The sequence below is a fragment of the Pipra filicauda genome, unplaced genomic scaffold (assembly GCF_003945595.2).
Source record: "Pipra filicauda isolate LSUMZ 115617 unplaced genomic scaffold, ASM394559v2 scaffold222_size1277272_pilon, whole genome shotgun sequence".
NCBI lineage: Eukaryota > Metazoa > Chordata > Aves > Passeriformes > Pipridae > Pipra > Pipra filicauda.
In genome coordinates this window covers 967,317-1,255,674 of record NW_024104335.1, presented here as the reverse complement: position 1 = coordinate 1,255,674, position 288,358 = coordinate 967,317, and the positions used below count along the sequence as shown (strand labels likewise).

Here is a 288,358-nt window from a genome sequence, read left to right as displayed (position 1 = left end):
ACTGACGCTTCTGACTTACCAGCTCCTGCACTGCCCAGGACAACAACATAAACTCATAAAAATGCACAGTGTTAAATCTTCTTGGCAGGATGATAGCTTAAAATGATTTTGTGCTTCAAATGACCCGTTTGCTGCTTTCACGTTCATGATCGAAGTCCTGGCACCCGAGAATGAAGTGTTAGGAGGTGGCTGGGCTATGCAAGAGGTACAGGTGTGTGTTACCAGAAGAAGGAGGATGCCATTTCAGGTTCCTGAGTTGTGAAAGAGGCATGGTTACAAGATATACAGAGGAGTTTATAGGCTCCTTGAAATATTTTGGCCCTTCATTTTCCATATATGTGTAGCCCGGCCTATATAATTTGGCTGGGGTGCAGAGTCCCACATAGCTGGTTGCTACAATGGATGCTTCTAACACATGATCTGTTAATCAACTAACTATTTTAGGATAAAAAAAAGATTTGCTACTTTTTTCCAAGAGCAAAGTGGATTGCCTTGTGTATACACACTGGATTTGCACTGCACTCACAGAAGTCAGGTATGTGGCGTTAAAAAATTATCCTTTATATTTACATAATATCTATTACAACAGTTTTTGATGTTTCAATTGGTACTAAATCATCTTTCATCTTTCATCATTCATGAGGAAGTGGAATGGAAAATCTACCTCGACCCTAGAGGCATGGATACATGAATTGCAAGGAAAAACAATCACAAAAGGGAAAATTGCAATCAGCAGTGGGCGTTTTCCCTAGAACAGCTGCTCTTACTCCTGATCTTGATGAAGGGACTTCTGATTTGTATTTACAAGAAGCGAGTAGTGAATACCATGGCCGGAACTAGAGGGACTCTGCCTCCAACCAGGCAGTGGAGAGGGACAACTGGGTTAGTGGACTGTGTGGATTCAATAACCTGGCATATCAGACTCATAAGGAGTATAATGCTTGAGCAGATGCTTGTGTACAGTGTACCCTAATGCCATCAAGTTATGCAGGGGCAGAACCTATCTGTATTTCTGGAGTGGTGGGGGATCCAAACAGCTAGCTGTATTGGAGGCCAAAATGGACCTGACTGGGAATGAGTGGCAAAAGCACCCCATTGTGACTGGCCCAGTTTGCTCTTGCATCCTTGTCACAGACTACCTAAGGAGAGGGTTATTTCCAGGACCCAAAAGGCCCACTGGGTGGGTGGGTATATTGCATTCCCTACCAGCCTCTGGGAAAATCAAATGACATAATGGGCTGTTAAAGACTACACTGAGAGCAATGGGTGCTGGGATTCAAACACGGGGATAGATATTTTGCAAATGCCACCTGGTTAGTCTACACTAACCTACACTAGTCTACACTAGTCTACATACTAAAGAAAGGGATAAAGACCCTGTACTGCACGTAAATAATATGCTGGGGAGGACAGGATGGGTTATTCCTGCTTCAGGCAAAGGCAAACCCATCCACAGGATTGCTTTTGCTCAGGGACCTGGATGCACATTTTGGGTAATGTGTGAGGGTGGGGAAGTCTGACATGTACCTCAAGGATTTGATTCTGGGTGAGAACAACCAATGATTTGATTTGTATGATGTTAATTCATATAATACTGTATGTCATCACTACTATGCTTGCTAACATGCAATATCAACAGCATTACAGTAACAATTTCCCTGATTAATGAAGAATGAAACTTGATGACACTGGGTAAAGTCCAGCAATGACAGAACCAGACAAACACAATGGTGATGGAACCAGAACTGGCTTTGGTGTGCAATAATCCAACACCACAGATCATCTCTCCTGCCCTTTGGACTGCTATTAGGGATGGATACTGTCTTGGTTTCAGTTGGGATAGAGTTAATTTTCTTCCTAGTAGTAGTTAGAGTGCTGTGTTTTGGATTTAGGACCAGAATGATGTTGACACACTAATGTTTTAGTTGTTGCTAAGCAGTGTTTACACTAAGTCAAGCACTTTTCAGCTTCCCACACCACTTCACCAGCCAGTAGGCTGGGAGGCACAAGAAGCTGAGAGAAGACATAGCCAGGACAGCTAACCCAACTGGCTAAAGGGATATTCCATACCACAGAATGTCATGTCCAGTATATAAACTGGGAGAAGCTGGATGGGAGGAGCCAATCACTGATTGGGAACTGGCTGGACAGCAGTTGGCAGGTGGTGAGCAATTGCATTGTGCATCACTTTTTCTGTATATTCTATTTTTATTATTACTATTTCCCCTTTCATTTCAACTGCCTCTATCTCAATTCAGGAATTTTACTTTTTTTACCCAATGCTCTCCCCCAGTCCACTGGGGGCAGAGGGTGAGTTGTGAGCATGTGACTGTTTGGTGTTTAGATACCTGCTGGAATAAACCACAACACTAGCCTATAGAATTTGTGGGAGGGAGGGTCCAGAGTCCCAGATACCTGGTTGCTACAAGGGATGCTTCTAACATGGGATCTGTTAATCTGGTTTTGAGTTCAGCTATGTTAAACAACTTACTATTTTAAGCTACAAAATATTTGCTGGTTTTTGTCAAGAGTAACATGGATTGCTTTATGTATACACACTGGATTTGCACTGTACTCGCAGAAGTCAGGTATGAAATTTAAAAAAATTATCCTTCATATTTACATAATATTTATTTCAACAGTTTTGTATGTTCAAATTGGTACAAAATCACATTAACAAGCTGTTCACTACAAGCTGTAAAGAACAGAAATATTAATTGCAATTGGAACTTACAGATGATATGGGGAAAGTCCATAAAGTTTAAAACTGAAACTGAAGCTTTGCTTCAACTGGAAGATCGATAAAGACCCAGGGGTGTTTGCATTGGCTATTATGACTTGAGGATTTCTGGAGACTGCTACACTTGTAAAGTTGGATCAGCACTTCAGTACATTACTTACATATATATATATAAACACACACACACATATATATTCAGTCTAAATAGTTACATCTCCAACCTGAACAAGCCTTTTGGCAGATCAGGAATGGGAGGGTTTTGTTTTTAGAATGAGACAATTAAAACATGGGCTGCCCTGAAGCTCCAACTGAATTAATTTCTCATGTTATGTAGTTTATCAGGATCTCATCCATGGAATAGTTTGCTAAATTAACAGCTCAAATATGGAATAGATTGCATTAAATGTTGCAGGTCAGGGGGAAATTAATTCCAAAGTATTAAACTCCCAAGCCCAAATCCTGCACTTAACAATACTGTGGATTTACGCCAGTGTAAATGAGAGAAGAATTTGGCCCCTGACCTTTTCCAAGCAGGTCATTATAGTTGAAATAGTAACTGATCTTAGAAAAACATTTTTGCTGCGAGGTATTTATTTCTGTATAAAGGTTTATGGAACATCATATTCTTTGCCCTTTAAGACTGATACTCACATATGTAAACACCACTGGGCCATAGCTTAATCCAGCCCCTCTAAATCTGGCTAAAACAATGGAAATATCTTCTGAAACCATTGTGGGTTATATCCAATATAGTTAAAAACATCTGACTGAAACCGCAAATATGCTGGTATTTGGTTGTGCTATAAAAACATTTTTATGTCAAATACAACTGGGACTAATACAGTAAACTACAAGTATAGTTAACCCTTGGAATGAACCACTTTTAGACACTTGAAGGTTAAGGTAGTCTGCATTGATTACATTTTCTTATGAAGAGCATAAAATGAATGTAGGGTATAAAAATTAATTACTAGTATTAATAGAGTAATTGGTATTTATATAGGACCTTCCATGCTATACTATAAACATACCAGCAATGCGATAAACTCCTGTAGCTACTAGCTATGGACCTGATCATGTCCTGAGTGCTTGAGGAAAAATTGAGCCCAAATGCTGCTTCTTTTAAGGGAATAAACTTGTGCTCCCTTTCCCCTCCACATCTACCTGTACTCAAGTGCCCACACACAAGGACCATTTCAATGCTCACCAAACCTGCTGTTGCCAGAGGCTTGATCAATGCTTAGAAGAGCACAAACAAGGAGAGAAAGGGAAAGCAGAGTTAGGCAGGGTTGCAAGGGGGGGGGGGGTTAGCTGGCAGAATGGTATTGAGAAAAAGGTTTTCCAAGTAAGAGGTGTCCCAGGACAAGATGGGACAATACTGAGTACAGAGCAGGGTCTCAGTTTGCTGCCCTGCTGTCTATGGCTCTGGGCAGCACCGTGCTGGGCACTGGCTCAGCAAAATCATTTCTTGTGACAGTTCAGTCCCCCATCATCTGCTCAATACACAAATAATGGAAATGTGTGTGGTCCATGTGTAAAAAGTATTTTTAAAATAATGTATATTTTTAAATAAAACTGGTATCTGGGAGTTAAACTTATAGAAATGCATAATGTAAAATAACAAGTTAAGACATTCTCAAGAACCCATGTATCACTAACTTAATGGACTCAAGCACAGCAAATCCTACAGTTCATGAAAACTTTTTTGGACAGAGTTTGCTGACAAGTCTTGCTATGGTGATTAAAGAAGATACTATTCCTAACTGCCCCACTGGTGAAGTTGCTGGACTTACAGCAAAGTAGGCAGAAGGGAGCACTGTGCCATTCCAGGGACATTTTCCTGTCAGTACATGCATCATGGCTCAAAGCCCTGATTTGTCTGCAGGGGAGATACTCAAACACTTGATAAAGCTGGGCTTCCACCCTTGCACTATGTCACTGCTTTGGAAATCTACATTTGTTCTGTATTATATTAACAAAATATTTATTTTGTATGAAATGTTTGTTTCATTCTTTGTGCCATTCCTAATTTTTCTCTATACAACATCTGGGGAGTAAATGGAAGCTTTCATCTACAGGGACTCATCATGTCTTCCCTGAGTGGTAACAGCTAATTCAGTGCAACCCTTGTATAGGGCAAGAATGTTTCTCTCTGTATTCATTGCTTTGTATCTACTTACACTGAATTTCATCTGCCAGTCATTCTAGTATCATGCATACAATTAATTTTAAATGCCATTAGCTACAATAATCTTGGATCACTAGCAAATACTGTCAGCTCACCGTTGTGCAGATCACTTACGAATACATCGAACAGCTCAAGCTCCAGGCCAGATCCCTGTGGAAATACACCACTACCTCCCTAGCCATTTATTCACAGTCATTGCTTCCCATCTTTCAAAATCTGTGGAGAATCCATGAGACCATTCTGAGATGATTTAAGAGTCCTTTAGCAGAGATCTTGTCAAACTTTTCTGGCAATCCATACACAGCATTTCAAATAGGTCACTCTTGTCCATGTGAGTGGTGGCTTCTGTACGCCCAATAATTACACTATTCCCTGACCAGGAATTCATTACAATATTGTTTCCTACTATAATATAAATGTCAGTTTTACACTTGTAAAATAAATAAACAGGGCTGCTATGGATTTCAGCAGTAGTCATTTTACAGTTATGTGTAGGAACAGTGCAAATAAGATAACCTTCTCCAGCTGCTGGATAATCCAAACCTGACTAAGTTTCCTTGACCTTCACTACTAAGTCATCAGCAACTTATTTCAATTAATTTACAAATATTAGTGCCATCTGTTTTTGTAGGAAGCAGACAGTGCTTTTTATTTATACATGCAGTGCAAACCTCTTTATCCTCACAGTCTAACTACTTGCATAATTTTAATAAGACCATATATATGTGGCTGAATACACTAAATACTGACAGCAGTTCATCAAAACAGGTACATAAGCAGGTTCCTCACTTAACTGCTTTCCCCATCCAGCCACACACTGAGCCTCACTGATCTTCTTATACATTTCTGCCTATGAAAAATGTGAGCAACACCCAAACCCGGACCTGATCCTATTCCATTCAAGTCAAGGGTAGTTTTTTCAGAAACACTATGGAATTATAAATGTAGTACTCTGAACACCGTCAGCTGCTCAGCTAAAGCTCTCAGCACCTTCCAGAGTTAAGCCAACATCTTAACAGTCATGCAATGAACCCGGATGCTAATAATTCAAACTGCCATATCTGAAAAGATTAAAAGGAAACTCTGTTAATTGCTACGAAGCTTAACCCAACATTCAGCCTTTTTCTTCCCTAGCAACATCGTAATCAGATGGTGAGCACTGAGCTCCTGTCTTAGATTGACGGTCAATATCCACTACAGCAGGATAACAAATAGCAGCCCCTAATGTTCTTCATAATTAAGCATCCTTTTAAAATGAGCTGCCAGTATTGTTAAACTCTTCAACTCTTTGATACCAGATTAGTTGATCCTTATTTTCCATGTGGATAAAGCTGAACAAGACTCAAATAACAAAGGTTCCGTTATCAGTTCACATATTGGTTTATCAATATCTTCAACTGCATTTTGTTAACCAACAATATGAACCTCTGGTTTAATACCCAATACTGAAGAACCAAGGTTATCCTCTACAAAATGAACAACAAAGTTTTAGTAGCTTATCACAGTGATGCATTTGATTGCTTCATACTTTGATTTGAGTATTTAAACTTACATTTATACATTTCAGTAGAGAAAACCTTTGTGAACTAGGTATGAAAGCATAACATGTTGTTTACTTTCAGATATCAATGAAATAGAGAAGCAGGCTTAATTGTGTAACTCCTCTGATCTTCATAATTGAGACCATCCCACTTGTACCATATCTCACATGTAACTGATGAAAGAAAATGTGTGGGAGCAAATGTGTGGGAGATGAATTTATTTGATTTTCAGAGCTACAACAGCAGCTGGTCAGCAGGTTCACTCCAGTCCTCCCTAGTCAAAGTAGCTCAGGACCAGTGAGGTTTAGATCTTTTATTAGAAGAGGTTTGGCAGGAAATGCAAATTATTATTCAAAAGCAGACAGCTGGAGGGCAGGAAAAGTGGGGAGCAGCCATGAACCACTAATATGTACTTGCTACTCTGATTAGTTTACCAACGAGAAAAGAGTGGAATATGTTGTGTCTTTCACTCTCTGCCTACATATATTTCGATAGAGTATTTATGTATACAGTACTATATCTATATACACCTTGTTTGCTTAAAGCAAGAGCCAAATTATACCAAAATAAAAATCCTGCCAAGTTCTGATGAGAAGTTCACCCCTTTCCTGTTTCTCATCCTTCCCTTGAATGGATACTGCCAGCACATTGGTGCTGAGCAACAGCTGAGAGGTGGACAAAGAAAGCACAAAACCTTAGTGTAACAGCAGTCAAACACTCGGATAGCGGAGTGACCTCCTCCCCCACCCCACTAAATATCCTTCTGGCTCCCAGAGAAGAAATTAGGAGGATGAGTTAGCACAGCTGAGCTTACACATATGGAGGACACCACCATGTATCTCTGTAAGAAAGGAAAGAGCACAGTACATAGCCCTTTCTGCATTCATCTGTTTGTCAAATGTCTTAGTTGTATGGGGGCGCCTTCAGTTTTTCCCCAGGTAGGGAGCAGGAAGCCCACAGCCTTCTGCTGCACCTGAAGAGAACTTAAAAGCACACTGCAATTTTCAAAGCTGAAGGTAATTTATCCTGTATTATCTGTAGGCTGCCTTCTTGGAGAACATGTACAGAAAATAAACTGCACAGTAGAGGAATACTTTTCATGCCTTCCATACTGGAGCACACAAAGACTCCAAAGATTTTATTAATTCAGTACATCCACACGCTTAAACCTTTAGGCAGTGGGGAGTAAGCTATTTATCTTTTGGTTTCTTGTAAGGAATTCACACTAGACTTGCTGTTAAATCATTTTCCCTGTACTACTAGTTCAGGAAATTAACTATAAATGAACTATGAAAACAAATCATTCTGCTGCAATTTTCCACTGATATTACTTTACAGTTTTAGTACATTTAGGAAAAGCAATATAGATTGGAAAAAAGAGTTACAACTTATTTATATACTGATCCTTAAATTATGCCCTTTCCTCTTTTAACAGGCCCTATTTATAAGGTATTTCTTGCTTATTCTGCAGTGCTATATTGAAGCTGGAATCATCCTTATGGCTACAGCATCATACATGGTTTCACAGTTAAAACTGAAGATAATTTCACTCCAAGGCTACTATTTACTGAAATCTGTGGGGGAGGAGATAAAAGTCAGTTTCTTGTATTCTTTACTATAAAGCAAAGAGCTTCTGATGTTTATATAAATGGCGATATTGAGATATTCTGTGTTTTTTCAGTAGTTACTGATTTTTTTTCATAATTTCCTCCCTGCACAAACACTACTGCATTTCTTTAGAATGATTAAACATCAAAGATTTATGCCTTCATTAAGGTCCATGCTTTTCATCCGTTTGAAGAAATAAGAGATGGTGTGCTTTAAATATGGAATATGCAGTTTGCTCTGAAAATGTTTTTTAAGCAACACACAGGGGTAATTGTGGAGAAGTTCTACAGTTCTGGGGGGATCTAATCCATACTGTTCAAAACTCCATCAATAAAGTCTTACACCATCAGACTGTCAAATTATTTAACAAAGAAAATCTGATAAGAGATATTTATTGAAATGTAATGTTAACTAAGGGTATGTATGCTGCAAGTTGGGTTTTTTTAAATACATATTTACAGAACAAAGAAATAAGAAATGACAATGCTGCGAGCTGAACACAAACAGCAAAACATAAATTCTGCTCCACTGTAATGTGGTTATTTTAAGAAATATAAATCATTTAGCTAACATATTTGTACATTCACATCAGGGCTGTGCTCTGAAGCACTAAGTGCTAGCTGAAGTGGGCAGCAAACAGCGCCTTTGAGTTGATGGCAAGGGTAAGCCTCCTGTGCCGCAAAAAGCAGGCAGTAAACATCTTGTTCTCCACACTTTAGATGAGCCACGTGGAAATGAAGTTTTCCACCACTACAGATTGCAGTCTAGTGGCTACAGTCGTGCCCATTCTAAAATGAATGCACTTTACCATTTGAGTAGTTAGGGTCAATTCTACAGTAAGGATTTGAAGTCTTTATAGGTTGAGTGGGAGTAAAATGTGCTCCTGGGTTTTTTTGTAGCAGTACAGTGGTAGCTGTTAGAAGTGGTGGAGAAACCAATTCTTTTCTCATGACAAAAATCTAAATCTACAAATTGAAATCTGCAATTCAAAAGAAGTTATCTGTGAGAAATCCTGAATCAGATATTTTTGTGTGAAATCCCAGCTTCACTGAACTCAGTGGATAAAACCTCACTTCCTTCACTAGAGGCACCATTTCACTTTTTGTTGGCATTTCTTTCAAATTAACATTTCCCTACTGAAAATGTTTAAACCAACTTTTTTTTTTTCTCCTATTTTTTTTTTTTTTTTAAATTTCCCCCCTCCTATCCCCAGTAGGATCCCCTTTTTTACCAGAAGCATTTTGGTCAGACCTACAAAGGAGCTGCAGACAGAAGCCATGAACAGATGTCCTCTTCAGGACCCTGCTGTGAGTTGGAAGGGGTTACTACTCTCAGCTGCTTAGCACCACTCCCTGCTCTCCTCATTAAGGATCACCCCCACTGGTGTGCTCATTGAACAGTTTGTATGAACACTTCCTACATGGCAGCTTCAGGCTCAGCCTGTTATCTTGGTACAGACCAACGATGAGCAAAACAAATGGAGCTGATTTTGCTTAAAAAAAATGAGGGAGCTTCTACACAAGTCATTGTGGGAGCAGATGGAGAGGGCAGCAGCCTTTGACAGGGTGGGTAGAGCAAGTAGCTAAGACTGTAACTTACTCTGGTGAGGTGGCTGGATTTGGAGAAGTCTGTCCATCACTCAGAAACCGGAAGTTCCTCCAGTATGTAATGCATGTAGAGTTACCTGGACATCAGGAGGAATCTGGCTCCAAGTCTTAAAGAGCATTTGTTCTCAAAGTGGTAGCACAGACACTGAAAGCTACTAAAGAATTACAGAAAACAGCTACCCAACCTATAGTTCAACAAGAATCAGAAGTAAACTAAATGACAGTGTAACTTCCCTCCAAAAGACACGTTCTTGTAGATTCATGAACATCAGCATCCTCTGATGACTTTACAGCTCGGGGGTGTATTTTGGCCCATGAAATCTGCTGCATGTAAACCCTGTGCTGGAACCCAACTGCCCTCACCAGACAAGCAAACAAGCAATCCTCCATGGCCACACAATTCTTTCAGGAATTAAGAAGCATTCATAGGGGTTCTCACATCTTCCTAACCACAACAAACAGTTAGTCAAGTTACCTTTGTTAAGCAAACCAATTTTCATTGCTTTCATTCAAACGGCCTTAAAATAGAATTCTTGCCTGCTTTATTTTGTCAGATGCAAAGAAAACTGAGAAACTGTATCCATTGTTCCTTAAAAGAGCTTATTAGTGAAACAAAGACCTTTTTTCTCCAGTGAGTGCTGTTTGTGCAGTTACTTCATGACATTTATTTGGATTCCGTCCCAGGGGAAAAAGGCCAAATTCAGTTTCAGCATTTGCCTACTACAGCATAAACAGTCATTAGTTAACAGATCTTTTTTGGCGGTCTCTATGTAGCCTCCAACATCAAAGCACGTGATATCCATGAAATAATCAAAGCAACATATGTACACTGAAGCACTGTACATACATTATTTTTCAGTAGCCTAGCAATCCTCAGAAATTTGAAGAGGTTCTCCTAGGCCTTGAGCCAAAGCCCTTGGAAGTTGATGCCTTTTTTTTTTTTCTTTTCCTTTGACTTCAATAGATGCTGAGTCTGGTTGTCAGATAATCACTGCCATGTTAATGGCAACCTACTTTCCATTTTTGTATTAATTTCCCGCTCAAGGAAGACACGGGGCCGAAAGCACTGGAGAATGAAATAATTTGCCCTGTTTCTACACAGGGTAGAGAATGCCTGGGTAACGGCAGCCAGATTCCCCCTTAGGGCTTCACTGATTCATCCTAACCACGGTATGGAAGAGTGAGTGGATACTTCCTTTGCCACAGCTTTTTTTTTTTTTTTTATGAAGGACAACATTAGCAGTAAAAAACCTACGAAAATGGTGGTTTTTGTGTTGTGTCCACTGGAATTGCGAACAAGGCCAATTTATTTTCTCCTCTAATGCCAAGCTGCTGGCAGTCATTTCTCCTCTAGGTGTAAGTTCTTAGGGAAATACTGGTTATCTAATATCTGACTTTGCCTCCCATTTTTCTACATGCTGCCACAGTACTGGCACTGTCTGTACTTTCAGGTCTTGTATAAGATCACAGCTCTTCTCCAAGTCCTTCAAAGCCAAGAAAAAAAAAATCCAAACAAAACTAACAAAGTAATGCCTTTGCTAATCCCTCCTAACATGAACAAGTGACATTATTTGAAATGAGTCACATAAGAGGAATAACCTTTCCCTGTCCCTCTGCTCTTGCTCTGCATCTGGTCTTGGGCACTGCTGAGGTCTGGCTTTTGAACAACACAGAACTAGATCTGTAAAGCAGTGTGGCCAGCAGGTCGAGGGAGGTGATCCTGCCCCTGTCCTCCTCCCTGGTGAAAATCCACCTGGAATGCTGCATCCAGCTCTGGGGTCCCCAGCACAGGAAGGACATCAGCCCGTTGGAGTGAGTCCAGAGGAAGGCCACCAAAATGATTAGAGGGATAGAGCACCTCTCCCATGAGGAAAGGCTGAGAGAATTGAGATTGCTTAACCTGGAGAAGAGAAGGCTTTGGGGTGACCTAATTGTGGCCTTTCAGTACCTGGAGGGAGCCTACAAGAAATATGGAGAGAGACTTTCTACAAGAGCATGTAGTGGCAGGACAAGCAGGAATGGCTTCAAACCAAGAGCAGGTTTAGATTAGATATTAGGAAGAAATTCTTTACTGTGAGGGTAGTGAGACACTGGAACAGGTTGCCCAGCGAAGTTATGAATGCCCCATCCCTGGAAGTGTTCAAGGCCAGGTTAGATGGAGCTCTGAGTAACCTGGTCTAGTGGAAGGTGTCCCTGCCCACAGCAGGGAGATTGGAACTAGATGATCTTTAAGGTCCCTTCCAATCCAGGCCATTCTATCATTCTATGAAAAGGTCACTGTCTGAAATGGTTGTGAATACTTGACCTGATTTGATTAAATGAAATCTATTTTAATGAAAGAAATTTCCAATGTTTACTGGCAAAGAGGCACAGCAGACAAGTTTTGCTGAAGTTGAAAGAGGTGGTGGAGTTGGCCTGGGAGGAACATATACACTCCTGGAGAGTGAAACCTAAAACTAAATCCCTGTAAGAACTGATGATAAGTAGTTTATTTTTAGCTGAGTAAAAACAGAGTTCTGAAAAAGAGCATGAGAGAGTAGGAGAGTAAGTGCATGGGTAAAGGACTGCAACAAGGTTTAAATTTTACAAGAAGCAACTAATGGAATATAAAGATAGTATTCAAAAATATATAAAATCCATGAAGGTCAAAGAGCAAAACATAATTACTTTTAAAATAAAATAAATTTGAGACATACTTGAAGGTTACAAACAAAATGAGTTTAGTGGAACTATCAAAGGCAAGATCCAAATCCCATTGAAGTTGGTGGAAAGACAATCACTGACTCTTACAGTGTTGGACTAGGACCAAAGAGAACAACAAAGAAATTTCCAATGACTGAAAACGTATCAAGAAAATCTCAGTGGTTTCTTCACATCTGTGTTTGATAACAAAGAACACTGGCAATGCTCATGAAGGATGCATTTGTGGGTACTAATGAGGACAAAGTAAAGGAATCTGTGAAGTAACCAAGTACAGGAACAAAATAAAGACAGATAATAAGTAGTAATGGATTATACCCACAGATGAAGCATAGCATTTTGTGTGTTTACCTGTGCACTGTAATATTTGTCCTGCCATGTTCAGGACAAATATATGCTCTGTAGTAGGTACTACAGAGCATCTCTGAGCACACTGGGCAACTAATAATTGTATGTCAGTTGCTAAAAATCAAATAGAAGGTTAATATTTTTAATTACCTTCTGTTTTTTAAAAGATTTTTATATACTTTGGCCAAATATTAGTAAATTAAATTGACATTTTCAGCTATTACTTTCAGAAACACTTATTTCACATGAAAACAAGCCATGACACGATTTGCGATGAGATAGAAAGTATTTGGACTCTTCCTTGTTTCCGGTTATTTTTATAAACAAAAAAAATCATACCAACAATGAGCAAGCTAAAACATTTCTGAATATGAAATACCATGTCTGATATGGACATAGACCACACTCCCTAGATTTAAATATGTCATTATCGGTGTGAGTTTAGTCACGTTGGAAAAAAATATGCTGTATCTTTGTGCATGAACATGCCCACTGGCAATCCACGGTTCTTTGTCTCAACACATCTCCAGGAATTGCACTGAATTGGAGAGTGTAATTTCCTAGGCTATCACCTTAATCATTCTTTCCTGCATGCTAGGGTATTCCTTTGTTACACAGGACATTACTTTGTTGTGCTTTGCTGTTGATCATCCTTTACCTGCTACGCCTGTTCCAGTTGCGGAAATTGGGAAGATAGGAAAGACACTAGTAAAGCATGCAGTGGAAGAAATGATGTGGCATTTGCAAAGCCAGATGCTAAGACTATTCAAGATAAAACCTAAGTATGTTCTTCTTTTGGGTGAAACAGAAAAGAACAGATCATAAACATGCAGTGCTACTCCATGAGCCCAAACTGGCAGCAATTATTCCACCAGCCAGTCCCTGTGAAAATGTTATAATCTCGTGACCCAGCTATGAACCGTTCCCTTAAAAAGCAATTCTCCTATGCATTGAGTTTCTGATTATCCAAGAGTCAGATACAAACAGAAGACTTGCAACACATATTTCAGGTGCTACTGAAATGGAAATACATATAAGGTATAGTCTTTCTACTTCTCCTGAGACACATATTTCAAGTAGTTTCATTTGCAATGCAAATTTATTATGGCCAAATATTGTGTTATAAAGTTAGGAAGAGGTAACTTACTCTTAAAGGTCTACAGACTATCCTGATTTTTGCTCTTCAAGAATCAGGAAGACTTTAGACCTTTGCGGTTGCATAGATAGGATTGCAAAAATGCCCTGCAGTACAAGCTCCTACGCTTCTGCCTGAGCTGTTTTAAATGTCCAAAAAGATGTAGCCTCTGGCTCTCCATCGTTTCCTCTGGGAGACAAGTTCTATTATGTCATAGCTTTTCTCCCTGTTCTGTAATACATAGCCCCTACTGATACTTAATGACACAAACCACAACAGATGGCTGGCAGAGCACTGTGGTAATAGCAACTCTTTTAGGCATTCAGAAGCTTGGAAAATCTTGGAAGAATCCTCCGGTATGGATTGTAACTAACATAAAAGGAAGCCACAGAGATAACATTAGAAATGTTATAACTTGAAATGTAGGACCTGTCACTGTTACCAAAAAACTAAGAAAGATTTTATTAATAAACTGAAAGAGATTCAAGGAAAAACCCTCCCTATACATAAACTTTTGGCCTACTTTCACAAAAAACCTCCCACAACCCACAATATTTTGTACACACTCCTCTTTCAAGGAAAGGCAAAATAGCAGGTGATGGTATTTCATGGTGTCACATGTCCCGTCTACAAATTCCTGAGGGAACCTCCCACTTTGGCATTCCAAAAGGGAACACCAGCTCAGTGTCCATTGCCGACTAGCTGACTGCAGATTTGGCAGGTTCCAGGTGCGGGTGTGGAGCTGGATACTTGAGTAAAGAGGTATATCACTCAATCTGACCTCGAGACAAAAGCTTCCAACACATTTGCTCTAAAAAGATGAAGTTCAATGTCTCTGAAATCCTTCTTTTGAACTCTGACACTAACCTCTGAAAGGTATTTAAGTGTTCCACTCACACTGACTTCAACAGCATTTGGGTACCTAAATACCTCTCAGTAGCTGTCTGACAAGAAAAAGAGCTACTTGCTTGAATAACTTAAAACCTGATCCCAAGTGTCATTTATGCCTCTTTGTCCTCCCAGTCATTCCAAAATCCAGGTGTTTCACTTTCTTTAGATCAGAGCTACCAAAAATCAAGTACAGCTTTTGAAAACCCTTCCCTTTTTGCTCCTCACGTTCCGCTGGCTGTGGAAAAGGACAGTGATGTATGACGTGCTTTGGCTGACGATGCTCCAGCCCGCGCTGCTGCAGCGCTGCACAGCTCTGCCAAACAACCCGCCACCGCCGCCCTGGCTCAACCTGTTCGATGAAATGCTACTGTATTTTCTTACATGGAAAACAAACAATGCCCTGAGCTGTGCCCTGATCCCCAGCAGTGATGCTGGGGAAACTCATAATGCCAAAGCTCAACCTACAGGAGCTTGAGGCTGAGTTTTTGTCATAACTTGCATAGTATAACGGGGTCTGGAGAGCTGCTGATGTCTGGGCAAGAGTGTATTAAATACCCTTTTATAGCTTAAGGGCCAGGGGACAATGACTTCTGTGAGATTTTAATGAATAGACATTAAGGCTCAGACTATAAATAAGTCAGTTGGAGGGCTGGTATATAGACACACTCGTGTAACATTCCTGTTCATTTTATTTCCTGCAATTATGGCCTCTGAGTGAACTGACAGCTCCCAGTTATGGGGCAGGACCTGGCTTGGCCAAGCACCCTCTTCAAGGTGGCAGCTCTCCTCCACGCAGGCTCACCATGCAGAAAAGAATGGGCTACACTCAAGCACATGGAAGTTTAAAAAAATAAACACTTCGATATTTCAGTACTTTCAAAACTTCACAGGGTTTGTAAAAGGGAATACGAAATGCTTGCCTATATTTAGGTCACTTATGTAGGGTTACATTTACTTTGTAAATCTATCACCTCTCTTTTTTTTCCCCCAATGCTCTCCATTCAAGCCAGGTGCCTTTCATTTTTCCTTTATAAGCTTAAAAGCACTGGTTTGGTGTCTGGCATAGCCTTCTGGCACTTCATCCTACTTTAAATATTTGGTAGGGGAAGCTGGAAGGATTTCCAGGTAAAAAGTGAGAAGGTTCCTTTCTACAAAAAACACCTTTAAAATTAAAAATTTTAGAAAAGTAGCAAAACTTGTTACATAAGAGTTAGATGCGAGGTCCACACCAGAGGCTGGAGGACCACTGGGTCTGAGCCTTGTCCTTGAAATCTTTTCTTTCCCAAGTTACCAGCTGGGCTGGAAGAACGTTCCAGAGATGAGTGGGTAAAGCTGGTGTTATACTTTGATAGAGTTTTCCTCTTTTTTAGCATTTGCTGAACCAGAAAATCTAGGTCATGTAGGAATATCCAAATCAAATAGCAAACTGCTTTGGCAAGGGAATGCAGAAATGACCATGCCAGGGAAAAAAAAAGTGCAACTTTAACATATCTGTCAGTTGTTATTATGACTTTTCTTATTCCTGGGGACACCAAAGTGTGGACAAAATAGGAAGGGAAAGATTTGAAAAAGTCATAGATCAGAGAATACATGGAACTTAAATATTAAGTACATTACAGTGCTTTTCCAAAATATGCCTGAATTTTTATGTGTTCAGCTTTGAGATCTATTTTACATAGTTGAATTAAACAGGAATTTTGCTAGTGATGTCCAATCAACTAGGACTTGATCATAGCTTTGTCACACATTATTAAAGTCCACATTTCTAAAGCATGGTTCTTTATGCATTTCAACATCCATGTAGCCTAGAGGAGTTTCCTTGTACTGTCACTGTATTTCTTTTTGCCACTCACTTCTAACACTTACCTGTTTATCTAAAATTTTTTGGAGAACACGTACTAACTATCTCTGAATTTTCCTAGAGCTCTGACTGATGAATCTTCAGAGAAGTCTAAAACCAACCAGGACTCCATGAAAGTCACACACCAGCTGGGAAGTTTCTTTGTGGCTTATTTGGCTATTGCCAAATGTAGGTGCAGTGCTACAAAATATTTAGTCTCTTTCATTTTTATGTTCTCAGTAAAACTAATACATGTCAGCACCCTTAATCTAAAAATAAAACTCATTCACACAAAAATACTCTTCACTATTATCATGACATAAACCGCCCTTGCCTTCAGAAACCCTGAACTGCTGATGGATGTAGTGGTATAGTTTTAAAGCTAGATTAAAAAGTGAACAGAAGCAAGTGCTTAGCTTTACATTAGCTTTAGCAAGCAAAGTGTCATGTCCTTGGTTGGAGACAAGCAAAACGAAGAAAAGGGAGGTCATCCTCCCAGAGAGTCTCCCCGCAAATCCATCACTGGAATACAAGTTCATGGACATCACCCAGACTGATGCTCTGCCCAGGTCAAGCAAGCCTCAGGGTGGTAAAGGGTACCTCACCTGCCTGCTAACACAACAAACATTTGCATCAGTCTGTGCCTCCTGTGAGTATTCTATGAAAACCTACGCCGACTATTCATGATCCCAAGCTAACGATGGGACTAACTCTCCTTGTTCCTGCTGATTTCTGTAGAACCTGAAGACCCTTCAGAAGACATGCTTGGCATGCTGCACAGCAGGGCTTTTCTTTAAGAAGATGAAACAACAATGCTAAAAGTACAGAGTAATGTTCATTTTTTCCCTTTTAAATAAGAAAGTGAACTGTGTCAAGCTAGGATATCAGTGAATAAAAGTAACTTTTTTCAGTAACATGCAAAAATCACTGAGGAAAATGAAAAATCTTCCAGAACTCCAAAAATCCAGAAGATTATTCTGGTCAGAGAAATTGTGAGCTGAGGGAGCCTCACTGGAGCAAACTCAGCATTGGCACCTGAAGCTAAATTTAACAGAAGCACAACCTCTCCATGGGGAAGGTAGGGCTAGCCTTAGTTTCTTGAATGGCATCTTTGATGCTACAGATTTTGTGCTATATTTAAGAACTCAAAATGGTGGCCAGTTGGCTCTTTGATGAGGTATTATTCATAAGCAAATGGGGAGGTTATTGTGAGGACATGCTGCATGTGGCTGAGGTTAAACACACCAAAACAACTGTTCTGGTTTCTAATTTGAGCAACACAGCAATTACCTCTCTCTGACCTACCTGGAAACCAAACAGAAGAGTTCATCCCCTTCTTTTATTGACCAGACAAGTTTAGTCACACATTTTACTTATCCTATCATCACCACATAATTGCTTACAAATCTTCAAAATTAGCCTGATGCTCTGACAGACTTAATACGGAAATGGTAACAAAAATAGGTTTTAGAGTTGCTGTCTTCATCCAAATTAAACAAAACATAACCTCACTTTAGGGTCTTCATATTCCTTCATATTCCCTTCATATTAATGCAAAATTGCTTTTCAAATCATATTTTTACTCAATTGACTGCTATATTGTTTGAGTGCAGGATAAGCAGGAACAATTCAGGAGGCAGGTGATCCTACACTCAGAACCTGATCTAGGAGTTCGTAACTATATGCTGCAGATAGGCAGGATGCCAAAGAAACTACAGGCTGTAAAATTCACTTATTCCAGAGCCCTGAAAAATCATATTTTCTAATGAAAGGTAAGACTGTGAAAACTAGGGGCTAGTATGGAGGGCAAAGAGCCCAGAAATCAAAGAACCAAAGCATACCCTTGGGTGAGAAGATCACAACAACCTCTACCTGTTCACTGGGTCTTGCTCATTCATTTAGTGGTATTTGGGTCAGTGAACCCCTACTACCTCTGGTCTTTGCTGCTGCTGTTATGATACTGTGAATGGTTTTGCGAATGACAGACATATGATGACAATGCATTCACAAAAACCTATACTTGTTTTTGGGAATGCATTGCCCACAGGCACGTGCATAGGTTTTGGCCCACTTTACAGCACTGCTAAATGCAGTGCTGCTAAATGCACAAAAGGTGTCAGTTTTAGGGCAGTTTCTAGCATACACATTACTTGTCTACTCCTGAAGTAAACAATGCTGATGTCAAGGTATGCAACTCAGATGTCCCAAGCCTGGAGCTTCAAAAGGACTCATAGATACTGAAGAGTCCATAGATCTCTTCTTGAGATACCCTTCCCTCAGAAAGTAAGCTGACATTGTTTCGAGCATTCCTACTCACTAGTCATTTCAAATTCTAACCCTTCTACAAGCAACATCACTCCAGAAAGAAAACAGCAGACTGACCTGATATACCACTGGCACTGGAACAAATGAGACCCCTTCAAGATGCAGTTATCAGCTTGCTGGGGCCCACCTGAGCAAACAGCTTGCTCTTCTGCAACCTGCCCAGGCTTGCCCAATGGGGATGTGTGCCAGAGGCTTTCTGCTGAGTGCTAGTGGAGGCTGAAATTTGTGGAGGCCAGTGCTTTATTATGAATTTAGAGGTGGGACTTTCTATGCAAAGAAGAGATCTCAACATAGCCTGTGAGGTGGTGCTCAGATCCCCATCCCTCCTACACACTTCTTCTTTCAGTGGCCTTAAGAAACTTGGCCCTTTAGACTTGTTTGGAAATACAAGACATAATGCACAGGAACGACATTTATTGCCTATTTCTGACCTGACACACCTTCTGCCATTGTATGACATTGTATGCCATTCCAGCCTAACTATACCTGTCCACTCCAGAGTTCACACACTGTACGTGTGTGGCTACTGTCCAAAGGTCTTCCCATAAAACGCACTCACTGCAGCATGTCACACTGGTAAAAACACTGAACTGTGTTACCATGTGACCAGCTGCTGATGTGCATACTTGATTTTCCTGTCATTAAGTGAATTTAAGCATTCTGGGCACAGCATTAATATTCTGGCAATTTTCTTATACTTTGGCTTTCCCAAGGACAAAAGCAGAAGAATACAGAAACTGTTTCAAGGGCAGAGTCACTTTATATTCAGTTCTACAGGTTCAGTTGGTATTAACACAACCAGTAAAACAGGAAACCTTTTCATACCAGTATTTCAATATATGCTTTTCTTTTTTGTAATGTTATTTTCATCCTGTGTCAGACAAAAACTTACCGCAATTCTGAAATGCTAAAAATGTTTCCAGAGGATGTGATTAAACAGAAAAAAAAACCCCAACAAACTGAAAGTAAAATATACAGCATTCCTCATGGTGGACTTGGCAGTGCTGGGTTAATAATTGGACTTGATGATCTTAAAGGTCTTTCCAACCTAAATGATCCTTTGATTCTATGAAGCAAAAGCCCTGTTTACCTAGACATGCAGAACTGAAGCTTTACAAACTAAAGGAATGTCTGCATCTTTTAAGGCCTGTCTTATAAACATCCTTGTCTAATACTGTCAAAACACAAAACAGACTCTAATTTTTAAATTAATTTGTCAGCGTTTGTGAGACGCTAAGCTAAAGAGAAAAATACAGAAGCTGTATGTGGCCACATACACAGATTTTATATATTCATGATGTTTTCTTTTGCTATGTTGACGACCTCAGTCCTTCACTCTTAGTAACCACAAGAGAAATGCACCTGTAGCAACTCAGAGCCTGAAAATTAAGCCTTTAAAAATCAACTTCAATTAGTGTGCATCCATGTCACCTGATGTACCTCAGAGGTGAAAAAAGTGGATATGAAAGTGTGTTTGTTTTCCTTTGCCATGCCTTGCAATAAGAAATTTCATTCAATATTTATCTAAGGATTTCAGTAGTAAGTAGAGAGTTTGTGGCAGTTCAGTGAATGTTTTCACAGCGTTGTTGTTACTGCAGTTGTAAAGTTTCACTTATGATTGAATGTTCAGGGCTGGTAAAACCCTGTGTCTCTTTACTGCTCACAGATGTGTCAGAAAAAAATTTACTAAATGCCTGTTTTTTATTACTGCTCTGCTGGTCCTTTTTCTGTGGACATTCCAAAATGCAAGTTAAATCCGATGGCGAATGTATCTTCCAGATATTCACATTAAAGGACGTAATTCATGTAACATAAAACATACTACCATAACAAAGCTATAAGATTTAAAAACAGATTTTTTGGAGGCAAGATCTAATTTCATCCCTCACAAATGTTCTCAATTCAATTATTGAAATAAATATATACGTGTATATATATATATGCTTTTAATATATTTACTTTATAAAAATATATGCAGATAAATGCAGCTATCTGCAAAAGGTACCCATAGGTTCTGCCAGTTGGATGCAGATGTAGCTCTCTGACTCTAAAGGAGTGTGTTACAAGTTTTACATAGACATTGAAGTCTACTTTGGCATTTTGTTCATTTATTTAATCTGAATCATTTACATAGTAACTCCTGATATTTCTTAGTATCACAGCTGAACCTCAGAATGTATCGTAGATCCAGCGTAAACAGTCCTTTGGTTGTAAAAAACTGCCAGGAATTCTCTGCAAGTCAAAGGTCAAACACACACTGACTGTTCAAGGTCCTATTTTTATAAACATTAATGACCAGTGAATACTGTGAATTTTTTGTCCTCTTTTAGGCTGGTAACACACCTTTTTAGATAGTAAGTTTTAGAAGGATGTCAGCAGCCTGCCATCCCCTCCTGAATGATATCAGACTCTATTCCACCAGTGACACAGGGCTATCACATTGGTTCACATGTGTTGGGTATTTTAATCCCATTACAACTTCTGTGGGCAACTGCACAGAACAGATACAAATGGACATTCTTTTCTGTAAACAGATTAGGCAGGAAAGAAAAAAAAATTTTGATAATTGCAGAACGAAAACTCACTGGCATCTTGCAAGACCAATTTTCTACCAGTATATGTGGAATAGGTGCAGATAAGACTGAAACTAAAAAATGCCAATACCTCTATTCAGACTAGAATGCATGTTACACGTACCACAGAGCAATGCTACAACCAACATCTTGATTTTATAACTTTACTCTTCCTTTGTGAACATGCAATCAGTTATTTAAGTTACCAAAATGGATTTTTCCTGTGATATATGACTAATAAACACTGACGCTCAAGCACCTGCAAAAGATACATTGCTGCTTTGTAGTCTCTGCCATGAACATTTCACCTTCTATCATCTGAAATGATCTCAAATTCTTCTCATCAAAGTAGATGTAACTGAGGCAAGGAGCCTACTTTAGTACATCAAACACATGTAACATTCACTCTATTTAATCTTCCTGCCTTTTCCCTCTGAAAAGGATGCTGTCATGCATGAATATACTGTTCCTTTATGCAGCTTCTGCCACGAAGCCAACTTTGTCTTCCACTCAAGCTTTTGCCTTTGTTGTGGTTCATTGTCTTTAAAAATTATCTTTTCAGCTGCATTGGAATTAGTCGCCATTCATCATGCCACTAATAATAGATTTAATGAAAACAAAGTCTAATTTTATAGATTCTGTAAGATGGAAACAAATCTCTTTTATGCCCATGCTGTTACTAATCAGATGACAATGCAGATACTAAACATCTACTGAGGTGCCAGAGGGAGAGAGAAGTACCATCTCCTTCCAGGTCTCAAGACGACGATCTATGTTGAGACTACAGTAAGAAAGTAATGCTAAATATACTGAGGTAAATGCCATTTGTGTAGTGACAGAATAAGACAGAGTTGTCTTATATTGAGTCTCCTTGATGGACTACCTGCTTTTGCTCAGAATGCACTGATGGTCCAGCAACAAAACTCCTTGTGAAATACATCAACTGTTACGAGGTGAGATCCACCATAGACAAAAAAAAATGCTGCAGCAGTTCAGTATTAACTAGTTTTGACACAAATTACATGTGGCATGCACCATCTGGCTTCCTTAAAAAAAAAAAAAGCAGACAAGGCAAGGAACAGGCAGGGAGACTCCACTGCCTTTAATGACTGAGTGGGATCAGAGAAAAGCAAGCTTGAGCAGCAGAGATTTGCTGCAGGTAATGGTATCATGGTATAAAAAATGGCAGCTGTCAGAGAGATCCTGAACTTATTTCAAAAGGTGCAGAAATAGAAGGACCTTTGCTAATTAAATATTCTATAAAGCAAAGAAAAACTACAGGACAAACAATAAATCACACAGCTCCTTAGAAGTCATTGCGCTTTGAAAAAAAACCACCAAAAAACCCCAGTGATTTTTATGTAAGGAAAATATTTCAAAGTGAGTATTCTGTGCAAAGCCATATGCAGAAAGTGTTTCTGTGTCATGTAAACTTCATAGAGTTCTTTGGTTCTTTGCTCTGTGCCTCTGGGACCCAGTCTGGCACCATTTGACCTCCAAGGAGCTTTAATGAAAAGCACATCAAGCCCAAGTGAGGGACTTTTTGATGTTAGCACTGCACATCACTAAAGAAATCAATACTTTTCAAGTGGTGTTGCACCTCCTCTGGTAAAAGCAGCTTGTACTCAAGACAGCGTAAGAGTTTGAAAATGAGTCCACTCTCAACAATTCTCATGGGAAAAGAGACTATCATTATGTTTATCTGGCAAGCAAAGTACACGTCAGTCCAAAATACAAAGTGCCACAGTGTTGTATGTGTTGTACGTGAATACAAATTCTTTTTTGAATGAGTAAAATAGACACTGTCAAAATACTATTTCTGGAATTGGCAAGACATTACACAATGTCCACCTGGAGCAGCAGAGCTGTCCCACAGCAAAAGCAGTTCAGATGGTCAACTTCCCCCATCATCCCAGATGGACCACGCCCTTTAGCTGAAATATATTTCCCTTAAAATATATTTGCCTTATATTTGAAATATATTTGCCTGAACGACCAGCCCTACAGCACACAAATCTCTAAGCACAAAACTTCCACAGGGTCATCATCCACTAGGGATCCTGATGGGATGGGAGAATGAAGATGTGTGTTCCTAATTGCAGTTAGATAATGCAGCAGCTCACCTGCACATGCCAGCACAAACTTAGCTGACCTCTGCAGACATTCGAAATGGCACTTAAACAGCAGGCAGAGTTGCCTGGTAATCAGAATTTTAGACTGATTCCTCAAATGAAATTTAAGTGCTTCAACCAAAATGTACTTTTACAAATAATATATATATATATTGCACAATAGGTTTTTACAATTTTTTGTTTTTCTGATAGGAAAAGTACCTTATTAAAACTTTCTTGCAAAAAAATTCTCAAATAGCTTTGGAAAAAAACCCGTAAAAATATTTTAAATCATGAAAAATGTAATGAGATTTCTCCCAAGCACAATTACATAGACATTTAAAATCAGTGATCAGTTCCCCTCAGAGCTGAATACAGGTCCCTGAAATTTACTGGCTTTATAGGTGCTACTGTCCTGAAGTGTAACAATGCCTAACTTGCTACTTGTGATCCTACTTCTGATCTCAGAAGCAAGGTCATGATCCTATAACCTTAAAGTTAATTGCCAGTTTTTCTACACACTTTGATGTGAACTGAAGTAGGGCTCAAAGTGACCATGGATATACTTAAGCTCCTTTAAATCAAAGTGACTGCGGGAAGGGGAAGACATCAGAAGCAGTGCCCTTGGAACCACCCTGTAAAAATGGAAATTCTCCCTTCCTGAAGCAACTCCCATCCTCTGCATATCTGGAGACTTTGTCAGTAGCTAGTAAATTATCTATACTTTTTCTCCCATCTCTCTTTCAACTCAGACAGCTGTAAAAGATTGGAGGTTGCACTATGAAAATGTACATGTAATAATATTCAATGAAAAATACTCAGTGTCATAGCTCCTCCTCAGATGTATTTAAGAAAACTATTTTTGATGGACAAGTAATTACTACAATTAGAAAAAATCCCAACATATTATCCACAGAACAGATGGGAGAAATGCCAGATTATGTACAAGCATACAGATGAGTACTTTCACTGAAAAACAATGGAAAGAAGAAGTGACAGCTATTGATATAATCACATTAAATGCAGATTTTCCCATTTCATATCTGGTATTATTATTGGTTTGAATTTTTAGACTTTCAAGGCTTTGTGGGTTGTATCTTTTCAAAGAATCTGCTGAAGGAAATTCATATCTTCATGTTTGTTTTTTTCCCCCATAGTTTCTGTAAACTTACACTGATTGCACATAACCAAACAACTTAATTCTACAACAGTTCCATGAATTTGATGTACCTGGTTTGGGACAATCCCAAGCACAAATACAGACTGGTCAGAGGATGGATCGAGACTAGCCCTGGAGAGAAAGACTTGGGGTGTTTGTGGATGAAAAGCTCAATATAACCCATCAGTGCACACTTGCAGCCCAGAAGGACAATTGTATCCTGGGCTGCATCAAAAGAATTGTGGCCAGTAGGTCCAGGGAGGGGATTCTGCTCTGGACAGACACCACCTGGAGTGCTGCATCCAGCTCTGGAGCCCCCAACAAAAGAAAGATGTGGACCTGTTGGAGTGGGTCCAGAGAAGGGCCACTAAGTTGATCAGAGGGCTGGAGCACCTCCTCTATGAAAACGGCTGAGTGTTGGGGTTGTTCAGCTTGGAGAAGAGAAGGCTTTGGGAAGACCTTACAGCACCTTCCAGTACCTAAAGGAGGCTACAATAAAGCTGGAGAGGGACTTTTTACAAGGGCACGTAGTGACAGAACAAGAGGGAATGGCTTTAAGCTGAAGAAGGGGCTCTGAGTAACCTGGTCTAGTTGAAGAAGGGGTGGAGCCAGGTGATTTTAAGGTTCATTCCAACCCCAACCATTCTATGATACAGTTGTTGTGACTGATGGGTGCACCACGACCCAGGTGTCTCTTTAAGCAAATGGCATTTAATTCAGAGACTAGTGGGCAGCAAGGGTGAACTGAGACAAGAATTCAGGAACAAAAATACCAAATTCCCCAAATGGGCATATTCTGGAGAATATGAAACCTTGGTTGGTTACATGTCAGTTCAGCTCACTGAATGGTCAGAGTATGGAAATTACTTATTTAGATTTTCAGCCTCTCTCTTTCAGTTTTATCTATGTCATCAGCTACACTGACAGTTGAAAAAGAAGATTATCAGCCATCACCTGAAAGCTGTTGAGCCACCTGTAAAGAACTTTCTGGTTTAAAATAAACAAAGCAAACAATAAGCAGAAGGAAGGAAATATCCCATCCCTCCTACATAGATAAGGATTTGAGGCCCCCATATGATAAAGACTGGGTCTGCAAGTAGACTTGGGCCTTGCCAAAGCCAGTGTCAGAACCACCAACCTTGGCATATGTAGCTTGTGATTTGAGTTTGGTATTTAGACAGGTGACTCAGGCTGAGGATGCTACACCCCATGTTTTGAGCTGTTTTAACCAGCCAAATGTAGCAGTGCTGAAAGGACTGCCTGTCACATCCCACCCCCCTGCAGCCATAGCCATCTAGCAGGCTGTTGGGAAACATCCAGCTACTTCCTTTCTAAGCAGACTTCACGGTTATTTTCACTATGAAGGATCTGGTCCTATGACCAAGATGTGACAAGACTTTTCATTGCATAAAATGAGAGAAAAATAACACACGGACCTACCTTGCAGACATCCCAAAAGCACTTCCAGCTTTAATGAAAGCTGTTTCCACTAATCTGTACTGCCAGGTGAGATTTATCAGCAACTTTCTAAATCCTATACAACAGTGCTGATTGGTGAAAAGGAATAACGGACTGGAAGGAAATCTCATGATTTCTCCTGCATAAATGAGTGGGACACAAGGGACTGCTGCATTTCAGCAGCCAACACTGTATGATGTAGCCTACTTGCACATAAAGTGAGCTTCTGAAGTTGTTTAGCCCCAATTTCATTGTGATCATTGGGAATCTGATGTTTTTGTCCAGGCAAATTGTCCAGTCCTTATCACTGGAGATAAGGAAGTTAAACATTTCTAGACATACATGGATCTTAGGGCATGTGGTTAGAGTCCTCTGCTTTCACAGACTAAGCAGGATTTAGACATACAAAGACAAAAGGCCACGGCAGTTGTGATTCTACTCTTCTTGTAAAACCTGAAAGCTTTTTAAAAACAGTACACTCACAGTTGTTTTTAAAGTTTGGAAAAAAAAAAACACAAAAGAAACCTAACTACAAATGAAGACCTCTGTTCAACAAGATACTTAAGCAGAATATAAATCAGAAGCAATAGTACTTCCAACTGAAGTGGACAGTAGTCATTTATACTTACACAGGGCACATACTTAAGAACCTTGATGAATTAAAGCCAAGCGTGCAACATTAAATTTGAGAATAGTCTTTTTCAAACAAGTTGTTTTTACAATGAGTAAATAACCTTGAAACGCACTGCAGCTTAAGCTAACACTTCCAGGGAGAGCAACCTGCTACAGCGAAGGTCAGCGGAGCCCAGAGGGTTAAAGCAGCGTAAAAAAAACAGTGTGTAATTGTTCACTTGCAGTTCAGGCAGACTTGCAAGCAAAAGCCAAGCAACCCTGCATTATCCTAATGTCCACTCTCTACCTCTGTTTTGTCATGCACGTGTAATTTTTTTTCATGTTTCAGAGAAGTATGTAAAGAACATCATCTCATCTCTCCCTTAGATTAAGAGTTAAATATAGCTATTGCTGTTCAGTTCCTGGTGCTTTTCAGAGTCAGCTCTAGAAACTTACTGCCTTTTTCTTGACCCTGCTTCTAGTTATATTGAGATTAATGAGACACTCAGTAAGGTAGAGTGAAAACAATCTTGAAAACAGCTGGATGATTCTTAAGTGTTAGTGTATTGCAACATCATAATTCCAGAGGGCTGTAATCAGTGGCACAAGATCTAGTTGGAGGCCTGTCACTAGTGGTGCCCCCCAAGGTTCAATACTGGGCCAAGCATTGTTTAACTTACTCATCAAAGACTTGGGTGAAGGGGTAGATGCCTCCTCAGCAAGTTCACTGATGACACAAAGCTGGGAGGAATGGCCGATACCCCAGAGGGCTGTGCAGCCCTTCAGAAGGACCTCAACAAGGTGGAGATTCCTAATTTTTGCGCTTTCCTGGAATTATATCCCTATTTACCCAGTGCAGCAAATTGCTTGTTCACCAGTAAATAATACTGCCTCACCAATGCTGGGTATTTTGGCAGAAGAAATTATTACAGGCTTTAGAAGACTGACAAGAAAACTCACTTTCCACACTCAAGATCAAATCCTTAAGAGGGCATTGCTTTCCCTCGTTCAGTTAGCATTTGACGTGCTTAATTGTAAAAGGCTATATAATCATCATCAAAATGTATATTAAAAATTGCAAAAATGGGTCAGATGTTCACTCAGGTAATAATAAGAGTTGTAACTTATACATTAGGAGTTGTATAGCCTATCCCACGTTTCCTGTGAGATGATAAGTCTTTAGTAATTCTGACAAAGTACAACCTTTTGGCCTGATTTCTTTAATGCTGAATATCTGCCTCAAATTGTTTTTGAAAACTCAGACAAATTAGTTGCCTTTTCTAAGAGCAATATCGAGGAAAAATGAATTTATGTAAAAAAAAAAAAAAAGGGAAAATACTTTTTAGGAAAACTCTGGCCCTGCATCTGAAGCAGAAAACTTAATTCTAATAATACAAGATTTTGGAGAAAGGATGTTATTTCTTGCTAATCATGTGAAACTCACAGTATTACTGTCTGGAAAATGACAAGTTCCACCTTCCCAGTACAGAGATGCCAGCAGCAAATATCCCTTAGCAGTCATTTAGCCCATGCTCCCAAGCAGCAAAACCCCAGGACTTTCACTTTGTCTGATATTCAGGTCTGGTGGTGGTTATGCCAAGACTGAGATCAACACAAGTGAGTGCAGGAGACTTTTCCAGCACTGCCAATTAATCCTGTCTGAGCCAAGATAACATAGGAAAAAACTCTCCCATTCAAATGCAAACAGGAGAAAAAAATCACATATAAGGATAGAGTGGGAAGCACCTGGAAAAAAGTTTTGGCTGAGGTGAGCTTGGGAACTGCGGGTAAATGAGATGATACACATGAGAAAAGACTGGAGAGAGGAAAGAAAATCAGCTTCCAGGATTCAAGGTTTCAGACAAAAAATCTGGGAAAAAAAATCACTGAAGAATACAGACATGAAATCTGCAGAAAATTTTACGTTAGTTTTGCTTTCCTTTTCTTTTTTTCCTTGTTTATTTTTCTGGTTTTCTCTACCCTATTTAAGGATATAGCCATACTATCTTGCAAATGTGTCAATTCTGTAATTGAGATAGTCCAGTTCTTAACACAACCTTTATTGCAGACATTTTCCCAGTCCTCTATGTTCCTACAGTTTACATCTGCTCCTGCTGTATTCCAAGTGAGGTACATCATGAATCTATTTAAGAACGTTACTGTATTCTCTTTACTGAAGCTGTGAAGCTGCATTTCATGCATTTATAACCAAGAGTACTTCCACAACATGAAAGAACTCAGCATTTTTCCAAATGCTAGTGTCAAGCAAGTTATTCAAAATAACCCCTTATCCAAACAGAAAGGTAGAATGTCTATTCAAGGACTTTCCTTATCCAACAAAACAATTTTATTAGTCACTCATAGACTATAAGAATTTCTTTAGGAAAAACAGAGAACCCCAAATCTAGGCATGTCTAGATATTAACTGCAATAGTCTTTGCAAAATTAAGAAAGAAATGTTTTTTCAATGGGTATTAAATTATTTTCTTAAAAATTATTTCCTTAAAAAATGTATTGAGATGTTGGATAACATCATAGTAGAGAGGGACATAATAGAAGAAAAGGTCATACCTGTGGTGCCTGTGGGACTTGCATCCAAAGAAATAATTTGGAGCTAAACGCGGTGTACTCTGGCTATAGTCTGGCTATTCCCACACATCTCTGTCAAAAGCAGGAATGCCTCACCAATGCTTTCCATCCCACTTGTGATCATGTGCATTTATCCCTCCTCTTGGTCATCATTTATCATTAACTTTGTTATTCTGCATCATGTACTTACAAGATGCAATAAAATACCAATATAGGAACCAAAAAAAATGGTTTATGTTGACTTCTTTGTATTTACGCATTTGCAAACTGGAATAAGGGGTAAGGGCCTGAACTATGTAATTGTTCCAGATCTCAACTGGACCTGAGCAGATAGCCCACAGGCTGCTTTGAGAAATTGTTACAGTATAGTATGTAGCTCAATATTGGCAAAATATCTATGACTCAGGGGCTAGGATTACACGATATTACTGCCTCAGAACAGACAAAACTGTAGCTGGTTCTAGACAAACCAAAGAGCGAGGGACCTACCAAAATTAGAAGAAAAAAAAAAAGCAACCTCAAAATCTTTGAGATAGAGGTCGAAGATACAAATCTCATGAGTTCCACATTTGTGTAGTTTTTGTCTGGATTTTTTCCCAATAAGAGAACAGGAATAAGAAACAGATGAAGCACAAACTATATACAAGTCAAGGCAGGGCAGAGGTGCTTTAATTCTAGGGGGACAGAGGGAAAGGTAGAAAGAGGGCATCAAGAATGATACTACAGGATATCAATATTTTAATGCAAATTCTGATATATGCAGATGAAAGACTTCTTTTCCCCTTCAATTTGGAAAAGTCTTATCTTTTAAACATAGCAAAAACTCTGTTCTGATGACAAATTATATTTTAGTTGTATTATAATTATTGCATATGTGAATTCAGAGCTGCTTCTCTGATAACATTTTATATGCTTGATTAAGACAAGTTGTACTTGCAGAACCCAAATTACTTATCTCCTTCCCTCCCAGGGAATTCCTCCTAGCAAGGCACTTGCAACACAGGATCAATATAATTAATTTCATTCCTTTCCCACAGCTGTTCTGACTAGAACAGTTTTGTAATTTGTATAGACACTAAATTTGCAATCAGAGACATAGGTAGACACATTATCACTGAACAAACATCACTTAATGCAAAAAAACCCCAGGATGAATACTAGAATTGGCCCAGAATTCTCTGCTACAACTATGTACATTAAGAGAGTGTGTGTGTGTATATCTAAGAAACTGCTGACACAGCACTGTGGAAAGCACTGCCAGAGAGCTTTCTGCTGTTGCCAACAATGTCATCATAAATCAGAAGGATTCTCAGGAGCAACTCTGTGGTTAACCTGCATGAGGATACTAAACAACAGCCCATTGTTGCCAGAAAAGGACTATTTGACACCTCTTGGCATCACCTCACACACTTAGTGAACCAGACTTTATACCTATTTCTTGCTTAGCTGAAGGAGAGAGCAAAAAAAATAATTAGCATTGCATAAAAATCAAAACAGGCACCAGTCAATATCAGGAAAATCCAATACTCTCTCCCCTATTCTGAGCACTTCTCCAGCCCATTTGTTTAAAGACAAATATTTGAACAGCTTTGTATCAGATGTACCTTTAGAAAACCAGAAATTGAGAGGAAAAAGAACACAAGAAATGCTTACCTCTGGAAAAGTTTCACTGCAAGACCTACCATCTAGGGATATCCCTGCAAAAATCCAGCTCACAATGGACCCACTTGTAATATGACCAAAACTAGGAGGTTGCCAGGACCTCACAAAGACACCTGGCAATTGCCATTCATCTCTGCACACTGCAGCAGCCGTGGGTTCACCACACTTTCTCTGCAGAAGCTGTCTTGAGGATAAAGACTTTCTCAGCTGCCTGGAAAGGGATGTCAGTGCTAAGGTTCAACATGTCTAAGATTACATGAAATTAGTTCAGGCCTTAGCCTCATGGTTTTACCAAAACGAAGGTCCCACAAATACTCCAAAAATACTGGGGCTTTCATAAGTTTTCTAAATAAACCATCATTGATGTGGTGATGTTTTCTGAGGAGAGATGTATGGTGCTCAGGTACAGTGAAACATCAAGTTTTCTAATGTTTTAAAGATACATACTGAAAATGGAAAAGTTTAGACAACTGTGCTGGTGGAGTTAACTTGATATTCAAGGATGAACTTACACACATAGAGACAATTTGCAAACTTCCCCAAACCATGTGGAAAGATGGTCAAAATCAGACTCCTAACATTTTCTTTTCTTTGTGATTGAATTTATTCTGTAAATTACTGCAAAAAAAATAGAATCAAATGGCATGCAACTGGAAAGGCTACAGTGCACCAACAGACAAATGAGCAAATCAAACATGCATTTCCTCACTAATTTGACGAAATCAGGAAAACCAGATTATAAAAACACAAGTCTTCACTACTGCATCTCTCACAATGCTGTCAAGTCTGCCATTACTTGAACACAATGTTTCTAAGAGCTTGTTTCTTTTCTTCCTCTCTTTTTTTTGTGCCTGAGACAAACTTTCTGTATCCTGGAGTAACGTATGAATATGATTTATTAATTGTAGAGTGACACCTTCAGTTTCAGGAAGATGGCAGCAAGGTGAATCCTCTATTTGCAGGAATAACTGTTTAAAATCCTTAATCCTCAGACTCAAGGGGCATTGGTGAATTTGCTCCCAGAATACAGTGCACCAAGATATTTTGCAAGAGATACCATTCCCCATGTGTATGCATGTGAACAGCCAAAGCACACAGGACTCACTGGGAAGGAAATGAAGATGTGAGTAGCTCTCACCTCCTCTGATTCCCCCAAGAGCCAAACAACTTCATAAGGTTTATGAGATTTGTCGGAATTTTTTTGCTGTTTAGTATTTTCTGAAGTTTTGTTTTGTTTTGTTCAAGGGTGGTTATTTTGGCCCCCTGATGGTTTTAAGAATTTTGCCTGCTCAACACTGTCTTGAGACAATGCACTGCTGGGATCTTAAAGACCCCAAACTGATTTAATTGTTGAAAGAGCCATTCACCCTGCAGCCTTCATGTACCTTGCCTGGTTACCTTCGGACCGAATACAGATCTCTCTTTATACAGGAAACTTGAGACTCCATGGCACCGTTCCAAAGGCTAAACAAAAAGAGGTTGTAAACTTTAACCAATCTGCCTCCCTAAAACTAGCTACAGAGACTAATTTTCTGAAATCAAATCCTGTTGTCTGAAAACAGAACACACTTTTGGAAGAGCTTTAGGTCTTTTGGTACCATGTACCAAAACCAAGCTATCCTCTTTTTCCTGCCTCTGGTAACCAAGGACAGCATCAGTAAGTCTTTGACAGAAGCAGGCAAGTCTGACCACTTAGGTAAAGCATCAGCACCAGCACTCATAGGGAACAGACAAATCTGAGTTAAAAACGAAGATGAGAAAAACTGGATGCAATGTACCGTGGTAGAGAAAAGCCTTTTTCTCAGAGTTGAGAAACAAAAAAATCAATGAGAAAATATGGAAACTTCTGATCACAGCAATCTTTCAATATTATGTTTAAGAGTAGTCGATTATCAATGCACAGAAAATAGCTAGGGATGGCCAAAAAAAGGCATGCACAAAAAGCTCTCATCTGTAATACTCCAATACTACCGTGATGGATTTCTGGGGGGGAAAAAAAAGCACCAATAAAAGCTCACTCACTCTCTTTTTAACTTTGTATTCAAGCTTTTCCTACATAGGAAAAGCAAAGCATATTAGCAGGAGATATCTTCTTCCTCAGCCTCATCCCTGGGATAGCATTTACCAGTTTCATACAATAAATAGAAAACAGAAACAGAAAAGCTCCCCTTAGTTACTTTCCAATCGAAGTTGGGTCTTCTGTTTGTACATTAAGGGAGCCCAATGCAGCTATCCATGTTCATCCATTTCATGCTATTATCATGAGGTTAATTACCCCAGTATCCCAAATTATAGACTGTTTGAGAACCTTGTTGAACTCTACTCTTCCTGTTTTCATAGAGATTAGCTTTTCAGATGCTCAGTGTCCTCACTGTGAAAAGCAGCTGTCTCTCCAACCACGTACGGGCAATACAGCATTAGATTCCTTTCCAGAGAAAAGGTAGGGGTTAACTTTTAAGTGATGCTGAGCACCCACAGTGTCTGCCATCACCTCTGAAAACCAGGCTATTGGGAGATAAAATTGGGAGTAACAGAACTAGATCCTCCTGTCATGACTTTACTTTCTTAAGCAGCACAAAAAATGGAAATCAACACAGAATAAACTGTGGTTGTCAGACAATTATTTTAGACTAAGTCATCTCATCACAGCACATCCATGGCTTTTCAGGTGTTTCATGGAAGGTTATCACTTATTTCTCACTGTCCTGAGTAACCCAGTCACTTAAGCATACTAGCAGAGAACCAAAATCATGGTAGAAAAAAATCACTAAAAAACCACTAACAAAACTAAAAAAATCACTAACAAATCACTAACACAGTCTTGCAAAAAAAAACTTCAAAACATTCCCCATAATCATAAAGTTTCTTTTTCCTTTTTTTCCCCTGGTAAATTCCTTTGTTCTTAAACATCTATAGCTGTTAGAAGGAATATTATCAATCTAAAAACAAAGAATGTGTTTGTTGTTGTGTTTTTCTTTTTAAAAAAAGGTCTTATATATTCAGTGGAGCTTTTTGATTCTATGCCCAGATACCGACATTACAAAACATAAGACAAAATTATAGGTACACAGTGTGCCAAGAAAATCAACTCAGCGTGGCTTGCCCAGGCTCTTTGAAAGAGCGTATGCATACTGTGTCACTATTATGATTTAAAATAGTTGGGCCTCCAAAGCCATAACACTACTGTACCACAGCACAAGGTGCCTGCAGATGCCTGTAGCAGCAAGCCAAGTGATTAGCTTTAGGACCGTGATGAAAGCACCACTTTGATTTCTGTTCAATGTGTATCTCGCAGCTTCATTTCAGCACAAAACAAACCTATGGTGAAATGAAAGAAAGCTTAGGAGGAGGGCGGAAATAAACCGAGTCTTTTACAATAAACCCCATTATTATTTAATACGGAGTGCAAATTTCTCAGTTTCAATGCAGAGGGGGATTTTCTACCGTAAAGGAGAAGAAAATGGGGTTTCGCACTGTAAAAAGACTTCTGCTTCTTTTGGGTATAAAATGGGGAGAAAAGCTCACAATGCTCTGAGCTCAAGGCTTGCTAGAGCTAAACAGGAGTCTGTATGTACATGCATATGCATTGCCCTGCCAGAGAGAGCCCTCTCAAATGCTTCCGACGGTACCTTCTACCTTCCGCATCGCTGAGAATCAGGACAACACCCAAGGAGATCTTGGATGTGCTCTGGCACTTCCCCAGACAATTTTTTTTTGAAACTGGAAAGGAATTTTTATTTGTTGGCACCACTCGTTGGTTTTGGCTTTTTTTTTTACAATGCCCTCCTGCTGCTCTTGGATCCATGTTAGAATCAAGGTTCAAGCTGCTGCAAGTTCATAGATGTCACAGGGTTCAATACGTGTACTTACTAGCACAGCAAGGAGACACACTCTGGCCCCAGTTCCCTCAGCCTTATGGGAGGCTGATGAAGGACAGCAGATCACCATTCCATCAGTTATTGCCTGATAATTGCCAGATGAGCTAATACAATTTCATCTTTAATTAAATTTCTAATTAAACTAGTCTCTGACCTTACCTTTCTACCACCATACCTAATTTGTGTTAACTTCCTCAGATTATTTAAAAAAGATATCTAGTTTTCTCTTAAACTGATGTGTACCATATTCTTCCAAGGCCTTCCTGGATGCTTTGCCTACTAAAATATTGGTACTGTTCCTCTGCTTTTCCACATATGTCCTAAAAAGAAAGCATTTCTGAGTGTGATCAGTATGTACTCTGCAGACATCACTCTACTCTGAAGAAATACTTACATGTCATTAAAGAAGTCATCTAAATTTCTTAAAATACTCACTTTTATTGTGAATTTATAACAGACTTGTAAGAGTTTTTTACCAGAAGGAATCTCAATTTAAAGTTAACATGCCTGCCTTCCCCAAGGTTAGCAATAACTTCCTCCAGGAGAAACTGTGGTCAAAACATCACACAAAATTTTTGAAATAGTACTGTATATGTAGCAATTTTATTCTTCTGGACTTACATTTAACCCAATTCACCTCTAATAATTCACCTTGGTAACTGGTTTCTTCCCTCCCTCTGCCCCCTACAATCCTACTACAAAAATGGATAAATCCGCATTTTTCTATGACAATTTCTGAAGTTCTTCAGTGTTTTTTTTGAGTTCTACTATCTATCTACTAGTTATTTATCTAGCACTGAAAATACATATGTTTTGTTATTGCTGCATTTACATAGGTTTTATTTTATGTTTAAAAGCCTAGGCATCTATAACACACAAATCTTCTGGTCTAGAATTCCGTTTTACTGTTTGTCATTGATAATATCCAAATCCCAGCATCACTTAAAATCAGAAAAGTTCCATCTAAACACATAACAAGGCTGGAGCTCTAAGAGCTTACAGCCTAGATGAGCACACTCAGTTTTACTCAGGAGTTGAAGCCGAGAAGATTGAAGGTGCCTATTCAAGGTTATGATACAGATCGAAGCTGGGGGAAATACAGGGCAGATGGAGAGAAAAATTCACTTGAGGTTAATTCTGCACTGCAAAGAGGCCATAGATCCCAAAGACTTCAACTCCCTGAGTGCACCTCTGTTCCTCTGAAGGCAGAAAAATTATTTTTTTCCCCCAAGTTTTTCTGCTGCACTTACGAGTTAGAATCATAGAATCATAGAATCGATTGGGTTGGAAAAGACCTCCGAGATCATCGAGTCCAACCCTTGGTCCAAATCCAGTCCATTTACTAGATCATGGCACTCAGTGCCACGTCCAATCTGCGTTTAAAAATCTCCAGGGATGGTGAATCCACCACCTCTCTGGGCAGCCCATTCCAATGCCTGATTACTCTCTCTGTAAAGAATTTTCTCCCGATATCCAACTTAAATTTCCCCTGGCGGAGCTTAAGCCCGTGCCCCCTTGTCCTATTGCTGAGTGCCTGCGAGAAGAGACCAACCCCCACCTGGCTAGAACTTCCCTTCAGGTAGTTATAGACGGTGATGAGGTCACCTCTGAGCCTCCTCTTCTCCAGGCTAAACAACCCCAGCTCCCTCAGCCTCTCCCCATAGGACTTATGCTCCAGTCCTTTCACCAGTCTTGTTGCTCTTCTCTGGACCCGCTCCAGTTTATCACTTCTTTGCTTTGCAGTTATTAATCAGCACAAGCCTCTCTAAAGCAAGGTGTGGGGAGGGTACAGATGGGGAAATTCACAGCACCAGAACATCAGAATTTAGGTCATTTGTTTTTACGGCTTTGTTTCACAGTATAATTCCCACTCCTCTAACATGTAGCCCTTTAAATAATAATATAAATGTGGTAGTATATAAATAATAATATAAATGTATATATAAATAATAATATAAATGTAGCAGTCTATCTAACGAATTTGTTTGTATCCTAATTTATTTATACCTTCGGATATGCTGTACAATAACACTGAAGGTCTAAAGGCTGTCATTTTCCTACTTTCCCCTCACAGCCCTTCCACCAGCAGTGGCAAGAAAGAATGCCAATCCTGTAGCCATTAAAATCAGTGAAGCACTACACTTGGTGAGTTTTTTATTACAGCAGCCGTCTCAGGACTGAACAGGAACAGAAATAGGAGAAAAAAGGAAACTATTTGCTTGGACTTGGCATAAAAATACATGCATCAAGTTGGGCCCTCTGGATTTACCACAACTACCCATGATTCTGGATTTATCCATGACTACTCATGACCAAAAAACCCATTCCAAACCAACAACATAAAAAGGTCTCTTTTTTTTTTCAGGTCTGGTATAATGCTCTTTAACTGTTTTTTTCACTGAAATTGTACAGCCAGTGCACAGAAAACAAAACGAAGGTGGCTTTGTTTGTAGGAACCAGTGTCCTTTTCATTCTCAAATGTAGCACCACTAACTGATCCTCCTCCTCCTCCCCTTTCTCTGTGCAAAGGAAGTTACTTTCCACTACCTTTTTTTCTAGTTGCCATGAGATTCCTAAATTCCTTTGCACAGAGATTCAGAAGTCTTGGATTCAAAATCAGCTTTGTCAACCTCCATCTTGGAGCAGCCTCTGAATGACCCATTCATTATGAGCATTGTGTCAAGTCCGAAGTGTGCTGCAAAGACAGCTGGACCAGTGTTAAATACAGAAACAGCTGGACCTTTGCAAAGCATCACGCAAAGCCAATACGTCATGAGTGGATGTAGTGCCACCCAAATGCTGCTAGTTGGATCTCTGGGCCCTAGGCTAATGTGCCTGCAGGGCATTGTGTTTCACAGAAGAATATGAAGTTTGTGCTGTAGCAGAAACCACAACTCCTTTGCATCAGTGAGAAAGTACCGTGTTACTTTCAAGTCACTTCTGCTACCAAATTTCTGCTGAGAGATTATGGCGACAGCTCTGTGTGACCAGTTGGTTGATCTCACAGCTTGGCCAAAACTCCTTTATGTAACAAGCAAACACAGAGGTAGAAGATTATGGCTCAGCCAGTCATTTTGTGAGAATAAGCAAAAATTACCCTTGCCCATTTTCTTTCTAAGGTGTTCTCCTGTAAAACACCTCTGGTTGAAACTCTCTAGAAACTTGGGAGTAGCAGAATAAAGGCTTCCTTCAGTACCTTGATCACAGTATGCAATCATAGACACTGGTGGCAACACTGGAAAGCTTCCAGACAACTTCAGCTATGATCAAGCAAGGACACCGTCTCCATTCAAGTTGACATTTTGAATATATTTTACTCTTGGGGTTTTTGTTTTGACTGCCTCATTTGGCAGGATTATTTTCCATGATAGTCAAGCCAAGTCAGATGTCTCTGTTGCTAACATTAAGTAGAGTGGTGGCACAACTAATGCTCACATATCCAACTACCCCAGGAGAGATAAGCTATGACAACCAGAGACAAAGAACTGTCAAAAGAATCTTCACAAAGCACAAGTGAACAGGAGGAAAATCATACCCAAATGGTGGCTGGATCACAAACTAGTAAAGCAGAAAAAGGACAACCCAGGCAGGGCAAAGAGCCAATGCATGCTGGGATTGGCAGACATGTACAAACACAGACAGAGATGTAGATGTAACTTCTATTGTCAACATATATTTTTATAGGGATAATTTTAGAATACTTGCAGGGCCGTACACTTTTTCAGTTTAACAGAATGTATTTGTTCACTCTTTTCCTATGGCGGGACAAAGGGCAGTATTTATTAGGTGAAATGTCTGACAAAGCCTTTAGTGCTGTTAATCACACCAGCTTACTTGATATATTAAGGCCATTACGACTTAACTAGATAAAGATGCACATGTTACTGAGTGAATCACCTTCTATCTGTCTAATGGAAACCAAGTGTTGATTTAAGTGGAGTCATCTGTTTAAAAAAGAGAGAGAAAGAAATTGAAATAAACCCAAGATTAACAGATGTCACAGAAGGGTCAATGGCGAGCAATGTTGGATCCAAGACTTTTAAAATAGAAACTTACATGAATATTTGAACTCACTTGAATATTTTTCTCTGCCTGACTGTGCAGATACAGCATTTAATATAATTTGTTTAGCTTTCAGTATTACATGCATAATTATCTACATGTAGGACAGTTTCTGTGTCATGTAAGCAAGTTCAGTCCTCTCCACCCCTAGACTCCTGGGCTACAAAATGATGCTAGTAGATTAATTTCTAGATGATTTAAATTGTACTGTCTAAAATAGTTCCAGTACATTTATATTGGCTGGGTTGGTGTGGTTTATGTGTTTATATATGCTGTTCTCAAGTACTGGATGGTTTTAGTATTAATGGGTTATGATTATGTTGAACCCTGCACTGGCCAATATAACTATTCAAAACTAGAGGGGCGTTTAAACAGAATAACAAAAAGGAATGCTGATTTGTGGTTAAGTCCCAGATAAGGCTTAAGTTAAATTCCTGTCTGTGCCACAGATGCCACTGCGATACCTCAGGCAAGTCGCTTCCTGCACCTTAGCTGTCAAAAAGGGAAAAACATTTTTCTTTCTCTCTTCTCTATTTTGTGTGTTTAACCTGTCAGAGCAGGAGCTTTCATGCTATGATGAAAATAACAAAGCTACCGCAAAAGTCCATCTAAAGGGAGGCAGCTAATCAGAGTATGACGCCCGTGACATACCAGGTCAATCACACAGTGCCAGTGCTGGATGGAGCTACCAAGTGTAGCATCAGTTTGGGACAGAAAGAGAACCTGTGACATGGGTTCACAGTCCTGTGCTAACTGCTGAAACAGTGGGATATTTTAAAGACACGTAAAAAGTTGTAATCATAATAGTTCCAGATTTTTATCAAAGTCAGGCAAATCTTAATTTCTGTGTTGAAAGGTGAATTGTAGTTTTGTGGCAACCCCAGTGGGTACGATGCAGGAACAGAGAAGGATGTGACAAAACTATACTTGCCATCTTGGTTTCCTGAGCTCTAGAAGTGGTAGGCATATTTTGAACCAGGTGTTCATATTTTACTTTCATTGACTGCCTATTTTTCTTCTTATCTTCCCTCTGTCTCCCACAGCTCTAAGTAGGAGTCAGACAGCAAAGGATCCTTCTCCTATTTCTCTTCCTGCAATTTAAGCGGTACTGGACCATTTCTGGTTTGCAATTTTTAGTTGAGGATGGGGAGGGATGGGGGGAACAAGAGGAGCAGATAGAATGTCAGAAGGTATGGACATTGTGTAAGAAAGGGAGTACACCTTCCTTTACTCTGAATCTTTTCCAAGAGCTGAATAAATTCTAACTCTGAAAAGACTGCAGCCTGAATAGAGACCTTTCAGCTCCATGCACTTCTCCTCTCTGATACTTGACTGCAAATGAAAATAAAGTATTTTAATTCCAACGAGATCACTCTAAAAGCACATCTTTGACAAGGAACATTTCCAACTTCGATGCATGTAACTTCAATAAAGGTTCATCCTAGTGTATCAAAACCAAAATTTGCCATTTATATTAGACTGTTTTTTGGTCACTTATCTGCAACACACCACCCCTCCTCAAAAAATTTCAGAGATGATCATATGGTCATGTCTATTTCTTTAACCTATAGGAAAGACAAATAAAAGTCGTCTGTGTAGCATGCTGTGCACATGTGTTGTTCACTTAAATGCTTTTTCTCTGATCAGCTCTACAGGCTATTTAGTCCATACAACTGTTCCACATTCTCTCTCGGCATATTCACCATGCATCTCTATTCCACATCAAATGTAAACAGTCTCTGCACAAGAATGATGGAGGCTACATTTCAAATCTTGCTTGGGTTTATCTTCGAATGCCAGACAAAACAGGCTTTATGTGGTTTGATAAAAGATCGAGTCATCTCCATTTGCAGACCTTACATCCACTTGCATACCTACTCAAATATAAACACCACCAGCAGATTCCCAAACCAGCAACTAATCTGAAGATTGTTTAAAAGATTATTAACTGGCAAGGCATTATTTCATTCCTCCACTCCCCCCCACCCCCTGAAAAAAATCCTAGATTTTATAGGGTATATTGTGTGTTACCTAAAATTCCTCTGGAATTTCTGCTCTTAATAAGGAAGTAGACAGCTGTGCAGATCACAAGCATGCCACCACTGCCATTGTATTGAAAATATATATCTATATGTGTAACACTTTCTATTCATAAAAGTTTACACTCTGTCCTCAGCATTAGGCTTCCCAACTACTGTCTGCATCCAGAAGCACCAGAAATTTGCAGTAAAATTCATCACAACTCACTTAAGCAGGAATTCTTCTCTTTAGGTGTATGCCTTTTTTTCTTTTCATAAAATCTGTAGAGCAGTATCACAGATGACTGCATGCAAAGGAGCAACCAGAGTTTAATCAGTCGTCACTTTTGAATACTACTATAGCCACTGTGTGCTAGCTTGATATACCTTCAGTCAGTTTTCTCGAGAATAAAGATAATATTTTGTCTTGCTTAACTTCATTTATCAGTGTTGAGCAAGTGTATACTCTCATTTCCTGCAAATAAGCTAATGAGCTGCAGTATTCTCACATCTGTGGCTATTTATGTTCAATGCTGAATTTTTTTTTTTTTTATATAATCACATTTACTCTGATCTGAGAGCTGACACTTTGGAAACAGACCACAAAACACCACAATAACTTGTAACACTGCTCTGTAAGCCATGTCTGTAACTATACCCAAGCTACTGCACCTACATACTATCCTACAGGTTATACATAGCACTTAACACAGTTCATATTAAACCATTTAAAAATTAATGCATAATTTGATTGTTTTACATTGTGCTGCGAAGGGATCTAAAGATCTTTAAACAGATAAAGTTAGTGCTAACAAATGGATGCAAGTGAAGGCCACTCCAAAGATCTTACAGCCTTCAAGGTATGGCTCTGCAAACACGTGAATGTCCCCTAGACAGGCAAGGGGCTGCTCACATGGCCTTTGTAAACAGATCAGAGTTAAGGCACTGTACAGTAATGTTCTGTGAGGTTGTGTGACCAAATCCAGTAGCAAGCAGCTGTGTATACAGCCTAGCAAAAAAGCGCTACATTGAACAAGACAGAAGTTTCTCTGCCCCGATTACCTTGTTTCTAGTGCAAGGCTTGTAGTATAGTCTTAAAAAAACCTGGAGTGTAAGAAAGTACATATACATAAAATCATGGTTTCCCTTTTTTTCTTACCAACTCAACGCTGACTACTGTTTAAAGTACTTGCTAAACTGGAGTTTACATACAGACATCCTGTTTAATAATCCTCAAGTGAGCCCTTCTCCATGACTTCGCCTAATCTCTCTCTCAGTTTGTTTCTATTCTGGCTACTGAAGCTTCTGGAAGCAGTGAATACAACAAGTAATTTTTTTTTTGTTTCCATTTTTTACCACATATGCCTGATAATTTTATTTTACTGTAGCTGACAAGATGGGAAGAATAAGATACTGGAAATGGAAATCTGTAGTTTTTTTGTGGTTTATCTACTGAAATACTTTCCGATAGGTGAGAGAAAAGCTAGGAAAACTGTAAGGCTGCCTAATGACCCAGATTGTTCAAGGATGTGCTTAGTTATAGTCCAATTTACAGAAAATGGGCATCCTCCATCACAAAGTTCAGCACTGAAATTGCTTCCGTATGCTTGTACTTCAGCATCTGGAAAAAGACTAAGGGTTAAATTAATAGGGATACTTAATCTTCCATATGCCTCAATATTCCTCCACATCCACAAGTTATTACTTCTGCATTATTGCAAGAACTACATACAAGATGAGTAACGGCTTGTTGGTGTTTCTTTTGATTTTTAATGATTTCACGTTTCTTTTAAAATTTCCAGCCAAACCCACAGCTTTTAGTTCTGCTTCTTGGTATCTGGAAAGCAAATCCTCACACACCTATTGCAGAAGCTGCCAATATTCAATACCTGAACTGCCTAGTGCATGTTCAGCCTGGAAAGTGCTGAATATTTCCATGACAGACACTTCCCGAAGCCACCTCTCCAACTGATGATTCATGTTTCTAACCTCGCTTTCCAGCACTGATCAGAAAGTCAGGTTGTTTGTCAGTCTTTTGCCATCACTATTTCAGCATTTCTATTCAATTCAAAATAAAGCCAAAATGTTTCTGTCTATTGCTTACTGATGTGCAAGAAGGGCATAATCAGTCAAGGCCTTCTTTGAAGTTTGCACTAATTGCTATGTTACCCTAGGAAGCACAGTAACTGTTACCAGGCTACAGAATGCCAGCAAAATAGAGGAAAAAACACACCACAGTACGATCCTATGTTAGATTATGCAGTTGTTTCACACAAAATTGGAAAACTGGCAACACATGAAGAATTCTTTGAGGTGAACAAGCTGTCAACATGAAACCATGTATTTTTGAAAATTGAAATGTTGGCTCTTCAAGTCTACCATAAGGTCAGGTCAAAGGAAAGACCTACCACCTTTAATGGTCTCTGCAGCACGTCCTAAACCTTTCTGCATTGGATGAGCTTGAGTTCATTATTAGAAATGGAATTATCACAATTTAACTTATGATACAATAAAATAGCAAGTTTATTACTATTACAGGGAAATCCCTCTGCAATATATAACTCAAGTTCATGTATTTTTGAGCAAATCAACAAGAGAAGTGTTAGACATGAAACCTTTTGCAATGGGGAGCTGTTAGCTGATTAGAAAGTGGAAAAGAGCGGGAATAAAATCAGAAACTAGACCCAGTCTTATCAATGGTCATTCTGTTCATCTGAACTGTCAACATCGTTCCAGTGAAACTAGTTTCTAACACATGTATAGATAGAAACAATACTCTGGTGAAACAATTCCAGAAAATTATTTAGCTAGAAGAAAATGTCATACCACATACATAAATGTTGTAACATGAAGTCACCACCATTTTTTGAAAGCCACCTCAAACAAAGCCTTTGCACTTATTTATCTTTAAAAGTTCCATACTCAGCACTCACAGAGAAAAACGTATCAAATATATATCATATCCTTAGAATTTTACTGCACGTGGCCTCTATATGTTTAACAATCAATCAAAGACACTGTAGATGGAAGACGGAAAACCAAATCAGGATAACCAGAACTCAAAAGGTTTTGGTTTCCAAGATCAGTTCAGATTTCCAGTAGGCAACTCAAGCAGCACAGCAGCATCTATTTTAGTGTAGAGGTTTTTATGTGACAGATTTGTTTTTAATTGATTTTAAAAGTGGTGCTATCTGCTTTTCAAGTAAACCTGAAAAAGTGCCATGATGCTCTCTGGGTTAGTAATAGTCAGAATACAAGGATTCAGCTTCTCAGTTGTAAGCATGCAAAACGTGCATATGCTTGGAATTAGTACCATCTTGCAGAATTGCTGGATTCACATTAAAAGGTGTCACATGTCTCACTACCCCATACCTTTTCTACATATAGAACTCTCCATTCAAATCTCTACAAGTTAAAGTTTAGCAACAGATAGCATATACTCCTAATGTTCCATGTAACTGAAAAAGACTATTGAAAGATTTTTGTTATCATCTTGGCAATACTGATATTAAGACTCTACTTACTGTCAGATAGAGGAATATTTCTGAGTATTTAGAAGGGATGCCCAGAAAATTGCTTTGGATTGCTATAACTATTCTTAAAAGGCACACTTTAAAGTGTTCAAATCATTGCAGAAGGTTAAGTCCTATTTTTAAAACAACAGAAAGAGTATAACGTCTATTGCTCAGAATGGTTTTTAACATTTTTTTATAAATCTGGGTTCTGTTATTCTACTCTGGGAGGTCTGTAGGCAGGACCTACTGACATCTGGGGCAATCTGGTGTGTAGGCACAACAGAGAGAGTCTAAGAACTGCCACTTTTAGCCTTCACTGCATATTCTAGATGATTTTGTGCAGTGCCCATATTTAAGACTGAATTTCTTTAGGGCAGCCAAGCAACAAGCCTGGCTGATTACCTGAAAAGTGTACGCTGCTATAGCTAAATTAATGGTTGGCAAAAGGCTAAAAAAGAACAGATTAATTTGAAAATTAAAAAGCTAGCATTACAGTCATTTATAGCCAGGCTAAAATTAGTGCAGTGAAAAGAAAATAGGAGATGTAGGACACAGAATTTCCCAAGCACACTGTGGGCTTGCTCCTGGCTGGAGCTGCTGGGCACACCCAGCATTAAGCCCCTGGCAGGCAGTGCTTGCGGCATGAGGATGAAGAGTGCTGTGTGAGGATGAAGAGCACTGTGCACACAGCTGGGCCCATCTGGAAAAACTGTTTTTGATTTTGAGCTTGGTAGTAAGCCAGCTGTGGCCAGGTTCCGTGAGGGTAGGCTGAATAGTCATTCACAGATGTTTCAGGATAAAAAGAGAGGGTTGGTCACCGCAAATAAATTGATCTGCTGCCGTAATCCTGCTCAACAACATTCTCTGAGGGGCTGGATCAATGTATCTACACGCACACACTTGGACCATGGGTACTTGGCAGGGTTTATGAGCTCAGCCTGGGCGCTGCACTACTGCCTTTACATGCCTGCTGGACCACAGCTGGCTGGCGTCCCGACAGATCAGGCTGTGGGCACAGCGGGGGCTGCAACTCAGCCACGGCAATACACCTCGAGGAGAACACAGCCTTTGCTACCCTCAGCTTTGCAAGCAACAGAGAACAGTGGCAAAGTCAAAATATGCCGTGATTACATGTTGGATCGTGATTTCTTCTCACGAAGGCCCATCAGGCTGTGCAGTTTCTAGTCACATTCACAAAACCACCTTTTCAGTGTCTTGCCAAAATTGCAAAACTTAATGGGAAGGAATCTGCAGGAAGGCTCCTGCAAGAGTGATTCATCCCTTTGGCTTTTGTATATTAGGAAACAATTTTTAGATTCATGATCACAGACTGCATATATCACAAGGTCAAAGTTTCTCTCAGTGCACAAGATGAACAGACTACAGAACTCTCTACCTCAAATGAACATGTTCCTAAAGTTAAAGAAAAAACCACAACTTTTTGCTGATTTCAATACCTGAAAGGTCAGATTCGTACCGTAAAGGATTATAATTCCTGTCAATACACTGCTGTTTAAGCATTTTATTTTAAAATGTCCCTTTCATGTGCCACTCCTCTGTACTGCCAGCTGTACATATGCCTCCTCAGACAAAAAGGAGATTTTTCAAATGTACAAGAGGTGGTTAGATGCTTACAGTAGCCTGGAGCACTTCAAATCTCTCCTTCTGAAATCCAAGACTGAAAACTAATTCACAAACCAAATGGGATGAAACTGTTTAAAATATTTAGTCACCTTGAAAAACAGCTGATATAGATATTCTTTCTATAGTGCTCAGCTCAGGAAGGATTTAATTGTATGTTGAAAGCATACCATGTACCATGTATTTTATGGGAAAGAGAAGGCCAATCTCTGAGAGTAAAAATACGAAAAAATTAGCTTTGGCCACCATCTACAGCTGGAGCAAAAATGTGATTTCAGCATTGCCAGTGTGTTTTTATATTAACCACTGTTTGCTGAGTCCAACCGAAATTCTCTATTTTTAGCCTTTCAGCTACTTTCAGATAAAATTCCTGCAGATAGGACTAGCTGTATAGGGCAGATAACATACAGCTCTGAAACCACAGACGACCTCATGCAACTGCAAAGAAAGAAGGGTCTGTTACTTAAAACAAGGCTAAAATTTAACCCGGCTATACTAAAATTATACAGGGAGTGTTTTACAGTCCCATTAAAAGACATAAAACAACACTCACTATAAATTCACGGTGTACTTATTTGTAGGGATGTAAAAAAGAGTAATTAATAACCCCCAAACAGCTTATCTCTGAGCCAGTACAACACCAAAGCTTTCCCAGGCTCACTGGAGATTTTACAAATAGCACTGAGAAGCTGCTTTAGCTGTCATTTGAGAATTATTTGTTCAAACTGAAAAGTCATCGCTCTCTGTCACAAGTCACAAGACATTTTCTAGTGTTCCACACTTTTAGTTGACATTATGGAGAGAAAATAAATAAATGTAGTGCAAACTTTCTGGAAAGGGCTTCCATGTGTAAGAACACATACTAACCACAGATCCGAGGGAGCACTGCACAGTGATTCTTCTTTGTGCTAAATGCACTGTACCTTCCTATATTCTACTTCACCCTTTCTATGTGTCCCCTTATATACCAAAAGGAACCCATTTCCTCTGAAATGCCATTATTTCCAGTAGAATGAAGTACAGTTCTAAGTACTCTCATTTAAGTTTATCTGAAGTATTTGAGGAGAAATGCATAAGGAGCGGGTATGTCACAAGTGAATCAATACAGATCAGGGTGCTCAGTTTGCATTCCCTGGAATGTGTTTTAGTTTACAGAATATTTGGTGGATATTTCTTCAGAACAAATTCTTCATGAGGTTATCACAGTTCCAGTTGTGAAAGAAACACTCTGAAATCTCCTTTCCTCAAGAAAAAGTTTCAATCCTTAATAATGAGCGAACAGTTCAGATACATGAGTGAAATGATGCTACACTAAAGAAATTCTTTCACTCCCTCACCTAATCACTGTAAGAGATCAGTAAAGGATTCAAACTATTTCTCTTAACTCTTCCTTTCTTTTCTTAATACCAATGTAGGCAAACCTATATTTTTTAAAAATGACATAGCCTGTACCTGTCATCTAATTTTTCAAGCACAGCCAGGATTGAAATAAAGGGTTACAAAGCACTTAACTGATAATTTGTGATTATAGAACAAGTCTGATTTTTCTGGATTCATGTCACTTGAAAGGAGAAATTTCATTTGTCATAAGGAATGAAAACCAGGATGGAACAAAGTTTGCTATTTCTCTCTCTAAGGAATTGTAGGTGGACTTATATAAACAACAGAGCAATGACCAAAGGGAAATCTTAGGGACCATAATATACTGAGGTATTAAAGGAACAGAGCCTTTTATCTACTGTGGAGGAAGGAAGTAAAGCATCGAGACATATGTAATATATGCAATTAAAAATAAAAAAACCCAAGAGAGTCCCAAAAAAGACTGAAATCAATTAAAGTCTGTTTTTGTCTTACTCTGTTAAAATGACAAGTAAGAACCAAAAATGCAATCTACCACAAAAATTATGCTCCATCACCTGGAAAAGCCAGGCTTTCAACTCTATTTTAAGCTGAATTTTCCTCCACATCCCATGAAATAAGCACTGTTCGATCACAAACCATGTCCTCATTCACTGACAGTTCAACTGAGGCTTACCTTGTCCTCCACTCTGTTCAGCCTGGCACCAATCGTGTTATTTCCTCGATCTTTGCTTTTCTCTGTGGAACAAGAAACATTTTCAACTTAATATATGGTGGTATAACAAAATAGCAGCTAGCCACAACAGGGTGTGTTTAACTAGGCCACCAACACTGTGTAACTGAATACCTTTGCCAGGGTGATAGATCTATTCCTTAAAAGCAGTTTTTATTTCTTTTTATAGCATTGGCCCACGCCACAGCATTTAATAGCCCTTAAGTTTAAGGCATGTTCAACCTTAGTTTTATGCTTTAACCAGGAAGAAAAAAAATGTTCCCAATTTAGTTAATATTTTAATTGCCACTTAAAAACAATCTGCCATTACACAAAGGACTCTACAGTCAACTCAAAATAACACATTTGGTGACATGTTTCCCCCCCACATTTTTCCCCCCACAAAGTATGTAGAAAATGACTTTTCAAATGACATAAACAAAGAGTTTTCATTAGCTAGACTTGTCACAAACAAATTTAGTCCTTTGTGCTAAATAAGAACAACCCTAATTTAAAGGTGTTGATGACTAAATATTATTGCCAATGCCTAATCCTCAGAGCACAACCAGTTGACACTGTTTAAAAATTTGGCAATAAAATGAAAAGTATTTTAACAAGCATTTTCCATTAACTATAACTTTATCAGATTAATTTTAGACATGTCCTTTGTATTAACTTACCTGAGACAGAGATAAAAAGAGATGGCTTCCCTATGGACTGGTCCAACCTATAAATCAAAAAGAATAATTCTTATTTTTTTATTAGCCGAACCAGCATCTTCACTTTCTCTAGCTGGAGCAGGGAGGCCTCTTCACAAACAAGCAAAGTGAAGTTCAAATAATTCTGGGTTTGTCCTGTAAGTGAAGCCATTGCTTTGTGCTAAGAATAGATTAAAACTAAAAAAAAAACAAACCAAAATGGGATTAGACTTAGATTGGTCTACAGCTTCTTTAACAACTGTAGTTTCACCATGCCCATCACTTTTCCATGTGATCAGCATTGTTTCCTCTTTTCCTTGTTCCTCTGCAGCTTTCTTGCTGCATCTATCTGTCATCTCTTAGTTTGCTCTTAAGTGCAATTCTACCAGAGTTGGTGAGAGTATTGCACTCTCTAGGTATAATACAGCCCCTAACATACAAGGATTTGACATATAGTCAAAGCTAGCAGGAACTGAGGTAATACATGTACGTCCTAATCGTCAGATTTTTAAGCCTTTTGTCTTCTCCTCCTGGTAGGAAAAGAAAATTTTTACTCAAATGTCACTTTATATTCACTAACTTTGCACAGTCCTACCAATATGGTAGGACACCATCAGCTTTTTGTCCGTGAGGCCCAATCACTGCCTAATTTACAAACATCCTTCTGCTGCTGTTTATGCATACCAACAGTGAATTCATGGACATACCTCCTCTGTAACTCCTTGATTCGCACCATCAGGTTGAGGTGACCCTGAGAATACTGCTCAATAACATCTCGGACATCATAGGGCTTTCTAGCTTGCTGTAAAATAAGAGACAAAAAACATGCCTTTAAGACACAAGGATGTAGGAATGGTGTGTGACAATGTAGATGTTTTTGAGGAGTAAACAGCAAGTTCTTTTAATTCCTTTTAACAAAGTTGTTATTATAACTGTATGAGTTACTTTGATTGTTGCCATGATCACACATATTTGGTGATTTTGACAATTCTCATTTCATCCACCTTTTTCTAACTGCAGACCTATACGCCTTTCAAGAGATTATCCACCAAACTGGAGCCCAAAAGAACTTGGAGACAAAAAAAGTTTATCTGGCACTTTGATCAGAAGTCTGTGCTCACTCTAGTTGCTTCGGAACAACTTTGGCCACTGAACAATAAAGAGGTCTTTCACTTGCACAAAGCCCCTGTTCTCCGTCAGCAGCTGGGGTTCTCAGTTCAGGTCTTACCACAGGAAGGTTAAAGCACAATCCTTGATGAAGGTGCAAGACTGATTTCCTCTTCCAGAAAGAGTGGCTGAGCTTTCAAGGCTACTGGGAAATACTGGTGCAAGGAATGACGAGGGAGAAAGCCCTCTGTCTGTAATTTGAATGGCATACATGGGAAAGACTTAATCTGACCTTAGCAGTAAAACAACTTTTTTTTAGAATTAAAGATAAGGGCAATACTATTAACCTATAAACACCAAGACTAACTGGAAAGCAAGTGAACAAACATTTCAAAGTGCAGGAACAAATTAAAAATATCTTAATCCTACATCTAGAAACTACAGTGCAATCAGTGCCAGAATTGTTTGGTTCCCAGCACAGGAAAGTCGAGGACCTGTTAGAACGAGTCCAGAGGAGGCCACAAAGATGACCAGAGGGCTGGAGAACCACTCCTATAAAGACGAGCTGAGAGAGTTGTGTTGTTCAACTTGGAGAAGAGAGGGTTCCAGGGAGACCTCATTGTGGCCTTTCAGTACTTGAAGAGGGCTTTTAATAAAGATGGGGACAGAGTTTTTACAAGGGCCTTTTTAGTAATAGGATAAGGGGGAATGGCTTCAAGGTGAAAGAGGGCAGGTCTAGATTAGATATTAGGACGAAATTCTTTACTTTGAGGGTGGTGAGACACTGAAACAGGCTGCCCAGAGAAACTGTGGTTGCCCTATTCCTGGAAACAATCAAGGTCAGGTTGGAAGGGGGCCTGAGTAACCTGATTGGTTGAAGATGTCCTTGCTCAAGCCAGGAGGTTTGCATTAGGTGACCTTTAAACATCCCTCCCAACTCAAACTATTCTATGATTCTATGATTTCTGACCCATTCATAATGCTGTCTACAGATATCCTGTAGCTAATTTCAAAGTTTAGTGAAAACTTTGGTAACACTGTTACAACTTCTTTCTTGCTGTTTTTAGAACAAGAAAAAGAGTTTACAGTGGTACCTTCTAAGATACCAGAATCTGTATCCCATTTGAGGTCTCAGAACTGTTCTGTCACCTGTACTTCAAAAGCAGATGTCTCTGCACTGCTTTATCTTACGTCACACACTGCAGGTTTTCCTCAATTCCATGCCACAAATACCTTCTTTTCTAAGCCAAAGGAAAGTGGGATACAATATAAAAAACAGGCTGTGGCAGTCCCCTGTGCAGTTCCCTGCACCTGCCTGAGAGGTAGCTCCCACATTTCAGGAATCATTACTTTAATAACATCACTTCATTAGAAAAATTATATTTCAGTCAGCCAGATTCCTGCAAACCTTGCATGAACATGATATACTCACTAAGGAAGGCTAAAGAGGAATGGGAATTGCTTCAATCTAACCAAGGAGCACAGAAGAATTCCCAAGAATCCCCACTGCTTACACACATATAAATCATAACTAACATCCACAAAAAAAGAAATATGGTTCAATGATGGCATAAGCCATCTTTCCCTGGACTAGTACTGTGAACATGATGATATTAAAAAAAAAAAAAGAAAAGAAAAGAAGTGTTCTAGATTATTTTTGTACTGTAAATAAGCAAGAGAGAAATCTGAAAGATGAGCTTGAAAACTCCAGGTTAAGAAAAGCTGTTAATTCAGTAAGAACAAAGATGAAGAGCTTTCTCTTGCCATCCTCATACTCTCACACAGGAGCCTGACAGTAGACAGACTAGGTATGTCTCTGCCTATTTATCCTTTACAGGGCTGTTTCTTCCTCTTTTAAACATGAATTGAAAACCTGGAGTAAACAGAATTTATGAATAAAGCTTAATTTCTGAGTACGATAGGGTATTTAATAGTCAGTACTGATTTTTCTGTAATTACTTCATATTGAAAGCTGATCTTTCATGAGAAAATAGTCCTGATGTTAATTTTTTAAAAGGAAAAAAACCTGCAGCAGGCAATGAATGAGTATTGAAGAAACAGAAGTAGAAGCCAGCCCTGCAGCTTTCCTTTAACTCTTCTTTACTTTTGTTCCTCTGCTAATTAACCAACACTCATGGCAAAACTTCTTAAATGAGTTAAAATTTCCCCCATCATATATGAAAGTTTGCAAAAGGCACAAAAGCCAATGTCAAATATTAAATGTGCACTACTGGCTGTTGCTGTTCCCTAGTAACTGGATGGGCAGGGAGGCATAACCTGGGAAAGGGAGAGGGGAACATGGGCAAGGGGAATTTGTGGGAAATGTAAGCAAATAACAGTAAAAAAAAATGGGTAGAACATCCTGTGAAGCACAGGACACTGAAGTATATTGTTTGGTACAGCCCAGTATGGAGATTAGAAAAGATTGCACACACAATTCATGATTCATACCACGACAAATGAATTACGTAAGATGATGAACTACAAGACTATAAATGTAAGATTTTCCAGGGAAATTGTAACAGATCAGGCAACAGTTATGTCATCAGTAGAGTTGCAACCTGTATTTTTAATTTATGCTATGTATAGAACATTTGCCATGGTGAAAGACGTAGCACAAGTTAAAATTGTATTTTAGAAGGAAATTAATTTACTCAACAGGAAGAATTTACATGTAAAGAAAGTAAAAAAAAAAAAAAAGATTTAAAAATGACAATGGGAAATCAGAACAAATTTTTGGTCTCTGGATCTGTGATGGGTACCACAGTTGTATCCATGTTCATAAGTTTTAAGACTTTTAGAAACTTTCCTAATTGGAAAACAAAGGCTATTCATTCATGAATCAAGCTAATGGAATAACTGAGTATGGTGATTTTCTTTCTGAAATTCAATTATAAGGTTAAACTGTGTCAAAGACATCTGAGTTATAAAAAATACAGAAAATTGATTTTTGGTAGGTGGGGTGAACAAATCCTAGAAAACAATTAATTTCTAAGTCTACTTTCCCTGTAATCTGTAGAATCCTTCCTTAACCATAAGCCATTCACCTTAACTGATGCATAGGACTTGTGTTGACTACTAGTAGAATGTGATCTTTTGTACTGAATTTGAAACAGTCTACAGACTTTATGAGAACATAAACACATCTATAAAAAAGGTATTAATTCTTTATAATAGTATGCTGGGTTCTTACACGGGTATCATCATAAGGACTATATTTAAACCCAACTTTGAAATACAGTCTAAATTATTCTCTTGCTTATTTAAGAGGAAATGAAACCCATTTGCTTCACAAAGACTTGCTTTTCATGTCCTTTCAAATTCTTTGTTTCCCTGTTTAGTTTTTCTTTATTTATTTTATTTATTTATTTTTTTTTAAACAGGAAGGCTTTGCTTTCTAGCTGGCTTTTGTCCTGGTGGTACCATCACCTCCTGTTATTAACTGATCTCTTAAAAAAATGTATCTAGTCAAATTTAGGCATACAGGTGTGTCCTGCAAACAGCTGGTATAGTTTAAGAACCATGCTGAGTTCATGCTGGGACCTGTTTTGCAAAATTTTCCTCTTCCTCTCCTTCTTCCTATGCTGCCCTTCTCAAAAGCTTCACAGGCATCTCTAAAAAGTAATCCTTTAAAGTGTTGGCCTTGCTTAATGTTCCAGCTAATTTTAAGCATGAATAGTCCAATGGACTTCAGATGAAATTCGGTTGTGGGTTTGTTGGTTTTTTTCCCAATAGTTATAGGAAGAAAATATCCGAATTTTTTTAACATATATTTCACATAAACACAAATCTTAGAAAACAAATATCTACCAGAAAACAGCTACACAGACCCCTTACATTCTGAAAGATACATTTTTAAAATGCATCTTCTGCTTTACCTTAATTTCAGATATTACATTGGTCTGGTTATTAGAAACAGTACAGTCATTACTTGGCACATGTTTAAACATTTTAATTTCTTATGATTATTTTATGTGCATACAACAGAACAAAGCAGATTTACAACGTACTTTTGATGAAAGAATAATGGCAGTGGTTATCTCTTTAACTACTGGAGAGATTTTCAAAAGCACCTTGTGGCTTGAATTTCAAGGTGACTTTGTGCATTACGTTACTTAGGTGCTTTGGAAAACTGTACCTTTGGTGCTCTCCAAATTTTTAAACTCGGTCATAACCTTGTATTCAGAAATTATGGAGAAGTATCAGATACCCCCTTACATTCCTATTGGGAGATTCTGTTTCTGACAGAAACAGCAGCGTATCACTTGCACACAGGAGTGATTTGAGATACATTCTACTTCAGCCAAACTGACATTTTTAGTTCTTTAGTAACAGCTAATATCGATCGTTCAGGAAGAAGAAAGACTGCTAAAGGAGGATGAGAGACAACCTTGTTGAGGGATTTTGTAGATGGCCAGGACCAGGTCTTTTGCAGATCCAAAAGTGAGAGTACAACTGAGAAGCCAGATTAGCAACTGAGATACTGAGCACAAACAAGTTTTAAGTATGAACTGAATGGTCCCATTCTATTCAGTCAAATGCTTTTTCAGCTTCTATCAAATCATCTGCCGCAGGGGAGTTTCGTTTATTTGCCAGGTGGATAATGTTGCACACAGTGTTCAGGCATTTTCAAAATCTGTTTCTGACAAATACCACTTGGGAGGCAGATATACAATATGTAGATTTCTTGTTTCTAAGCAGTTTAGTTAATACCATGGCAAATATTTTATGATCTAAATTTATGAGAGCACTGATCCAGTAATTACCACAGTGCAAAGGATCAAAATTAAGTGAATAAATTAAAGTTAAATGGAACTGGCCATATTTAGGCAATTTTTCACACAACAGCAGTAGACACATCATTGGAATGGGCTACATCCCTTGCCAAGTTACAAGTGCTGGCCAGCAAGTGCGAAAGAACTTCTAAACAAAATGACTATAAATATTATTTTCAAGTAGTCTGGACATTGTGCCTTACTTAACCTTAGTCTAATAATAAAAATAGGTGAAATGTGATAGCTGAAAGTTTCTGAAAGTGCTCTCTTCAAGAAAAGCCTGGCCACGGGTGATTTCAGCCTAAATGGTGATGGTATGAACACATTATACATAACAGAAAAAATTTTCTGAAAAGTTTAGGCAAGCTTAGCCATAAATTAGATCATGGATTTTAGTAAAAATGAAAGTATTCAAAGTAGAAAATTGCTAAGGAATTCAGACAGTGCTTCTAAATTTCAATAAGGAAGTCAGAATCATGGGTTTGAAATAGCAGCTAACACCGTCTTACAGATATATTGGACTGTTAGTCATCATCATCACCTTCTGGATCCTAAATTTTGTGCCCTTGAAATTTGAAGGAAAAAGGACACCCTCCCTTTTTGGAGGGTCTAGATTAAGGGTGGGAAAGCTTTTTGGTCTATTGTAAACAGTAGTGGAGAGGTCATATATGAAAACGGATGTGGGCCATTAAGACCCACTCTTCCTTTGCATTTTCAGTTGTGAAGCCTGCTCTCCAGAGATTACCATTATTCATTAATTTTAAGTAAAGTTATATATATATATATTCACCTGGTTTAAATCAAGCTGAAGGCTGTTAACATGTGTTTTTACTGGATTAACCAAAATTGATTTTTAGAAAGTTTGCAGTCATATTTTTTTATTCAGACCGGGTAACAAGGTTAATTGGCCACTGTTAAATGCTTATGGCAGCACAAGACCACAGCAAGTGAAGTGGTACACAGGAAGGGTATGTCACTGAGGGTCAGAGGAGTGAAGAGAACAAGTATCTCATAAACTGGGAAGGAGGTTTCTTACCTATGCGGAGGGAGAAGGGAAAAGAAAGAAGACACCTTCAAACACACTAACAAATTTCCACCCTGGTTTCTTATCAGGACTTCATTATCATTGAGTAAGGGACAGAAACAAGGCTGAGGTAGTATTTTAATCTCTAATCCTACTGACTCGGCATGACAGCAGCATACAGCTCAGAATTAATGGAGACATACGAGAATGTTTGCACTGCGAGAAAGAGACAGCGATAACAGAGGGTTAAGGGTCAAGTCCATTAGCAGAAAATAACATTTTAATTCAGACTGCATTTCAGGAGTTTAGCCTATTTCCAGTGCATCCACAGTTGACTAACCTGCTGCGAAACAACCACCCTATTGAAGGAGGGAGAGAATAGTGGGTGTAGCTCACCATTACTGAAATGAATTGTGTTAGTCTCTCTTAAGTTTCTAAAAGAAACAATGAATAAGGAGAATAAAAGGGTTTATTTAGAAAAGAAGCTTTTTATTCACAACTCACCTGAAACTTTTTCTTTGCCACAAAGTACTGCATCCTACGAATCACCTTAATTGCAGCACGGTGATGTTCCCGCAGCCTGTGGGAAAAATGAGGCAGGTGAGTGGGGTGAAAGAGCATCTCCATCCAGACAGTAAATATAACAGTCTGCAGTAAATGCTTCACTAACACGTGAATGTGTAATGGAAGTAGTTGCAATTACAGCCTGGGAGCACAACACACCATTATATTGACCTTCCTCACCTTTCAAGAGGGCTATAAAAATCCAGGGTTTTATCTGACCTATGCTGGGTTTGCATACATTTCACAGGTAAAAGACATGTCCACATAACCTCTACCCACATCTCCCAGTTTCATTTTCACAAAAAAAGCCCAAACTCTCAAGTTCCTGCATATTCAGCCATGAACAGTTTTTATACAGTCACTCCAGAAATCCAGCTTTCAGTTTTGAGGTTTGTTTATTTTTGTGGTGTTCTCCCCCAGTTCCTACACAATGTTTCTTCAATTACAAGAATTCTTTGTTTTTCAAAGAATTATTTAAAAAAAACACTTAGAAGATTTTTGAGTTGTTGACTCCCTAAGCAATCCAAATGATCTAGTGGTAGCTGGATGCAACATCTACATACACATGAATTCCCAAGCTGAACTGTAAGTTTATATAAAGACAAAATAATCTGAAAGATCTTTAAAAAATCAAATGCATTTGCATATGAACTGAAAGCAGAATGAAAAAATAATAATTTGCTCTTTGTACTTTGAAATAACTGATTTCCATAGTATCTGACATTATTTTTCAAACAGTGCATTAAGACCAACAGATATTCCAAATTTTTCAAAGCTTGCAAAAATGGTGCATTTTCCTTCTTAACATTAAAGTATCAAATCAAACATTTAACCTGTGGCCATTATTCACCTTGCTCATTTTATTACTCTTATCAAGATGTGCTTCAATGACATTACAGCACACTCCTTATTTCCTTTTTAAGTGCAAGTTAGCATTTCTAACTCTCATCTCAAACAGACTTCCAGTGATGGCTTTAGGGAGTAGAATCAAAAGCAGAGTTAGATATTCCAGACGTTTTATCTTTTTAAATTGTTGTTAGTAATACTGATAGACCAGCATATTGAGATGTCAATTTGCAGTGCTTTCTGTCTGTATTAAACCTGACAGCATTCATACTCACTAAGGGATAGACAAGTCATAATTAAGTTCTGTACAAGTTCATACAAGTTTGGGTCTTTGGTATGATATGGCATGGTATCACCCAAGCCTCTTCAGCTAAATATAACCTGGAATTTTAGCGAGTATTCAGTTGTTTCTTCATGACAAATCTCTCCCCGCAAACAAAAGTTCTGTATGTGCAAATGGTGGATGCCTGTCCTCTGGATAGGAGTAGCTGGGGTGTTCCCTTTCTGAAAACTCACACGTTTTAATAGGAAAACAGCTTTCTGCAAAGCCAAAAACAGAACTAAAAAACGCCATCATTTTCTACTTGTAGCTATTGTCTCTCTGGTACATTCTTTCTGTTATAGAAATTGTTCAGATTTAGCAATGGTAGAAAAAAGTGCTTTCTCCAGAAACAGGATAAAATACATTGCTTTTCAAGCTAATAACATACAACTTTTCGCCACATGTGAAAAGCTCGCTATACCTCTAAATGTATTCATATAAATTGACTGTACCTCAATAATTATGCACCAAATCTGCAGCTGGATCTGCATAGGGAGGCTCTTCTCTCTTAACACCTTACTGAGATGTCTTAGAGACACTGTCTTCAGGCTCCTGCTCCCACAGATCTGGCTGTAACATCATGGTTCGAGTTATAAAAATGGAAATCAGCTACTCCTGACTGGGATAGCTTAGTGTTTGGACAGTGGACAGTTAGCCTAATGCTAGTTCACAGTACCCCCATGCTGCATAATTCTGCTGCTAGAGACAAGGACAACTTCCCCAAAAGCCAAGGGAAATAAAGTGTTTGGGTTTTTACGTTCTGCCTCGCGGAGATGGGAGCCGAAAAGGCAAATGCTGTTTAACTTGCTAGTAAATATCAAAGGTGTGATATCACACAGCTATACATCCTACAAATAAAAGCACAAAAAAACATCTTTTGACAAATAGAAATATATTTGAATGGCAATAAAACTGCTTGTAGTATCTTGGTTTATGCCTCATTTCCTCTGGGGTGTTCTTCACAGTCCATCATTTCTGAATATAATATTTTCCTTTGTGACAGCCAGTCACTAGTAAAGCACACCAAATCCCTCATTCTCTATCTAGAGGACAAGTCTCATCTATAGGAAAGGCAGCCGGATAATAAAAATTATGTTTGCCATTCAGTAAAATAACAAAACTACACCACCAAAATGATTTTCCAATGTAGCTATTCCACATCAATCATTTTTCATGCTGACATGAACTTCCAAGTCAAAAAGGAAAGTTAATATTCTCATTCTAATCCTTCCCTTTTCCAGTTCCAGTAAGAAACCTTACAGTAAGCTTGTTTCTACTTATGCTGTAAAATCTAATTCTGCACAACGGGCTATCCCGATTCCCCAAGATTAAATGCTTCTGCAATGAGGGAAGGGAATGAAGGATTTAATTAGTAGCCAAGGTTATGATTCACGGTTGTTTGATCTCTTTGGCAAACTGGTAACAAATGCTTTAGTAAATTGAGAGCTTAACCATTAACTGGTGATATTTGTTTGTTCAGCCACTTGTGACATCTCTGAATTTCGGTTACCGAGGGACTGTCTGCAACCTCTGGGCACATCCAGCATGCCTAGATGCTCAATACACTACCACCCTCAGTTCCGTGAATGCTTTATTTTTGTTAGGAGTGTGGCAGGAAATGACCTCCCCTGAGCATGCTGCCAGAGCAGCAGGACACCTTCACGGTGCACCCGTCCCCAGGAGGAGAAGCCCTTTGGAGAAGCCCTACTGTGCACATGGCAGCATGGAAGTAGTTTTTAGGGAATACTGGGATACTTCAGAGAGCCTGCCTGCTTCAGTGTAGCTGTGTGAGCTAAGCTGTCTTGTAATTGCAATCCCTCATTTTTAGATGTTTAGTTTTGCCTAACTTAGGGAGAAAACTAGTTTGATAAGTGCATTAGCAACAGGGTCAGCAGAGGTGGCTTTTGCTCTTTTGGCAACAAAGATGTTTTCCTCTCCTGAGCATTCATCAGGCTTTGAGCATCATTGTCACCATACCCATTAATCTCATAACTGACATCTGAAGGGACTTGCCAAACACCACTTGAGTGTTTCTAATAACCAGCAGCATATTACCTTAAAAAGTAAAATATACAGTATGTCTGTAAAATCAAGCTAAAAATTACTGTTTCCAATACCAGACAACATCTCAGCCTGCACCTTTCCGAAGAAAAATTGCCAATACCTTTCACTGGCAACCAGTAATTTTTTCTCTCAATAGAACATCAAGATCACCTTGAAAACAGCACCCGGTACATGACATATTTCATGGACTTAAACTCACAGAATTAGATCCAGAAGCCACCAAGGAAGCTGTAACACTGTTACAACCCTTAGGAATGTTCCAGAAGGATGAACCAGGATTACCAACAACAGAAAACTATGCTAGTGGTAACAGGGCCAAGAGATTCATGCAAACCTGCATTATTTTCAGGTAATAAACTTGGTCTGCTTTATCTGTACACTGAAAAAACCTGTTGTGTATGACGGCACTATTCGAAGCATAAGAAATGAAGATAAAAAAAACCCTGACAACAAAATGAAATGGATTGATCACACACATTTCAAAAGAATGCCTGACAGAATAAAATTACTAGAGATCCTTAGTTTTTCCTGCCTCCTTTTGTTGTTAGGATACTTAACCTACAATCAGTCATTGAGAGGAAACCTGATCTCTTCATTAGTCCATCAGAAATCTGGACTGGAATTTCACTTAATTTGGAAAACAAGCATAATGAAGAAATTCATGCAATTTAACAGACATTCTCATTTAGTTGGAAAGTTGTTACACATTTATAAATGCCCCAAACTGTTGTAATTGAGATATTTGTACATTTGACTGTATATTATTAGTTTTTCACAACACAATCAGCCAAAACCTTAATAAGTTTCCCAAGGTGTGGCTCATTCCTCAGACCCCCCCTCACCAACAGCCACAGCGAATGTCACCATTTAGCCAGCACCCAGCTGCCTTCTTTCTGCAAGGGGACCTGCAGGGCCACCCCAGAAGAATGGTCTGGGACAAAGGCTAAGATTTTTTTTTTTTAAAACCGTTTTATGAAAAAGGAAGTAAGCAGGTGCATGGTTTGGTTTTTCTATGATTCAAGAAAAAAAATAATTTTCAATTAAGTTTTACAAGATTAATCCCCATTTCGAAATACAGAGTTCTTTCAAATGCATAATAAGAAAGGAAAAACAAATACTAATTAGAAATATTTATTGTCCTTACAAAGCATCTGAATCTTCTATCCAACCCTTAGTAATGCCATTAGAAGTTCCCCTTTTCATCTCAGGAAGGTGTTCTACATATTAGTTTAGTGTTAACAGAAATATTAAAGCAACAAGACAAAGGAAAGGTGGTGCTAATTTCCTTTTTATAACACTTGTCTTTCTGTTCATGTGCAGAACATTTTATTACCAGGACCGTAATGTCTGGCACAGACCTCCCAACGTACAGGGACACTGATATTATCGGAGTTAAAAGGTCAACTCTGTCTATTCAGAATGAGTTTAACAAAAACGAAAACTCAGTAGGAGAGAGCCACAAATTTATAATATCTTTTACAAAATGCCCATTTCTCAGTAAACCTAACACTGATTTGAAGTCAAACTCAGTTTTCAAACCTATTTAAATTCTCTGCAGTCATCTTAAATTTCTGACTTGGGACAGAGTAAAGTATTAGAAAGAAGGCTGAAGTCAGTTGGCCTGAAGTTTTTGGCACTAATCATTATTTAGATTTGAACTTTATCTTTAACACATCAGTTTTTAATCATATGTTGTGCATGTGAACTGAAGTATTTTTTTCCATTCAGGCACTGAAAAGCGTTCCTTGTCACAGAATCTGGTGGATGAGATTCAGAGTAACTACATTAAGCCATTTCATTAGTGCATTTAAGTCTAATGAAATCTTTCATCCTTAGTCCTCCAGGCACTTTAGGTATAGAATTTGCTGTGGCTGAAGGTTATCCTGTCATTCTCTGCGCATTACATTTGATGGGAATCTCTCCGTACTGAGCAACATTTTAGATGCTGTAAACTGGAAGGGATTAGTTTGCATTGCTCTGTATTCTGAAATAGGAAATGCTTGATCACAATACCCAGGAACAATATCAGAATCACTGATTTTTTTAAATGATGTCAGCTACACAGCTTCTCTTTTCTTTTGTTGCCAGTTTGGCAACTGTTGTTTGTCACAAATATGATACATTTATTAGAGGCTCTCAAAATAGAGCCTGGTCCATAAAGTATGATGACATTTGAAGACTGAAGTTTAATTAAACTGAAGTTTAATTAAATGGGCTTAGTGATTACACAGAATTATAGAATGGTCTGGTTTGGAATGGACCTCAAAGATCATCTAGTTCCAACCCCCTGCTGTGGGCAGGGACACCTTTCACTAGATCAGGTTGCTCAGAGCTCCATTCAACCTGGCCTTGAACACTGCCAGGGATGGGGCATCCACAGCTTGTCTGGAAACCTGTTCTAGTGCCTCACCACACTTTCAGTAAAAAATTTCTTCCTAATATCTAATCTAAAGCTGCCCTCTTTCAGCTTGAAGCCATTCCAGCTTGTACTGCTACTACATGCCCTTGTAAAGAGTCTCTCTACATCTCCCCTGTAGGCTCCCTTCAGGTACTGGAATTTACATAAATGCTCTCATACATTTTCAGTGTATGAATGTGTTTAATTTTAATGGACAAACATTCTTTACTGGACCATACCCTCTAGAGTTCCCATCCATTCATGAAAGCAAAGTTAGAAACTAGTGACAAGACAAATGAAATGTGATTGAATTCAGCTATCCCCCATAGTCCTCACTGCCAGGGTCTTCATACGTTTAAATGCAATAGAAATACAGAAATAATAGTTACACATAGAACAAGGAGAACCACAAACAGCAGGCAAGGCAGATTTTTTAAATTTCTTTGGTCTTAGCATTCAAAGTCACTCTAGTAATTATCGGCAAACAAGTAAACTGTTTATGAAAGATCTATGTCTATTGAACTCCAATTCATGCTTGTAAATTGGTCATGAATGCATAAGATTTCATTAAATGCATTTGTCCATTTAAGCACTGAATAATTCAACAATAGCAAATTATTTCTATGAAGACATTTGATTAATAATTTGTATAGAATAGTATGTTTCAAGGGTTTAATTTTAAGAGTAAAAGTTTCTTTGACTTAAATGCATGTCTCATAACATAATTTCTGTTCCCTACCTCAGGGAATGCAGGGACTGACTTCCATAGGAATACCAGTGATTCTAGATCAAAAAATTTCTCTGCAAGAATACTCTGCAAGAGTAATGTCAAAGTTACTCTTCTGGTCAACCCTTCAGTCTGTAAACAATTTGATTACTATTTACTAATTGTGAACATAGCCCCAGTGGAAGAAGCTTAAGCTGAATTAACTCTTGTAATCTTCCCCCGCTATATATTCTCCCAACTATATGTAGTTGGTCTTTTTTTTTCTAATTAAAAATATGTAATTTTAAAACCACAGTCATCTTTTAACGGATTTGTATTTTATTTTACAGCAGCTTTCATGTTTCCCTTCTCAAAAGTCATGGGTTTAACTCAGAAATCCTTTTATGCGCTATAGCAATCCTCTTTCTCTAGAGATAGTTCGGTCTAGTTTGGTTCAAGGATTTTTAAGAGACATGGAAAAAAGAACAAGCTTAAAAATAACATTGCCTTTGGAGGATTTTGATATTTTAATATCTTCAGGTAATAATAAATATAGCCCACTATTATAGGAAACGCTTTAGAGAGGAAAAAATTGTGTAGGCTTTTCACAATCATGCCATTGCTGCATGGTCTATAAGTGGGGGAAGCTGGAAAGACACAGGCTCCCTGTGGGATGGGAAGCTCAGCAGCCAGAACTCAGAGCATGACATGATCTCCCCAGCCCTCAGCTCTATCTCAGCAGAGATATAACAGCTGGGGAAAGGCACATGTGCTGGCTTCAGCATGGCACTGGGCTTCCCACTGCTTTGGGAGCCGTCAGACAGCAATAGCAGCAGGTGAGAGAGAAACCTGAGCAGCTGCCTTTGGAAGGCCAGAAAGAATCCCGAGCCCTGCATTAGTGGCCTTGGAGAGGTGTCTGAGGGGCGATGGGGAAGCAGGAGTAAGGGCTCATATGGAATGGGGAAAACAAGCCCAAGAGACATGACTTGTGCCAGGCACCAGTAGCAATTTGAGACTCAGAGAGACACCAAAAAACATGACTTTAATCCTTTAATATATGCTAATACCAAGGCAACCTGAAATGAGTATTTAAATACAGGCCTGTGAAGGGAAAGAACCATTGCTCTCCTTATTTTTAGTTGGCACCAATGAAAATAACAACCCACTTCTGTGGGTCAGCAGGAGATGGTGAAAATTTTTTTTGAAGTTGTTTTTCTGGTAGGGAACACAGGTTTCACGAGGTGTTGCAATTCACCCTAAGTACAAACTCTCTAATATCTATACTGCTGCACAATGACAGTATTGCTGTAACTCAAGGTAGATCATATTACAACTGAATTTTCAAGAACAGCTTTCTGCAAAGCATTTATGTGATTCCAAAAGACTGGACACAGGATAAGAAAGACAAACACACCATTAAAAGCAAAGATTTTAAGCATGCTGACCCTCTACTCCAGTCCCAGTGGTCCCGCTATATTCTTCAGCATATCCTGACAAACAAAACAAAAAATGGTTTCCAACTAAACCTAAGAGGATCCAGAATAGCTAAACAGCGTAGGATTTTGAAGTGCCACACTTAAATTTGTTCAGCTTTTTTGGAGGGGGGAATGGTCCAACACATACTATGCCTAGAACCAGGACAAATTGCTGTAGCTAGAATAAAGATCACATGTATGTTTTCAGAACTAATGGAATGCTGGGGCAAACAGATGTAGCATCAGAGATTTCCCTTGTGGTCTGCCCACAGTGATGCTAGCTAAGAACATAACCCTCACAATAACAGTTTGTACTGAAACTGGGCAAGAGCATGAGATTTCTTGCACATCCTAAGTCGCCTTTGCTGTATATTTTCACAATTTCCCTTTAACTTATGCCTGTTACCAGGGTATGAAAAGCTGAACAAAGGACACGGGAAAAAAATAGGAAAATAAAATTATCTTTGGAAGATACCAGAAATTTGTGTAGAAAAAGCAGGAAAAATATACAAACCAGTTCCCATTTTGTCAGAGTTGATTGTTTCCCAACTTTGGTGATGTGATTATCAAATACCAATTGATATTGATACCCAGATCAAATCACAGTGAACTTTTATTCAGCTCTTCACTCTCTGCATCTTATTGAGTCAGAAGGCTGTTGCTTTTTCACACGGTTTCAAGGCCAAGCTATTTGAAAGTAGCTAGACACAAATGAGATTACAGATAAGTAAATAATAATGTACAGCACTGTCTTACAGACACAGTCTGACACATTAAACTCCTTTTCTAAACAAGCTGAAGACAGAACACAACAGAGTTTTTTGTTCAGAGCACATGGGAAACCACAGATACTATTTTGCATCATCTGGTTAAGAGCAATCTTTTCAGATAAAAAAATATTTTTTGCAGAGCTTGTCACTTAAGGCTCTGAATTACACAAGGAAATTCAGGGCTACAATCAGTGGCACTAAGAAGAAGTAACCATATTTTCTATGGTTATTTGTCTCTCTATTTTTTACCTATTAAACTTACAATAACTTTTGAATATTTAACTGGCTGATGTTACACTACTTCATTATGCTCAAGAAGTTTTTTACACTACACAGTAGCTCATTGCTGTATTCATCATGGAGAGCTACAAGACCCCTGCAAACTCAAGGCTGAGTTTGACTTTTCTATTTGCCTTAAATTGCACTGCCCAGAATTCACATCAGATACAACCTGTACACAAAAGTACTAAATGCTGAGTATGAGATGTAAAACCATCAAAATTACGTAACTCATTAAGATTCCTCAATTATTTGTTTCTACTCTACATAAAATATGCTTATTTAATATATGTTGTATCTCACATCTTAATTAAGACTCATCATGTAATACTACTGCTGCCATCCATTTAAACTTTTGCTTTGAGACAAAAGAAATAAGCTTTCATTGGGTCAACTACTGACACAGTTCACAGGGGATCCATGGAAGGTCAAAACAATATTGCACTATTTAACCTCACACAATGACTTAGCCAGAACTTCCTTCAGTTTTTTCCTACATCTCAGTGATATGTGTATTATAAATATATAATTATGTGTATTATAAATATAAATGGTGAATAGGTATAAAAAATTGTCTCTTCCTTGTAAAGCAATCATAGGCAAGAAGTGAGAGTCGCTCATACATCCTCACAATATCAGCTATTCTACCAAGGCAAAGTAAGTAAGTCAAGAGAGTTTCTCAGCGGTTCAAGACAAATGAAAGTCATTGCACAGTTGTGACTGACAAAACAAAGCAGATCTCCTGTTGCAGAGACAAGAACTAGAGCAGGAAAAAAATATTTGAAAGGAAAAAGCCATTGATGTGAATGGCAATATTTCAATTATTTTGGAAATCCCAACATTTTCCATGTTGTTTTCTATTACAGAGGGGATTGGCAAATTCTCCTGCTGCTCAATAATGAGAAAGAAAAAGTGGAAATCGCTGCTGTGAAGCTCTTTCTAAACCCTATATTCTGAAATCGTACCATGTCAAAATCTCCCACCATTGCCACAGATATCAACTGAAAAACATGAGGCCAAATTCTGCCCTTATTTTCACTATGAGACAACAGAAGGGACTGGAAGCTGATGCACTGTTAGGTCACCTTGGCTTCTGGCCTGCCATCTCTGTAGGGGCTCTGGATGTAACTTATGCAGAGTGATATAAGTGTCTTCTCACAGCTGCACTTTTTAGTGGGTGTAGCCTCCAAAAATAAACTGAAAGAAAACTGTAAACATGAGGGTGTTGCTGTGGTTTGTGTAAGCTGCAATGAAAAGCACAGCAAACTGTGAACAGATAGCATTTGGACAAGGAGACTACAATTCTCAAGTCAAAGCCATCACTTCAGGAAAAAAACGCAGTTACAAATGTAGTTCAAGACTGCAGTTTTTGCAACTGGAAGCATTCTCCAAGATTTGTTATTTTACAATGGTGGAGAAACACATGGGATTTCAACTTGTGGAGAACAGCCTTTCCCTATAAATCACAGAGCGTAATCTGAAACCTAGAAACAGCACAGGGGCTCACATTTATGGATTTAAAACAGATGAAGAGCAAGCATGCTCTTAACCCTTTCCCCATAATTCCTTCCCAGTACAAAATGGAAATGAATATGCAAGTACTGAACAGAAATTAACTTGATAAAAATCAAGATTAATACAATTCTGTAAACACTGAATACTTCAGACTTCCCTAAGGACACAAGCACAGAATTGTGCTAAAGCAAAGCACTGTAAAACTGTTCAAGCATAATCCACTCTTCGGACTGTTCTTTCATCAACTTTTATTTAAGCAGTTTATCTTATTGAGATTAGGATCTCTCCTATAGAGCAAGACCTGGCAAACACAGACCTCTGGTTTTGAATATCAGGCTATATTTCATTGGAAAAGAAGTAACTAGCTGCTTGTCATCTCACCGTAACATTATAAACTCCTTAATCAGGCAATAGGAGAACTAATACTAACACATTAGCAATAATTTCTCTTCAGAAATATGTAAGAGCATTAAGATGATATAGTGTTTATTTATTGTCACTCAAGATCCCCAACCATTTTTCTATCAGTTTAGCCCCTCAGTGGATGAAAAAACCCAAACCCAGCAAAGCCTATTCCAAAATGAATCCTAAGACACAGCCTTTTTCTTGATTTTTTTTTTTTTTTAATTTAAATAAAAAAAACATAGTGTAAAAGAATGGATTGGAATATCAGCATTGCCAAGACGCACTAGTCTATACCTTGTCACTGTCAGAGTTCCAGTACTTCTAGAAATTCACTCATATACATAACACAATGGTATGATTAAAAACAGATATGGGCTCGGATTAAAATAAAGTATGATGGTATGCCATGTTAAATCTCTACGCCAACGTAATGTTTTAAAGCAAACTCTGAACCAACCAACACAGGACAGGAGAAGAGGAAAGATAATTTTAAGCTTACTGCAAGATCACTCATCTGCACACACAGTATTTGCCTGTGGTAATTCAAGCTCTGTCCCTTTATTGGCTGCAGTTCAGTGAAGGGGTACTTTTGTCCATGTCTCCTGTTGAAAAGCTAGGGTGTCTCTGTACTTCATTGAAAAGGTTACAATTCATAGAAAAAATGTCTCTAAAGTGGCAATGATGGGCACCCAAAGCTTTTTCAAGTGAAGAAATAGCTACCTGAGAACATTAGGAAAACGCATAATGAAAAAGAATTCAATCTTAGCCACTGGGCATGTTGTGGGAGCATTCAAAAAATGCAGACATGGCTAGAATTTTGTGCTACAATAATCAGAGGGACAACCTAAAAAAATCTGAGCTGTTTTGAAAAAAGTTTCTTAAAATGCTTTCACGTAATTGTAGGTGCAAAGAAAGATTTGGGGAAAACAGAGTGTAAGACAGAATTTATGCTATTAGCACAATTCACTCTTACGACCAGCATTTGATAGGTCAAATCATGTGTTAGAAAATCTCCATAACTACAACAATCACATCTTTTTTTTTTCTTTTGAAACTATTTCAAACCAAAGAGTGATTTTTAACAAATTCATACTTCATGAAAAATTTAAGATTAGACTTTTAACTGCATTATCTTCATCCTTTTATCACTACAGCTTTTTCAAGCCTCAGTATTTTTCAAGAACATCCTCCCTTGCTTCACTTTAGTAGTCCTGCAGATGCTTAGATTTAGATCTCACATTTGTGTCTTGTGAACCCACAACGATATTTGCGTACAAACACCTATGGATGTCCCACTGGGATTTTCAAAGATGTCTATCAGCCCATCTAACTAGGATGAGATACACAGTTCTGAAAAATCCCATGGGATAACCTAAATGACTGTGGCAACCTGACCCATTCCATACGTAAGCAGACGTTCAAATTCTGTAAGTAAGAAGGGAGAGGTTCTTTGCATCTTGAAAGCCACTAAAAATATGGACTGCACCACATTTACTGAATTATGTATTCCAAATGGATAGATAAACCCTTCTTTAAAGCACGTCCAGTGCAAAAGTTCCTGCATAAATGTACCGAGCTGCTTTGAAGTCCCCATCTCACCACAGCGGGTGCAGGACCACGAGAAGGACCACGAGACTTATTGAAGTCAAGGCAAGAACTTACACAATGCCTGAACTTACACACTTGCTTAGCATACCAAATGATCAGTAGAAACTTGAAAAATTAGTATATATAAGAAAACATTTAAGACAGTAAATGGAGATTACATATCGTGGAGGATTCTAGATATACACTTATTAACCAGGTTCCTATCTTTTGCGTGGAAAAATCTGACTTGAAACATCCAAGTTTTCCTGTTCAATCTAAAAGTTAAAGAATATGTTGTATTATTACTATTGCAAAAAGAAGGTAAATTTTATGAGTTGATATGCTGGAGACAAAAACTGGCTGGGACTAACTACTCTGGTATGTGAACTCTGTTTCTTTCTGCAGCTTCAAAGCACAAGCACAACTCAACAATGTAATATTTTCACCTAGAATTATTCTCTACTAAGTTAAATACAGAAAACAGTATGTGTTTTAATTACTTTCTCCTCTCAAATAAGAAACTGTTAACAAGCCAGTTGTACCTTTCAATTTAATTTCTGTTACACAGAAAAAAATATTTTTCTTAATATTCCTATTTCACTGTGTAAATATGTGATGTTTACAGAATGATTAACAGTTGAATACTTTGTTAGAAATATCAAATAACTTTGTAACTTTGCAGTTTTGCAACACACATTTCTGCAAAGCAACAATTCCTCAATAAGGGTTGAGGTTCAGCTCAGCAGACAGGTACCCCTTGATCCTGGCCAGTTTTAAGTGGGCTTTATTTATTCTAGAAATACTTTTTTTTTCAGTGGCACCAATACAGTCACAGAATTCAGTATTCAAAGAAGTAATACAACCACGCGTTTCCCTTGGCAGTATCAGCACAGAGAAAGTTAAATGGAAATGAAAACTAAACTACTAAAGTCCAGAGGAGTGACTACAGTCCCAGATGGACAGTCATTTGAGGGAACACACTAGTAGTGGAATTAAGGAGGACTCAGCATTGCTATCAATTCTACTACACCTATCTGAGAATTAGGAGATTCCCACCTCAAGATTAACATCATCCAGCATACACAATACACATGGCAAACATTACTTAAGAAAGCGGAGAGATATCTTGCTTGGCATTAAAAATATTATGATAATTTCCTTTTCTGTGTGTGTGAGATGGGATGCACACATACTTCTCACTCTCCAGTGTCTTTCCTGCAAAAGAGGTAGAATCAGCTGCAATTAGCCAAACCCTCAACTGGTTCAAACTTCTTTGATTTAATTAGACAGGCAATCCCGAAAGTCTTACTTAGAAGAACATTGCACCAGGCTCTCTTCTCTTTTCTCACCATACCCCTGTGAGCCAGCTCTCTCCCCTAGCCACTTTCCTTCATATTAGCTCTTGGCCCCTCTCTTCTCCTCTGACTTTCCTACACTTTCCAATTACCTTTTTTTTCCACCTCACCTTTATGTTTCCTGGATTTGTCCTGTGGTTCCTCCTCTCTGTTGTATTAGTCATAAGTTACTTATCTCCATTTTCACAGCCCTTCATAGCATACTGTCACTTTAGCCATAGAATCTAATGGTATATAATAGCAACACAGTGAAATTAGGCTTTTAATGTAGCTATTAGTTCTGCAATTGTGCTTTCTGCATTAAACTAATGATACAGATTCCTTGCAACCAAGCAAAAGCTTGTTTTTCCAAACTTCTGTGACACTACGGCTGTTTTGGAAGAAAAAGGACTTACCAGTCCTCATTGGCACTTCCTAGTAAGCACTTTGCATATATACTGGGAGTACACTGGTATTTATAGCCAGCTTTTTAATTATAATGCCAGCAATCACTTTACAGATGTTTTGCTTTGTGGAAGAACTGGACAGATTTACTTTTCCACAGGCAAGTATAAAAAGCATTGATTATAAAAAGCATGTTATTATCTTCTTATCATTGACAGGATATCTTCTTACCATTGATAATGGACTTGGCAGTGTGGGTTAATGGCTGGACTTGATGATCTCCAGGGTCTTTTCCAGTCTAAATAATTCTATGTTCATGTTTTAAATGAAATGACAGTCTGGTCTGAATGCAAGGAAAACCAAGCTGATAAATTGCTTAAAATCCAACCAAAATAAGACAAATTGCAAACAAATTTGGGTACTGAAGTAGATGCCTACAGGCAGAGAGACTCCAACCTGGAGTGCTGTCCTAGAAAGCTCTTAAAAATCAATGTTCTGAGCCAAGCACACCCAATGCCCTGTGGAGAGAAAATGCCTGATGACAGTGTGCATGACAGAGGGACTCTGCTGTGCATTTCTGGGATCAGGTACTCAGTGATGACTTTTTTCATGTCATGCCTCATATCTGTTGACAAGCAGCTCTGTGGGGCTGTGACTGCTGCTTTTCCTATGGGCATTTAATCCTTGTAGCAACACCAGTGAGACACCTACAAAAAGTTATGACCTATGAAAAGTTCCGTCTCTTAAGAACAGCACTGCTTAATGTACAAGGCAAATGTGCTTTTTGCAAGTAACTGAGAATTTCAGCCTCTAGCACTTCTTAGTAACATTGGATTTTTTAAAACATACTAAATAAATTCCTAAAGATGCAGACAGACATCTACGAAACACTTATTCAAATCCTACCAATTACCCACCTGTCTCAGAGTTGCCTTATACCTATAAGAGTCTGGTCTTTAACTGAACCAGAAACTATTTCACTTAATCTAAGACCAAACCGGAAACAAATGGATTGGTCTTTGGAAAACCCTTGGACTTTTCACATTTAAAAAGGCTTAAATATTTTTTTCTTCATGCTATTTTTTTTCTGTTTGCAAGCCAAGACATAAAGCCACAATAAGGAACAATTTTGCAGAATTCCCAGTCTGAATTGGAAGCAGGAAAAAACAAAATAGCAAAAAATCAGATCAAAATCTTTTCCCATAAGACTTTTGTGACCCAGTTTAAAAACCCATGAGATTTGGATGAGTCTGAGAGACTCCAGATGAGGCAATCTTTGCTCAATGCTCCAAATGTTTATCCACTTTCACTGAGAAGACTAGATGACATTGCTCTCCAGAACAGATTATCAAATTGATATTGTTTGTCCCATAACCAGATGGCCTCTGTCTAGGCTTAAATGCAAGTCTAAATACACCTAAGTATACCTTCCCCTTCATTTTATAAGTTTAAGTATTATCCTCTTTTGAATAGTATTTACATATGTTGTCTGTGTGTACATATACCAGACAAAACAGAGGAACAACATACAAATTAGCTATATTTGTATAATTAGGTGATTAAATGGAATTTGTGATTTTTATTTTATTTATTTATTTATTTATTTATTTTTTATGTAACTCCTTTTTTTCCCGGCAGTATGGAAGGTGCTGAAATGTTTTATCCTAGATCACAGCCTGTACTGACCCCTTTAGCTGCTTTCCAAGGACACATTAATAACAAGCTATTAGGGTAACTATTTAGTTGCAGTCAGGTCAGTGGGAATACTACCTTATCGAAAATATCAGAGTACTAGGTTGGAAGGAAAAAAGAAACAGAATACAAAATGGAGGAAACACTGTATCCCCTAAATGAGGTCAGGCCTTTCCAAGGTGCTTTTCCACTTTAAAATATGCAGATCTGCATCTAAATGAAAGGCCCAAAAGCCAAAATCCAAGTATCCTCTTCAAGTCAGTGGATTCAGGGAGTTGTAGTGAGATAGCTAAAATAACTGGAATAAAAAATCTGCCCTATTATGTGTTACTCATGTATGTTACTCAGTTACTAAGACAGCCTTAAATAAAAACATGTGGATTATATAATAACATATAAATGTTTAGTTTTTGTAACATACCCTCACGTAAGTAGATAATTGGCAATGAGGACTGAACATGAGAACTTTTGACCTGAAAGTACTTTTTTTTTTTTCCTGAATTCAACAAGAACATACTCTCTGTTTTCTTAAGACTATAAATAATTTACAATGGTCACTATTTTTTTATTTAAAAAATGTGCTTAGAGAAGATTGAATAAGTTCTTGGAAGCTGAAGAAAGGTAAAGTGGTATCTATGTTTAAACAGGAAAAATTACAACATAGATGCTGGTATTGACAGTGCTAAAATCAGCGTTCTGGAAGTAGCAAATATAAAATTACCTGTCAGTGAAAAAGAACCATGGGAATGTCAAAAGAATGACATTATTCTTTGTTTTTCTCACACATCCTAAAGTTAAGTATTCAACTACGCATTCACGCCAGTTTTTGAAGAGAACATAAAAGGCAGAGACATCATAATATAGGAGGATGTGCCCTACAATTCTTTCTCATCTTCTTCTATTTGCAGAGCGCTGTCCTTTCACAAGGGTTAGCACAGATCGGTGATGGGGTAAAATCTTGGCCTGCTGAAGTCAATAAAAGTTTTGCTATTGATGTCAGTGGGTCGGAATTCCTTCTATTATCTTTAGATACCTGGACAGTTGCCTGAGCATCTGCTGAGGTTGTGTATAAAAAGTCAAAGTGCAGTTTCTTCAAAATACTCTGATCTGTTGGTGAGGACAATTTCATCCCATTAAAAAGTACTTACAAATTAAGGGTTCATTAGAAGTTGCTATGCCTGACTTGTTTGGTAGATTTATTATGGAAATCTACTTTCTTGCTTCACAGAGCCATCTTTTTCTAAAACGTTATGAAAACATGGTGTATTAAACAACTTGTCCAAGGTTACTCAGGGAGCCTATGGAAAAGCCAAAAATTCAGAGTCCCATGAAATTATTTGAAGTACCAATCAAGAGAAAGACCATGAGGAAAAAAGAGGGAGGTATATACTGGCGAACTAACATTTTCCTACCCTATTATTTTCTATAAGCACAATGAATTAAAGTGCGAGGAAAACATTGCACATGCACAAATATAAACCAGGTTATTTTCCAACTTATGAACATATTTTTATATATATCAATATTCGGACATAACATATTTGGGTATCTCTGCTTATAAAGGCAAAAAGAACAAGCAAGGGTCTGAAGGGAAGAAAACCCTGGTTTATGGCTAGAGCCAAAGTGCAAAAGCCAAGCTCAACACTGTGTCTGCTCTCAAAACTGTCAGTACAACAGATTTTCCCAGTCCCCACCTCTGCTACCTTTTTCTGTGCCTATGAATGGCAACATTTGTGTGACCATTTATAGCACAGTGACAAAACAAGAATGCAAAATCTATATTAAAGTAGAAAAGAGAGTTCAGATAGATTTCTCTACAGCTGCTAATTATTAGCAACTCTATTCACATTTCACTTCCATCTCTCACTTTTTGTATTTAATGTAGTTTTCTTAACTAAGTTTTCCAATTATATAGATTTCCATTTAAATTTGCTGTTCTGTTCAAGAAACTAATGCATTTTCTAAAAATGACTGTTCCTATAAAAACAGGGTCATTGGCAGGAACACAGCCTCACTAGGCTCACTGATGTTAAAAATAAATGAATGGTATAGTCTAAGTTCATTAGTCCAAAGTACAATTCACTGATATATAGGTGGCATTAGACACCTATAGGGTTACATGCTCTTGCTATGTTGATGTTCAGGCAGACTTAACAGTACCTGCTGTCTCAAGGGTACATATCCTGAAAAAAGTTTCCATTCCTTTAATATTTCACTTTATCTCCAATCACTTCAAGCAACTTGTATTGAGTGAAGCTGATTTTACAGAAAATAATCAGAAATAAAGCAAGAAACATCCAGCCTTGCTACAAGACTGTTCAATGCTTCAGCAGGATACAAAGCCCCTCTATGTCCCTCAACCCCCCTAAAATATCCTTTCTTTCTCAGACTGTGCTTGAGTGAGCACAAGACATCACAACAGCAACAAAACATATAATAATGTTTAAACTCTGACATTAAGGTTAACCAAATATATCCAGGGACTCAAGAAAGATCTTGCCTAAGGGGGGGTGGGAATGCCATGAAGGCTGAGGAACATAAAATTAGAATGTTTTGTAAATGGCCCTACTGTCAGCATGTAAGAATCAGATATGTATGGGGATCCAAACTGTGATTTATTTCCTCTTAAATTAAAAAAAAAAAAAAAAATTGGAGGAAAATAAGTGTTTCCAGCATTTAAAGCATTAGAGCAAACCCCCATGTTTCCTTTCAACTACTTCTTTATAGGAAATTACAAATCAGTTGTCGTGAGAAGCTGGGGCTTGAAATGATAGAATGACCCAAAATAGACATGATGAGATTGGTCATACAAAGTCATGAGAGTTGACCCACATTAAAGATAGAAAAACAGGTCCCAAACTTCCTTTTAGCTATGCATTTAACACTGGCTAAAAATATTCTAAGCTCTTGCAGTAGCAATTCCATGCTATCAATCCATGAACACTTCCACTGAGTGAACTGGACAATATCTCGTGTGAGGTGAAGCACTCACGCAAGATTCTGTAGGGATGAGGCCAAAGGGTTTTTCCTTCTTATAAACCAGAAACAGATCACCAAAAGACTGTTATAGGGAAAACCACACAGATTAAACAGAGGACTAACACATTAATTTTGCAGAACTTGATGTTAACTGAAAGACTTCGGACTGGGCTGAGATACAAATATTCAGCCTGATAATATTTATAGAGTGAATTTAATACTTACAAAAAAGCGTTAAAATACTAAACACACAAAGTCCATGCAAGGAGACCCTCCATAAAGAGGCGGTGCAAGATGGCATATTTCTACTTGAGGTGCTTTTCAAATTTAGCATTTCTCTGATATACTTTCTACCCCAAGTACTGAGGCCTCATAATGTCCAAAGCACTTCCAAGACAAAATTTACAGCTTCTCAGGAAATGCTGGTGCGAGTGAAAACTTCACAGTGCAAGTGTTAATACAGAGAAGGGAAATAGCCCTGACCTTTTTAAATTCAGATCAAACCTTTGTTGCAAGCTCATTTCCAAAGTGTAACATGTCACTAGCAATTTTCTATTACAATGCCATGCTGCTAAATTTAAAGTGGTTTACCAGATTTAGAGAAACCTGAGGTACTAAAAAAATACAAATAAAATCCCACTATTCTTGCAATGAGTAATAATCCATTTTTTCAGCTTTGCCTTCAGCATATAACTGTCGCTGGTATGAAGATAGAATTCAAGCAAGAGAAAGCAAGACCTTATTTTGTTCTGTTTAATGTGCCAAGCAATTCTGTTTCTCGTGAATTTAGTAACACACTACAGCCTTCAGTGAACAGTAATCATTGGAAGTATTAGGAAACAGAAGCTAAGGATTAACCTTGCATTAAAACTACTGTTGACCTTATAAGAGTGATTATTTATTAGTCTGTGAAAATCAAGACATAACCTCACAGCTCATATAACTATTCAGGTGTATTATAAAAATAAATAAATACCATCCTTCTCTCACCACCAACAGCACTACACTTAAAATCACTTGCACTTGAAGTTTTAATACTGATATTTAACAGGTCAACATAAATACTGCATTCAGATTATTGTTAAAATTTAAAAGTTTATCAGTGAATTTAATAATTGCTGTATGATTAAAAAAATGTTCACAAAAAAAGAGAGACTCAAGCCTGCTTTGTTTATAAGATGTGTAAAGAATTTTGGTTAGAATATATAGAGTTAAAAAGCAACTACTTGGTCTACTCAGTTGTTTGTGCAGCACCAAATTTAAATCCAAGAGAGATTATGAGAAAATTTGCTGCAGGCTGTCAGACCTCATTAAGTTAATGGAACTGGTAAATTGGCACATTTCCAGCACATTGTAGAAAGAAAAGAGCTTTCAGCTCAAGAGTGAAGGAGATCTAGTTTCGGTTTGGCAGCTAAAGGAGATTATTAGCTATAAATAATGGCTGCACTGAGATGACTTATATGGGATTGCTTGACCAAAATGAAGTTGAAGAGACAAAAAACATTAACATTTTGAAACGAATGATACAGTCTCTTTGTTGGATGGAATCTAGAACAGCTTTGTAGACATTTTCCTTTCAAAGCCCTACTATTTACAAAATCATCTAAAAGTCTTCGTAACAAGCTTAGCTACCACTGAACTCATTAACGGAGAGAAAATTCTTTTCTTTGTTGAGTCTTTGAATCTCTTTAAAAGACGTTATGAACCAATGCTTCAGTGTGAGGTGGTGATGTGCTGTGATGTACAAACATAAAAGTATTATATTATATTATTTTGGTCTCTTTTCATAGCCAGGACAGCAGAAGGGTATCAGTAGCCATGCAGGGCAGGGAGCAGAAATAAGTAGACTCAGAAGATGCAAGTTTCCTGAGGAATCGGAAAAGACAAAATGCAGAAGAATGTGTGAGAGAGGAATTTCTCTTGGGACAATGAGATGTGCATTTTCCTTCACACTTACATTTCTTACATTTTTCTTACCTCAAATTTCTAAATGGTAAACTACTGTAAATGCTTAACTAAAGAAGATTAGATTATCCTCTGAATTTACACCAATAAGCCCAGATTCTGGGGCTTACTTAGATACTGAGATCTGCGAAGTTCAAGTCTGGATTTCAAATATCCCTATGGCCAGGAACTGGTTCTACCCATTTGCTTATCTGATTTGAAGTTGGCTGGGTATTTTTCCAATCTCCTGTGGTGAAGTTTTTGGAAACAGGTGTTGATTCACGGCGCTAAAAAAAAAAGTGCAAGCCCAACTTCTTCTGCATAAAATGAGAACAGGAATTCTACTGTTTACTTAACTCATTCTTTCTTTGTTCTCTTATTGTTTCTCGGGAACACATTTTAAAGGAAAATGAGGCCAGTTTCTATGTGTATTTTGGCCCCAGCTTCTTTGTCAAGCGGTTGGTGGAGGGGTACATAAGTGCCCGTGAGCTAGTTTGGTAAGAACACCTGTCACCTTGCAAACTGGATTAACATCACACAGATCCCTTGTCAGCATTGCACTGGAGTGACATTTACTCCTGAGGAACTCAGTCCAAATCGAATCCAACTACCTTCATTCACGATATGACTGATTTCCCCAGGCACCCAGTCACAGTGGATATAGAGGCACTTCAGTATCTGTACACGTCTGCTTTTACTTTAGATTTACTGGTGAGTGATTAGTGAATTCTGCCAAAAAAAGTAAACATCAGGTTCCCTCCCTATGAATGAAAGCTTTATTATGCTCTAAAATCTCTGCACAGAAAAGGCTGCCTCCAACAACCAGCTGAGCTAAAAGTGAAGAAAAAAAAGCCCAACCAAAAAACATTAATGCTGTAACACGCACTGCTCTCACCAGGGATCCGGGGGAGGAATATATCAGAATGTAGGAACACCGGTCATGTTCTGATGCTGCGGTGCCAATTTGAAGAGTTAGGCATCCTAAAATAAACTTAATTCACTGCATCCCTTACACAGTGGGTAGAAATTCAGCATCTAACACTATTACTCACACTCTCGTCTGCTCGAAAGAAAACCCCAACCTGAAATCACTTTTTATTTTTAATACTGTTCAAGAGTAGCTTACCTCCTGTAGACAATAAAATTCAGCATGTGAATGTTTCTGTAGGAATACTCACTAGGAAAATTTAGCACTAAGCTATTCAAACAAAATACCAGCATTCCTGCATGAAGTTCTCTCTATTCTTTAGGAAAGGATACATGAAGATCATAGCTAAATAGTTTATCCAAGTGTTCAGTTTGAATAGAAAACAAAATTGATTGTTTCTTTTCTAAGCTTGCTTTTCTAAGCACGGAGGCCAGAGAGAAGGCATATAGCAATAACAGCTACTATCATGAAGACAAAAATCACACATCCAAAAAAAGCTACTTTGAAATAGTTTTAACCTTTTTTTCCCCCACAAAGAAGTGAAGAAAGACTAACCACAGTTTCAATTTAATGTTAAAGGTCAATTTACTACTTAGTCAAATAAGTAATAAACCCCCAAGCAAACAAAAACAGGCAATTTCTCCTACTATCTCTTTAAATAATGCAGAAAAAGTTTATTTTTTTTCACTTGTAACTTTCAAGGTATGTAAGTAGACTTAATTCTCTCCCATTAAAGGATTATACACTTTATGTACTACAGATTTATAACAAAATATCTCACTAATATATCCAAGTAGTACAAACAGGACCCTGGTCAGCAAACACACCCCAAGAGACCTGAAGCGCTAAGTACCTTTTTCTCTAGACACCTAAATGTAAATGAAATAAAACATATATGACAAGGTTCTCCAAACCTAGCAGCATTTGAGATTTTGCAGTCTAGTCCACCTCATCTTTTAACTGAACCATTTTGAACACTTACAGATTAAACATTACATTTAGACAAATCTCCTAACCAGCTGAATGTTATAAACCTTGACAGGAGTGACAACCATTCATATTTCTCATATGGATACTATAAGCCAGAAAATGTAAACTAATGCCTGAAGGCAGGAGTCTCCTAATGAAGGTAAAGAGTAAAACAGGGCAAGAAAGGAAGGAGCAGAGAAAGGCATTCTTTACTGTGAGGGTGGTGAGATACTGGCACAGGTTGCCCAGAGAAGTTGTGGATGCCCCATCCCTGTAAATGTTCAAGCCCAGGTTGGATGGGGCTCTGAGCAACTTGGTCTAGGGGAAGATGTCCCAGTTCATTGCAGGGGGGGTTGGTCTAGCTGACTTTTAAATGTCCTTTCCAACCCAAACTATTCTGGGATTCAATGACAACTGAGAGAAGCTTGAGTCAAGGGAAAGCAATGATTCTATGATTCTAAGATATTTGATCCCATGAATTGACTCAATAGAGACTTGGTTATATCGTTCATTTCTTGGAGGAAACAAGTTTAAAACAGCCTGAAAAAAGTTTCCTAATTTGAGTGTAAGATATTCCAGAAAAAAATAATATTCAAAAGAAGTAATATTGCTGCTTTGACACGTGCTGGTTTTTTGTATAGCTGAAAGCGACAGTATACTGAATTTTGCTGACTTGATCAATCAAACTATAGTTTTACATACAGCAGTGTTAGACACTGCATTGTATCATGTGCCTTCCTACATGGAAATATTAACAAGGCATTCTTTGACCACTTGTCTATTGTAATTACATTGATTTCCATAGAGGTTTCACCCACTTCCAGCTGTTGACCATGAACTTCTGTGTTCTCAGTGTATGCCAAACTAAAGAGAAGCCAAAATTACTTGTTTGCTATTCATCATCCGTCTTTTGGGTCCATATTCAAGACTGTTACGCCTAAGATATTAAATTCCTTATGCCTGTTCATTATGACTATGACAAACACACAAACAAGATTTGTATGGTAAACTTAGTTTAAAAAAGTCTCCTTCAGTCACAAATTGCTAATCAATTCTGTTCTATCTGACCTTCAGTGTAAGTGATAGATTGCTGCAAACGTATCTGGCTGTATGTGGAAGGCAGGATATCTGTAATATTCTCTGTATCCTAGATCTGCATATGCAGGCCTCAGTTTTCAATTAGTGACAGATATATTTATTTTTTTAAGAAAAGAGGCTATAAGAAGATGTATTTGGTATTCTTTTCTATTCTCAGTTTAATTTCAAGTATCTCTAAGTACATACTCCAAACAATTCATTCCTGAAAGGAAGTTCCTCATTTCTAGTTTTTATAAAAACTCCTCTCCACGTCTCCAGACTTCTACAAGGCGTTACATGCATCACTTTGAAAATGTCTGTGTTTGGTTGTAATTTATTTGTTTAGATGTATTCTTTTCTGTAATCAGTTTCAATCTTTCACACACTATATATATATGTATATACTATTTATAAAATATTTTTTTCGCTCCATGCTATTTATGAGTAACTACCTCCTTCACAGAACTCATTCCTGCACAGAACTTAATTTTTGCCACTGAAATTAATTTTTTGAACTATTCAGGATTAAAGAGAGGTCAATAAACCAATTACTTTGGGCAACGGTGCAAAATCAGTACTAGTAAAGTCATTAATGCCCTTTTCATTGTTTCCACATCATGGAGTGTTAATAAATTGGGCTTTTGTCACTATCCAGTAATTTCTTTACAACAAATTTCTTCATTCCAATCCATCTTTTTTTATGGTTCCCTGTTAATACTTTAAAATACCAGACTAATTAGGTTTGCATTTCAACTGTTAAGTCACAAGCTCCATTTTCATCTCTGTTCAGACTCCCTATTTTCTGATATTCCTAATGAGGCAATACTTTTATTTAAAGGGTGTGATCCTTTAAAGAATTTCTAGTGGCTTATTAGTTATGTGAAGAGGATCTTTCAGGAGTTCCCACGTATATCGCTTAAGCACAGCACAGCGGCACACACATTAGAAATGAACGCTAGCACACCATTAAATCCAGGACCTCCTATTACCTGGAGTTCATCTTTTTACAGGATCAGCCTGTTTGCAACCGCAGCACTTTAATTGCTCCCTTCCCTCATATGATATTTTGATTCATTTCATGCGTTTGAAATGTGTTCGCTTGACCATAATATGAGCTAAACATCTTCTTTACCTCCAGGAAAGGTGAAGAGAAAAAAGCACAACTGAGCAATATCAACACCCATGAAGACTACTGGACAGAAAAGAGGGCTTTCTCTGTATTTCAGTTGAGCTCTGTATCTTCCAAGCTCTGTATCAAGCCATACACAACTCAGCAAGGAGGCTGGTGTCACACACAGCAATTCATAAAGTCACCCACATGAAAGAGGCTTCTTCTCTGTAAAACATAACTTAATCTCTTTCCTGTCAGGAACAAGAAAATGAGAAAAGATGGTAATTTCTCTTCTGCAACATTAACTGTGTGAATTTTTACTCTGAAAGGGACAGAAGTAAGTATTTTGAGCATCTGCCGTTGAAAAGGAAATTGCAACAGTAGGAGGAGCACTTTTGCTGAAAACACTGTGTAACCAAAACATCCTTTTAAGGACATTTTCTTCTGGGGAGAGAAAAAAAACCCCACATTCTAGGGTCTCTCATCTAGCTGCTACTACTGAGATTTACAGAGAAAAACCAAGGTCACACTGTGCTGCTTTTGGCTGTGATAGATTTAATTTTCTTCATAGTAGCCAATATGTGCTGGAACAGTGTTGGTAATACAGGGATTTTTGCATTATTGCTGAGCACTGCTTACACAGAGGCAAGGCCTTCTCTGCTTCTCAATCCACCCTACCAGTGAAGAGACTGGGGGTGCACAAGAAGCTGGGAGGGGACATAGCTGGGACAGCTGACCCCAACTGACCAATAGGATATTCCTTACCATATGGCAACAGGCTCAGCATATAAACGTGGGGGAAGAAGAGTAAAAGGGGGAACATATTAAGTGATGGGATTTGTCTTCCCCAGTAACAACTGCTGCCCTGGGGATGGATGAACACTTGCCTGTTGATGGGAAGGGGTGAATGAATTCCTTGGTTTGTTTTTCTTGTGTGCATGGCTTCTGATTTACCTATTAAACTGCTTTTATCTCAACTCACAAGTTTTCCCACCTTTTCCCTTCTGACTCTCTCCCTCATCTCGTTGCGGGGGGAGTGAGGGAGCGGCTGTGTAAGGTTTACTTGTCGGCTACAACCCGGAAGAATGAGAAACCTCATTTCAAGCAGGTCAGCCAACCCAACTGGAGAACAACGGGGTTTTCTCTAGTCCTTGAAGAAAACTCAAAGATCACTGCAGTCCAGGCCCTTTGTACAGTAAGATACTCTGTGCGGTAGACTCAGAAGCGGAATCAATGGGCAGCATCACTGTACCCCAAATGCTCCTCATACCTCGGAAATGTGTTTTGAATTAGTCCTCCATCCTCAGACACTGAGATCCTACACATTGACATAAAGGCTGTAGCGAGTTAATATACAGGCAGTGCTGAGATCTGAGCACATACTTCAAACATTTCTGAACACAACAAGAATTACGTCTGTATCTTAAATGTAACTTTGGCCCATGTGCATTTCTGGTCCTTCTCCCATTTCTGAGTTGCTTGCGGTGAAGAGCAGGAAGGGGCAAGAGCCAAGCATGCCAAACACAGTCTACATCACCACCTCTGCTTCACTCAGTGGTGAATGAAGTCATTAGCTTGAAAATCTGGACCTGGAAGAAGTTTGAAACCACTTACAGCCTCCAGAATTCCACCTGGGAGATAATTTGCCAAGGTGCTAAGTGGAGACAGAGCCAAAGTTCCTGGTTCAGCCAACCCAGCTGTATGGCAGCAGCCTCCTGCCAAGAACATGGAGGTACAGAATTGCAAAGTCAAATATAACACTGAGCAATTCTCACAATCATACACCCAATTTAAATCCCTGCACTGATGTTCATAAAAGGCCTTCAAGATGAAAAGTTCTATGCACAATAAGCCCTGAGTAAAATTATTAAAACCAACACTTCATGAAAAGAGATTAATTATGCTATTACTGTTTGCACATATGAATTTTCCATTAAAATAGAAATTTGGGCCCCAGTTCAACCAAGCATTTTAACATATGTATAACTTATAAGTATATGAGTAGTCCTATTTCAGTTAATGAGACCACACCTGCTTAAAAGTTAGGCATGTGCTTCACTACTTGGGTCCTTGTGATTAGAGACACAGGCATAAAGAGACAAGTATTACCTCTTTAGGTATCTTGATTGCAAATAGTGATGTGTTTCCTTACCTCAGAGGCATGTAACTACCTAGATACCAAAATTTCTACCCACAAATGTGACCTAAACACCTAAAAGTCTGCCACATGGAACATGTCAGCATGTCCTGATGTTGTCCCACAGGTAAGCACCTACAGATCTCTCCAAAGGTGCCTAGTGTAAAGGACATGACTCCTTGATGAAATCTTGCCCAGATCTTGGCTTTGAAATGGTACTGTTGACTCCTACCACTTGCTGACCACTTAAAGCAAACCCAAACTTCCCTCTTAGTTTTCCCAACTTTGTTCAGTACAAACAAAACTAAATGTTAAACTCCAGTTCTAAAACTGCCCATAAAGCTTTTAACCACCACACTGAGTTTAAAAGGCACAAAGGTACCTTTGAGGGATAGGGTTAAATACCATTAAAATTCAGGAGAAAAATGAAAACGATGGTGAAAAATTATTCTGAAGTTTTTCAAATAAAAGATGTCAGCATATCCAGTTCTTAGTGAATACTGCCCTTTAAGGAAAATGAAGGAAACACAAAATTCTCTAGACAATATCTTTTAGAAATTTCCATGTCAAATACTGTTCTTGCAGTTCCTTTTTGTATATACTTTTTACTGACTGGAAAGCACAGCTGCTACTACCTCCATTTGCCTTGCTTCTTTAGATTGAGGATGAAATATAACAGCAACCAGAAATTTATGGCCTACCTTATAGTTTGTGTTTCTGAAGATATTTATTAATTTTATGCTCTTCATTCTTTAAAGGGTTTCTTAGGCTCCTCTTGAACTGTTTTCTTTAAAAGTTAAGTTCCAGGTGGAAAACAAATCACAAAGCAAAAAGAGCTCAAGACTTCTCTTTCTTTTTAAACTCTGAACAATGCACAATAACTGCCCTTTCCTGGAGTCACAATCATTGCAGAGAGACCAGGAGGAGGCTCTTTTAATTGATTTTTATGCAATTTCCATCTTGAGAAAGAGATCCTACAATTGAATTTTCCTTTCTGGAATGGCCTAAGGATCATGTACTTGCTAATGGACTCATTAAAAGAGAATCAAAGGAAATTTCTCAGAAAAAGAAATCACTCTCTTTCTTATTTTAGTGATGCATATATCATTTTGTGATACTCAAAAATCTGCCAGAAGTTAGTCCATCTAGTGAAGTATATATTCTACTCCCAAAGATCAAACACTTTCTATGTTTTGAGATCAATATAGCAGCAATTTTTTCAATGTAAATAAACTGCAAATAAAACCTATACAAATATTGTCATTTGGAAGCCAGACCTCTGTTTACTGCTTGAGGAATAAGTGTTTTGCTTTAAAATCATCCATCACATGAGCCAACTGAGAGCACCCAAAAACCTTAAAAAAAAAAAGTAGGAGAAAGAAGGCAATTCTGGCAGACAGAGAACCTCATTTTAGGTAAAGAAACTTTGCACCCGGTGCTCTCTTTGTAAAAAAAAAAAAAAAAAAGTAATTTATTTGGAAATGAACCCCGCTTTGAAAGAAAAATCTGGATAAAGTGAATACTAGAAAGAAAGTAAATAACTTATCTTTTTGGAATAAAAACAATAGCGCTTTTTAATTACAGACATTTTATATAGAACTAATTCAAATGTTGTGTAATGTAAAAAAGACTGTAGTACAGAAACTAGTGGGAACCTAGTGCATTTAACAGCCATGTAAAATACCTTTATTACTTGACGTCATCTTGCATAAACGCCACTGGTAAGTTGTTCTTCCTAAATAATATCCACTTGCAATTTTACCCTGATTTGACATTCTCTTACACACACACCATATGCACACACACAGACACACGTGTAGATACACTCCTTATAGCCAGTGCTGTGAGAACTCTCCATCTGGTCTGCAAACTGTAGAATTTCCTTTCCCATCTATCTCAGAAATATAGTCCCATGACCCATGGGTCACCATCTGCTCAGTTACACTGGCACAATGCCTAGTATGCTTGAGGTAATGCCACCATCCTTTCCTCCAATTGTAAACTCCCAACAAGGCAGACATCTACCAGAGTGTTTGCACACAATGAGGCAGCTCCCAGTGAGATTATAGTTAAGACACCACAGAAATTCCCTTCATCTACAGTAGCCTAGGATGTGGGAATGACCAAAGACACATGCAGTCTCTCTTGATCAAAGGTCATTCTAAGGAACAAAGCAGTCAGTGCTGATGTGTCCAAGATAGCATAATATAACACACACGCATAATTGTGTCCAGCATGTGTGGTTCCCCCCCAGTTCCTCTCTTAATGATCTTTGCTTCACTCAGTATTCATTTGCGTACAATCTCCTATTCTCAGGATGCCCTAGAGCAGAACAAATTATACTAAACATAAGTGAAATCAAACAAAGTTTTCATTGAGTACCATTCATAACATTTACAAACAAGTCTCTTGTGTTAAGTTTCTCAGAAGTAATTGGCAGGTTCGGTTTTACACCACTAGATTTTCTTTTTTTTTTCCTTTTTTTTTAAGGTGTACCTATGCAATACAGTAACCAAATAACCAAAAAATCTCACATGACTTATTTATTAAAAATGAAGGTAGTGGAAAACTTCTGTATCATAAAAACCAGTAGATAGGAACAAATATAAAATTTAACCAAATTAGACAATGTTTGTGGAAAGACATTTTTCATGTGTTTTTAAATATTAAAAAAAAAAAACTAGGAATGAACACTCAGTAGTTTCTGCAGCAGATATTACAGGTAAAAGCCTTCTTTTAAAGTGTTTCAGTAGTTTAAGTTTAGAGTAACAAAGAAGTACATGTGCAATTTACCTCTCTCTCGTACTTCCCTTTTTGGTCCCACTCCTAGGAAACACTCATTCCAATGTTTGCTACATGCTTCTCTGTGGCTCACTTTCTAGCAAGTGTTTTGAAACAACAAGAAGTCAAAAGCCCACTGGCAGAACAAACCTAAAATAGGCCTGTTTCTAAAAAATGGTGCCATTCATAGCATGTACTTCTCCCTAAGTCATCGTTTCAGCTTCATTACTCAACTGCTTAACACTTTATTCAGGTAATGTTACACTGGCAGAGTTATTTCAGCAACATTATGCTTATTAACCTTCAAGAATGCCAAAGCTAAAAATAAAATCCAAACAGTGTGAGAATCTAGGCAGGGTTACGACAGCATTTCTCAAGGGATCAAAAAGTCATTACGTTCACCCCTCAGAGGGAATTTTCTTCTCAGCCTTAAATCTTGCAAGAGGAGAGGTCAGACCTCCAGCCAGCTGCATGTGCGTGTGCACATCAGCCAACAGAGGTGTTTTGCTCTGTACAGCTACACACACTGATAGCAACGAGGCAAAGCTTCACAGGCTTTCGCCTGAATTCAACCCACCCGACGCAAGTGGGCTTGGGTGAAAAGAAATACACACTGAGGAGACTGCTGGCAACTCTCTTCCTTTTTAACTGTAGGGAAACGATCTTGTCATCCAAATAATACAGAAACTCGGGTCCTTCTTGAAGCATTCCTTGACAGCACTAAAAAGTAGCATCAGCGATTTAACCCAATGCTCATCTACGTTTTACAGAGGAAAACACCGTTTCCTTTCTAACTGGGATTTAGACATAGCAAGCAACTTAATGCTGTACTATCATATGAGGCTCCTGGGACTCACGACATGTTCATCTCCAGCAGGTAGAGTCCAGCTTGTGGTGACAGGGGACAAAGTTGCCTACAATGACCCATTCCTAAGTGAGCTGAGTACCTAATTAGTTTGACTATGTTTGATAATCCAACTAAATAGGCACTTACTTTGGTGTCTTAAAGCCTTTAACATTATCTAAATTCATTAGAAGCAGAAGCATAGAGTATTACAGAGAGAGAGGGAGGGAGAGCTGGGGCTGGTGGTGGTAAGGATGTGTGTGTCACTTCTACATACACATATATGAGAATCATCAAACATCAAGGAACAGGGAAGAACTTAGCTGGAAAACAGCTAAAGGAAATCACTTAACTCCTAGAGAACTTCTTTCTTCCTCTATTTTTGGAGGTAACTGTTGATTTTGCTAGGTAAGATCCATATTATTTCTCAACCTCGGCTAGTGTTCCCGCATGTGACTGGACTACGTTTTCTTTTCATTATGCTAATTTACTAGATTTCCTTGTTAAATTTTAAATTGAGGGACAGTTATGTCAATTACTAGCTGCAATCTTCTTGATTACTTCCTGCACTGATACTTAATATTCAACATCCAGGTGTCAGAAAACAGGAAAACAGCCTGAGTAGATACAACCAAGGACTTCACATGGGATATAAAACATCTTGGAAAAACTCCTGTGTCTTTCAGATGAAAGCATACTGTAAGTGTATTAACATTAAGCAGATATTTGCAGCAATTACTACAGGAAATTAACTTGGAAAAAATGAAATTGCATGGTAAGGTTATGACAAACCCTCTGAGGAGAATTTGGAAGGAATTGGACATTTACTTCAGAGTAAGACATGGATCTGCATTCTCACTTATGTGCTGGTTCCACACCATGCTCCCTGTCCCAGGGGACATCATGACTTGACCTTGCTGCACATTTCTCTAAAACAAGTTTGTTACAGAATTAACTGGTTAAAAGAAAGGAGCAGACCATACAGAGCAGAAAGATGGTTGAAAGATGAAATTTATTTTTTCCTGGCTCAGTGTATTTATTTTTGTGCCTTGCTTATACCATTCCAGTAACATCGCTGGAATATAAATGTAATCCACAAGTATGAGACTAGACTGAGTGCTGATTAATTTAAGTGTCTTAAATCCACAGCTTCGTGTATGAGCTAAGCTTGGGTCAGAAATGCCAAATTAAATAGTGGCGTTACTCTTAAGAAATAACTTGTGACTTGGACAATCCGTAAGGAATCAATAACAAATTAAAACCAGTCAGTAGCGGTGAACTGAATAAATGAGTCATTCTTCCCAAAACAAACCTAATAGTAAAGTTCATTTGTCTATCAGGAAATTAGTGCTGTATTTTTGAAAGGTGCTAAATTACTTTTTAAAGATATCATAAAGCTGATATTGAAAACCAGAACAGTTAAAAGGCAGCTTTCCAAAATGCTTCAATCTTACTTAATAGGTAAAAGTACCATGTTTATGCTTAGTATTTTGTTCTTCACAAATGGGTAGAAAATTCTTCTGTCTCACTTCTGAAATGTTTACACAGCACAGCTTTCCCAAGAAGTCTTTTGGAAAAGTTTCCGAAGGATTTGGGAAAGATTATAAAATAATGTTATTCAGGATTAGTTCAGAAGCAGTAACTGAGCCCAGAACAGCACTGGAAAATGGGCAAAAAGTAAGATACTCATTACGCAGTGTTAGTTGAAAATGTAGTTTGATAAGAATCAGAGCTAACAATCTTGAATTTTTCCAGGAATTCCAGGAATTGTGACTAGGTATGAAATTGTTGTTCAGACTTAAAGGAGTTCAGTATTGGCTTATTCCACATCAAAATAACATTTAACTAACTTTAAATGCACGTGTACTCAAAAGGCTGGTAGAATACAAAAAAAAAAAAAAAAAAAGGAAATACTTGCATTAAAGGATTTTAATAGCAAATCTGTGCTAACAAACTGTGCCTTAATTTGAGAATAACTGTATTCTCCCTTTGAAAAAAAATTCTGAATGATACATCTAAAATCACCTTTAACAACTAAACAACTCTCTGTTTTGCTGAGAGCAAGTTCGCCAGGAATTTTTCAATGAGCTTTGAATCAGTTCCTAACACCTGAATTTCAAGTACGGCAATGTATTGAGCAAAATGTTTTCTTATTCTGTTGAAAGACCAGTTCACGTAAAATTGACCAAGAACTTCTATTCTTTTGGATGTTGAAGTAATTCCTCATATCCTTTCACAATATTACACCTAGAGAGCAACCTCTTATGCCTAGCACAACTTAAAAAAGAACAGTTAGTGCAACCAAAGATCCAGCCCGTTCTCCATCCCCAGCATAAAAATGCTGAGCTATTCAGCAATAAGCACCATGAAATATACTGCAAAGTCTCCCATTATGCAATGATTGGCTTTTTCCTCCAATACCACAGTCTATTTCTTCTTACTACTGCCTCAGAAAATTCTAAATATGTTTACACAAAAGAATTTACACTGTAGAAAACACTGGCTTTCCAATGCTGTTTTTTTTCTCCCAATACTCCATTGAAAACTCTCTATAAATAATTTTTTCCTCCAATTAACATGCGTTATAAGACCAGCAGAAAGATCATAAATTATTGTTGCTGTAGGCTTTTCAATGTAATTTATTACTGAAAAGTCATGAGCACCGCTTTGGAAATGCCAGCCTGTGAATCTGTAAACCTAGGAAATTAAGAACTAAGCTGGTCTCTTTACCCCGAGGTCAATTAGAAATGACACCAGCAGACTTCTTGGTGACCTGGGGAGATTTATAGCTTACCATGCTAGGTCTGTGGTTCAGCCAGAAGATTAAGATCAGAACAGCACCTGGAAGACTGTCATCAGTTCAGACAGGCTGGACCAATGGCTCCAGGCTAAAATGTGCACAGGAAAAGAGGTCATGTCACGCAGCCTTTGTTTTCACCAGGGCTAAGGCACATGTGGAAGGTACCCATTTGAGAGAGAGCTGGACTAACAAAGGTCTAGTATAGGGGCATTGGACTGTCCTGTAACAGGAACAAAGGCAACAAGTTGTCAAGGCACTCTGACTTCTCTCATTACTAAAAGTCACCTCCAGAGATATTTGCTACCTGATGAGGCTTCATGTGATTTGCAGATCTTGCTCTTTATTACTTCTCCTTTTTTATTTTTACAAGTGCAACCATTAGCTACAGCACGGCTCACATCATAAACCCTCACGATCTAGAATAAAAATTTGATCACTCTGCTGTGAGAATCTTATAAGAAAACAAAAAAGGTTGTGTCTTTTAGCCACTCATAAATATTTTATAATTTGGTAAGAACAATGGTCTACAAGGTTAAAGTTCAGGTCTGTAGTAGTCAACCAGATCCTTGCAAGACAATAAAAGGGAAAGCTACCCTTTGTTTTATAACAACTTTAGAAACAACTTATCTGAGGCAGTGGGAGCTTACAGACTTTCCATTGTATTCAAGTCATTTGTGCAAGTTCCCCTTATTATAGCTTTGATAAATGATGTTTGCAGCGGAAAAGCTGTTTAGGGTTTCTGAGCATCGTGAGCATTTAGATCCATGTCAGGTACTCAACAGAGACGTACAGAATAGCACACGGCTTAGAAAGCAAATGTCATTTTTGGAGGTAACCACCACTCAGGCTCAAAGAAGTATTTGCTTAATTTCTTCTACTCTATGTAGGCCCAGACTGGACAACAACTAGAGAAGAGGAGAACAAATCATAACCTTTGGGTTCTCAGTGTTGCACTGTCTTTAAAATGGGAATAAAAGAGACATCCAACTCATAGTGCTGCAAAGCTTAATTAATGCTCAGAATGCTATTTATAAGCTGAATAACTGAAACCCCTGGACAAGTAACTACTAAAATTTGTTACCTTTCAGAAGTCAGTACAATAGGGAAGTTCTTTGTCTCAGTTTTTTTCTATCTTTCACAGTATAAAATTAAGCCCTCTAAAAAAATATATCTGAAGGTGGCTTAACTGAGGATTTACTAACTTAAGCCACGGTGTTCCTCATTTTGTTATCCTCTCTGGGTTTATAAAGTCATAGGTAATAACTCTAGACACTAATCTGAACACTAAGACTTATTACTTACCTACCTGATTAAAACATATCTTGCAACATGTCATGTGCTCAGAAAATATGAAACCCAAATTCTGTTACCGGCTTCAGACTTGTAGATGTCACTTCACAGCCAACCCTTTTTGTGCACATAATTTCTCATTTCTGCCTCAAAAGTTGAGGTTCTGACAATGCCTGGACAGTTAGAATTATTCTTCTAGTTAAATATGGACAAACAAAAATGCCTTGATGTGATCTTTTTTGCATTCTGAACAACTCCTGGAATTCTTTGACCCAACTGAACAAGCTGTAGTCTTAGATGGAATGGGAAATTACGATCCTTAACAGTGCTTTAAATTAAAATATATTAAAAAAAATTTAAAAATCGCTGAAGCTTAACAAGCTTTTGATTTTTTTTTTTAAACTGTTTTTTTTTCTTCTGGGTTTGTTTGATGTCCTTACAATCAAAGAATAGTTCGCTCAACTAAAAAACATGAAAAGCTTTCCTACCCTTCCCTTGCCTTCTCTCTTGGAAGGAGAGCCAGTGCATTCCATGACACACTTGACATTGCTCTGCTAAGCACTAGTGTTTTGAAATGGGTATCTAATAAGTCTCTCTAAGGTTCTATACATGCAAATAAATGTATTATTTATAGAAATAATACCAAATATTATTAATTCTATCTTTGATGGAACTGACTGAGAGAAAAAACATTGGCAAAGTCAAGAAAGATGCAGGTGTAACAGTATGAACTGGCTGCAGCATTCATACACAGTAGCTTTTCCAGCTGTTTGATTAGACAAACATCTGATAATAATCTCAGAATACCAGACACAAGAACAGAGTGTAGGGCTTTTCTTGTTGTTTATTTGCATCAATTGAGAACATCACAAGTCTCTACTTCCTATCTTTACAATAATATGTTCAATATGGACTTAAAACTGCACATAGAGTATTACTTTTTCCTCAAAACTTGATGTTCTTCACAGTGTATTAAATCTCTCCACAGAAACCACAGTCAGTATAAAGTTTAAATGTTTTTAAATGTTTCAAGCTGTCACATCTTTTTCCTCCATGAGATCGGAGAAGGAATAAAATCAAACAGCTCTTCTCCTCAGGCAACTTTTCCCAAGTGACGGAGTCCAGAAACTGGCTTTTTGGCATTTGTTATTATAATCAACTTTCCATAGCTTTTACCAAGGCATAATCCTTAGTATATGTTTAACCAATGCAGATAGATTTTCAAGTCATACAACATAAAACAAGTGCACAGGGTGTTATGCATCATCAAGAACACAGTGGATAATGTTCAGTTATCCACTTCTTTTCTACTCCAATTCCATCCCCTTGGATGCTCTAAGCTCTTATTTGAATGACCCCAGTGTTTCAGTCTTAATAACCTTCACAGCAGTCCATTCCAAACATTTATTACTCCTGGGTTAAAAAGTATTGCTCAGCTACATCTGTTCTTAATTTGATTTTGTAAAAGTTTTTTCTTTTCTTCCTTTTTTTTTCCCCCCCAAATGCACTATTTTCAGTGGAAGAAAGATACCTAAAAGCTGTACTTAGGGAAAAAATTACACAGGCCAATGTACATAAGCGGGTGTGGCAAGCATGATTTTTATCAGAAAGCTGAATTAATGGGCACTGGCTGATATTTAGAGCTTATGGGCTTTCTTGCAAGAGAAACATCTCTCATTTTGGTGGACATCCTTCACTCAAAAGTTGAAATATATATACACACAAAGGAAAAGGTTCCTGCTGGGTATCCTACTGTTGCTCTTATTTAAGTTTGTGATGAACAAGATATCTTGGACACATTCAGCTCTTTTTGCTTCCATACATACCACAGACAGCATGTGGCAGACAGGTCTAGTACTGCATAGATACTAGGGTAGATAGGGATCCTGCAGCTCCAACCACTGTGGGCTTTGGGCAGTTACACAGACCATTAGCAATGCTGGGAAATCTGAGGAAAATTAAATTCTCTGAAGTTGTATTAATAAAGCCATCCTGTGCTGCAATCGCTCAGAGTGTGATTTATATATGGCCAGCTTTGCTCCTACTTGCTTACCCTGTTTTGACACATAAGCTGTGCTCATTGCTACCTTGGGACTGGACAAGACTGACGAGCTCAAGGGGGCTGTTAATCATAGAATGGCCTGGGTTGGAAAGGACCTTAAAGATCATCTAGTTCCAACCCCCCTGCCATGGGCACGGTTACCTTTCACTAGACCAGATTGCTCAAGAGCTCCATCCAGCCTGGCCTTGAGCACTTCCAGGGATGGAACATTCACAACTTTCCTGGGCATCCTGTTCCAGTACCTCATCCCTCTCACAGTAAAGAATTTCTTCCTAATATCTAATCTAAACCTATTCTCTTTCAGTTTGAAGCCATTTCCCCTTGTCGTGTCACTACAGGCTTTTGTAAAAAGTCCTTCTCCATCTTTCCCGTAGGCCCCTTTGGGTACTGAAAGGCTGCAATTAGGTCACCCCAAAACCTTCGCTTTTCCAGTTTGAAAAATCCAGTTCTCTTGGTCTTTCCTAATATTAGAGGTGCACCATCCCTCTAATTCTCTTCATGGCCCTCCTCTGGACTTGATGTCCTTCCCATGCTGGGAACCCCACAGCTGGATGAAGTACTCCAGGTGAGATCCTATCAGATCAGAGTAGAGGGGCAGGATCACCTTCCTCAACCTGTTGTCCATGCTTCCTTTGATGTAGCCCAGGATGGCACTGGCTTTCTGAGTGGAAAATGCATATTGCCAGGTCACGTCCAATGCTCCTTTGCTCATGGGCCATCTGCAAGGAGTTGGTTTTTTTTTACCATGGGCGGGGCTGTCTCAAAGATAACTGGTGGGCATTGTCACACCCTGAGAGATGCTGCAAGTTAACAAAATTGTTCCTAGCATGTCCCCTCCCATTATACAGGGTGAGGGGGAAAAAACCAAACAAAACTACATACAAAGTTCCTGCTAAGCTCCCAAGCAAAACCAAGAAGGGTCACACAGGCACATTTTCTATTCCATTTCACACACCATGATCAGTAACAGCTTCTGCTTTCCTCTGAGTCACTATTTGAAAGCATTTTTTAATGCTTCACAGAGCAAAAAGGACTCTCTGCCCACCGAGAGGGAACTTTATGAAAGTTCACATCAATCGACAGCAGCAAAGCAAACCACGCTCCATCTTGCTTCAGTGCCCTTCTGGCACTGCTCTGACTGCAGCGCAGACAGTAAACAGTAGTGTGTTTGTGTGCAAATAGCATTCTCCTGAATGATGTCTGCACCTGTGTAAACTGACATCACTATCTTTTTTTAAAATTCAGTTTATTTAAGGAGTTCACAAGAGACACCTGTTCCATGCACAGGCACAAATGACATTCAATGAGCTGAAAAAAAAGTATGTCTGGGGGGTGGGGGGAAGGAAAAAGCAATTTGCAGGGCCCTATTCACAAGCATGTTTATATCTCCTGGTCCTACAACAGACAGCTTCTGCTGCTTTCATTTTCTGGTCTTGTGGTCTAAGCCAGTATTTGCAAAATAAAATACAACTACTGAGTAAGTAGTTTGAAAACTGAGTTTTCAATAATGACTTATTAAAGAGAGAACCTAGATAAATAGTGGGAGGAACAGAAGAGAAGGGCTGGAGCAATCAGAAAACAGCCTGGTCCCTGCCTCATCTCTCAGAATGGTACCCCCCCCAACTCTCTAACACTATAAAAATCACAACAGCAAAAACCTCAGCTTAACAGCTTATACAGGAGCTTCTACAACATTTTCCTGTTTCACTCTCAGTGGTCATGTTCTGTTCTGTGGCCTTTAACAGCTGACACAATGCCTGGTTTTGGGGTGTTTTGGTTTTTTTTTTATTTTGGGGGTTTTTTTGGGTTTTTTTGGTTGTTTTTGTCCTTGAGGAAGGGCACAGTAGGCTTTGAAGGTTTGGTCTCCACAGCACTCACACTGTTCTGTGAAGACACTGCTCCTCTTTAGGACATCTGCCCCAGATACAATAAAGCACGAAAAGACTATTTCTAGTCTGGAGGGAATGGAGAGACAGAAGGTGTTCACATCCCATCTCACTGAAAGCATTTTAAATAAAGCTATATTGATATTCTCAATTGCTACTCACCCGTTTGATTCTCTCTTACTGAAGTAGTAGTTTTAAAAATATTAGAAATGCATTTTTCAAACTTACTGTTAAGGTTTTGGTTTTTAAAATATAATAGATTGTAAAGGAGTGAAATAAGGAGGGATAATTATCTCTGGCATATTAGGTGCAAAGTAGAGGGAATTTCCACATTCATAAACAAGTGGCAGACCCTGTCAGGTGAATATTCTCTGCACACTCTTCCCCACCCTGCCCAGAAGGAGCAGTAGGCACCAGGAATATTACTTTTTAATAGAGGATAAATGGATCAATAAGATAAGATTTCCAGAAACTAAACCCAATACTAGCTGAAAACTAATTGGAAAGTCAAGGATTTAATATAAAGAAAGATATATTGAGGAAAGTCAGATGGTAAGGACAAAGACTTCCAGACAACCATGGCGACTAATTAATTCCCACTTCTTATCTCAGCACAATAAGAGCCAGGGACCAGCTCTGCAGGAGTGCAGTGAACACACAGTGAAGAAATTTAGAGTAAGAGAGAAAATCAGAAGTAATATGGCAGGAAAATCAGCTAAAACTGAAATATAGCAAGGTGGAACAAGGCAACAGGATGTGGAAATCAATGATTTTGAAACACATAATGATTTTGAAAATTAATATAAGACCCACAAAGTAGCAGAGCTTGATTTTCCATATACAGCTGTTGTAACACACCTGTCACAACAGTCATATCTGGGGGAAAAAGATGAATTCATGCCATTAGACAAAGGAAGCCTTCCTGCCTAAAGAACAGTTTTGTTCATTTCAGTGAAATAAAGATGGAGACCAGGTTTGCACCATATCAGGACTTTGAATCCCTAAAACATCAAAACCTTTTGCCTCTTTCCCCTATCAACAAATAGCTCATCGCATGTCAATGCTTTAGACTTTTCAAAAACTAACCTAGGGCATGAAGTAGGGAAAATGCAACAAAAAAATAACCAGAAGCTTATTTTAAAGGCTATCAGTTGTACCCATTTTTATCAGAAAAGCACACAAGACCTTATACCTCACTCAGTCTCTACAATGTCCCTTCTTTGCTAATAAAAAGCATTTTCCTGAGCAAAACTTCACTAATGTTTAAACACTGAATTTTATTTCAATGGAATTTGAATCTTTTAATCTTACAAGTAACTTTGGCCATAGTACTGGATAAACAACTCATATCTTCTTGATGTTTCAGTGACATGGTAGTGTCACACCTTAGTCCTCTCCAGAGACCTACCATTCTCATAAACCCCAGTGCTGTTCCCAATCCCAATCTCCAGTCTCCACATCAATAACGATGGGAGGCAGACACACAACCACTTCTTAATCACTAGGAAGATCGCATAACAGAAACCACAGAGGTTTAATAGTGGAGACCCTCAAGTAACTTTACAGTATATAGAGGTGCTAAATGCTAAAAGAAAAAGCTTGAAAAATTAGATCTGAAGTACACTTTTTCACAGGATCACAGAATAGCTGAGGCTGGAAAGGATCTTTGGAGAATTTTCAAGTTGAACCTGGCTGCTCAAAGCAGGGTCAACAGGAGCATATGGCTTAGAGGTTTGAATAGCTCCAAGGAGGGAGACTCCACAACCCGCCTGGGTAACCACTATCCATGTTTAAGCAAGTAAAAATGCTTTTCCTTATGTTTTAATAAAATTTCCTGTCTTTCTTGACAATTATTTATGGCCACGAAAATAGAACAAAATATAGTAGAGCAGGCCAATTGTTCCCTCTGAAAAATAACCCCTTGTAATTCTTCTATAGGTCTGTGCCCTGACATCACTTAACTGCAATACCAACATGCTACCTAAGTGAGAGTCTGGAACTAACAATTCATTCACAACTTGTTAGTGACCAGTTTATAGCACAGAAAAAGCCCAAGCAGATTAACTGCTTTTTAACCTAGGCCTCCATTCTCAATGACACAGCTCTTTCTGCATGGATTCAGCATGCTATATTCAGCAGGCTGTAGATGCTCATGGAAATTGAAGACAAAGTTCCTTTCCTTTGAGCCAAAGTCTCGGCTTTGACATGTTTGCAGTGATTTGATTTTATTTAGAATTCATTTTGTTTTTAAATGAAGAATTGCCAAAATCAAGTCCAGTTCTACAGAAACTGCCCATCTTCCTCTTGAGGATATTTTAATTCTTTGAGATGACAGTCTGAAAATACCACAATTTTTAGAGCCCTCGTCTCCACATTTCACACACAAACCCTTTTGCGTCCTGTCAATTTTAACACAGTTTATTGGGAAGTTCAATCTAACCCAGATGCTTGCTGACAGAAATTTTACAGGTGATGACAAGATTCCATTAACTCAATGCTCATGATGTTAGTTAATGTGAGTTTCTGAGAAATCTCATTCCATGTTCCTGGCCCTGTATCCTCATCTATTGCTGTGCAAAGCCCTTTTGCTGAAGCAAAACACAAAAACAATGTTTGTATGAGTTACAGAGATTTACTTATCCATATACTTCTACTTAAAGTGTGAAACAGACTTGTTATGTGATGGTCTGCGAAATAATTGCTAGTCTGACAGCCAGATTGAAAATAAGAGTACTTGCATGCCTATAGATGCAGAACTAGACAGTCAGACGGGATTTACAAAACCACTTAAGCAAGCCAGGTTCCTGGGTTTTCTCTGTTTTTTTCCCAGATACAATCAGCTTCAGAGTGACTCTGCGTGATGGTTTGGCTTTACCTTTAATTTTGTGACTGTAACACACCAAAGAAGGCAGAATCTTGTTAGTATGGGAATTCATTACCTGAGGCTGGACCAGCCTCCCAATACCTGCTCTGCCCAAAGATTTAGGCTGTGAGGGGCATGCAGCACTTTTGAAAACAAAAGCCTTCTTTGTTAACTATCTCAATTCTGTTTAAATTTAAATAAATTAAATATTTAATAAAAATTTAAAAATCATCATTAACGAGTCTGAACTATTATGGGCTATTTTTGTCCAATGTAAGGAACATATGCCTAACTCCAAAACTAATACAGTTACTTCTCTTCCATGGTATGCCCTCTCTATCACAATATGTTCCTATTCCTCCTCCTTCCTCACCCTCTGAAATTTCCTTATCACTGCAATGAGATACAGCAACTTTCATATTACGATCGAGTAATGACACTTTGATTGCTCATGGCACAAGGCCAGACAGCTCCTAAAGCAAGTCATTATTACACTGCAATACACATCAAGTCAAGTTTCACTGCTGAAATGGATGATGGAAAGGTACAGAGTGAAATGAAAGCAGAGGCACTAATTTAAAGCTGTCATGTAAAGCAGCCAGGAATCCTGCAGTGCACAAGACAACATGCTTCTCACTGTGCCTTAGAACACTTAAACACAGGGATGGAAGAGAGAAGAGATATTGAGAAATTACCCTTACCCTCTTAAAAATAAAAGGCATATCAACTACACCTGCACTTCAGTCTAATGGAAGTGGAGTACAAGAAATGCATTTTCTTGAAGAGTATTGATTCACCAATTATCGATTCCACCAAAAAAGATCAACAAAAACCGCAGTAAGTTCAGATTCTGATGAACATAAATCTGATATTTAAATCAATCACTAGAGCACACCTGAATAATGAGAATTTCCTTGATTTAACATTACTTCATTTTCATTTCTTTTAAATTTCATTATATTAGCTCAAGGGTGCAACAATGTAAGTCTCATTTCTTGACCATTATTCTTTCACATAGAGACAGAATTTCTTCAATATACACTGTCTCAGAGAAACAGATTATCTCACAACTCTATCTTCCACAAACCCATAAATTACATGGCAGTTATGAAAAAAATTGCTTCACATGCATGGAAAAGGTCAAACAAATAATTTGCTCTCACACCAAGCTCTTTTTCCTCCAGTCACTGCAAATTCAGTAAACAGAAGTTGATGGAAAACTCTCAGAAGAAGAAACCCTAATTTCTATCCTTTACCTAAGTGAGATGACACTTAGGTAAAGGATTTTTTTAAGCCTTAGTTTGGATAGTGACATGATGGGGGAAATCTCAGCCTCATTTTCTGACCTTCCTCCAGGCTAGCTGTAGTGAAAAGCTTTTTATGAAACAAACAAACAACCCCCAAAACAAACCACTAAAAGATTCCCTGGTTTCAGAATAAGGTCTCTGGGGGGGGAAGAAAAAAACCCAAAAGGTGAAAATTATCAATAAAACCATAAGAAACTGGAAGGTCTGAGCAGAAAGTGAGATTTCATTTTTCTGTCCCAGACAGATCACAGAAATTGAAGGATCTGAAACCTGTGTGGATCCTAACAGAAGTGATCAGGGGTAACAGCAGCCTCCAGTATTGTTTGTTGTGAGACTACTGTTTCCTAAACTTAAATGTTCTCTGTGCATTGTAAACACCCTTAAGAGTACAAACACAGGGTGGGGGAGAACAGCAAGAAACAAATGACACATGGCTGTGGAGCAATACACAGGATGTAACTCCAGCCTTTCATGGTCTTTAACTTTTGGGTGGAATTCTTCCCTTTATTCTAATTCCTTTATTACAAGGAAAGGCAAGGAGGTAAAGAAGAGAAGGAGAAATATGAGGAACATTAAGAAGAGATTTCACACTCGCATTTTACCTTAAGCCAAATAAGACATTAGTTTTCAATGATGACTGAAATTGAGCCATTCAAATGGAAAACCCGTCATACCATCTTCTTGAAAGGCTAAGCAAAGTTTTCAGCAGACTACATTTCAAAGTTTCTAAACATGTGCAGATCACTTTTTACACCTAACTGTTGAGAATGCAGACATAAGCATGTGAGAATTTACTTGGCAAGGAAGATTTCGTGTATCAATTAACAATTTTTCACCTCTTAAGTGGTAAACATAACAGTAATTTCACAATTCCTAACTCACTACAACTGCCCCATTTAAATTAAATATATCCCTAAATCCTGCCTCAGGAAATAAGTTGTGAGTTCAGTTAGTTTCTGAACAGCTTAAATATATCATTAGTATGAAAATGATCCCTTTTTATGAGGTGCTGTTATTTCATAGGATATACTTAATGTTTAGGAATGTGTACATCATATATTGAAATTATGTACAACATATAATGAAACACATATAAAATTGCAGTAGCACCAGGAGCACCACTGCAGTTAGGACTCTGACAGACTCTCCTTTATAAACTTATATTTTAATAATACAGAATTACAAGATGAAATCTGGAAAAAAACCCCACAAAACAAACCAAAACAAACCCCAAACATTTGGAGGATACAGGTTACAGTTCATTTTTCTTCATACAGAAGCAAAGACATGCAAATAAAATTTCTGTCCTTACTCTGAGGTACATTTTCTTGTTGTAAGACAAAAAAACCTGCTTTGCAGATTAGATTTCCAGTTGTTGGACTTGTGGGGGGGAAAAAAAATTATTTGGTTCCCTCCTTCTCCCCCCACACTCAGTGAAACTCAGCAAATTTACCATCTGCCATAAACAAAAGCCTTGTTGCTGTGCTTCCTTGAGAGAAGACCTTGTAGATAAGTGTGACTACAGTTCTCTATAATTCCAAAAAGCATTTAACTAGATCAGGAGAGATAAGCAATTCAATCAACAAAAAGAATGTTTATGAATATACTTAAATTGATGTTGTGTGTGTACAAGAGTAAAAAAATAAATCCCAGCAAACATACACTTTAAAATTGGAGAGTTTGAGTAACTATTTGATTAATTATACTAATTTCTAAATACATATTTTTATCACCAAAAGCAGGGGGCTAAGTACATAATCTAAGGTGATGAAGGGCAAAGAATGTTTAGAAGCTGTTTATGTGCCTATAGGTATAGGCACATATATCCTTTCATGGGATCATCACGCACCCCTGTTATTTACAAAGCCACCTTAACCAAATCATATGGAAGTCACATCCTCTAGTGCCAAGACAAAAGTTAGCACAGAAACTAACCAACTTCCTTGGAAAAATTATAGACAATCTGTTGGGAAAAGGCTAGGGAAGAATAACAAAAGCAGATTTTTGCACGAGGACTTTAACAAATAAATTTTCTCTAGAAACATGTAACCTGAAAAAAACCCTCTTGCTTGTCTGATGTCAAAACCAGAACTATTTATGCCTTAGTACATTGGAGAAATTGTTCATGCCTACATAAAGATTGTCCCATGGTGTTTCCAAGGTCAGTAATTTGCATGGAATTTGCATCGGAACTCAACAGTGCCTGTGGAAAAAAGAGACTGCTTTTTCCCGATTTTATGATGACGTTCAATACTCAAAATACTTTTTTCTAAGTTGAGCCAAACAGATTTTACACGATCCTGTTCCAGATAACACTTCTGTTGATTTTATATAAAACTGCTTATGTACCACTGCAGTGGGCATCTGCCTCACAAACTCCAAGGCTTCACATCATCCTTTGGTAAGAAGTTAGGCAGCAGAATCACATTCCACCTACTCATCTCTTTTTCAAGAACCAGGTTTTCTGTCTTTTACTCAATCAGAAATCAGCCGTCAGGGACAAAGGCTCTCAATTAAGAAAACTCTTAAAGTCCTACTGTGTATACAAAAGCAAGTGCATGCTTTTGCTGAATCAGCTGAGTGGAGAGAAGCAGGCTACGCTGCATTTACACAGAGAGGACTTTCCTAATAGCAAGTCCAATGTTGTTCCTTTTCTCAAGACATTTACTAAAATATATCTACCTATAAGAGCTATGAAGCGAAATACTTAATGTACTTTCTAATTCAAAACAGAAGTAATTCTACAAGTCTTAAAAATCGGGGAGGGGGGAGTTTAGCCTTATATGTTGTAAACATTTAGATTATTTTCAGAAGAAGAGTATTTTTCAAAATTGGACATACGTTAGCACTCTTTCTCAGTAACAACTCTAACTTTAATCATTCATTCTTACCAAATGTTCTAGAACAGAATCTTCAAATTTCCAAATATAAATTCCCTCTTGTCTTGCCTATTCATATGCTTAATTTCAGAGACTTGGAACGAAAAGTGCTAAGTAAATAATTATATACCACTTAGATATGTATTTAAAGTGTTATGTTACACCATGTTACATTCAAATGTAAAGTTGCTTAAAAGACTCAGAAGATTTCCAGAATCTCATACTGGAAGTTAGTAGTTTTTTTCCAACTGTTTCTCTTTTGATCACAATACTCACACAGCACTCAACAGAAGGCAAAAATAAACTGTGTGTTTACTACTCTCCACAGCTTTTGAAGCAGGGATAAGCATGTTTCTCATGTTGTAAAAGGATAAAGAGAGCCTACATCAAACCAGTCCTAGCTAACTGACAGAGAGATCCTGGAAACAGTCCTGAGCAATCATCCCCTTGATGGCACTACCTCCAGGCAGGCCAGCCAGGCTCCCTGGATCACTTACAGGCAGGGAAGGCGAAGCCACACTCCCCAGCTGATCTAATGAGCCAACCCAAATGTCTGCTGGGTAGAACAGCCATGTTTTCCTATGGTCCACAAAGAGAAGCAGTCATGCTCCTGCTCAGTGTTAACAATAAAAGCAGTAACTAATCACCAGTCCATTGATTTAACAAGGGAAATCCTTAGATTTCCTAATGTCCAAAAATATTATTGAATGACAAATTCTGCCAGGATTCAAATAGCATAAGAAATTGGAGAGCCCAAGAGGTAATTCTCTTTCTAAAGCTCTTAATATTACAGATGTTCTTGCAAGTTACATCACTGGTGACTTTCAGCCCTTAAATGCACGCTCAGGCTGTATTTCACAAGAAGGAGATCAGATCCTGTGCCAGAATATGAAGCAAAGAATTCTAAAAAGCAATTGTGGACAAGCTGAAAATATAGCCAAAAAAATGTCAGGAAAAATAACAACAACAAAGAACAAATCAAAACATGTCTTAGATACTAAGTCAATTATGCCTCAATGGTATCAGATAAAAAAATACGGTAATGCCCTAAACATCTAAAAATAGGTCTAGTATTTCACAGCAAAAACTAATGCAACAGGTAGTATGGCATTACAGTTTCAAGACAAATGTGCTTTCCATTTTTTGGCTACTGGACAAAGGTAATTCTACATCCAAATGTAAAATCCAATACGCTATCAAAAATTTTTTCCTACTCTATTTCATCGTGGTCTACAAAGTGGCCTGGAAGAGCCCCAAAAGCAATGTTTGCCCCTCGTGCTGTAGTTCGTTATGTTCTGCACTCTGCAATTATTTACATGGTTTAGAAAAAGGAGTGGGAGAACAACTGTGAAACGCATTGTGCAACCACAGATGACTTCATGTTAACCCCTGTTACTGGGTTCCACCCTCAGGTCAAATGCCTATGAGTCAGTGTCTAGCACAGATGAATGATGTCATCCTCACACCACCTCTTTAGCGAGAAAATGTGGTAGAGCCTTTCATTGCTGATCTTAAGAGACCCTGGGTTACTAAATGAAGTTCCCAAGATAAAAAAGAATAGGCCTGAACTTAAAAAGGCAGGAAATGAGCACATCACTCCAACACCTTTGAAATAGATTCTAAGAAAAAGACTGTGATAGATCATATACAGCAAAAATGACCAACAGGATACATGTGTAAAAAAGTCAGAAAAAGATTTGCATTACCCTGTCCCACTAAAGCCAGCAAACAAGGAACATAATTATATCATCTACCCTTTCTAACACAAGCAAATGACCTAAAATAAAATTAAACAACAATTGGTGAGATCTCTCTTTCAGGTACCTGAGCAATGATAGATCAGATAGGCAGGGAACAATTTGATTTCAGTAAAACCTGCATATAGTACACCTGTCTGGATTTAAGGAGATAGTTCCATACTGTTTCAATGCACTGCAATATGCAATAATTCGTTTAAAAGCAGTGCAGTTCTTTGATTTAAAAAACATCTTGAAATTAAAATCTTGAGTGCAAAATCACTGCATGTGAAACCATCAACTAATTAATCATTTTTTTAAATACAGGAAAGTATAGAAGTGAGAAAGAAGTGGAATGGGCAAGCACACAATAAAATGTGCTCCTGGACGAGAACACATAAAATCACTCAGAAAATACTTAAGGTGGTATTAGACCAAACTTGATGTGACATTAAACATGTTCCACGGTGCATTCCTGGTCATGAAAGCTCCTCTGTATGAGGGCTCGTATGACATGTCTTTGCAGGAATTGAGATCTGCAAGAAGGACATTCTAATTTCCTCAACTCCAAAAGTGGTATTTCCCAGTGAAAGAAGAAAAATAGAAAAGCCATGAAGGGGAACCTTCATATAATGACTTTATACAGACTGTCAGAGACTCCAGAAGGACGGATTTAAGAGAGTTCTTACCAAACAGATCCAAGGTGATCCACGTGCACATGGAAAGAAATAGCAGCAACTAACTGCTTTCTATAACATTGTGATAGTAGGACAGGATTTTTTATTTTTTCCTAAATGTAAAAGTCTATGTTATTTCCAAAATTTAATTAATGTGATGGTTTCACAGAATCACAGAATATGCTGAGTTGGAAGGGACCCACAAGGAATATCAAAGTCCAACTCCAACACAGGACCCCCCAGGAGTCACATCATGTGCCTGAGAGAGTTGTCCAAATGCTTCTTGAACTCTGTCAGGCTTGGTGCTGTGATCACTTCCCTGGGGAGCCTGTTTCAGTGCCCAACCACCCTCTGGGTGAAGAACCTTTTCCTAATATCCAACCTAAACCTCCCCTGACGCAGTTTCATGTCATTTGCTTGGGAAGTTTGTAGAGGTACTGACTGGTGTCTTCCCGAGGCTCTAGCAATGGTTAATGCAACACTGGTTGAGGAACTGTAAGGATGTTTGCTCTCTCAGCTAGAAGGAATATCTTGTCTTCTCTTTTACTCTACGCGCTGCATTTTGAAATCAAATAAATACTAAACCAGACCAGCATTCAAACAAACCATCTTTCAGAGGAATTCTAGTAGGAGTGAAATACATATAACTAGGAATATAAAGTATCAAATTCCATTGCTGTTTGAGAACACTGGCAGCTAATAAATTCAAATATAGACATACATAAAGGTCTGCCCTTATTTACATTTTCCCTTCCTTTTTTTGTCCAGCTGCCATTTTTTGGCCTATAGAAAACAATCCTCTTTTTTTGAGTTAGATTCCACTGTAACAATGCCCTTTCTTGGTAGTCCTCCCTCTCTCACCCTACACCCACAAATCATGATACAAAGCTACTCAAAAATCAATCTACACTTGAGCAAACACAGGCCTGTTGTCTTTGCTTTTTTCATTCTTCTTACTACTTTTTTCCCCTCAAAACCCCAATCAATTGTTCCAAAGAAAAAAAATCCATACAATTTTGCATGGATTTGCAGCTTTCCCTTTCCACTGTCCCTTGTTTTCCTGTCTACCTTGAGTAGGTCTGTGGCTATACAGTCTTTCTCTATTTCCACAGCTCCTGCAGTTGGGTACGGCCCATCATTCTGATCACAGGTCTGAGTTTCAGTCTTGCATGCTATACTGAAAGCCCTCCTTCATCCTTCAAACAGGTTAGTATTTATGCTAGACCCTAATTTTCAAGTTCCTTGAGCTCACTGTCCTCCATAAGCCTTAGTAGCAACCAAAACAAAAGGACTTGGTAGCTATCAGAATCTCTTGTGCATTTTCTCCAAACTGAAGGCTTCTTCCAGTCCCTAAGGGTAATTTCCTTCCTCCTCTCTCCAGAGCCTGTCTTAAAAGATGAGCTGTGCTAATAAACCAAGAAAGGCTATTTAGAAGCAAGGTTTTAATTAACAATGAGCTGAATGTAGCTCAACCTCCACAGTACAGAAAGTGGTCCCAGCTAAACCCTCTAAAACCTGCTATGTGTGTTATATGTAAATAAAAAGATAACTATTGTGGTTGCTGTACCACATTATTGTTATTTTAATGTGACTAGTATCAGATGAAAAACACTGAGGGTACATAATGCAAGTTATTACTCTAGTCTAAATCACACAGACCGTTTAATTTTTAGGTGTATTTTTTACACAGCATAAAAAATCCTCTTTCCTCCCTCCAATGCTGTACCTGTGTGCAAAGATGTGATCAACACAGGAGTAAGTGCATGGGCTATTTAAAGACATACTTCTGTACTCATCTGTATTTTTAATATAAGGAATGCCAGGTGATCCAAGTATGCAAAAATTCATTACTAATGAAGTTACTCTATCATCACATTTCATTTTTGTATCAGCTTTAACAAGTGTGTTAACAAAGCAAAATGTAGTAGTTCTGTATTTGACTTAAAAAATATTACTAATAATTTATTATGCATAAGCAAGTGAACACCATTTCAGTTCAAGTAGAAAAGATTTCTATTTCCAGAACTAAATGCCAAGATCTGAGGTAGCACAGTTATAGGTGTAGGTTCTGTGGTAATTTCATCCTTCTACCCAACTCCACGCATAGATTGTGTTCCCATTTCTTGAAAATCTGTTATGCTAAATTAAAATAATTGACACATTAGCAGGGGAAGGAAGGTTTTCAGGCTTGCTTCTTTATTCTTAAATCAAAGAAGCATAAACACAATAAGATAAATCTATGCTCTGTTCAGTTTATACATTCAGTGCCTAAGGATTTCATAACCTGCAGGTCCTTCAGTGCACAGCTCAACTGAAACAACTCAAAAGAGTCTAATAACAATAATATAAAGTTACTACACCAAACTTCTGTTAGGCTTCTGAGACCAAATCTTCCCCTCTGAGGAGAGCAGACGCTGTAGTTATTTTTAAGGTCCAATAAATTTGATGTTCTTGGATGATTTTGGTAAGAAATGTGGTGCACCTGGTGCTCCTTACCCTTGGCAACAGCATGAAACATTTTACAAAGGCCTTGTCCAGAATTACTCAAAAAAAAAGGAGAGTTTAGCCTGTGACATCTCAAATCTTGGTGCACCTCTCAGACGAACTGCAAAAGACCAGCTAACAGCTCTAGTGCTCAGGTGTTTTTTGGGGTTTTTTTGCAAGTTTCAGATGACGGTCATACTGAAAAATTTCACTTGCTTTTTGCTGTACCTCGGTATGGCATTGAACTCTTCAAGCCCTGAAACTGTCAATGGGCACTTTCAACCTCATAGGAAGCCCGAAACTGTAATGCTGGTTTAGAGGCAGATAGGGATGTATAAATAAGACTATTGTTTCTACGGAGCAAAGCTTAAATATTGTTATATGGTAGTTAAAGTAGAGTATAATAGTCTATTGTTTCTATGAATAGGTTCTCCCAAGCACCAATCAACACCTTATCGTTAACATTAATCACTGGGATATCTTCTCCAAGATCAAACAAACACTTCTTGAGAGTTCAGACTTTGACTTCAGAAAACTTTCGGTGTAATAACAGATTAGATTTAAATATCAGCGACTATATCCTTATTCAATGAATCTTATTTTAGTGATTTAGTGTTACATAAAGCTATCTGAAAAGGTTTAGGAAGATTGTAAGTAAATGTGCAAAAAAACAACAAAAAAAATAAATTCCAGCAACCAAAAGTCTATTTCAGCCAAAATATCTTTGGTTCTTCTCTTAACATCTGGTATTTTGAACCATAATTCCATTTCTATAAGGTAAGGTAACAATATTATTTTATCAACATACCAAGTTATTTCATTTTACTCTACTTCTAAATATGTTTTAATCAGCTCAACAGAACAAAACTACTTCTTTAGAAGTTGCTTTAGATTTTTAAAGCTCTCTAAATTTAAAAGAGAAAACAAACAAAAAGAAAAATCTACTCCTTCTCACATTCACAAGAGAGCCTCCAGCCCCAGCTCTATCTGTTTCTTGCTAATCTTTCATTTGTGCCTCTGAAAACTGGGTGAGGTCATAACAGCTGTCCAGCTAAAAGCTGGCCAGGGTCCTTTTGAGAATCCACCAAACCAGACATGGCAAAGTCTCTCTTTCACACGAAGGGCTTTAATACTGATATGATGGTTCAACAGTCTCCTGTGATTCTATAAGTCTTGTCTTTCTCCTCCTTCTAAGTGCTGAGGAGGCAAGTGAATGCTGTGGCTCAGCAAAACTGTACAAAACAAGTAACAAACTATCCAATCTAAAGGTCTCTCAGGTAGGATGGAAGAGTTCTCCCACACAGAATATTTTAAGCTTTCTGACAGAAAAACTCTTAACCTTATTGTGATGTCACATGAAGTTTGGCTTTTGCTGAAAGTACATTTTCCACTGATGGAAATTTAGCTGGAAGTTTCCAACAGGATCATTTTTAGGATGTATGCCAGTGCAACTTGATGTCCATGATGTCACTCCGGTCGATTAGTCCAAATGTGTCAAACAAAACTGAAAATTAATCCAGTCTTCAGAAAGAAGTGTCAGTTGGCTCCTGTAGCTAAGTCAAACCAATGTTTATAACAGAACAAACCCACCACATGCCTCACGTAGTTAAGACAGTAAATAAGGGCACTTGGAGCTCTGAAGCTTTCTCACTGGCTTCTTACAGATATACTACACTGCCCTGCCAAGAACTTAGTAAAGTGTTTTTTAATTTTTTGAGCCCTCATTCTCAGTCTTCAGAAACTTTTTTCTTATCTACTACCTGCTATCCACACAAAAATGAGCATAAAAAATTAGCACTCCTGCTCCTTCAGAGTCTGGACCAAGGATCTGTGTTTGTGTGGAAATATTTGCCTCAGCCAGCCACTAAATCCAGCAAGATTTTAAGTAAAAACCTCATTTAAAAGACATCATATCACCCAGATCCCATGATGGCAATGAGGTCTTTATATTTGTTTTCATTCCTCCACAACAGCCAAGAAGAAAATATTTTGCCGTGAAAGTTCACAGAAACTAACATACGTTGCTGCTGAAGAAGTTCAAAGCCGTGTGGCAGTGAGCCGACCAAGATGCACCTTGCACACAAACATGTTCGACATCTTGTGCCATGAACAAACATGATTTGAGGTAATCAGCTACTTTTCTCTCATTCTCCTCAGGCTTCCCTAAATTGTGAGAAACAGACTATTAGAGACACAGGTCTCTAGGTCACAAAATGAGTTTCCAGGTTTGGAACTGACAAGTGAGACGATTTACTGCAGAAGAAAGATAAAAGAAAAAATGCCAATAGTTTTGAGATTAATGAAGATCAAGTTATCCACAGTCAGGTAAAGCAGCAACTATTTAGTTGCTGTCTCGTTGTCTGAACTTACAGCAAATGGTGGTTTCCAAGTTTCAGCCACTAAATGGAAGCTAAAGGCAACCCATGGCTGGGGTGATGCACCATGCAGCTGTACAGACTGCAGCCTTTTACAACAAGGAGCATTTTTGATACTACCAAATCATCATTACAAGTATTTTATAAACCCTAACTGCATTTATACACACATATGAAGATAGTCTGCACATTTGAGAACAATTGCTGATTCACATAGTACCTTTCTGCTGAAGCAAGGAGGGTAACAGGAATAAAACCTTACAGAAGGAACATTCTGATGTAAGGAATGATTTAAGGTGATACTTTTAAGTTGAAATACTGGACACAGCATTTAGCTCTGCCTTTGTTGAAAACCAACTCTGACATTTATAAAGCTTGTAAGCTGTCAAAATTTCACTTAATGCTTTATCCAGTAATGAGACCTGAAGCAACATAATGCCTTTTCCTACACATTAGAGCAGAGGCTTAAGCAGCATGGGATTTAGATGCAAGCACAGAGGCATGTAGAGCTATTTTAGGCACTTCTGTAGTATCCAAGACACCTGCATGGGGTTATGCAGATATGACATCAGACCCATGCCCTTCTGGAGAAGTATTTGTAGACCAAACAAGAAAAGTTAAGTCACTAAAAGTGACACTAGGTGTTGAAAATTGAATGTCTCCCAGTAGAGTCTGCTTCTACAAACTCACTGAGATGACTATGAAATTCTCTGAACCATAAATCCTTACTTGAGTTTTACTTTTTAAATATTAAGATATTTCCATGAGAATGATTGGCTGCTGCTCTTAGGAAGCTTACTGCACCTATTTATGGGCCAAAATGAGATATCTGTTTCGAAAGTATTGCACCTGTGCCTGCAAGGTTAATCCCTGTATATGAAGGACAGCTTGCTTTAACTCTATATGCATTGCTATTTTCTGCAGGGATACTGTTAAATATAGTTCTAAAAGCAGTGACCATATAAAAGTAGATGGGTTTGCCACTTGCCTAAATTGGAAGGCATCAGCGTTGTGTGCACCTGGACAATCATACAGTCCTCTCTGTATGTAGCAGTGGGGAAAAGGGAGGACGGGGCTGAAACAGAGAATGCATTGAAAGAAGCCTGACCCCAGAGGGCAGCTGAAAGATGCTGGCAGCAGCGAGAGTAAGGTGGCTTCCTTCATTTTGAAGAAACTAACGTAGCAGTACATGAAAAAAATATGGAAAAAAGTTTATTCTTAAGGGAAAACAGCACACATGCTTTATTCACAAAGCATACATGCTTTATGCACGATGCCAACTCCCTCATTAGCATCAGTATTCTCACATGAAAGGGTCAAAGCCCACACATTTTAGTGTGACCAAATGCTTCTCAGTTTCTTCTCTCTGAGAAATGATTACATGACACTGGCTGCTACTAAAGAAGGATCTCTTGAAACAATGGGAAAATGGACACTCCAAGTAAGGAATGACCATATAAGAGTGGTGGGAGCCATCCTGAGGGAAAGTAGGGAGGTATAAGTGAAAGGGTGTAGCAGGACAGTGAAACACAAAGGGAGCCTGCTGACAGCATGTGTGTATATAGGCCTATAGCTCTATCCTAACACAAGCTACTTGACAGGGTATCTGCTCACCTTTCAGCTTGCAAAATCCTAGCTGAGATTTGTGTGAGGTGCCCTGGCTTCCTCCTTGTGCACTGCCTTCCCCTTGGTCTAGTTAAGAAATGGAGGAGTTTTTCTGAAGGTGCTCTGTAACTTCTCCTGCACGATGACTTATTTCAAATAGCATACAGATTTCTCTCTGTTCCAGGAGCTTTGTTGAGGGGTGACTAGCCTACCCAAGATCTCCTATCAGAAGAGAGAGTTTGCATCTAAAACTGTGAAGGTAAGAGGCTGTGTCAGCTTGCAGGCTTGCTGCAGGCTCGTGCAACTTTTAACCACATTGTAATGATTACATGAGCGTGTCAAAACAGCATTTATCAACCTTACCTGAACTTTCTGCTACTATCTGGTCATGGATTTTTTCTTTTCATCAAGTTAGTTTTGTCCTTTTTCTATGAGCACTCTTTCAAAGGCATAAACAATTACACCCATTTCACATCTAAGGTTAAACTTGGGTCAAAACAATTTCTTAGCAAACAATTCTCAATGGAAATATTACTCCAGGAGATAGACAGCTATCTAAGTAACACTACTTGCATCTACTGGAATGCCAATTTTGGGGTGAAAAATAATATGGGGTGAAATACAATAACAAAGAATTCTAAGTGCTTTTAAAGGTGTTGGTTATTCCCCATTGTGCACAAAGAAACTGAAAACTGGAAAATGTTTTTTCTGGTATTTGACAGCATCAACTTAAAAAGGTGACAAAAAGGGACAGAAAGGACTGTATGCCAGTCCATTTGCACACAACACTAATCACACTTGACATGTTTGTTTAGCGATCTACTTGTATATTTCAGAGCCTGGATATACATATTTTTAAAAGTCTGAAGAATAATTATTTTTCCATGGTACCACAGCTATACCCATGATGCAGCAGTCTGACCTGGAAAAATACGTATATATTTTGTTCCTCTGTGTTTGTTCCAAGCCAGGCTACTCTTTGCTAGAATGCTTCGAAATGGGGACATACCCTTTCATATCCTTTTAGTTACACAAGCAGGAGTTTCTATTTCCTTGTTTATCCTCAATGAAAGGGTGAGCAGTCAAGTCAAGCATTGGGCAATGCAGCAGATGTGCACAAAGCACCCATCTGACAATGGCCAGGGTTCCCACTGAGACTTTTGAGTAGAGAATAATTGTACTTTCTTTTGGCATGAACCAAGGGTACAAAATCACATTTACGTGTGCAAGCCTTTGCCCTCTCAACATGTGTTCTCAGCTGCATTAGAGTAGCTGGCGAAGGTCAGTTTGATTTTCAGTCCTAAAAGCAAAGAGTGACAGTAGGAATGTGGCACAGAGTAACATTTTAAAATAAAGCATTTTCTCTCCCTCCAACTACACTTAGGTTTTATTAATTAGGGTTTGCAGGATAAAAAAAGTTAGAAATGTCACTCAATAAGAAACTAGCTCAGGTTTTTCAAAATCCAGAAATTAAAAAAATACCACCAACAACAGAAAAGCTGATATTGCACAGAATTACTCTTTTATACTATAATTTTAAAAAATCTCACAAATTGACATAAAAGTTCAGTATTTAGTTTCAGGTTACACGATGCTTTCATATAATGATTCTTCCTGAGGGTTTTTTGATGTTACGTCCTTTTCTGTATCTCAATTATTTCTAAGCATAAAGTACTCTCAATCTAATATTCCATCTGTTAGGTTTTCTGTCCTCTTTTTTCCTTTCCATTTTTTCCTCCCTTGATCTACATTTTTTGTCTTGTCTCCTTTTCCCAATCCATGAATTCTCTACTACTCTTTCCCATTTGGAGTACTTAGCTTTTTTCCATTCATTAACAGGACGATAAATTTTACCTGAACCTCAACTCTTGAAATGGAACTGAAGTATATTTTGATTCACTACATCTTGGATAAGAATTAAGTTGCAAGCCAAGAACCAAAAAAACCTCAAAACAAAACCACCAACCATGCTGCAGATAACTGTACACACAGCACTCTGGAATTAACAAATCCTAAATTCCTAACATATTTATGACACAGCAGAGTTCATTCGTCAAGCTAACTGTGTGTGCTAGTTCCACATCTGAGTAGCTATATATATGAATGCAGCATTCAATCAGAAAGCAATTGAAATTTGGGTGACTAAATTCTAGAATAAGACTAGTTCCCTTACCTTAAAATTAATAGCAAGAAATAAACTGCTTTTCATACATTTATAAAGACACAGAACTTTTAATTTCCAACCCTATGCTTAATTTTTGTGCTGTTCTGATTTCTTATAAGTTTTGAGAAGACAGTAGCAGATACCCATCAAACTCTCTACTTTTTTACTTGGCGAGACCTAATCCCATATGATCTTATCAAAACAGAAATCCATAGTGTTTATAGATTCATACAACCCATCAAACCTGGGAGATATGAAATAGATGTATTTATTGAAACGTAGATGAGAATATCAATTAGAGTGAAACTCCTTGACTATCAAGCTTCTATACCCTGCAACCTTCTTTAAAGGTCACAAATTAGATCTGTGAGACCAATCTACCGATTTTCTTCCTTTTGGTAAAGAATGCCCAACCCTTTCATATGATTTTGCCTCAGAACACTACTAAATTCATGGTACTTCATCCAGCATTTCTCCTTCATGAGACCTTTCCCCTGTTCCCTAAGTAACATGCTGTTGCATACTACCCTCACCTACTTATTTCCTGTGCCATTAATGCTGGAAGTGTGCCTGCACAAATGCAAGCAGTGCTCAGTGGGATATATGCAGCAGCACCACCACGTCACTTCAAATGACTTCTAACAGAAACTGCAACTATTTTAAGCTCATTTGAAAAGGATGTGACTTGTAGGGACATTTAATTAATTAGGCAAGTGTTTAGAGTAAAACCCCAAACAAGGCAAGTACTGGGGATCCTTTATTTTATCTGTTTTAATTTTATTTTAAGAGCTCCCTCTGGCTCTGGACACAATCACACCAGTATTTGTCAGGACAGCTGTTCTGAAGCTCAGGTGCACTGACTGTGCGTGTCCTCTGTTCCCAGATGACTCAGTGCTGGCCATTCTGTGAGAGTGGCAGTTTAAGGGTTAAACATCAGAGGGCACAGAACAGCACCACCTTGATCCCTGAGCCCTGAAAGATACCCACATGGGAAGGGAAGTGCTGCCTGCCCAGCCCTGGCCACCATCACAGGCATGTAACTATTTCCCACCAGAAGGTGAGAGATCTCCATCCTCCCCCCCTCATTCTCTAAGCTCTGTCTAGGTACAAAGGCAGAAAGGCAGTAAACAGCACCTTGCTGGGCTGGCAGGGCTGGAATTGTCCCATTACAGCTGCTCCCTAAGCATCAGACCTTATGGATTGCAAAATTAACTGAACATCCCCCCAAATCAACTCTTGCCAAATCTGTAATTTGCCAAGTGCAAATTTCTTGGCATTTACAAGTCCAAGTATTATATTTTGGTCTTATCTGGAAAAGCAGGAGCAGAAACAATAGGCAAACACTACTAAATTGGTCACATAATTGGGGACTGGGGGAGAAGAAGTCAGATCAGCCAAACTGTACGGAATAATGTGCCTTTATGAACAGTCCAGAAGATCTGACACAGATTCATATGGATAAATGTATCCTTACATTTGTAAGTTGGTTTAAGGCAGAAAAAGACATGCACTCAGAGAGACAGACAGAAAGACAGCAGTAACCACCAAAACTCTCAGCTACTGAAATGCTTCTGGTGATTTCTATGCTTTGATAAAAATTTCCAAGTAGGGTTTTATGAAACCAGTATATTTATAAACTCACACAATGAATGAAGAAGCTAAAATGTGAGTTAGATACAACATGTATTTAAGGAAAAAGCAACTCACAAAGACAGGGAAACCAAAGCTGATGGAAGCTGAACTGAAGTTGAATTAAGAGTGAACTCAAAGCCTCACAGCATGGGATGGTTTATTAGCAGCCTGAAGACAAAGGCCACAAAGCAGTTTTACTCCCTTAGAGAGAGGAGCCCTATTATGGAGCCTTTCAACTCTCCAAGAATTGCCTTTTAACTCTCCCTCCACAGTAGGACAAACAGGGGAAAGAAATTAGTCTTGGATGATGTTAGCTGTTTTGTAACTTGTAGTGCTAGTTCCACTGGAGCTCTTCTGACTCCTGTCAGATTTATCCTCTTGACATTCAAAATGGATTAACCTAAGGTATCTTTTCATAAGTAATAACAATAAAAAAAACCTCCTCAACCCACATAGCATTTTCTCCCTCTGCCTCCAAAAATATGGGGATTAGTTAGAGGACCAAATGATATTTCCTGGACTTTGTAGTAATCTCTCCTTGACTGTCAGTGCTACTTTTAAAGGAAATGCTATATGTTAACATAGAATCTGCACAATTAACTATGTCATGTTGTCCCCTACCTACATCATAAAAATATAAAAATTTCCAAAAACTCCTTGTACTTGCAGAGATCTCTAAGCCATTGAGCCTGAAACACTATCAGTAGCAAAATGCATTGATAGCATTCAATGCATCAGCATATCCCATTCAGCTTCAATTAGTGTGTTTTTGCCAAGAGAGGGATGTGTTATTTTTCAAACAATTTAAGAAGAACTTGGCAAATAATTAAGTCTTATTTTGGCTATCGGGTGCTGCTTACTGAAGAGAATTTTTTTTCAGACATGACAAATTCTGATTTCTGAAAATATCTCATCCTTAAGTCTTTTACTCTAATGGCTAACATACAGCTAAGTCATATGGACTGTTATCTTGTATTGTTTTGTTACTGTGGGATTGTTTGAAAAAAAGCAATGGGCTAAGTTGAGCATCAGTTCTGAGTAAAAGTAATGACTATTTGTATATATTTTTGTTCCTGTCAGAAATGGATATACCTTATAAAGTGCTGTATTTTGGGAAAGAATTTGCTTCATCTAAACTGGTGGTGCTCCAAGCAGACTTTGGCTCACACCATATGGAAAAATACATTTATTGCTGTGGAAAATAAAGCTGCATGTTAGAGGAAAAAGAAAATCCACATGACTCAGCTGCAGTATAATGATCATGTAAAGTACTTGAATCTGCTCTCACAAGACAAATTTCATGATGTTATGTCACTGGTCACAGGCTGTAATGCCTCACATGAGGTGCCCACATTGCTTTAGGAGTATTTTCAATAAGTCCCTGAAATACTAGAACAGATTTTTCACCTGTAGGGCATCAACTAAACAACTCAAAACAACTAGCTTTTTTTGCATTGTCACAACAGATTCTCATGAGGCTATGCTGCAAAAAATAATCTGACACCATGAAAAGCCTTCAGAGACAGGGCTATCTGATCAACTTTGTAACTTCTATGATGCTCCTGTTTTTGTAGCATGCCAGCGCATGTGCAAGTGATAACTGTGAATATGGTCAGTGTGGATTTTTTCCATGTGATTAGTAACTACTGGATTCATGTAACTAACTCATCACACAATGCCCTAAATAGCTAAGGTATCAAGATAAGTTCTAGCAAGAAAATAGTATCTTATTCAAAAGAGGAGTATAAATGTTTAAGCACTGAGCAAATATATAGTGGATTTATATTTTAATACAAAATTCCCAGTATTTTGAATGTCCAAATTTGAGGTGTTTGTTGCAAGAGACATTCTGAGTCATTATACTTTCAGCTACAATAAGGTAGTCTAGTCCGAGTCTTGTCAGTAGTCTTAGAAGAAGGCTTGATCAAGAACAGAAATTGTAAGAACACAGAAAAATGTGAATGAAGGGAGAATGGAGAAAAGAAAACCCGCACTAACAAGCATTGTTTCCCATTTAAAGAGTATTGTGCTAAAGAAAGAGCTAATATGAACTTGTCAGCATAACCATTCATATGAAAAAATAGTATGAATAAGCAAAAAGTAAAAAAAAAAGAGAGACTACTTTCGGAACCTTCAAGGCACATGTTGCAACTGTATTGAATCTGTTAGGATTTAGGTCAAGAACACCCACTAGCAAGGACTCTCCAGGATTATGGCACCATAAAATGAACAGGTTAAACAAGTCCTATGCAATAGTCCATGAGAGTATTTAGGGCCCCATAGCATCTCCTCTCAGTCTCTGATTTGTTGTCCCTGTCAATGCATCTGTTCACGCAGTTATATCCCCAGCAACTCCAGAAAATAACGAGGATCAGTTTTGCTGATTTGAAGCCCTACTTATACTAACCTCAAGGATTACACTAACAACTACTGATCAAGTCTGACACTCATAGTTCACACCAGCATTTATGCATTACTTTGCTGAAACTTTTTCACATGCATGTACACTGTTCAACGCACGCAGAATAATCTTTTTAACAGTCTCTGCTGAACAGCTGAGCACGTACTTCATGTTCTGATCTGAATTCGTTATACAAAGCGTAGCAAAACATTGAAAAGTGTGCTATTCATTTAGTCATGTACAAAAACATCCTCCAAAGGTAAAGTTTTTAAAATGCATTTCATTTCTTAAAATGTGGGGTCTTCCATTTTTATGACTCCCTATAATTGCTTCTCTCTTCAAACTGGTGATTTTGTCTAGTAATGTAGCAGTGGAACTGATCAGTTAAATGAAGCATGAACTGCAGCCTGCAGAGAGCTGGATTAAAAACTGCTGAGTTTTCAACATGATCCTTAATCAGGAAGGGTTTCTTTTAGAGGAAAGAAAATGTAAAACATAGAGGGCAGGGAGAAAAGGGGTAGGGATGGGATAATAGCGTTCCTCTTAAAATAGCAACGCATTTCAATTTTTATATAATACATAAACCCACAGCACCCCTATTCATAAACATGTATTTCTGTTAATAATTATTTAAGACTACAGTCATGGCTTAATTTGGGCTCTTTATATGTTCATACTGCAACTTGTCACAGAGGGTGCCTAAGAGACTTAAACAATAAAAATCATTTTACAGCAGTTAGTTTGTTTTTACCCATTCTAGTACACAGTCATACACATTCACAGATGCTAAATCACAAGATACTAAACTCACAAGGTGTATTTTAGTTTTGCGTTGCCCTGGAACAAACAACCTTAAAGGATCAGGAGGCATCTATAAACTGCACCTTTTGTACAGATGAATAAAGTCCATTTCTTGAATAGCTGACAGAGTGCAAAGAATGGGCAAGGAATGAAGAAAAAAAGGAGAGGAAATGTCACATTTCTTGCCCACAAGTGCTGCCAAATGGACAAACTTGGAGAGCAATCCATTTCTCCAGTTAATGCTGACGCCATTTTCACTACTCCTGAGCTCCTTTTTCGTCTTGTTAATCCTGTGCCTTGTAAGGTTCATTAACCCTGTTTACACAGAAAGGTCGGGTCAGTCTGACATGCTAACAAAATGCACATCTATCTGCACCTAAACACATATACACTTCAGTTTCTTTTTAACAAACTTTCCAACTAAGAAAGTGTTTTTTTCCCACTTCGTATGAAAAAAAAAAAAAAATAAAGCCTAGTAAACACAGCACTTAGTTTTACACAGAGCACTAAGCAGGAAGCATGAATCCACAAGAAACTTTTCATTGATACTTGGTCCCTTCCTATTCGAAGGTTTTAGAGGAGCAGCATGTTATTCAACAGAACGGCAGCTACATATGGACCAGAACACTATCTCATCCAAAGGGGCTCTGGAGCACAGTATTAAATTGAAAGACCAGTGCAACCCCAAAGCAAACAATGAATTTCAATTTGCTGGTTTACCTGGAGCAGAAAAGGGATGCTGCAGTCGTTTTGAAGTTGAATGCCCCTAAACCAGTACTGGTATCTTGGCTAATGCTAAACAACGTTTTGAACATCTCTTATTTAATACAACTATGTGAAAACCTGAGATTACCTCAAACAAAATCCTGACATGGGGCTTAAAAGAGGTTTTTCCCTCAGGGGCTCTACTACACCACATATAATCCTGTTTATTATAAGGGCACTTGGCAGATGCCTTCCACTGGGTCTGGAAGAGTTGCATGAATATTTGATAAGAGAACTGTGCACAAATAGAAAGGGATGCAGCCCTGGTCTAAATAGACTTTAAACTGCAGATCTTACCACTTGTGGCTTGAGAGAGGGTGAAAATTTAGAGGTCTGCCACTCAGGAAGCACCACGACAAAAAGAAGGGATACAGAGCAATTCCCAAGCAGAGAAGTGTCTTTCCCTAGAAGGTAAAAAGGTAGCACTGCCTTTTCACTTGAAAAATATAACTTTTTCTTTGTTCATTTTCCTGATAAAATTGTCCTTGTTTTTCACAGAGACTGGAAGCAGCCTAATCAATAGCTCTATCCATGTGACTGCAGCACTCTTAAGAACCTGTCTGGCAACACCCAAAAACCAGCCTGCGGTAGGACTGCTGTGATCAATACACATTTGACAGAGATATAAATGAGAGGTTGTTAACGTGATCCTTTGTTAACCAGAATTCCAGTTTTATGAGATTTGCAGGCTTCTTAATGTGGGAAAATAAACTTACCATGATTTTAAACAACCCAAAGGCTGCTGAACAAGAGCTGGGTATCCGAGGTACTGTGGCCCAGTGTCATACACACACTTTGTCCCACAAAAAGTAGCATGTGTTTTTTGCAAGTCCCTTGCCACTGTTGATTCAATACCTCATGGTTATACAGTAATATACAGAACAACTGCACCTGAACATTAACACAGCAACAACCTTACTGTTTATTTAGCAAGCTTCCTACACTGAATTACCTCAGCCCAGTAAGGAGGCTATTGGTAGTCTGCAGAAAGGTATTTGAAGTATCCACAGAAATTCCACTTATGAATTTGTAATAATGCTGTCTGTATGTCTTGATCTTGCCAAAGTTCACTTGTGTTTATGTGAGCAAAACTGCAGTCCAATTCTTCTTAGCCAGCTCCATTATGATAAAGAGAGAAAAGAACAGGACACTGATAGGCAAATCAGGTACAATGCTGCTCCACATTAGTCTTGTTTTAATTAAGTCGGCTATGATCTCACGGCAGGATAATTTTTTGACGTTGGTGTTTAGGAGAAAGGCTTACATTGAAGGCTAGTTTGGCTGCCTTTAGTTAAGAATGTGATTCATGTGAGTGGGAGAAAACAATGCAGAAAAATCTACATTTTTGTGTACATGTAGAAAATAGGAGATTTGTATCCCAGAGAAAAAAAAAGAAAATAGAGCGCACATATTTTGCTGACTACACTGTAAGGAAATTCACTACAGGAAGTGATAACTTGTCCCAGCAGAACCATCACTATTAATACAACAGTATTAATAGTATGAGTATTCATGTGCCATACACATTTATTCCTTGTTTAAACATCTCTCCACCATCTGAACCATGCACATTTGTTTCACTGCTCTGAATTAACAATAGTATACCATGCTGTATGTTTACATTTCTGAGCATGAAAATAACACTGACCCAGAATGTGGCTTTTTTAAAAAACATAATATTGTCAGAACTTCTTAACAATTACTACAGAGCCTTTCATTCTTTGCAGAAAATATCTTTGTAGAGAAATTCTGAATATTTTGTTCCTGAGGCTAATTCATTTCTAATAAGGACAGACAATCCAATGGTTTTTCAAAGAATGTGTTTTAAATTCTGAATCCTCTTACGTAATCTGTTCTCAAAGAAATAACATACCTCTTCAAATAGCCAAGCTGAACAGTGTCCTATGAGCTATGCAGATTTCCACTGGTAACTTACACAGGTGAATCAGATAAATGCATTAAGACACAGTTTATAGTGAAGTAGAATGTAAGCCCTGAGTTACACTGGCCTGAAACTCCTGGTTGTAATGAATTTCCATGCACATATTTAACACAGGGGAAAAAAACACCCTCATTATAAAAAACAAGTTTTCACTGTAAGGCAAACAGTATAATTTTCAATATTATTCTGTCACTGATAAAACTTAGAATTTCTTGTCTTAGTTTTTAAATACAACCAGATGCAAAACTGATAGGCAAAAAAAGCAATAATCATCTCTCTCAAGCCGCTTTCTTAGTAAAAATACTCCAGAACTGTTCAAAGTAGTCTCTTTGTGTGAGTCACTGTATTGAAAATTGCTATTTTGTCATACACTTTTCTTGTTTTGCACCATAATATCAGAAAAAAACCAATAGATACTCCCCCCTCCTCCCCCTTATCTAGCACACAACTTCCAAGAGCAGTTAGGACTTAAATGTGGGTCTTTTTCAAAACAATACTTTTGATAAAAGTATATAGATTGTCCCTTAATAACAGAGGAAACTAAGCCATGTTTTCAGAAATTACTTAAGAACTTGCTAGATTAAAGGACTGTCTACATGTGGAATTATTTAGTAATGACTGCTCAAGAACAGCTATTCCCGAATAATTCCATGTGTAGACACACTTATTCCAGAATAAGGTTGCCTTATTTTGGTCAAATTTAGCCCATCAAAGTGTGTTAAGCTAGACAGAAACAAGAGTGTCAGCACATGGAGTTATTCAAGAATCACTGTTCCTAAATAATTCCATGTGTGGACAAGTGCTTGTGAGAGCTGAAGTTCAGCTCTGTTATCCCCAACCACGTTATCTCTGGTATCACAGCTCACACAAGGCACTCTGTGTATATGTTCTGCTTCTCATTCTGTTACTTTCCTTATTTCAGTTCAAGAAAAAAAATCTCTTTTTAAATTCAATGGTCATTGTTGAACGTGAGCTAAACAAATACAATTATACAGTCACTCAAATACAATTCTTCTAGAGATTAAGTAAACTTCGTCATATTTTGTTTTCTGAACAAACCAATCTTTACAGTTGGGATTTGTTCTTGTAAACTGATTGTGAACAAAAAAGCCACCTCTTTATGAGGTACTAGGGACAGTTGAAAGTAATTGAGATTTGTTTTTCCTGAGATGGAACTAATATGGCCAACTGCTGAATTAACATTTGAATAAATGTCCTGTTTTGTTTCAGGTAATAAAATAAAGAATTTGTTCATCTTGTTAAAGAGACTCACTACTGGGTAATCAATCAGAGCACACACTACAAATCACATTTTCAGCAAGGCACAAATCTGTCAAAGGGTGTAATTATTATTGAAAAATTTTCACAAATACCTATAATTATTGGAGTTAATAGTAACATGTTAGGCCGGGCTGGAATATGGCATTAGTTACCTCTGGTTCCAAAGTTCAAACTCAAAGTGGTAAGAAGTGAAAATGGATTTTGATAGTCCTACAACATCCAGTAGACCAAATCACAAAATCACACCCCAGCTGGCTGTTATTAGAAGCCCATGCTGAGGAAAACCCACTTGATGGAATATCAGAGGTAGACCAGGTGCCCTTCAGCATATCCCTGGAAACTTTTTATTTGACTGAGAAGGTTTAATACAGGTACACAGTTGAAAAAGTGCTAAAAAAGTACAGTCTTGTAGGGTTATTATATATATTACATATTATTATATATAATCTCTCATTGTTCAGAAACTGCAAAGCACGTAGTATGAGTACTCCCTCCTTTAGTGTTATCATCCAGACTTTAACTAAACATTCACTCACAGCCTTTGTGCAACAGCCCTGGAAACCCGAGTTCACAGAGGGGACCACTCACTCCATAAGCATTTTGTTTTCTCCTACTCATGAATTGTGACATCCTTTCTTTATTTGCTTTACACTCCTCTACTCTTACGATGAATAGAGAATGATTAATTACTTCAAGGTTCTTTCCATGAGTGAATTATCAATACTTTAGAAATATCAATACATTTAGCTTCAAAATACTCCTGGCAGCTGACTGGTATGACAACTCCCTCAGTTGCCACATCAAAACTAGAAAGGCAGAGCGATTATGGCCAAAAACCAGTAACTAACTTTACATCTTTTACCTTACAATCCTGGCTAAGTTTTTCGAAATGAAAGTACCTCTCATTTTCCATGATCTGATCGACCCGAGGACAACTGTGGATACTTGAGATAATTCTACTGGAGTCAGCACCAGGGCCTACTAGACACCTATGCTGAGCCCCTTAGCATGTCTTTGTGGCATTTTTTTTAGTATCACCTTACAAAATATCTGCATTTCTGGTCATGAAAATGAAGAATTAATAGCAGTTAGCATTATATGGCACTTGACAGAGTCAAGTACAGCTTCCATTGATTTCAACCTTTCTCAAATTCAGATCTTTAGATCTCACATTTCACCTCCAGAAAATGGGAGTGTTTTAGATTTAAAAGAGTGCAGATCACAAAAGAATTCAGTAATAGAGACAAGGTAAAAAACAGTGAATGCTCCCCTGAGGAGCCAGAATATCACTGTTAAGCTTTTTACCTTAGCATTATCCTAGTACCAAAAAATGAGTGTAAAATTGTTATAAAAATTGTGTGCAATATTTTGTTACGAAAGCAGAAAACAGTGTTGGTGTTTACAAAAGGCTAGTTAAGCTTACACAAGAGGATACTGGGGAAAATGTGATGGCATTATAAGCACTATTTTTGGAGGAATCACATAAAGAAAGTGTCAGATAACAAGTACAGAGCTAACTTTTTTTTTTCTATTTAGAATTGTGACTTAATACACGCTTTCTAAAAGCTGAGCAAACAGAAGATAAAGGAGTAACTGGGGGGGTTTCCACAAAATGCAAGTCTGTATTTACTTATTCAATCTAGGTATTCATTTAAAATAGACTTCTACAGTGTAAAGTGCCATTAATGCATTGCTAATTTAAAACCACTGTTAGATCCATGCTTAGTATAAAACATCTTATACACCAGATCTTTTACTCAGTCATTATTGTCACTGAATACAAAAAGGATCCAGTCTAATGGTTTACAAGGGTTTTTAAAATTAAATACTTTTGCAATCTTTTGCAATTTAATGAAATCTGGTCATACCAGAGTTGCTTAACCTGTTTTCAAGTAGAACTACCATTTATGTGTTAAAAAGTGCATTTAGCTCTCCACTTCTGAGATCTGCATCTGGATTTTACATTTATTATTTGTTGAGGGTTTTTTTTCAGTCCAGAGCACTTACTCTGAATGGATGCCTATAAAAACAAAAATGAATTTACATTATTCACCTCAATTATAAATCAGAACTACTCCCTCAACTTAGGCTTTGAGTAAATTCCAAGAGATAACATTTGAATAAACTGCCAAGATTTTCTTGTGATGGTATTCAGTGAAAAAGTCAGTGTTAGGCAATTTTGACTGAAAAACTTCCATGGGCCACTGTGCCACAGCAGTGCCCAAGCAAAGGATGTTTTGCTAAACCTGAGGGGAAAAAAAAAAAGAAAAACGAGTCTCCCCACTTTGGTATCTTGAATGAAGCCAGGATTAAAACCAAAACCTCAAAACACACACAAAAAAGATTGTTCTGCATTTGATATGCCCATTCTACTGGTGAAAGCTCATCTATCACAGAATCCTGGCTCATCATGAAATAAAAAATGCTTATTTTACAAATGGAACACAGTTGACAGAGATGAAGCCAATCATTCTAAAAAGAAAAGGAGAAAAAAACCTCATTATCAAATTTTTCAGGTAAGTATCTCGAACCCAGAGGTTGGTAGTGACATCCCCATGTTCATACTTTGCTGTTAAAAGAACCCATGTAACTTGATTTAATTACATATCCTAAGTGTGTCAGGAAAAAATAACTTCTAACAGTCAAATGATTTTTACTTAGTATCAACAGAGAAATTTAATTACCCAACTCTACCCTTCAGGCTGGAAATCACTGACTGTCTCATCTATTTCCTGGGTAGTTCTAGGTAGTGTTTCCAAGTTTTACACTTTGAAACACCCAAACAGGTCATCTTACCGCAACAAATGACAATGTCAGGTATTTCTTATATTGTTTGTTCCGTTCTTTTAGGATCCTTCTCCAGTTAGTCTAAGAACAGCTTACTACCCCACCTTTCATCCTACTACATCCATGAAAAAAATATCTCATTCTCACTTCATTGCATGGAAAAGCTGGACTGTTCTCTACACCCCACCTCACCAAAACATTTCCCTTCTCCCCCTTCCATTTCCAACACCACCAAGGCCTATTCCATAGCTTTCAGGGAGGAAACCTCTGTGAAACATGCCCCTCTATCAATGTCTGTCTCTCAGCTTAACAAACGTTTTTACATCGTTCTCAGACAATATTATTAAAAAGCTTAAAAACTTCTATTGTCAAGCGCAAAAACACAGAAAGGGAAATAATTTTGTTAAAATATAGGACTTTCAAAGTTGAAGTTAAATGTGCAGCAAAGGCAGATCTGTAAAAAATGGCTTTAAAGCTTAACAGTGTCTTGTTGACAGTGCTCTTCTTCCTTCTTTAGTCTCTGGCTTTTTTCTGAATAAACAGGTATACCTTTCCTGTGGGTGTTACAAGTCTTACTGGTACAATTAACTGAAATTAGCATGGCAAGAACAATCTGTTCTATTGCCATGCTCATAGGTCTAAAATCTAGGTGTTGATTGATTAATTTTCAGCTATCAGCAGAAGTCTAATGGATTATCCCTCAACTTAATCTACTGAAGTAAATTCAACACTGATCTTTAGGTTAAGACAAAGAAAGTAATCAAAAGAAGCACCAGGTAATAAATGCTTCTATCAAACTGCCACAGGGGGGAACTCATCTGCTCTGTATTTACATTAGGAAAAGAACATGTATCTTAGAAACAGGCTTCTTCTATCAGTATGGTAGCAGACAGTGTAATTTATTTATAAAGAACATTGAAAGAGAAATAATGCTAGAGTGAAATATATGCATTAATTACTTTTTCTAAATTTGAAACTAATTCAATGTCTAAATTTCACCTTTATTCTCAAACACATAAGGCTACACCAACCATTCACTCTAGTTACCTCCAAATATATAATAAAATCAAATTTCCACCTCAGCTGCTACCCTCCATGCTTCCCATCAGAATCCAAAGAAATGTATAATGAAAGCACATGACTCACCCCCACTGCTAGCAAAACTGCTTAGCATGTATATATTGAATCATAGTCCTCTACATTACCTCTTCTGTCAGATATGCTCTGGGCTTGCTAGGGTGGGGTTTTTTGCATATAAAACATATCATAAATTCTTACTTAATCTACTAGAGTATATCTATGATTTACCAATAATTCAAACAAAAACTAACATAAGGGTGAATTTAAAGTGTAACCATTTTATTTCATTATTTTTCCTCTAAGTATAACAACCACTGGATTTAGAAGCAGTTAGCTGAAGTATCACTCGAGTTACACAGCCAAAACTAAAGGCATTATCTTTGGAGTCAATGAAGTCTGCAGCTGCTGGAATCTGGAATGGAATGCATCTTTTCATTAGGCTGGTGCCAAATTAGAAATGCCTGCTCATCCAAATGAACCATGAATGCAGCACTTTAGAAATATCTGCTCTTCGCATGTAACTCAGCATGCTAGAGAATGTGACAAGCCTAGTAACACTCCATCTTTGGCACTTGTGGGAGAATGAAAAATGTCACTGCCAGTGTCCTCGGCTGAGCCCTTGCAGGGCTGCCCTGTCCTAGAGGTCCAAGAGCAAACTGAAATGCAGTCTCCATTTTCAGCTCCATGCTGCTGCTCAAAATAGAATATTTTATTGTTAGAGGACCTGCATGGACAGAAGATCATAAAGCCCCAGATAACTAAAACCAGAGTTGTAAACCACAGTAAGAACAAGCTGGCTGTTACCCTGCTTAATTAAAGAGCATGGAAACATGACTTGCTACACATCACGGCACAAACCAATCTCCCTCAGCTAATACACTGATGCTTGCTTGCTGCTGGATCGGCCTAAGCCTCTATCTGCTCTTTTTCTCTCTTTCTCTGAGCGTATTAGCCCAGAATCACAGGCTGTAGAAGGATTCAAAGCATCTAATTACACTGCTTTCCCTGCTCCCCCCAAAATAACTTGCTGCCCTGCTAGCATTTTATGCAAGAAGAGAAGGATTCACTGAGTCCAGGTACCTTTACACAGGAACGGGCAGAAATTGGCAGCAAACTTGCTGAAAAAATAATAGGAGGGAAAAATGAAATTAATTATAGAATAGTTTGGGTTGGAAGGGACCATAAAGATCACCTAGTTCCAACGCTCCTGCCGTGGGCAGGCACACCTTCCACTAGACCAGGTTGCCAAAAGCCCCATCCAACCTGGCCTTGAACACTGCCAGGGATGGGACATCCACAGCTTCTCTAAGCAACCTCTTCAAGTATCTCACCACCCTCACAGTAAGGAATTTCTTCTTAATATCTAATCTAATATATTTTTAATATCTCTTTTCTGCCTGTCTCTCAGCCAATGTTCAACATATATTACCCATGAACATTTTATAGCATTCAACTTTAAAACCTTCTAAGCACACTGATCTCAAAGACTGCTCTGGGGAGATGATTCCATACCTTAAGTGCCCTAATGTAAAAGTCCTCCTGAAGTCCCAAATTACAAAAAAAAAGCCTTCAATTTTTATCATGTACAACTCAGTGAATAAAACTTGGAGTATGTATGCTCTGGACTGTATCCACATAGCTACAGTAAATTAAAAATAAAAGGCTTATTTAACCCAAACTCACTTGCACGGAATTCTGCTGATATTTTACTGATTATATGTAGACTTATTATTAAGTATTAGTCACAGAGTATGGTTAAATTTCTCTGACACTTGCACATATAAAATACTCTCATTAGCTGATGGAAGAAACTGTAGGGGCCAGAGCATTCAGACTTCTATTATACAGAATCATGGTGTTTATTATCACAAGCAGTCCCACTGAATGTCACAATTCATAATACTAATTTAAAAAGAAAGTGCTACATTAGTGAACATTACAGCCATTTTGACAACGTTCATTTGTAACAAGAAGTCATTGGAGAAAGCCTGGTCTTTGAACAACCTAAGTCTTTAGCAATCTTTTGTTATTGCATATAAATATGATAATTTATACTATGCAAATAATCTTTAAATTTGTTCAGTTATTCTCAGAATGACTAAAAATCAATTGCACATGGTATACCACACCACTTAGGGGGAAAAACAGAGCAAAATAAGGGCAAGAAACCTGCCACAACATTCAGCAGACACCTAAAATAAAAGTCGAACAAATATTTACATAACTATGGCTGACAGAACTAAGGCAAGCATAGCCTTCTCTCAAGAAACAGCAGAAATGTGGCCTTGAGAGTTGTTCGTGTGTTTCATGTCACAGCCAGCTCCAAACAGCAAACCCTATTGATGCTAGCTTTCCCTAATATTTTAAATGTTTATTGCAATGAGAAATTAGAGGAGAATTCAGTTTGGTCCTTCCTTGCATTTTAGACACGCATACACACAGTGATACATGAACTCATAGAATCATTAAGGTTGGAAAAGATCATCAAGTCCAACCTTTAACTGATGACCATCTTGTCAACCAGGCTAGAACACTAAGCATCACATCCAATCATTTCGTAGACACTTCCAAGGATGGTGACTCCATCACCCCCGTGAACCTCCCCTGGTGCAGCTTGAGGATATTTCACTTGTCCTGCCTCTGGTACTTAGAAGAAGAGACTGACCCTCACCTGGCTACAGTGTCCTTTCAGGCAGTTTTAGAAGGTGGTAAGGTTTCCCCTGAGTCTCCTTTTCTCCAGGCTAAACGACTCCAGATGCTCCTTGTATGATTTACTCTTCAGACCCTTCTCCAGCTCTGTTGCCCTCCTCTGGACTTGGCTCCAGCACCTCAGTGTCTTTCTTGTAGTGAGGGGCCCAGAACTGGACACAGGACTTGACGTGTGGCCTCACCAGTGCTGAATAAAGAGGGACAATTGTTTCCCTAGTCCTGCTGGCCATGCTATTTTTGATACAAGAGCAGTTAAGCAATTAAGCAAACAAAAAGTGAATCAAAATAAAAGGCCTATGTTCTTGAAGGAAGGAAGGAAACGATGGAAGGAAGCACACTAAGAGATGCCCATGAAGTACCAAGTGAGCAGTTGATGCTTGGCAAACAATTCTTAGTTTGGTAGACTTGTGATAGCTAACAATAAACATTGCTATTTCTTACCTTTAAAACAGAGCTTTCAATCAGTAAGTCAAAAGCACTTTCCAAAAAAGGTGCACCACTTCCACTTATCCAAATTGGAAGTTGTCCACCACTATTTCTTAACGGCAATAACATGCAAAAGTACTATCACAACTGACAAAATCTTACGCTATACTGGAAGCAACAAAAATAATGGATATTGCCAAAAAAATGAGGCACACAACGACTAAAGATGAAAGTGAAAGGATCTAAGAAAATCTCAACAAATAAGAAGATCAAACCCAAATCACTGCTTTGTTGCAGACACTGAATTAGGAAGCAGTGCACCTGCAGTCTGCCATGACAGAAATGAGGGCACTGTCACTGACAGGAGTTCCAGAGACAGTTTAGGAAATAAATATTTTTTCCATTTAGGAAGGAAGATTTTTGTAGAAGGACATACATATAAAAATACTGCTCTTGTTATTCCCATAGTGCCTCAATGAGCACTAAACCATGGAAAGCTGTACCCAGCACGCAGAAGGTATCTCCCTCCTGTACCACAGTACAGAGGAATCTGTCCGGTGGGTCATAATCCATTTTGGCCATGGAGCAAAAACCAAAAATTACCCAGAAAGGCATGCACAAAAATTTTGTTCTTAATACAAAGCCAGATCCCTCAGAATGTGCTACAGGGTATCTACAGCACGAGTATAAAATAAGGAAAACCAATTACAAATGTAATTAATTAGTTTTAAATTCCACTCATCATGACTCTTCAGCTTTTGCTAGTTAATTATCATAATGACAGTTATTATATTATATTATTATTGCCAATAAAAGCCCACATATTGCTATTTAAATTTTAAGAGAATAAGAAACTGACCACTTGAGTTATGTATGTATGTGATTTAGCAGGTGGCAAATCTTAGCTTTTTTTTGCTGCAAAACCAACCAGAATTCAAGAGATATTAGATCATTTATGTCCCATAAGTTTTACCCTTAGGCATAAAATTATTATAATAGACATCATTCCAATCAACTATGAGCTATAAAGACATTATAGAAGTTACAGTCTATACAAATATATAATATCTCCACTAGGCATAAAGATTAGATCCACATGCAACTTTACTAAATGTTTCAAACGTTACATCACTAATTATATGATACTGTCACTTCTGGTAAACCACAGATGTAACATGAAAAATATTCAGCTTGGTCTCATGTAGATCTTATCTCAATGTGCAGGTTCCAAAAAAAACTGAACCAACCCTTTTGATCTCTGCACTGTATTAGCTGTTAGCTTAAGAGCGAGCTTGCTGAGCTGAGGAATTTTTGCAAGACTTGCTTCAAATCTCCACATGATAGAGGCAAGAGGTTGCACTTAAAACATGAAATGCTAACTTTCATTTAAATCACATATTGTAGCATTTATGTAAATCATTAAGGTTAGCTTATGTTTTTGATATTCGATACCATGTCCCTCAGAGAAGTCCTTGTCTCTCTCATTCCTCTGCATTTTCCGTAAACAAAAGCAAAGTTCAGTTCAACAGCTTGCTGTATGAAAGTTTCTCCAAAGGTTTCAAAATTCAACAGCCAAAAAAGCACTACATGAAAACACTGTATTGGAAAAACCTGCAGGTACAGGTGATACTGAATTATCTGTGCCTCCTTTAAATAAAGGTCAAAACTTCACCTAGGTCTGTATTTTATTCTTCTGTGTGCCAGTGCCATTGGCCTCCAAAGTTTCATTTGAAGTGAACATGAATGAGGTCTCAACAGACAACAAGATTTCACTTGGACACAGCAGGTGCCAAAGGAGACACCAATCAAGCATATGGAGCCTGGCTGCTGGGGGGAGAAAGGGACAGACAGAGAAATAAAAAATGTGACAAAAAAGGGTGCAGAAAAGGAAGCCAGCATTGAGCAGAAGGGGAAAAAGGCCAAATAAGCAGAGCCAGGAGAGAGAAATGGAACAGAGAAACAAACATCAAATTGAATGAAAGTATAAGAAGACAAACCAAAATTCTCAAGTTTTATGTCAGTGATTAAGTAGCCCATTTCTAGCAACTACAAAGCCTCTACTCGTTGGAGCACAGCCTTTTTGAGGGTAGTTTACACAGACAGTACTTGGTACCAAGATTTTATTACTCCTTCAGGTACAATATATTTCCTACGCAGGCCCCTTGGCAGATGAGGGGCTACAAGCAACACCAGGAGAGCTACTTGCAATCTCTGCCTGTCCTAGCACGTGGCTTCCTACCTGTTGACACAAGAGCTCTCCATGGCCCCTGCCCTCTTTTGCTTGGTGGATATAAATAGATCTGAAGCAGTGATGTAAGTACGGAAAAGCAAGAAAGCAAGCTTGCTTCTGGCAGAAAGCAGAAGCTTGCTTCTGGCAGTCATATAATGTCAACATCCCACAGCAATGAGCAAGACCCTGAAAGGTGTTTTTCTTTCTCACTGCTATCTTCTTCCATCTTACTAATTTTATTTTAATATACAGCTGACTGCTACACAAATGTTCACAAATCTCTACAGCAGCTGCAGTCATTACAACAGGACAGCCCCTGAAACAGGACATCACACCCTACAGATCACTAATTTGAGTCTAATATGGTGACAGAGTAGCTTCATCCTGGAACCTGGTGAACCTGAACCTTCCTGAATGAAGGGCGACCCTGGCTTTCTCACATCTAATACCTACAGAGAGGAAATTCTCTCTCCATCATAGCCAGCAGACATTTCCCCGTGAGTTCAACAGTGCCAGAGTGGTGTAATCAGGTTTTCATCTCCTTGGCCGCTGACTATAAACACGTACAGGGGAAGAACAATAAAAAGAACTCATAAAACAGGGTGCTACCATTTTCTTCTATCCTGGAGAATAAAGCAAACAAAATTAAACAGTTACTCTATTTGGGGTCTTCAACCCTTTTGTAAAACAAAGCAAAGAGGAATAGTGCCAAGGTGTTGACCAGGCAGTTCAGAAATTCTCCTGAGAACAGTAATCTGTAGAAGAAAAAATCTCAGGCAGTTCTGCAAGGCCAAGTTGATGTTTGCCAGGGGTTTAATAACTGTGCTATGTCCTCTGCAGCAATGAGAGGAATAAATACAAGAAAAGAATAATCTCTAAAAAACCAAGGAATAAAAAGCTGCACAACAGTAGGCACAGAAGCAAAGAAATCAGATTAAAAAAAGATTTATGCAGTTTCCTCTCTTTCTCTTTTCCAGAAATATACATTAATCAGGGCTCCTGTCTCTTGTTGGGACCTTGATGAAGATGAGGTGAAACCAAATATGTTTAATGATGTCTGAAATGAGGCATGAAATTGAACCATTGTTTGATTCTGTGTTGCCTTTGCTTTCATAAGCAAGGCAGTTCTTTAAGCCTGGGTGGTACATCAGCATTTACTGCCGAAGGGAAACATATTTTGCTTTCAGATATTGTTCTTTTTCCTTTTCATAGTTTAAACTGACCAACTTCTTTATATACATCATGTACATTGGTTGTAGAGATGAAAAAAACCCATAATATTTAGCATAAGTAGCTAAGAAATGTCACCTTTTCATAACCTGATAGTAAAATTGGAGAAAGGAAGAATGCCAACAAATAAAGGTTAGCCAGGAAAAAACTCACCAGGAAAAATTGTAAACGCACTGAAAAATTTTGAAATTACACTGTTTTTAAAAAATGAGTTTTGATGCCTCTAAAATAATACTAAGACATAAAAGCTTAAATTGGGGGACTCATATTCAAACTACAAAGTTTATATCCATTTGCTCCCTACTTTACTTGATTTTTAAAAATACTGATATGCTAGGCCTGGAGCTACTCTGCAGTCATTTGTTATTAGTTCATGTCAACCTTAAATCAGGATTAATGGCAGCATGATGGGACTAACAGTAGGAATCTGGTATGACTCTGGATTTGGAATATTTTGCACTCAAAAAGAAAGCAATGACTGCCATTTTAAAAAGAACTGTGAGGTGAGGAAGGTGAGGACAGAGCAAGATGGGATAGGAGCAGACTTTAGCTTTCTGCTGTAGTGGCTGGAGTTAAGCCTGCAATTCTGTGAGGGGACAGTAAGCCTTATATAAGGAGGATGCAGACATTTAAAAGGAGCAAAAAACATTCATTTAAACCCTTTTGTTCCCATTTTTGTTACTATAAGAAATGCTAATCCCATCATACATTACCAAAAGGAAAGCTCATGTTGATTCCTACTTCCAGTTGCTTTTGGGGAAGCATAGGTGATACACAGGTACAGTGTCCCTGATCTGACAAAGCACACACTGGGGGGAAGGAAATACAACCTGCATTTCTAGGGTTTCAGCAACCCCATCATAGAATCCCCCATCAAATGACCCAAGAGTTATGCAAGTATCAACCTGGTTCACGCTGCTCAAATTCCTGTTGGAAGGCAGCTCCAGAACCTCACTTTCTTGTAGTAAGATTTTTTTCCCCCCTTTCCAACCTCAACTAATTCATGGCTAGCTGACATCCATTTGTGTTTGCTAGCAGTTCCCTCTGCAAGCCTCTTCAATTTTGGTTGTTTTATCTAGCTATTATTAACAGAACATGGCTACTGGTTGATTTTCTCCACATATTCTTCAGGTTTGAGTCCTAACACCTACAAGTGCACCTCTCCTATTTCTGGCTGAAGAACATGCAGGAGTTGTGTACAGTTCAGTTCACTGTTTAAACCACAGGGGACTGATTACTGCCCTGTTAGAAAAACAGCCCCAAAAAATAAATGTGGTAGAGTTTTGGATAAAGATAGCAGCAGCACCAGCAGCAAAGTCAGTGTTTGAGAATGTTTCAAACCCGCTTTATACCCCTGTTTAGCCACAGAGTACACACATCAGGGATAAGCATCAGATATGTAAGAAATGCATGTAATGCTCATGTTGACTTCTTTTTTAATTTACATATTTATATTAAGTGAGTGCATATGGCTGTACACACACATCTATTTTTATATGAATTTTTCCTGTTAGAAATCCTGCATATTCATGCATGCAAATGCAGCAAATTTTCCCATGGATCACAGCAGTTAAATTTGTAGAACTCAAGTACTGCATGTTTGCATGCATATGAAAGAAAAACAGAGAAACACAGCAGGAACTGGCATCTTCCATACAAATGATGCCCTTGTGTGCATTAACAAATGAACAGCACACTCCCGAGGGAGTTAAAGTGCATGGACCAGAGAAGTTCACTTCCTTGCCAACTTATTTCAAATATTTCACTAGATGTTCTTGCTGCAAAGAGCGCACACATACATTTAATGTCCAGTTAAACCCCTTCAGTTTTTAAAGTCTTCATTCTATTTTTAGAAAAATAATACACGCTAGAGAAATAAACAGAACATTAAAAATTAATTATTCCATGTTCTGTGGAAGGATAACAGGCATGCACCCTTGATTAGCTGATGCAAGTGAAGCTAAATGTATCAGAAGGCTATATTATGGTTGTAATTAATTCATAACAATGGATTTGAATAGTTACCCAAAGCAATGGCAGTCATAACTGAATGTAATAAAGCGATTCCAACAGTAATTTGCACGCATAGTTTATAAAGGTCCTAGAACTCTTTTAAACATATTTCTTTGATTATAAACAGCTGACGTACAACAGTATATTCAATTTTTCCAGCTACACTTCCAAAAAAAATATTACATTCATAGCATAGAGCGAACTAAGTCATACTATAAACACAGGCTTTGTGTGCAATTTTAACAAATCATAGGCCAGCTGATTTTAAGAATCCAAAATACATCAATGCATAAAAAAGCTCAGTATCCAAAAAGTTAATCATAAAATTTCCCAAGCAAGTTCAGTTACACCAGCTTTCTGTAAATGATATACATGCCTGCTGGATTTTAGCAAGGTTCTGTGAGACAGTGACATGTAAAATATGCACAAAACTACCAGTGCAAAACCTCCACTTTGCCCACTGTCCTCTCTTCAGAAGAGGACTGCTCCCTAAATGACCAGCCCTCAGGAAAAGCACTCCTGAAATGAATCCACTGCAACTCCAAAGTTGTTTGAAAACATCCTTTAAGGTGTCAGAATACATACGTTTATTTGCCATTGAAGCCAAAAGATGGTAAGCTCCTTCTTGCAGTATGATTTGAAAGTCAATATAATGTTAAGCTCCATATAAAGTCAACCTTTCAAATGCTGTCTTACCATACTAATGACATGAACAAGATAAGCATGTATGGTTGAGTAAGTGGAGAGAAAGACTGCATTTTCTTGCAGCTTTTGATCCTTAAAATAAAGCAGCATAGTATCAGTGACTTCTGCATCTTGTCCAAACATATAATAAGTACCATTTGTATGTAAGGATTTTAAAAAATTTCGGTGTCTATTTATTCTGAAGAAGACTTTTTTCCATGAACAGTTTCTGTGAAATCAGAGTGACTTCTGTGCAGCACAAGGTACTACTTCAGCATGAGCACAGACATCAGAATGTGACCCCAGATCTCTGCTTTCTTTGAAAGTGATATAGCTAATCCACACTTCAACAGAATATCAGGTTAACACTTCAAGGGGTTTGTAGAAGTGTACGGGGCAGATCCTCAGCTAGTGAACAGATTCAAGGTTGAGTGAAAGATAATATTTTTGTTCTGTGAAAACATATATGATTTCAGAAATTGTTCCCATCCCAGAAGACGGGGGGCAGGGGGGAAGAATCAAAAGAGGATTTTCAAATAAAAATGCAACAATGCCCCAATTTTGGTCAATCAAAGCACTTTAAAAGTTGGTTTGCAAATTCCAAGATAGGTTACCTTGTACTTCATTACAAAGTGTTGCCTGAACATGAAAGATCTCTTTATTTAAAAAAAGAAAAAAATCTCAACAGGGACTTTTTAACTATATCAGATCTTTTTTCCTCAGGTTTTGTTTTTTTTTTAGTTGAGCCATAGATCAAAACAGACTGTGTTGTAAAAGCTTTTTTGAAGAAGAGCCAGATTTCTTTTTTGACAGCTCTCCCCTCAGAAATTCACAACAAATTGCTGACTAGTCTAACGATTGAACTTCCCTGTGAAAATTTTCCCAAATCTATAACTGAAGCCAATCTTCATCAAGAGTCATTCAGAAGCAAGCCAAAAGCCTCTGAGTAATTTGAATGACATTCTGAGAGCAGTAGGGGATTATCATCATTGCTAGGAGGAAAAGAGATGTTCTTTCATGGAAAGTCCTGACCAAGTTTCTTAAGAGAGCACTGTATTGAGAAGTCTAGACCTCAGAATAAGTCAATGGGATTATCTTCCTCAGGGCTTTTTCAACATGGAGTGTGTGTTTCAAAATTATTTAGGTAGTTTTTCTAAATAATACATCCCCAAATTGCAAAGCTTCTGAAGAAGAACATACATGCAGATACTAAGGGACAACATCTCTAGGTTTTCACACTACTGGGGAAGGAAGTTGGAAGGTGCAAAATGAGGACTGAGTTGAGAGCAGTCCTCATGGAACACAAGGGTAAACAAGCTGGTGCTAGAGCTCATAAGAGTTTAAGAGTTCTGTGACTAAGCTAATAACCCCATCTGATACTGTAACAAAGAATGTAGAGATGGCAGAGAATCTTGAAAGAAACAGCCCAATATTTAGCAGAGTCTGCACTCACAATAAGCTAAATAACCTCACTAGAAATAAGGCCACTGTACAATCAAATAACTGTACAGCACTGCCTACTGTGAATTAAGAAGAACCTTTTAGCTCACATTAACTCAGATATTAGGAGTTCAACAGTTAACAGTTAGACTGGTTACAACAAAATACTTGCATTAGGAAGGACACAGGGATGAACAATCCTTGACCATGCATGAACTCATTAGACTTGTTCAGTATTATCTATTGAATGAGGCAGGGAATTACAGAAGGGGAAGTCTAGTTATATGATGAATATATACCCTTGAGGCAAGGGTATATAATCATCCAAGAAAAATCAATTTCCTCTTTATCTTTACAACACTAAGCACAACATTTCAATACAATTTTTGGGTTACAGCCCTAAATTGTGGATGCACCAACTGAAACACCTAGGATCTACTAGAGACCTCCAAGTAGAAGTCACCAGGACTTACAGATGTTCAACTCTTGCAGTAAGCAAGTGTAATTTGGGGGAACTCTTAAATGGACTTTAAAAGATCTTGAATTTTAAGTTCGCATTTATTTGATACACTTCATTATTTCTGAAAGAACTCTTCCAGCTAAGGTGACAATATTAATGGAGATAAAAGTGATAATAATATACAGGTAGTGCTCAGTGATGAGGCCTACAACACAGAATGAGAGTAGGCGCTCTGGGTTGACCATGCACTGAATGCTGATGATAAACAACATTAAGCAGCTGTCCCTCTTAATGAAGTCCCAATTCTCACAAGCACTGAAATCTGTACATCAAACTGCTCACCATCAGTGTTCAGTCTTAAAGGACCTTTTGCACCCAACCCCAGCCATTCCACCTCCCCCTACACAGCCACGGAAACTCCAACAGCCTCTCTATGTCACAAAGACCTCTGCCCCCTTCAGCTCCAGATCACGAGCCCAACACTTTCCTCAACACTCTGCCTCACCAGACAGCACCATTTCTACAGATTTACATCTATTTTGAAAATACAACTGGTAAGAAAATAATGGTCACTGACACTGGGTTACTGTTTGGCAGAACATCTTTTCTTAAACAAGTCACCTGAGCAATAAAAAAAAGCTCTTGATCTAGAAGGGCATCAAAGGAAGGTCTGTTACATTGGAATAGCATGCTCACAGATTCTTTGCAAAAATCCACAAAACATTTGTCAACTATACTGTCTCTGGGTACTTCTTGTCTCTTTTTTCACTTGCTTATTTTTTTCCCTTTTACTCTTTCACGATATAGGTTTAGTTGTGCATTTCCTTAGAAAATTGCAGGAAAGGAAGGAACCAGGTGAAGCATAACCTTTAAAAACCCATTTTTAACGGGTTTAATAATTCCCAACACAAGTTATGTCAGGATAGTGTACTTTTTTAGCAGAGCATCTGGTACAAAGGCACATGTTTATGAGGTGGTCCCTGTACCTGAATAAAACTTGGAATAGAAGAAGTCACCATTCACTGCAGAAATTGTCTATGTGGTTGTGTTCCTGGCTGGCATTCACAGGATTCTCTTATATGCATTTTTGACCTGCTGTTGTATGTTAAGCTAAACTCCATGATAGAATGGCAGATATTTTTTTACTTAACCAAACTGTCCTAAAAGAAGGTATGTCATGATTAATGCTGTCTTTTGATAATTTCTTTTAGCTAATTGGCTGAAATGACTTTTGCTTTATTATAGAAGCAAAATTATTTTTAAAGAAATACTCGCTTGAGTCAAAAGTATCTGATATATTTTCCCCCAAATCAACATCTGTAAAAAAAATCAAAACACACACAAAATATTCATTCCACCACTACCCCCCCAAAAAAGTCTGAAACTCAAATAAACCTGACAAAAATAAAAAAGGTCTCACTGGAATCAAGATAGGATGAAGAATATTACTGACTTTAGCAGTGGTTTAAAAGCTGCAGTTCAAATCTCTACTCCAGGGATATGTGCTACTGCTGTCAAACCAATTACTAAAACCTATTTGGAGAGGCATTATGCTAAATATTTTATTACTCTATAAAGCATAGATATGCAAAATTCTATACTCTAGACTAGGAAAAACTACACAGACCATTAGTGAAAAATGACACGATAGAACAAAGACAGCACCTTTTGTACTTGTGTCTTAGCTGTGTCAGGGTGTTTTCCTGTGTTGGTAAAGCCTTTTGCAACACTGTGAAGTCATATTTCAATACAGAAATATGTATGGCATATTGATGAGGTTAGTTTGAAATACTCTCTGTAAGAAAATTTGAGAAACTCAATCTCTGGGCTCTGCTTACAGATTTTGATTACTCTTCAGGAAGATTTTCAAGTTTAAAATTTTATAAAACAAAGTAAGTAAATGCTGAAAGCAAAAAAATAAATCATATTAAACACTGTAGCCCTAGGGCACTGTTACCCACTCTTGCTATAAGGAAATACACAACTTGGTTTCTGTTGCAGATGATCTGTGATGTCCCTTCTATGCTTTATTATGAAGCTGATAAATGACTCGCTAGAAACATGGTGAAAGCTTTTGGAATTCATTGTGCTATGGAAAACAAATTAGAAACTTAACTTGTTGCATGAGGGATTACCCTTCACAGCATGGCCTTTACAATGTGAAACTAATTATTGCAGGGAAGATTTATGGTGTTTACAGTCAAGAATTCAGGGTCAGTTTGACCAAATTCATGTAACTTTAGACCTCAGGCTTGTCTGACTCTAAATAGAATGACGACTTCAACAAATTTAAAGATAAAAATAAGACTTTTTTTTCTATTGAATTGTTTAGCAAGAAGCTGGGAAATAGAGGCTAAACAATTCTAGTTTTAGGTCTTTACTCTGAATATGTTGTCTTTTTGAATAGGCAGATAATGCAGCATGTCAGAAAAAATGCTTTAATTTTGGTTAATTTCACAGGAATCCACTAGAGTGTTAAACCCTGGAATCCTCTAAGTGTTTTCATGCAATCACTCAATGATCAAAACGTGCTACTGATCTGGAAATATGGCTGGCTGCATAACGAAGAGGCCAAGCTGTCTATCTTAACTGAATCGTTAAAAGTGACTTAAATTCTTAGAACAATTAAAAATACTAAAACACACTACCTAACATGGAAATTGATTCATCCTAAATTATAAGGTGAAACAAAAACTTGATAGAATAGCAAGCGATTTGTGTGTCAAGAAGTTCTTCCCAGTAGATAAATATTTTTAAGCACAAGTCTTACCACATTATATTTTGTTCTTACAATATATCCAATGTTTTCTATGCCTTCTTGAAAGTTATTTATTGTTTTGCCAACAGCACAACTCCCAGTTTATGAGGACATCTTGAACATGCTTGAACCAAACGTCTTGTACTTAGGAGCATCCTGCTGTAGCTGACCTACCGTATATTTTTTGAACACCCTCACACATTCACAAAAGCGTTTAAGCTTGCATTTGATTTAATGATACAGTGGCTCCTTCACCATGATTTAAGAAGCTTCTTAAGCTTTATTGGACTAGGGCTGCTGTATCTGAACTTGCAGATACTGACTACATTCAGTGGGATATTTTCAACTTCTGCAAAGACATATGGGAGTCAAGCAGCTGTATGAATAACGCTAATGGCAACAGATAACTGAGACTGCAGTTATGCTTCCAGCCACGTTAAAAACTTGACAATATCTGATGAAAGCAGATAACCTCTGAAGTAAAATGCAAGCAAGCCTACGAAAATCAGCATCACCATTTTCAGACACGTCATACCTTGCTACTGTTCATACATGTTCATTCATGACTGAATTCAGTCAAACACTCTGGTTTCTCTCTATCCAGGAGACATGTAGGAAAGTGAATCTTTTAGACTGAAGAGCTGATGCATAGCTAATCCAATTCAATTATGTGTCTAATAACATTTCCCCTTTAAAATATAATTTACAGTGTTTTTCTTGGAAAACACTAGCTCATAACTTTAGCAATGGCCTAAGCATGACTCAAGCTTTTCCTGTAGCATTTTACCAGGAGGTGATACCACCTAAATAAAGAATTTTGAAGAAAGCTGGTCAAAACCAAGAACAAAAGATTGACTCCAAAACCAACACACAGAGAAGAGTTACAATGAGGCCATACTGTTATATTCTTCAAAGTGATGTTAGAGACCTTCTGCCAATTCTATAACTTAGCAAATGTTACAAGCCTATAGTAATTTTATTTATCATAACTTATATCCATGCTATTGCAGGCTGTCAGGAACTGTATTTTGGTGTATTAATAACACATCCTGGTTATAATTTCTTGTTTATCACCAGCAATGACACAGGAGCAAAGAAACAATTTTGACTGTCAGATTCCTGCATAGGTTTGCAATATTGACAGTATATATATTCATTTAGAAATCAAAATATTCCACAGATAGTGAAGTGATGCCCTTTTTATACTTTTTTATTACACAATTAATTTAAATCAGCCACTTTCAACAAAAAAATGACCCATATGTGTTGTCTGTTACCGTATTGACAGCTAATGAGAAACAGAGAAATCAAGAGGAATTTTTTTTTTTTTTAGAGGTCCACACAGGGGTAAAAGATAACCTGTTTTCCCTGAAGGATCCTACCCTTTCCCAAGCTTCTCTCAGGGTACTGCTACAGTATGTGCACAGATTTCAGTAAAGGCAGCTCATTTCTGGGCTTCTGCAATCCTAGTCAGAAGCAAAAGCAAGCTCTCAGTAACACAATGATGGCCAGTCCAGGGGCATGCAGAGAACATGGTGCCAATGACAACAGGGGATTTGAGCACTAGATATAAAAATTAGTGCGGGGACAACACAGCAGGTGACATTAACAGCAACCAACTTTCATAAGAAGCATGAGGCAGAGAGACAGAAGAAGTCCAGGGATCTGAGGCTGACCAGAGGTGCCGGAGTGATTTGCTCAGAAGTGAGAGAATAACTAACTTTGTGGTAAGATGGAGGAAAGGAAAGAGTACAGTTCAGGGCTTGTAGAAACTTCAGGACAAGACACAGGAGGACAGGGGCTCTGTATGGGAAGGAGGTCTAGAGTAAAGTGGGAGGTCTACTACAAGAGACTTGGTAGAAATGCGGTTCCTTGGAGCCTCATACATGTAGCTACTGCTCAAACAAAAGCACTGCTTCCACCAACACGCATATTTTGTGTCCTGCTTTTCATGTTAGGGAGCATGGTAGCCTAATCCAGAAGTATTCTAGGTCTCTAAACTAATAACTGCACCTTGACCACAAAACCTTCAATGGCCCCATGAACTGAAAGTTGAAAGAATTCTAATTTTCCCTATTACTTGTGTTGAACTTCATGTCGATGTGTATAAGATTTAGTCATTATTAGAAACATCCTTATTTATGAAATTTTGATGTATCTATTTCAGTGAATTGAAATAATTTAATTTTATACACAAAAGCTATCACCATTTCTTATAGAAAGCTTATCAGCTATGCTGCAGGTAGATTCTAGTACATATTAAAAAAAAAGATCCCAAATTTGGCATAATTTTAGAATAGCTGTCAAAGCTTAGTAGAAGAAGCTCATAAATTATGTATTCAAGTGCAAGATCTAATATAACCAGACAGTACTCCACAGTTCTGAAATGGAAACACTTGTTATTCTTTTAAGGTTTTCATAAGGGAATAGTGTTATCAAATTATTCTTGCTATCCTCTAGAATACTCAGAGCTAGTAGAACTGCATTTTAAATGAAACCAGAGACACAAGAGTAATGTATTCAAGCTATTTGTTGTATATAAAAAGTCTAATTAAAATTACAAAGCACGTAAGAAAAATCTGCAAACTGCTGTACACAAATGTTTTTGAAGGAACACTATTTTTAGCTTACTAATTGAAACAAATATTTCATAAATGAAACCTCCTAGAATGGACGCTCTTCCAAATGAGGCATTCCAATGCATTTTGAACACATTGCAAGTTCAAGAGATTCAAGACCCTCTCTTTCTCAGTTATTCAGTCTCAGAAACAAAGATAGCAGAACTAATGCTGTAACATTTTCTAATTAAAAAAACCTATAAATTAAAACATCAGCCTCATGCAGTTTTTACCTAACTATTTGTAAAATTTACTAAGCAACACAAACTTGGTATTTCAAAGATCTGATTTCTGTTTAAAATTATCAACCCTTCCCCCCTTCCTGTGTGCACATACAAATAAAATTATACTTGCAAATATAATGCTAGTAAACCTGACAGGCCACATACTGGCTACTCCTGCTTTGCATGGCATCACGCATTTAGGTTATGAATCACCAAAGTCAGGTTGATGAACAAGCATCGTGTTATTCATCTGAGAACCAGACACTTCGTAGCAAATTTCCTACTTGAATGGAAGGAACAATGCTGGCAGAAGTCCCAGAACTGCTCACACCACGAAAGGAACAATGTGACAACAGCATGGCAGGTTTATGATAAATATTTCAGAAATGTGTCTTTTAGCAAGAAGGGATTAACACAGACCTTGGGGATAAAAATATTCCCAGTAGCGTCTAGTTGGCATCTCTTTCATGCAAAATGAAAAGCACAGCACAGAGGGTCATTTCCGTTCATTTGAATGCAAATTCACTACTATCAGAATCAAAACAAATTTTAATTAATTTTATGGTCTTTCACTGGGAAAATCTGAAGAAAATTGTGTTGTTTGATTTGTTGTTCTGAAAAGCAGATCTGCACATTCTTTTCTTCCAGGATTTTAAATGTACATCCAGTGCCAATGAGGAGGAAGGAAAATCACCTTGATAGGATATGGGCAAACAGCTCACTATCACCATTTCCTTTCAATATATAATTCAGCAGTTTTCACTCAAATGGGGAACAGGGGCTATATAAAAGACAGTAAAGTGCATAGGAACCTTGCAACAAACCCAAAATGCACTCCATTTAAGTGTGCTAGTCACCATCACAAACTTGTGTCCCCAAGTAATAAATAACCTCTTCAACAAAACAACAGATAAAAGAACCTTTACAAAATTGAAGTACAGTAAAACAAGGTACTGCCGAAACTGTAAATGTTTCTGTGCATGTGGAGTGAACATTGCTTAATGTGAGTCCCCTCTTTCTCCAACTGGTAATGAACATGAGGATTGTATTATTTGGCTGTACACCAAGATCAGCCAACTGAAAAGTAACACCAGTACAGACTAGATCTAGTTACAATCTGGAGGAGGTATATAGAGCATGCAATTATCTTTTTCCTTTCCAGAAAATGTACTGCTAACTCAGGCTCCCAATGGCTTTAAAATTTACCAACATCTCTGTCAGCATTTCGGACATATTACATGAAAAGTACAGCCCAAGAAGAAGCTGTCACAGAATCACAGAATCAACTAGGTTGGAAAAGACCTCTGAGTCCAACCTATGACCCAACACCATCTTGTCAACTAGACCACGGCACTAAGTGCCACATCCAGTCTTTTCTTAAACACCTCCAGGGACGGTGACTCCATCACCTCCCTGGGCAGCCCACTCCAATGCCCAATCACTCTTTCTGTGAAGAAATTCTTCCTAATGTCTAACCTAAACCTCCCCTGGTGTATCTTAAGACTGTGTCCTCTTGTCCTATTGCTGATTGCTTGGGAGAAGAAACTGACCCCCACCTGGCTACAACCTCCTTTCAGGTAGTTCTGGAAAGTGATAACATCTCCCCTGAGCCTCCCCTTCTCCATTTAGCTGGGGCTAAATACCCCCAGCTCCCTCAGCCACTCCTCATAGGACTTGTGCTTTAGATCCTTCACCAGCCTCATTACCCTTCTTTAGACATGGTCCAGCACCTCCATGTTCTCCACTCAGAGGACCAGACAGCCCAAGGTCTATCAGTATTGCTAAAGACTGAGGCAAAAAATGCAATGAATGCCTCTGTTTTATCTTCATCCCTATTAGGCAGGTGACCAGCTTCAACAAGTATCCAATGTTTTCTTTAGACCTCCTCTTGCTATAAACGTATTTTTAAAAGCCTTTCTTGTTGTCTGAAACAGCACTGGCCAGTTTCAACTGTAATTGAGCTCTGGGCCTTGGTGTCTTCTCCCTACATATACAAATGACGGCTCTGTACTCTTCCTGCAAAGCCTGACCTCACTTCCAGAGATAGCCAGAGCTAAAAGTCATTATCCAGACCCAGGAGTTACAGAGCTATTAATATGAACAGTACAGACTAGTGTTTTCTCAGGAAGCCAAACTAAGTTGCGACATCAGTCTTCCAACTTTTCATTCTCTTCCAAACAAAATAAAACCTAGAAGCCATTTAATTTTTTCCACAATACAATACTAAAAAAGAAATTGAGCATTTCTGAAGACATCCTTCTAAATGGAAGAAAGGATACTGACAATAAAAAAATCTGTTCTTTGAAAGAAAATAGTAAAAGGATCTGACATTAACTCACTTCTTAAGTGTTGCCAGCTGAATTTAAACAAAGGACTGGCCCAAAAATCAGTATCAGTCTATACATCCTCTCAACCTGGGAAAGGAGAGTTTAAGATTTGGATCCAAATTCTGCAGCATAAGCCCATCTCTAATTAAAATGAGTTAGATTAAAGAAGCAGAAGATAATAAATATCTAACTTAGACCTCTGTGGTGACAGCAGCCTGTATGCCAAGTTCTTGCCAGGGGCAAATTTCTATGGTCAAGCTATAAGGCTATAAAAATAAGGGTTTATAACAAAGGTATTTACAGATGCTTAACTCCAGCAGTGCTTTCAGTGACTCCCGTAACAAATGCCACCTTGAAAAGACAAGGTCTACAGTCCATTCACTGTAGAGACTGTGTTTAATTACAATGCTGACTCAACCTTTATCTTTCCAAAGAAACAACAGAGCATTGCTATCAGCTCTAGCATCTCAGATGGAGCACATTCCAGCAATTCTGCAGTGTTCTACTTACCAAGCAGTTGCAAGCAGCTTTCTAAACTGTCTTTTTTCCATTTGAAGACAATGTAGGTAAAGCATACGTGGGTATAAATGAGCTCTTGTAAAGTCAATAATCTAAATCAAGCACAATGATTCCACAAGATGTGCTAGATAAACACATAGCAAAAAGGAAAGTAAAAGGTTCAGCCAAAGACATTTCAGAATGTAGAGTGTAACACTTTTTATAAGACTAATTTTGGAAGATAAAGCTTTTCATTTTGTAATGAGACACATTGTTTATAGCAGACTAGAGAGCCAAGGGTAATAAAAATGAGGCACAACAACCTTGAAGGTTATCCACAGCTGCCAGGAAGCTTCTAATTACGATGAGCCATTTCAGCTAGTAATCACAGGGGAGGCAGGAGGGACACACTACCACATTGGCCTTCCATCTCCAGGGCTCTTATCAGGCCCTCATTCTCTCTTACAAGTCCACAATTATATCCTCCTAACTTCTTCTCTACCGGGAAAATACAATGCTGGGTCTGTATAAGGCACAGAGGTATGTATTTTAAAAAGACCATTCACAGCCAAAGTAAGCCAGAGATGTGGTTTCAGGAGTTTCAGAGTTCTCCTAGAAAGTAGGAAATACGACTGCATCTTTATCTACTCACAGTCACGCCACACAGTGCAAGAGGGTATCTCCAAAAGCTGAGCTGCCAGGTCAGTGCCAGCCATATATCCATGCAATTTGCAGAGGTAAGAGTCATTCATGGGGGCTAATGCAAGTATTGTGAATCCTATTCCTGTGTCTGTTACTTTAGATCTGTGTTTTACAGACCTATCAGACTTCACAGAATCGTGTCCCATTTTGCGTTCTCCTGCAGCTGGTGAGTTGAACCTAACAAACTTTGGGAACTGCACTCGGGTCTCTTTGTCCATGTATCCCTAGATACAGCTAGGTAGCATGCCTAATGGTTTAAGGATATCTGCTGGATTCCCACTGAGTTAACAGCAGTATCAACAAACGTTTGTTTTGCCCCTTCTTTCTATGCTTCTTCTGTACCTCAGGTCAGAGATGCTGCAGAGTCTATGTAGATCTCCTAAAACTGGGAATATGCCACACAGTCAGTTTTATAGCTCTTTGGAGTTACCAGGCTATTGTAAAGGGGATGCAATTCCTTTTAACATCTGGAACAAAACTAAACAGACCAATATGTGATTAAAATAAAAACGAAAAACCAACAAACCCACCACAAACCAAACCACCCCTGCCTGCAGCTTCACGTCTTCCAAATTTCAGTCACTGTGTACATTGTTACCTTTAAACTAAATATACAGCATAGGCTACATAGCTGAGCCAAAAGTGCTGCTAAAAAACACAGGATTGAATTTCATCACAAACTTTTACACAGTTACAATGGAAAAACTCCAGGTTGATGAACATCAACTGGTTTTGGTTTTTTGGTTGGTTTTTGTTTGTTTGTTTGTGTTCGTTTGTTTTGTTTGTTTGGTTGGTTGGTTTTTTGTTTGGGTTTTGTTAGGTTTTTTTGTGAAAAAAATTAATGCAAGAATATTTTTTCTTTAATAGCACAATAATAAGACTTACATGTACCTGAATTATGTAAACTGCCAAGGACAGCAAGGGGAATTACTTAGCGTAAGTTCCTAAAGATTTGTCTCATAGTAATGGTTTGAATTTAAACAAAGTTAAATTTAGTTTACAGAGCGTCAGAAAATTTCCTAGCAGTAAAATATACTAGACTGTGAAACAGTCTCTTAGGGAAAGCATTATCACTTGAGTCAGACAAAAATGGACAGTAACACCAGGGGAAAATACAGTAGAACACAATTCTGTACTGGCGAGAGTATTGCCTGAGATGATCTAACCGGTTTTCTTCCTTCATTGATTTCTGTGAAGTGTGAATTGTTCATAAAGTGATTGCAGTGGAATACGCTAAACTAAAATATTGAGGAGCCATAGTAGCCACACTGGCTACTAGTCATTCCATTTCAGCTTTCCACAGCCTTTTTCCTACCAAATATAACAGTACCTTTTAAGCTGTCTAAAAGGAACAGAGTCTTTCTGCAAGGCTGCAACGTCACCCTTTCAAAGCCTGTGCACCCTGGAGTCACTGCATCCTACTGAGAACGCACACTTTGAACTTTTCAACAATTCTTAACACCTACTGCGTCTCTGCTTGGTCTCTTGTAGTAGGATTAACACAAGTATGTGTGACAGGAAAAGCGGCTTTGATTTGCTTGTCTTCAATTCAACGGTCAGTGCACTAGTTCTGAACTGCTCAGACTGCAAACTAGCAGTGTGCTAGTTCAGAATAACCTTCAGAAGTTAATTATTTTGTAAGCATCACAGACATTTTTTGGACTATTTTAAGTCAGCATTTGAATCAAACCTGAATTTTTATCTTTTTCAAAACAACAAGAAGAAAGACAAACCCCAAAGAAACCTGGTTTCTCCTTTGCAATAAGAGCGTTCTTAATCACTACAAAACCAGGTACATACTGTTCACCAGTCTCCTTCATGGAGAAGAGTTCACCACGATTGTGAGACATTTACAGTAGCAAAGTATTTATTCCATTCTGCTTACAGAAATGACTAAAATACTAGCTCAAAGCAGTGCAGCCTCAAATCAGAGTAATATTCAAGAATGTGCTTAATTCTAAGCATGTCAACAATCCCTTGATTAGATTTAAGGAGCTGCATAAGTTGTTTGCTCAATAAGGATGTGATCTGTGATGTGCTTAATCTTAAGCATACACCTATACATCCTACAAAATGTACATACCACTTAAGAAATTAACCCAGAAAGCATGATGGCAGTAAATAGTAGCAAAAAGTATGTAAAGATACCACAGAGAAAATCTTTTCATGGAAATGAGATTTTCAAAATAAAGTCCATTCCTACTTGAGGATACTGTTCTGAAAAGCCCTTACAGACATTAGGCACTGGAGCAGGCACAGGTGACTCAACAATTCTTTCACAGCCAGAGGAAAAAGTGAAAAGTAGTAAACCAGTTCAGGTATGGTTCTCTGCCTGAGGCCATAAAATACAATTCTACTACAAAACAAATGGTAAACATCAAACATTGTTCATCAAAGCACAGAGTAAACTAGTCCAGGGCAGTTTTTGGCTTTGCTGTCAGCTCCTTTTCAGGGTTTAATGTGCTTTGATAATCTGTGCAATAGTTTTTCACTAGCAGAACATAAAAGGATAGTAAAAATGGGTATTCTCCTTAAAATTAAACGAGGGCATCATTCACAATTTCCTATCCTGAGACTTCCATTCCACAGTTTTTAAGGAAAATGTCAATCAAATTTCTTCTAAAAGCTTATTTAACATTTGCTAAATTAAGATTTTAACTAAAAGGTTAAAAACAAGTTTGTTTTCCTCATTGTCTTGATACTTTTTGCACATGCTCCAAATGGACAGGTATATTAAATTTCTTCAAGTTTAATTCTACATCTTCATTCTCAAGTGCTAGAAAACTTTGCACTGCTTAGCAACCACACTCTGTGCATGGTCAGTACTGCAGTGCAAACTTTTCATGTCACTGTGTTTAGCTTACCTGTATAATTTATCAAGTCTCTCCTATCAAGAAGCTTCTTTTTTTTTTTTTAATACAATTTCAAAACTATTATTAGCTTAGAATATTATCTAGGTATCATAAGAACAAACAAAACGACGACTGCTGTAAATTGCAAGCAAGCTGTTGCAAACCAGTACTGGTAGTTACTAAGAATAAAACCCGTACTTAGTTCATATATGTCCCTCATTTAGCATTAAGGGCTTACTTTATTGATGCTTTGTTGAATAGAGACTTATATCTCTGAACTGCCCTGTTCTGAGGCTTCTATGCACTCCAAAGCATGTGCCTGCCTCGCAAGGAATTACATCGTGCCAAGTACTGACTCAGAAAACTTGATGTGTTAGATGTTTCTTATGTCCCTAAGGAGAGTATATGAAGCTTTTTATTTTGGTCTGTATCTTTGTATGCAGCTTTCTGCGGGCGGGTTTCTAAGAGGCACATCCATCATGCTTACCTGCACTTCTACCCCACTAATCAGCCCCCTCCTTCCCTGCAGCACCATTCATTATCTAGTGACAGCTGTTGGGTTGTTTTCTGGCACATTCAACTTCAATTCCAGCTTCAGTACTAAAGTAATTCACACTGCAATGCTTTCAGGTCAGTTTAAAAAACATAATTGCAGGCCCACAGATCCCACCTAGATTAGCACCATTTCCACTGCAGCAGTGCCTGTGAGCCTCTGACAAGCGCCAGGTTCTGACTATGCCATCACTCACTGAGCAAAGCAGCTTCTAAAGACAGCACTGGCACGTAAGGTTACAGCTCGGGACAAATCCTGGAAACAAAACAACACTGAACTCTGTGGATAAAATCTAAAGCCTGCTCAAATTTCTGGCAAAACCCCCGTGACTTCCATGAAGCCAGGAACTACTCCCCTCCTCCCTCACAACAAAGGAATGCTACCCCTGAATATGAAGTTAGATGTTGCCTGCTCTGCCATGGCCATTTCTGTGGCATGCAAAACACACATCACGGCTGTGCAGCACTGAGCTACCAAATCCCAAGGCTGCCCGATCTGCTGAGGCCACGGATGCTGCTGAACTAAACCCAAGGCAAACAAGTGTCAGCCAAACTTTTCTTTTCTCCTTCCCTTCCCTGAGTGCTCTATTCAAAACACTGGGGGAGAGAGAGGGGGGAGGAGGCACAGATTATGTTTCAAATGAAAATAAATGCAGTTGTTCCCAAATCAGTCTCCAGCTGCCATTTGTCATCCTTTCGAGGACACAATACAGGTTGTCACTACTTGGAGCCACAGATTGTCAACTCAGAAGAGTTCAAGGACAGGAATACACAGGTTACACTACTGAGATACAGCAAAGGAGAGTATGGAAAGCCTGTATCAGCCACCTGCACAACACACTTGGAGTTTCCTGAGCATCTTTTAATTGAATTACATTAATGAACCAAAGTAAGAAAAACTGAGGAGAGGAGGGGGAAACAAAGAGAAGTCTGTCAAACATTTCCACCAACGGTGAAGAAACAAAAATGAATTATAATTCTTTTTACACTTTTTTTTAGAATGAATTGGTAACCCCCCCCCAATTTTAAATGCTCTTTGGGCCCATTTTTTAAAGAGGCAGTCTGTGTTAAATACAGTATTTCTCAATGGAATGTCTTCTACCACATTTCACTCTACCATGTAATGCTGATCATCTCATTCCAAGACTGTTGACTTCCCACCAATGCTTATCACCAGAATTATCATCTTTAGGAACTACAGAAATTATTGTATAATAAATAATGGTCAATGAATCAGGCATGACTTCACTGCTGAATTATGCAGCTTCTCTGACAGTTGCCTACACTCACAGACCCTTAAAGATTAGAAGGTTTAGCAACAGAATTTAGAAGTGTCCTTGGTAATGAAAGACACATTCAGGAAATTAAAAAGCTTTCAAGCTAAATACTTTAGTTAATTTTGAATCACAGAGAAAGGAATGGAAAAGGTGGTAACTTTTCTCTCTGAAAACAAAATGAACTTACTTCTTTTTTTTTTTTTTTTTTAGAAAGCTCCCAAACTGAGGTTATGTTATTTATAGTCAAGTTGCTTTCAAGGCCACAACATGTTCAAGAAATGCAATGAAAACTGACAGCAGTATGGATCTGCACTTTGTAAAAGAGGTTGTGTGGTTACATCTTTAATAATTCCAGTGAAAAAAGAAAAAAAAAAAGAAAGGAAGTAATGTGGTGAAAATGTCAACATGCAATTCCACACAGGTCTGATTTTCCACACAATGTTCCTATTGCTGAGCTAGTGCTTCAGCCAAAGTTAATGGCACAAGGTACAGCTACACAAGCACAAAAACAAAAACATAAGCACACCAATTAATTACCCTGACTTTTTTAGAAACAATCATCACTGTTAGCACTGCCCATATATAAATGCCCTGCCTGAAATGCAAGTTGCAAAGTGACTCTGCTTTCATCATAGCTCAATATTAAAGGTAAACTTTGAGAAAGATTTTAAAAATAAATGGGTGATAATATACTAAGTGTTTTGCACTACTGTTTTTCTCTTTTGTGAACTTTTCTTTGGCTGGTTTGCAATGCTAGAGAGTAAGATAAACCAGCTGAACTTAAACTGATTCAAAAGTTTGCATCTTTAAACTTCTGAGACAGCCTGAGGGAGGTGGAGATAATTCAGTATCTTACAATAGCAGGCAGCACAAAGATCAAAGAAAAGGAAGACTTGGCTGAAACTAACTATGACTGCTTGTCTGTGTGGGGTACTAGTAAAAATAGATTACTTTTTTATGCCTAGGGAAGACTGTCTGAACTGCAGCCCTGAACACCTTCCACTTTTCAGGCTGTTTTGGGCTTTGTTACAGCCACAGAGCAGCAAAAGGCTCCTGCTGACATACATGTCTTTGATAAAGTTTTGGAATAGACGTGAAGGCTTGACATGACTATTCTTGTACAGTCTTTTAACTGAAAAAAGTTTTGAGTACAGTTAAAATTTGGGTCTTTTTTTTTTTTACAGTACAGAAAGCTAGGAAATGACTGAAACTCAAGTTCCTTGCAGTACCAGTAGAGACCATCTCACTCTGTAACACAGCACTGTCTTCATATGCACCACCTCAGCATATGGACTAAAGTCCCAGTACGGAATACTGACTTTTTATAAAAGGCCAAAGTAGACTATTTCACAAGATCTGTGTTCCATTTGCATGGGATTTTCTGCTGATGGTCATTAATTATGCCAGACTGCAAGCCTCTGGGTGTGATTCTGTCTCTGGGAAGACTCTGAAGGCTGACTGACCTGTGCACAAACACACCACTACTTTCTGTAAACCTAAGTATACTGTGCATCTAGTATTGAACATGTTTATCCAAATGCTGTTTAAAACTTTGTTCTGCAATTTTTTTCAGTGTGCAATTGCCAAAGAGTGACTAGACTACTTGACTTCAGATTTCTATCTATGTCCTCTCAAAACAGCAAGTGATCCAACCCAAAGAAAGATGTTTCTTGAGATTAGAGAAACACATTCAGACAGAATACACGGTGTTCGTGATGTCCATTCCATTTCATACATGCATTAAGCTGCTCATTTTTGTTCACAAGGATTAGGGTCTGATTGTCTTGAGGTGCTCTCTTCTTTTTGCACACCTCACTGCATTGCACAACTGTGCTGTTAGGACCGACAGGTCTTGGAATGATCCAAGGGTATCACACAGATGTGGAAATGACTTTAGACTTAGTTCATACCCAACTTGTTACAGGCATGAGCCCAGGGGAAAAAAATATTGTTTTTTTATCCATAAGCTACAAATTATTTGATGCCCTAAAATCCAATTAAGGTAGTGCTTAAATCCTACCCAAGCCAAAAGCTGCCTTTTAGCAAGCCCATCAAAGCACTTTGCTGAAGCATTGTGGCTTTGGAAAACAAGGCAAGGACCACTGTGGATGTGGCGTACCCGGACTTCAGGAAAGCCTTTGACACTGTCTCCACTGCATTCTCCTGGAGAAGCTGGCAGCCCATGGCTTGGACAGCTGCACTCTTTGCTGGGTTAAAAACTGACTGGATGGCCGGGCCCAGCGAGTGGTAGTGAACAGTGCCACAACCAGCTGGCAGCTGGTCACCAGTGGTGCTCCCCAGGGCTCAGTACTGCAGCCAGTCCTGTTTAATATCTTTGCCAATGATCTGGATGAGAGAATCGAGGGCACAGTTAAGCAGTTTGCAGATGATACTAAGTTTGGATAGGAGTGTTGATCTGCTGGAAGGTAGGAAGGCTCTACAGAGGCTTGTGGACAGGCTGGATTGATGGATTGATGGTATAAGGTTCAACAAGGGGAAGTGATGGGTCCTTTGGTCACAACAACCCTATGGAGCACTAAAGGCTGAGGGAAGAGTGTCTGGAAAGAGGTCCAGTGGAAATGGATCTGAGGGTGTTGATCAACAGCCAGATGAACATGAGCCAGCAGCGTGCCCAGGTGGCCTAGAAGGCCAAGAACATCCTGACCTGTATCAAAAATAGCCTGCAGGGCTAGGAAAGTGATTTTCCCCCTGTACTCAGCACTGGTGAGGTTGCATCTCAAGTCCTGTGTCTAGTTCTGGGCCCCTCACTACAAGAAAGACATCGAGGTGCTGGAGAGTGTCCAGAGAAGGGCAATGGAGCTGGTATTGTTACTGTCAGTTAAACCATTTGCAATTCAGATTACACCACCATCTCAAGGCGCGATGCAAATAAAGAAAAAAAAACTTATCAAATAAAAAGAATTTACTAATTAATGTGCTGACAAATAGGTTCTTTAAAAAAGCCTTTTTTATTCTTACCCAGATTTTTCACTATTATGCTGAAGCAATATGGTATGTTTGAGACCCGTAAGGCTTTTTACTGCCCCCCTTTTTCTGTTTGTTTCAAAGATGCTGATTAATCTAAGTTACTACATAACAGACATTTTAATTGTGAATGTTTTCAAGCACGTGTCTGCCTTACATCTGCATTCCCCCTTAATATATAAATATTACCACAGAAAATACTTTGTATATAAAGCACTGAAAAACACATCACAGAGAAGAATAGCCTGTGTTGTATATATACAGCAGACAAACAAAATTCCATGGAAAAACACACACTGTAAACATCAATGCCTTCCCATTGAGGACAGCTGCTGTAACACAATCCAGGGTGCCTGCTGCCAGGATTTTCCACATGAGTGCATCTTCTTTTAACCGCTGCTCAAACACTGGCTGAAAGAGGAGCTGCTAGACTGAACATGTGTCTGCGCTCGGACGACAAACACACGGCACAGCACTGGAATGCAGAGCAAACCCCGGGATTTGGGCGGGAAATGAGCTACCCGCTGCCTACCTTTGAATTAAGTTCACAAACGCTTTTGCTCTGGCTTTCAGAAATTCATTTTATGTTTCCCGGTGAGAAATAGGTGAGTGTGCTCGTGAGCATGCACACAGTCACAGAGGTATTAAGTAGAAATTATCAATAAGTGAAACCAAATTTATGACAACAGTACAAAATATACATCTCCTCCTCCTTGCACTGGCAGCTGAGTAGAAAGGAAGAACAAACCTACTGCACACATATTTTTTTAGATTAAATAAAATGGATATTGGCAGAAAATGTCAGAGATATAAAATTCTGGGGTGAGGAGGTGAGAATAGGTCACTGCAGAGAATCTGTTCATAATATTAACAAAATGCAAACCAAGTCATAGATTAGATAGAAAACAGAATCAGGTTTCCCTGCACAAAAGGCACCTCAGCTGCTAAAAGTACAAGAGCAATTAAGGAGCACAAATCAGCTTAAAAGCAGAGAGGAATAAATGGTGTAGAAAAAGGGAAGTGCTCACTTGAATTAATGAGTTTGTAAATTAACATACACACACATTTATCCATACACACACCCACAGCCTTCCATGCCATCAGGGTAAAGTGTCCTCACTGGACGGAGACCAGGCTGAGGGGTCTGCTTGACACTGGGCTTTCCAGTTTCCCCCTGCTCAAAGGGCCAAGGTGACAATTTTTCCCTTGACTTCTGCTTCATACTTCCTGCTACACCACTAAAAAAAAATGGAAGCCTTTTGCCTGGACATCCTAGGCAATAAAACAACCACTGTTGATTCTTGACATACTTCTTAGGAGACAAGCACACAAACATTATAGATTTAAAATTCTAGATATATACCAGCCAAAGTAGACACAAAATTATAGTAAAAGTTGATTCAACCAGTGAAATAATAAAGGTTTCCTTTTTCTCTGTGCCTCAGTTTCTTCACTATCCTTTGGCCTATTTTGTGCAAAGATAAGAATCCTTCAGGACACTAGAACTCTCCTGACTCTCCAAAGCCATCAATTGATCTGGTGTCCTTTCTCTGGATGATGAAAGTAAACAAAGACATGGGATGTATGTGTGTGTGAGAAAGATTATATCCAGATCAAGAGAAAGAATTCAAGAAAAAACTTGAAGGATTGAAGCTTCAAGGATTTATGGAAACACCTTCAAATTTTAAAGTGTATTTTAGCTTTACAAAAGGGCTTAAAACTCTGTGTAGCCAAAGGACTAAGAAAACAAATGGTTAAAAAGAGATGTCAATACCTCCTTAAATCTTGTGATTCAGCAGGGCCTAACTCACAATTTATGACCTTTTCGAGGCTGGCAGTGTTATGATTACTCAACCTGGCTCATAGTTGGCAGACACAGTCCAAACAAGAGAATTGGAGAATCTCAGTTCTAATCCCTGATCATTTACAGGGATTCAGCTGGATCTGATTCAGCAACACATGCAGGCACATGCTGTATGTTAAACAAAATGTTACCTCCACTGAAGCTATTAACACTCAGAAAGCACTCAAAGTGCATGCTTAACCAATTACCTAAACTGGAGGCTACATGATCAGAAAGAGAGCTACTCCCAAAAGTTGTGTATTCTTCCTTTGGCTTAATTGCCAACTCAGATGAGTTTGTCTGGTGTTTTGTGGGAAGCATGGAATGGTCAAGACCAGAATTATTGTCCAATAAAGTTCATGATACAATATTTAACTGTAGCAATAAACAGTGATCAGTGCAGCTACTACGGTAGAAGAAGCAGAAAGCACAGCCTGACAGCTTTCTACAACCTTAGAACAATGTTTTTAGTTCCACCATACCGTGTCTCAGAAAATGTTTCCCAGAACTCCCAGTTCCAGCATATCTTTAGGTTATTGACTAACCCTGCTAAATCTAATGGCTCCCGTCCTGGCATGATTCAGTCCTGCCCCCTCTCAGCTTCAACAAGTGAGGAAAAAAAACCCCAAAACAAACCACAAAAACAAATTATTCACAATCTTAACAGAAGCCAGAAGGAACCCCACATTAATCTTAAGACTCTTTGGGCTATAAATGGCATCATCACATAGGTAGAGTTAAGAAACACATGACCTGTGAGACCTGTTTTAAAAATCTTGATGAAATTTCATTTAAAGAAGAAAACTAAAAGGAACTATGATGTTGAAAAATTAAAAATTTGAATACAGGAAATGGATGAAGTGATATAACACAGAATAGAATAAGCACAAGATGTGAGGTCCAAAGATACCCTTGCAGTACTAAAAAGCTCCGGCTTTCCTTTTATGTTAGAATTGCTTCTAATTCCCTCATCAACACAGTGGGGTGTGTAGTAGATTGGTAAACACCAGTACTTTCAAACACAGAATCAGGTAAAGTTGGAATTAAGAATCTTCCACTTTCTGGATCTCTTAGAAGATCATCTAAGAAAATGGAAGAGCCTCGAACAGAAGAGCAGTAAGAAGCAAGTATGTGTATTGGACCATATTCATTATTCTGTGAAGTCACACCATTTGGAGAACAAATTCCTTTTGCAATTCTCACAAAAAAGTGAACCCCTGCCTATAAAGTTAAAGTGATCATGGCATATTTTCCTGTGAAGAGGACCAGTGAAGTCTGCATCCCCGTAAATGAATATCCACAATATCAGCCAGAGACAAGAAGGTAGGTGGCGGGGGGAAAGCTCAGCATGAGCACACCAAGGGTCAGACGTGGCTATGCACAATCAGACATTTAATGAATTTCTGCAGACAGCTGCTTACATAACTGTCAAGCTGTCCTACCAGCCCTTCAAAAGCACTGAGGCATTTCCCCTCCTTTAAGAGAGGAAAAAAAACCCACTCTGAAAGATAAGAAAAGTAAAACTCATAAGCTGCAATAGTCGCAATTACTTATAATAGCTTATGACTACATGGATTAAGCTTTAATTATTATACTGATGCTATTTGTCTACTATTGGATATGTGGAGGAACCAGTTCTAACTTGTCCAATATCATGGACTTATGTTTTCTAAAGTTTAAAGAGTTAGAGTTCACCCTTGCCTTTTGCCAACAGTATATTTTCCCAATTAAAGGAAATTAATTTTTACTATTTTAAACAAAGGTTGAAGAAATTTGCCGTAGGAACAAACTTCCTGACTTTCATTATTCAGAGCTTTAAAATGACTGGCAAGCTTCACTTTTGAGTCATATAAGTTAATTGATGACACCATTATCACGAGTAGTAATGCTAGTCTAATCAGGTATTCTTTCTTCCTGGTAAATACAATCCAGAATACCCTGAGGGATTCTGCTAAGCACAGATGTAGAGAAAAGCACACAGAAAAAGAGGACAGGAACACATTTTTCAACATGTCTTTCCCCCTTATTCAACTGTCGAAGAGAACAAACACATTGTCCAATGGGGATTATAAATGAGCCTCTGCCCAAAGTTAAAACTGAACTTCCGAAAATATACATGCTACCACTTTGAATTTCATCCTTCAGACATTGACAACTTTTATCCTATGGCAAAGATTTACAAAAGAAAAAGGTATTTTTAAAAATCATTTAAATCTAAGGGACAGATTATGAAATTATACACTTTGTCTTTCTGGAGAAAAGAAGGGACAAAAGGACAAAGGAATCCAGCCACCATGGATTTGCCAAGTCCCATGACAAGTTGATGAAAAAATCTTTATTTCCATTTGATAAAAAAATGTAGTTTAATAATCTCACAGGAAGGCTCATAAGAACATATTCACCTACCTTTAATCAACCAAGACTAATTAGCACACTCTGTAGCTTCCTTCCCTGCCCATAATGCAGCAGCACTTTCCCTCTCATGAATGCATCAAAAATGGAGTTCAGATGCAAAAGCTTAGAGGAACTTGGTGAAGAGTCAGTGATGGACTCCTACACAATCCTTATACTACGTAATTTCAAGAAAAAGAAAATTGTTCAGGCCCCATATACACCTCACTTGTTTTGTCTTTAATGGAGATAAGTCAAACATACTGCTGTCAGAAAAATTAATTACTCTGACTGATACTCTAAGCCTTACATTGTCAAAGATCTGCTGCAGTATCTTTCAGCCCATCTGTCCCAAACAGAGTTGTTATAATACTTTTTCCCTCTATAACCTGGAGTCGAATATACACAATTTCACATTGGAAGCAGATGCTGGAAGTGAAAATACCTAGTTCAAGGTTAGTGTAATCTCACTAGTTTGGCTTTGAGTGAGAGTGAAATATTCATTCCCTGAATTGAAATGTCCATCAAATTGATGTATGAAATCAATTTGAACCTACCTGACAAGAAGAACAGAAAAATTACCAGGACAGGGGTTGTCTCCTGGTGTCAATCATTTAATAGCTGTAAGGATACTGGCTTACTACAAGAAGTGCAAACATGGTTGAGAAAACAGCCTGTCACAGCCATCTTCCCTAACAATTTCATTGCTCACTTCATTAAATTATAGGCATTTCCCAGTTCTCAAGCTTAGATAACATCTCATCCTCTCTCTAATAGAAGAAATAGTTGTACGCACAGGAGAATTTACAAAACCTGGTTTATTGTGGCTCCCTGTGTAGGTTGTGTCTCATCTAACAATAAGACTTTTACTTCAGTGGATGAACCACCTGTGAGCTTTCTCTCTTCCTCCTCTCCTACACAACTGCATAGTTAATGAAATTGAGTATCATTTAGACTTAATTCCTATGAAATTAAAGTAAGACCAGACATGTTCAAAAGCTATCTGGGGACCAGTGACATGCAGACAACAGGATCACATAGGTCTTGACGTTCTTGGGGAAAAAAAAAATAAAAAAAAAGACCTATGCAGCAGTACATGCACATCTGCCTAATTTTTCTTGTTGACCTGACCTGTCTAGGGAGATTAAAATAAGGGAACTCATGAAGGACAAATCATCTGAATCTTTTTATTCTGTCATGACAGAAAAGTATGCTCTGTGTGATGAAACTAATACTCAGCCCCCAATATATATATATCTCAAAATGCTGTCAGCCATGATAAAGAAACATTAAAGAAATGCAACTTCCCAAGTACCATAATTTTCCAAGGAAAAACCCATTTTCTACAATAATGACCTCAAGTGAGACATGATAGGAGATGGCAACATAAACTCTAGGATTATCACCCATCTGAGTCACTCACACCCTGTTTACATCCAGTTGAAGGCTCAGCACTATTTATAACACTTTGTCTCACCTTTCAAGGGTTTTCCCCTTTTCTATCAATAGCTTTCAGAAACCAGGGAGATTCTGACATGCTAAAGTGACAGAGGGCTATAGGTAGCCCTGTTCAGCAGCAGAATACTAAAGCAACTAGTGGATCAGGTCTATCAGCTTTTAAACTGTGATCTCTCTTAATAGGAAACAGATTCCAAACTTAGATAACATGCTAAGCCGTTAACTATTTTTCTTCCCTTCATTCCCTTCTGAGATCTGTTCTCACCCTGGACCTATGTTTGAAACTTGTATGGAAAGATGTGCTTGAGATCTATGCTGCAAGACTTGTTTGTGATGTGTCATGACAGACTGGAAATAAAATCACTTTGCTCTAAAACTATAGTTCTGGAACTCCGTGCTCATGCAACTTCACATACAAGGCAAAAGATGCACTTTCATGTTATATCACTATCTGGCCAACTTTAAGTTATAATGCCTCCCAACTAGTACTGAACACAGCAATTGTACTGAGTCTTCACTAATTGTATTGAACATCACCCAAATGGCCTTTCAGGAATGCAAAGAGCAAGGATGTGAAAGAGGGAAATAAGGCTTCCCGAGCACTAGCCTATCACCCGTCCAAAACAAATTTGGAGAGATCTCCTACTCAATTCCTCTCAGAGAATCAACAATCTTTAAACCAAGTACATTTTCCAACTAAAATCTTTTGTATCCAGAGTTTTTAAAAGATACATTATGTTTAGATTTCCTCTTATTCCCCAGATCCGAGGTGATATTAACACTTGAGTGAGATGCCTGTATGTGACAAGTGTGGAAAATACTGCAGTCATCTCGTCTAACACTTACATTATCATATACATACATATATATGTATTTTTAACCTTTAAGAATAAAACAGTTTATCATATACACTCAGATTTTTTCCCTTCAAAAAACGATTACAAGTAAATATTTTCTAAAATTCTGGCTAACACTCTGCTTGTACATCAGTGAATCCTGCTGAAATGTGAGATTGCACTCATGCCACCCTATAATGCTAATTTCATCACCCAGTCGCCTATTAACCCACGGTTGAGTAACTCTAAAGTAGGGATAAATTCACATATAACATGACTGCCCCCTTGTGTCAAACTAGACACCCTTCATTAGCATGGGGATTTCTCACATCTCTCACTTATTTCTCTTGTCTTAATATGAGAAAAACCCACCAAAACAACAAATTAAACTAGTTTCTTGAGCATGAAACTAGAGTTTTACAGTTCCTAAAACTATGACAAAACAAAATGTAGGTATGGATGATAGAAAGCAATTTGGAAACGAGCAACACATTTCCAAAGTGACACGATCCTAAATTACTGTCAGGTTTATTAACAACATAAGAAAGAAAATGTAAAAAAGAAAAAAAGCTTATTCTCTCTCAAAGGCTGTTTTCTTTACACAATCCCTTTTTTCACAAAATGACTTGGGTTGGAATGGATCTCAAAGACCATCTAATTCCAACCCCCCTGCTACAGGCAGGGACACCTTTCACTAGACCAGGTTGCTCAGAGCCTCATCCAACCCAGCCTTGAACATTGCAAGGGATGGGACATCCACAACTTCTCTGGGCAACCTATGCCAATGCCTCACCATCATCACAGTAAAGAATTTATTCCTAATATCTAATCTACACCTACTTTCTTTCAGCTTGAAGCCATTCCCTCTTGTCCTGTCACTCTAGGTCCTTGTAAAAAGTCCCCCTCCATTTTAATTTTAGGCCCCCTTCAGGTACTGGAAGGCATCAATTAGGTCACCATGAAGCCTTCTCTTTTCCAGGCTGAACAATCCCAATTCTCTCAGGTTTTCCTCATAGGAGAGGTGCTCTGTCCCTCTGATCATCTTGGTGGCCCTATATTTCAGTTATAAAATTAATTATATGAAATCATATAGCAAGACTATAAGGTAACCTCACTGAGTCAGACACACAGTGTAACTCACAAGCACCTTTGAATATAGAAGCCTACATGTGCAACAAACAATACTACCAAGGGAAAATTCTCAAAGGACACCAGAGGTGCAAGGCATATACAGGATATACACTTGTTTTTAAAATTATTTGTATAGAAACGTAGGAGGAAAAAAATTACAAAGCTAATTTCCTGGAAATTACTTCTTCTGAATATACATCCACAACCACACAGTTCCTAGAGGAGCACCAAGGTGTCTAGAATGCAGCATCACAAATTTAATATCTGAAAAATAAGAAGCCACTGAGTCAACTGTAATGTTTTGACTCTGAAATACACCACTTTGCCAACAGAATTAAAGGCATCGCATATCAAATATAAGCGTGTCCAATGGTATCACCAAGATCAGCCAACTTTTCTCCCGTATCCTGAGCTCATTTCCTTCTTCTGTCACTGCTGATACGACTATTCCTGTTCACTGAAGCTTACATCCTTCAATTACTCTTTTTCCTCCTCTCTCATTCTCCCACAACTCATCTGCTTCACCACAGCTTCTCCAGGATTTGTCCCCTTCATCTCTGACCCTCCCCAAAACCAATTTCTTTAGGCATTTGTAGTGCTCCAGCCTTTCAATAAGCTGACCAGAGGAAGCACAGACAGGACAAGGGTAAGTCAGTAACTAAGGTACTGTTTTGTGACTCATTTTGTTTTCCTCCTATCAAAACCCTTTCCTCTTTTTTCAGTCTCTGTACGAGATCTGTCACTACTGCCACGTGCCCTCTTAATGTTTTCTCCATCAAGTGTAACTCTGTAGAGTTATCAATCTCCTTTCTCTACTGCGTTTTTTATGTTCTGCAATCTACAAAAATGTCCTGCCTAATCAGGCAGGAACTGAACTTGAAACTTGCAATTCAGATGTGAATATTGTCACACTCCAGACTCTTGGTTTGCTTTTCTCCTTTTCTCTGTTGTTTTTTGTTTGTTTGGTTGGTTTTGGTTTTTTTGAATCTTTCAGATCTTTCTGACACAGGGACACCTTCCATGCATAAAAAATAATTAACAAATCAGAGACTCCTGCCATCCAATTATTTCTAATAATTCATTCTTCTCTCAGGGGATCTACAAACTATACTGACCACAGCTCCATTAGGTATGATTTATATTTTTTTTGTGAGAAGTTCATACCTTTAAACTGTGCTTCCCTCAGAAAAAGAGTTCCTACTTGTACCATGTCTCAAATGTGCCACTGGTGGTAAGACTGGAAGGCCTATAGTATACATTATTTGCCAGTTCATAATTCACAGCAAAAGACCAAAAGCTTTCAAGCTTTCAGACAAAAAGACAGACACAATTAAGAGCTCTAATAATCTGATCCTGCTGTTTGCAGCACACAGTGATTTAAAATCATTCATGTGTTTCAATATGGAAGTGATTTAACATAATTTAGCAAACCTGAGACCTACATTAAGATGTAATAATGATGAATGGATGAGACCCAGCACACACACTTACAGAAAACCTCAGAGTCCTGCAGAGTAAAGGAAGTACCCCAGAAGACCTGGCAGGTGCCCCAATGTGGGTGGTCTAAAAAGAAAAAAAAAACAAAACCAAACCAAACAACCACCAAAAAAAACCCCCACAAATTCCATATTAGTATCTGAAATTTTTACACAGACATGGCTGGGTTGGGTTTCTAAAATAAAAAGCAGACAGACTGAGAACACTTTCTAAATTCATTGAAGAACAAATATTCTGTGGTTGCAACCCTCCATTATTTATTATCCCAGCAGCCATTTTAGGACTCAAATACAGCTATTTCTTGTCTAGTACCTTCCGGTCCTTGGCACCAGGCCCTGTGTACACCAACCACAGTGCAAATCCTCTAGGACAAAGCATACACGCAAATCGTTACCTTTCCTTCTAAATAAAGACATTTCTCACAAAGCCTAAACATTTTGAAGTACTAAGTCATTAAAAAAACAGAAGAAGAATGACTGGCAGTTCAACTTTTTAAAGTATTTCTCACAGTTAGAACATGGATAAAGTTTTGTAACATCTGTTTAATTATGCACCTGACTTCCTATTCCCCCTGCATTACTTATTTGTTCTAGTGAACTGGTAATAACAAGAACCATTAAAAGCTGCACAGTTTTAAAAATAGCTAAGAATATAGGGTGGAAAGAGAAGATAGAGGAGAAATGTTTGTGCTGCTAAACCAGAATTTCTCAAGATCAGAGTATGATTTTTTTCTCAAAACAGATGCTGTTTATTAACTCCAGTTTGCCAAATTTTCCTCTGTAGTGTGCTAAGATAGTGCTTTCAAACTGAGTTTTCTGTCTCTGTCCCTTCTCAGGAAGAACTGGTACAGCAGAACATCTCCACACAGGACTCATTTCAGTTGTTTGAATGCATACAGCCAGCCAACCACAGCAGGACTAAATCCAGAGTGGAGTTTTAGGGCACCAATATAATGAAAGCACACACACGTGGCAGCTCAGCATCCTCAACTTTAGGTAGGATGGGAGAAGAAAAGGATGCATTTCACCTTCTCAACCTCCCTATACTACCAACACAAAGCTCTTGAACACTTCACACTCAAAAACGAAGGGAATTTGACCCCTGACTTGCAGACCTAAGTGAAGAACACATGCTTTATACAAAGCTTGTTTCTTCTGTTTTTCACCCTAACTGTGATCAGCTAAGCACTGCTGCCAGCTCATGTCACTCATGAAAGGCAAAGTCACATCTCACACCACTCTGGTACGTTCTGCATGCCCCACAATCTGCATGACAGACCAAGACAAACTTACATTTTGTGTTAAAATCAACTTAAAAATAATGGATTGTGAGGATTTTCAAACCATTCACTACTGCTACTACTTGTGAACTCCATCATACCAAAACTACAACTTGAGAACGAGTTACGCCCAGTTTGACCACTTCTGGACCCCAGTCTTACCACTTCTGGACCCCAGTCTTAATGTAGGCTGTTTTTTAAATAAGGAATCTTAGGCTCAGCAGTCCTTGAGGAGAGACTAACTTGCACGGAGAAAGCCTGTATGGAAAAGTGAGTATAAACTGGTTGTTCTGGAAGTCAATTAGTACTTTTCTTTACCCCATATTAAGGAATGTTGTGATACTTTGGGGTTCTATATTCAAATAAAAATGAGGAACTATTTTTAAATACTAGACTTATTTCTGTAATAAAGTAAGATCCTTTAAAAAATAAAGTTGTTTTTTCACAATTTTTTGTTTGCTTTTATTAAAAAAAAAAAATCAAATCAACTTTTTAAGGGCCCAAAAAAATCAAATCCCATACACACTGGTGTCACATTTTTAGCAGCCCTAGTATGAATTTGGTATCTATGAGCTGTTCTTAAATTCTAGCCAGTGCCTAAACAGGTATTGATTAGAATAAAAACAAAAAAGATTTCTTTCCAAACTTAAAGCTGTACTACAGGGGGAAAAAAGTCATGGGGATAGTTCAAGTAGTTTCACTGCCTGTATGCCCAAATGTTAAAGGTTTCAACACAGTGAACTTACTGTTCAGACATAGACAAACAAGCAATTTCCAAGTGTGAGATACAGCTCTCTGTTCACCGCCCTTCATGTTTGTTTCGTAGAGACCATAAAACATTTCTGGCATTGCCTGTTGTTTTCCATTCATACACAGTATTATGGATCTAGCCTGCTTGAAAGTGCCATCCCTCAAAAAAACACTGCACCTACAAAAGGCAACATGACAACCTCTCATAAACGAAGACTCACATAATGATTGTTACATTTCTGCTGTGCTCTGCTCAAATCCCTAGCTCTCTGCAGGACATTGTGTCACACTGAACATTCTCTGCCTCTATTTTCAAGGCTGCAACTTTTTAAGGGCCCAAAATTCCTAAAAGATCGAATCCCTGGGAGCCATACCACTCCCAATAACTCCCCTTTTCAGTGACATTTCTGTACCAATGACACTTGGCTGCACAGGAGATAGGACTTAATTGTGGGGCAGGTCCCTGACCAAAAGGACATGAAGACAGACCACCACCACCAACAGTTACTACTTTCTGATTAACTTCCCTTTTGATATTATACCTATACAGTTTACATGTGGAGAAACAGGGAAAAAAATGAATAGAAACACATCAGTTTTCCTTGGGAAAGTCAGACATAGAGAAGTAACCGGACATAGCAATGACTAACTTCTGTATTTATTTTTATCCCAAAAGGCACTCAGTAACCACAGAATTGGGTGGGATACAGGAACCTGAGAAAAACACACAACCACAAGCAACAGATCAGGTGCTTAGCTTTAGTTTGCTAACAGACTGACAACTAGTGTAAGATATTTAAGGTATTCTGTCTGCAAGACAATGAAAATACTTTAGCTTTTCCCAGTTGAACTTCCTGCTAGAAATAAAACAAAACACACAGTTCTACACAAGGGAATGACAAAGTTCCTGACACCCTGAGTGAAATCACAACTCTATTCAGTCCTTGCAGTTACATGAAGAAAGCAAATTTAAGTCAACAGCTCCATGACCTCCCACGGGCTCTCCATCCAGGGCAAGTGCCCAAGGCCACGCACACCGCACTTCACACATCCAGCATCTGAGATGACGCACAGAGCTCACTACTTTACAGCTCTGCCATGGACCTGGCAAATGTTTAAAACAAAACCTTCCATTGCAGTAAGCTTTGCCACATCATTAGGGTGTTAATCATACTTAACCATGTTTTTAACTTCAGAAAAAAATCATCAATAGTGATCAGAAACAGCAGCTGCAGAAGAAACTGTTTAATGTGTCAATTCTGTAATAGAATTTCCAGAGAAGTATAGCAAGAGGAAAATACTACATTTAGTCTGAACTGGGTACTGGTCATACTGGCAGCAGCATTTACTTCTGAAAAAAACCTGCAACTGCACTATTTCTTTGCCAAATACTGTGAAATGAAGTTAATAAGAAAAATGTATAGATAATATATTCGAGCAATTTTAATTTGAACTTTAATTCTGGAATTAACTCAAGATAATCGTAAATTTAACTTTTTTAAATGTTAGATAAAAGTGGGATATTTTTATTGTCTCCCCCATCCAATAAAAGAAAAAAAAAAGGTTTTGCACTTATTATTCTGCATGATGCCCAAAGCAAACAATGATAAAAGTTAGTAAATGGGGAGCTGCTTGTTGTTTTTACAGCATAGGACCCTTGTACTTCTGAATCACTAAGCAGCTGGAGTCTGGTTTAATTACTTGACATCAATCAAGATGTAAACCAGCACTTGGAGACCAAGGAATGCAATGTTCATCTGCAACACAAAAGAAATAGCTAAGCTATCTTAGCTTCTGCCTAGATGGTTTGTACACTAGGAAAAGTCAACACATTACTTTTATACCATGTCAGTAACATAAAACAGCCAAACAGTAATTTTACACTGCACTTGAATACATCAGTGACAATTTGCAGTAACAGAGAAAAGATCATGAGAGTATTATTTCATACAGATTTGTAATCTCTAACAAAGAATGTATTTGTCCAGTACTGACTTCTGGTAAATAGTAGCACCAGTATATGATAGCACTTCCCTTTGCAATACCTAGATAGAATGTTAATATAATAAAAAAAGGAGACATGAAATTGCAAAGTGTAGGTTCCTGCCTGAATTTCTTTCATCTTGTTCATTCTTTAATACAATTCTTTTATTGTGTTTTTGCTCATATTAAGAACGCAGCACAATAATGCTGCAACTTGATGGAGTGTTACAGCTTGTCTTTTACAAGATCAAAGGGAATGATCTAATTATCCCTTCTGGTCTTCAGATCTATAGACGTAAGCTACACACTCTATCTAATCTATGAGAAAAGCAACCACCCACCAAAGGACACAAGAACTTCTCCCTAAAGATAAAAGAGTCAAGTAACCAGGAGGGACAGATGTTCACCACATCACTTACTGCACTGTTGGAAGCAGCTCGGTTGCTACACTGTCGAGTGTGAAATAAGACACCATGAAGATCTGCCCAAGTCTTCAGCACATCTCAGGTAATCCAGATATAAAAATTAATATTGTAAATAACTGCCTATATTATGGAAGACATGATCAGTCAACTTTAGTCAACTTTGTAGCAGACATTGGATGCAGAACACAGAAACAGTTTGTGTGCTGGAATCCCACTATTAGATACCAGACAAACACAAGCAGTCCCCAACTCAAAGAGTTCCTAACTGAGGCATGGGATAACAGATTAACTATATCCAGATGCAACAGCACCTGGAAACAAGTTCGCATTTGTCTCAGCACAGCAGTGGCTACAGTTCTTTTCAGGAGTAGTGAAGAATGTACAGTGATTTTTAATTGGGGCATCTGCACACAGAAATGCACAATAACCAGACTATTACCACACTGTTACAACGGGTATGCCATAGGTATTTTGGCAGTGCTTCTAGCTAGTATCAATACTTGTAAGTCAGAAATAAAGTTCTTATAAACCATGATGAACATAGCAAAATACCCATTTGCCTTTCAACATTTAAGACAGAAGTTTGCTGATGTCCTGCTCTATTACAGCTACTCAGCTCTTGAGCTGCAGACAAGCAGTTAACTGGGATTAACAGCAAACTAATGATTTCTTAAATCAGAGATTCTTTGGGTCCTCCTTGATGACTGTACTATGTTGATCATAGCTTACTTAAGGGATAAGCTGTATTTAGGACTGGACTGCCACAGCTCTTTTGCTCTCCCCTTACAACCTGCAATTAGAAATCAGAATGGGATTATGACACTGAAATCATTACAGTGTCTTGTTTACAAGCCTTCTGGAGTTTCCTGCTGAAAAAAGGGAACTTTCCTGACTGCTTGTTACCAGCTCTAGGGAAACTTCATATCCTCACGTGTCTCTCACAGCAACTTAATAGATGAAAAAATCAGATTCCTGATACATCCAGAGTTCCAGGGTCAATTTCTACGGCCAAGTTTATTGTAAATTTATAACAAAAACAAAGGATAAAATGATACTATTCCATACCAAAGGGAATAACTCAGGGAAACAGTCCTCCCCTTTTTAGTAAACTATTAAATCAACAGATTGTAAGCAGCATTCCTAAGGGAGCTTGACAACACACTGAAACGTGCCAAATGAAAAAGGGATACTGCCCACTGTACAGCAAAAACTGAGGCCTTTCCTGTTGCAAGTCAAGTAAATGACTGGAATAACAGCAAGTTACAGTAACCAGTGATGTCTGAACATTAAGCTCTGGTCTTAAGCATGTTCTTACGTAGTTGCTATCACTGCTATTCTTCAAACATGCCTGGTCATTAATGATAAAATGGACCCCACGGAAATCACGTTTTAATGTTGTTAACAGCATTTCAGAAGGAATTCTTCTGACAGCAGAAGTCAGCTGTTCCATCTGGCCCATTTGAGAATGAAAAAGAAATATTTGCTCACACTTCTGAGGGTCATTTTGGTATAGAAGAGGAAGATAAAAGCAGGAATCTTTTACAGTATGAGTTAGCAAATCAAAGCAAATAGGGATATTCCACTCATGGATAATCCAAAAGAAAAGAGACCATTAAAAGACATATACAGCACTGTTTTTTTCTAGGCAACGTGGTTATAACTCATGCCAACAAACTATATGCTGGCGATTAAAACACAGAACACTCAATACAACTAGAAAAGGAAAGAAAATATTATTTCCAATAAAAGTCAGTGGTAACTGCAGCACCATGGACACTGCATTCAGTGTTTACCAGCACACTTTTTTATTTCAAATATTTCAAGTATATTTCAAAGCATTCAGAAGCAATCATTTCAATCATTCAGAAGGATTCATCTGTTATCATTTCCTCTTGATCTGTAAATTATTAAGAAGCTGTAAATCTGTTTGCTTAATTGTTGACTGTTTAATAAGGGAGGGTTTATTTTTAAAAACACCACTGGAGTCTCCCACTTACTCTTAATACAACGTCTAAAAGGCTCTGTACCACACTCAAGATGATGATGGAGAGAGTAGAGAAGATAAAGCTGATTTCACGACACAGAATTTTTTCAGAAAGGAAATACACTTAATAACAAATAGGAAGCGCTTTTTGTTTGCAATGTAAAACTTCATTTTAGTGCAAGCCCACCATATTAAATCTAAAATGACATCAGTATGTCATTGCAGAAAAGCAATTATTTTATATGTTTAGAGACAAAAGCAATGCTTAACTAATTAAACGTGTTTTCATCACCTCAATAAAGAGGTACATGAAACACGTGGAGAAGAGTCATTGAAACATCAAGAATTATTGTTATGTTGATACAGACAATAACAAGATCACAAATGTGCAATGTTAGCAACATGTTAGAAATACATGTGGTCAGCTGGATCCACAGTAATGCTGAAATTAAACAATTATACAAACACAGGGCAATACCCTTTTGGTAGTTGAGGCTCAGCTACAAGTAGCATCGATTTTTCAGTGCTTTAAAATGCAAATAAAACAAAAAGCCCAACGAAGTGAAGCAGGGAACAGGAGACAATACAGGAACACAACGATTAGAGAGAATTAACCATTGAGAAGTCTAAAGGAGAGAAGTGGTATTGCTGCAGTCCAGTTTTCTACTTCACTTTTACAACAGAACAGGCCACAAGGAGCATTAAACAAAGCACTGAAGGGCCAAGTTTTATCACAAAATCTACTCTGTGTATTGCATTTTTTAAACTGCTACAGATCATTTTATACGTGAGATCCATAACAGCTCATTACACAAACTGCTCTGCTAAATCTGCATCTTCTGTTCATAAGACTTCTCACGTAGCAAGAAAAGGGCAGCCACCCCCCCATACACTGCTGTCTTATTCTATATTTCTGCATGCACCTGCTGCAAATCTGGTTTTTCTATGACATTTGTATAACTTTCCTGTTTGAACATCAGGCCTCAGTGTGCTTTTATTTATTATTTTTGTTTCTTCAAATGGGTAGTGACAGTGGTTAACTGATACGGTAACCTTTCCACCTGAAAGATTTCCCATTTGCAATTCCATAGAAATAGAGCTACATTTAATAAAATATTTATTTCAAAACAGATTTAAAAAACAGTCAGACATATGTCCTGCAAAAAAACACCATACCTGCCTTTTTAGTATTGACACAAAACCAGTTCTATTGAATTCAGTGAGAATATGCACCTACTTTTACCAAAAAAAACTAATTTTTGCATGAAACAGCAGAGCGCTGAAATTTAACTTAAAGGGGACTTTAGGCCTAGAAGCCTAAAGTCCTTTATCACCGAGGGCTGAAAGATGGCATTTACTTTCCAGGACCTAATACAAATGAAGAAAAAAACCTTAACAACCTCATTCATTTTTTTAAGCCACAACAATGCCAAGTGTTTGTCTGTCAGTAACACCGTAGGTACCCCACACTTCTGACATATTTATACTATCTGTCAAAAGGGAATATTTTTCATACTGTCAACTAAAAGTCACTTTTTGTTTGGATGTCTCAAATTAACTGTAAAATTTACTCATGTATTAATGAGTTTCAAAAAATAACATTTATTCTGGAGCCACCTTTCTGTGATAAATGGATAAGCTAATACATATGTTGCAATAAATATATAATTGACCCAGAAATAGTTCTATGAATCCCAAATCCAAACATCCTTAGGTCAAGTCTTCATGCTTCTGTTCCTCTGATGGAGTATGAATTGCTTTCAAGACCTGAAACTGGATACATTCGCACTTAATTGACTTTTCTATAACATAGTTGATGCTGTAATTTTGTCATGCACTTCCATATGGTTGCCTATTTCCGTATCAACAAATCTGAAGCAATCATAATTTTACATGTGCTTTAAGGAAATAAAATGCTTCACAACTGGGGACATCAGAACAAAATACTTCATCCTAGATTTTCTCAGGCACAGCATAACTTTAAAGCCTGAATTAAAAACACACGAAGATACAGACCTGAAATGACTAACCATTTTCACTATACAGAAAGTTATTACGTGGCTTTGCACACAGAGATGTATCTAATGCACAATTCTAAATTTGATCCTTAAATCTATGCCCACGTGTCTCACAGGCAAATCCTAGTAACATCTGAAACTAGCTCATGAATATTTGTTTCCTAGGACTTCGAAATGAAGCACTTGTCTAAAGCTTAAGAAGCATTTGTCTAAATAACTCATGGAAATGGATTGGTCTTCAGCATCCAGCAACACAGGTACCCAGCGACACACAGCAACACAACTTCCTTTTCAATCACCTCAAATGCAAGCAGAATGCACAACTCAACAGCTAAACAAACACTGAAATAATTTTCATTTCAATATTTGGGAATATATGTTGCCTGAATGACAATAGTTCAACTGACCTTACAAAACACAGGGTTTTCACTGTTTGACAAACCCTTATATCTACAGGCTGATCTGGCATTGTTTCAGGCCTTTTAATAAACTGCATACAAAGTAGATGCACTTCTAAGGGAACGGCTCTCAGGCTCTACAACATTTGGGCACCCATGTTTCAAAGAGACACTTCTTAACTAATATTTTATCAGTTTTCCATTTTATCCAATTTGTCCAGCTCTGAATCTAAATGTAAAGTCTTAAAAGAAACAATGCCTTCCACTTTCTTCCACCCCAGTGGAGACTCAATTCAAGCCACATATGGGGACAAGTTTTGTACCATCAGTCATGACTCAGAGCAATCTAGGGAGATTTCAACAAAGATTACAACTAAAAATTAGGAAAGTAAAAAAGAAATATCTAAGTTACTGATAGACTAGGATGTTAATTTGGTACAGTTCTTCAGCTGATACACATTACCTATAACCTAAGGTCTCCCACAAGTAGTTCATAGGAAAAAAAATCTCAGCTGATACACAAGTTGAACTCAAAAGAGATGAAGTATATTATTTGAAAAGTATCAATGAATAATAACTAAATAATTCGCAACCCAAAAAGGACAATGAAAACTCCTAGCATCAAAGCTTCTTTCTCTTGAAGAAAGACTGCATTGTTGTGGTAAATTAAAGTTATAAAAAAGTTATGCAAAGAAAACATCTAGATCTGCTCCATTGTTCTTGTCTATGGCTTGAGGAAATTTATTACTTCCTCCTTCTGCTTGTACCAGTAAGAAATCTTCCAGAACACAAGTCTCCTAAATCCTCTGTCTACAAACAGATGTACATTTGTGTGATTCAGATGAAAATGCAAATACCTTTGTTTAGGGGTAGGGAAAATTCCACCAAAACTTACTCTTTTTTTTTTTTTTTTTAATAAATGCCCTTAGAAAATGGCTATAAAAAGTACATTTGTGTTTCTCTGCTATTTATACTGTATAGAAAGAAGGCCTGAAAATTGGAAGCAGGCATTTCTACATGTTTTGTACGTCAGAAATACAAGAATGCCAAGAATATTCATCTGTGGTTTCATTGTAGAAATCCTCAGATTTCTAGAAACAGGAGAGGAAAAAATGTTTTTCCTCTGCTAGAGGACATACTGTGACATATGTACTATGGTAAATAATAAGCATTTTTCAGAAGTTTGAATTAAACAATGACAGATGATTTATTTTTAAAGGCATCTGAAGAAAAACCTTTTGCAATTCACAAATTTTTAGTGTAATCTGAGAACCTGAAGATAACATTTTAGCATAAAAGACAAGTGGAAAATATTCTTTTAAAAGGAAAAAGACAAAAAAAGTACAGGCCTATTTCAGATCATTTTATACACAATAAAGCAGTAATAATGATCAAACAGAGCTTTTCTTCCAATGTAGAACATCATTTGACCATTAGAGAGGGTGCTGCTGAAATTGTGTTTCATATAAGTAGTATTTAAAATTTGCACTTTACAGCTATTCCACCAGAAAATGGTGGATGGAGTAATATAACTCTCACCAGGCAAGAACTCCCACACATTGTCTCTGTAGAAAAATCTTGGGCATATCAGCCACCAGCTGCCCAGAGACATCAGTTGCAAACTAAAGACTTGTGTCACAACCAAGTGAACTTTTCTTTAGGTTAACATGAAGATTTACTGGCACTCAGAACAGAATACACACCGACTTCAAGGTAAAAAGAGTCTGACGCAAATATCTGAGATAGCCCTATCAGCTCCATATTTCAGCTCCTCCCACCTGAATTGGCTTCTCTTGTCTAAGTCAACTAATGCACAATTCAACAGCCTTGACTTACTGTGAGATGTGAGTTATTGGGGTCAGCAGTGTCTCACCCTCCAGGTCAAGCTCATCAGCAAAGCTGCTGGTCCTGATGATGGGTCCTGTGTTCACATCTAAAAACGTCGGGCTTTTTTTCACTGTGAAAAAACATGCACGTAACAGTTAAACCAAGAGCATTTGACTACCACTCCTTTGGATCTCTAAAATAATGTACATTTTAACAGAATATTGAAAACTGAAGTTACTACCAAAAATTGCAGCGTTCATGAAAACCAAAACTTTTACCCAAAGCAATTCAAGTTCTGGTGAAGATTTAAAACTAATACTTCATTCTTTTTTTTTTGTTCACACTCTACCTCATGTTTTAGTTTATAATACCAGATTCTGGTGTGTAATAACTCTAACTAAAGACCAAGAAACCAGGAGTGTAGGCATTATCATGGTGACCAAGTCAGCTCCTGTCACACACTGTCTGAGCCAGTCTGCTTGCTCCCTCTAAAACTTGGGCAGGAGGATGCCTCATCTTTGGCCTCAGACACAAGAGGATGCCTCATCTTTGGCCTCAGACACAAGACAGGTAGGTGGTAAGATCTTCAGTTCATCCAAGATGAGGTCCTCACTGGGAAGGTTGTTTTATAGAACTTCAGATATCGAAAGTTTTAGTGACAAAGTTATTTGCATGTCATCACTTTCATGCATCCAAAAAATTAGGCAGAGTGTAACGGATTTCATTTTTAAACTCAGGCTCCAAAATTCTGCCAGAGACTAACATTAAGAATAGTAAGTGCTTTTTCCAACATGGTCCTAGTATTTGTTAGTGAAGCCACAAAATCTGCATATAAATAAAACCACTAGTGTGGTTTACATGACTTTAAATGAATTTACAGAGAACAAAACCAGGTTAAATTCTAAATAAATCATAGACAGATTATGACACCTTCATAGAAACATTTGTCTGTGTAGCTGGCTGGAACATTCAATAAAATAATTATAATGTAGTAATTTATAAAAATCTCTACTATATTAAATATAATACTTTTCATTATAAAAGTAAATAATGCCCCACCAAAATGCCACACAAAAGCAGAAATAGATAACCTAAATGTAACTGATACTTAACGAGAACAAAAGTGGGGATATCAGGAAACTTTTTTTTCAATTACAACCATTTTACTCCAGTAATTAGATATCTTCATATGGCAGAAATGGATTTGAACTTTTACAAATATTAAGAAGACAAAATGTTATTATATCATCAGGCACATGGTTGTCCAAAATCACAAATGGAAATCTGTTCTCCAGAAATTGTAATAGGAAAGGATGAACTCTGAAATCACAGTTTCAAATAAATAAACAAATAAGACAAGTGCTAGGAGATACAATTATTACAAGCAGGAGCCACTTGCAACACTTAAAACTGAAAATTCTGTTGTTGGTTTTAGGAAGTGTCAGCTTCAATTTTTGGTTTTAAGACCATATTATTTAATCCCTTTGCTGTAGCCAACATACAAGACAGTGGCTGTGAAACAAGCAAAATAATTCCAGATTCGGATATGCCGCAAAATGCCTTTCAAACAGACCTCTTTTAGCTTTCATTAAATTAATTTTCACTGTTTTCATTTATAGAAGATATAAATAACTTTCCCAGTTTCTAGGAAAGGAGGACTCACAAACTTCTAAGTTTTCCTGACAGCAAGTGATAAAAACTGCTGAACTTAAAACCATTTTGTGTTTGCTGAAAAGTCACCAAACAGTGCTTATGAGAGATACAATACACACACTACACAAATGGATCTGCAGAAACAGCTTTTCTTGGATCATTCACAGTTACTGCTTTTCAGTTTCATGGAAGGGGAGAGAAGGAGTGGCACAATGAAAAAGGAACCAGAATTCATGACTGTGACTCAGCCAATTTGAAAGAGCTCTTATCTGAGCATACAGAGATGAAGAGCTGATTAGTATGAGGCAAACACAGTATCTCCTTCCCTCTATTTTTAAAATTTCTAAGATCATCGTCACCAAGAAAAGAGCCTTAGTGAGAGCTCCCCTGCCACAAAGTGCCTTGAAACAGGGCTCAAGGAAAACACATTATTTTACTTATAAAAATAAATTCATAGTCATTTGAATTTGGAGAAGTCTTTCTTACAAAGCAGTGTTTAAAAAAATTATGTTAAAAAAAAAGACACTAAATTTCTAAATATGAAGGTTAAAGGGAAAAAAAAACAAAGGAAACTTCGGACACTAATTTCCAATGGATAACAATGAGTGAACAGAAACATGAAACAGTGTGTCAAAGGATGGCTGGTATAATTTAGGGGATCTCCAACTTTATTTTCTCTATTTTGCACAAGAACCCCTGCTTTAAAACAGAAATTCTGAACTTTATGGAAGCATTCAAGGTCAGGTTCTGAGCAACCTGAGCTAGTTGAAGACATCCCTGCTCATTGCAGGGAGGTTGGGCTACACACCTTTAAAGGTGCCTTCCAACACAAACCATTGTACAATTCTATGAATCTTCAATTAAGGATTATAAACACAATACAAAGAAATTATTGATATTTTTTCTGTATTATCAACACAACAATTTTATATACAATGTGACGTGTATGTAGGTGCATTTCTGGTAGTGGACTATTTGGATAGAAAGATAGAAAATATTTTACACTTCCTGTTTTGTAAGCACAGACAAAAATAATAAACACTTTAAAGCATTTTTTCATGGAAAAATCTGAGTTTTCATTAATGCATTTACAAAACACCTCTGGTCTGCAGAAAATTACTTTATTTTAACATTTGCAATCTACAACCTGATCAACTTCCAAACGTAAAATTCTACTGAAATGCCTTTTTTTGAAAAACAGCTCTATATTTTCCGTGCCACAGCAGGCAACTCCAGACAGAGCATTGCAAAGATTTAGTAATTAACAAAGGTGATGGATTGATGGAACATGATGGAACAATGAAATATTATGAGCTTTACCTGGAGAGGAAGGAGCACTGGAAGACTGCTGGTCTGCGGAAAAGGATGGCCAGGAGCGCTGACAATCTGAGTCAGAGTAAAGATGCACATGAAACAGAGATAGAAGAGGGGGAAAAAAAAAAAGAAAAAAGCTCCAGACAGGCAGCTGAGGAGATGGAGACATACATAAAATACGCTATGTTCTACCTGACACAAAAAAAAAACTGTGGAAAAGAGTTTGTATGAAACTTTACTAGAGTGCACATTAGCAGAATATTAAATCGCCACTGAGGAGGCATCATTGCCTCTCCAAATCCATTCTTTACAACACTGTCACCTGCTGCAAGACATTCCTCCCTCCATCCCAGTTCCATTTTGAGGAAAGCAATCTATGTTTGCCCCTTTCTTCCTGACTTTTCTGAGTGTCCAGCCTCATACAGGTCAGACGTCTCTTGCTCTGGTTCCTACTGTTCACAGTGCAGCTATCTTCTGGCCAGATTTCAGGGGCTTGGAGAGTCTCAGTGCAAGTACTACATTGGGGAGTACCATTCTTAAACCACAACAGCATGCTCTTGGGTCTTTGTTGAACTGATAAAGCCAGGAGAAAGAAGGAAGGGGGAGAAAGCTGGAAATCTTTCGTTGCCCAAGGATACTGACAGGGATGCCAGATGCAGGATTCAGGAATGTGGAGACTGAAGTGGGCAGTCCATAAATTTACTGAATATGAGAAAGCAGCATATGGATATGTGACTAGTCTTTCTGAAGGCCAAATTAAAGCTGAATGAGCAGCCTTGTATTCTTGTACTTCCTAATTTTTTTTTTCTGAACTTTTGATTTGGCAGCTTCAGTTTTCTGTGCAGGTAATCTTATTGACAGTAAGTACAATTACGCTCTCTCCTCTTTATTTCTTTGAGTTGCTGTGAGAACAGTGCTAGGTAATCTCTCAGGTCCACTGAGCTCAGGTTGCCTGGCTAGGAAATACGAACTGAACCTATGATGGCTGGCAAAGCTCCTCTGATATTTCTCCAAGATGAAAAACAGGTAAAACAGGTGACTTGGTGTCTCTTGTTGCTCTCCTGATTTTGTTCCACCATGCTCACCCCCAACAGAGATGCACCTCTTGGAACACAGGAGAAGAGTGGAAACTGGAAAATGGGCAAATCAGGGGGAGTTAAGAAGGTTCAGTTTGTTTTCGCTGTTTTACCACCTTATTTGCACCTGTGTCCCATGTGGGTTCAGAGGAGAAACTGAACCTTGTATTTTCAGACAATTTGATCTAAGCCTGAGCATCCTTGCACCCGATCACCAAAAAGAAGCCTCTATTGTCCTCTGAATCTATTGGATTCAGAGCAGAAAACTTACAGGTGGCTCACAGCACTCTCACTAAATCACAGAGGTCTTTTGCCCAGGCCTAGCTCCAGTCCTACAATCTTTGGGGAACACTCAATTGTTAAGAAAGTGCCTAAGCAGGCACATTAGAAACATTACAGGACTACATGGTTGCTTAAGTGATCACAGAATCCAGACAAACAGTAAAATAAATTATTTAATTTATGGGTCCCCATTTGTTCACAAATATCTACAGCACATTTTTACAGCATGTACTTCAGAATGCACAGCATTGGGGCTCAAATCTGAAAGCTTTCTTCCACCTAATCTATTTATTTAAAAATTAATTCTCATCTATATGCTCAGCTAACTACTGGATAAGTTATACTTTATTTATAGGCAAATTGTTTTTTTTATTGTTTATATATACATGAGCAATTTTTCTCAAGTATAAGGAACCCACTAGAGATCACCTATTTAAATAAATGAGTGCTCACTTTTCTCTTTGTAATGAAACTGTGGGTGCAATTGTGATTACAAGCGTTAGAATGTACATTTTTGTCTGTCTAGATCTCCTTGGCTGCAGAAGAGTTTTTAGAAACTATATGGCACTAGACACACATGAAAAGCACTGCAAACATTACACTGTCATAAGCTGGCATGCCATAAATAGAATTATTTTCCTCAACTTACCAAGCAATTTTAACATTCCTGTTTGTCCTGTATACTTGTAACAGTTTAGAGAGTAGAACCCAGATAAAAAAGAAAAAAGATAAGCGTCAGAAGAAATTACAGAAAATCCTTCTACTGAAAGCTATAGAGCTGATTTTTGAAATGGCAGTAGTAGGCTGCCAGCAAATCGTATTGTCCTTAATCAGCTTAGAAATTTAATGATAAAAGGTGGAATCTAAGCCTTTGTAAGGTGCTTTCATTTGATTGTTTTGAAGAAAGGTGTCTGTACTCAAATTCTGAGACACACTCAGCTCAGTACTTGTCCACCTTTTAACATTTCTACCACCAGACGAAATTTGCAATCATGCCTTAACAGAGGCCAAGAAAGAGTGGAAAAGTATGGATGATGCAGAAAAACGTAAGAGAAGCACACCAAAAAAGCACATGGAAAGTGAGAGTTTCTGCTGGAATTAAAATATGCCTCATGCCAGCCCACACTACTGTCTTATTTTGAAGGTCATTAAATTTAATCAGGTCAGTCAAATGTTTGAGCAGAAAAAAACATAAGTACTTAAGGTATCTGCAATCAATAAAACACATCTTAAAAATTAAACCTTAATCTTGTTGCCAAAATTTGAGTAATACACATTAAAAACTTCTAATAAAGGCACATTTGTAAAAAAGCCACATTGTAAATTTAGACTTAACTTGGAAGTTCATTAGAGCAAAAAGAAACATAAATAAGCTGTTAATTATAAGATGATTATCAAAGTTCTTTCTTTTTTCCTCACACTGTACAATGGTACAGTGTACAGTGACACTTAATACAGATGGATCCACATTTATCTTAAGTACTTCTGCTTTCAAAAGTTGATTCACAGCCTACTCCACTGAGCAGATGGCAGGAGCACATGATGGTTTCATGTAGCAGGCTATGTTCAGTGCAGTCAAGACATGTCAGTCCTTTTTGGTTCAGGTACAAGCACAATACTAACACATCCTGGGTAAATTTCACATGGAAAGGCTGACAGCTAATCCCTGTAGTTTCAATCAGTTGCAGAATTGGGGAATGTGTGCACCAGCCCCAGAGTCAGTAGCTCTTCTGGCAGGCAGAAATGACAAATGATTTAGTTTGTCTGCAGTGGAGCATGCTCATTAAAATGATGGTTAAATCTCATCCAGACAAGCCAGCAACCAAAATCAAAAAGCAAAGTATTCTTCCTTTAGAATGACAAGAGCTTGTTCTGTCCCTCTCCCCTACGGATATTAAAAAGGACCTGTGTGTAAATCTAATAATAGAAGCCATTACAATTACTGGCATTTTATAATGGAACTCCTTACCAGAATTTTCATACGCTTCAAAATTGAAATGAGGTTTCCTGTCCTCCGCCACATGGTCATAAGTGATGTGTGGTATAGCCAACATCCTATCCGGAGAAGAAGGCCCATTGTCCTTGTCTAACTTAAATTTCTTCTTTTTAACCTAAAAAACCCACATACATTAAATTACTCAAACCAAGCTACATTTAGTTGTCTCTTCAGTAATGTCTTCAATAACAATGCAGTCCCCAATGAGTTATAACCAATTAAAAGAGTTCCTGACCAATTACATTTTCATTATGCTATACTGTGTTTCTCATTATGTTGGCCCCCTCATCCTGCTAAAACTAGAATTCTTCACACTGTCATTACCAAATCCCTTGCCTGCAATAAAAAAAAAAAAAATCTGCTAGTTCTGCAGCAGCTCATATAAATCAAACTATTCTAGAATATCTTTACCATTTTATGGATGCAATAAATCATAACCTCAGCAAAAAGCAAATGGATATATTGCTACTGAACTCAGATGACCCTTGGAAATACAAGGGAAGATTTCTGCACAACATCCTCCCCTTCCATCTTGAGATTACTGTGCAATACTTTTACAATAGAGAGGACAGAGTGTTACTTAATCTAAAGATTCTGATGAAGTTATTTTTTTGTTGCTGTTTTTCAAACAAAATTTTAACTTATGGAATCCGTTGGTATGACTTTTTTTTTCCCTTTCCTTATAGTTTTCCAAACAATAACAGTAAGTTACTGATCGATGTGCCTCAGTTAGGTCATTATTACTCTTTTCCAAACCTACAGATCCATTAAAAAAGTCAAGTTTGGGGAACTGAAGCAAATTAACTTATAGTTTCTGATGTCTATATACTGAAACTGTAAAAACCGAAATGTAAATAAAAATTTGAAACCACATAATAATCTGTAACACAAACAAAACAAATAGTCTCTAGAGCAAATTCAATCTAATTTAAAATTTTTTAATTACTCTAATAGGAAACATTAGTTACTGATACCATCACTGATTTCTTTGGTTTTGGACTGGGTGACAGCAAATGGTAATTCCTGGCAGGTTTTCGAATGTATATTTTCCATGTAGAAGAGTCTGGGTTTTCTGCAGCGTAGCATCTCCATGCAGTCTAGAACAAATGTTTTAAGCAATGGAATAATTAATCAATCACATTAGTACCTCACTGTACAACACAGTAATTTCCAAATATCACGTTAGTCATTCTTTGTTTATTTTTATTCTTGAATTTGCCCACTGGAAACATAAACTCAGCATGGTTTAGAACCCTTATTTAGTAAACACAAACCACACAGTTAGAACTGGGCAAACCAGAAAGAAAGATCAGTCTTTTCAAGTGCAATTTTGTTCTCCTTAGCAACAAACAAATAATGAGAGAGAACTCTAGACTGGATTCAACTTCTTACTCTGCCCCAGTTTCCCTACCTGACTTCCAGCATTTTACCTATTGCATTCTGTGTTTCAGGCTCTTACTCAGAAAGAAACAAGAATTGTTTTTCCATGCCTCACAAGAGCACTTCCAGGAAAAAAAAAGGAATTGTGATGTGATCAGCAGGCTGTATTCATATGAAGAAATGAACCTGATGGCACAATGGAATAGTACCAGTGGCTAACTAGGAACCAAAACCCAAAACCAATCCTCTCTCTTGCCAGCCACAATGATTAAAGTACCACATTCTAAGACAAAAAGGAGGAAAAGCCGGGCTAGGAAACAAGAACAACACACTGCTGTATTCTTTCTTAAATGTCTAAACATATCTGAGTTGATTAATAGTTACTCTCCAAATTAAAAAGGCAGATCCCCACTTGCACACTACATAAAAAAAGGACACATGTATACACAAACAAAATCTAGAGGAGGAAAGGCCAGAAAATGCTAGATGAAAGAAACAAAGCAGGGCAGAATGACAGAGGAAAACAGACAGCAGCTGGAAAGTAAAGGATCAGACAATCACCATATAATTCCCTCCATGGTTAATAGGACACTGGAAGAAACAACTGGCCTCTAGAAGAAAACAAGAAGGAATACAGGGAAAGAAAATCACTTATCTGAGATGTTCTCATCTTGTACTTATTTTGTAAACATCTTGGTTCAAGAATAATCTTCTTAAAAGTTATTTGTAGAACATTTATTACATTGGGCTTTCAGAAATTCAAGACTATGATTAAATCATAATTACTACTATTAAGAACAGGTAGTCAGCAAGTCATTGTCTGTCCTCTACTCCTTAACATTTCTGATGGAGGCAAGTACAACATTCTGGACATGAAGTCTCAGGCTTCCCAATAATTCGGTGTCGATTTCCCAAAAGAATCAGTGGGAACACTAAAAAAATCCATTCTTTATAAAACCATACAATACGAGTCTCACAATTTTTGGCTAATCTCTGGCTATAACCAGAGTCTTTTTCACATTAACTCTGGAACTGTTTAGTTTAAAGCATAAACTTTACAGTTAGCTACTGTTTCCATAAAGATCATGACCTGGAAATCCACATTGACTCATGAAGCCAGAAAAATAAGCCATATGAGAATGCAAAAATGGTATGGCTTAGGTGTACATCTAGTTTTCTTTTAAATTTGATCTCTGTGCTTCTAAAGCTATATGCAGATACTGAGTAGAGGGAGGAAAAAATTAGAAAAACCTAGAATGAAATAATATTAATACTTCTACAGGGTGCAATGCTGGCTCCAAGGAAGTAAAGGATAAAATCTCATTGACCATACTGACACTGAACTGCACCTGCATTTATAATAGACGGGATCAATATTTTCCTGCCTCTAAGTTATCCTACATGAAAAGGCTGATTTTGCAGAATCCCAGCGGTTCTCAGCTACCTATCCTGGAGCTGAAAAGTCCAAACAAGACTTCCTATTTACCATTCTCACTTATTTCTCCTAAATTTGAGATTTTTAAGAATTTATTTGTCCCAAGGAAACCGAAACATATTTGACATTTGTCTTTACAAGCAGCAACTTCTTAAAAGTACAGTTTTACACGAAGCCTGCTTTCTGTTTTTTCACTACTACAAGCATGACAATTCATAACTTTTTCCCCAGGTAAACTGTTTAATAATTACTGGGTAGCCTTCAGTTTTGATTTTAACCAGCTGAATTAAACAGTTTGCACTAATTTGGAAGTGTATTTTTTTGCTCATTAGTTTACATTAAAGGCTGGATTTCCAAAACTTGCATCTGTAACTCCTGTACAGTTTTTAATGGGAATCAGGCATGGAAAAAGTACCAACGGTTTTGGGGAAAAAAAGAAATGACTGTATGCAATATGCAGGAACTCAGTACCTGTATGAGTGAGGCAGCAGCTGGAATTTGACGGTTGAAATGTTTCTGTCTTTGTTTCTGTTGTACCTTTAGGGCAAAGCCTGAACCAAGAATTCCCTGTGGAAAGAAAACACACTTTTTTTTTTTTTTTTTTTTTTTTTTTTTTTTTTTTTTTTTTTAAGGGGAGGAAAGAACCACACATAAACTTGCCAAATTTTGTTGTATTAATAAACTTCTATTCAGCATCATAAAATCCAACTAATTATTTAGAGGAAATGACTTAATACAGCAAAGTTTTTAGACTCAGTTACTATTACTTGCTGAAACGAACAGTGAATGCTACCATGCTCTGATGCAAAGCCTGTTAGATTCAGCTCCTAAAGAGGAAGCAGAAATTATATTTCATACCCTCTAAAAGCCTCACAAATGTTTGTGAAGGGGAATAACAGAATAGGGAAAAATATCAACCTGATGTGCTTAACTTCATTTTTATGAGAAAGTAAGCTTTGGCATGGAATGATTCAGGTCGTGTGGTATGGTAATTTCTATTTCCATATGTTAATCCATGGTGGGAGGGGAGGAGAGAGGATGAAGAAGAGGAAAATGCATATTTCAAAATGGTCAGAACTTCAGTGAGTTTGACACAAACCCACCTAATTCACTCTCAGGACAAGGACTAACAGCATTGGATGGTGTACCACCTGAACTAGACTCCAAATGTAGTGCAGCTATGAAGTCCAAATTTAAGTAAAGACCAAGTCATTTATGTAGTCATTTGCACAGTTACAGACATATTTAACACAAGTTTTATTAACACGGGTAAAAATGAAATCTTCTATAAATCAGCTTACATGATTACACCTACTCATAATTCTTTTTCTACATATAGCAGAAGGATCAGAGTAGCCAGGGATCTTGGCTCAACCTCTAAGAACTGTATTAATCATCAAGTATTTTGAAAGGAACGAGAAATGCCCTTCCTCTTACGTTCATTTAGTAAAGATCAAAGAGGTAATGATGCTCAAACATCACATGTTTGGGAAATGAAGGATCATTTCTAGATCCAGAAGCCATACCAGTTGCATTTAGCCACAAAAATTTCTTTTGACTGTGATCTCAGCCAGATCCCCTTACTTAAAATGGCAACAAGACAGCATGCAACAGATCTTCAAACCCTAAATTCCCCCCTTGGGCCAACTCACAAGAACAACTTAATTCAGTAAAGAAAATCCCACTGATAAAGGGGTGTTTGTTGTTGTTTTGCTTCAACAAAGATTAGGGAAATCTGACAGGCAAACATAAAGCACGGCTGTGAAGGTATGGCTGCCACACAATCATTTATAAAACTCCTCTGCTGGCATTCAAGTCTGATTTTAAAAACCCTACCAAAACAAACAAACAAATAAACACACCACCACCACTCTTCAGTCAAAAAAAGTGGCTTTGGGCATTTTTCATACAAATCATTTCATCTACCAGATCTCTCTTCTAAAATAAATGTGAAAGATATTAGAATGAGGAGGGGAGAAACATACGCTCTAATAGCAAATTGATGCTGGAGAGTTTAAAAAACTACACTTAATTATCCTCCTCTGCAAAAGGTTATGTACCTTTAAAGTAAGCAACTAATTTAAAAAAGCCACTGGAATTTTAGTAGCTATTATTTCACATTGTGAAGAATTTTTGTGAAGGTACTGGCGTAAAGATATTCTCGTCCACCTTGTACTGTCCCCACCACTTCTCTGCCACAACTGCACAAATATCTGCAAACACAATTGTCCTTGTCACTGAACTGAAAAACCTGCAGAAAATAAAATCATTTTAACCACAAGTTTCAGGTGGCACAAACATTTTAAAAGCACAATTCAGGGATATTGCTGAATTTGTGAAAAGCATACCCTTAACTACCCTTGGCACTGAATATTTGTGTTTTCAAACCACAGCTTAGGTTTTGCTGACTGTGAATTTACTCTTGGTACTCAAGTGCCTTGTTTCTTGTTTGAAAGTATTTGGGAACCTGTTTTCAGTGCAAACAAAGTGCCATAACAGTTTTAAAAGGTCAGCTCTAGGTCACTTTTGAAAATGGGACTTTGGCCATGGACAGATGCTAATTTGGCAAAGAACTGCATCAGTGTCCCTGGCTGCTGATTGTTGTCTCTCTGCCAGTGACACCTTTTAGTCAGCTTTTCTAGAGGGAGGATGTGTATGAGAACTCTACAGTTCACCTTGGACCTAATCAATTGAGTAAACTATGAGGGGATGCCTTAAAAAGCCAAAACATCGCCAAGTCGCTGAGTCTAGAAGTAATTAGAAATAACTTCCTTTACACTTCTGAGATGGGCAGAAAAAGTACTTTGAATTAAACATCTTTTTCTCAAAGACATCCCAAACCTAGTGTTGCATACAAATACACTGCATATTTACTTAGTTACTTTCTACAAGCACATATATTTCAAATACAATATAAAATTTTAATACAAAGCTTTCATGATATCAGATTAAACAAAAGGTTAAAGAATCAGTAACAAAAGTTTCCTCTGATGACTAATGAGTCAACACCAAACTGACAGCAAAAGTACAAGATAACCTACCGCAGGTAGTGCAAAAAATGAAATTGCAAATACTGAAAAACAAGATGCAATGGTCTTTCCTATCCAAGTCTGAGGCACTTTATCTCCATAGCCAATAGTTGTAACAGTCACCTGCAAAGAGAAATACAGAGAGTATTACAGCAAGTATTAACATGGTAGTTTGGGGTTGTTGTTCTCTCTTCCTTTTGTATGTATTTTAAAGAAACATTAGCTACGTTCCTAACTCTTCCAGTGACACACTGTGTGAGACTAATGAAGGTAACTCTTCTCTCCTGGTTTGCTTCCCCATCTAATGCCAGATGGAAAAACATAAAGGAAGTTGAATTACAACAAGATACATGTTTAAAATCTTCCAAAGTAAAACCATTAGTTTATGTCTTCATGGCTGAGGCAACTGTACAGCATATGAAGTTACTGGGATATAGGCTGCCTGCCCATGTCACACACTTTCCTAAGGGAAAGGCTGCCAACAGTTCTGAACTGGTGATTTTGTTTATAGGCATGAGATGTTTGCTGAAAGTATTACAGGGTTGTTGCATAAAAAGAGCAAACACATACTGTAACCATGCACTATGCCTGGGGTCAGACATCAAGCGTTCTAGAGATAATATTAGTATAAATAGCAAGAGAAGCTGAAAAATTTCCATGTAGTAAAGATCCTGAAAACAGTCTCATGAATCACCAATTCATATAAAACACTGAGAGCAAGAACAGATAATTTAAAGCACACATGCAGGAAACATCTGCTGAGTTTTGCCTTTCAAAACACTGAAGCACAGATTACCACCACAGTGATGCAGCATAGCAAGGCTTAATAAGTAATTATTTGCATGAGCTCAAGGAAAGAATGTATTTGTTTGAAGCAGAAGGATACATCTGGCATCTGAGAGCAATTTAAATTCACCTATTCCACCAGCTATTTCTGAATTTGGAAACTGGAGAGATTTTTATCTGTGACTTCGAAGAAGGCTAACTAGATTAGAGCATGGGAAACCACACTCTAAAGCAGTTGAAGCTCACCTCAATTACTGGCTGCTCAGAATTTCTTCTGACAATATGGGTCTTCAGCTGCCCAGGACACAGAAGTTTGTCCCACAGTAACATACACAGGCCATTCCCACCCTGTCCTGCAGCTAGTTCACCTACCTGTCTGCTCTAACACACACTACCCAGCAACTGCAGAAATGCAGGCAATGCCCAGGGCAACATCTCTACTTGAGGACAGAAGGGCAGATTTATAGAGGCAAGATGGTTGTTTAGGGGGTGAAGGGATGCAGAACTTGTCTTTGGGGAAATAAAAGCTCATGACGAGAACTTCAGGGAAGGTATGGCTGTCACCCACTTTAACAATTCTCCATTCCTACTAAAAGATGAGAGGAAAATCCTGTGTATGTAAATTTTGACCTGGGATGTACCTCAAACACACAAAGCAAGCCATCCATACTTGAACTGTCCACCCTCCTCTAAGCAAAATCATTATGTGTCAGCCAAACACATCACAAAGGGGCAGCTTTAGCTGCTTGAGGTGGTGATGTTTATTGCAAGTTTATTGCCAGTTGCTGATACTCAAAATATTCAAGAATTGTTTTTTAATTTTTAATACAAGTTTTTAAAATATGGCTTATTTACAAAACTGTTTCATACTCTACAGAAGTACTTTAAATAAGGTAAGTACCCAAGTTCCTGTGCTTGTATTCCCCAAAGTTGTTATTAAAATACCAATTTAATGCAAGACCTGATGAGGGGCTGAAGGGGCAATGTTATCTCCTTACCTACATAAGAGGGTGGCTTAAAAAAAAATTCCGAAGTCTAATTACAATTTCACATTCAAAAATACAGTATAAAAAAAGGAAATATAATTATAGGAAAAGTTACGGCCGCCAATACCTTCTTACAGAAAAGATTATTAGAGAAAATCGTCGTTTATTCCTTCATTTCTGAAAAAAAATTATAAACCCTTGTAACTGAGAAATTTTATCAACTATTCTGTGTTACAGTCTTCAAATCATGTTAATTAAGTAGAAATGTAAAAATAAATAGGTGCTTTTGAGCTGACTAAAGTATAACTGAAGAATAATTCATACATCTAAGAAATTATTGTCTCCCCTTTGCCACCACACCCCTGCCAATCCCTTTTGAATTGGCCTATGTGAATCATCAGTGACACAAAAAAAGTATTTCCTGTGATGTTTAGGAGGGTTTTTAAAAAGCATCTTGGAAATAAGGTTGCAAATTAAAGTGTGCATTTAATTTAACATTTTCCTCTACCCTCTTAACTCTAAACCATCTACAAATTCATTGTAGATCGTTTTCTTTTTCCCCAAAATACATACTGCTGAAACCTTGCATGCCGAGTTTCTGCCCTAAATGATTTTTTACAGCCAGATTATAACCCCCTGAAGAGTACAATACTAATTTCACAATTATAAAATAAGATATTATAATGGAAATACTGACTCAAATTCCACTCTAGCATAGTAAACATGTTGGCATAATGAAATTAAATTGATACAAGAGCTCACACATTAAATTTCATTGAAAAGTAACATGTAAAACAATTGTTTTAATTAGGAACAAAATCATTTTCATCCACTGACTATTTTAGAACTTTGATCGGATGAACATCCTCACAGACTTTGGTATTAAGACTAATGTTGTTCCTATTAAATATGCATCAATAGTCTGAAGGAGAGAATATGAAGCAAAAACCCACACAGGAAGAAGAAATAGTAATGTTCATCTGCACTGAATAGGGAAGGGATTTTAATCTAGGTTATATCAACCTAAAGTGAGTACAGGAAATTAATCAGGTAAGTAAGGATATTCTGTTGATGAAATCCTTACTGTGCGCCTTGCAAAATTTTGGATAGTTACATAGTTATAAAATAGAAGAATGCATGATTCCGAGATATTAAAAAGGCAGACAACACAGCACTGAGGAAGCAAACACAAGGTTAAGGATTAAAAAAGCCAAGCATTAAAGCAAATGAGGGAAAGTCACCTAATAGAAAATACCTTATCTACTTCATTTCTAAATTTACAGTACTGCAACTTCAAAATCAATTGCACTAGGTATTGCTCTGCATACCAGACACGACTCAGAATTTTCTGATCCACTTATAATACTCATCTTGATTAAAGCAAATAATACAAGAGCAACATTCAGCCATATACCAGAAACATTGACCAGCTCCCTGACTCCATTTCAACTGAACTATAGTAAATTTCAGAACAGTCTGAATGCTCTTCTGTACACCTAGGTGTTACAAACACATTAGAAGCCCATTTCTTGACATCTTATTCAGTCAACTGCATTCATGCAGGTTGAATACAATGTACAAACTTTCCAAGCTGCTGAAACCCCAGCAGTACAAGTGCAAACAGATTGATGTCCTGCATTTATTTTACTGTGAAGTATGCTATATAAAGCTAAAAAAAAACCCTACTGATCTTTCTGGATTTTGAATTCTTTTCCAAATGGCAATATTCTTCTTCCTTGTACACATAAAGATGTTCATGATAAGAACAGATTGACACAACTGAAATTCTTCTTTCTGATCCTAGTCACCTCTGTGTGTATTGCAGCACTGAGAAAATACAAGCTACATCCTTCAAATGAACAAGTTAAGAGACTGTTCTACAGGTCACAAATATTTTGAAACACTGGAATTCAAATTGCAATGCAAAGCTGAAAAAAGGACTTCCTTGTCACTACAATTACAAACATGCGAAGGAAATGTTTGGATTCTTCTTGTCCTTAAAATTTCAAAGTCATTTTCATGCAGTTATCATTGCAGGCTCACACCATCATTCTCGATGCAACTGAAGTACATGAACGAGACATAACCACATCTGAAGGACACTGAAACACTTCTAATAACTTAGGATATGGAATGAAATGGAACTGCACATCCAGTTGCAAACACAACAAATAGAATACATTAACTTCAGTGTCATGTCTCCCTAATAATATGTCCTCAGTTTTGCCTAAACATTGCTTTTGGATCTTAGTTTAATACCTCCTCAAGGTGTCATTTTCAGTCATTGCCAGTTCCAAACAAATTATTGCTCACTCTAAATCTCCTAATCAAAAGATGGCCCAAACTAAACATCTATACTTGTGAGATCACAGAGATAAACAAGAAGAGTCTTTTAAAAGACCCATTTCAACAGGAGCACAACTTGTGCTAATTACTGAAATTTAAATGAAAGCTTAATTTTTTTATTATCATTATTTTTTTCTAGATTCCAACATGGAAAATTATCTCTATTTTGAAATACTTTGTTTCATCAAATGAAAAAGAACTGTTAATTCTGTATTCTTCTAGATAAAATTTTTGTTCCTACCTCCTTGTTATCTTTTGATAGAGGTTTAAAGATTTGAGAATTAGGAAAAGAAACTCCAAGAGTGTTCCCTAGATGTAAGAAAATCTACATCTGTACTTTGTAAGTAACAATTTTAAAAGGTTTCTCCACATCTACCCCAAAGATCTTCATTGAATAAGAACAAAATGTAGTTGGAGCTGCTCATGGAGTTAAAGCTCAGAGATGAGAAGGTAGCTGCAAAATGAAGAGATGGCATGCAAAAAGCATTTTAAAATATCTTCATCTTTCAATTGCTGCTCCAACAATTCCTAAAATAACCAACTCCCTCATAAAAACTCAAACTCGTAATTCCAAAAATTATAATTAAAAAAAATAAAAGAATATAATAGGTTTATAGTTGGTATTCTTGACTTGTAAACCACGTAGAGATAAAAAACTTCTGTCAAACACTGAAGTCAGCATACAGTCCTCAATGGCTTTTTTAATTAAGAAGAGGGGGGAAAAAAGGGTTCTGAATAACACAAGATCTCTTTTATGAAGTTTTTTTTAAAACTTATGTGCAACTATTTTATAAATAAAACTAGATGTCTTCTAATTTAGCAAAAGTTTTATGCATGTGAAGTTTCAAGTGGTATTTCCTGCAACTTTTCAGCAAAGTTTTCCCCCAGTTTTGATTTTGAATTTACAATAAGTACATACTGATAGGCTTTGCTAAATAAGACATGGTTTTATGCACGTTTAGAAGTAAGCAAACTTGTAAATTTTTTGTTGAATTTGGTCCTTAGTGAGAAAGCATATCTTCTAATCTATAAAAATTAAAGGCACAAGAAATTCTTAACCAAAGCTGTTACTTGCAGAAAACTGCTTGATTCAATTCAAAGCAACAGGCACAGTGTAATATCCATGCATGGCTATATTCAATAATTGCTTGTGGCAAATAGTGCTCATGATCAAAGAGACTGTTAGCACGGTCCACATAATGGTTCTCCTGAAGGATGTTTGTTCCAGTGTGAAGGTTGGAAATTGTGTACTCATTCAGTGGATATCAAAAGAAGAACTATTCTCACTTGTTCTTGGGCATGATTGAAATGAATGCTAAAGGAGGGGGGAGGCTTCAGAAAGGTGTGAGAAAAACCCAACAACAACAAAACAAAAACCCATAAACAAAACACTGAAATCCACAAAGCCCCCAGAGGCAGTGAGCAGGTAACATTCTCTGAAGATAGTTGTCTCTGATAGATTCAATGAGAGCAATTATAATATTTTTTTAAAGCATCTTTTTTTAATTTTGTTTTTAATTAATTCATGGTTTTATTGCCCCTCTATATTAGGTCTTTAAGACTGTCAGTCTGGACATGAAGGATGACATAAGCAGACTAATTTTGAATACTGGCACTGGGGAGCTGAAAGATGCATCACGTTACTTGTATTTTACTTGCTAACACTAAATTTGTCTTTTGAAAGACATGCAGATATGCAGCCACTGGCAGAATTATTTATACAACTTGCACTGCATTCAAAACCAGCAATAATATAGACAAATCTTTATGCCATAAGATAACCTTAGGTTTCTTCAAGAAGCCCATAACTGACTTGGTGAATAGCTACAGCCCAGAGTTCTCAAGGAAATTCAAATGAAGTCCAGGAGGCCGATTTACATATGAAAATGGAAAAGCAATACAGATTTATAAATAACAACGACAATGAAGAACATTTAATTAGAAGTTATGAACCCTATGGGTATGCCTATAGTCAGCAAAGCACAGTAATATAAAAATACACAATTCCAGATGCAGTTTAGTTGCGGTAACACAGACCTTTTATATGGTTTATTTCAGCTGTATTACATGTTCTATTACTGCTGCCCAAAGAACTTGTTTAGCCGTGTACACATACACCGAGATAACAACAAAGTGCAACACTGTAGAGTGAGAAAAGGGCTGTGAAAACACTAACGAGGACTTTCTGAAGCATTATCTACTAGGTAAGGCAAGTGCACTTTCAGAGAAGTGAGATCAGCTGCGTTGCCAGATGGATCACCCATCTATGATAGTGTATGAGACAGGAGCTGTGAATTATCCTCTTCCACATGTTCAGTTCAAAACAGACTGAGGCAGGTTTTCAGTGACTGGTGTTTGAGCGATTCAGAAAATTCTGGCTAGAACATAACCAACACTTTTGTGATTTAACACTTTGAAAAGGCTTTTGTATGAGTTTAGACCTTCATTAGGAAAACTTCTTGTGACCTCCCAGTTATGCATAGAATCCTAGAATGGTTTGGGGTGGAAGGAACCTTAAACACTACTTAATTCCAACCTTCCACTAGACCAGGTTGTTCAGAGCTCCATCCAACCTGGACCTGAGCACTTCCAGGGATGGGGCATCCACAACTTCTCTGGGCTAACTTCTTCACTATCCTAACTTTATAGGGCTCTTTCCTAGCAGAAAGCATGAAGAATATTACAGTATCAAAACACCAGATATGGATGGAATCGAATCCATTTCAGTTTTGTTCTGCTAAATCTTTTTTAGCAGTTAGCGGAGACATATCAGAGCAGGAAAAGGACACTAAATTCTACTTTTAATATTAAAGAAATTACACTATGTGTTCATTGAATGGAGTCTCACACCTGAAGTGGAATGTTGCAACACAATAGAAGCTATAACAGAGAAAGAATATTATGATAATTAAATTTATTGATTAAATAAGTTTACTGCAATTAGTAAGAAAAAATAACTGGCATGCCTAACTGAGCAATAATTCCCTGAAAGGAGAATATTTCAATATCCTGACAGATCGTGTTGCTTCTGTGGAAGGTTTACTGTATTTTTAGTCAGCCAATCTGGTCTGTCACATACTCAATTTTTAATGGCTACGCCAATGACAGCATGTGTTTTTAAATGCAGCTACATCTGCCACTGTTAATTACTGAGTCATCTGACCGCTGTAGTGGAAAATAAAAATGCCATAATGACATGAAAGCATTGAAAAAGCTACTTGACAGAAAGCCACTTCCCTGTGCTACACATTAAGTCCTCTGATCCTAAGAAAGCCTGTATTTAACCATGGCAGACAGCAAGAAGAAAGAATCCTGCAGCAGATCACAGTAGCAAAACAATGCAACAAAATCTGTTGTATTCAAAAAGGGCTACATATGCATTTCAGCACCAGGACTTGCTCATCAATAGATCCTGAAACAGTAAGTGGTACTGTTTGTAGAGAGAAGACTATATTAGCACAGACGCACAGAACTTTATTAAAAATATTTCTTAATATATATTCTTATATATATATTTTTTTTAATTAGTGAAACAGAGGTGTTAGCCCTATCATTCTTGTACATATGACTTATTATAGTCTTATTTTTAACAAAAAAAAATAAAGGAAAACAATGCCTTTTGATTTAAAGCAACACAGAAAAAGCTCTAGAAGAACAGCACATTTTGAAAATGCAAGCATAGTATCATTAGTGATGCCTATGCATTTTAAAGATCTGTAGCACTTAAAATGATGATGGTTTGTTTTATTAAGGTAATAGAATTAAAGCAGACAAAAACAAGTCATTGCTTGAATGCTAATGATAACGAAAAACAGCTTCCAGAAAGTACCTTTCTTTGAACTGTACTATGAAAAGGAAAGGGAAACAATTACAGACAGGAAATCCCAGAACAAAACAGCCAACCCAGTATGTGTGTATCATGTGAGAAAATAAAAAGAGGGAATTGTTACTATTGCAGAAGAAACAAAATTAAAATGTTGACAAAAATATAATCCCAGAGTAGAGCTGCCTCACTATAGTGAGTACACATAATAAATGAAAACAGAGAGACAACTGCCACTAGCAACATCAAGAAAGTAGAACTTTATTAGCAGAGCTAAAAATACATCTACACCAAAGTGTGGCAGCACCTCAGAGAAACCAAAGAACTCTCTAAACAAGATGGTGCGTGGATACAGCACAGGCAAATGCCAAATAAGGATACTATGTGGCTTCCAAAGCAATATAAACACTTTAGAAGAGTCCTCCTGTAACTGGATTTCCCAAGTATCTTAGATGCTTCTTGCTCTGGAATTAGTCCCTTAATGAACTGGGAATTACCGTCACAGATCAAATTGCAAAACATAGATATCTGCTTTAGGGGAAAAAAAAAACAAACAACAACAAAGACGGGAAAAAGAAAGCCTAAACACGACCCCCCAGAAAAACCCCAACTGTGATTTAGGAAGACTTACCATCTTAGACAGTCGAACACTACCATGAGAAAGGTAGCAAGAAGTAATCACTGTAACAGTAGGGAAGAGAGGATAAAAAATAGAACGCATGTTTCTAAATTTTTGATACATAATTTGATCATTTTGGATCTCATAAGACTACAAACACCAAATGAAACTCCTGATCATCTACAGTATTTTCATAGTTTCACAGAATTACAAAACCAGAAAGCGTATTGAAGCAGTAAGAAGCCATTTCAAAGTGATGTTCTTACTCCACACTTGCTTGAATTTTACTCCACACTTGCTTGAATTTTACTCCACACTGGACAATGTTAACCACTTTCAGCACATGTGAAATTGCTATACTTACTACTCCCCACCACAGGGCATCTGCATAGCTGCCAAACTCTGTTTCTCCAGAATCATTTACGGCATCTTTCTCGGCCAGGTATACAAAATAAGAGGAAAAAATCAGGCCCAGAAATCCAATGTAGAGAGTAGTTATCAGTTCCTGCAAAGAGAATAAAAATAATGGCATTATGACATCATTGAGATGCTTAAATTACCTAACACCAATGGGTTATAAAAGATAATTGGAAGAGAAGAATGCAATTTCAGCAATTGATAAACATTGACAGTGACTGTTGGCTGGGCAATTTTTAACAAAAATCCACTGAGCTCAACATTGAAAGTATTTACAGCACAGCTGATGATTTAGCCCAGCATATGCATTGCCAACAGGCAGTCAAAACAACCTCTTCACAAGCACCAAACCACTTCTGGTCCCCAAAAAGTACTTGGATAACTTTTTCAAACAATGCCAGATTCAAAACAACTTCGGAATTTAGATACATATTCTAAGAAATATTCAGACTAGTTTTCACAAGTGTCATTTTCTGTTGTTATAGCCAACTACAAGTCAAAATCTGCCCAAGTCAGTGAATATTTTAGGAATTTTTTTCCCCTTGAACAAGGCAGAACAACCATACTTGGTTAAAATAAAGTATAACCAACTATATTAAGTATAACTGACATCATCAGCGTATCTGTATATAGGTCATTCTGAATCTAAGGACATTTGCATCAACTGTGTCATTCCTCAGCCTGATCAATACCTGTTCATACCTGTCTGTGTATGAACACCACTGATCCCAGCAGCCTCCACGTGCCCCCCTGACGATCAACATGTAGCATTCGTAAAATCTGCAGAAAACGGATGCCCCTGGAACAAAATTTTAGAATTAATGAAGACACTAAAGATGCTAGAGAAGAAATAGAGAGGGGAAGTCTGTGTCTTCCAAAGGACCATTTTAAGAGACATATAGTATTTTATGTTAGACTTGGCAGCCTGTCTCGTTTCACTCCATTCACTGATCTTTCATCTTGTTTGTTACGAAGACAGCCGGGAAAGATTGTGCAAGGGAAGGACTGACCTTTCTACATAAGGCTAGTAAGGATAACTCAAGGATTCAGGATTTTGGACACAAACTGAGAATGCTCTAGAAATCATTCATCAATGCATATTTGACCTGCTTACCAGGATGGGAAACAACATGCAGAATCAGCTAATTAAAGAGCTGATTTCCTTACCTTTGAGGAATTTCATAAGCAATTTGAACCAGAGAGTCCAATAATATTTTAAAATACCCTTTATGGGAGTCACTGCAATCCTTGGGTGTTCCTGCAGCTAATGTGCAGAGCACAGTACAGTGCCATGTACTTTATTGTTCAAGAAAACCAAGTGATGTGACCTTCCCGAGCACAGGGTGGATTCAGGAATTCACAACCACTAATCCCAGGCATTTTATGAAGAGGTAGCTTGAAGACATCAGAGATATGAAGCACGAAAGGGTTGCTATAAAACTGAGCCACAAAACTAAACCAGGATTTGGGTAGAACCCAACTTGGCGGGGAAAGGGGGCAGGGGTATGTGCATCTCTGCCCCCACCAGTCATAAATGCATTACAACAAGATTTTATTTTCTCTGCACTTAGTGGGATCATTGTTTCACACCTGTACATGACTGGTGATCTGCTCTGTTACAGGACACTGACCAGAGATTTGTTTTCTCCTGCAAGAACTGAAGCAGGAGGTAAAAAAAAAGAACCCCACCTTACTCAGATAGCACTAATTTCTTTTATTGCTTATAATTACCTGATAGCTGAGGTTGCAAAGACTTGACCTTTAGAGCCCACACAAAGAACTATCATGGAAGCAACAACAACAATTAAATCTGGAAAATAAAAGTCAATTGAAAAAATTAGTTAGTAGCATCTTGCAATATTTCTGCAAGGATGTTACTAGAACCAATTCCAATATTACTTTAACAAATTGAACAATCACTCCTAATCATATACCAAGAGATCTCTATTGTACCATGTAAAGAAAATATAATTTTGAGATATGACAGAAAAATTTTACTGGGACGGGTCTAAGGTGGCCACAGTCTAGATGAATTAAGAGTTACTCTAATGCAGTCTGCAATCCCTATTAGCAGGAGGAATTTCAGCAGTTTCTACCTATTCTCTCTTCCATGTGTTTTATTTTCTTTTCTGTGTTAGACAGTATTTTCACTGACAGAGACTTGGGATTTTTGTATATAAGAAAACTGCCTCACTAGCATTTCATCTCTCCAGGTCTAAAAGGGAGAGAAAAATCAGAATCAGTGCATAAGTCTAATTTAGTTTAAGTCAGTCAGGACCGTACTGTAAATCTCTGTGCTTCAGGCCTAGTTAATTTTGGATAGGAACTTTGTATTTTGGAGAATTAAATAGCTCTTGATCTCTAGCTGGGAAAGTGGAACTATGTTTTGCTTTCCAGACTGAATTAAATTGGATAATGTTTCAGAACTCATGGTGTTCTAGGTCTAAGGAGAAATGGACTGTGTTCAGAGTGCAAAGATACAGTCAAAGGCTTTTTAGAGTTGCAGTCACACCTGAGATACAGTTGTTATTTTTATATATGTATGGACGGATACACAGAGAAACTAAACTGAATTATTTTATGATTTTAAAAATACCCAGGTACAAAATTTTGTAATTTATATTTAGCAAAATTGTAGATAGTTTATGAAAACCTGTATCCTGTACTAAACAACAAATAATGTTTCCAAGTAGTTGAAATAACTATGTCACCGATCAAGAATTACTATTCTTCTATAACAATACTCCTCTTCCAAAATCTGGTTTATTTAGTCCATTTATATTTTAAGTACTTTAGGGCAAGAGTCTTTACATACTTCTCTCAATACTGGCTAACAAAATATAGATTGATTTTGAATTATTGTGTTTCTTTCAGGGAAATTTTTAAGTGAATGGCAAACATTCTAAAAAAAATAATCATTCGTTGCATAATTGGAATATAGGGATGTAATTTCCAAGAACACTGAAATCATTTTGGGAAGCCAACTGAGGTGAATACCAAGAAAAGTCAGGTGTCCAGCTCCAAATGTATCCCTGAAAACCATATTTTAATTCAATTGATACACAGAGTAACTACAGTGCATCTATTGTGCTCTACCATGCAGTAAACAGCTCAATTAGAGTGCAAAATAAACTCATAATAAGTTACTCAAACGGCTGCAGGGGCAAGAGGGAGGAAAGGTTGTTCAGTATCTTTAAAAAATACAATTGTAGCTCTTGTGCAGTGTCTGGGATCCTGAGGTCACAGGAGACAGGACCATGGCCAAGACTTATTCCTGGCAAAGCTTCAGATCACTTGTGAAAAGAAAACACTCTGCTCTTCTGGGAAAACAAACCAAGCTACGTTTGTTCTCGACAGTGCCATGAATTCCTGAAGGGAAATTCAGATCTACATTCATGCTAATGACAAGAGCTCTTGCTCTAACTTGGCTTCAACTACTGCAGAAATCCAACTTCTAAAACCTTTCAGGGCAAGTTTTACTCATTGTTTACATCAACTTTGCAAGCTGTGCATACTCACCAATGATTGAAATAGGTTTCCTAGCAAAACGAAGCCTTCCCCATATTCCAACATATTTACTGCGGCATCCTGCTGACCATAGCCGAACCACATACTCTGTTCCAAAGAATACCACTAACACAATTTCCTAAAAGAAACAGACAGGGAACTAGGTTAATTCTCTACTGTACTTATGTCTTTCATCTCTTTTCAGAATGTATTAGGACATGCTAAATAAAACGTAAAATTAGGAAGGTGACAAATATGTCAACCATACCAAAGTGATCTAAAGTAATATCGAAAAACCTGTAAGAGTAAAGAAAGAAAATATTAAGAGCAAATTTAAATACTTTGATCACATGCAGTTTGGCTTGTCTACACGTACTAAAACTGAAAACTATTCTGTGCAATTCACTTGGTCTAAATCAAACAAAAGGTTTCCTGACTGAGCCAAAAAAAACAAGCACAGTCTGTATTTAGAAGATTTTTTTGCTAGCTTATTTCATTTTGGGAAGAGCTGTGCTTCACATTCCATTTACCAGATCAGTTTAACCACCTTATTTATACTTTTTCAGTCTTCCTTTAATCTCGCATGGATTGAAAAAAGATTTCTAGTACCCAGCACCAATATGTCAGTCTCCGTGTGCACTGAAAATATAGTGAGATTTCTAGAACACCTTTCCCATCCTCTTGCCAATGTTTAGGGACTTTATCAGAAACAGAGATCTTAGTCCTGAAGCATGGCTGGTATCAAGCTACTTGTAAACCACAAGCTAAGGTATGACTTCGGAAATGCCTGCAAAGTGATAGATGTCAAAGACATCTGATATTCTTGGTGATTAGACAAATCACCAAATAGGTTATGTCCTATTTGGAACATGGTCAATGTGCCGATAAACCTTGATTTTCTACAGACCAGATGAGCATGGCATACTCAGCATAGTTTCCCTGAGTATCAGGGAGCTGCAATACTTCCTTATTGGCTAACTCGATTAATAACTAGTCACATTCTCTACCAGAGCCAGCAACAAAATCTATTTATTGAAATGGTAAGAGTGGCCTGTAACTGAAAACACAAAACACATGGCATAAAGAAAGACTACAGCTGAGAAACCAATCTCAAAATATCACAGTTACATATGTTAATGCAGATTAAGAGAGTGAACTGCTTATTTCAAAGTGTGATTTCATACAAGGAGCAACTGCAGAGAAGACAATGTCCTGCTAAACATCTTGTCCAGCCCCCTCACGCTTCTGCAGGTTACACTGCTGGCGTAACAGATTTTCAAACGAGACTCAAGATGGTACCTAGAATTATTTTCTAAACTAACTGAAATAACCAGAACACAACCTTAGTCCAGTCAAGATGAATGGGAATCATATGATCAGCTTCAAAAATGCAGGGGACATTGCCCTGAATATTGAGCCCTAATTTGTTGAAGTTCAACTCTGTGACACTTTCAGAAAAGCTAGCAGAACATGAGCCAGGACTCTTTCCCTTGGTTTTGACAATCTCATAATCTATGCAAGCTGTCAGATGCAGTAGAACAGCTACCATAATTGTTTATAGCCACTTGTAATCAAGTTAGATTTTTAAGATATAATGAAACTATCCAGATCACTGATTGTAATAAACATGAAGCTCAGATCCTTTGACCCAGCCAAGAATCTCTTCTACAACTTTCTTCTGAAAGAATCCAACAGAACCTTTCACCTTTTTTTTTTCAATTGGATTATCATTAATTTTTTTAATAAAATAAAAACATAATGAACAACATAAATCTTAAGAAATAGCATCTGGAGCAGATCCTTTAAGGAAAGTCTGTGTCTTACAACAGAAGCTTCAAATGCAATGAAACTCTCCCTTTGTCCAGTCTAATGTCATTTATGAACCACCAGTGAATGGCAAAATTATGAGTTCTGCTTGATATGAGGTGCTGTTGAATTGTCACAGAAAATAAGCACCAGAGGCAATCTCTTCCGATCAAGTGATTGTATTCCTTTCACAGACCTGGTCAATAAACCCTAATATCCAAGTGCTCTTCTGTATGCAGACAGCTAGTACGTCTCCTTTCACCACCACTATGGAGGAAACGCTAACGTTAACAAAAGACAATACCAACCATATATGGAGCAAAAACTGTCCTTCATTCAAAATAACTCATCTGAGGAAGGGATGTATGGCTTCACATCACATATGTGATAGCACAGATACTGTTCAGATATCCCCAAAAGCAAAATAACAAGAAAAAATTATCTTGGTAGGCAAAGCAAAACCCAGAGAAAAGTTAAATGTTTTAGCACAATGGAACCACAAACAGCACTCTGACCAGGCACCACGGCCTTGTCAGGATCACAGTTTCAGTTTTATAGCACGAAGGTAGAAAGTGAAAGCCTGGATTGTGCTTTAAAGGAGCACGTATTCTCTGCGTAGGAAATTTGCATCGGAGTTGTGCGCGTATGTTTTTTAAAGGCCCTCCATGGTTCATTGGATGACAGGCACACCGGCAAGTATGCAAATGGGGGCTGTCCCAAAGACAATGCGACAGACACGCAGTCAATGGTTACTGTCATCCAGCTCTTTGCGTGACACGCAGACAAGCTTAGAGAACATTGATTGTCCTATAGACTCCGGTGACTGGAGGGAACGACCAGTCGGCTTACACCAAGACACATTTTTCACTCCTGACGTTTTGATAAAGGCTTATTGACCTAAATGAGACCCAAGTTATTCAGGGAACATCGGGGGTGAAAGTGCACGAGCTGTTCTTCATGGTCATACACAAAAACTCCAGGTATCCATTAGCAACTGGCAAATTCCCCCTCCCCTGCCCGTGGCTGTGTGACAGACAAAAGTGTTTTTAATATCTTGTGTTGCATAAAGCTAATAAGTAGTCTCCTGGGGATGGGGGAGGCTGATGAATTTCTGTCTGCACACGCTTACATTAGTGGTCAGAAACTTGCAGACAACAAGAAAAAAGTATATTAGAAAATTATGCCTTCCTGAGCTAATAAAATATTGCCTGTATTTTCCTAATTAACAGCTTACCATGAAGCCTACATACACCAGAAGGATGTCAACCTGATCCTTAGTTCACTTATGCTGGTGGCAATCAGTGCTAATTGAGCAGCAATACCTCAAAACTGAGAATTTCAGCGAATCTGAGCTGTACTACAGATTAATTTGGTCCACTGTTTCTTCAATATTTTCTCCTAATTGCCTGTCTAACACCTACCTACCAAGTGCACTGTATAAACCCTTGTGTTTCTTGCAATGAGTCAGCTAGAATGAAATGAGGTTTCAAAAAGCTGATATATGAAAACAGAAAGACGAAGTGTTGAGAGGACACAGCGGATGTAGAGAATGAGTGACATAAAAAACAAAGCAACATTTAGGACACGGGAAAATTAAAATACAGAGGAAAATAACTGCTTGCAAAACACTAGTGAGCATGGTAATCAAAGCTCAGTGAAGGGGTTTTCTTGGTTAAAATTATATACACACAGGAACTATACTGTCCAAGGACCCATTCAACCCTATGTAACTTAATTAAGATCTCCTTTGTAAAAGGTGAAACCAGAAACACAACACCGAGGTACAAAGAGCCCTCTAAGATATGACAGTCATGTACATAGATGGGCATACAGGGCCCATCTTACTTAATAGAAGATACTTTTTTTCCTTTTAATTATTGATTTGTACATGGTACCCTCACTTCCGCCATCCTTCCTGCTCAGCCAAGGCATATGCTTAGTGCCATTTTCAGGCCTCCTCAGCACATAATCCCAACACAGCCAAGTACCAGATTAACCCTGAATGAAAAGATAGAGAGGATGAACACGAAATACACATGCAGATCACTTTCTTGAAGAACTCTATCAGTGTCAGTATGTCTCCAGCCACCAACAACTTCTTGCATGTAAACACACAACCATTTCAATGAAAAGGAACAGGTAGACAAGATGAGTATAAAAGCTTTGGGCAGTTCTACTGAGGTACAGTGCTTGGTGAAACTACAATAGATCTCCAGGTAGCCATTTAGCAGATGCCAGGGAACGAACTATTTCTCATAAAGACCAGTAAAGGAGCTGGAGTCCTCACTTATGCATTGGTGCAGGAGTGGGGTCAGCATGTGGAATACACTTCAGAAGTCTCATGACGGATTTTTTTCAGTGCGTCTCACTACTAACTTCACAGTTCTAACATGGAAACAGAAGTTCCTTTGAGCTGATCAGGTACTACGTGAACAGCCCTGAAAATTGCTTCAAGTATAATGAAAGAGCCAGCAGAACCCCTAGCCCAAGAAAGATATGGCATAACTTAATCACCTGGCTACAGTACAGCTCTCATCATCTGATGAAGCCCCTTAGGCAGGATCACTAAAAACACAATTCCCTGACAAATATACCATATTATCTGTTATTACGGCCCATACCTCCACAGTTCCCAGAGTATTTTGCTAAAAAATGCATCATGAAAAGCCCTTCCTATACTACTCAACCTCCACTGGATTGGAAGAGCTACAATGCTGGGAGGCATCCAACATCTGCACTGTGAAATAAAGTACAGTAGCAACTCCAAAAGGAAGGACAGAGTCCTGAAACTTAGCTGAAGAGATGTTTTTAAGCAATTAGACAGATTAATAGCTTGAGGGAAGAAAAAAACCACAACAAAACTGACATTAAATGGATCATGATACCATAACAACAGCTATTTACAGATAAATTAATTGTCTCTGAAGGCTGAGAAAGCATCTGCATAGAGAATATATTGCCTAAGGCTCTGCCTGTAGACCCCAAAGCTGTAACTGATCATGGAGCATCACAGACATTCATGCAACTGTTTGATGTGGGAGGACTAGATGAGGTCATCTGAAATCTGTTATGAACAGGAATGCCTTTACTCCAAGTCTAGACTTTTTTGAATGAACTCCATAAAAGCAAGAGAGTAAAATACATATTTTAGCAGCAAGGAGGCAAAGCATACCACTATGTTGTTCTGATTGGCTGTTGAAGATGACATACAGTTTATTGCATTTGCCATAGAGGTGTCTGTCTTAAGAGGAAAGAAAAATGACAAGCACAGGAAAAAAAGAGGCATTGGTGAGAGGGACACTTTAAAGACACATAAACACATGCTTCTTGTACTGTAAGAATTTCCTCCCACCCCAATATTTTATTGGAAGTACAACTCCTATCCATCTCTGCCAAATCAGAAGGTCTATTACATTATTCTCACTGGAAAGATAAATAACATTATTCCCATGTTTCTGTCAAATCTGGCTTTTTTAAGATTGCAGTTTCAAAGATGATAAAATTCTCATGAATTCCTTTAAACAATGAAATAATCTCTCATGTATCTTATATAGGGATTTCATGCCAACCAGCATTACCTCGGCTAAAAGATTCCCATGGCACTGTTTGCACTGAACCTATTTTTTAGGCAAGGCAGTGGAAGATCACTGCTACAGAGCTAGTGGAATATGGACCATCAATAAAGTGGAACAGTAACCTCCTCACAGTCTCAGGTAGCAGTAGTGGAATGAGCACACTGCACCCAAGTTTTTTTCACAAGTCATGAAAAGGTCTCTGAATGAGCCAAGAGAGGGGACAGTAGATCTGCTGATGGTAAAGTGACAGATGGGACACCTGCCATCAGTCAAGGGCTGTGTAGTTGGACTGGGCAATAAACAGGCTAAGCATCTTCACAAGCAGGGAGGGATGAAGCATATCTCTACTTCTCAAAGGTCAAAAAAAGCAGGAACATATTTTTCACGTAAAACAATTACAGACTCATAGAACAGTTTGGGTTGGAAGCAACCTTAAAGATCATCTAGCTCCAAACCCCCTGCCATGAGCAGGGAACCTTCCACTAGACCAGGTTGCTCAAAGCCCCATCCAACCTAGCCTTGAACACTTCTATAGATAAGGAATCCACAACTGCTCTGGGCAACCTGTGCCAGTGTCTCACCACCCTTGCAGTAAACAATTTCTCCCTGATATCTAATCTAAACCCGCCCTCTTTAAGTTTAAGCCATTCCCCCTTGCCCTGTCACTACATGTCCTTGTAAAATGTCCCTCTCCAGTTTTCTTGTAGCCCCTCTCAGGTACTGGAAGGTGCCATAAGGTGTCTCTTGAGCCCTCTCTTCTCCAGGCTGAACAATCCCAGCTCTCTCAGGCTGTCTTCATAGGAGAGGTGCTCCAGCCCTCCGATCATCTTTGTGGCAATTGGTTGCATTTACAGTGAAAGGGCAGCATGCAAAAACTGAACCACTACAGGCTACACAGTAGTTCAGAGAGAGGTGGAGCCCACTTCTCAGCACACTGTTCACCTGACAAATGAGGGCTTGCAAAATGCTTCAGACAGCACTTCTGTATAGCTCGAGCAGGATATGCAAATTAACAGCAGTAAAGGCAACTGTTTCTTCTAATCTCACCTATTTTGTATAGAGAGGCCCCTCTTTGTTCTGTTGAGAAAGGAAGGATTTTTTCCTGAAAGCTGTACTGTGCTTTCTAAGATACATAGAACAGCAAAATCAGATGGCCTAGGAAAACAGATAGAAACAGGCACCAGCTCAATAAAGTAAAAATCCCAACTGGATGAAGTACAGACCAAAAATAAAAAGACAAATGGTTTCTCATATATCTAAACACTTACCGAGCAACAGCAAGTCCCAGAAGCGCTATTAAGGACTGAGGATTTTTCTCCCCCTACTTAATCTCTTCACTTCCAAAGATCTTGTAAATTACATCTTTTCAAAGGAAGACAAATCATGGTAAATTCCTAAAAAAAGTTTAAAGCCAGACCACTTGGTGTTTCTCTCAAAAAGTTTAAGTATCATTTGCTAAAATTCTTTATCTAGCATATTTGGCACCAAATGATTAAACAGGCAACAGAAAACAAAAAACATGGTATCTGTATTACATTTCTATCTTCAGAGGCCCCTAATTAATCCCAAGAAGTTACTGGACATCATTAAAGTTCCCTTATTAATGTTTTTTATTAAGACAAAATAATGTTTCCATAAGTGTTCATGCTCTGAAAAAAAGGGATTCTTACTAGGAAACAGTTAGAACAGTTATTTGTACTGAAGCATTTCTATTTTCCCTTAATCAGTGTGAGAGCACAGAACAATTGCAGTGGAACTGTTAAAGAATATCGCAGACCTGCAATTTTAGGTCGAGATTTTTCCAAAGGTTCCAAGCAAGTAAATCTGATTGAATCTCAATAGGAGCCAGGCACCTAACTCCCTTAGGTGCATTTAAAAAGCCTTTCATTGATTTCCTTAGCTCTCTTCTCACTAGAGGTTTCAGCCAAATCCAAATGCTGGCAGTTGAAATTTTTCCACCAGCCTTAAAAGGCCTCAGATGTCAGTGGTGTAACTTTGCACGTGAAGGCACAGTCATCGAGCATGGCTGCACTAGAACAACTTTCCACACCATCACCCCTGCACAAGTCTCTTCATAACGCAGTTGTCTTTAGCTTTTGAACTTAGGTGCTGATGATATCCACCAGGAATTTACAGACGTGAATTAAGCTGGGTTTGCACATTTAGTTTATGGCACTGCTTTTAGTGTGGAGTTCTCCCCCATCACAAAGTATGCTCAAGAACTAGGCTTCAAACTCAAAGTATTTGGCAAGAGAAAGGAAGTGTCAACATGCTAACATTGATGCAAAAGTGATTAAAAATCCCTATTCCTTTCTGTTTATTTAATGAACCTCTCATTCAGGGCTTCATAAAAGTCTCTAGAAGGAATTCATTCACGACTCTCTCCTTCAAAGCAAAAATCCTCTGGCTTCTACCCAGTGCTGCATATGCTTAATTTTATATCTCACTGAATTCAAGGAAAATATTCACCTACACTTAAGATGAGTCACACATACACACTGCTCACAAAGATGCAAACTCATTCATTAGTACATACAATACGCTAATATGAGAAGAAAGGAACTACCACAGACTATTAAAAAAAAAAAATCAGTGTAAGCCAAGCAGTCTGTATTTTTATGTTATAGAGAACTTCTCATAATAACACTATTTACACAGTGGCTACTTTCCTTGATCTGAGTATTTTTACCTTGCCAAGTATCTGTTGCATGCTTTTTATTAAATAAGCTTCCTCGCTCCTTTTTTAAAAAGCCACTTCATATCCACCATGTCCTACACCAAGCATTTTATAAGCCTTCCCTTTGCTCCACAGCTAACATGGAATTTATTGAGGGACCTCAGAAAGAGACTGTATGCCTGTTGTTTTCCAGCTACAAATGAAGCACAATAAAAGCTATTGTGTCATCCAGCAAACTGTATCTTCTATACCCTTAGACTGTCCCTTTACAACACTACTTCTTTCTGAGAGAAAATAAAGATTGCACAATATCTCTTATCTGTAAGCAGAGCCACACAAAAGGAATAATCTGGCCGTGATCTCCCCAGCTTAACCTGCAGTATATTTAAATGGGAATGTAAGGGTGGATGGCATTTTTAAGATGTAATGGTAAGTTCTGGTCACCTACTATACAACTTGACAACAGTAACACTTGAAATCTAGTGGTTTCAGACCTATTAATGTACTTCTTTTTTTTTGAGGACACATTATGATAGTCAGGAAGTAACAACACATTTTAAAACAGAAAGAGCATTGATGAAAAAATGTTTTTTGTTCCAGTGGTTTTGAAAAGTGAAAAATATAATATTCATTTTTCCTCCCCACTCATCTCTTTTTATTTTATTAGAAAAATGGTCTTTTTCAACAGTCATATTTTACACTAACTGCAGCAAGGTTTCATCTCGTGTTTAAATTTTAGTGGCTTTTTTTTCTTTTTAATGTATAGAGTTTTTAAACACAAGATGTATGTCTTCAGAACAATCTGTAGATTTAAGACATGAAAGGAAAAACTTTTTTATTATCAAGTAGAAAATACAGGATCCACATTTTTCTCTCCAGAAACTTGCAAAACAAAGACTGTAAGAAAATAAGTTTTAATGAAATTAATCTTCCAGTTTTTGCTGTTTTTTCTCCCCCTCTGCAGTCACCAATTGACCAAAGATACCTACATTTCCACTCTGCAGTAAACCACAGCTCTTCTAGTTCTTTGAGCATCTCACTCCTTCGGATCTGACAGCACTGCAGATTGTCATCATACGTCATCTCAACCTTACCCACAGACACACTGACCTTCCAAAGATTTCTCAACTTAAGGGCACTATTCAGAGTCCAAACAAAGAGCAAACATGCCCGTGAGCTAGAGCAATGTTCCTCTTCATTCACTTGGTAGGCAGGAGTCAAGAAGACTGAAAAGACAGGGGAGATCAGAGCTTGCTTATTCAGCTACAGGTTTCTCACAAAGCTTTGAGAAAACCACGTGCAGTCTTGAGCTCCATTCCAAGTCAGAGAAACTCACTACTTGCCATCTTCTCCCACATGAATGCTCCAAGACAAGGTAGTAGCACTGAGAACGGAAGTACAGCTGGATATGTACAGTGACATCATGAGGCCCCCACATCTAAATTCCATGAGCTATTATGGGCTATTTTCAACAACTCGTTCCTGCAAAAGCCAATACAGAAGAGAAGCTCTGTCTGATGAAATTCTAACTTCTTACCTCTCTTGTGCAGGCAAAATACCTTCCCCAGGCCCCAGCCCTCCCTCCAAGAAGTGAGTTACAGAATGGTACTGTGTGCTAGACAGCCTTGCTTCAGGCTTCTCAGCTCTAGTCTTCCTGCTCCTCTATGTGGTTTTCAGCTGCATGGGACTCTCTGGGAGGCGATATGTGCCCCAGAAGTAAGATATTTCCAGAAGAGTGAGAGGTCACCAAAAGTAGGATATTAGTAATTCTACATATAATCATGATATCCTCTTTTTCTAGAAGCAGCACCTTTTTAAAATTGATCCTCTAAAAGTAAGACTTCTGGCCTGAGCAACAAACACGCTCTACAATAACAGTTTTAACAAGAACTAAATTTCAAGTGGACTGGTTTCAACCCCCTCTAGATAACTAAAGGAGAAAACTTTCTTTTTTTTCCAGACTGCCAGGACAGAGTTCCAGTATAAAGCCATCAAGTTCTGAAACAAAATCCTGTGCTGTTAGAGGCAGTGCATTCCTTTCACACACCTGGGTGACAGCCACTCAGATGCCACTATCAGGCTCAGTGTTGATAAGGGTTCAAGTGCCATATTTCTGTTTGATGCTTCCATAAACACAACCTGCTTTTGCCTCAACATACTTGAGCTCCCTCCCAGGCCTGCTCCAGGGAATACGCATCACGCTCTTCCACACAGCTGCAAAAACAGTCACACACGAAACCTGTAGTCCAGGCACTTAATACTCCTCACAGGAAAACACATGTGCTAGTTTAAGCTAATAAAAAACCTCTCAGATGCCATATGTACACAGCCCAGTCGGTCAGCATTTTACAGTTGCCTCTAAAATTTGTGAAGGAGGATAGAAGAATTATTTGACATGCAAAATAAACGTAACTGAAGGCAACAAAGTCAGCATTTTCAGCTAAGTGGCAAATACATTTCACATACTGAAAGCAAGTAGCTTCCTGCTGGTGCCAATTTCCTGCACCCGCTCCAATCACTGAGCATTAAACAGTTGTGGCTATCATTCAGCACATCAGGATTACAGCATACCAAAATGGGAACCTAATTTATACAACCAAAGCACATGATTAACTCAGTGCAAACTCTCCCTAGAGCTTTGATAATGTTCCAAATGGACCAAACTAAACTTACATTTGCAAAATTAAGATATAAGCCAGATCTCTCTGAAGTCACATACCCCATTAACCAAGCTACCGTTATGTGTAAAGACTTATATTTTTACTTGAATTCATGTTTCTATCAGTTTTGGGTCCAACATAAATAAATGGTGCAGAGGCAGCTCTTTGCAGAATTCAAAGTTACGAAAGGAGAACTCCAGCTCTGTGAAACTCCCTTCCCTCACTATCACCTTTCCTCTGCTCCCTTTACAAATAAAGGACAAGTGCACTATTCATTGCTGGAAGAAAAAAATACTTTAAAAAGCCATACCCTTCTCAGTGGCAGCTGGTCTGAGCTTCAAGACATCAAATACCTCAGGAAACTAATGGGCATTATATGGAATGAATTAAAAAAAAAAAAACAAAACCAACAAAATGATATTTGGCAGAATTCAGTAACACTGTGCTGCAAAACACTTTGGAAAAGGAGTAACCTTGTAAAAGAAATGCCTAGGACATGTCAAGAATAAACTAAAGACACTGCGACAATGCACAGTCTAGCATGCAACTGATGTAGCAAGTCACCTGACCAGAAGAATCCCTCTTTAGAGCAGTACTTGAAGAGGAAAAAACAATTGCAACTTAAAGGGATGGGCACAAGAAGCATGGTTTAGAGACACAGATGAGCCTTTTCTGTGCTGAAACATTGGGCAACGGATGTCATCTAACTGGTAGCAGTAGAGCAGAACTTCGTATTATTGCATTACTTATTGTGCTCATTTTTCAAAAGCTTGAGGCATATTTGCTCTTTATGTGAGCTATACTTCCAGGTGATTCATGGAAGGATTTTTTCTAGGAATAGCTGAATTTCCTAGGCCCTTCTCTTTGATCTGAGATTTACTGTTGCTTAAACTAGCAATTTCACATCTTTGTGAAAACCCAAGTTCCAAAGAATTTTTCCCAATACCTTACGTAATAAAGCAAATGTCAGTCTTATTCCACAGTTAGATGAATTCTGTCAACAATTATAAAAACTTCTTAGTTTTGAGGCTTTTCTTTTTAATGTCAAAAGATCATCCAATGTTTTAGCCTTCTCTTTATACCTTCTCTGCAGTTTTCAATACTCACTCTTTTAAAAACTTGGTTCTAGTATGTTTTGCTTAAGACTCTCAAGATCCCATTCTTTTAGATGTGATATTCACAAAAAACCTAGTCTGGACATCAAAGGTCTCACTGCCAAATCAGAGAGCCAAGATTACCCACTGGAACCAACAACGCTCATCCCACACAAAAAGATTTGTTCAACAACAGGGGAACTAGTAAGAACTGACACTTGTACCAGTTGTCTTAACAGAAGTAAAACAAAAGGGTACATTAAAGAAAGGTGACTCCTCGCTTTAAAGATACTCAGCCTTAGTATTTACTAACCCACTATGCAAACCACTACTCTATGTGACAAATAACCGAAACATGTGACATTCTTTGCATCACGCCATTACTGAGAGGTGATAAGGTTTTTTCCACTATACAACGTTCTTTCAAAGCAATGTTTTCTCAGCGTGTCTACGATTAAGCAGGAGGGGAAAAAAGGGAGTCCTGATGCACAGCCACCAACCACGGACACATGAATAGTGCACGTAAAGAATTTAAGTTACAAAACAGTATCTCAAGTGGCCAAGACCTCTAGAAATGATCGAATGTCAAAGGTTTTAGCCAACCTTACAGATCTTACAGGAGGAAGAGGTTACTTAAACTGCAGTTCAGTTTAGGTAGTTTTTCAGTTTTCTTAAAGCATCAGTAAAAGTGGCTAAAACATGGAAATCAAGGTCAAATGCCTGTCCTGCTCCGCTGAAGAGAGCAAGGCAGTAAAACCAAACTCACCCTTTTGCTGAGTTCCCTCTCAGTGGATAAAACAAGTGGGCCTGCCATGCTTGGTTCTGTGTCCTATTTCCAGCTCTGCCAAAAATGGCTTTAATGACAACCTTGTGTTTCCCCTTTCCCCAACACACAACACATTGTATATTTAACTTTGTACAGAAGTGTCAATCACTAGTACTTGTTCAGGGTGTAATTAATAACAATTACATTACACTAGAAAAGCACATAAGGGACTGCTTTGTGTACAATTTCCTCATCAGCTGGATGGTCAAAGAAAACCCATTAGACATGAAAGTATGGTAAAGCTGTGCTCTATAACTGGGTATTTGAATATTTATAAGCTATTGCACTTGGGATACCAAAGCTGATGACATGAATGCACATTTTTAATAAGTCCATCAATAAAGCTTTCCTAATTAGAAATCTGCCCCTATCATGTTACATCAGACAATTCTCTTATCATGAACCATATTATTTGTCCCAAACAGCACACTGTCAAAGCCAGAAACATTGTGTCTATTTAAACAGCATGCTTTAGGGTGCTCAAAAAGTGATAGAAACTCATAATACTATCTGTGGTTTCACAAATTTGAGTAATACTAATGAATATTTCATGCTAGAAAGAAATGAAATCTGCTTATCTCAGGTGCTAAATTACTCTGAACAACACTATAATGCACTCTTTTTAAACATTTTTTGAATTATTTGCAGGCTGTGAGATTCTCTCTTCATTGAATTCAATTACTTTTTAGCTTTATAAAGGTAGCAAACTGGTGGCTGTAGAATAAGCAATCAGTTCTCAGCACAATGCCAAGTAATTATCACTGTGTGACTTCCAGCATTGCTATGAGAAGTCATCTTTGACTGTTTCAATATTAAGCATAGTGTTAAACATGGATTCATTTTTTTTAACATGGAGAACAGAGTGAACAAGCTTGGGTAGGGGGAATCTATTGCAGACTGGAGTTATTTGTATATAAAATAACTACTGCACTGATGTTTTCCACAGAAATTTCAGCCGCATTAGCTTTGGCAGCAATTAAAGACTACTTTTGGAATCCTTAACAACATTTGAGGAGCTCCTTTTAACTTCATGTTGTGTAGTTCTTTTTACTCTTTAAAGCAGGGAAAGCAGGGTGATTTTTTTCAACCTTCAACTTGTTCTACTGCTAAAATAAATACAAAGATAATTCAGTCAGAACTCAGGCTCAAGGGGACTCCACTGAAGTACTTATTCCTCTTTGAGAGCAGAGAAGCTCTTCTTTTGCTCAGGTTGTACCTCTTACTGCTGCTCAGTACATTGTGCAACTCTGCCTGTGAGCCAACACAATCATAGGACTCAATGATAAAAGAAGCTATTCAGAGTTTTGGCAGGAAGAATACTTCTGACATTTTGTTTCATTTGGATTAGACTTCACCCTGAGACTTTAACACTAAGATGCCCATGCTACATCAGATAGACCTGACTTCTGACACCTCTTCACTCTACAACACTTTATTCTTGAATATCCCCATCCAAGTCAATGGGAGCTGCTATCTGTAACAAACAAGCACAGCTGAACCTATCTGTTGAAAAGGGAAGATTACACTCTTACACTACATATCTAAGTACTAGCCACCTGATCAGCAAGCTATGCTTCATGAAAGGAAAACACAAACAAAAGCCAGCATGCAGCAAGGCATCAAAAATGCAATTGTACCTATTCCAAACACCAGATAAACTGTTACAAACCTCTGTGACCACAGGTGATGTACTGCCGAGCATGTCCATAACTACCAAACAATTATACAAACAACATTAATCTTAATACTGATAATTAACTAAATTAGTATTAACTACTTGGCTAGAAAGTGACTCTATAGAGAGTAAAAACTCCAAGTACTTGAATGGGGTAAAAATGCATGCCTTTTTCTATAGTTAATGGAGAGAAATAGGGACATACAAGGGGAAATCCATATCAAGTGTCCTAGGCACCTTAAGATGTAAGCAGCTATGCTTTCAGCAGTACCTATCCTTTTCCATGAAGGGAAAGCCTATATGACTAGCTTATACTACCTAACTTAACTAACAGACAGCTAAAAGTTCCAAAAAAAAATAACCATAGTCAGCCTTGAAGAACTGCTTTGAACTCAGCTTGGAGCAATGGTATAAAGAGCAGAGGAAATTTACTATCAGTTCTCACCTGACAGAGATGTTTGTGGGGAGTTTCTACTTTGGGGCTGATATCTCTAGAGAGGTCCATGTGATTACCTTGTCTACCTCCAGTTTCCCTCTCAAAACTCCCAAATCCACTAATTGATCTGGACAGATCAGAAGGCCAGGCATATCAGAGGAGATTTAAACTTCCTGAAAGTGTTGTGAAAGTAAGGAGCCCAGCAGAAAAGAAGTACCCTCTTTATACCCTGAGATTTCATGTTAACAATCACACTCGGTGGAATTCTCTAATGTTTATCAACACCCAATTTCAGAAAGACTATTGCAAGTTTCAATCAAAGCCATTCAGCTTCATAAAAACAAACAAGCAAACAAAACATAGAAAGGCAAACAACCACTTACCTTAAGACCCCCAAGGCACCCTAGCATCCTAAGTCTTTCTATAATAATATCATTTTTCTCTAAGTAGAATCTTTCTTATTGATTCCTGTAGCCTATGTTTACCAAAAAACAAATTACTAAATGCAAATCACTTTCAGAAAGAAATTTTAAACTATGAAGCCAAGAGGTTTATTTTTCAGTTTCAAGGACAGTTCATGTGCCATGAAACTCAATATGAAGTCAAGAGTGAAACAGGAAAGACTTCCTCCATGCCCTCTTTACCACCACCCACCCACATGCTACTTCATATTAAGTGACTGTTTCTTTGCAGGAAAGAAAAGCTTGGGGGTGTGGAAACTCTGACACCTAGTTTCTATGGTATAACTCCACAGAGAGACATAACCCTTGGTTCATTAGAGCCTGAGCTCAGCAGAGAAAGCAAAACAATGAATCCCCATTCAATAAGGTACATGCATTCATCAGGTAGTCACTTTTTCAATCAACTCAGATTGATTAAACTTCTTTCATTAACTGATTGCAGCTCATCTGGTTTATTAACCTCCATATAACCCACCTGGGGTCCTTGAACATCTGCTGCACTTGTCTGACTTGGTTTAGGGAGCTCATGCCCCCTCATTTATTATAAACATTTCTCAGATTTCTGCTAAGACCTTTAGATCTCCCTGCCCTTTCTTAAGAACTATGGCAGCTAGCAACTCTTATTCTCCATATAATCATTTATTCCTGTTGTCCAGTAGAGCTGAACACACTTTTCACGTTCAACCCCACATGGTCAAACAGAAATCAAGGCTAGGGCTCCTCAGAGACTGACAGTTCTGCTGGTCTTCCATGAAGGGAGACATACAATTCAGACATGTCCACACATTTTCATTTTCTAGTTCATGACGGTCACAACAACCCACTGAGTTCACATATTGGTAACCAGGAGTGTCAGTAGTGGGTGCCGGGTGATGGAAGATCAAGCATTTATTTGTGCCTCACACATCTAGAATATTCCTCCCGGGCCTCTTCAAAGACACTTTTCTGCGTGCGTTATTCTCCCGGAAAAGCTGTCATCCACTACATTCATTTATTGGCATATAAAAAATACACAATGATATCCTAACGTGTAAATGGAAAAAAAAGTTTCCATTCTTCAGTTTCCTCCAAATTTCTAAATATTACACAGATAGTATGAGCTGATAAATTTTATAGTAAACGGGAAAAAAACGACAGCATGCACAACCACCCTCTCCTCAGTATAGCTTCTGCATATTGGAAGCAGAATTTGTCCTGCAAAAATCAACTGGGAATTTTCCTGTATTGTATGCAAAATTATGATCTGTAATTTATTTCATTGATGCTAAATAGCTCAAGACTTTGACACGTATTCACCAGTTATTTTGAGATTTATTTGTAACTATATAACTGTTCAGAATATTCCTTTTGAAAACAGTTGAGTTAATTGACTAAAGATTTAGGGGGTGGGGAGTGAACTTTCTAGAGTACAAGCCATAGTATGTTAACACAGACATTATCTCACACTACATAGAGCTTCACTATGATGAAAGGCTTAGAAGGTTCACTGTATAATAAAAAGAGCTCCTGAAAGCAAAAGAAATAAATATTTAGAAAGAGGAAAACTGTCTTTAAACTTCTAAAACCCACCCTACACTGAAGAATCACCTCTTATTAGACAGAAACATGGGGAAGAGCAGGGGGTGGGTAATGAGCACAAGCAATAGTCTTACTTACAAAAATATTTATCTTAAAGTATTTAGATAATCTTTGACTTTCGAAACTGCTGAACCAGTTGGTTCTATCTCCTGTTCAGCATCATACTATTAAACCAATTCAAAAGTTTCTGTGGTTACTATCAGATGAAATGAGCTAATTTCCCTTGAGAATTGGCTACACCGACCAGATGTCTTTAGCCAGCTACTCCCAAGATCGAGCAGGAGCAGCACATGCAATGCCTGCTCTGTTACTATGGAGACAGGTTTTCCCATCCACTCTGCAGCCGGGCTTATAGTAGCTACCAGCTGTTGTCTCGACTCCATCAGGAGAGACTGAGGAAAGAAAGTGGGAGATGTAGGACCGAGCTTCTCCCAGCCCCAGACCTCATAAACTTTAACTGCAGCATCCAACCCTCAATCTTCCCAGCCGCTGCTTGGGCTCGTTGCTATTGTTTAAAGCCGCCTCACGGCGCTTCCTCCGCTGGTTTTGCAGACTCGGAATAGGTCAGTGGCGGCACAACTGACTGGTGCAACGTGTTCAATTGCTGGGCTGGAAACTTAAGGCTTCCCCAACTCACGCTTCGACCTCAGCATTCCCATCAAAATGGTTTATGAGCTTAAATTTAAATCTCCAGCAGTAACCCGTTTCAGGTTCCTGACATTATTCTCACTCCATACTTTCAAAGAAAAACTTCGTGGATTAATGGCTCCCTATCCCTCCTGTAAGGCCGGTTAATGCCTTCAATCCCCATTGCTTTTTAACTCCTATGGAACTTTAATCCTTCTCTGGCCATGCTGATGAGCTGCAGAGAAACAATGCTGGTCAGGATTTTCATTCTTGCATTTTCTTTTTGAATGCAGCCAAGTTCAAATGTCTAATTATAACATTGCAGAGTTAATGATCAATTTAACAAAGGCTTTAGAGTATCTTTGAAGTCATAACAACAAGCCAAAGGGGTGTTTAAAATGTTAACTGCACAAGGAGCCTACGTAGAGAGCTTTCTTAGGATTATCTCTCTCACTTAAAAACAAAGTTGAGTCATTTCAGAATAATTCCAGCAACCCCATGGCTCAACCTGCTTGCCACATAGCATAGAGCTTCAGATAGTGTTTATTTTATAGCTCTGAGGAGCACCAATCATTATCCTATTAATTCAAGCATGTTTAATTCAATGTCCTTCAACTACTCAGTCATGCCTATTTGTAACTCTTAAGCAACTACAGAAAGGTACAGCTTTTCACCACATTTATACCTAACAGGCACTAATCGCTGAGGTTAGATATACAATGTAAGTAGGGTATGTATAAAGACAATTACAAGTGATGTTCACTGAAATGTATGATATGCAGTCTCTGCTGCTTTGGCTTTAGGAACATTTTCCTCCACTTATTGCACAGGCTGAATTTGCATTCAGATGTATGTAGCTCCTGGTGATGTCAGTGAGCTATAAATACACACGGGAGGACACACTCTGGCTTGTTTACTTTTTAATCTGACATATGTAGCCACTCATATTTTGTATATATTACGCACCATTGCCGTGCTGAATCAGCACATCCAGAAATAACAATAAGGGCATGCTCAACCTAGAGCAGTACAGAGAAAGCAGCCATTCTTCTCCTCAGTTCGTTTTACAGCAGCCAGTCAGCATCACCAGACACATTTTGCAGAGGGCTTTTTGTGTCCCAAACTCAGGTATCAGACCAGAGTGAAGGTGAAAGGCATTAACCTGCCTTAAGAGTTAATCAAGGAGTTACGATATCAAAGGAATTACAGATGAGGGGGCAGCCATTGCTGGTCCTTCAGGGTGACCTGAGTGGGAAAAAACACCAGCATCTCAGGCTGCCTGCAAGATCTCTACCAACACTTTCCTTTGCACTGTACTGAAGAACAGGGCTGTAATTTCCTATTTTAAATTACAAGCGAAGAAAATGTCCACGAGCAAGAAGCAGAGACAGTCTCTAGTGCTGGGCACTCCGAGAGGAACATTTCAGTGTGTTTAACCAATCAACATAACAGCCACCACATGGCTTGTGCTGAGGGACAGGGCTGTAATGAAGAACTTGCAGGCACACAGGGGCTTATATATGGGGTTTTATCAACAAAGAACATTTACATGTCTTTTTTCCCCAGTACTGCAGTTATAGATACAATGATTGTATGGTGACACATAGGATAAGTAAAAGCTGAATAAACTAGATCAGTGAAAATCAGTGTTTCCTCTCTAAATCAGCCAGTGCAATCAGATTTCCTTTCAGATCTCTTGGGAGATTACATCTTACTGCTTTCTGCATTTAAATCCAATTTCCCTAGGCCTTATCTACACGGTAATTTCCACTTCATGGTGAGTTTGCTCATTACATTCAGGTAGCTACCCTCAACAGTCCTGCCATACCAAAGGGTTATGGATGCTTGAGATTAAAGATCACTTAAGCTCTAATAAAATATAAAGCAACAAAGACAGGAAAGCAGGTAGTCTGCAGCATGCTAAAAAAGGCTTTCAATGAACCCCTGAGTACACCACCATTGCAAAAAGACCATGAAGCTGACTTCCCATTTTGGGGGGGAGTTCACTTATCTCTGAAGAATGTTAGTCTTTCTAGAGATGGTCATGGCCCTTACATTCCACAGAAACAAAGGGATAGTTTTTTGTTCCGTTTTAAAGCAATTTTGCTAGAAAAATCACATGCTGAAATGGTATTTGGACATCATATCACAACCATCCCTACCATTCTTTCTAAGTCTACAATACAGACATTGTACTGCAATTGTACAGTTGTGTATTTTTAATAAAATACAACTGCATACAACAAGGGAGAGTGAAGTATCAAATCTGTTTGTTTCATCATGCTTTGAAAGCACAAGGACTTCATTTAAATGAGAAAAACAAGCAAGCTTATTAGTTCTCCTGAGGACATTTAGGACCCTGAAATCAGGAGGTACATCACAAGGCACAACATTTTTGGTTGATGTAGCTATGCAATAGCTATAAATAAGCATTATATCCTGAGACAAAGTGTTCACTTCGAAGTGTTTCAGTGCTTTAGCAATGCCTATCCTATCTTCCAAAGTGATGTAAGCACTAGGAGCAAAATCTGCTCACCTGTAAAGAAAGCTGAATTCTTTTAAGCATAAACTGTCAGAGAGATAGTGGTGACAAGACATATGTCAACTGACACTTCTTCACCTACATCAGAAAGATTCACCCATGTTTTTTAGATATTTTAGAAGCTTGTATTTCATTTCAGAAATACAATTAGGCCTCCATTCATCCCACCTCACTTTCTGCTCTTAGCTGGAAAACCTATGGCTGCATCCATAAATCTGTGTAGGAGAGAGTTTCTCCAGAAACACACTGAGGTCTGAACTTTGACATCTCAGCCTCAGGTTAGATGGCATGTGCTCACACTTGAGCTTCATGCAAAAGCAGCACTCAGGTTCCTGACAGCTATGAAGTACAAACAAAAAACCTACCCAAACCAAGAAAGAGCTTTGCCATATCACCATGAGGTAAATGCACTGATTTTCTGCCAGGTCCAACAGCAGGGATAAAAGAAGTGAGTGCATGCCAGCTCTTCAGTAGGCCATAAAATTCTCATTCTATTGTATTAAGTTAATCTGAGACCAACAAAAGTTTAAACCAATGAGTCAGACTGTGAACAACAGCAGCCACTGCAGATGACTCTCTCCCACCTCTTATAGGAACAAATCACACTCAGGGGGATGGGCAGGTGAATTTTTGGCTCCGCTGATATTAAACTCAACAGAAACCACCGTATATGTGCTGGTTTAAAGATTTCTTTCTCAGACAGAACCACCACAGCGCAACTCAGCATCTTACAGTCCTTCCTCATCATTTATGCAGCTCAGATCTTGAACACCTAAAAAATACAGAGATTCTTCATTTTTAGGCATTATGTTTTGTGATGCAAGGCATACTAAAAAGCTGCTACTGCTAACTTGTTGCTTTTTGTGCCAATTCATCAAGTAGTTTGTATCTAGCAGATCACAGCTCTAAGTTTTTGGCACAAGAAAGCTCCTTAATGTGTTTATATGATGGCAAAGGTCTCTCCCTGTTTAAAATCAACAGTTACATCTTTGTTAAGAAGGCACGCTGTTTTGAATCATAATCACTGCAGACCCTACAGCCGCAAAAGACGTGGCAAGCAACATGACAGTATCTCAAATACTAAGAGGAAACCTGCAATATAAGGCTCTTGTAGCTGCAGTCTTTGATACTCCCCTCCAGAAAGTTGCCATGTACAGGTGCTTGAGACGCTATAAACGCTATCAAAAGCTGAAATCAATATCCAAACAGGAATAAGTAGCTAGGTTCATTATACCTACAGAAGGTTAGACAAGGTCATAACTTCTCTGAACCTTTCCTTAAATTAGTGGTTTGGTTATGCACCTAAATGATGTATTTATTGCCAAATGTGTTTTTAAATGCACTTACTAAAAAACATGCACATTGCACTACTGTAATTCTTGATTAATCACCACTCTAAAACATGTATCTAACTTTTAGAATCCACCTGTTTTGATTCATCTAATGCCATGCATTATAAAAAGGCAGAAATAAAACATGTTACTTAAAGCTTTCCATATTAGTACATTTATCAACAATACTTGATCAAAGCATTTACTTTGACTATACCATATTTGTTTAACTACTGCTGCTTATTTTAGCCCATACTAAAGAGTTCTGAAGAACATAATCTGGGTAGATGCCAGAAGAATGTAGCTTTTAAAAATAACCTTACATTCAAAGAGCAAAATCAAGCACTAACAACACAAGCAAGCAAAATTCTGTCATGTAAACAAACCTTTCCTGAGTGTTTTATGGGGGTTTTCTTTGACAGATTTAGTGGCAAAAACAGGATTTAAGTATTTTTTGTTATAAATATTTCAGAAGACAGTAGAGAAATCCATGCATGGTTGTTGCTATTGCAAAAGCTATTTGAACAAATTTAGGAGTTTTGTTTTAGTATTTTAATTACCAGAAAATTAAGCATTTCACATCAGAGTAGATTTCACTGACTTCTGTGTGGCTTGTTTTCTTGAGGTTAAGTCTTTTGGGAGGGGTTTGTTTGATTTTTAATCTGGTGTGTTTTTCTGTTTACCAGAATCACGTTCTCGCACTTCAAGGTGTTTTCTGACTTTATTACATAACATGTAGGAGTGGGTTGACCATGACTGGACACCAGTTGCCCACCAAAGCTGCTCTATCAACTCCCCTCAGCAGCTGATCAGGGAAGAGAAAATAAAACTCATGGCTCATGGCTTGAGATAAGAATGGGGAGAGATCACTCAGCACTGACCATCACGGGCAAAACAGATTTTGCTTGAGGAAATTAGTTTAGTAGTATAATGAGAAATAAAACCAAATCCTGAAACACTTGCCCCCACCCCTCCCTTCTTCCAAGGCTCAACTTCACTTCCAAATTCTCTGCCTCCTCCTCACCAGTAGGGCAGGGGGACAGTGAATGGGGGTAGAGGTCAGTTCATCACACATTGTTTCTGTCCTTCCTTCCTCCTCAGTGGGAGCACTCCTCCCTCTCTTCCCTTGCTCCAGTGTGGCATCCCTCCCATGGGAGACAATTCTCCATGAACTTCTCCAACGTTAAGCCTTCCAACGGGCTGCAGTTCTTCACAAACTGCTCCAGTGTGGGTCCCCCACAGGGTCACAAGTCCTGCCAGCAAACCTGCTCCAGCATGGGCTCTTCTCTCCATGGGGCCACAGGTCCTGCCAGGATCCTGCTCCAGCACAGGCTTCCTACAGGGTCACAGCCTTCCTTCAGGCACCCACCTGCTCCAGCATTGTGTCCTCCATGGGGTGTAGGTGGATTTCTGCTCTGCCATGGACCTCCACAGGCTGGAGGCACAGCTGCCTCACCATGGTCTGTACCAAGGGCTGCAGGGGAATCTCTGCTCTGGCACCTGGAGCACCTCCTCCCCTTCCTTCTGCACTGACCTTGGTGCTTGCAGAGCTCTTTCCCTCACATATTCACATTCCTCTGTTCAGCCACAGTTGCTGTCATGCAGCAACATTTTCCCCTTCTTAAATGTGTTATCCCAGAGGCATTACCACCATCACTGATGGGATCAGCCTTGGCCAGCAATGGGTCCATCTTTGGTGCAGGCTGGCATCGGCTCTGTTGGACCCAGGGGAAGCTTCTAGTAGGTTCTCACAGAAACCATCACTGTAGTCCCCCACTACCAAAACCTTGCCACACAAACCCAACACATCAGTAATTAATTGCCATAATTTTTCATTTGATAATGTTCAGTGATTCTGACACATTGCTTAGAATAAATATATCTTTCTACACTCAATGTTCTCAATTGCTTTTAACTGTTCCTTCTAAACTGTACGGTACACAAACACAAATGACTGCAGAATAAGAATCCCACGTGATTTAACATAGCACAGATAAGCAGACTGTTCCATGCACGTGTACTTAAAATGAAGGGCAAAGATTAACATTTACAACAAATCACTAGGTTATAGGACAGTCCTTTCACACATTCTTAGTGCAGAAAGATGAAAACATAGTTCTTTACTCTGAATTGGCAGTAATGCTACACTGAATCAGAGAGTAGCAATAGTTCTGTGAACTTCAAAGCTCCATAAAAGGCCCCAACTTTATTTCAATTGAATTGAAAAATATAAGATGTAGGTACCAAACCTGGATGTAGTAGGGAATAAGCATCTGTAGCTCACCCTTTTAAATTACAAGTGAAACCTCTGTATCTGATAAAGCTTAAAAACAGTGCTGCAGGCAAACATTTTTGGCTTACAAATGCATTTTCATGTCTGGTCTGTATATATTCATGGTGCAGCTGGCAGGGAAGATTAAAATAAAATGCAGCTAAAAACGCCACTTTTCATCTGACTTCAGGGTTTGTCATGTTTCACAGGGTTTCCATTGCTAATAATAAATCTGTCCCTGCCAGCTGAATTAATTACACCAAATGAACACAGACTTCACAGTGCAGGACCACTGAACGTTTCAAAGATCTGAAAGGTGCTCCAAGTTTCACACACGAGAGCATGACCCCAAGATTAGCTCAGTTGGTTAGAGCAAGGTCCTAATAAGACCAATGTCATGGGTTTGATCCATATATGGGCCATTCACTTAAGAGTTGTAGAGACCCTTGTAGGTCACTCAGAATATTCTGTGATTCTGTGACTTTCAGGGACAGTTCTCAACCCACAGAGGAAGTTGTCTGTTTAGGCTCATGAGGGCAACCTCTAAACAGCACCTACATCAAGACCTCTCTTAGTGCCAAATGGAACAGCAGCACTACAGGAAGGGAAATCGAAACAAATACAACCCATCATTCTCCAAAGCCACTGAAAGAAATAGTTTAATGTAGCTTTTAGAGACCATTCCACTAACACACTGTATCTCTCCTTTGGACTCATATTAAAATGAAACTTTGTACAATTCCAGTTCACACAGAAGAGGACCTCTGGCAGTCCAGGAGTCAAAAGCAAGCTCACAAATATTTTTGTTTCTTCTAGACAAAAACAAATCTCCTAAAAACAGACTGCAAAGAGCAAAGGCCTTTGCAAACACAGCAAATGCCTTCAGGTACTTAAAATACAATGTTTATTTTACTTCAAAGATTTTTAGGCTAAATTACCTTAAAGCAAAAAAAGTGCAAGCAAAATACTTCAGTCTTCTCTTCTTTCTCACTCTCTTTAACTATGCCAGCTGCTCTAGACCTACATATCACAGGCTAACACAAATAACTGCATCTTTCATAAAATTTATTCCACAAACAGGAGCTAGACCACTAGACAGATGCAGCAGCTATGTTTTAAACATTTTGGCATCCTTTTTCACCCCTGTTTCCGTTTCCCTGTACCTTCCTTTTGATCTGGTCCCACCCTAGAAGTCAGTCATCTTCCCTGTGGGGGAATGGATGTACTGGCACAGCTCAGCTCTGCCAGATGTTTTGAGGGAAATTTCATTCCCTCGTTGCTACTTGCTCAAGAGACAGAAGAAGTACTGCTCCAGGCTGAGCTTTCCCCTCATTGGCTCTAGTCAAGCTTTCCAACCTGTGACTTAATACCGAAAATAAGAAGTCAAGTCACAGAAAAAAGCACAGAGGGGGAATGTAAGAGAAAAGATACCTTATTTATTTGATGGTTTTGACTTCTATCACTAGTGCCAACAGGTACTTTGTTACACAAAAAACAGAACACAGATCTGGGGAAGAGTGTCCTTCAGTCCAACCATCCCCTGCTCTTACGTTTGGGCCCAAAGCACAAAGAGGGTTTCATTTACAGCCAACTCCCAGGCACCACAAGTAGCATACGAAATAGCTGCAGCAATCACAGAAGCACATTGTTGGAAGTTCATGGGAAGCCCAGAGAGAAGATGTGTGAATTTTTCTTTTCCTCAAGGACAGACTGGCCTGCTTTCCTCCAAGGTCTTCTCCCGCTAGGAAAGTATGGAATAACTACAGGCACATTCTCAGAAAAGCCTGACAGCCATAAAGGTTCTAGAGGAGTTAGAAGGCAAGCTGCAAATTTTAATACCATTTAGTACATTAACTATTACAGATTTTTCTTTCAAGAACTGACTTTGTCAGGGAGGTTGAGAACCCAGCTGTAGACTCTAATGCTTGTTGTTCTTTGTCTTTCCTGCAATCACACCTTATCTTTCCAAACTTTATCCTTTCTTTTTTAAATCATTGAAGGAGACTAAAGAACTGCTTTTTTGGAATTGGCCTAAGAAATAAAAGGCTATATATTCCTCTCAGAGACATGCTCAAGCATAATCCCACAACTTTCTGCTTTATTATAATTTTTCTGACTTTTGGGGTGAAGACAATGAATCTAGTAGTCTGGCACAGTTTAACATGTGACACAGTTTAAAAAAAATTTTCTCTTAGGAAAAGGCTTGTCTGGTGACATTGGCAGCACTGGTGACTGACCCCTAGGGAAGTGGGACAGTCATACACAGATGGGAAATAGCTAGGAAGGAACTACATGGAAGCCCTGAAACATTAGACCCTACCTAGTGGCTGAAAACTCAGCCTCAAGTGTGAGGTCCAGATGCTAAAGTCTGAATGTGTTAGCATCACTGTTAGGAACTGATACTAAGTGACAGATAGATTATATTACATAAAGTTCAATTTCTGGCTGCCCACAATGGCTCCTAATTCAAACAAAGGCCTGATAAGCTACTGACAATAAACAAATCAAAGGCACATTGCTTTGAAACTTTAGCTTTTGGCTGGGAACATTACAGTAAGCTTATTTGTTAAAAGAAGTGCTAGATTTTGTCCTAATACTACTTGACTAAAGCAACTGAAAATTATTGATTTCCTGTGTTATGAATTGAGATTAATAAAAACCTAAGAGATTATGAATAAAAAGCTTTCTTTGTCCTGTATATCACTTCTGCTATGCTGATCAGTCAGATGCCCTTGTTTTTTCTCCTGGTCCCATGGCATGTGGAAGGTGTCTTACTGGGAAATAAAACAAAATGAAAGGAGAAAACCAAAAATATTTTCCAAGATTTTTACTATTTGTTTTCAGCCTTACATCCAAGACTAAGAATAAATAAGAAAAACAGTAGCAGTTTTAAAGAACTCTCCATACTAGTTCAATTTTCATTTTTGTTTTAAAATGTTCACAGTAATTTTGTTCCTAAAGCCTCTTAGGATAAGAGCTGCAATTAATATTTATTTAAACATGATTAAAAGACATTTTAATTTTTCAAAGCTGACATGCAAGCAAAGTTATACTGTGTGAAAGCCTAGATGCACATTCAGGGAGGCAGCACAAGCCTCCTTCCCCTGAATTTCAATCACCATTGGCTTTCTGTGTATTTGAATTCTCCATGCCTTGTAGACTGCTTCAGTCAGTAATGATTTTTAAGTTCAGGCTAGAGAAGGAATGACAGAAGATACAGTTCCATGATGAGTGACATTTGCAATTCATTAAGCAATTATAATACTCAAGAAGTTCCTGTTCCAAGAGGAAATCGAAAACCAGAAGTGACACTTCATCCCTCATCCAAGCCACTTGACATTTCGTCCTCCACCTCTTACACCTTCACACAAAAGGTTTCACTGACAGCATCCATCATCTTGCTCCAACTCCCTAAAGCAACTAGTTTATCAAAGTGAAAAAGCTCTAACTCAACATCTCCTTCAAACAGTAAGAAAAATGGAATACCTATTAGCAATTTTGTCAATGCCTCGCCAAACTAAGGAGCAAGGAGAAAGAGACAGCTGTTTCACAGAAGAGACAACTCAGGTTACTCATGTAACCATCACCAGAAAGATGTTTCTCTTGCTTGCCTCATTGTTCCCTCTAAAATAAAGTCATTAGGCCCTAAGACTATTCCTGATGCTGTCCTGCATTTTCATGCCATTCTATGTTCCAAGAGGCATAGCAGCAGAATCTCCCACATCTCATCTGTTATTTTCCAGATGATCACCCTACCATATGTAAGTAGCAATAATTCACACATATGTGGGAAATCTATAGGAACCATAGAGCTGAGTTCTTACATTAAAAAGACCCTGTTACCTGACTTTAGTTACCTGACTCGACTTAATGAAGATTTAAAACACCAGAGGATATTTTTCTGAATTATCATTGATTCCCTCTCCCTAACAAAGAGCACGAGCTACATTGCAGTGAGAAAACGATCAAAAGAAAACTCCTTATCCTATGTATTTACAAACACTAGTCTCTTCTTTCCAAGTGAAAGCTAATTACAGACAAAATCAGAAGAAATTGTCAGTTTGGGTACAGATTAAAGAATCACAGAATGGTTTGGGTTGGAAGGCACTTTAAAGATCATCTAGTTACAATCTCCCTGCCATCAGCAGGGACACCTTCCACTAGAACAGGTTGCTCCGAGCCTAACCCAGCCTGGCCTTGAACACTGCCAGGGATGGGGCAGCCACAACTTCTCTGGGCAACCTGTTCCAGTGCCTAACTACCCTCATGGAAAATAATTTCTTCCTAATATCTAATCTAAACCTGCTCTCTTTCAGTTTGAAGGCATTTCCCCTTGTCCTGTCACTACCTGCCCCTGTAAAAAGTCTCTCTCCATCTTTCCTGTAGGCTCCTTTCAGGTACTGGAAGGCCACAATTAGGTCACACCAACGCCTTCTCTTTTCCAGGCTGAACAACCCCAATTCTGCCAGCCTTTCCTCATAGGAGATGTGCTCCACTGCTGTGATCAGCTTCATGGACTCGCTCTAACAGCTCTACATCCTTCCTAAGCTGAACACCCCAGAGCTAGATGCAGCACTCCAGGTGAGGTCTCACAAGCAGAGTAGAGGGGCAGAATTACCTCCCTCGACCTGCTGGTCATGCTGCTTTTGATGCAGACCAGAACACAGTTGGCTTCCTGGGCTGCAAGCACTCATTACATATCTACAAAGATATGATTTGGTTTTAAAGACAGAAACACCTCTGCACACAAGCTATGAAATAAAAGCAGCTGCCTGGGACATGAAAGCTTAAAGGTCCCTTGTCTCCAAACCCTAAGAAACCAGAGTTCAGATGCTTTCCAAAAGTCAAATCAACTCCTGAAATAGGAGATTCTCTTAACCAGAATATATCTTAATGGTTTCACTAGCATTTCAGTACCATGGGTTTTTGACCTTGAGAAAGTAAAGATTGACAGACTGCCTGTTTGTTTTGGGAATTGCTCTTTGACAGAATGGACACTGCATTTTTGTGTGACTTGATGCATGGCTGAGCTTCTCACCTCTGACTCTCACTGGCCATTAACCTGACATAATCAATTAAGAAGAAAAAAGGAAATTTTATGTTATTGCTATACTACTTGAAAGCATTTACCCTACTTCTGGTATGGAGTTTCCTAGTCTGGTTACCAAAATATAAAGACAGGTCTCTGTTTACAAAGTTTTTAGTTTTGATTACTGCTGCAAAGCTGTGCTGCTTACAAGGTCTAAAAGATTCCAGATCTATTCCCTCCACCTTACCCACTGTATCATAAACATATTTGTAAGCACATACCATTGTAAAGCTTAACTGCCCCTGTATACTGTCAGTATACTGCCCCTAATTTTCCTGCATTTTTTTCCTTGTGGATGAGCTAGCAACCTACTAAACTTCCAGTTCAGAATTGGAAGTAAGGAAAGAATTATTTCTTTACATCCTTTTAAACTCTGTTTGCTTTAAAAAGGTACATGACTCATTGTGGTTAAATATTTAACTGGTTTACTAATGAGCTGAGTCCTAACACGCGAGTATGAAAGCACGTGTCATTATGTCTGAAACACCCCACTCATATCCAAGCAGCTTTTAAAAATGTATATATATATATAGACAAACACACATGCTAGGAATCTATAAGGTAAGTTGCTGTTTCAGGACTATTCTACACACACATTTAGTACTGATATTCTGCATAAAGGCATGTGGGGGTTGGGGCTTGGTTGGGGCTTTTTCTTGTTATCAAAATAGTTGCAGTAATTCAAACCCAAATGGGCCTGTTATTGTATTACTAATAATGATGACATAATAGTACAATTATACCCTGTGGGACTAGACTACACTGACATGTGCAACCACGTGCCCACAATCACTTCAAAGACAGATAGAGATTGAAGATACTATCCCACCCAACTCCTCATTCCTGCACTTCTCATCTTGGAGATTACCACCCAGAAAGGTGAACAATGGTAACCTGTTGTGGAAGTGCTCTTTGCCTTCTTCATTCTAACAAAATTAGATTTAACCATCTTTCGTGGCAAAAAAAGCTTTCTGGGGCAGCTAGACACTGCAGCAGACTATGAAAGCAAATGCAGTACAGTCTGATTCTGGGCAGAGGAAAATCCCATGGAGGGCAGCAGTGAGGAGCTGGCAGATGACTTCTTTTTAAGCTTTTCTGGAGAGACATGCTTCTGCAAACCTATCTACAGCCTGCCTGTTCTAGCAGAGTTTGAACAAAATAGCATTGGTTTGTAGAGATAGCCTAGCTGCCAATTCAGATTCAATAACCAGCTCTGGATTATAGTAGGCATGCCTAGACCTGTAGGATAAAATTAATTTCAGTCAAGTTGGCCTCAATCAGTTGTCAAGCTCATACCCTGCTGTCCTGCAGCAAAACAGATACAAAGAAAACAAAATGCATAATTCATTGTTCAGTCAAATCAATACATGAGAGGCACAAACTTACTTCAGTGTGTAAAATAAGGGTCAAAATCTCAGCTTTCATGGAAAAAAGAAAAGCTTTCACAGTTCTAAGTTAAGAAATGAAACAAGAAATCACATAAATTTCTCTTTTCAGTGTTGTGTCTGCTGAGGCCCATCACTGAACCGGAACATGGGAGCAGGGCAAAGCTGGGACTTGTCTTAAGTCCTGTCTTCTCTGATTCAGTGCTTGGCTGTGCAAGAGCCCACTCACAGTTCCTTCCACTCACCTTTTCAACCCCTTTGTCTGTTTAGGCTGCAAGGTCTATGAGGGTAGGAACTATCTTTTAGAGCATGCGGGCCCCCACTCTATTAAATGTTGCACTTGATTTTACAGGCAGAGCCTTTTGAATGAGCTGTAATGGAAACAACAATAATATCCTTTCTCAGAAGGATAACACACAAGTCTGCTTGTAAATTGTATTCCAGATAAAGTTTCCATCACACTTTTAACTATCAAAAGCTAACAAATCTTACTCTACAGTTCCACAAACAGTTTAAGCCAGCACTGTTGCCAAAAGAAGCAACTTCATCTGGCCAAAAAAAAGGTTAGTTTGAACCCATCTGGGTTCTCCAAGGCAGTTGACAACATAGCTGCACAAATGCTTGTGTTGGCACAAGGAATGGAGAAGCAGGATCATTTCTTCAGGTGGCAGCACCAGTTTATGTAGGCTGAAACTTACTCTTGAAAGTGCAGCCTGGGTTCTCTGAAGGATTTATCTCACAAAGCCAACTTAGAGTGGAAAAGCTACGGATCATCCAATTTTACATGTAAAACTGCTAATATTCACCTCCCAAGAATGCTGTGAGGTTAAGTACATTCATGTTTGTAAGGCATTACAGAAATAAGATTAGTAAATATTTAATTTTCTCTCCTCCCTTTCCCCCTGCCCTAGCCACTAAGTATAACTCATTCCAAGTTCCATATACTAAATCAATGACTTGGAGCAGCTCCTAGAAGGTAGCTGTCAAGCTCCCTGCCTGCAGGCCAGATGGAGGTCAGTCCTCATACGCACGCAGTCTGATTTAAAACTGTTCTGCAATACTACACAGCATCTAAATACATTGTACCCACCCGTGCTGCAGGGAATCACAGAATAGACAAATCACCTCTACAGCAGACATCCTTTCTCACCTTGATCTGGGGAACAGCTGCAGAGGAATAAAGCACAAGTAAATCAACTCCTTTTGCATGCATTCCACGTGTAAACACATCCTGTCAAGCTGACAGAAACAACAACGAAAATGAGTGTTTCTGAAAGGTACCTTAATAAGGATGTTAACAGCATGCTGGAGGAAAAAAGGGGTCAGCCTCAGTGTCATTAGCATAAGGGAAACCATCAAAGTGAGGCAGTACATAGCTTGCTTTCACAGACCGGGTGTGAAACCAGGCATTTTGGTTATTTTGTTAGTACTTCAAAGTCTGGCTGTTTTCTGAGAGCTAATAACAGCTTTTGGTTCTCCATCATCTTAAAAATATGCTCATGTTTGATGGGTTACGTGGAAATACCTGATGTAGAAAACACACTTAAGTACAGGTCCCTGAAATCAATGATCAAGTGGGATAGCTGAGCAATGCAGTTTTTGGGTGTTTGTCCCAATATTTGGTCCCTACAAGCAAGTCAGAGGCCTACAGAACTTACTCTGTTGCACAGCCTCTGACTGCTGTTGCTATCAGGGCACATGGGCACCCATCCCTGTTTGCTCCCAAGGCACAGGACATGCCACAATGAGGAATGGAAAATGCAGTACGTGGCAGCTCTCTGGGGTATCAAGACTTCTCCAGCAGCTCAGTATAAACACCATGTTCTGAGCTCCACAACTAAATTAATTTATTTTATAAGCTGAGATAAAGTGTAAATGCCCATGCTAAGTACTACTAGCCACTGAATCAACAGCTCTAATAAACTCTTTCACAAGGTCTTTCTGATTACTGAGATAAAGTCGGCCTGGGCCCCACATTACAACAAGAGCAATCCTAGAAACTCTTTGTGCAAGACAAGTTTAACACAACTCACGCTTCAGTCATGATGACATTTTTCATACTACCAAAATAAAAGTAAATTAGATAAAAATACATTTAAAACATTAAATGTGAGATAAATACAGTTTGTAGTTGCATAAATCAAACTCATGCTTCCTAGGTTATCCCTAACTACAAGCAGACTGTTGAAGAAACCTTTCCTATTACATCCTGATCCTGTTAATATTTATGCACACAGGAAGCTCCACTGAAGTCATGATGACGACTCATATGCACAAAGTTAAACACACTGCACAATTGCAAGCCTCATGCCATAAAAACTTCACTTGTAAATGTAGAACCTAATTTGGTTGCCTATGCACACATACATTAAAAAACCCCACAGCCTTGACTTTTATTTTTCCCCTCTCCTAAACCCATGGAATAAACTCTCAGTAGGGCAGAGTTGCCAGAGGTTCTACTCAAAACAAATCATATCCAGCTAGAAGTATTTTTTTCAAATAACTGCTAAAAAAATGAAATGTTCCATATAAAAATACATATGCAAATAAGCGTATACATAAATACATATGAAAAAAGAACAGGGTAATCTCCCTGTGTTCTTGTTCCTTATTTGTGCACAAAATCAGGTATTTGTCACTTTTTTCATGGCCAGGCAAATTTCTAACAGGATGTTAACTTACTCATTCCCCTTCCAAGAGCAGTTAGTGCTCAGTGCTGAGATGCACTTTCCTACTGTCAAATACAGAAGTCAAGAAACAAAATAAAGAAGCTTTTTAGAAAACAAACTCATAGAAGTTTACTTTAGAAACCACCAAGAAAAAGAGAGCCACCAAGAAGTCCAGTTGATTTTGGATTTTTAGCTAGTTAATTGAACTCACTTAACCCAACATTGTAAAACAAAATTCCTAATGCATTCAATTTAAATTATTTTCTCTCTACTAACTCCTGGAACCTCCTTTCTTCTAAGACACTGGCACTCACTGCTTTTCTGCACTACAATTACACCACACCTGCAGAGTTTATTCCAGTTTTGCCTACCAAGGGCCACTTAAAGCCATTCAAGAGCCACCAGCTAGTGACAGCTGGCAAACTCAAACCTGTCTCAGTAGTCTATCATATGTAATCAATTGCAAATAGAACTTCAACAGACTCATCCCATTATTTCCTAGCTAATTCCCCCTGGGAAAACAAGCCGGCAAGCTTCCACTTTGAATCATGAAGCTAGTTTTGTCTCTGTCCCTCCTTCCCAGCTTCTCCCTTTCCCCTCCCTTTGCCTCAGTTCACTGCACTGTTTCAGTTTTTCGGCTTGATATCCGTTATGTTATGTCAGCTGTTACATTACGCTTAAAACAATAGACTCCAGCTGGCTGAGGTCAGATGTGAAAACAAGGACCTAACAAAGCCATAGACCCTCCAGTTATACTGAAATTGAGATACACACTGAATGTAGCACTTAATGACAAACTACTTTCCAGACATTTGGGCAAAGCATAAAGGAAACACCTGTCACTGCAAACATTACACACTAATCCAGATAAACCCTAAATTTAAAAATCTTTCTTTTCACTGCTTGGCTATACTATGCACCAGTATTCCACAATTTTAATTTTTTTTCCAAGATGGAATTTGTATTACTCCATTTGTTTACTAAAATATTAAATAGTGAAAAATATGTATAATTTCAAAGAAAATACGTTTACTATGTTTCTTTTAGAGTTTACCAAGTGAATGATCTGAGTTTGACGTGGATTTACACCCCAGAAAAGTTTAGTCAAACTTTAACCCTTAAGCAGAAAGCTTGACAAAAGTGAATAATAGATGTAATGGTAAATGAAACATACCTTTTTCAGTGATGGCATTTTCTTAGGTACACTTTTGATCATAATTCATTGAAAGGTAGCTATACTAAAAAATAAAGAAACAAACCACCGGTATACTGTGTGACTTATGAGAGCAAACATGAGCTCTTGAGAATAGGTGAACTACTAATAACCCCGGGGAACATATCCCCCTGTTTATCAAAATCCTGCATACAATATAAAAGCTATGTTTTCTGAAAACTTTCACGTTACTGTAGCTCATACAGGAGAAGCTGGGAAGCTTGCACTGTGCAAAAGGACAACGTGGCACTGTGCTCCTTTCGGTCTTTGGTCAACACCCCCACGCTGCCAGTGAGGGAGATCACCATGTCAGATCATGTGGGCCACCAAGCAGCCAGCAGACGGCACCAATCCATCAGGAGTGGTTCGAGCTGCCCTGCAATCTGTCACCAGCCCCACCCTGAGTGTGAGGAAGGTCGCTCTGGTCAGAGCCCATCTTAGTCTTCAAAGTTTGAGTTCCAATAAATGCTGCTCTGCAGCATCAATGGTGCTCCACAGCCATCTCATCCCAGTGGGGATAAATGCTAAATTCCAATTCCTTTTATGCACAACGATGTAGTTGTAGACTTTATTTTAAATGACAGTGTTCAGGTATGCCACCACACAACTCCGGGTACAGAAATCCAAGAAAAGGGATTTTTTTTTTTTCATAGTTCTCAAAAAAAGCAGAAGTGGAAGTAATCAATTTTCTACATCCAGGCCACTCCTGTGTAGCAGATTAAAAAAAGAATTCAAACTCACAATTTTTAGACCTTCCAGAAGAAATGTATGGAAATGTATGGAATACATAAAAATCACTGCTTATTCTTATCATATACATCTAAAAGTAATTTTTGGTGGTAACTTTAGAGACATTTAGACAGATAAAATTTTTATTTTATCCCAACTGAATAGGAAACATCTAAGACAATAATAAGAGCATACCTAGGATGACATAACATACTGGAAATCTTTCAGTATATTAACAAGTTTAGTAACTTCTTTCTCCTCCATGCAAAGACTTGTCCAATTCATTTCACTGAAAGCTTTAATTGTTCTCTTTTTTTTTCTTCCCTAAAAGCCATCCACACGATGAGCAATCAGGCAGACCAAACAGTTTGAATTTTGCAGCTACAACCACAAAGCAGCCAGAGTTATCTCTGGCACCAATGTTTACACAGCCCTTTTCTTCCACCTCTCTCTCCCAAAATTATTGTTGCTAATTACTCGTATAAAATTCCCCAAGCCCATGTGAAAAAACCATTTCTTTTATTCATAGTTCACCTCTTCCAAAATATATTTTTACCTAATTTGGGACACCATCCAAGGTCAGAATCAGACACCCCAGGGAGAACAGAGCATGGTCCAATGCTGCCCTCTACAGATTTTACAGGGAAACTATAGTTGTTGGAAACTATATTCATGTTTGATTTTTAGCACATGTAAAAACAAAAGTAGCTCATCTCCCCCTTACTGGTCTAAAAATGCTTTCATTTCATATCACCTCTTCATTCCTTCCTTGCATTCCTCTTCAGCTCAGACTTCATCTACACCAAACAATAGCAGCAGGTTTACCTTTTTTTAAAAAAAAAACAAACAAACAAGACATTTAATTACATTGGTTCAGCAGTCCCTAACAGACAACTTTGTTTCCACTTTAGAAACATGTGATTTGGCTCCTTTTGACCTGCTCAGAACGGACTCAAACCAGAATTTAGGTATGTTAATGCAACCTCCTGAACCAAATTAATTAAATCCTTTTAATATCACATTTACTTTAAACACATAATTCTCCAATACAGACCAGGGGAGTTGACAAGGGATCACTTTGAGAACAGCTGGATCAAGTTAAGATGTTACTACCAGCAACATTTTAAACCAAGGCAGCTGATTCTGCAGTGAGGCAGATTAGAAGCACTCACTTTATCTGCCAGCACAGCTCAGCCACAAACATCACAACCACAGGCTGAAGTGCAGCAAGAAACACCTGGGTGCAAATCCAGAGGAAGCTCCTTGTTCCAGCTATACTGTTCCCTAATTAAAAGGAAGGAGGGAGATTTTAATTTCTTATCATGTTTCTGAGCCTTCAAATCACTCACGGTTGGCTTTGTTACTACAAACTAAAATGCAGAGAGGTTGACTTTGATTGAAAGCTGGGATTCTCCACTTCACCTATCAGTGGAGCGACAGAAAGGAAATGCTGCAGTGAGTGACTCCCTGGACAGGTCGATCTGAGATCCAGCAAAGGAAAAGGATTAAAGACCATGAACCCACTAGACACCTTCTACACCAGCTGACCTCATTTTGGATCAGACCAAGGAACTCTGCTGAGGCTGCGAAGACAAAGTCTTCCCTTTCTCAGTTACAGTTGTTCTTCAGAGTCTGTAGACTAGATCATTCTGTAGATCTATCACCAGACATTCCTTACAGACTAAATTACATCCTATAATTTTGGAGGATGCAAATGCACCGATATCCAGATTGTAAGTCTCTGTCTCAGCCTTCTTAACCAAGGAAGATAACCGGAAAAGAAAAATCCTGGAACCACTTTGAACTATTTGACCCATTTGTTCTCTGTGAAGACCATCTTTAGAAGCAAAAGCTGTAGGTCTTTTTCTTTCTTTCTCACAAGACCCACAAGACACTCCAGTAAACAAAACCCAAGGTTTATACTCAAAATAAAATATTATATTAAAAAATAAAAACTAGATTTCTTATAGGCCTAGACTGTGCCAGTTTCTCATAACTGTAAGAATAATTTCAACACCAATGAAGTAAATGTTAACCACCCAAAACAAATTGTCCTTTTACCTTAATTTATATTTTTTAATGTTTAAAGGTTGTTTCATCTCTTCAGTAAGAAGTATGCTAAAGTAGAAAAGGAACTCAGAAAACAGAAAGCTGGAAAGAGCTTATACTTTCATCATAAAAACATACCTTTTTTTTTATTTGGTTGGAATCAATATTGAAATGAGATTCCTACCAGAAAATAGCTTTTTCAGGCACACTAAATATCCCTTGGTTCAGCAGAATATTTAATCCCCTTGGATCAGGCACTTGGATTTTCTTAGATCATGCTGAGATAACAGCACTCTGCTGTGTTCTGGCACCATTAAATCCTTGCTTATGAAAATAAAAGAAAAATATGGCCTCTCTGGGAACATACATCTCTGAATTACTTTTTTCCATAGTTTATACATTGTAGTTTCAAAATCAATTTTTACACAGATATACCACATTCTCTTTATGAGTCATGGCAAAAGCTCTCCCGCACCATTTTACATGGGCCAAGTGTACATAGGACTCTTCAAAATGATGATCCTTTCACAGTCTTGGCTCAGACTCCAGCTCACGCTGGGCAAGTGCCAACGAGTAACTGGAGTCAAACCCCCTCCAACAGCACCATCTAGTGAGAAGAAGGGAAAATAAACACATGCAAATTTAAACAGTTTTCACTGCATTCTGGAAACTAACAAAAGGCCAATTCTCTCCTAATCTCCCATTACAACTGCATTTAGGTATAGCTTTCATCAAGGCTCTTTGCCTTGTGAAATGTGGTGACAAGTAGAGAAAGATTCAGCAACTAATTGTAAGCTTTTTGTCTAAAACTGGAACACCACTTGGAACACATATAAACTTGCCTTTGTTTTTATTTTTTCAATGTTAAGCTTGCATTTTCCTTGTTGTTATGAAAAACAGAAGCATTTTTTAATGCTTTAAAAATATTGAAAACATAACATCTGTTTCCTGCTGTGGCAGTGGGAGGTGATATAAGACAAGCAGCTCCAGAATAAAATAAAAATAATATATACACATAATCTTGACAACTTTTTGAGCTCTTTTTTTTCATATAATTGTAATATCTTGTATGACTGTATTATTGAAGCATGAAATTCTTATTCATGAAGAAGGGCACACTCAGCCTCTATTAGTAACTTTAATGTTTCAAAAAGACTGTCTGCTGAAATTGTGTAGGTGCTTATATCTTTTACAGGGTCAGAGCCAAATACTTTGGCTATGTGGAGGAAATAAAGCAATACAGCTCTTAATTGTGAGTGTTTTTAATGGTCTTGTTTAAATAACTTTTCAATCAGGAGGAACAGATTCTGTTCTTTTCCCAACATGCATCTTCAACGCCATGAAACTCACACGGGTTATAGAAGGGATTCTGTAACAACAGATTACATACACAAACATACACACACACACACGTGCTTTTACAGTTATGCCATCTCATTTTCAAGATGAATCAGGTTTACAGTGTCCATGCAGTAAGCTTGTCTAATCAGACTTGCTCTAGGGTCTGTTCGGATCAGCATTACCCACATGCTAACTCTGAGCACTCATTTCCAGACATTCAGCATGATACTGTCATTTCTTGCATTTCCAGACCTATGGCTGCCTGGTCAAAGCCTCCCCCCTACCCCACAAAACATAAGTCCACAAATCTCAAGTAGGCAAAATTTCACTGAATATTTGGTAACACTATCTCAGCCTTATATTTGATGCACTACAAAGCATAATTCTTTTAGAGATAATTCTACCCTATACAGGAAATTATATCCAAATAAAAGGCAATCTGCTCTTGACAACACCTCAGTAATTCTCCCTTTGGAATGCTGAGAGGGAAAAGGGGGCTCAATTTTATAATCTTCAAAAGAAAGAGTTAAAGGTCTCCAAGCATTAATTCAATTATTTCAATTTCACACACTTGGGCAGTAAAATTCAAATTTCATGGGATTACTTGAGGTCTCAAACTGCAAACTCTACATGGCCAAAGGTTCCTTCATCCTCACTGCTCAGCTAAGCCCAAGAAAAAGCCTTCTTCAGGATTCCCATACTCCTCCTGGTAGGTTGCTGGTACACTGCTGCTCCTTTGTCCTTTCTCTCTCTTAGTATTAGTTTGTAAAACAAGTTACTTGCCCTTCTTTGCTCACCTACAATGACAATGCGACCTACTGGAATTGTCTGGCTCCAAATTAAAACTATTATTGTCAAATAGCTAAAAATCCTTCTACAAACAAAACAGAAATTAATTCCCACTGCAGAGAAATAGAGAGAATGCTCTCCCCAGCTTTCATGTCTTGTTACAGCACCATTTGGGTTGAAAGCTTGCACTCTGCTTTTTCCTGTTTTGTGTTTTAATCTCCACATGCTATTACACTTTATTTTTCTTCTTTCTTTGTATTTTGCAGATTCTCTTCAACCAGTCATCTGTGACTAAATCTCCTCCCAAGGAATTCAGTTACATCTGATTTTGACAGCTTGTTATGGTATCTTGAAATCAAAGTAAAATCTTTTACAAAAATAATAGATTAGGAAATTTTACTAGGTAGACACCAACAGGAACCAGATTCTGACATTTATATTTGTGTTTCAAGATACTACAACTCCTTTGAGAGTTCCACTGAAACTGGACAGAGAAGAGAGCACATTGGCCCATCTCCTGCTTTGGATTGATGGATCCCTGTAATCCCTGTAGGTGTCATGAAAGTTACCACAGCTAATCCTTTAAGAAAACAATGTCAGAATATGCCAATAGTGAACAAACAAACAATTCCTTCTTTCCCGAATAGGATTTCAATGTTAAAAATTAATCACAGTTTTTCTCATTATATAGAAGAGGAACACTGATACACCATTCACTGATTCTCTCACTACTTAGAGAGCAAGATAATAGAGAATAGTACAAATACACTACACATAACCGCATATCACACACACTGTATGTAATCCTGAATGCATGGCATGCACATTGCACTGACTGTATTACCCAGACACAGACAACACGTACTGCACACAGCAGGAACAAACAAAACGAGCTCCATGATTTCACAGGGTGGGGGTAGGGAATGAAACCTCACCAGTTATGTTGTCACTAGGAGTTACTTCACTGAAGCAAGACACAGATAACATATTATGATATATTGCAAAGACGAGAGAGACATTATCACAAGTTAAATTCATCATAGAAATGAACAGAAGTATCCGTAACTACTAGTTATGGATTAAAAAAAAACCAAACAGAACAACTTAAATCACACAAAAACAGAACTCCAAACCACAAAAGAGAAAAGATACTGAGTGCAGAAGTAAGTGTATAGAAGCTCTTAGTTGGCACTAATAACGTTACACCTATGAGTTCAAATATCTTACAACTTAGTTAAAAATAATATACCAGGCATGAACATACTTCATGTAGAAATAGCATGACTGACACTAAATTTAATATGCTATATTCTTATTCTTACAGTGTTCAAATTAGGTACAGAACTTCAGCATATTTAATAGATAAACTGACAATATATCTGGTGCATTCCTACAATCCTGTTTTGAACAAACATTTATATTGCTAGTTAGCATTTTTTCAATATAGTGACAGTGTTTTCACAAGTTAAATAATGGTCATTTATTTACGAATACAGAGAAATCTATGATTTAGCAGGGGGTACCCCACAACTGAGGTACAAATTTATATAAATATACAAATTTATATAAAATAAATTTATAAAATTTTTGGATGTTTAAAAACATGTCTCTCCAACTTCAAAACTAAGGCTCTTCAATGAAATCTAAGCTAGCAGGACAATAATACTCCTGGAGCATTTGTTGATGCATATCTGTTGCAGCATTAGTGTGCTATAAACATGGTGAATGTTTCCTCTATTGAAGGGAAAGAGCATAAGACAGGTAGAGCAAGTTGTCTTAAAGTCAACGAACATACATGAGTTTTCCACTTGTGAAACAAAGCTGGATGTGACATCAACTAAAAGAAAGGAATTCCACTTAACTTTTTCCCCCTATGGTCTGATCTTCAGTATGGCTGAAAAAAAGATTAACCCAAACAGTATGAGGGATTCAAGCTTAATTAGAACAGCTGTATGTGTTGGACACACCACAGATGCACTCTGTGGCCATATAGGGTATGACTTGATTTTTGTTCTACCATGACATTCAGTGTTTCTGTGGCTTTACAGACTCATTAGGGAAAAGCAAAAAAAGTCTCCTGTCAACTAAACCATAAGGAACATTCTGCTTAATGTGGTATTAGCTCAGGAGATCAGAATTTCCACATTAAGAATAAACATGCATCAATCACGTTAATGTCCACATACGTACCATCCAAAATAATGTCCCTGTAGCAAGAGCTGCATACTGTTCAATTGTAGAAAGCACACTGAAGATAAGGCATATCAGCACAATAAGGAAGCTGTAAATGAAAAGAAATTAAAAAATTAAAATAATGTAATGCAATGTAATAAGGACCTACAGGGAGGACAGGTAAGCAAGGTATTACAAATTATCTGTCCACACGGAAATGTCATTGATATTGGATTATCCCAAAATACAGCTCGTAACTTTTGCATGATCCTGCTTCCTGTTGAATAGTTTATTTCTCATCAGACACTGAGGTTTTGGGTTGGATATTATGAAATGAAACTAAACTATAACACTAGCTTTAGCCTCCCTCTAAGATATGCTCTTTCCTAGCCCCTCAGGAAAATAGCATTCCTTGTTCTTTCCCATTGTAAGGTCTACTATGGCTGAATCACCACACAACCCCCCAGCATGTTTCAAATATTTGCCTTTTTGCTGTTCTAAATTCCAATTAACAGCAAAGAGAAATCCCAACTAAGCCAGAGCTTAAGAGGCTCTGCCCGCATTTTTATAACCAGTTTCTAAAAGGCCCCAAATAAATAAAGTCTGACATTTGGCATTTGAAACACAACCTAGGTCAGATTCCATTTTTAAATGAAACAAAATTTCACAGCAACTATCAGAGAGAGAATGGGAACATAAGGATTTGTTCCCTGGTACCCCTTGCCCAAGTGAGTCATAGAATCATATTGGGTTTGGGCTGGAAAGGGCCTTAAAGGTCATCTCATTCCAACCCCCTTGCCATGGGCAGGGACACCTTCCACTAGAACAGGTTGCTCCGAGCCCCATCCAACCTGGTCTTAAGCACTTTCAGGGATGGGGCACCCATAACTTCTCTAGGCAACCTGTTCCAGTGCCTCAACCCTCACTGTAAAATTGTTTTCCTAATATCTAATCTAAACCTGCCCCTTTGAGTTTGAAGCCATTCCCCCTTGTATTGTCACTACCTGCCCTTGTAAATAGTCTCTCTTCATCTTTCCTGTAGGCCCCCTTCAGGTACTGGAAGGTTGCAATTAGGTCACCCTGAAGCCTCCTCTTTTCCAGGCTGAACAATCCTAATTCTCTCAACCCTTCCTTGTAGGAGAGGTGCTCCATCCCTCTAATCATCTTGGTGGCCCTCCTCTGCACTCAACAGACTGATGTCCTTCCCACGCTGGGGACCCCAGAGCTGGATGCAACACTCCAGGAGTTGTCTCACCAGAGCAGAGCAGAAGGGCAGAATCATTTCCCCTCACCTGCTGGCAATGTTGCTTTTGTTGCAGCCCAGCACATAGTTGGCTTTCTGAGCTGCAAGCACACACTTGTCCTTAGGGAGGGGTGCCTGGTTCCCAACATAAGACTCAGGACAGCCAGGGCGTTGCAGGAAACTCAGCCCAACTGCCTGTAACCCCCAGAAATCCTCTTCCCCCAACTGGAAGGTAAGCCTGCCCAGCCCTACTGCCCTGCCTTCAGACTCCTTTTGCTGACCTTTAGACTCCTTCCCTGAGCAGCTTCAGCTGTGCCCACTACCCCACAGAATTGCTCCTTACCTTAACAGAACCTAACACATCTGGGAAAGAAAACAAATAACAACCCAAACTGGATGCTGTCCTCTACACTAGGCACAGGCAGCTCCCAGTTCCCAAAGAAGTCTGTGTTCCTTTTAAAAACATGACAAGAGCAATCAACAAGACTTAAAACATTCACTTGTTAAACACAGTGCTGGTTGTTAGGGCTGTTTTTCACAATTCTTTGAGACAAGCAACACCAATCCTTTGCACTCAACAGAAACTTGCTGTTAATCCAGTAACTAAATCATGCACCCTGTCACAGATCTCTGTCTTAAGGCTGATGAGATAAGCTAGGCTGCTCAATGATCACCTCAAAACACAGCGCAGGCATGTCCAATGCACACACTGAAAAATGATCACTGAATCATTTAGGTTGGAAAAGACCTCTGAGATGATCAACTCCAACCTTTGAGATCACTGAGTTCAACCTCCAAGATCATACTACAGAATCATGGAAAGGAAATTTGTAGGTAATTCGGCACAAAAATCAAATAATGAACTGACGGATAATAAGGACAGACATTATCACATATCAACACAAACACATATATGAGAATATACTTTTACCTGGGCAAAATATAAATACGTGTTTATGATTTATCTCTAAAACCTTCTCATTTTACCTTGTACCTTTGAGCATTCTAAGCACAAATAAGCTGTGCAGACAAAGCAAGAGAAGGCAAAGATTATTCAGTCATTTGAAACATAACATAAAGGTTCCCCAAGTGTCCAGCCCTTCTATCTGTAATATTCCCACAATTGCATAAGACCAATACACGTGACAGCATGAACATAAATGGGTTTAGTTGCACAGAGACAGTTAAGACTCTCTGGATAGAAAGTCCAACATACGGAGAATTACGAGTTCAAAGCAAAACAGGGAGTTGCAAGGGATCGTCTAAGCTGTCTGATTACACTTTGAGCATTATTACTTACGACATCTTTTAATAGTAACAGTTGTGTTAAAAAGTTTTACCCTGTCAATACATGAAACCACAAGAGGGCACCGAAGCAAAGACTATCAAACAAAGACAAACACACACAAGGGAAGGGACCCTCATAAGGATTTAAGGTGAAAGTTTGTGTCCCTAGGTGACAGGAAGATAAACTTAGGGTTGGGGCTAATCGTTTGCCAAATCTCTTTGCTTGTTACTACTACAGAAACTGATGGCTGATGTAAGAACTGCATCAAGTGCCAGTCACTGCACTACCTACTTTTGTGGGTTTTCGTGCACATGGATGCATTTCAGTCGTATTAATTTTATTTTTTTTCACCTCCACAAAAACTCTTGCCATTTATTGTTTTGCTCTTTCCAAGTTGGTGCATGAGACACCTTCATACCCATAAATACACATCATGCCAAGCGAAACAAAGATGTTTGGTCAGATACTGCTGCTTCTCATCTGTTTCTTTGGCATTAGAGAGATGATACCCACAAGGCCCACTAGCAGAGCTGTGCCAGTGGAGCACCACAGCTAAGAAACTAACCCTGTTACACTGGCATTACTATTTTGCTTAGCTCAATTGCATGTAAGGAAGAGAGGGCGCAAAATTAAGAGATTAAAAAAAAAAATACACGTCGTCCTCCTCTGGCATGAGCCTGCTGTTTGTAGTTTCCAATACACAGTTCTTGCTGGAAAAACTCCCGGTTTTGTTTTGGTACTAGTGACTTCCTTTTCCACTTTTGAAGCATACGAAGGGAACGAGGCACCAGGAAAATGAAAAATATGAAGTTTGCTCCTTTTTTTGACAGCTTTCTCTTCTTTCTTTATACAGAAGTGCAACACAGATCCTTAGTTACTGCCTAGACAGCCGACAAGTCCACAGGAGTTAAATAACTACAAAAACCAGTTGCAAGGATAGACTCTGCCTCAAACTTGAATTTGCTCATGCGAAATCATCCTGGGGAAATTTAACTGGCAAGCCTCAGAAAAGTGAACATTATAATTTTAACATGCCCAAAATAACCTTATCACTCTTGGTATCACTTTACTGTAATTGTTATTACTCCGTTTTCAAAAAAAAAATTACTTGCCTTGATACAGATGCTAAGTACGTAAACTCTGCATCCAGCCAGGTAATATCAGACAAACTAATGCAACTGAAAACAACCTTACAACAAGAACAGTTTTAGACAAATACTAGTAGACCAATGTATCAGCCCTACCCTAATCAACCCCATAATTCCAGATAGTTAAGAGACCTTTGTTTCAGACAAACAGAGCCTCACCTGCACGTCAAAGCCCTCTTGTCAGTTACAGACACTGGACACCTTCAGGAAGTAAATTATATACCATCTGAAACAAGTTATTGTGCAAAATATTTAGTTATTTCAATGGTTGAGTGGGTTGAAGGGGCTCTAAACATGGACATTTAAATTAGGCAAACTAAATGTGGACTGATAAGTATATAAACTGGGGGGAGCTGTCTGGGAATCCCCAACTGCTGCTCAGGGATATGCAGGGCATCAGTCAGCAGGTGGTGAGCAATTGTATTGTGCATCACTTGCTTCTCTTAGGTTTTATTTCGCTCTCTCTATCTCCCTTTCATTGCAATTATTATTAGTAGTAGCATTCATTATTATATTATCCTTTGTTTCAATTATTAAATTATTCTCATCTCAACCCATGAGTTTTACCATTTTTCCCATTCTCCTCCCCACTAGTAGGCGGGGCAGGGTAATGGAGTGAGCAGCTATGTGGTACTTAGTTGCCAGCTGGAGATAAACCACACTACTTCTCTGTCTCACAGTAAAAAATTAAAAATACCTTAGCTTCCACATAATATCATTCAGAGACCTAAAGATCTAAGACCATTAGATCTAAAGATCTGATGAATGGTTAACCAGTAGCATCAGCTACTCGGGAAAACTTTGCTGAGCATACAGCCTCATGCAGATTTCAGCAGTTGTATATGGGGTAACACAACAAACATTCGCCATTAAATCTGCCCTGATGACTCCACCCCAGTACAGCACATTTTTCCTCTAAAGGAGAGAGAGTCAGCAGAACACGGGAATTTCTTTAGCAGTGAGAAAAGGCGTAGTCTCTGGGAAACCACCAATCTTTTATCTCCTCAAACCCATTGCTTGTTTACCCTCTATGCACAAACACGACCATCTTCAAGAAAGGAAGCAGAGTGATGATGAGTTCAGGCTTTCATCAGCTCTGATCTCACTCTTAGACTGGGGGGCCAAGCAAGCACTAGAGATGAAGTGATAGAGTGCAAAGTTTTTCATATTGTCTCTCCCAGGTTATAAAGTAGGATCTGCTTGCATGTAGATAAATCACAGATATGGATGCCATCAGCAGATGCGTTCAAAAATACTTAGCTTTGTGGTTAAGTCATATTTAACAGTGCTACATTTCTTTTAACACAAAGAAATTTGCAAGTCTCTGATTATCTCTGTACTTCTCAATGTGAAACCATGAAACCACTGTTAAAGCAGTGTGGACACTTACAGAACAGCAGATGTTTTCTTTCATGGACTCAATTTTTGGTAGACTATTACAAGATGACCCATTTCCTCTCAGACAGACAGCACTATTTTACTAGAAGCCAGTTTCTGTGGATGTCTTCTGAACTCAGTTTTCACAGGCACTGCATACCTGGTGGAGTCAAACCCAGAAGTGGAGTTATCTCAGTGCACATGAAACACCACCAGCGTGCAGAAGCCCAGTCACACTTGGAGCTCATGCACATCCAAGCCTATATATAGACTTGGGATGTGCATCTATGCTACACCACCCGCTAAGAAAAGCACGTACTTAGGTGTACAGAGAGTTACATGAGACAATGTGTGCACAGGCATGTGTGTGCATGTGGGCAAACATATAATAAATAAAAAATTTTGCCTTACTCCATGAAGCCAGTCAGACAATTTAGATTTTTTCTTTTTGGCTCAAACAGGTTTTAGAAGCCAGAGCATTTCCAGGAAGGAATAATTCAGCTGACAAAGGAACATGTCTAGCCAGTATATGTACTATATTTAGCAACAAATAGGGAATATATTAAGAGCTAAAAGTGGATGTAATGTTTTCTGGCTATTCTAGAATATATTTTGACTTACAGAACAGACTTAAGGCTTTTTTCTGACCTCAATGGCAGCTGCAGGAACTTGACACATTACAGGTAGCTATCAGTACTGTGCAGCCTTCAGCTCTGAGCTGCTGTCTTTTTTCTATATTTAACTACGATTTTTGAACATTAGCATGTCTTTTTTGTGGCTTGCAACAATGTGTAGAATGATCAAAGGAACAATTAACCACTTACTGAGAGATAACAATGCTCATTTAGTAAATGTCACAGGTAGGAGAACTGATAAAGGTTTATAAAGTATGTCCAGTGATATGACCAGGAACATTTTTTAAAAGGTGCATGAGACGCCTTGGAAGTACTTACTCACCAGATTAATACAGTCTCAAGTACATGCAGCTGTTCTCATAACAAGTATTGAAATGTGGGTAGATTTTATTCCTTCTTGCAGTGTTTCTTACATGCTTGCAGTGGGAGTCTTTCCATAAACCTGAAGAAGGTTTATGGAAAGAAAAACATTTAATAGATGCAAAGAACCATGCATAGTTCAGCTCGATTTATATAAACCCAACCTGAGTTCTATCCCTCCGGAAAGCCAGAAATTTTCCTTGTTCAGTGTGGTTTAAGAGCTGGCTTAAGTCTGCTCTTTCTAACAACTTTTATTCATTACAGTTATCAGTCTTGAGGGTATCCAACTCTCAGTGCCCTCGCATACAGAAAATACTATTTTATCTGATAACAGCTGGATCTGTGGTTTTTTTTTTTTGGGGGGGAGCGATATGAAGTCAATGGCTAGTTGTAGTTCATCCTCTGTCTACTGGGGAAAATGACTGTAACTAAAAAAGAAATATTCTGTAAATAAAAAAAATATCTTTCAGGTGCATCTATGTCTTTGGTAGCATTCTACCTAAGATCCCTTCTTGAATCCATCTGCCCTTATTTTTGCACAACTGGACTGTCTTTCTTTGAATGTACAGCTTTGTTCAGTCACACACATGATCAGTCATTGACCCTGTAAATCAGAGGGTGGTTTGGTTTTTTTGCTTTGTGGGATTCTGTTTTGTTGGGATTTTTTACAGAGCAGATAACTATTTTTTGCCATTTAAGCTTTTAACTGTGATAGGTTTCTTAGGTAAACACAGTAACACAAAGTTTAACCTCCTCTAAGCATACAGCTTTACAAGAACTGGAAGGATGACATTGAGAATGAACAACACAACTGCACGGATTAAACATGGGCAGCTTCTTATCTTGATCATCATAATTTGCAAACTATAATGCTGCTGCATATCCAGTTCACGTTAGTTCATTAAAACATACGACAGCATTATCGTTTCATCTTTCATCTCCATGGCTTATATGTACTGGCACTTTTCAGACTGAACAGAAAGGTCAATGGCATCAAAAAAGGACATTTTCACTCAGCTTTTCAGGCAACAAATAGAGTTATTGCAATGACAATTTAGAAAGACAACTTCAGGTAACACACATACTGAAGAGGATCACTCATTCTGTCATACATTCTGCCACATTCCAGGCCAGAGAAGTAATTCCTTACTTAATTCACATCAAGAAAATCCTGATGAAAAACTTAAAGAGGTTTATATTACTGCAAGTCAACATAAATCCCTGACCACCTCACACAATACTCACACAATTGCATAGTCATTTCCATGGTGCAACCAGTTAAACTAACTCATTTAAAGTAACTTCTTACTGCATCTAGGCACCAGGTCTTTCCTGTTCTTTCATTCAAGGTATCTGGGGACTGCTTGAGAAAAAAAAAAAAAAATCTAACGAAAGGTAGAGTTAGGAGGGGAACAGATAGAACTTGTCAAATGGAAGAAAGCTGACAATAATAAAAGAAAGGATTCTGTGATCATAAACAGCATCACCAGGAAGCTAATACAGGACGGTCTGTATTAGTTATTTTATTGGATCAGTTATTTTATCGGTTCATCATCAAGGTATAGTGTCCAAAACAACTGGTGCTGTTAAAAGTGAGAAACTTAGATAGAGCTCTTTTTTCAAAAAAGAAACAGGATTTCACCATACAGAGAAAATAATTTGAAATTTCCACACATGAAATTTCCACACATAAACACCCTGTATGTGTAGGTCTTACACTGAACTCTTCAGCAAGTCTGAACTGAATACTGGAAAGACACTAATTCAGCTATGACTATAGACTACCAGAGCACAGTGTACTCATTTAGTATTCTGTCCACTAACAGAATACAAAATGAGCATTCAATTATGCAACTGGTGGACACCAGAGGTCCTCCATCACTTACTCCATTAGAAAAATAAGTTTGTTTGTAAGAGACTGGTCCGGTGAAGGTACATGGTTAGAATGAAGGAGCCCTGTACTTTAATTCCTCTTTGCCCGTATCTTAAGCCAACTTTGAATCTTTTATTAACACATTAGTTTCATTAACTACAGTAGTTGTTCATGAATTAGCATAAAAAAATCACTGTAATAAGGAGTTAGAAGAGACCAGCAACCTACCCAAACTGTAGGTGAAGACGAAACAAGTTTAAAATAAATAATAAAAAAACCTAAATAAATGCCTTAGTGCTGACAGGAAAAGAGAGAAAGGTGGGCGGTTAAATCTCTGGCCAAGCAGGCTCTTTGCATGGTTTTCTCTAAGGATTTGTCTTATCTTTTTCTGCTTTGTTTTTGAGGTAGGGGAAGGAAGGAGGGGCACAAACCCTTCCCATCTTCCAGCCTCTCTGCAGCAGGAGGATGCCCAGCAAAAGAGGAATATACTTGCATTCATGTAGAAAAGCATGATTCCCTCCAGGAACTGGCTACAATAGCTTCCTGTACAACACGCGCTTCCTCTCTGTTATATCCTACACAGGCCAAGCTAGTAGACATATCACTGTTCTCAGCTGTCACTTGCCATCAAAAAACCCTTCAACAGACAAAGTGAGAATGCTCTGTTTGTGTTAGCTTAGGTCTATCAGATGGAGCTTCCTGTTAATATGTATTTGTTCCAACTCTAAGGCAAAGTATAGTTGGTGCTTCCTGAAGGAAACAATGGCATAATTTTTAACCAGCTCCTTGACTCTTTGTCAAAGAAATACTGTCTGCTATTTCCCCTGCGAGAAAGCAGTTTTATTGTACAAGAAAGATCATATACAATACAGGGTAGTCCAATATTAAGAAAAACAGGTTAGCTACACAGCTAAATATGCAAGGCTTCTATCAGACTTACCTGGCTCTTCTGGGAGATTAGAGTCTGTAAAAATGATTTAAACTATGGGCAGTGTACCAAAGCCCAAAGCACACAATGAATCAAGAGTCATTTAGGATACAGCACCAGAATTATTGCAGGAAAGGCATTTAAGGTCTTGGCAAAGGGTATGATTGCAGTAGAAATGCAAACCAGACGTCAAAATGCTTCAAGAGGAAAGGTTAACTGCTCACAAAAAGCAATGTTATTGCATCCTGCAACGAGGTATTGATTCCTTTGAGAACAGGCATGGATGAACAGGAAAAAGATGATAGGTACTGGGCAAGAAATTGGAAAAAGAATATGCTACATATAAAACCAGTGCATGACCCAAGGGATGTGAACCACTAGACTGCAGTGGTTCTGATGCGCCTGACCATTAATATGAAACCCCAACACAGCAGACATGGAAGGAGTAAGTCCACACACACAGTGGGGAAAGGATGTCACCCAATACCAGAAATCGAAAGAATTTTTGCAGTTTTCTTCACATCTACGTCAGGTTTAGCTAGAGAAAAATATGTCATTAGTCCTCTTAATTGAAGACTGGAAAAATACAGTGAATATGCTGTGAAAGATCTTCTCTTGTGGTTTGGTGAAACACTACAGAGCAGAAGAGAAAATGTAGTTTTCACAGGTTATTTTGTTTAGATTATCTTGCACTCACTTTTTCTCACTCTAAATACCAGTAGGAAACCAGTACAGTCCTCTGTGCTGTTCTCATCCTCTCAGTTCCACATTCAGATTTGCCCAAGTTCTGTAGCACCTCATCATTCAAAGCAAAACCTGTCAGCCAGCAGCATGTTCCAAAAGACATTGACTGCCTGCAGCTCTAACACGCTGCCCATCTCAAGGTGAGCACTGATGCCAAATTCAGCCTATACTTGGTTTAAGCACACACATACAAGCAGAGCTGAACTGTGGCTTTTTGGCTGCCCAGGCCAAGTCACTCAGTAGTGGTGGCAGCACCAGCAAGAGAACAGGCAGCATCCCTCAAAGTGCCCAAGGCTAAATCAACCTCACACTGCTGCTGCAGTCACAGTGGGGGTGGAAATCTGCCTTATTTTACACAAAAGGCAGATTTCAGCAAAAACAAACACGAGATGTAAACTCAGGGCTTAGGATAATACATCAGTTGCAAATCACCACTGAAAGCAAACAGTCTGTTCATATTGCAATGGACAACTTCCCTTTTTATCAGTCTATTCTGGAGATGTGTTCTCTTAATGAGGGAAGAAAAAAAAAAAGGAGAAGTATGCTCTAGAAACTGAGTGCCACAATACAAGTAAAACTTGTTTTCTAGGTGGAGTTGTATACAGTCAGTCTAAGCACTCACTACATCACTATTCCACTTTTCTTATAACAGCAGATTCAAGGCAACAGAGTTTAAATGTATTAGTATCCAAATATTAAAAGAAAATTACTAGAAGCCCTCTGAGACTGTGTAAAACTCAGCTTCTGAAAAACTGCCAACTAGACTATTTCTCTGCTTTGCTGTTATCAAATCTAAATTAAATAAATCTTTCTAAATAAAATACTGTACTTTTTAATAGATACTTTTAAACATTACTTTTGTTAAATACACTCTATTTCTTTGAACAAGTAACAATATTTACTCTTAATGGTTTCTCTTGTCTGGGCTGGCTGGACACTATTTTGCTAGTTTCATCTGGCAAAACAATTCCAGAGATGTATGTATTACCTGGGTTTTTTTGTTTGGGGTTTTTTTCCTCCTATTTACCTTCATCACAGCAGTACTGCTACAAATCACTTTGCCTCCACCATAAAAGGTTAACATTATATTATGACTTCTAAAGCATATGCATCTTATAATGCTGCAGAAAAATAGACTTTGTCAACTTTTCAGCTCACAGACTTCTTCCTTAGTGACCAGCTTCTCAATACAGCACATAGCCAAGTAAGGATGCTATCCTGCCCCAAAGAAGTAAAACAAGGCAGAAGAAAGGAAACATTGCCTCCACACCAAAGGAGAAAGGCACTATCCCACAATGTTGTACAACTGACGTACCAGTGCATGTAAACTTGGATACTAGTTTTACTGCAGTACAAATCAGCTTCTATGTGTCTTACAAAGAAACACCCATGTTGCTAGCTCACTAAAAACCCCTCCAGGACAGGAAAACAATATTGATATTTTTGACAGGATCCTTTACTCTTCAGTAGTGAACAGAGTGAAATGGCAACAGGGACTAAAAAGCCACAGACAGATAAATACACAAATGGGGAAGAAGCAATCATACCTTGAGACACTGACCTGGACAGATGCATAATTTGATTTACTTCAAATGCCAAAAAAGTGATATCAGACATGAGTAACTCTTCCCACCCGATCCCTCACTAATGCCTTTTTGCACTCCTTTCTCCTAAAAAATAACTGCGTCTGAAAGGCACTTTCATCAGTGCAAACCGTGAGAAAGATCTGAAGCTGGGATAAATGCCAGTCACCAGGGTTTCCATTATACCCTCTGCTTGAATTATTTAAAGGTATACTTGACAGATACTTTCAGAGAAATCAGTATTGTTGTTGTCTTTTGAGCTTTTCCATTTTCAGTTCTCTGCTCCACTTTTATAGGGGGGTTGGGGGGAGAAACATGACACCCTTAATGCATCATAGCTTAGAAACAAGGAAGAGAAACTACAGGACAGGTTAACATTCCTAAGGTGAAAGCAGAGGAATTCAGCAAATAGACAAATTTCCACTTTCAGAGCAGAGAAAGGGTTTGCTGAAGACATAACACTTGAAAGCTATGACAACTTGACTTTCTTAGTTTGCTCTCAGCGTGATGAAAAGTTCAAGTGACCCTGGAGAAAAAGAATGAAGGGAGTCTAGAAAGTGACAGGCAACTTTTAATTTTATGGTGACAGTCTTTCTGTAAATACAAAAATCTCTATAAATATGTACCATGAAATACAGGAATGGCCAATACTTCGTTTCCTCAAAAAAGCCTAAACAGATTAAATTTCCAAATGCAATCCATGCTATGCTTAAAGAGTTTTAGCTTTGCGCCCTCACCACACAACAGACAACCTTCCAGGATGAAAATTATGAGGGTAATTATTTCCATCATTCCAGCAGTCAAGTTAGCTTTTGTTTAAATTCCAATTGTCTATCACTGGGCTAAAAATTCTGCTGCATCATTTGAACTTGCCTGCCCTGAATTACACAAAGAAACATTAAAAGAAAAGGGCTTGAGAAAATTATAATCAGTTCTGAGGTCTGTATTCAAGTGACATTTCAAGGTGATTTAGTGTCCAAAATACTTCAGTTTCAAAATGGGACTTCAAACTTGTACACTCAACTAGCAAAGAACTTCCTTGTAAGAGAAGTTCAGATGAAGTAATCAAAGGTGTGAGATGCTTCATAAACTGAACCTTATAGGAAGGGCTCCTAATCAGGAATACAGTGGCTCTATGTAATATAACAAAAAAAAAAAGGCAATCAGCTATTAACTGGACAACCAACCCTGCTCTGCTCACAGTAACAGCCTCACTGCTGGAGCTGCCAGACACGTTTCATTTTTCCTCTTTCACAAAATTTTCCATAGTTGGAATTTTAGAAGACTTACCCACTATAATGATCAGCAGGTTTGGTTATAAAATGCATATTTATATTATAACTACTAGCATGTTCAACCAACCAGCACCAATTTAAAGCATACTTACTGTAACATTATGTAAGAAAAAAACATCAGGATGTGCATACCTAATGCCATGGGGAACTTCAGCTGCTCAAACATCAGGCTTCCACTCTAAAAGCCCCAAGTCTTTCTGGGAATAGACTTTTGATGCTGTAGAAGAAAGCAACCCTATTTATCTTGTAGTGAAACCTCAAGTTCTATCAGGTAACTTCAGGAACAAGGATTTATCAAAATTAATTAATGAAAAAGACTTGGGAGATGGTAACACTTTATTGAACATCTGAAGATGGGCCACAGCCTTACGAGGGGAAAGCTACCACGGTCCCTCTATAGGGAGCTGACAAGCATTTTGCTGTATTTGTAAATGTTATTTTTCACATGTAAATGACACCTCAGATTCAGAATTCCAATGGATAGCTTTTATGTATTTTCTTAAGATTCCCAGCTTTTGCTGCTAGTCCTGCAACCTCCACCACAGTAAAACAGGTCAGTGCATTGGTCTAGACCAGATGCTTTGGTCACCCATCATACTGGCTGCAAAGCAATCAAAAGAACAGAACAAAAAAATCTTAGATGGGAACTCCCTCTGAATTTTGTTATGCTATCCATCTCCCTGAACTTAAAAAGAATTGCTCCTAAGCTGCATCATTTCAAGGTTGTGATTTGATGCTATCCTTTAACATGTAGTTGGTCTCATCTGAATTCAGCTGAGCATTTGACTAAACACTCACTGAATTTAGGCTTCAATCAGGGCAGATTCCAGCTCAGAAGTACATCCGCATTGGAAACTGCAGGGGAGTTGAGCTATGAGATTCAGTTTAGAATTATAAAGATCTTCCAACATTTCTCATAATTCTGATATACCACTGGAAGGCAGCATGAGGAAGCAAAGGTCCAGTGCACGAGACAGCACACTGCACCATCTACTACTCCAGTGCTAACACAAACGTAAAATGATTTGTATTACAGCTCCTACTGAGGCTTTCAAATTATACATACCAAGTGCTTTCTAACAGCATGCAATACATTTCTGAAAACACTGATAAAAGTCAGAAAAAGGCAAAAAACAATTCTTTCGCATATTGACTTGAATAATAAATGAAATCCCAGTTAATTGTTAACATTGCAAGGCCTGACCTTATATGTAAAAGCTTGAATATTAAATAGTTTCAATTGCATGGAGGAAAGCATGCAGTACATCTATAACATTAAGATGCCAAAAATATCAACTTACACAAATATAGGACTCAAATGAATTCTACCTCATTTAAGCTTTAAAAATAGCAGAAAAAATTAGGGCATTAAACAATAATATATATAATTATTATTATTATTTTATGCGTATTTCTTTTTAAAGTACCAATATTTCTATGTATGTACTTAGTTTTACATGTGGTCCTCTGCAATGAATAATAATAAACATAAATTTGTAATACATAGAGCTCAGCACAGAGGTGCAAGACTTCATGAGAAGCAGACTTTGAACAGTTCTCTTCTGGAAGTCATCATTTCATGGTTAAATTACCAGGAAATATCAAATGATGACTTTCTGTCAAAGTTCAGTGCCCTTGAGATTAAGCTGCCATTTTAAGTATATGTTTAGAAAGTGTCTAAAATGTATTGATAGGATCTGCCAACATAATAAGAGCATTCATTTGATTAAAATATGACCTCAAGGGAAAATTATGCTGTAAGATACTACTCTTGGCCATAAACTACTAGACGTTTTGAAGGAGTATTAACAACATTACAGCATCATCTAAAACCCTAAGAAAACCACAGGGTCAAGTTCACCCACCTATGTGACTCTGCAGGAGATGCATATCCTTCCACTTACATAACTGGCTGCCAATCATGATATTCAATAAGGTACTCTCTGGTAGCCATTTGCTTCATGGTGTCTACTAATTCTATCAGTTTGGTTTTCAAGCGTGGGAATTTATTGTTTGGAACCACTTCCTGTAGATTCTGGTAGCAATGCACTGAGAGAGAAAAAGCAGAGATGAAAGCTGCAGAGAGAAACACGGTACCACAGAACTACCCACCAAGAACAATGAACTTTCTGCTTTGCTTTTTAACAAACAAAGATTTGTATGGTTATAATGAAAGCTAGTAAAAGCAGTCTAATGTTTTAAAGGCGTTTTTGAAAGTGCATCAAAATTAAACCATTACACTTCATGTGCATCAAATAATCCATAAACTTCCATGTAAGGATCAGATTTTCACGTATATTCATCATCAGGGAGCTCAGCCATTATTCTTTTGAACAGATTTTTAACCTAAAGCACTGATCCCTTTTGAACACGTAGTTTCAGATCCTAATTTCTCTTAACCACTCAATCTCTAGAGAATTTAATAAACTACAAAGTTAGTCAAGTAGGAGACTGAGTATTCTCATTCTATGCTAATTGATAAATTTGACAATAACTAAAAAGAGGAAAAAATTGTGATGTTCAGAACCTACTAGTCACCTTGCAAGTCACAAGGCAAATAAAATTACAAAGTATAAAACCAGTTTACTTTCCTTTTAAAACTGAATCTTTAATGAAATATTTACTCCTTATTTCCAAATTATTCTAGAAACAGACTTGCCCAGAGCAAAGCACAATTTCATTTTTAATAGAATTTTTTCAGAACAGGCTAAGTCCTATGGAGTTCAGAACTTCAGGCCTGACCATTGAGACTTTTTTTTTTTTTTAATTAAAAAAGCTTTTCTTCCTTGAAGTCCTTAGGACCAATTGGAGACGGAGGTGGTACTCTTTCTGTTTATCAATGTTAGACCCCAATCCGCAATGATTAATATTGTTTTTAAGGTTGAAAAGTGCTTCAAAAGCTGCAGAAGACTGAGGAACACCAAATGTTTTCCCCTGTGTCATCAGTGGAGCGTAAGCCTGAAGGACATGGTTTGATTACAGATGTTATTGAAACGGCACCTGTGCCATTGGAGAATACTTTTCTATGCCGTTTCACCTTCGTCAGTACAAACAAAAGCATTGTTCTGCTTGGAAAGTCTTTGGCAGCAGATTTGGGAAAATAACAAAGTATCTCTAATGTGCATAGCACATAACATTTGTTTCACAATCTGATGGAGCAAATTAATTTCTTGACCAGCTGACAGGATATGCTTAATTAAAAGGAAAAAAAAAAAAAAAAAAGTGTGTGGAAGGGACCTTTCTTAGTCTATGTACTTCTCTTTTTTCTTCTCCAAGCAAATGCCTGGGCAGACTCCTACTCTACACAGTCTGCATGTGACTATCACATGAAGCAACCCTGAATATCAGAAACTGGAAACCAGTGAAATCTTCTTGCTTTTATGTTTCTTAGATATTGGGTTTTTTTTTTTAATATTTCTTAACTAAATACAGTAAATGGGCACACAGATTTTGATTATCTGCTGCTCAAAGGGTTACTACCATCAAAAATGTAAGGAAAAAAGTAAATACTGAGACCATAAAAACAACCACTTTTTGAAAAGACAGTTATTACCACTGCTCCAGGAAAAAAAAAACAAAAAACAAACAAAAAACCCCAAAACAAACGAAAAAAAAAAAAGGAAGAAAAGAACCTAAGGACAACTAATTTATAGGTTTCACGTTTCCAGATATCCCAGATTTCCTTTTATATACTGTTTCCCGCTACACAACCAATGCCAAAAGAAAGTCATGCTACTGTGAGATATGATAATCCATTCTTAATTGGGAAGAAGGGTGCAATTTCACATCATCCATCTCTGGCACAGATTTAGGGGAGAACAGTATTTTATAATAAAAATATATTATTTACAGTATGACTCTCACTCCAGACCTACATTTGAGCTCAAAAAACCTAGCATTGCAGATAAAAAAAAAAAAAGTGGTGCATATTAGCAAATAAAATATTTGTGCTTGAGCAGTTAAGTCACAAACTCGCTCAGCAATATAGACTTCAACAAAAAAAACCAACCAACCAAACAAAAAATAATAAAAAACCCCCACCACAATTATGGTGAACAATAAGAAGCTCCTTTATCTGAAACAACAATCCCTAAACTTTTAGAAGTGATCTATGAAGCTTTTGTGCCTTGCTCAAGCTGGCAGAGAGACATGTTTCTCATTCACCTCAGCCACTTAAGCATAAGTTAAAACAATATTATGATTCACACAGTAAAGAGTTCCAGAAACAGGCTCCTTTTTAACCACAACAAAAAAAAACACTTGTTTGAAAGTTGAGGTGCTTTTTTGAGACTGACTCCTTTACATAAAAGTAAATTGTCAAATAAAGTGATGCTGCTCCCTATCACAGTTAAGAGACAGGAGCACAGGAACAGTTTGGGGATGGAAAGCATCACAAGTCGAGTGTTCATAACAGTCAGGGACAAAAAAGGTTCAGTGAAGAAACAAATCATGTCTATTTGGAGGAATACAGGTGTGGGAGAAACAAGGCTCCTGAGGGAAGACTCCAGCAGATGGCCCCAAAGCAACAGCAAGTCTCAGCCCAGCTCATGGACAATGAGTGTCATTCCCAGGAGCTTTCTGTACACACAGCAAAGGCAAGCAGAAGTCCCAACTCCAGTTAGGTCTGCTGATACTGATGCATTTAAGAAGGCACACTTGTTTTATTAAAATGGATGAAAGCTTTATTTTATTTAATTAGTTAGTTAAGAACATAAATTAATACACAAAACTAAATCTGGTCAAAAGTTGTGATTTAAATAGACAACTATTTTTCAAAGTTAAATTTTTCTAAGGACACTATTTCTATTTTTTATGGTTACAGTGCTTCACAGCTTTTCAAAAGCTTCTTCTACTGTGATTAAAAAACTTCAAATCACTGTAGAAAGTATTTTAGGCAGACATGTTCTAGTGTATTTTAGGCAGATATTTTCCAGTAATAGAAGGTCAGAACAAGGGTACAGAACATATTTCATTATATGTCATTACTCACACACTTGCAAAGTTAGTTGTGTTAAAGTCCTTTTAATAAATACGGGAATGGTTTGCCCTACAAGAACATTAGAGAGACACATGCTCAAAAAGCAAAGCATTCTGGTTAAAAATTACTGCATTCTGAAATGGGACTTTCAGGCCTCAAATGCAAACGTCTTCCTTAAATCTATTCCTTCAGAAAATTTGTGACCCAGGGTAGGTGTGCTGATTAATGAACTTGCTGTTTAAGATAATAAAAATATTAAAAGCAATAAGATTCCTTTTTTTTTTTTTAAGTGAGACAATGGGATAAAGAGCAGCAGGTCAGCAGATCATAGAATGGCTTGGGTTGGAAGGGACCTTAAAGATCACCTAGTTCCAACCACTCTGCCATGGGCAGAGGCACCTTCCACTAGACCAGACTGCTCAGAGCCCCATTCAAGTTGGCCTTGAACACTTCCAGTGATGGGGCACCCACAGATACTCCATATTGTCTGGTTCATCACCTATAAATCCTTCAGGCACACAAGTCTGTCACAGTGTAAACAAGAACACTGTACAGAGGGAAATGCAGCACTGCACCAGACAAAACACTGTCCATAAAAAGTTTTTAGAAGTCTTGGAAAGCTGCTTTTTTGGAATGTAGGGGATTTTTTTTTTAATGTTTACTCAGCCTGGTATTCCTGTTTACATTAAAGCCACCAACACTTGCTTCATTTTCACTGTACCATGACAAAGTTTGGGAGAAGACTTTTGTTTTCACCATTAATAATCAACCTGTAGTTCATTAGAAGTGGAAAAACCTATCCATGAAGAGATATTTACAGCTCACTTCTCTATCTGTAGTAAATATACACACAGAGATACAAATGCAACTAACATAATTAAGGATAGCAATCTTTTCCATGCTTTGAAACATAAACTGTGACAAGATAGGTGGAGTTGTCCTGATTCCATGGCCTTCCCTACTTACTATTTTCATAGAATCATAGAATGATTTGGGTTGGACGGGACCTTAGAGATCATTTAGTTCCAACTCCCCTGCCATGGGCAGGGACACCTTCCACTAGACCATGTTGCTCAGAGCTCCATCCAACCTGGACTTCAACACATCCAGGGATGGCGCATCAACAATTTCCCTGGGCAAAAATTTTAAAGAAATACAGTAGTATCTAGATATCTTAGTCTACTTCCTCCTTAAATTCTACCACTTTCTTATTTGCCACCTATCGACTTGTCATGCATTAAAGTCTGATAATGAAAAGTATGTTATAAACCAAGAAATTAAAGTTCCGTATAGCTTCTACCCCAATATACTTTCTGATCCCAGATAGTTCCCTTGCTCTTTCAGACTGACCTTTACTGAAAGCATATTGCATGCTATATATTGCAAGTTTGCAGGCACAGAGAACATTCTTTGGTCAGGTTAACACTGAAAGAGGAAAAAAAAAAAAGGACACTAGCTATTTCCTAAGCACACGCAAACTTTCACTACAGTGACCCATGTAGCAGTTATCACCATTTGCTAGCAAAGAAAAATCAACAGCAGGGAGATTAAGTGACTTGTACAAGGTCATACAGCACATGTAATGCAGAACCAAAGATAGATTCCCAAGGATTTGGCTTCCAAGAGCAAGTTTCACACAGTTTGCATTTCCACATGTTGGCTGGGCCCCCTGAGCCATTCCCCTATTCCAGTACAGCCACCACCAAGCCTGGACATGGACACTGCCAAAGTTTCTTGTCAGCGCAGCTGGGACAAAGCTGCTGCATTCCAGCAAGTCCAGCACACCCACCAGCTTACCAGCCACCTACCCTGATGCCCAGTGCTGAGCACACTGCTGGTCAGCCAGGTCACGGAGGGGGAGGTCTGAAGAACTGGGACCACCCTCAAGGAAGACCCTGACCCAAACCATATGCATCCCCAGTACCCTCTTGTCTTCTAAGGAAGGGCTCCATACAGGGAGGACAACCCCTCCATTCCCCCCCTTGGCAAAGGGGAGACATCCTGCCTGAGAGGTCGGAGTATGGAGGATGTGGAACATAAGGACTGAAACTGCTTTTGGCCATGCCTCATTTTTAACATCCATCTCTGTATTTTCCTTTCCTACAATAAATACCACTGACACTCCCCACAATGTAACACTGATTATAGTTGTCTCCCGTCAGAAACTTCTTAACTGCTTTATCATGACAAGCTATGTAGGGGTTTAAATAGTAAGAAATTTGCATCTTTTGGAGGAAGCTTACAGAGAGTTGCTCATAAGCATGGGGACAAAGTATTTGCTTGATAATTTCACTCAAATGAGTGAAATCAGAAAGAAAAAGTTCATAAGTCCTTAAATTGGCTTTATGACATTGAGAAAATTATATGGAGTGGATAAGCTAAAGGCCTTAAAAACCAAAGTCATCCAGCTTATACTTGATACAAACTGAAAGGGGGACACCACTGGTAGTCCTAACAGAACAGAGAAAGGGCAAAATCATCCAACTAAAAAAATAAAAGGAAAAAAGTGAAAAAGGTGCTTTATAGCAGCATCATGTATGTTTATAAGTGGTGCAAGGCTGCGTATGTCAAAGTTAAAACAAGCAGGAACTCAAATACAAGATCGTAACAATTTATCTAAGTTTTATGTGCCAGAAGGGACACAGAATGCTGTAACACTCTTTGCATCATATATTAGAAAAATGCTCAAGCATACACATATGCAAGGATGTAGGAATCTCTGTTGAAGATAAAACCCCACGTTACAAACTTGAGCATTAGAGAAGAATCAGTGTTTCCCATCCATTGTAGAGATGACTGTGTAACACTGTAGCCAGGGGATCTGCTTACTAAATATGTTGAGATTTAGGTAACAAAGGGTTGAAATGCACCATTCTCTAAAGAAGCCGTTTCTATTCCATCAAATTCCCAAATATCAAGGGTCTAATAATTTTGTACACAAGTCCACTGTTAGATTCAGGATTTTGTGTAAGCAGAGATCTCTACTTACACATAGATGAAGAGTCACACCACTGCAGTGAGCACAGACACAGATCCCTTTGCACCACTCAGTCTCTGCAGCAAGACAAGTGCTCACATAAGCATTCTGCACTGAGATAAATTAATTTCTACCTATTACAAGGCAGCAAACATCTCCTGAGGTTTCATTTGCTTATTTTAAACCTGTGTAACCTTTCAAATGTTATGATGGACAAATCTTCCAGTATTTCTTTCGGGTCTTGTTAGAACTGAACAAGTTGTGGAACTTGGCAACGAGGAAAGGAGCGTGTGAGCAGTGGTCAAGCCCAAAGACACAGAGTGGCATGATCTTCAAAGTTGTATCAGGTACACAAGAAATCAAGAGTGGGTATGAAATATGAAAGGTGTTTTACTTCAAGTAAATGACAGGAAGATTTCAGTTTCCCAATTTTATACCTAGGGAAGGGGAACAAAGGAGAAAAACTAAAGCAGTGACTTCACTGCAGGTATTTTACCCAAGTCAGCAATAAAGCCATCTGTAATCCAAAGCAATACAAATACAGATCTACAGGTATTTGCACACACCATACAGAGAGAAAGAGACTTGGAATCATTTTCAGTGTGTGATAATACACCATTTTAAGTTGTTACAACATCACGTAGCACCAATACAAAATAATTAGTCACTTCCTTGTCATCATTCAGAAAATTCAAGGCTAGATTTGTTGTGTGTTTAAGGACAGAAGAAAAGCAAGATAAAAGGCTTCATCCATACCATTTGTTCCATCAAAGATTAAGCTCTATAGAAAATTACTGTATACCTCTAGAATTATAGTTTAAATTATGTTAAAATTATGGGTCAGTGTCCCAAGTCAAAATTTGTCTTCCCTCAGCTACACACCTCCAGTCTTAGACAGTGAAAGACACCTTGGTTTGTGGAACTGCACAGAGCCTGAAAGGGAAACCACAGCAAACCTATATGTAGGCACACGCTTCCTTTAGAAGCTGAGGGATTATCTTATTCTCTGAAATCACAGAACGTTCTTGAAAGTTTTACCTCTTGTGGTCCGTTGTCACATCATCACATCACCCTGAAACACTAGATGTCACCAATCTTGGAAACTAGACAAGGTCAAGTCCAATTACTGCTTGGACAGGAGACAGCTTGTGAACACCAGATGCCACAGGTTCCCAGAGTTTGGCTAGAGGACACTTGGATGCAATGTGTCCAGGGCATCCAGAAGAGGTTCTACTACAACATTAGTAGTAAAAGACTAAACAAGGGAAAAACAGGCTTACTGCTCAATGGAGTGGGGGATTTAACAGCCGTAGAGACAGGTAAGGCCAAGGCACCCAACACCCTCTTTGCCTCAGTCTCTACCAGCAAGGTCTCCCTGACCTCTCTGCTTAGATGCAAGGTTCAAGGAGGAGATAAACCACCAGGAAGAAATCAGGTTTTAGGGATGACTTGAGAGAACTCGTCTTATACAAGGCCATGGGACCAGACTTGTGTCTGAGGATGCTGAGAGAGAGAGAGAATATGTCACTGTGATTTGTCACTCTGAGGGTAAAGACTCCTCTGACAGCTGGAAAAAGATAAATGTTGCACCCACGTTCAAAACAGCCAAAAAAAGAATACAGAGGGATTTTTCTCTATGCAAGAGCTCTAGTTGAAAAAGCCATGGCCTACACCCCTATGTTCAGTGTCCTGCTGCAGCCAAGACTGCCACAAACTGCAGTCTCATTCAACTTCACTGGAATTCACCCACAAAAGCTACATCCATCGAGCCATAGACATGAGGGCAAGAAGCCAACAATGGAGAAATCAGGAAAAAGGAAATCCCTTGCATCACAAGATTCATCTGTCTGAAACCATCTGGAAATTGACTCTTCAGGATATAAAGTTCACAGCATACTTTCTAAAGAAATGCAAGCAAAAAAGATTCACAAGTTTCCTGGGCTTTGACCCAGAATAGACTCGAACATCCTTGTCTGGTTCTATATAGTTCAGAGGAAAATTTAAGTGAGAGGTAAAAATTTTCCAGGCTAAGACAGACAGCCCCTTCCTCATCCTTCTCCAACTAGTCCTGCTTAATCCACTCATTTCCAAAAGAATGAAATCCTGTTGTTTCATATCTCTGGGGTGACATGATGCACGAAAGATCTCCACAAACCCAAATATCAGAGAGAAAGGTAGAACAGCTACTCCTTTCAAATCAGATGTTTAGAGGAATACTATGAGTAACTTGTCAGCCACCACGCAATCCAGAAGACTGTCTGCCTAGAGGAACCCTGCTGCCATCCTGCAACTTCTAACCTTTTTTTAGCATGAAGGATGCAGAGGATTCAGGGTGCAATATGATGAAGCTAGTTAAGTCCCACAAAAGCCTAACAATCTTTTCCCATAAAAGTTCATTTTCCAACTCCCAAAATTTATTTCCACCAGCAGGGAAATCCCTGCACGAATGAGTCCCTTGATTTAGTTTGAAAATAAAGCCACTGGTTCTTTTACTTCTGTCCACAAGTCTAACACAAATATAGTGTGGAAGTGTCCTTCTCATGTGAAACAGTCTTTTTCAGTCCTCGTAGGGACCAGAAAAGAAAAAAATATGCATTATTTTGTAGCAAGTGGTTTAGTGTTTTTCTTAAGAAAAACATCATTTGCTGCAGCCCATCACAATAACTGCTACATTGAAGTTTAAGAGGGAAAAAAATAATTTAAAAAAAGAAAAAGTAGATTTAATAATTAAACTTCACTTCAGATCAAAGAAAATAGTGTCGATATAATGTGCTTTAACTAGCAGGCCTCACAAAATGCCTGAGAGTAAACAGGACAGACTTGTCAGATAACATGCAGAGGTTAAAAAAATTGCATCAAGAATTTCCTAACTACCAGTAATTCTTCCAGAGGAGATCAGCCTGGTATACTGTCAGGGCACAGACGTTCAAACACACATTCCCTTGGCAGCAGATGCTACCAAAAGTTCTTAAATAGTAGTTAGGTTTCCAGGCTTTCAGGGACTACCTCTCATGTTTTGAGATATCACACCATACACTGTGACCAAATCCTACCCAAGAGATCGGCAACATCTTCCAGAAAACTGTAGGACTTAAACCCTACCCCTCCCATAACTTCAGGGGAAAATGTTTGGTGATAATTTTCTTTTCTCCCTCACTCGTTTTCTAGTCTTCTAAACTCACCTTTTCCCTCTTTTTCCCCTGATCTGTCACTTGTGCAAAGGGAACATGCAAACATGGAAAAATGTCCAATTCAAAATATTTTTCATGGCCCATGAAAATTTTAAAAATAAAGAGAGAAGCAGAAATTTTCAAGAAGAGAATATTAAACATGGGGATATTTGGAGGTTCTCAGTGTGTCTTGAATTTTAATTAGCTCTCTTACAGCATTTTTTAGAGTTAGGAAGTTTTCAAGCCAGGTTAAATTAATGCAGATACAGTTCAAGTGGGTGCCCATAAATGATCATTGTTTGGTATCTCTTGAAACAATATCCATTGTATCTGTGGAATTAACGGAACCTTTGGGCAACCAAAAATAATTCATCTCGTTTTTGCTTTTTGATGTGCTGTTCTTTATTCAGTCTCTCAAACTCTTCTGCATTGCAGTTCTGATTCTAGATCAAAGAGTTCATCAATTCAAAGCGAGCTCCTCTTTTGCAGAATTTATCATCTGCAAAGACACTGAGCACACAGTGGCTCTGAGAAGAATGGGCTGAAGTCTGCACACACACCCCATAGTCACAAACTGCAAAAGGCAGCAGCCGTGGATCACTCCACTGCACGCTGGCAGCTGTAGTGGTCTCCTAGATTTGCAGATGCAAATGGCAGACACCAAAGGGCTCACCACACTTATAGGGGGCAAAGGATAAAAAAAAACCTCTGCAAGCCCGCAGAGCAGTGTAATGTAAGAGGAGGTCCATTTGCAGAATGCCACACATATTTGTTCCTCCCAGGTATGTTGACAGCACTCAGTAACAATCCAGTTTGATGAGCACACACCAGATGAACAGCCTGTCCTATCACCATGTGCTATTGTTCACACACAGGAGTTCTTCCTAACGCCATTTAAATACACAACATGGAAACTCTTGACGCACAAGGCTTTTGTTCCTTCGTCACAAGATTTGCAACATTAACTCATTAACCATAAATATTTAAAGAGCAGCTCATAACATCATTTCCCCTAGACCACTACACTGCTGTTATTAAGATGCCACTTTAAAACTTGTGTTTTATCTGAATGGCTTTTTACCAGCGGATCCCAAATTAAGCAAGGAAGCAAGTCCAACACATTCAAGGTCACTGTTTGCATGTCAGATTACACTGATGGTTATAACTGTTGTGGTTTTGCACCTTGAGAGGGCAGGAAACTAAAGGTCTTCTGGGTAATCAAATGCACATGTAGAAACAATAAAATACACCCATAAAATTATGAGTGCCAAGCTTATTAATATAGTCTGCTTTGCCAGAAATGACAGCCAGCCCTAAGTGTTCATAGACACCTTCTGCCTGCTTGGGTTTTTGGTTTTGTTTTGTTGGGGTTTTCTTTAGTTTTGTTTAGCTTTTTGGTGTTTTTTTTTAAGTGCTACAGAGGTGCAAACAATCAATGTCTCAAGTAGCCACCACAGCAAAAAGCAGAAAAAAAAGATATCCGAAATTTTCAATATGTGACTGCTAGGCACATGCACTGCATTCTTCACTCATTCCTGGAATATTGTGTTTAACACAACAAAAGATAAAGGCTACTCTTTGTTGTTGTTTCTGCATAACAGAAGGTGTTACCAACAGGTTATTCTGAACAGCAGGTATGCCAAACCAAGCAGAGAAAAGCAGAGCATCTTTGAAGGAGAATTTATCCATTTCTCATGTAGCTGCTTTCCCAGTACACCATCTCACTGTTGCTTTCATTTGAAAAGACACCTACAAACTATGATAAATTATTTGCAACCACAGAGGACAAAAAGAAAGCACAGGGACTCCACTGAACTAGACAAACTACAAAAACACCCAGAATGGAAAGAGATGCTCTCTTTGAGGAACTCAGGAATCTAAGAAAAGAAACAACTGCAAATAAGAGGGAGATAGAGGATTGCAAAGTAACTATTTGCTAGGGATTGGTGGGATTTCTACGAGTCATCAGATCCTCTTCTAGACATCACAGAACAAAATACACAACAAAAGACTTGAACACTAAGGTAGTCTTGGGAAGAAAACATTTAACAGCCCACTTTCATGAAGCTATGAAGAATTGATTAGTTCTGACCTCCCCTCAAAATGTTCCAAACATATTAAAAAAAAACCTACAAAAAGTCCTTCTATAGGTTTTTGTCCTTCTTGAATATTGGGTTTTGTTGGGTTTGGGGTTTTTTTTGTTCATTATCTGAAAGATACAAGAGTTAAACTTGAACGCATAGTCAAACTTTTTCAAAGAGATGAACACAAGTATGTACAACTTACTTAAGGATGATTTTCAATTTTTTCATGTTGTTAACAGTTTTCCTCCGGCTTTTCAATAATTAACATGCATTTATTTTGAGGTTAAATTGAGAGTGGTGAAGAAGAAAGTCTCGTTCCAAATTAGGGTTTTAATTAATCATTAAGTACTTCTTTTCTCTTATAATTTCAGTTATCTAATAAAACAGTATGGGGAGTTTTGAGTTCCCTAATTTTTTTTCAATCCTCCTTTTACAAGAGTCACTTTTTTCGTTAATATAGGGAAAAGTTCACAATTCCTTAAGCTGAGCATATTGTTCTTAGAGGTCTGATCACAAGACACAGCCTGCTAGAATTTCTAATTGCTTTCCTTTTTCTCTTCCAATGTACCCTCCCCTAAAAGAAAAATGGACACTGAAAATAGAAAACAGAAGGTAGGCAAAACATAATTTAGCTTCTCTGGCCCTAATTTTATGTTATTTTAGAGAAAGAATAAAAAACCCACATGCCAACATTTTGAGTCTATTTCCACCATCAGCAAGACTGTCTTTACATGAGCCTCAACAGGGTGTTTTAGTTCTAAGTACCTGAAGAATACATAACCATAGCTATTCAGCCTAGATTTTTTCAATATAAGTTTTCCTCCTCCCTCCAACTTTGCCACCTCAGTTACTGTAGATTCTGAAACTAGATTTAAACATAATTGTTTCCCATCATCCCAAACAAATGGGAAAAATTAATTATGCCTGAAGATTATGTAATGACAGGTAACTTTCAATGTTTTAATTGTCAAGATTTAAGTCAACAGTAATGATTTTAGTCTCAGCGCAGTCTGGCAGGAAAAATCAGTTATGTGGTAATATCAAAACATTCTAGACATTTAGTATATGCACTAGAGAAGACATTAATTATTAAAACATTTAGTTATTTTCCTGTATCAGCTGTAATGCTGAGCAGTAAATATGAAGGTGAGGGGTTTAGGGGTTTGCCTTGTTTTCTGCCTTCTTTTTTTCCCTTCAGCATTTTGGTTTTATTTGTTTTTAAGTTGTTCAGGATGGTGGTTTTTTCCAAACTCCTAACTGCACAGGTATCTTTAATGGTCAGCAAAACTGTGTTGTCTAAGAAGCAATGAAAACGGCACCCACAGTTCATAAAAATCAATTAAAAAATGTGTCCAATATTGTCTATGTTGTTATTTGTACTGTAGATAAAAAAGTATGACTTCCTGTAGCAAATTAAATTACTTAAAGTTCATTTATCACCACTTGATCCAAAAGCAAACAAAAAACTGAACCCCTGGACATTTTTTGCATCAGGCACCACAAAGAATACAGCCTTGAGAATGACAAATTTCTTGACCTGATCCTTGCCTCAGTGGTTACATTATCAAGTAAAATATTTGGAAAATGTCCCTGAGCTAATAGTTTTACATACTTATGAGTTCCAAACCCATTTTTAGTTCGACCCAGAAGGAAACACATTGTTTTCCTCTGTTTCTGGGCACTTTCAAACAAAGCAAGGAATAGGTTCACACAGGGTCTCGAACACTGTTTACATGCAGGAGGAGCTGATGATAGTACTACCAGCAGTTAAGAGGTTCATACACTGATAGGTGATTTAGGCTGAGGCTCTGCAACTGCATAGAGCAATGCAATCATCCACAAGTGAGAACTATGGTTGTTATTCAAGTGGCTCCACAATTTGGAATAAAGATGTCTTTGGATTTTAAGGTGCAGTGATACAGACAGCAAATTTAAGTTCAGAATATTTTCAAATGCATGGAATGGAAGAGAAGGGAAGATGACGATCAACTTTATTAAATAGAGTTCCACTGCCATTGCATGCATATGCAAATCTATTTGCCCAGTAGCCCAGAAATTTACAGCACTAAATGCAAGTTGAGTTAGGGAAACCCTATGCCAGCTGGCAAAAAGTTAGCCATGCTGGCTTCTAAGCACACTTTACTTCACAGCAGGACACACACAATGCCCAGTCACCAACAAGTAAATAAGCAGTCACTGTACTATAGAGACAGAGGTGTTTTAAAAAGAGATCTGAGAGAACGTACAGGCAAAAATAATGATGGATTCTGGTCTTCTTTAACCTCAGTGGAATATTTTTCTTGAAGGAGGAGTTAGTTTGATTTTAGGGGCCTCTTATTTACTGAAGCTTTAGGCTTACCAGAGAGATGGTTCCTGCCAGCTGCCTGAAAACCTCATAGTAATAGTAGACTCATAAAAGCTTTCTTCACACACACCTGGAATCACAGCTTTTAAATGGCTCAAGACCTAGAGGATTATAAAAGAATGCAGAGAGCAGTCTTCAGGTGTGGTAGGTCCATTCAGCAAACACCAAGGAGGCTTTCCAAGCTTTTACACCTCTGCTTCACACACTAGAGACTTTCTATGCTGTGGAAACGCATACCAGGATGGTAAAGGAAGAGGGATAAACAAGTATTTCCCAGCGTGTTACTGCAGTTGTCTGGCCAACAATGTTTGAGAGAGTTTGAAGTGCTCTTCATTAATAACTTTCCTGTTGGGTTAACTTCCTCACCACACTGAGAACTTATTTGTTTAACTTCACTTCTTCAACTGGTATTACACAACCCTCTGCCCCTTCTTCACTCTATATTTCTCCTCAGCTTACTATCTCCTCCTGATTTTCCTGAGATGCATATCATACAATTACAGAGCAAACATGCATTTGGCAGGCCCTTGACTCACAGGTCAAGATGAAGAAAAACAAATGAGAGTGCATCTCCTCAGAGGAAAAAGTATGTTTGAGTACTTTCCGAATGGACACTTAGTGATTTTTTTATTACTCTTTTTTAAACACTCAACATTTCAAATATTTTATCACATTGAAACCAGCAAGGCTTCCACATACAGAGTTAAAACTGAAATACAAGTTAGTTACCACAAAATAAAAAAATATATATCTGAAAGCAAAACAGATTTTCATGCGTAACTCCCTGGCAGTGCTCAAAAATTGAGTGTCTCTGAACTCTCATCCTTATGGGATGCTGGCTGGGCTGCAGGGCTCCACATTCCCCAGGATGCAGGTTTCAGCTCACTGGACTGGCTCCAAACAAGGTTCCTTTCATAACCATCTGCCACTCATGTCTTTTAGTTGCTTGTGACACCTTTCATTTGAACAGGATGTGCCCCAGCCTTAGAGAAGACAGCTGTGCTTGAGGCTAGCAAAAAAAGGAGCAATTACTGTTGAGGCTGTCCCATGTTACACTTCATCAGAAGACTCCAGGATGATCCCTATTACTTATTGTTTGCATTGCCCTAGCACCTAGCAACTTCCACCATGTAGCAGTGTGGTTTGTTGGTAAGCACTGCACACACATACACACAAACAAATGAACAAACCCCCCCAAAACCAAACAAACGAAACCCCAAACAGATGGCAACCTGATAGTAAAGTTCAGCTCAGCTCAAAACAGATTACAGAACTTCTAATATCAGCACAGGCCCGAGAAGGTAAAGACTTGTTGCCTTTCAAAAGGTGCCTACATTCAGCCAATTATTCAAAATATACAGTCAGGTATTCATAGCTATGTGCACTGTACCTCCTGCAGAGCTCATGTTCCCTGAACTCCCAACAAGTCTCCTGGCCAACTTGACCAGGAGGTATTACCAGGAGGTATTGCGTTAGTATTACATACTGGGTTAGAGAGAGATTCTCCAATCTAGAAACAGTGCACATATTAAGCATTAAAGTTTCTTCTTCAGAGTTTCTTTCAACACCAGACCTTACAAGCAATTCAAAAAGCATTTGGTTGTCAAGCTGTTGACAATACAGAATTGCTGTACCGGTCATTTTATGGTAATTGCATAGCAGAGATCCGGTGTCTTTATTAAAAAGCCACTCCCGGTTCCATGAGTAACAGGAACTGCTTGCTCCAGACAAAACTGCAAATCCATTCTCTGGCTAGAATTGTGAATGCTTGGAAAGATTTTCCTTGAATGATAAACATTAGCTATTTAGTGAGAAAAATAAAAGCTAACAAATACAAGGAAACAGTAAAGAAAAATCCAGGTGAGAAGTGAAAACATACACACCTCCTATCCATCTAAGCAAAGGCAGCAGTGTAGTAACACTGACAGGGTACTCTGAACTAACAGACTTGAACCAGTGACCACTTGAAAACTGACTGATTGCAGCTCCTGCTTCTGTTTAATCACATACAAGTAGCCAGCCAGCAAGAGCTTGGCTAGGCATTACTCCAGCAGGAGCATTCCTCTCCATAAGCTAACTATAGAGACATCAATAGCTCAGCATTTCATAAGCCAAAGCAGTTTCAACTATGAAATTCCTCATGCTGGAGGAAAAAGAAAAAAAAAGAAAAAAACAAAACCAAACTAGAATCCTGGCAACAAGGAAAAGCAGTTTCCTTCCACTTCAAGTGTGGACAGACTTTAACACAGAAAGTAAACAATTGTTCTAGCTTCTCATTGCTGCTTTTCCTAATCTGATACATAACTGCTCTCCTAAAAGTCTAAAGTAGTTCAGGCACAAACATACACAAAAAAAAAAAAAAAAAAAAAAAAAGAGAAAAACAAAAACATTACAGAAGAAAGAATTTCAAATGAAGACAGATACACATGCAAAAAATCAAAAAAATAGAGAAATTGTGTTTATATGGTACTTCACCTACCAGACATCAGAACAGCACATGACAGCCAGACACATTTGTAGGAGAGGTAATGCATCTATTCTCTACATGTAATGTGTGGCACCAAAATAAAGATGTCCTCTTTTATAAATAAAGATCACCTCTTTTAGGTGCCAACAGGACTGTTTTACACATGATTTTTCTTCCCCTTCCCGACTTTGTCTACACGTCTTTGGCAAGAGACAGTTGCAAACAAATTACCCATCAAAACAAGGAGCTTCCTTGACCATCTCAACAAAAGGATGAAGCATTAAATGCAAACAGCCCCAGTCACACTCCTAGAATTGGTTATTTCTGGTCAGGTCTCATTTTAAGACTTTCAAAGCTGCTACAGACAGCAGGTGAATGCAGGTCTCATTCCAAGTCAGTTAGGGACATTCCAACATATCTTCCCTAGCCATGCATGAAAACCACAGTCCCACAGATGGGACACATCTGCTACTTAGGAGGTAGAGCTGAGATCAGAGAAGGTGCTTCCAATGCAGCTATTCCTAACTACCTGCTGTCAATCTGCTCCCTGGCAGCTGCCATAAAGTACACATTTTTTCATATCAGCTTCTTGCATTAAAGTTGCAGTTCCACAGTAATTCTCAAATTAAAATCCAAGGAGTTTTCTTACTTCTATTTTGTTTAAAGGTAGCACAGATGCATTTTTAATTGCATTTAAAACGCTTGCTTGGCATTTCAAAAACCTGCACATCTACCAGTTTCTACTGTTGCAGTTGTAGACCCACATGTAATTTGATTTCTGCTCAAATCCAGCAAGCTGACTTCAAAAACAAAATCTCACAGGCAAAGCCATCTACAAATGTTGATGCAACTGTTCAAAGTGATTTTACCTCTAGCCCAGTTCCCTAAAGGTGGCAAAAACTTTGGCTTTAAGTGTGTGGCATGAATATAGAACCAGCCAGTGAACATTAACTCTGACATTTCTATTTTTAGTATAAATGTATAGGCACTACTGCAAAGTTTAAAAATGCAACCTAAAAGGATCGGTAACACAGAACTTAGTTTTTTCGAATTATGGATTATAATTACTTTGCATTGCTGTTGAAACTGTCTAAAATTCAACATCTTAACACTGCCCTAAGCAACTCCAGTCAATCTGTTCTTAACACTCCGTTTTGCATTTCTTTACCTGTTGGACTCAATTGTTCAACCCGAGTTCTTCCTGAAAACAAAGTACTTCTGTCGAATTTAATTTTACATTCAACAGAATGCTGCTCACTAGAAACATCTTTCTAACACAGTGTCAGAGTTGATAATACCAGATGACGTTAAACAATCGGCAACTCTCCACTGCCCAGCAATTAAAATTGATAAGAAGCCTCTGTTCTTCAGGATTTCTTTTCAAGTCCAACAGCAAGCTCTGGAATTGCCAGCCACCGAAGGTTTTTATGACTTTGCTTTTTATGAATGCACAGCCTAACAGGCGATAAGCGCTTTTGTGCACTTGGTTGGTGTTTGCCCATGATCAAGACTGTTGACTGGGGGTTTATTGGTGTGAAAGATGCCAACAACACCCCAAGGACAGGCTGGGACATTCCAGCACTTGTCAGAGAGGTGCCAATTTCCCCCTAAACCAAACACCACTGTGATTTCACAGAGCCACAGCAATGCTGATAACAGCTTTAGACGCGGGTGCCAGGGGAGAGAGCAGTGAGATTGTGTTATTCACCACAGCTAGAACAAACAGCCTACAACTTCCATTGAACTTGTGAGTCAGGGGGGAAGAAGGCTGAAACCTTATGTATGATACAGTTGTTGGCCAGTACCTGATGCCACTGTACTAACACATATCCAGGGGTAGCAAAAGCAAAGTGCCCCAAGGTACTAGTGCAGTATCAGGGCAGGGTGGACTCAGAAGTACAGACCGACTACCTAGTTGTACTGCCACTTTACCCTAGAGGCCATGAATATTCCCACAGTGCTGGGAAAGACACAGTACAGTCTTGTCTTTACAGTGACGTAAAGACAGAGAAGGTGTGGAGATCCCTGGTCTAGAAGATTATGTTATAGTATATAGCAGTGGTATCTACCCAGTTAGGTGCAGTCACAGCCTCTGTCAGGCTCAGCGCCAGCTTTGGTCCCAACTAGAATTGTTAGTGTCTACCTATGCTAATAAGCCCTTTGTTAGCATAGGCACAACTCTAAAATGTTGTGGCTGTCAAGCTTTTGGGCCAGAACCAACTCACGCTCCATCAGTTGGCGCAAGTGCAGGGTTTGCATATACATTCTCTCTACCTTCATGCTTATCCAAGCTGATCTAAGAGGTACTGCTTAATTATAATCCACATTTCAGTCTAGGAGAGCAGTGGAGACACATCTTTTAAAACCACCTAGTTGACTAGTATCAAATGTAGTAGAGACAGGAAGTAGAGAGAGTTACAGCCAGAAAATCTCATTGTTTCATTCAGGTCCATGGGTGCTGATAGAGCTAATCTCTTCTTCTCCTCTTCTGTATAAAAAGTGGTATAAAGCAGCCAGTAAAGCTGACCCAGGGGAGTTGTGAGGAAGAAGTAAATTTACAGGCAGTCCTTATTCCTTAGTGTCTAAGCTCTTCTTCTCCATTTCATTCCATGAATTCAAACTTATTTCAGCTCATTACTATAAAGCAGTCACGTCTACACTGGGGAACTAAAGCATACATGGTCTGGCTTTCCCATGACTATTTATCTTCCCTGATTGCAACAACACTGTCCCTACAATGATCCTGCAAAAACACTTCATTCTTCCCTACATTTATCATTAGATAAACGCAAAAACCAGGAAAAGTGAAGAAACTACTTTCACTACCATGCTGTATCCTAACTATATAAGAAAAGCACTTATTCAAAGCAGAGCTCAATTACTAAATACATTTTAAAAGACATGCCCTATAATGCTAGTTTTATTTTAGAAGGTAAGTGCTAATCTCAGAGGTGCAGCCAAATTTTATTGTGGTTAATCATTTGCTGCCTATGGGACACTTAACTACAACTGATTTAATTTCTGCTTTCAGTTCCAGTCCTAAAGTCACACAATTTTCCCATGGCTGGCTGTGGTATTTCACAGCCACTGGTGACTAACATTCAGCAGAATACAAAGTCTCTTCTACACACCACACGGCTTGAGACATATAGTATTTCAATAATGACAAACAGAGATAATGAAATTCCTGAAACGATCTCTGTTTCTCTGAAGAGAAAGGTATGTGATATAAAACTTTCCTCAGAAGAAGGAGACCACCTCAGCAGAGGCTAATGGCTAGTATCAAAACCTGCTTGAATGTTATCTCCACTCTTTTATGTAAGAGGTGTAAGCTAGTGTCCCTTTACTCTTACAGATACGATCCACTGAAAACTTCTAGAGATTATGCTCTTCTCGTAGCATATCACATTTTTGCACAGACTGTTCAATTCCTTAGTCTCACTTTACAGTGAGCTTTGATGGAAGTATAATGTCTTCTGTTAAAGTCACACAACAAAAGACTGCCACAGCAGTGATCAGGAGGTAACCTCGGAGTTTGACAATCAAAGTGCAACAAGCAATTCACACGCCCAAGAAGGGTGAGCATTAACACAAGTACACCTACAGCCTCGCATTTGGCTGCAAAACCTGCAAAATCTGAAAGCTTTGTTCTCTCCCTCATTCTGGTAGCATTTTTTTCATTTCTACAGTTCAAATGCAGTTGTCTAAATAAGAGCATTATATTAACTAAACATTACAAAGAGCTATCTTGAATAAACAGAACTACTAAGGCACACAACTGACATGACTGTCTAACATTTAGATGTCTGTGCCTCTCATACTTTACATACTGTTGAAACAGGATGCCCAGACAGCTTAGCACTAGGGTGCTGGATGACCTGTTGACATAGAAAACATCAAGTGAGCAGGTTTATTTTGTATGAAGTGCTAAGATAATCCACTATCAAAACTTTCTGGGTCACGAGTAGGATAACAGCATACAATCACATGAAGTTTACTCACACCACAATAAAGCAATACACATTTAGTTACTTACTCATTGTCAGGTTTGACCACACTTTAGTGTCTCCTAAGAAAAGAAGTGAAAAACAAATAATAGCCTCAACTACATCTACTTAGGATGAATATTAGGGAAAAAATATGAAGTTCGAAAAGGTCAAATAAAGCCTTTGTTGTGCAGAATACAAAAGCCACTGATTCTTAACAGGATCAGCACAGGGTGTTCTCTACTTCTTGAGGCCACAGGATGGAAGATCTCTCCTCTTGTCGCTTCTCCTATCTCCACTGCCCTGCACAGATAATTGGGCACAGGCATTTGAAGGGTGTAAGAATGAGATTAACAGTAGCAGCTATTTCCTGCATTCATTCTCCTTTGCTCTACTTGTCAACATCCGTACAAGAGATGAGGAACCTTTACTTCAACTCTTAGTTTGACTATGGTGCCCTCAAGGGTTATTGTGAAAAAGACGACTCCAGCCAGTTCCAGCCCATTTTCAATTGACATGGTTTTGCTGGGAAGGGAATGGCTGCTGCAGGAACAAACATATTCTCTGAAGGCAATTCCTTTCTTTGCAGAAGGAAAACACATTCATTACAAAGTCTGCAGCCTTTGTCATATAAGGGATGAGCAAGGTTTCTGTAATCTTTGCCACCAATACCATGCTTCTGGTATTAAACCTAGTGTCTTTGGAGAGGATCCAAGGAAGTAATCTGATGGGTGATTTACATCCTGTTCTCAAACTATGAGATCCAATTTTCTTTACTATCCAACCCATGTAGAAGTATGTAATCTTAACACTGCAACGAAAAAATATTGTTAAAAAAAAAAAAAGTCGAAAAAAGTTAAATGTATCTCCAAGATTTCAGGGATTAATTGTAGGTTTTCAAAGGAAACCAGTGACCTCTGAGGACTGGATTTATATACATCCAAGCCTGCCAGTCTCCTTGTGCCAGTTCCAGCCTGCTGTCTGTCAGTGAGCAACCTACTGCAAGTGTGACCACACTCTGGTTTAAACAGAGGGGACAAGCCTGTGTTCTTGCCCAGTCTAAAACACATGCAAGTTGGAAGGGACAGAGGGAAGACCACTAATTTTCAGAAATCTACAAAAAACTGCTGTCAAGATGGTAAAAAACCTATGTGATTTAACATATTTATTACAGCCAAGAGAAAAGTCGCTTGGACAAAGTAAAAGTTCACAGAATTAGCGCTCTAAGATGCTTAGTCTTTCAGAAAAAAAATAACTTATTTTAAATAAAATAATTGTAACTGAGTTCTACATATCCTGTGAACAATGTCTGGCAAATAATTTTAATTGCTCTATTTTTGCAGATGAGTATAGAAGTTTTCATCTTTTCTAACTGGTCTTTACCTTTTATCTTTACTAGTTGCTCCCACTGGAAAGCAAATAGCTGTCCACATAGTGAAGTTAAACACATAATGATAATTTCTTGCGGAATCAAAACAGATATTACTTCAACAAATGTATTATACTTTCCTATTGCAAAAGAAAATGTATGCTCTATGTTTTTAAGGATGTGTTAGAGTAAAACTAGTAGATGATGAACAAGAGCTCAACTTGTTAGGACAAACAGAGATCTACTATTTCAAGATCTTAGTTCAGTAAGAACATTTCACATTTGAAGTAAGCATTAGTCAAGTCCTGTAACAATGCATTAAGTTTTTAAATAACCCCAGCAGAATGCAAAGGAAGAAGGATTTTATAGTTAGGAGTAAAAAAAATTCAGTTTTCTACTACAAATATGACAAAATTGTGTTGTCAAATGACATCTCATAAGTCCACTGGCATTAGCAAAACACGAGTGAGATTTATGTTCCTATCGAAAACTTTAATATGAAACTCAAAGATCAAGATCAATATTTGCAGAAGCAGAAGAAACTTTAAAGGATGCAGAAGCCTTGTCCTAGGTTTATTTTGGCTTTAACATTTTTCATAAAATATTAAAACATCACATTGATTGTGAAGAACATGTGGAAAAAAATAAAAATACCTACTCTGGGCACATTGCTAGGAATATCTAAAGGCTACCTAATGACTTGCAGTATAATTTCCTATTTCTGGCAGCTTATAGCTTTCAAAAAGATAAAATTTCAAGGCTGCAGATTTAGTGCTTGATGTATTCCTTGAAAAAAGTCCCCCATGCAGATGCATTCTTTTCTTAAACTCAAAAAAAGATTCAGTCATTTTGAGAAAATGTGTGTTCATTATCTTACACAACTGGCAGTTCTGACATTAAAGCAGTTCAGAGATAAAACCTGGCTTTTGTCATAGTGTTTGTACTAAGCTTTAATAAATCATTGGCTTATCCTGTGTCTGTCCATTTTCTATTGTAAATTTTCCAGGTTATACATTTTCTGAGGTAAAGTGTGGCTGTTAAGGAAGGAAACTACCATTTAAGAAATGTGGGACAGTACTTTTGGGTTTTGTGTGGGTTTTGTTGTTGTTGTTTTGGGGATTTTGGTGCTGGTTGTTTTTTTTTTTCAAAGTACTTACACTATACTTATTTACCCAGGCCCTGGTTTCCACTGTGTGCAATTTCTTACAGCTACTTGAACACAGAAAATAGCTGCTTTTTTTACTATTCTGTACCACAAAGTAGGAAAAAGAAGAAGAAAAGCCATGTATCTGCAAAAAAGTTCACACCAAGCACCTCTCTAGTCCTCCAGATATGTACAATCTGTAAACCAGAGAAAACTCTTGATTTAGAGAAGCTTTAGAATTTCCTAATAAAAAAAAAAAAAAAACTAAAATCACAGTCTAAAAACACATAGTAAAATTAAATTTGACTACTAAAGCATTGAATACTCCCTCTGTTATAATATATATATATACACACACACACACTCACTCACATATATATCTTTCTGGTAGGAGGTAAGATACAGTAACTACTGCCAGAGCAGAGGCTCGCAAATACATGTGCTGTTCCATCACCACCACTGGTGTTATAATGGTTCTCACAGGCCATTATGCCAGATGAAGCATGACTGTATGAGGAGAGCTAGTCCCTTACCTAAAACCTCACCAATCTGCGCATTCTTCTTCTGTAACTCAGCCTACCCCTCAGGTTTATTTACATCTGGCAACTTTCCAAGACATTTGAAACGTGTTGGACCTCTTGGTGGCAGGCAGAAAACACCTTGCCCCCAACAAGACACTATTTTCCATCTGGAACTGAATGAGCAAATGTTCACAGCTTTTGTGTTCGGCCACTAATGCACATTAAACAATCTATTAACACACAAAATTAATGAGGTACTGCCAAGTTTAAAGTCAGCTAAGCACTGTGCCTGTGCATAGTTCCCTACAGCATATGTTGGCACTGTTGTTTGTAACACATCCAGCACTCAGGCATTTGGAGCTCAGCCTAATTAGTTCACTGCAATTGAATCTCAACTCTATCCTTGATTCAGCTGCAATGAAAGTTTTGAAAGAGGCCTATCTACACAGCCTTGCACATTTTTTCCCTGGCACTTGAAGAGCCAGGGCAAGGAAGTGTGCCAGAACTGCCCAACCAACCATTTGACAGATATACAGAGATGTGAACACTGCACTTACTGGGTTTTTTAAGATCATTCATGTGCAACTTTTAAAGGTAGAATAATTCTTTTCCTGGAGGAAAGCAAATACCAGAGAAGGATGTGAAATTTCATACTGGAAGGATGATAGGAAAACAGAGAAGGCCTATCCCCAGGAAAGCCTGCCCAAATTAAGAAAATTCATAACTTTTATGTGTGCATTTCACAGATTTTTTTTCCACTGCACACAATCTGTCTTCATTGAGCATTAGTGTTCACCCGTTTACAGCCTTCTGCTTCCATTAGTTATTAGAAAACCTAAATATCAGTACAATTACAAAGTCTCTTTTCCCTCCACAGAACTTCCTTTACTCAACGTTTTTTTCAAGTAGCCACGTTAATCAGAACAGAAACTGAATTTTCTCAATTACTGCTAGAAGTACTGTGTGCCATCAAAAGGCATTTTAGTTGGAAGATATCTAGCTTTTCACCTTCCTTCCCCTTCAATGATCAAAATACACTGCCATGGTAATTTTCATCCAGCAATCACTGAATGCAACAAATGATGTAAAGATGGTGGTTTACTTAAAGTGGCTTCCAGGGCACTAACTACCCCTGATGACCTTGAGAGGATACGGTTTCTGATACTGCTTTTCTTTCTGATGACAGTCAATTACTAAGTAAAAATGGAAAAACATATCCAAGTTTAGTCAATTATGCAGTTATTCGTATCTGCATTTCTTAACATGAGCACTTCCACTGTCCCACTGGGAGAGAGAAATGGGGACCCTTTCTGACCTGTAACTGCATTGCCACTCCTGAGGTCTTCATTTCATGGACTTGGATTGGTCTTAGTTACAAGACAGCCAGACAGTCCACAGCAAAAATGACACTTCTGATGAGTTACAGACTGGGAAACATGGCAAGAGAGAACAGCTGTGTACTGGCCAACCCAAACTATCTCAATCACACAAGTCTCAAAGAAGAGCCTTTGTGCAATATTGTAGCTGAGAGGCTGCACTGCAGCATGCAGCAGGAAAGGAGGGAGCAGCAAAACCCTTAAGTCACTTCTCGACCTCACCTGCATCCAGAATCTGCCAAGACTCCAAGCTTCACTATCTGGCTGATCAGCAAACTAGACTGACCCTGCAACAGCAACTCCTAAACATGAGCACACTGTCGTATGTGTACAACCAGCTATGATAATGGGGCAGGCAAATGGTCTTCTCTCCTCTGGAAATACATAAAGTCACCTTTCCAATCCCTTTTCATCTCAGATAAAACTGTTACCAAGCACATTGACAGATACATAGTGTTAGGTTGCAAAGATGTTCACTCAGCTGCAAATCAAAACGCTAGACTCTGGAGTAGGGATGAGGAAGGGAAGGGCAGGGGGAAAAGCTACAAGTATCACCTTGTTTCCACTTCATTTTTCCCAACTGTAGTCTTTGAGCATGTGTGAGACCTCAAAGATTTGTTTTAAGCCACTGCACAGCTGTAACACACCACGCTTTTGAAACCGTGAAGTGACAAAGTGGCAGATTCCCGTTATTACAATTATAGAGCATGAAGAGGTGGGAGTATAAATAAATTTTAGTATAAATACTAAAATATAGTATTGCAAGCAACAGGAGCTCATAGACAAAAGACATAGAGAAATAAAGCAAACATTGTTCACATCAGCCTCTGCCTGAAAAGAATCATAATTTCTCTCTCAAATATGACAAAGTGAGGGGGTCAATTCGACCTCAGCTAAACTACCTCAGTCTTGATGAGACAAAAAAAAGCTAAACCTGGGTCTTCTTGCTATTGACAGCAGCAAAAAAAAACACAACTAAGTTATTTTTCTTTCCTTCCACTTAGAAAAGCCATGCTTACTTTGGATGATTTATATCTCCTTTTTAAAACAGAAGTAATAATCTGAAGTCTGATTTCAAGCCACAAAAATTTCTAAACGTACAAATACTCATGCCAAAAACATAATACTTTTGTTTGCAGCTTTCTTTAGTCTGAAAGAAAAACTGCGTGTGAGCAAGTGCACACACTAATTATTTTAGGGATCTTTTTACCTCCTCAACAGTTTATACAAGTATGAACCAGTAGGTTTGGAACTATGTTTGCAGTACATCTGGAAACATGGCAAACCTGGGATTTTAAGTTGGAGTTATGCTTCTTCCTCACAGTATTGTGTGTAAACAGCATTTTGTAAACACTGCATTACCTTTAATAAGTGATTACTCCAAGTCCCGATTCAAGCAACTGGTATATTCTATCTACCCTCACTTCCTATCTTTACATGCATACACATGCAGCCACACTTCTGAGAGCTTGTCTGTTTCTAGAGACCAGTTTTCCAAATCCCAACAACTGGCCAGTCCAAGCTTATGTAAACAACTTGAGATTCGAACAAACTCAATGATAATCATTGCTGATTAAATCAAACTTATACAAAGGCAAAGTAAATTGAACCAGGTACACGAATGCAGAGATAAGACAGAAGCTGATTATCTTGCATGGCAACAAAGGAGAGCTGCTACACTGGAACAGACTAATGGTCCATCAGTTCCCAAATTGTTCCCTCTGGTTACAGCCAACACTTCAAAGAACACGGGGAGTCAACATTGCCAGAAGTCATTATTTGCCATAGTGAGAACAAGAGAAATCAGTTAATAAGTTCAGTTTCTTTAGGCACATTTTAAGATGTTTATTTTAAACTCAAGAGGGTGAGAAGAAGCTCTTCCCTCGAGCACTTAATTATAAAATAATTCTTTTAAACATCTGACATCTTCACTTATTCTTTACAATCATTTCCAACACTGGGACAGAGTCCAAGAATTTCAGCAGGCCATTATGAGGACAGAATTTCAGTTTCTTTTGTCCCTCCACCTCTCTTCACAGAGCCTGAAAACTTGATTCGTTAAGGCCACAAACCATTTTACCTCTCAAAGCTGCTATCTCAAGGTGCACTACTATGATAAGTATGATAAGATGCCCTAGCTTGGAAGGTCATTGAGAACAGTGGCTCTCAGTCATTCCCTCACCTCTGACAGCCAAGGCAGATTTTGTGGCTCTGGCAGGACATTACCATACATGCAGCCACAACACAGGGCAAGCTCTTGCTTGCAAAGCCCAAGTTTCCAAGCAACCACCAACTGTGTTTGCAGAAGTCATGCATGTAAATCTTTAGCCATGGAGCACAATTTACTTGCACTGGTAAAATTAAGTGTACATATACTATATACTCCATCTATTTGAATGAAATTTATTACAAAAATCAAACCAAGTCAAGTAACTGAAATAAAAGTTTCTATCATCTCTGCTAGTATTTTTAAGCAGGTTTTTGGAGTGGTAAATTAATAGCCAATTATCCATTCCTTCTCCCCATAAAGACTATTACCCCAGCCTCCAACAATCTAATATAAATGAGGCACAGTAATTGATGTCCTATTCTGTTCATGTGAGATTTTCTGCTCTATGGTCTGATCAAATAAGAAAAACTCTTAGAAAACACCTGTCTAAATTGATTTAATCAGAGATTGATGTCAAATTACCCTGGAAGATTAAAAACATCAACAAGAGAGAGAAAATAGGTTGCATACTGGAAAATAGGTTTTTCAGAAAGCTTTTGAAAGAAATAACAAATCAAAAGTAAGCAGGTAATTGGCCTGATTTGTTGCTGTGCAAGATAACCAGATTCCATCCTTTAAGTCAAAGGAACATGAAAGGTTTTGTTGCTCACCAGAACATACAGCAATCAAAACAATATGAAACAAACATCCCAACCTAGAATCTGTGGATTAAAGTTTGGTGTTCAACTTCCCTTTTCCAAACAATATAATATAAACCCGTGGAAAATCAATTCTGAATATCAGTTCTTAGCTATTAGTACTCCACATACCACTTGACTAAGATTCCTGAGCAGGAAAAGGGTGTGACAGGCAATCAGTAGATGTAGCTCTTATCGCTTGATAAATAGTGTTTTAACAACCAGCCAGAGATACAGGTCCAGAACAAGTTACACGGACTGTTGCAGGAGTTGTTTCTAACTGTAATATTTCGAGTATATATTTAAGAACACAGCCACACACTGCACCACGCAGAAGACAGGAAACGAAGAAGCCCCCAGTGCTCATTGCTCCCATCATTGGCTAGATCAGGACCCTCTACTCAGCTTAGGTCTTTAAGCCCTGATTTAACATCAGTTCTTTCCTTCCCCTGGAAACATTTAAGACAGCGACCCAGACATGTCAGGCAGCTGAGAGCCCCAAGAATAAAGCAGGAGGCAGACAGCAGACAGAGTCAAAAAGACAGCAGGCAAACGACTTCAGTTTCTTAAATTCCTTTGGGCAGGAAAGACAAACACCAGGGTCCTTGCATGCCACGAGGTAAAACCCAGCTTAGCATTCTGTGAATGACTGTTTGTATGTTGACAGTAGAATAATCAAGTACTTCCTCCAGTGTGAAAGAAGCACATGCATGACAGTGTGTGTGTCTTATAACTCCAAGTCCTTTCCAGCTCCCTTGTAGCCAACTGTTGTCACAAAGCAGGTCCCATGCTTTCTCCAGAGTAGATGATGAGACACAACAGCTTCTCCAAATCAGAAAAACCTGCCTCGTCAGTTGTAACAAACTTCTGTTCTGTAGCCACTCTTCATCTGCCAATACTCAGCACCTGGCTGGTATGCGCTGTACTCAAAAGAGAGCATTACCTGGGACAGAAGGAGCTCCTTTGGGAGCTCAGAAAGAGAGATGGAGAAGTATGGACCAAAGATCAGTAACTTAAAACATTATTTAATGGGCACAAAAAGTATAAGCTTATGTACCACAAAACCAAACAGAAGTTGGGATGGCTGGGAACAGTACAGCCTCAATTCCCTCTGCTGGTGGGAGTCAGAGTGAGGCTGCCTAAATGGTATTTGCACATTGCCTTGCAAGAAACATCCAAGGGTGTTAGTACTCTCTTCTGTCTCTTCAGTGCCCTAAGGAACTTGAACAATGCTTAGTAAGCGGCTTGAGAATATTTACTGCCACTATCATTCGTCACTGCATCAGAAGAGTTCTTCTGGAAAGAGGGGAAACTCTCGGGCTAATGATTACACCATGGATAAGTGTGTTTTGGGGGGAGAGATGGATTTATACATATTACAGTCTCTTAAAGTAGAATTACAAAATCTTAATTCTTGCATAGATAGGATTAACCCATACTGCTAATACTTGGGGGGGAAGTTAAAATTCAAACTAGAACCTTAGGTAGACAAAGGGAACAACCATTTTTGGTTTGATTTTTGTTTTACAGATGTTTTCTAGGCTCACAGTTTAGATTTAGAGAAGATTATTTACAATATTGAACACAGTTTACCATCCCTTCTATACATAATTTGAGACACCTGAAAGGTCAGAAACCATAAAAGATGGCTGCCTAAAACTCCATTTTAGGAAAGAAAGGAAAAAAAGAAAGGAATTCCGATTCCTGAAAGTGTTTTACATTGTTCAACCATAACTATTAGGTACTCCATATTTATGGCCATTAGTCATTTTGTCATCTAATGGCATTATCATAATACCAAAGAGAATGGAGCCCACAATTATCTCGGCAGTTGCACACAGTCATCTCCTGATTACATACATTCAGATGACACCTGTTTTCCCTCCACTAAAATAAAAGTTGGTACCACTTAACCTGATGATCTAAAGACTCCAGAATACTCAAATGTGGCATAGAAACACACAATCCTGAATTGACCTTAAATAATAGTTACTTAGAAATAGAATTTAAAATCAGAATAAAATAACTAGATCATACAAACTGACTTTAATGTCTTTTGACCATAAAATGTCTTTACCTCTAGGTGTTGTAATTAGTACATATATATACGTGTATATATATATATGTAATGGATATCCATAGACATATATATTTGTGCATGCATACAATAAACAGACACATTTCTACCTGACCTTATTACCTATATTCAACATAACACCAATTGCCCAAGGGTCACGCAAGCCTTCAGCAACACCTCGATTAAAAAGCATGGATTTCTCACGGAAGCACTTGCCAAGATGCTTGTGCACCACAGACCTACGATGTGCTGGCTCGGGTTGGACATTGCACTCCCCAGACAATATTAGAGCCAAAACATTTTTAAACCTGCCTGCAGTTAAACAACACCCTCCCAACATCACCTCCTTCCTGTCTAAAAATAACAGTGATGGCATTCGTACCCGATAGCACAAGAAGTTAGAGCAAGGGGCAATAAAAGAGGCAAGGAAAACGAGCATCACCTGCCTCTCATTTTCCTCTGACAGGGCTGCAGCACTAACACACCTGTTCAGCTGGAAACTGGTGCTGTGCAGCGAGCATTGGCATCATGTAGATGTCACTGCATCGAAAATTTGTAAAGAATGGATGACACTGTTACCTACTTCGTTTCCACATTCAGTGTGGAATTTATTTCAACTCCCAGGGTAACCTGAACAAAATTGCCTGAAGCCAGCTCCTGCCTTATCTGATAAGTACACCTAAGCGCTCCTGAACGGCAATACCGCATTTCTGTTTAAAAAAAAAAAAAAAAAAAAAAAAAAAGAGAGAGAAACTTTCCCCCGGAGCGTGACTTTTGTTTTACTTCACACCTGTTTAAAACAAACAAACAAAAAACCCCACCCAGCCCAAAAGACTGTATCTGTAGGATGTTCAAGCCAGGAGCACCGGGCTGGTCTGGAAGCCTCCGCGGGGAGGACGAGCCCTGTGCGGGGGAGGTGGGAGGGGGCACGAGGGGGTGCAGGTGAGGGGCGGCCCCGGGAGCCCCCCACACGGCCGGCCGCGCCGGGACGGCGCCCCCGCTGCAGGGGACCGGTCCAGCGGCTGTAACGGGAGCGCGGCGCGGAGCAGGTGCCCGGCGGGAGCGGGGCGGTACTCACACGGTGAAGTGGTACACGAAGCACTTCCAGCCCGTGGGCCGCTCCAAGAAGTTGTAGACCCTGCCCTGGACGCTGCTACGGCTCAGCAGGGGCTTGCGGAGGCTGTAGATAGAGACGCGGGGGTCCAGGCTGACGGGGGGCCGCGGGCAGTCGGCGCTCACCATCACCACCTCGCTCCGCAGCCGCGGCGCCCGCTCCCGCACCGGCTCCGGGCCGCAGCCCGGCGGAGCCTGCCCGCCCTGCGGGGCGGACAGCGGGGCGTAGTGGGCGTTTGGGGTGCTCTCGGCCAGCTCCAGCGCCGACGGCTTCTTGCCGGGCGTCATGCTGCCTCTCCTGGGCAGCGACAGCCGGCCCAGGCTGCGGCTCTTCGGCTCGCCCGGCGGGGAGCTGGAGGACATGGCTGGGGCGGCCGGGGCAGCTCTGGCGGCGCGGCGGTGTCGGGGCTGCGCTGCGCTGCGCTGCCCCGGGAGCTGCGGCCGGGGCCGAGCGCCCTGTCCCGCCGCCGCCGCTGGCCCGGCCCCCGCGGGGCGGCTCCCAACGGGGAAAGGTGCGGGCAAGGGCGGGGGCGGGCCCGTCCCCGCCGCAGTCCCGGTGCTGCCCGGCGGGAGGCGCTGCCGGCGGCACCCCAGCCTTGCCCCGGGGGCACGGGCTGGGAGAGCAGCCCTTGGTGGTGTCCGGACCGCCCTCCGTGTCACGCTCAAAACAAATCACACGCTCTGTAGCGTCACTCTGACCTCCACCTGTGTCACCTGTCCCCTTGTCACCGCCATGGCTGCGTGGAGGTGGCCTCTCACCTGTGTGAGGAACTACGAGGACAGGGAGCAGGGAGCAGCCTTCCAGCAACCCAGAAGCCCAGCGGGCTTTCCCACCGTCTCAGCCTGCTCTGTGGGGATAAAGTGCTCCAGTGTTTTCCAGATCTGTGCCCTTGGGTGGCTTGAGCTTCTGCGGTACAAGCCCTTACCTCAGAATTAGGGCTGTCAAAGCCTTCAGGGCCAGCTGGTCCATCCCTTTTTGCGGAATTTCAGCACCTGGGAGCAGCAGAGCTCTGCTGGACTCTGAATCCTCAAGGAGGCTCTTTTTAATATGAGTAACAGGAATTAAGAGCTTGGACAACAGGCCTTGCGGTCCCTCATGTTATTTTAACATCAGGAGTAAATAGCTGAATAATGGGGAAAACTGTAGAACGCAATAAACACAGTTCTGCAGTCCTGCGTCCTCTACAATTTGGGCTTCTCACCAGCAACATTTTGGTTTTTGTGGAAGGGTGCATGTGTTTGGCCATTAAGAACAAGTTATGGTTAGGGCTTGGATAACTTTCCTGCGCAGTGAAGTAAGTTATGACTTCCTTATCTGTGGTGTGAATCGATTTGTCATGGCTTTTTGCACCAATTAGTTAACAATGTCTATTCCCAGAGAAAAGAGGAGGGTGCTCTTTGATCTGGGTTGAGGGGTTTTTTCATTCTAACCCAAAATAGAACAGCATTGGTAAGAGCTATGTTGAGTTCACGGTTGATACTGGTACTCGGACAAGAATGTTACAGGGAGATAAGGTGCTAAATAAAGTTAAACAAAAACAACCCTGCTAATTGCAGCTCCATTCAAATGTCAGGCTGCACGAATAGTAGGGGAACTGGGCAAGATCCTTCACTAGTGTAAACAAGAAAGACTGGTAGGCCCTTGTACTGATTTACACCCATGAAGGACCTCGAAAAACAGAAGTTTTAAAACGAGAATTTGCAAAACCTGTTTGTAAACCAACAACATACCAACCAGGCTTTTTGTCCCTCCACCAGAGCATGAAGAACAAATAAGCTTAATAAAAACAGCATTTCAAAGGAAAGTTTTCCTGTATCTGCTCAAAACAGAGCCAGGTTTCTCTATTTTGAGAAACTGTTCTTTCTTGCAATAAGCCTGCAAGAAAAATGACTAATGGAAGAAAGAATGTCATCGCTACCCTTGAAGGCTCACTGTTTGAGGACTAGCCTGATAAGGTCTTGATATCAAAGTTAACAAATGTCTTTCTTTATGTAAGTGTTCCACTTTGTTTTATAGACCAGCATAACACTGTCTGGGTTATAATAGAACCATATTCTGGAGCCAGCTGCAAAACATAACTTACAGAGTTCTGCTGTATGTTCATATGTTCATTATGTTGCTTTTCAAAAACTTTTCAAAATCTTTTAAAAATATCTTGGTATTATGTTTTTATCTATCCGCTGATTAACAAAACAAAGAATAGAACCCCCACTGTATCTGAACCTAAGAAAATGGAATTTCTGTATTACTTATGCAATTTCCTTCCAAAACACAAGTTAGAGAGATATTATGTACTTAAATGGCTAAACAGGGAAGAAAATTGGTAAGAACTAAATTTTATCTTCAGTGTTCAGTGAGAAAGTTCCTAACAACCAAAGTTTGCTTCAAAAATTTTCTCACTACAAAAAAGAAAAGTCACAAATATATTCCATAGCCCTATATCTTGAAGTGTTTTTCAGGTCAGAAATATTTTCATTAGATTTTAGGTCGGACCTCTAATGCTGGCAAAATCTTTCAAAGAATCATCGCAGATAAAGGAATTTTAAAATATTTAAAACTAGTATTTAGGCAATACCTAAACATCTTTTCCCTGGACTCAAGGAATTAATCAAAATCCACTTTTTAAAATGTATTACTGATTAATGATAATGTTTATTTTATTTAGTAAAAATAATTTTGTTAGATGAGTGCCAGCTAGTTCATTTTACTGAATGCTAAAACATCTGTCTGGCATGGGTAAAGGCAAGAGCATAATCAAAGAAAAGTGTCCAATAGATGAGTACTTAATGATGAGAATCCAGGGAATAATTATCTTTAATGTATATTTTGTTACCAAAACTGTACTATAATGTGAGACATTTTCAAGATGAATACTTCAACATGGTAATGGAAATTCCTGATTTCCCCCTTCATAAGTAGCCATGTCTTGATAATAAACATGTTCATTTTACAGAACAACAGAATTATGTGAGTAGAAGAAGAGAAAAAAATATCCAGAAAGTATGGTGTAAATATGGAAGATCTAAAAATGGGAAGAAGAGGCAGATGAGTGTTCGAATACATTTATGGAGCCGGGTATCTAGCCTTTGATAGTGAAGAGAATAGGGAGATATGTTGAATAAAGAGGACATAAGTTTTAAATATTAAGGTGGAACTACTACACTGAATTGTTTCTTAGAACAATAATAATTTAGTCTACTTTGAGTATTTACAGCATTGTAGCAAAATTAATAACAATCATGATGTTTGCTATTTCCCAGTTTGGAAGTACTGTTTTAAATATTTATGTCTTTAAGAGGACTTTGATTCTAAAAATGAGATGTCATAAGTCACTGAAGTATGATGACAATACATCAATTAAGCAGATGGTAAAGGTCCCAGTTCTAGAAATTTAACTGGAGCAAGACTAGTGAAGTGTTTCTGAAGATCCCACTGTTGAGCTACAGTAGATCAAAAATGTTTGTACCAGCTTGGGGCTCTGTTTCTGTTATCCTATACTAAATTATGACTGATATTATGCATGCATTGTCACATATACTCATTAAAATGCTGTATTTTCACTTTGTGCCTGCCTGTGATCATGTCAGATCACACTGCTAAATGTTTACAAACTGGAATTGCTGCAGCCAGTTAGAAAGAGATACCTTGATCTTTTATGTGATTATTTCCCTGTGGAAGCTGAGTCTCAAACAAACAGTCAGTATCTGAGTGTTCTCTGTCTTCTGAAAGCCTTTAACACTTATATTGCAATTACAGGTTGCAGCAGTTTTCCACTGCCATGAAAATAATTTTGTTTGCTGCTCGATTACTTTGGGGGATGGTTTTTGTTTGATTGGCTTTTGGTTTTTTGGTTTGGTTTGGGGTTTTTGAATGCCACTTTCCATTTCTGCCCAGCTATAGCAGGGAACATAATAAAAAACATTTTTCAAGAAGAGGAAAGAGAGTTATATTGTCTTAATTTTGGGTTTATTTTTCTTGAATTAGAGCAAATATTTGGTTGCATTCCATTTCCTGGAGAATCCACCATTTACTCAAATCCGTAGATAATTTTAAAAACAGCCAGTGATGAAGGTA

General features: G+C 38.4%; 2 protein-coding genes across 3 annotated transcripts; both read right to left on the bottom strand.

The window, feature by feature from the left end:
* Positions 1-48,236: 48,236 nt before the first annotated feature.
* LOC120323270 (potassium voltage-gated channel subfamily KQT member 1-like) lies at positions 48,237-86,210 on the bottom strand (the record flags this gene model as incomplete). Its single annotated transcript, XM_039381420.1, has 5 exons — positions 86,177-86,210; positions 56,381-56,456; positions 49,678-49,772; positions 48,953-48,999; positions 48,237-48,298 (listed from the first exon to the last, which is right to left on the bottom strand). Coding segments are annotated over exons 2-5 (237 nt in total), but the record flags the coding sequence as incomplete, so codon positions are not given.
* A 22,884-nt stretch (positions 86,211-109,094) lies between these two features.
* KCNQ1 (potassium voltage-gated channel subfamily Q member 1) lies at positions 109,095-284,646 on the bottom strand. 2 transcript variants are annotated; one of them, XM_039381428.1, is made up of 13 exons: positions 284,249-284,646; positions 239,294-239,384; positions 198,292-198,418; positions 196,504-196,582; positions 195,475-195,571; positions 194,720-194,860; positions 185,808-185,918; positions 183,238-183,333; positions 180,926-181,048; positions 179,925-180,066; positions 176,604-176,669; positions 173,640-173,760; positions 109,095-109,155 (listed from the first exon to the last, which is right to left on the bottom strand). In XM_039381428.1, the coding sequence occupies exons 1-13, from the start codon at positions 284,644-284,646 to the stop codon at positions 109,146-109,148; spliced, it is 1,602 nt and encodes a 533-aa protein (XP_039237362.1). In that variant the 3' UTR covers positions 109,095-109,145. The 2 variants fall into 2 exon arrangements, with proteins under 2 accessions (XP_039237362.1, XP_039237363.1); XM_039381429.1 differs by lacking the exons at positions 109,095-109,155; positions 176,604-176,669 and having other exon boundaries at positions 173,636-173,760.
* Between the last annotated feature and the right edge of the window lie 3,712 nt (positions 284,647-288,358).

What these genes read in the sequence shown, in the direction of transcription:
- KCNQ1 (XM_039381428.1), bottom strand. Translation starts at nt 284,646, where the DNA reads ATGTCCTCCAGCTCCCCGCCGGGCGAGCCGAAGAGCCGCAGCCTGGGC. An exon ending in GAAACCTATTTCAATCATTG is followed by an intron (nt 196,583 to 198,291) that starts GTGAGTATGCAC and finishes TTTATTTTCCAG; the next exon opens with ATTTAATTGTTGTTGTTGCT. An exon ending in ATGCCCTGTGGTGGGGAGTA is followed by an intron (nt 185,919 to 194,719) that starts GTAAGTATAGCA and finishes TTCTCTTTGCAG; the next exon opens with GTGACTGTTACAACTATTGG.